The sequence below is a fragment of the Acipenser ruthenus genome, chromosome 4 (assembly GCF_902713425.1).
Source record: "Acipenser ruthenus chromosome 4, fAciRut3.2 maternal haplotype, whole genome shotgun sequence".
NCBI lineage: Eukaryota > Metazoa > Chordata > Actinopteri > Acipenseriformes > Acipenseridae > Acipenser > Acipenser ruthenus.
Window position 1 is genome coordinate 39,848,397 of NC_081192.1, and position 288,358 is coordinate 40,136,754.

At 38.5% G+C, this 288,358-nt stretch overlaps 4 protein-coding genes and 1 long non-coding RNA gene across 7 annotated transcripts in view; 3 read left to right on the top strand and 2 right to left on the bottom strand.

Annotated features, from left to right (window-relative positions):
* Positions 1-18,551: 18,551 nt before the first annotated feature.
* Positions 18,552-33,583, bottom strand: LOC117972251 (TBC1 domain family member 2A-like). The gene is made up of 9 exons (XM_059022369.1): positions 33,360-33,583; positions 32,492-32,766; positions 29,604-29,966; positions 25,700-25,872; positions 23,130-23,627; positions 21,960-22,083; positions 21,250-21,435; positions 20,773-20,894; positions 18,552-19,522 (listed from the first exon to the last, which is right to left on the bottom strand). The coding sequence occupies exons 1-9, from the start codon at positions 33,568-33,570 to the stop codon at positions 19,288-19,290; spliced, it is 2,187 nt and encodes a 728-aa protein (XP_058878352.1). The 5' UTR covers positions 33,571-33,583; the 3' UTR covers positions 18,552-19,287.
* A 271-nt stretch (positions 33,584-33,854) lies between these two features.
* On the bottom strand, positions 33,855-42,877 carry LOC117971572 (TBC1 domain family member 2A-like). The gene is made up of 3 exons (XM_059023421.1): positions 42,327-42,877; positions 33,968-34,050; positions 33,855-33,884 (listed from the first exon to the last, which is right to left on the bottom strand). Exons 1-3 carry the CDS (start codon positions 42,808-42,810, stop codon positions 33,855-33,857), a joined length of 597 nt encoding a protein of 198 aa, XP_058879404.1. The 5' UTR covers positions 42,811-42,877.
* Positions 42,878-57,765: 14,888 nt separating this feature from the next.
* Positions 57,766-151,229, top strand: LOC117400703 (sterile alpha motif domain-containing protein 12-like). 3 transcript variants are annotated; one of them, XM_059022370.1, is made up of 6 exons: positions 57,766-57,937; positions 77,042-77,220; positions 89,464-89,593; positions 91,876-92,016; positions 96,791-96,926; positions 149,291-151,229. In XM_059022370.1, the coding sequence occupies exons 1-6, from the start codon at positions 57,925-57,927 to the stop codon at positions 149,343-149,345; spliced, it is 654 nt and encodes a 217-aa protein (XP_058878353.1). In that variant the 5' UTR covers positions 57,766-57,924; the 3' UTR covers positions 149,346-151,229. The 3 variants fall into 3 exon arrangements, with proteins under 3 accessions (XP_058878353.1, XP_058878354.1, XP_033856874.1); XM_059022371.1 differs by having other exon boundaries at positions 77,045-77,220; XM_034000983.3 differs by lacking the exon at positions 96,791-96,926 and having other exon boundaries at positions 57,768-57,937.
* Positions 151,230-191,120: 39,891 nt separating this feature from the next.
* LOC117400267 (exostosin-1) overlaps positions 191,121-288,358 on the top strand; it is a 124,004-nt gene continuing 26,766 nt past the window's right edge. The window contains exons 1-2 of the mRNA XM_033999935.3: positions 191,121-192,932; positions 286,257-286,350. Of these exons, the coding sequence (XP_033855826.1) occupies positions 191,974-192,932; positions 286,257-286,350 (1,053 nt within the window). The 5' untranslated portion in view covers positions 191,121-191,973. The remainder of the gene's footprint in view (positions 192,933-286,256; positions 286,351-288,358) is intronic.
* Positions 194,037-197,775, top strand: LOC131736879 (uncharacterized). Its single transcript, XR_009328463.1, has 2 exons — positions 194,037-194,616; positions 194,686-197,775. It is a non-coding gene; the product is annotated as an uncharacterized LOC131736879 (long non-coding RNA).

Sequence of the window (288,358 nt, forward strand, 5' to 3'; positions counted from 1 at the left end):
ATGAAATTAACAGCTATTTTATCATGTATACTTGCATGCCTTTGGTATGTCATAGAATAAAGCAAAGAAGCTGTGAAAAGAGATGAATTATTGCTTATTCTACAAAGATATTCTAAAATGGCCTGGACACATTTGTTGGTACCCCTTAGAAAAGATAACAAATAGTTGGATTATAGTGATATTTCAAACTAATTAGTTTCTTTAATTAGTATCACACATGTCTCCAATCTTGTAATCAGTCATTCAGCCTATTTAAATGGAGAAAAGTAGTCACTGTGCTGTTTGGTATCATTGTGTGCACCACACTGAACATGGACCAGAGAAAGCAAAGGACAGAGTTGTATGAGGAGATCAGAAAGGAAATAATAGACAAGCATGGTAAAGGTAAAGGCTACAAGACCATCTCCAAGCAGCTTGATGTTCCTGTGACAACACTTGCAAATATTATTAAGAAGTTTAAGGTCCATGGAACTGTAGCCAACCTCCCTGGGCGCGGCCGCAAGAGGAAAATCGACCCCAGATTGAACAGAAGGATAGTGCGAAGTGTAGAAAAAGAACCAAGGATAAATGCCAAAGAGATACAAGCTGAACTCCAAGGTGAAGGTACGTCAGTTTCTGATCGCACCATCCGTCGCTTTTTGAGCGAATGTGGGCTCCATGGAAGAAGACCCAGGAGCACACCACTTTTGAAAGAAAAACATAAAAAAGCCAGACTGGAATTTGCTAAAATGCATATTGACAAGCCACAATCCTTCTGGGAGAATGTCCTTTGGACAGATGAGTCAAAATTGGAGCTTTTTGGCAAGTCACATCAGCTGTATGTTCACAGATGAAAAAATGAAGCTTTCAAAGAAAAGAACACCATACCTACAGTGAAACATGGAGGAGGCTCGGTTATGTTTTGGGGCTGCTTTGCTGCGCCTGGCACAGGGTGCCTTGAATCTGTGCAGGGCACAATGAAATCTCAAGACTATCAAGGCATTCTGGAGCGAAACGTACTGCCCAGTGTCAGAAAGCTCTGTCTCAGTCGCAGGTCATGGGTCCTCCAACAGGATAATGACCCAAAACACACAGCTAAAAGCACCCAAGAATGGATGAGAACAAAACATTAGACTATTCTGAAGTGGTCTTCTATGAGTCCTGATCTGAATCCTATCGAACATCTATGGAAAGAGCTGAAACTTGCAGTCTGGAGAAGGCACCCGTCAAACCTGAGACAGCTGGAGCAGTTTGCTCAAGAAGAGTGGGCCAAACTACCTGTTAACAGGTGCAGAATTCTCATTGAGAGCTACAGAAAATGTTTGATTGCAGTGATTGCCTCTAAAGGTTGTGCAACAAAATATTAGGTTAGCGGTCCCATGATTTTTGTCCATGCCATTTTCATTTGTTTTATTATTTACAATATTATGTTGAATAAAAAAATCAAAAGCAAAGTCTGATTTCTATTAAATATGGAATAAACAATGATGGATGCCAATTACTTTTGTCAGTTTCAAGTTATTTCAGAGAAAATTGTGCATTCTTCGTTTTTTGTGGAGGGGTACCAACAAATTTGAGCACGTCTGTATATATATATATATATGTATATATATAGTAATGACTTGGTAAGAATGGAAGTGTGAGACAGGCGTTCTTCAAAAGCAGCAATCAATTTTATTTTGCATTAAAGAACAGGCTACATACTTCTTAGCAAGACAGGTTACTTCTCCAACTCTCCACTCCTGTCTAGCATGCAAGCTGCCTCTTACAGCCCACAACCCGTACAACATTGCAGGTTAACCACGACCAATCAGTGGCCACTATCAGCCCCACTCCCCCTGGCTCCTGCAAGGTACATATAATGATCCTGCAAGGTTGCACCAATAATCCAATATAGGGGAACAGTGTCTGCAGCAGGGTAAGCGTTCCTACGCATGGGAAGCACGGTCGCAGACCATGCAACTTTGCTCTGCAAAGCACTTCAAGCACAGACGCATGCACAAAGTCCCAGTGACAGCCTTTTGTTACAATATATATTATTAGTGATTGTATTAGAGGTTCATATATCATCATTTGATCCTCGACTAGCTTTTTTCTATATGGTCTCCTTTTCCAAACATAGATGAAAAAATTATGATTTTAAAATGTTGACTGCATCAGGATACACAACATAAAAGCTTGGATGTTGAATAATTAACTGGAATGTCATTGAGTAAAACAGAAATATATTGGGGAAAAGAAATACAGACGTTTCAGCAGTTTAATATTAGTTAATGTTTTTTATTAACATTTATTATCAGTAAACTAAAGGGAGGTATTAACACTGTTGTAGAACAATCTTTTCTGAATTTGCTGTGGGACAAATTAATAAATGAAGTGTTTCTCCACTGCAGTGTCAGCAAATGTTATTACTGTATTTATATAAACCTTTATAGAAACAAAAGAGAAATATTTTCAGTAGAATAAGATTTTGTTTAACAAATCTAAAACACAATGATAATACCAGTATTTGATGTTTTTCAGTTCAAATACCTTACAAAAAGGATGCAAAAAATGCACACCATTTCATCAAAAAACAAGTTCTGTTATATTATACAGCAGAGAAAATGCCTTGAAAAGGGCTCATCTCAGCCAGTTAAAGTATGTTCTGGGTTTCACAGTTTAACCTTGTGAGGAGAGTGACACTGGTAATATATAAGTGCTTGTGCCGTAATACTTTCCTAAAATAATAATTCACTTTGAGAGACTTTGACTATAGTTCAGATTGCCATCACATTATAAAACAGCAATTCAAAAATGAACGCCTAAATATTAGAAATGTTCTCGTTAATTATCCCTATTGTGCAATAATACGTACATAAAAAATCCAATCAAATATCATAATATACAAATACAGAATACAAACATGTTCTAAATGTTTTACATGTATGTGTTTAGTCTTTGACCAGGTAATCAACCTGGCAACACCTGCGAAAATAAAGGCAGCTTGTATTGGTTGCCAACAGGCCCTTATAGAGTGATTCGAGTGAAAAAGACAACCCATTCTTCACAAAAATAATTAATTTTAACACATTTTTCCATTATTCTTATTTTTTATTTTAGCTTTTCTCTTCACATTTTTTAGTAAACAAAAAAGCACAAACAAAATCTCAACGTGTTTCGACAGAGTCTTAATCATGAGTAAACTTAATTTGATACAGAGGAACACCCCCTTTTTTTATATACTCAATTCTCCACAGGCGATTAATCACCTTTACGTCACAAACCTTCAATTGACAATCAGAACAATCAAAAACAACTGAAATTAATAAGTAATTAGGTACAGAAATGACAACAGAAGGCAGAAGACCATACTTTTTATATTATTTTAAACACTCAATCTGTACGTCAACACAAAACTTTTCATACCACTAAATATTCTTTTACTAAGTTACTTTTTTCTTTTTACTCTGCAACTTGAATAATGAACAGAGGTATATACTGTATACATACAAACATACATTCTACAAAAAATACCCATATTTAAAGTCTTCATTAAGGCCATGTGGTGGAACAGAATTAAAAAAAATATCACAAAAGTTTCCCTTCTCAAGAGTTGTTTGTCAACTGAGCCATCTCTTAAAAGGTGATTAATCACCTGTGGAAAATTGCGTGTATAAAAAAGGGGTGTTCCTCTGTATCAAATTAAGTCTACTCATGAATAAGATGAAACACGCTGAGATTTTGTTTGTGCTTTTTTGTTTTCTAAAAAATATTTGGAGAGAAAAGCTAAAATAAAAAATAAGAATAATGGGAACAATTTGTTAAAATGGGTTAAAATTCAGCGCAATCGACAATGCAGCCATGTGGAGTAGTGGTTAGGGCTCTGGACTCTTGACCGGAGGGTCATGGGTTCAATCCCCGGTCGTGGACACTGCTGTTGTACCCTTGAGAAAGGTACTTTACCTAGATTGCTCCAGTAAAAAAAAACAAAAAAAAAAAACAACTGTATAAATGGGTAATTGTATGTAAAAATAATGTGATATCTTGTAGCAATTGTAAATTGCCCTGGATTAGGGCGTCTGCTAAGAAATAAATAATAATAATAATATCCATAAATCTATTTATTTAACAGTTGGCATTTAAAAACTTTAGACACAAAGTTGTTACATGTCTTGCATCCCTTAAAAAATAAAAAATAAACATTTTTAAAATCATTACTGAATTAAACATTTTACCAGCGTTGAAAAATCTATCTGTAGCGATCAATTATATATATATATGGATAAGGGCGTCTGCTAAGAAATATAGAAAAAAAAAAAAACAATAATGATAATAATTATATATATATATATATATATATATATATATATATATATATATATATATATATATATATATATATATATATATATATCTTTGCATGCCCTGGTAGCTAAATGCTTAGTTACGGCTCTGGGCAGAACCAAAGCCCATGGCCAGTATACAATATTTTTCTGTATGCATTGTCTTCTGTTGAGCATTACTGACACCGTTGAAACGGTGAGTCGTAGGTCGCCTGTTGATACATTAGTCCAATCAATGCGTCTGAACCTGGTGTGTAATCCCAAGGTAACTGCTCACTGTTAACACGTTTTAAGACGTTATAGCCCATGGCCAGTATAAGTAATACAGTGTACCCTTCAGACATGTTAAAGGAGAGATTCGGAAATAACATTCAAAACTATACGCGAGTAACTAATACCCTAACTCCTAACATCCAAAAAAAAAGAAAAAAGAAAAAAAAGACAAATAATATATATATATATATATATATATATATATATATATATATATATATATATATATATATATATAATTGCATGCCCTTGTAGCTACGATATGGAGTCTTGCATGCCCCGATAGCTACGATAGGGAGTCTTTCCATCCAGCTCCGGTTGCTTCAACCGGAGGTGCATGCAATATATATATATATATATATATATATATATATATATATATATATATATATATATATATATATATATATATATTTGCATGCCCCGGTAGCTAAATGCTTAGTTACGGCTCTGGGCAAAACCAAAACCCATGGCCAGTATACAATATTTTTCTGTATGCATTCTTTTCTGTTGAGCACTACTGACACCGTTGAAACGGTGATTCTTCGGTCGCCTGCTGATACATTAGTCCAATCAATGCGTCTGAACCTGGTGTGTAATCCCAAGGTAACTGCTCACTGTTAACACGTTTTATATATATAATTGCATGCCCCGATAGCCGATATGGAGTCTTTCCATCCAGCTCCGGTTGCTTCAACTCCGGTTGCTCTGGGGAAAACCAAAACCCATGGCCAGTATACAATATTTTTCTGTATGAATTCTTTTCTGTTGAGCACAACTGACACCGTTGAAACGGTGAGTCTTTCGTCGCCTGCTGATACATTAGTCCAATCAATGCGTCTGAACCTGGTGTGTAATCCCAAGGTAACTGCTCACTGTTAACACGGTTCATATATATATAATTGCATGCCGCGATAGCTACGATATGGAGTCTTTCCATCCAGCTCCGGTTGCTTCAACCGGAGGTGCATGCAATTTATATATATATATATATATATATATATATATATATATATATATATATATATATATATATATATATTTGCATGCCCCGGTAGCTAAATGCTTAGTTACGGCTCTGGGGAAAACCAAAACCCATGGCCAGTATACAATATTTTTCTGTATGCATTCTTTTCTGTTGAGCACTATTGACACCGTTGAAACGGTGAGTCTTCGGTCGCCTGCTGATACATTAGTCCAATCAATGCATCTGAACCTGGTGTGTAATGCCAAGGTAACTGCTCACTGTTAACATGTTTTATATATATATATATATATATATATATATATATATATATATATATATATATATATATATATATAATTGCATGCCCCGATAGCTACGATATGGAGTCTTTCATTCCAGATCCGGTTGCTTATATATATATATATATATATATATATATATATATATATATATATATATATATATATATATATATATATATATATAATTGCATGCCGTTGTAGCTACGATATGGAGTCTTGCATGCCCCGATAGCTACGATAGTGAGTCTTTCCATCCAGTTCCGGTTGCTTCAACTGGAGGTGCATGCAATATTATTATTATTATTGTTATTATTATTATTATTTATTTCTTAGCAGGCGCCCTTATCCAGGGCGACTTACAATCGCAAGCAAATACAAATACATTCAAGTGTTACAATACAAGTCATACAATAAGGACAAGAAATACAAGAATTCTCAAGTGTGACAAACCACAACCTGGTGTGTAATCCCAAGGTAACTGCTCACTGTTAACACGTTTTATATATATAATTGCATGCCCCGATAGCTACGATATGGAGTCTTTCCATCCAGCTCCGGTTGCTTCAACAATATATATATATATATATATATATATATATATATATATATATATATATATATATATATATATATGCCCCGGTAGCTAAATGCTTAGTTACAGATCCGGGCAATACCAAAACCCATGGCCAGTATACAATATATTTCTGTATGCATTCTTTTCTGTTGAGCACTACTGACACCGTTGAAACGGTGAGTCTTCGGTCGCCTGCTGATACATTAGTCCAATCAATGCATCTGAACCTGGTGTGTAATGCCAAGGTAACTGCTCACTGTTAACATGTTTTATATATATATATATATATATATATATATATATATATATATATATATATATATAATTGCATGCCCCGATAGCTACGATATGGAGTCTTTCATTCCAGATCCGGTTGCTTATATATATATATATATATATATATATATATATATATATATATATATATATATATAATTGCATGCCGTTGTAGCTACGATATGGAGTCTTGCATGCCCCGATAGCTACGATAGTGAGTCTTTCCATCCAGTTCCGGTTGCTTCAACTGGAGGTGCATGCAATATTATTATTATTATTGTTATTATTAGAGCACCCCTGTGTACAACGTGCTTATTTTCCTGTTACAATAAACGTGTCCTGCAAACCAAACTGTTGTTTTCGTCCGCTTTCTTTTCCTTTTTATTTCTACCCGCTGCTCCTGCAGCGCGTACTCATACAGTCTCTTTTCCAGTCCCGGATACCTCACACAGATACACAGTCGGCCGCCGTGACGGTCCTCAACCGACACGGAAGCTGCGGAACTGTTTTACTTAATACTGACGAGCGGCGTCCACACAAACGTTTAAATAAAACAAATTATACCAGCAAAACAAAAGGCTACCTCACCAAGAGGGAAACCGCTCACCATTTACACAAAAACCAGAACTCTTGTTCACAAAACAAAACTCGTTCGCTTTACCTTGCGAAGTTTTAACAACACTCTCTCTCTCTGGGTATTTCCTGCAGGACAATCCGGCGGTGCTCCCCACGATCACCCCCGTCCTGTCCTACCCTACTTCCTTATATACCCCAGGAACCCCGCCCTACCAATTAGTGCTCCGGTTCCTGGGTGCTGTTTGCTTCATTTTCTGTAGTAACGCCGCCATTCCTTAAAGGCGACGTTACTTCTTTCTTACATATCCTCTTCCCCAGCTCCAACCTATCGGTTAGAGCGGCCCAACTAACCCCGTGTTTTCTCGACAGCCCATCCGCGTTTGCATTTTGAATCCCCCGTCTATGTTCAATCCTGAACTTATATGGCTGCAAAGCTAAAAACCAGCGGGTTACCCTAGCATTTTTCTCCTTATTCTCTTTCATGAATTTTAGGGGTGCATGATCTGTCACTAGGGTAAATTCTCTGCCTAACAGATAATATTTCAACGCCTCAATTGCCCACTTCACTGCCAAGCATTCTTTTTCAACCACGGCATATCTTCTTTCTCGTGGTAGAAGTTTTCGACTTAAGTACCCTATGGGGTGTTCCTCCCCCTCAACTATCTGCGACAAGACTGCCCCTAAACCTACTTCCGATGCATCTGTCTGTAATATGAAAGGCTGGGAAAAATCGGGTACCTTCAACACCGGGCTGTCACACAGTATCTGTTTAATAGCTTTAAATGCTTTATCAGCCTCGGGGCTCCACTTAACACGGACCGGGGCCGATTTTTTTATTAAATCTGTAAGGGGTGCGGCAATGGAGGAAAACTCCGGCACAAACCGTCTATAATATCCTGCTAACCCTAAGAAGGCTCGTACTTGTTTCTTATCTCTTGGTATCGGCCAATTTGTAATTGCCTCTACCTTGCTCGTTTGTGGTTTGACTTTACCGCCCCCTACGACAAACCCCAAGTATTGCGCTTCCTGTAAGCCCACAAAACATTTCTCCGGGTTTGCAGTTAATGCTGCTTCCCGTAAAGACTGTAATACGGCGTTCACTTTTTCAAGATGCGTCTCCCACGAATCGGTAAATATCACAATGTCATCGATGTAAGCCGAAGCATACTGTGCATGAGGTCTTAATATGATGTCCATAAGCCGTTGGAAGGTGGCGGGTGCGCCATGCAATCCAAATGGCATTACCTTATATTGGAACAGTCCTAGGGGTGTGGCAAATGCAGTTTTTTCCCTAGACTTAGGGCTGAGGGGAATTTGCCAATACCCCTTTGTGAGGTCTAAAGTAGTTAAGTACTTCGCCGAACCTAATCTTTCAATCAACTCATCGACTCTAGGCATAGGATATGAATCAAATTTCGATACCTGGTTGAGCTGCCGAAAGTCATTACAAAACCGCCAAGTTACGTTGGGTTTGGCCACCATCACAATTGGACTGTTCCACGGACTCGAGGACTCCTCGATGACGTCCAGTCTTTTCATCGCTTCGACCTCGCGAACGACTTCGTTCCGTTGGGCCTCCGGGATCCTATAGGACCTAACCCGGACACACACCCCCGGGGGTGTGTGGACCTCATGTTGGATAACCGTTGTTCTTCCTGGCATGGAAGAAAACACATCGTGGTTAGCTTTCACACATCGCTGTACCTCCTGGACTTGTTGGGGCGTAAGGGAGGGACCTATATTAACCGATCTCCCTTCTAGTCCCTTCCCGTCTTTTCCCAAGGCTACCAATGCGACCAATTCCTCCCGGTCTACCCACGGTTTAAGAAGGTTAATGTGGTACACTTGTTCTTTCTTTCGTTTATCCGTCTGCCTTACTTTATAATTAACTTCTCCCACTGGAGCTATTATTTCATACGGGCCTTGCCACTTAGTGAACAGTTTACTCTCTGGGGTTGGTACTAATACCATAACCCGGTCTCCGGGTGAAAATTTCCGGCGTACTGCCGACCTGTTATACTGACCTGCTTGTCGGGCCTGTGCTTCCTCCATATGGGCCTTTACTATGGGTGTTATTTTTGCAATTCGGTCTCGAACCTGTAGGATATAATCTACCACATTACGTCCTGACGAAGTTTGAGCTTCCCACGTTTCCTTAGCTATATCCAGAATGCCCCTGGGCTGTCTCCCATATAATAATTCAAACGGAGAGAACCCGGTTGAGGACTGTGGTACCTCCCGAACAGCAAACATCAAATAGGGCAATAGGAGGTCCCAGTCCCTCCCGTCTTTGGAGGCCACTTTCCTTAGCATCGACTTCAGGGTCTTATTAAACCTCTCCACAAGTCCATCCGTTTGAGGATGGTACACTGACGTTCTAATAGGGTTAACCTTAAGGGTAGTACAGAAATCTCTCATCAACTGGCTCATAAAAGGAGTACCCTGGTCCGTCAACACCTCCTTCGGGATACCTACTCGAGAGAACAAGTGTATTAATTCCTTAGAAATCGTTTTAGATGCCGTGTTTCGTAAAGGGATGGCTTCTGGATATCTGGTAGCATAGTTTAATATGACTAGGATATATTCATGACCCCTAGCCGACTTATTCAAGGGCCCCACCAAATCCATCGCTATTCTTTCAAACGGGACTTCAATAATCGGGAGGGGTTGTAACGGTGCTCGGAAACCTGGATTTGGACTCGCTAACTGACATTCTGGGCATGATCTACAGTATCGATCCACTGCCTTTCTAATGCCTAACCAATAGAACCTTCTCAATATTCGTTGCAGGGTTTTTTCAGATCCTAAATGTCCCCCAAACAGATGTGAATGGGCCAAATATAACACCTGAGATTGGAAAGCCTGCGGAACCAACAACTGTTCTACTGGTTCTTGATTGAGCTGAGTACAGCGATACAGTAGATCGTTTTTTATTATAAAATGCTCAAGCGGGTTAACCACAGTATTTTCAACCCTGCTGCCATTTATCGACACCACCTTTTCCCTGACATTTACTAGCGTGGGGTCTTGTTCCTGTTCCCTCGCAAAACTCTCACTGGGAAGTTGAAGACACTCCTCCCAAGAACCTTCCCTTGGGTTGTCTATAACCACTTCCTCCGACTCTGCAAGTATTTCTGCCTCAGTGCACTGAGTAGATACCCCCTTGCTGTTGCGTTTTGTCAAGACCCCAACTAAACTCTGTACCTTAGTGTCACGTTCCTGTCTCCGCTGTCGGCGGGACTTCCTTTCTTTTACACAATGACTTTCAATAAATAGGTCCGGGTCTGTAAATGGGAAAATCGCCTGGGGGCTCTCTGAAGGCTTACTTTCCTCCTCCATAGTTATTCTAGGCTTGGCCAATTGCCTATTAAATTTCACCAAGGTGTCAAACCCCGGAATATTTCTACCAAGAATTACTTGGTGGGGAAGATGGGGGACTACTCCAACCCGTAAGTCTACGATCTGAGACCCCACTTCAATAGTAACTACGGCTGTTGGATAGTGCTTAACATCCCCATGAATACAAGTAATCCCTGTTTTGAATCCCTGATCCAATGCGCGATCTAATAATAAATCGGGCGTAATTAACGTAATTGCACTTCCCGAATCAGCGAGAGCCTCCGCCCTTTTCCCATTGACCGACACCAAAACCAAATAAGGGTATGCCCCGACAGGGTGACGTGGAACAATAATGTTTCCACAGAATGAGCTCTCTGCAATACTGGGTTTAATCACATTACATTCCATCCTTTCCTCATTCCTGCAGTATTTGGCAATATGGCCCAACTGATTGCATTTAAAACACCTATAGTTTCCATAACCCGGGGCCTCAGCCCTTACCCCCTTGTCTGTCCCCAGTCCCTTCACGGCCTCTGACCGCTCTTCACCCCTCTCCGGCATCGCCGGTCGCTTACCCGAACCCAAGTCCGATCGAGTCTTCCACGTGGGTGGTCTCGAGGTCCTCACCGCCGGGTTCTGGGGCTGACGAGAGAGTTCTTCTGCGGCTAACTGCCGCTCCACGAGGTCCACAAACTCATTAATGGACCGAGGGTCTCCTTGGCCGACCCACTTCCTTAATGGGGCCGGTAATGACCGTAGATACCGGTCCATAACGAGGATCTCAATGACCTTTTCCGCACTATTGATCTCCGGCTTGAGCCACCTAGTGGCTAAGTGAATCAGGTCATACATGAGTGACCTGGGTGGAATTCCCGACACATAGCCCCAGGCGTGATATTTCTGGGCCCGCACAGCTGAGGTCACCCATTCCCGAGCAAGGATCTCCGCTTTCAGATGTGGGTAACTCTCAGCTTCCTGCGGGGCCAGATCATGGTAGGCCTTTTGGGCCTCTCCAACTAAAAATGGGGCCAATATTCCCGCCCATTTTTCTGATGGCCACCCCTCCCGGGTGGCGGTGCGTTCAAACGCCAGTAAAAATGCCTCCACATCATCCTCCCGCGTCATCTTCTGCAGGACGTGGGAGGGTCGGATTGAAGACACCGGTGGTAGTGTTGCCGTCTGCTCCATACGCCCTTTTAACACGGCTACCTCTTGCCGGGTTACCTCCAACTGTTGGGCGTGCAGCCGGTTGGTTTCCTGCTGTACTTGAATACTGTCTTGTTGGATGGCTGTTGCATGCAACAGCGCACGAATTAGTGCGTCGGTGTTCTCCATCGTTACGTTCTTGTGGGTCCGACTGAAGTGTGTTTCCAGTCGTTAGAATCCCACCGCTGCCACCATATGTAACAAACTGGAGGGGTACCCTGCGGGATACTCCTCTCACCGGCTTCCACCGACGAGCACAGACACGTAGAGATTGCAGGCAAGTAACTTTTATTTACAATATTCAAACACAAGAGACTCTTTAAATCACTGAATGCCCTGTACGGGACACTAACTGTCTCACTTCTTCGCCCCTCTCTATCTATTATAGAATACCAAGTCCCTACAGGTCGGAGCCTGTAGAAGTCCGCTACCTCTGCTGGGGTAATCCTGCAACACGGGTAAGTATCCACGGACTCCTCGCTCGCTGCAGGCTCTCTGGCCCAGAGGTAAAAACCGCACCGACTCCCTCTGCTGGAGTCTCGCTGCAGCACAGGCAAGGACAGCGCCGACTCCCTCTGCTGGAGCCTCGCTGCAACACAGGAACAGGTAAGGACAGCGCCAACTCCCTCTGCTGGAATCTCGCTGTAACACAGGTAACAGGTAAGTACAGCGCCGACTCCCTCTGCTGGAATCTCGCTGTAACACAGGTAACAAGTAAGTACAGCGCCGACTCCTTCTGCTGGAATCTCGCTGTAACACAGGTAACAGGTACCGGGAAGACTCTTGGTTGGAGTATGTAATGGGGCCCTGAATAAGAGCTCCTGGATGAACACTCCTGTGCCCGCCTCCTAAGCAAGACGTGCCCAACGGCGTTGATGACTGTATCCAGACTGTGGGGACGAACCCCGGCAGCCAGTGTCCTGGGTGGTTCCAGAGCACCCCTGTGTACAACGTGCTTATTTTCCTGTTACAATAAACGTGTCCTGCAAACCAAACTGTTGTTTTCGTCCGCTTTCTTTTCCTTTTTATTTCTACCCGCTGCTCCTGCAGCGCGTACTCATACAGTCTCTTTTCCAGTCCCGGATACCTCACACAGATACACAGTCGGCCGCCGTGACGGTCCTCAACCGACACGGAAGCTGCGGAACTGTTTTACTTAATACTGACGAGCGGCGTCCACACAAACGTTTAAATAAAACAAATTATACCAGCAAAACAAAAGGCTACCTCACCAAGAGGGAAACCGCTCACCATTTACACAAAAACCAGAACTCTTGTTCACAAAACAAAACTCGTTCGCTTTACCTTGCGAAGTTTTAACAACACTCTCTCTCTCTGGGTATTTCCTGCAGGACAATCCGGCGGTGCTCCCCACGATCACCCCCGTCCTGTCCTACCCTACTTCCTTATATACCCCAGGAACCTCGCCCTACCAATTAGTGCTCCGGTTCCTGGGTGCTGTTTGCTTCATTTTCTGTAGTAACGCCGCCATTCCTTAAAGGCGACGTTACTTCTTTCTTACATATATATATATATATATATATATATATATATATATATATATATGCCCCGGTAGCTAAATGCTTAGTTACGGCTCCGGGCAATACCAAAACCCATGGCCAGTATACAATATATTTCTGTATGCATTATTTTCTGTTGAGCACTAATGACACCGTTGAAACGGTGAGTCTTAGGTCGCCTGCTGATACATTAGTCCAATCAATGCGTCTGAACCTGGTGTGTAATCCCAAGGTAACTGCTCACTGTTAACACGTTTTAAGACGTTAAAGGCTATGGCCAGTATAAGTAATACAGTGTCCCCTTCAGACATGTTAAAGGAGAGATTCGGAAATAACATTCAAAACTATGCGCGAGTAAATACCACCCTAACTCCTAACATCCCAAAAAAAAAAGAAAAAAGAAAAAAAAGACTAACATATATATATATATATATATATATCTATATATATATATATATATATATATATATATATATATATATATATATATCTATATATATATATATATATATATATATATATATATATATATATATATATATATATATAATTGCATGCCCTTGTAGATACGATATGGAGTCTTGCATGCCCCGATAGCTACGATAGGGAGTCTTTCCATCCAGCTCCGGTTGCTTGAACCGGAGGTGCATGCAATATATATATATATATATATATATATATATATATATATATATATATATATATATGCCCCGGTAGCTAAATGCTTAGTTACGGCTCTGGGCAAAACCAAAACCCATGGCCAGTATACAATATTTTTCTGTATGCATTCTTTTCTGTTGAGCACTACTGACACCGTTGAAACGGTGAGTCTTACGTCGCATGCTGATACATTAGTCCAATCAATGCGTCTGAACCTGGTGTGTAATCCCAACGTAACTGCTCACTGTTAACACGTTTTATATATATATATATATATATATATATATATATATATATATATATATATATATATATAATTGCATGCCCCGATAGCTATGATATGGAGTCTTTCCATCCAGCTCCGGTTGCTTCAACCGGAGGTGCATGCAATTTATATATATATATATATATATATATATATATATATATATATATATATATATATATATTTGCATGCCCCGGTAGCTAAATGCTTAGTTACGGCTCTGGGCAAAACCAAAACCCATGGCCAGTATACAATATTTTTCTGTATGCATTCTTTTCTGTTGAGCACTAATGACACCGTTGAAACGGCGAGTCTTCGGTCGCCTGCTGATACATTAGTCCAATCAATGAGTCTGAACCTGGTGTGTAATCCCAAGGTAACTGCTCACTGTTAACACGTTTTAAGACGTTAAAGCCCATGGCCAGTATAAGTAATACAGTGTCCCCTTCAGACATGTTAAGGAGAGATTCGGAAATAACATTCAAAACTATACGCGAGTAACTACCACCCTAACTCCTGACATCAAAAAAAAAAAGAAAAAAAGACTAATAATATATATATATATATATATATATATATATATATATATATATATATATATATATATATATATATATATATATATATATTATTGCATGCCCTTGTAGCTATGATATGGAGTCTTGCATGCACCGATAGCTACGATAGGGAGTCTTTCCATCCAGCTCCGGTTGCTTCAAACGGAGGTGCATGCAATTATATATATATATATATATATATATATATATATATATATATATATATATATATATATATATGCATGCCCCGGTAGCTAAATGCTTAGTTACGGCTCTGGGCAAAACCAAAGACCATGGCCAGTATACATTATTTTTCTGTATGCAGTTTGCTCAAGAAGAGTGGGCCAAACTACCTGTTAACAGGTGCAGAAGTCTCATTGAGAGCTACAGAAAATGTTTGATTGCAGTGATTGCCTCTAAAGGTTGTGCAACAAAATATTAGGTTAGCGGTCCCATCATTTTTGTCCATGCCATTTTCATTACAATATTATGTTGAATAAAAAAATCAAAAGCAAAGTCTGATTTCTATTAAATATGGAATAAACAATGATGGATGCCAATTACTTTTGTCAGTTTCAAGTTATTTCATAGAAAATTGTGCATTCTTCGTTTTTTGTGGAGGGGTACCAACAAATTTGAGCACGTCTGTATATATATATATATTATATATATATATATATATATATATATATATATATATATAGTAATGACTTGGTAAGAATGGAAGTGTGAGACAGGCGTTCTTCAAAAGCAGCAATCAATTTTATTTTGCATTAAAGAACAGGCTACATACTTCTTAGCAAGACAGGTTACTTCTCCAACTCTCCACTCCTGTCTAGCATGCAAGCTGCCTCTTACAGCCCACAACCCGTACAACATTGCAGGTTAACCACGACCAATCAGTGGCCACTATCAGCCCCACTCCCCCTGGCTCCTGCAAGGTACATATAATGATCCTGCAAGGTTGCACCAATAATCCAATATAGGGGAACAGTGTCTGCAGCAGGGTAAGCGTTCCTACGCATGGGAAGCACGGTCGCAGACCATGCAACTTTGCTCTGCAAAGCACTTCAAGCACAGACGCATGCACAAAGTCCCAGTGACAGCCTTTTGTTACAATATATATTATTAGTGATTGTATTAGAGGTTCATATATCATCATTTGATCCTCGACTAGCTTTTTTCTATATGGTCTCCTTTTCCAAACATAGATGAAAAAATTATGATTTTAAAATGTTGACTGCATCAGGATACACAACATAAAAGCTTGGATGTTGAATAATTAACTGGAATGTCATTGAGTAAAACAGAAATATATTGGGGAAAAGAAATACAGACGTTTCAGCAGTTTAATATTAGTTAATGTTTTTTATTAACATTTATTATCAGTAAACTAAAGGGAGGTATTGACACTGTTGTAGAACAATCTTTTCTGAATTTGCTTTGGGACAAATTAATAAATGAAGTGTTTCTCCACTGCAGTGTCAGCAAATGTTATTACTGTATTTATATAAACCTTTATAGAAACAAAAGAGAAATATTTTCAGTAGAATAAGATTTTGTTTAACAAATCTAAAACACAATGATAATACCAGTATTTGATGTTTTTCAGTTCAAATACCTTACACAAAGGATGCACAAAAAATGCACACCATTTCATCAAAAAACAAGTTCTGTTATATTATACAGCAGAGAAAATGCCTTGAAAAGGGCTCATCTCAGCCAGTTAAAGTATGTTCTGGGTTTCACAGTTTAACCTTGTGAGGAGAGTGACACTGGTAATATATAAGTGCTTGTGCCGTAATACTTTCCTAAAATAATAATTCACTTTGAGAGACTTTGACTATAGTTCAGATTGCCATCACATTATAAAACAGCAATACAAAAATGAACGCCTAAATATTAGAAATGTTCTCGTTAATTCTCCCTATTGTGCAATAATACGTACATAAAAAATCCAATCAAATATCATAATATACAAATACAGAATACAAATATGTTCTAAATGTTTTACATGTATGTGTTTAGTCTTTGACCAGGTAATCAACCTGGCAACACCTGAGAAAATAAAGGCAGCTTGTATTGGTTGCCAACAGGCCTTTATAAAGTGATTTGAGTGAAAAAGACAACCCATTCTTCACAAAAATAATTAATTTTAACACATTTTTCCATTATTCTTATTTTTTATTTTAGCTTTTCTCTTCACATTTTTTAGTAAACAAAAAAGCACAAACAAAATCTCAACGTGTTTCGACAGAGTCTTAATCATGAGTAAACTTAATTTGATACAGAGGAACACCCCCTTTTTTTTACACTCAATTCTCCACAGGCGATTAATCACCTTTACATCACAAACCTTCAATTGACAATCAGAACAATCAAAAACAACTGAAATTAATAAGTAATTAGGTACAGAAATGACAACAGAAGGCAGAAGACCATACTTTTTATATTATTTTAAACACTCAATCTGTACGTCAACACAAAACTTTTCATACCACTAAATATTCTTTTACTAAGTTACTTTTTTCTTTTTACTCTGCAACTTGAATAATGAACAGAGGTATATACTGTATACATACAAACATACATTCTACAAAAAATACCCATATTTAAAGTCTTCATTAAGGCCATGTGGTGGAACAGAATTAAAAAAAAATATCACAAAAGTTTCCCTTCTCAAGAGTTGTTTGTCAACTGAGCCATCTCTTAAAAGGTGATTAATCACCTGTGGAAAATTGCGTGTATAAAAAAGGGGTGTTCCTCTGTATCAAATTAAGTCTACTCATGAATAAGATGTTTGTGCTTTTTTGTTTTCTAAAAAATATTTGAAGAGAAAAGCTAAAATAAAAAATAAGAATAATGGGAACAATTTGTTAAAATTGGTTAAAATTCAGCGCAATAGACAATGCAGCCATGCTCCAGTCACAAAAGCTATCCCTACTATCAACACATTAATAAGGGCAGCAGTGTGGAGTAGTGGTTAGGGCTCTGGACTCTTGACCGGAGGGTCATGGGTTCAATCCCCGGTCGGGGACACTGCTGTTGTACCCTTGAGCAAGGTACTTTACCTAGATTGCTCCAGTACCCAACTGTATAAATGGGTAATTGTATGTAAAAATAATGTGATATCTTGCAACAATTGTAAGTTGCCGTGGATTAGGGCGTCTGCTAAGAAATAAATAATAATAATAATATCCATAAATCTATTTATTTAACAGTTGGCATTTAAAAACTTTAGACACAAAGTTGTTACATGTCTTGCATCCCTTAAAAAATAAACATTTTTAAAATCATTACTGAATTAAACATTTTACCAGCGTTGAAAAATCTATATGTAGCGATCAATTATATATATATGGATAAGGGCGTCTGCTAAGAAATAAATAATAATATTTTATATATATATATATATATATATATATATATATATATATATATATATATATATATATATATACATATACACACACACAGTATATATAGCACTGTATTCATCCTATATTTTCCTTTTCAAGCTCAAGTAAAAAACGTTTGTGTTTTTGCTTTCGTCACTTAGTTTAGGTTTATCAGAGGTACATGAATTAAAACTGTACCTCTAAACCTAAGTGAACTCATGCAAATCATGAAGGATTGCCATACAATTTAACATAATTAAACAAAGCAACGTCTTCCACTTAACTTAGCAATAACTGAACTATGCAATTTTCAGAAATATAAACAAACAACCAATGCATAAAAAATAAGTTTATTTCAGAGATAGTCTCGTTTAGAAAATCTGGAACCTGGTTGCCGGTCTGAAAAGTAACTGGAATCTCTGTACTTGTTCAGATTAGCCTGGCCTAAATTAATCACATTTCAAGACATTAATTTTCAAGATCTCCAATGAGTTTTTGTTTTCTTGGGAAACTACAAAATAATTAATTTACTGAACTGATCTGAGTGGAATGGAACTGCTGATTGAAGAAATTCAGAGACTGACAGATGATAATTATAGTAAAAGGCTGTTTTATGAGATAAGAAACAGGTTTATCCTTTGTGCCAATTGTGCTGCACTGTGTGTTGGTTTTGTGATGTGGAAGCCGAGGGCTTAGGACCACCATACTCCTTTCATGTGTGACAAACTGGATTTGAAGTCAAGCATTCAGAGATGTAGTGTGTGTGTGTATTACCAACACACCTATTTCCATTAATATTCTGCATTTTGACAGGTTTGGTAAACTTAATTTGTTGACTCTAAAACAAGTATGTCGGTACATTACGTGCGCCATTACAAAATAAGAGCAGAACTGTACATGTAAAAATGTAAGTCTGACATACCTATATACTCAACAACAGACAAAGGATAACAGTTAGATGTATGTGTGACATACACAATATGTAAGCCCCACTATATTCCACAGAAGGGAATAATAAGGCAAACAAATTAGTTTAAATAGTATCAGTGATGTGTAATTTTTCAATAACGTCAGGACGTGTGATGCAAGCTAACTGCAGTCTGTATTACTTCTTCATCTTCGTTGACAGCAGTGTCCAGGTCCTTGTCTTTGCACTCCACTTGTTGTTCTTTCACAAACTCCTCCTGTATCCTCTCCAGCTCCAGCAGCTCGGCTGTCAGCCTCTCCATGTGAAACTCTCGTCTGTTCTTCAGCAGCTTCATAGGGAAGGGGTTCATATCATTAAACACTATGGTCATTAGTTTCCTAAAGACAGAAGATAAAGAGAAAACAAAATGCCACTGATGAAACAACTGCAAAGTTAAAGGACCTGGGAACTCTGCATTTTTCCCCCTTTCAAAAAATACACAAATAAATAAATAAACAATAACGTATGGGCCTGCCAAAAGTAAAGTCATAAAAAGACAAAAAGACAAACACACACTTGAGAAACAATGCACAGTTCTAACAGGAACAAAAAATGTAAGTCTGACATACAAAGTTGTTGCTTGCTAATTTTATAACATAATTGTTTAGAGATTGAACCCATTAACTTCTACAGTGTATCAATCTTCAGGTGGTCCAAATCAGTCAATGGCCCCCTGTCTCTGCACAGCCAGCACTGCCTGGATTCTTGTCTAATACTGAAGCATGAATGGCTGCATCTAAATGAATGTGTTTGTATTTCAGGTTTAGTGGCTGGGCAGAGGAGAAACATGGTGATTGAATCAATAATTCCAATGAAAAGGCTTTGAGAACTAAATGGAAACATATTTTTGCTGCTTTACAGTCATTGTGAGAAAGCTCTGCCAAATTATTATCATATAATCCCAGTTATTTCACTGAAAATCAAGAGAAAGCAGACTGATTGATCCAGTTCCGTGCTACAGTATAACAGAAAGGAAATGTTTTCAGTAAATAAAAGGCAACAGAACCTTGGAATTATTCATCCTTAGGATAACTTATTTTTACTACTAAGACCTAATGGCAAGAAAATTCTGTTTTTAATAGGATCTTAAACGGCTGGTTTCACAAACTACAATTAGCACTAATTTTGGACTACCTTACCTAAGATAACAATAGGTAGTCCAGGATTAGTGCTAATCAGGGCCTGTGAAACCAGCCAATTGACCTACCAGTTAAATTGTTCAACACTTTAATAATCTGCTTGCAAACTGTTCATTAAACAGCTATACATACAGTACATCTGTTTTCTACGCTGCAAAGAGGACATTATGTGGGGGCTCCATTACCTGTAGGAAGTGAATGGTAAAGAAGGACTTACGGTTTCATAGTGGATGCATGGTAAAGCTCAGTAAACTGCAAAATCACTGTTCACATTTACCATCATCAAAATGGTACAAGACAGTTTACTGAAATCGCTAACTTTACTAGTGGTTAAAAGCATGGCCACTGGAGTGAGTGAGATGAGTGTGAACTGTTTATACAGTCTGCGATTGACAGCAACTGGTCTGATGCGTCTGCTGTACATTATCATCATCCTCATTCTGCCTCACCTGCCATCAGAGATCGTTTTGGTGAAAAAACGGAGGTATTGGTAGATTTCCAGATTGTCGTGAATTTTTAGAATGTCCTCTTCATTGTACTTAAAGAGGGCCAGTGCATAGCGAAATATCACCTGGAAACAGAAAGAAGGAAATACTGTTCAGGTTAAAAAAGAAGGATACTTTCGCTCATCAAGTCGTCACTGGACTGAGCCCTTTTATAATTAATTATATTTTACTTATTTCCATGTTTTTCATTTTTACTCTCTATAACTCTAAAATGTCATTACTATAATTTAAAATAATTGGATAAGCTGTTACAATGTAAGTGTGACATACTGTACACATGTTTGCAAGTTAAGACAATTTTTCTCAACAATTTGTGCTGAAAAATGTATTAAGCACGTTTCAACACAGTTGGGTAAGTGTGGGTGGTGTGGCTGGTGTTGGTGGTGGTGGGGTGGGTATTAAACACAGCCGGCGCTGTACCTTTGTGCCCTCATAGAGGAAAGCATCCCACGCTCTGAGCAGGATGTCGCTGACCAGACTTTCCACGAAGACCACCAGGAACCAGCTGAAGGTGATGAGGGAATGATCGATGCTGTGCTCCTTGAAGTGGGCCATCAGGCAAGGCATCTTCTCAGCAAGAAAGTCACGGAACACCCTCTGATCAGCCTGCAAGGAACAAAGAGCTCTGCTTAGAGCAGCAGGAGTTGCTCAGCTGTTAGAACAAATAGGGACTATGACTGCCTGAATTAGCACATCCACAGTACTTACTGGTGAAGCAGAGGGGATAGCATTAAAACTCAGCTATAGGCTGATGAGCAGTGTCACAAATATTGTAACATTTTCTTAGTAATAACGGAGAGACATGGACAAATTAGCCAATTTCCATAACAGGTGCCTTTGGAAAATAGGCAAAAACTGGTCAAACAAAATCTCAAATAAAGAACTCCACGAGAAGACCAAATCATCACAGATACAAAAAGAAGAAGACTGAGGTGTATAGGCCACGTACTCAGGATGGAACAAACCCATATCCAGAAGGTAGCTCTACAATGGATACCACAAGGGAAAAGAAAATGAGGCAGAGAAAGTTGCCTAAGATCGAGAGGTGGCAAGGGCTTGTTGCTTCCTTGTGTCCCTGGAGGGAAGAAGAGGGTTCGCTGATTTGAAATCAGTTGTTGTACATACTGTACCTGAGAGGCAGTGAGGGTTTTGCTGTAGTAGTCTTGTGGCATTATGATTTCAACAACAGCCACCAGACACCAGAAGGCATCCTCTTCACCCTTCAGAACTAAAAGTGCAATAGCTGCCAACCTGCAAGAGGAAACACACACACCACATGACTCCACTGGAAGTGTGCTGCTAATATTCAGAAGAAAAGGGGGACACATAGGTGTGCCAAGCCACATTTTTACACATTTTAGGCCCTATTTTGAAATAAATTCAGAGGAATTTGATGTATGAAACTAGCAAGAAATTATGTAAATTATACACTTATTTGTATTTATTATTATTTTATTTCTTAGCAGACACCCTTATCCAGGGTGACTTACAGTCGTTGACAAAAATACATTTCAAGAATCAGTATAAGTATTAATACGATTACGATTCAATAACGGAACAGATAACAGTGTCAGTGATAGTTACATCAGGATATAATTAAATACAAAATACTACAGATTAAATGACACTCGACAGATTACAGTACTCTAAAGTACAGGGTTAAATGCAGTAAAATAGGGAGCAGATAAGAGCAAGTAAAGTGCATTTAAGGAAGAGTGATAAGTGTCCAGATGGAAAAGAGGAGTTTCTACAGGTGCTGTCTGAAGAGGTGAGTCTTGAGGAGGCGCCGGAATTATTTTTAATCTGCCTGAATATGGCCACTCGTGCTTTCCACCACAGTTGTCTTTACAGTTGTGTAGAATATTAAAGAACATATCTGGGCCAGTATATTTGTGATTCCAGAAAAAGATATATTGTACAGGGGAGGGATGAGTAGCTAAGAATACACAACACAGTTAACAACCACTAGGTGTCATAATTTCTCAAATCAATAAATAAACACTGTTTGCATGTGTATTCTTATTGCTATTTATAATACAACAACACATTGCTCTAGTATAGTGTCCTGGCATAGCTACCTCCAACGAAGTGCTCTAAAATGTTAAACACCAGTAATGCTGCCATTACCTGTGGCACTGCTTACCGGTAATAGGCATTATTCTCTGTTTTAGAAAAGGATAAGTTATGCTAGTCCACGTCCAAGAAGTACAAGAAAGTGTTTTGTCTTTTTTGGCAACACCTTTTACTACTTAATGAGCGAATGGCATTAAGAACTTTCAATACAAAAGGTACAGTATCGGTTGAGGCCCTGGCAGTAGCCGATGGTGGGGTTTTGCCAGGAGAAGGCTAGCAGAATGCGCTGCAGCTTTTGGACTGCGTCGGAGGTGGGCGAGGAGAAGTGCTTATTGCTGGTGAGGGTGCGGTGCAGGTCCAGCCTGATCTGCCGCGAGGCCAGGTGCTCCGACACCTCGCAGTGCTTCCTCAGCTCCTGGTAGCGATTGGGATTCCACTTCCTAGAGACCTGCGTCCGTGTCCTCACGATCCAGCGCCACACCTGCTCCCGGTACTCCACAGGGATCCCACACCGGATCAGGCCCTTCAGCTCTGGGGAGGGAGCCAGCTGGTCCAAGGGACGGCTGGCCAGGTAGTTAGCCCACCTTGTCCGCAAAGGCTTGTCCACCATCTCATTGTTGCGCAGGTTGTTGGAAAGGATCTCCAGGGCCTGGATTTTGGCCAGGAGCTTCACGTCCTCTACTTCATAATCAGGAATGGTCTTGAATCCATAGTCGTCATACTCACTGGGAAGGAACACAAAATTAAACAAGGATGCTGGTAACATGCAGTATTCACATATTCCCTAAATTATCATACAACATTGTACAGTAGGTGCATGGCTCCAGGTTTTTGTGATTTAGTTATGTGTAATGAACCTCTATGTTAAGTTGTACTGTTATATTTCTAATCAGTCCCCTCTGCCAGCGTATTCCTCCCCATCGCTGCAGGAGAGCATGGAGTTAGTTAGTTGAGTTGGAACAGTTGGCGGAGAGAGACAAAGGGAGAGAAGGGAGTGGGCTGAAGTTTGACGGTTAGGAGGAGGTAAATGTGTTTGGAAGCCAGTACAAGAACCAGGAAAGGGTTATGTGTAAATGGTATATGTGCCTGAAACTAACCTGCCTAGGGTTATGTATAAGGCCCTGTGTAAATCGAGATTTCACGAACTGCGCAGAAATTGCGAACTTAGCCCAATACCGTGATTTTTTTCAATATTCTTATAATTATTATTTGTATTTCATACGATGGAGGTAAGCTATTCTGTATGTCCTGCAATGTTACTGCAAATCATCTCTTGACAGGCATTTAGATTCAAGTATTCACTGAAAGAGAAAGGCGGAAATCCAAGAAGCCAAAAACGTGAACTTCCATGTTCCAAAAGTCCACTGAAAACCGTGAAGCACGAAACACATTAAATTTTGACCTGACAGGGATGTTTGTTTGCGCAAATATCCCTCTTGAAAAACTGGACAACCAAAAGTTATGTAATTTCTTCATACTGAGTGTAGCAAATGGTGGAGTGATTCCTTCATCAGCCCAGCTGAGACGTGAATACTTACCTAAAGTTGCCGACTATCACAAGCAGGAGATTATGGAATTAGTAAAACAGTCTGGTTGCTTGTCAATGGTCACCGACGCGTCGACTGATGCCCAATAGCAATATATGTTTCACATTGTATTTGTTTTGCAGGGCCTAAATGGTGAACATGCATCTGACATAGAACTGAAAGCTGTCCTTGCAGATACACTTTACCCTCAGGCTGTTAATGACAACACCGTTTCACAAGCTATTGTAAAGTGCTTGAATAACTTTGACGTTGATTTTGAAGATGTCAGTGCATTTATCAATCTATTTGCTGTATAAAAAAATAATAATAATCTGTACACATAATTTATAAAATAGTTCTGTGCACAATCTGCAAAATAAGACACTTTACCCGTGATACTGCCTTGAACTTCTTTTTGGGCATATATACACCTTCACTGCCTAACATCAACCCTTATATATGGTCCTGGAATTGCAGTGTTTATTGACGCACATTGCTCTTTATGTGGTTGGTTAGGGAGCAGTTCAATGTCAATCCAATCTTTGACCTTTCTTTTTGCCTGCTAAGGTGTGCAGTGGTATTGTGATGTGGATTACTATACAGTTAACAGCAAGCTCATTTCAGCTGCTTGCATCAATCGCTCGAACAGCAGAACAAACATTTTCTGTTCAATTTACAATCAATACTATTCAATCTGAGTTCCTGTGCAGTTGTTAAGACTACAGTAAACTCTACGAAAGGAGTTTCTATAATATTGACAAAAACAAACTGAGAAAATAATCATGAAAAATAGGAAATGCATATAATTTGCACTTCTGTTCTAAACAGACCATGCAACAAAACAAAAAGAGTTTCTTTTGTTTTGTTTTAAAGAAGTGACAATAAACAAAATATATATTTTTCTCAATTATTAAATTATCACATTAAAAGAGCAGGGCACATGACATAGAAAATCATAGACAGCAAAGCCCAGAAACTACTGTAAGTTCCAGCTCTTTTTTGGCTTTTCATTTGCGCACCTATTAGATCACAATTGCAACAAACCAACATTAACATTTTGATCCTTTGCTTGTTTTGGTATTTCAGTTCGGTTTATGAGGGTATTGTATGAAAATGGAACTGGTGTAGCTTGCAATCACATCATCAGTTTAGCAATAGAATTGCATTTTAAATATTTGAATATACTTAGTAACAAAAAAACAAGAAAGTAACCGGGGGGAAAAAAGTTTTCGCTGTGAAATCCCGGTATGGAAATGTCAGTACTGTCTTACCTGACAGGGTTGAGTTTAAAGCCATCCTTCTTGTCTCCCTGCAGTGAGTCCTCAATGAGCCTTTTCACCATCTCCTGCTGACTGCTGTCCAGCCCTTTGCTCTCCTGCAGCCTGCGCAGCACGACCAGGTACTTGCTCTCAATCTGGCAGTTTTTGGCCTCCAGGTAGGCACACTGCAACACAAAAGAGAGGTTTAGGGTTAGGATTAAAACAAAACACAGCAGCTGGTGAAAGCAGTAACCCTCCCACAACCTCCCACTCATTTCCAAGACAGGGAAGTCCAAAGGCAGAGGGTTTCTACACCCTGTAAATTTTTAACTGGGTTGAACTTGTTTATTAAAATGTAAAAATGAACCTAGTACATTTCCAAATAACTAATTTTACAGTTCTGATGGAGCCATTCCAATTATAATCTTGCTTCTGCTCCTTAAATTAATTTTATTTAAAAATCCTCTTCGCTGCAGTGTTCACTTGTTCCCTTGTGCTGCTTATATTAATTACAAGACTGCTATTTTCTACAGTGCAATATGTGTGTCACCCGAGTGCTTATGGACACTGTGGCTGTGAAGGGTCATTTCTTTGAAAGTTAAACTGTTGTGTACAATACATGTTTTTTTTCCCGATTACGATTCGGAAATCAAAGCGTTTATGTTTTTGGCAATTTTAGCAGTTTTAGCATAGCCTGCAACTGAAATTATATTTATTTATTTATTTTTACAATTTTTGCTATTTGGTTCTTCTTTAAACCAGAGTCACCCTGGTATCAAATGTGATACCTATTAATTCAAGTGCTCCCAGAAATCCTGAAACAACTCTACTCTAGTACAATAGTTTTTCATGTCACAAAAATGGTCTGATCCTAAATATATCTAAAATAATTTAAAACCATTGCCAATCAGACCAGATAGATAAAACATCTAATTTGCTGCAATCATACCAGCCAGTAGCTGTTTCATTGCACAGTGCACTCAGGGGATATCACTATATGGAGCCATGACGCAGGCACTAGGACAGATCAAGCACTGATACAGAAACAGCTACAACTTGACCCACCCCAAAGAACACATTGGGGTCAACAAGATTAAACATTAATTTAATTTGCAAACCAGGCATTTGTGTTTTTGTGAACAGTGCCCTACATTCACAGCACTGTACTGTATTTAGAATTCACTACATATCTTTCCAATTTGCTTTCTGCATCTAGAGAAGACCTAGATTTGGAGATGAAAGGGAAACATCCCAGTCAGTCTGATCTGTTCATTCTGGGAGACTGGAGCTGGCTCAGTTGCTAACTTCTCTGTGGTTTTAATTAGTAATGCATGAACACACCCGAGGTTGCTGACCAGGCTAACAGCCAGCCAGTCAGAACTACTATGACAGTCAACTAAGAAGAAGAAACAAGGAGTGAAACCTAGCAGGAGTACAAAGAATTATAAAAATAAGGGAAGTACAGTATAAAATGAAAAAAGAAAAACCACAAATTACTAAAGAGAAACATAACAGAGGAAGCATCTCTGCAAAAAAATCAAATAATTGACCAAAAATACTGACTGCCTATGTCTTTATTTATGCAGATACTAGACTACAATAACAAGGTAAGAAGGTATGTGGAGGAGTGGTTAGGGCTCTGGACTCTTGACCCGAGGGTCGTGGGTTCAATCCCAGCTGGGGGACACTGCTGCTGTACCCTTGAGCAAGGTACTTTACCTCGATTGCTCCAGTAAAAACCCAACTGTATAAATGGGTAATTGTATGTAAAAATAATGTGATATCTTGTAACAATTGTAAGTCGCCCTAGATAAGGGTGTCTGCTAAGAAATAAATAATAATAAAAGTATATTAATAAACATGGTAAAACCCAGGTAAATTATTATAAATGCATTGTATAACCATGGGAAAAGCATGGGTAAAACTGCAGAAATACTGTGGTTAAACAGGAGGCCAAAGGAATGCTTTAAACTTTTAAAAAGTTACCAGGATGTGAAAATGATACAAAGTGAATCTAAAGTTGTTGTTTTTTTTTATTTTGTTTTGTTTTTTGCGTTAGACTGTGTAAGAATAGTGCCCAGTAGGTCACCAGCTTGCGTCACTACATTAGAACCACTTGCAATCCATGTGTCACTAAGCAGTTTGCTTTATCATAATGTACCAGCATGCTAGTTGTTCTTTAATTTACTTTGGCTTCTTAGTGCAGACAGAGATGTCTCTAGGCGAAATCACAGATCTCATTGTGGTTTTGTGGTTAAAGCTATAAGAAAAAAGAAATAAACGAAACTCATTACTATTACTATTAATCTGGGGCCTAGGCTATAAAAGCTGAAAATAAGTTGTTTAGTATTAAATAAAGTCACTTATATATTAGCCTTACACAGTGACGATACTGCATTAAAGACTTGTAGGTAAGGATAATATATTTTTTGAACATATATGTTTTTTAAACACAGTAAACGAATGAAATCAGAACACAATCTGTGGTTGTACTTAAAACATTTCTACTGTGAGCTCTACTTATTAAGAGCACAGGTTTGACCTAGTCCTGACTGATCACTGCTTTTCTTTGCTTTCATAATTGTACTCATTTGTACCCTATAAAACACTGTTTGAAAATCGCTGGGATACGTAAAAAAAAAAGTGTGGCTAACTAATGTCAATTAATACACTGTACAAAAACAATATACTTGTTTTGTTCTAATAACAAAGAAATAGAAGAAAAAAATAGTTGGCCAACTGATCACGTGTCTGGAATTATTATTTGACTTTATATTTAAGTTTTGCTAATAAGCAGATAACTGGTCTCCTAACTTATCAGAGAGCAGTGTACCCCCTCATGCCTAGTAGCCTGGGGTTACACAGGGATCTTTTTTTTTATATATATACAGTATGTTTATGTTATTATAATAATTTTTGCTGTTCATTGTAACATCACATCAACACTGTGCAAGCCTGACCTATAGAGTACAAAATCACAGTAACGTGATACAAAGTACAGTCGAACCTGTCGTATCTGATCCTGCAAGATATGACACCATCATTACCCAATGGACCTGTGCCATGTGTGACTTGCATATGCTGCTACCAACTGAATGGTACTGATGGAAACTGACCAATGCACATTTTATTATGGGTCTAAAACAGTAAATTCAGCTCTTAGCAGGTCAGAATTTGTACACGCTGTCACTTCACATAACTGCCCAGTTTAACCATAGTAAATAAAAGAAAAGTAAAGGATTCATAAAATTACTGTACTGTTAAAAAGCGTGCATCCTTGTTGTTGTTTATGTCTCAGGTTAACACACACACACACAATGTAAAAAAACCTGTCAGATTACTTTGGCATACACTGAGAAAGCACGTTAAGAACTGTTTGGAATGCTGTTTTGTAAACTGAGAAATACTGTACTTCAGTGCTTGTGCAGTCATTTTCACAGATTTTTTTGTATGGAATACATGCTGTGTCGTACTTTGGTGTTTTAGGCACACTGATGTACCTGACATTTATAATGCCCCGACGTTAATAAAGAAACTACAATATACTAAAACGACTTCCTCTGAGATACAATATTAGTATATATTAGCTGGACCCCTGGACCGGTTCTACTACAAATGAATCATTCTTAGACTGGAGTGGCAAACAGTAATTGTGTGTCTGCTCCAATGCTAATAAAATCTAGTTAAGATGTCATGTTTGTAATGCTTATTGGATGCAAAGAAGGTGCAGATTACCGTATGTGACACCCCAGCAGTGAAAACATGGATCAGTTACTTTACTGCTTTTTCACATCATGCAGGATTACATGGTGGTCAAACAAAACCAAAAAAAAGAGTGTGGTTTTATCCGTGTTTCTTGAAACAAGAGTTGACATACTTCCCATGGCTGTAATGTAAAAGTAACTTTTAAAATAACCTTGAGGTGCTCAATCTTCTCCTGCAGCCTGCAGAAGGTCTCTGTGCCCATGGAGTTGGCTACGGTACGCTGCTCGGAGAGCTTGAGGATGACTTCCTGCTTGGCGTTGTTCTTCTCCATCATGAGCTGCACGTGCTGCTGCAGCTCATTCACTTGGCAGTCCTGCATGGCCAGCCGCTGCTCCAGCTCCTCCTTGTCTTTGAGCAGGGCCTCCAGGCGGCCGTCCAGGTCCGCGATACACCTCTCTTTGTGCCGCACCAGTTCCAGCCGCTCCTGCTCCCCTGCTGCTGACAGGAACTGTTTGCTGGTCCTCTTCTCCTGCTGTGCTGCCTCCAGGGCCTTGTGAAGGAGTCGCACCAGCTCCTGATTTCAAAACAAAAACACTATGGTCATTTACTCTTAAAGGTGAAGCTTCATGAGCTGTGTTGGAGGTCCCGTAAATAAATATACTATAGGTGGTCCCTGAATAATGCACCTGTACTTTCTTTGTAATCTGAACCAGGTGGGATCAGACCTGTTCAGATTAGTGATTTGTTTGGAGTACTGATAATAAACTGTGCCATACTAAAAATGCCTGGTATAGTATTTGTTTTAGGTTTTTGATTCTTGCATTTCCTGAAAAATCTGAAATATCCCTTTGAATAAAAAAATACTGTTTTACTTATCATATAAGAACAGCTGTTAACATAATGCATTTAATTACAGTTATGGCTATAGGTAAATTCAAATAGTCTACTGTACAATGCAATAGTCTACTGTACAATGCAATTTTCCCTAAAAAACAGCCTGTTGCAGTATTTATTAGTAGTGCATATGAGAAAAGGCTCTGAAGCTCTGCCCTATATTATACGTCAGTGGCCTTAAAACCAATTATCAGACATTATTATTATTACTATTTTGTTTATTTTGCAGACACCTTTATCCAAGGCAACTTACAGAGACTAGCGTGTGTGAACTATACATCAGCTGCAGAGTCACTTACAACAACGTCCCACCTGAAAGACGGACCACAAGGAGGTTAAGTGACTTGCTCAGGGTCACACAGTGACTCAGTGGCTGAACTGGAATCTGAGCCGGGGACCTCCTGATTACAAGCCCTTTTCTTTAACCATTGGACCACACAACCTACTATTTCAATAACAATGTCCTTTTTTTAACCAATTATAAAAGCTGAATTCAGTGAAGTGTTTTTAGAAACAACCAGCAAAATGACTGAAAATTCTGCACACTGCCTGCTGGTGGTCATTTTTCAAACCATTCAGGAGATCAGCTTAACTTGTGTTTTTAACAGGCTCAAAAAAGACCTTGTTTTTGCAGCTCTGTTCTTTGTACTCTGAAAGAAGAAAACAATGATAATGCAATAAAAGTACCAAACACTGGAAATACTGTCCCAGTATTACAATAATAATGAGCAATGGTGTCTTGTAAAGTGGTTTCATAAGGTCCAGGATAACCGTGTCTTTAATCAAGACACAAAAACTAATGATAAAATAAGTCAAAATGCACATGCACAATAAATTCTGTGCACAAAGAAAGATTGTGTCTGTTGGTCTATTTTAGATCAAATATACAATTAGCTACAAACTCTTGCATGTTGCAGATCAGGTGCATTTGAGCACCACGTTAAAAGTCGTATGGGTTACTAACAGGAAACAAGAAGGCGGCGATGCAAGATTAAAGTTTATGTTTGGGAAGCAATAAAATATGCTTATTGAAGCTCATAAAAATGTAAAAGGAAGTTTTGTGACCATACAGGCAATAATGTAAGCTGTCTTTTTATCATCATAAAATACAGAGGAGTCATGAGCGAAAACCCAGAATTGCATTCAGGAGCTCTATTGTGACTGTTTAGATCTAGCCCTGCAGAAACAGTCCCTGCACAGGGCACAAAATTACCCTTGACTTCCTGACTCACTCTGCACACCATGCACTCATGCCTTTACCAGCTGAGCCCCTCGGGGGGCCCCAGAGATTTGGTATTTTAATACACTTGTACTGTATGTGTTGATGACAAAATAATAAACAAAAATTCTACATTGTAACCTTTATGGATTCATAAGAACAGTAGTACAGCACAAGAGTTTCACTTACAGACAATGAAGCAACAACAGACTCTCTTCACTGTTTCAGAAGTGCCCTTCAACCCTATTTTACATACACAGCTACTATAGAACATCATACCACCATGTTTATAACAATTTGGATTATCAGCAATACAGTTATCACACTTTTAAAAAGCTCTCCTGTTAGGTAATGCATGAGTTATTCTGCTAAATGCGTTTGCCTTCACACCCAGTGACACCTTAGCCAAAGAGGAAAGAAAATGCACAGTAAAGCAACCAATTTGTGGTGAGCGTGCAGGTTTCTGACTTGCATAGAAAAAGAGTTAAGACATCACACAGTCAATACAGTAGATCAGTACTTTAATCAGTTTAGGCAAAATTATTGCTGGTCTTGGATTTGAGTTTGTATTACTTTGTGTAACTGCTTGACTAAATCCACTGTTTCTGTCTTATGTTCGTTCATACCATGCTTATTATAGATACAACATCATATTTAAATACTATCATACAACTTTATAAAGGTTTACCACTGTGTTTTTGCACAGTATTTTTTACAGTTTTCCCATGCTTTCCCGTGATTAGACTGTTATTTTCCCACAGTGTACCCTGGCTTTCCATGTTTATTAATATGCTTTACCATACCTAGCTGGTCTTTACAATGCTGACCTATGCTGTACCACTATGCTTTATGATTTTACTATGGGAAACATTTATAAGGTTCAATCATTCATTGTACAAGTGCCTCACAAGACATATTATTTAATAACTCAGTTATCAGTTGTTATGTGCTTAAATATACTTCAGACACCCAAACCAAACATATACCTTTTGTGACTTGAGCTCCTCAGTGAGCGTGAACACCTCGTGCTGGAGTCTGGATAGTTTGTCCACGGGGCTCTCCTCCTTTCCTGACACCTTCTCCCCAGAAGGCTGAAGAGAACTGGTCATTTTCTTCTCCCTCTTGTTCATGCTGCTTGATGGAGAACTCTTTCCTCCAGTCTTTGCTTCCTGCGCAGACTCGTTTGTAACTGAAGAAACTGAAGGAGCTGAAAGGACTGTAGGTGCTGGGGGTGTCAGAGGTACAGGCGGTGCTGGAGGTGCTAGGAAAGAGAGCAAGCAAAGAAAGCATTTGAAATGCATGAATATTTAATATATATATATATATATTTTTCTTAAACTTGCTGGTTCTTTATTTTATTCTGGAGCCACCTACCTGACAATATACCCTTCATAATCATTAAACAAAAAAAGAAAATAATGATTATTTCTGGAATTCAAATTTGTTATACATACAAAAATCATCATAGAACCCATAGTGCCAATGTTAATTCTAGGGTGCCTAGCCAAAACTACAATTTGCTGCAAAAGAAAATAGTTGTTAAAAAGAGCTGTTGTTTTCAATGAAAGGTGAAATTGTTAGCTATTTAGTGAGTTTTCTAGAAATTTCTTAAAAAAAGGCTTTATTGACGCTCATTCTTTATCTTATTAACAAGCTTTACTCCTGCATGGTTCACCTTTTAGGAACAGGAAACCTCTGCACATTTATAACAGCAGAAAGAGTTCTTACCCTGCATGAGAAGAATGTAATAGTTTCAGTGCCACTGTGGTGGTCCCCGCATTGAACTGATCCAGACATGAACTAAGCAGAGACACAGACTTTGCAGGGCAGTTTCCTGTCAACTGAAGGACGCACCTGTTGTTTCCCCCAGTATCTGTGTCACAGGATCCTCACAGGGACAGTCTTCCGACTGCTGAATCTTGTCAAAGTTGAACACACTCCGCCTCAGCTCCTGAGCTGGCTTGTTTCCACAGATATTGAGGACTGTGTTCCTGTAAGGGCAAGGCAGAGGAAACACAAACTGACTTCTGAAGGCAAAGTACAGAGAAAACGAAACTAAATGCATAGAAACAAACACACACAAACTAAAGTAGTACACAACAAATGACAAAATCCAAAGCTCAACTGGTTGCTTCTCTTGCTTACAGGCAGCTGCCTGGATAGGGCTGACTAGTTTACATAACAGGTTTGAATAACTTCTGTAAATTTTCAAATACAAAATGACCTTAGGATAAAAGCACATGTTGCTTCCCACTAGTGAAAACTTTGCTGTTATTAAATAGAAGCCAAGGAATATATTTTGGTTACAAAATATTTGGTGCTAGCAAATCATGAGCAACTGACATTGCCCTAGCCATTGCCGTGATTTTGGTACTTACACTGTACGTAAGAGAGCCATTTAATTCAGTGTGTTTTCCCACTAAGAAGCACATAAAAAACAAGGTATGCAGGTAGTGTCTTACTGTATCTCTGTGATGGGGTGCTGCGGCTTCTCCAACTAGGCCCTTGGGGGTCTTTACTGCTGGGAGGAAGTCCTCTGTCCTTCCTGAAAAAGAGCACAAGCATCTCAACTGCCCATCCCTTCAAACAAAGTACACATTTCATACATATTCATTTATCATGTGGAAATGCCATTCTAATGTACTGTAATACATTTGTACTTACTTGCTGGACTTCATGGAGTAAATATAATTAAATGATTAGATATACAAATGTATTATTTGGTTCCATTCTCCGTATTTCCAAAAGCTGTAGATATATGTATGTTTTAGTGAAATGAAAATTTCCTTCCCTGCACCTTTTGCTTGGGAAAGTTTCTGGCAACATTAGAGAGTCTCACTCACAACAGCTGTCAGAAACGGTGTTTGCGGGCTGTGTTGTTTAAGCTGCTGTCTTAAGAAAGTACAGGTTAAAAGTATATGTCATTCTTATACCAGAAGACAAGAGTCAGCTGTAAATACTGGGTCTATTTTATTACACATACAGAGGTGCATATACATCTTGCCAGCTTTAAACCTGTATACAGTACCTAGTCTAAAACAGCACCAGATCTAAAATAGTGTAAGTCTACTGGGTGTTGTTAATAAAGAGTTCAGTGGTATTTAAATCTGGTGTTAAGACATTTTTACAGCTTGTCTTGTGAGTAGTTTGGACAGGCAAAAGGACTGTAAAATATAAAAGTTGACAATTTTATTATCACAGCAGTAAATTGAGAAAAAATAAATAAAATAGCATTGGGAGGGAGCAATATTAACCCAATTTGGTTAACCTGAATCCAAGTATGAACCAAGTATTTCATTAACATACATTCCCCACCATGACTGTAAATTCATGACCATGACATAAGCATTATGAAATGGCAATGCAGTTTCCTGAAAAGTCCCAAGACATGAATGGACGCACAATAAAAATTACCACAGAATGTGTACACCTAGTTTAACCAAAATTAGACAGGTGTGACATACAGATGGACAGATGAACAGCCAGAGTCACCTCCACACAACGCTGTTGTTATAAAAATGGAAACAAGGCAGAAGATAACATCACAAAGTGAATCCCTGTCTAGTTACCATGTTTGTGTTCTCAGCAACTAAGCCTGCTTCAAGGCTTCAAGCACAACAGAGCCGGCGAGTCATTGGCAGAAATGAGACTGTCTCACTGTGAACACTCTCAGCATGGGTATGGGGCAGAATTGAAATCACCCTTTTGTTATTTTGAGTTCTTTCCACCACACAGCACCAACATTCTCCTGTATGATCATCATTTTTGATTGTTTGAATTAATTAAGATATCTGACACCAGACACAATAAACAAAGTCCTGGTACTTTTGTTACCTCACCTAATTAAAGCATTGCATTTCTTGCTTCACATTACACCTCATGAAAATATCTTAGATATAATTACAATAAAGCGCAAAACATGAAAAAATATGTGGTGGTTACAAGAGTATAGCAACACTTTGTAAGCGTTTAGAATAAATAATTTAAATTGGGTTATTCCGGTTCAGCTCTTTTGTTTTGCATGCACACAACACCTACCCTGGAACCCTTTTCTCCATCAGATCACAAACTGAAGAACCCCACCCCACACACAATTTGGTCGACTTGAGCTAGAATTAAAACTGGGCTGTCAGTGAGCTTACCTTCCAAAGGTGCAGAAGGCAGCTGGCAGAGCTGTGTGGAGGTAGTGGAGGGCTCTGCAGGTATTTTCACCAGGCTGGTATTGTGCTGCCACCGTTTTATTTGCAGCTGCTGCAACCAATACAGCATGGCTTGGCTGTTTAATGCCTGTAAAACAAAACAAACTAGATGGTAACTTTACAAGTTGTGGGGCTTGTTTTATTGGGAAAGTGGTCAAAGTAGCTGATTTGTGTCAAAAGTCACATTGTTTATTAATTGTCTCATGCTTAGAATGTGCTAGAATTTGATATTTCTCAAAGTTCTATGACAGTTAATTCAACAGTGGGAAGTAGCCTACTGAAAGAAGTTGATGCGGTTACTAAAACAGCTGTACCTCTTGATTGGTAGACGCCATTCCTGTTTTGATTTCATATTTGAATAGCTGAGAAGTAGAGGAAGATTTCATTTGCTCTAAGTAGTTGTCTAACTTGTTGGGAAAGTGGTCAAAATGGCAGTTTATAAAAAGTTAGAGAAAAATTTAGTTGGTGCGGTTACTAAAACAGGTGTACCTCTTGATTGGTAAAAGTTATTTATGTTTTGATTTCAAATTTGAATAGCAGAGAAGTAGAGAAAGATGTCATACCCTCTAACTTTTTGTCTTACTTGTTGGGAAAGTGGTCAAAGTAGCTGATTTGTGTCAAAAGTTACATCGTTTACAGTAAATAGAATGTTGGAAGTCTGGGAGTTTTTAAACAATGGGGAGCTTTAGAATGTTGAAAAAAGTCCCATTAAAGTGAATGAAGATAGACAAAAAAAGGATAAAAAGCTTAATAGTTTAAAAAGTATAAAAGATATCAAAAAGTTGTATACAAGCACACTATTCCAGACCGGTCTACATGTTTTAAAGTTTGAACGGTGTTTCTAGCTTAAACGGTGTAAGAGGAGTAGCGTGCCAAAGAATAAGAAGAAGAAGAAGTACGTTGAAGATTTTAAGAGGGGACTCTTGCTTCGCAAGCCCCACTAATAAAAATGGTTGGTAATTGTGACAGAGAATGAATGAATCCTCGTCAACAATCTCCCTCTCAATCTCTGAGGGCGCTGTATAACCAGAACAGAGTGCCCCAGAATGGATGTTTTTGCAGTTCATTCCAGGGTCAGTCGAAAGCCGGACATTCAGGAAGGGGGTGGGGCCACGATACCCGAAGTCAGCGCCTTAATGCGGTAGGTGATGTGTCAGTCACAGATTGGAGGAGACGTGATTGGCCGCGCCACCGAAAGAGGGCATGACGGAGGGTTTTAAGGGGAAGTGGCCCCAGTGATCTGTTCCTTAGTTTTGATGGTTAAACTATAAGGACCGTATGCACAGGAGAATTAAAAGTACTGTGAGTGTTTTGTGTTCTGTTTGTTTGTCAGCTAACTGTCATTGTTTGTTTGGCTAGACGGCTAACACGAACCGGGAGCTGTCGCTGCACGCCAGCACCAAACCCCGGACTACACTGATCTACTGTTACCTCTGTGTTTGTCTTTCACCATTCACTTGCACTAGAGCACCCACTGTCAGGAGACATGTCTGTGTCTGTGTATTGTGTGTTTAAAAAGTGTTTTTATTATTTCGGGACTGTAACCCTCCTTTTGCATGGCGCAATACACATTGATGTGTAGAGCCCATGCTTATTATTTAAAGTGTTGTTGGCACGCAACCCAGCTGAAAATAAAGAGCTGTTAATTGTGAACTGTCTTGTGTGTGTTTGTTCTGGAGCACTGCATCATCACTACACCTGCACACTGCAAACCATTCCTTCACAGTAATCCATTTTTATCATTGCAAAAATTTTAGATGTAGGGAAAACTGCTTGGGGGATGCTATTGTGTATTATCAAAGCAGCATCTGAAAAGGATTCCCTTTGTTATACTGACAACCTTTTTACAGCAAACACTTACAGAGCTGCTATTTTATAGCTTTATAAGAAAAAAAAATTAAAATGATAGCCTTGCTCTGTTCGCTTAACTCAAACTATAAAGGTTTTAAAGTGGTCACAATGCAGTCAAATACCAAATTCAATATACTTTGAAGTTTAATCTTTTACCTTCAACTAAACCCTCAATACACCACACACTAAGTTTTTGTCTTTTCTTTGGATACATTCCTCCCCCACATTATCATACAACAATCAGAGCCTTTTCTTGCACAACTGGCTGGATGATGCTCATGTAAGATTACAAGTGAAAAGTTAGCAAGAACCCCTTCTTTCATAGCCAATGAACAATTTATAACTTGTTAGCTGGACAGTTTATTCTGAGTTCAGGCCATGGGAAGAATGGTGTGGAGTACTGCAACGTAACTTATAAGTGACTATATAATGGGATATTAGAACGGAACATACATTATATATAAAATTGCTACTGCTTCAAATTAATTCAACAATCTCTTTCATAATTGATCAAGCTTATCCGTAGATCATTATTACGCACAGTGTTAATCATGTTAGCTGCAAGCTGTTAGATTGTTAATATACATTTTAAAGACTGAGAACAACAAAGCTAGAACAGTAATGCTTATTTTTGTGTTCACAACCAAGAGCATTTGACAAGAGCATTTGATGAAATGTATGCCAGTAGATACAGGGAATACATTTCTATACCAGTTTAGGATGAATGTATTTATTTTAGGTAAAGCATAACATGAGACCATACAATGGCTAATTTAATGTAATTGTATGCATGTATAAATTACATTTATATACAGACGTGCTCAAATTTGTTGGTACCCCTCCACAAAAAACGAAGAATGCACAATTTTCTCTGAAATAACTTGAAAGTGACAAAAGTAATTGGCATCCACCATTGTTTATTCCATATTTAACAGAAATCAGACTTTGCTTTTGATTTTTTATTCAACATAATATTGTAAATAATAAAACAAATGAAAATGGCATGGACAAAAATGATGGGACCACTAACCTAATATTTTGTTGCACAACCTTTAGAGGCAATCACTGCAATCAAACGTTTTCTGTAGCTCTCAATGAGACTTCTGCACCTGTTAACAGGTAGTTTGGCCCACTCTTCTTGAGCAAACTGCTCCAGCTGTCTCAGGTTTGATGGGTGCCTTCTCCAGACTGCGAGTTTCAGCTCTTTCCATAGATGTTCGATAGGATTCAGATCAGGACTCATAGAAGACCACTTCAGAATAGTCCAATGTTTTGTTCTTATCCATTCTTGGGTGCTTTTAGCTGTGTGTTTTGGGTCTATCCTGTTGGAGGACCCATGGCCTGCGACTGAGACAGAGCTTTCTGACACTGGGCAGTACGTTTCGCTCCAGAATGCCTTGATAGTCTTGAGATTTCATTGTGCCCTGCACAGATTCAAGGCACCCTGTGCCAGGCGCAGCAAAGCAGCCCCAAAACATAACCGAGCCTCCTCCATGTTTCACTGTAGGTACAGTGTTATTTTCTTTGAAAGCTTCATTTTTTCGTCTGTGAACATAGAGCTGATGTGACTTGCCAAAAAGCTCCAATTTTAACTCATCTGTCCAAAGGACATTCTCCCAGAAGGATTGTGGCTTGTCAATATGCATTTTAGCAAATTCCAGTCTGGCTTTTTTATGTTTTTCTGTCAAAAGTGGAGTCCTCCTGGGTGTTCTTCCATGGAGCCCACTTTCGCTCAAAAAGCGACGGATGGTGCGATCACAAACTGACGTACCTTCACCTTGGAGTTCAGCTTGTATCTCTTTGGCATTTATCCTTGGTTCTTTTTCTACCATTCGCACTATCCTTCTGTTCAATCTGGGGTCGACTTTCCTCTTGCGGCCGCGCCCAGGGAGGTTGGCTACAGTTCCATGGACCTTAAACTTCTTAATAATATTTGCAACTGTTGTCACAGGAACATCAAGCTGCTTGGAGATGGTCTTGTAGCCTTTACCTTTACCATGCTTGTCTATTATTTTCTTTCTGATCTCCTCATACAACTCTCTCCTTTGCTTTCTCTTGTCCATGTTCAGTGTGGTGCACACAATGATACCAAACAGCACAGTGACTACTTTTCTCCATTTAAATAGGCTGAATGACTGATTACAAGATTGGAGACATGTGTGATACTAATTAAAGAAACTAATTAGTTTGAAATATCACTATAATCCAATTATGTATTATCTTTTCTAGGGGTACCAACAAATGTGTCCAGGCCATTTTAGAATATCTTTGTAGAATAAGCAATAATTCATCTCTTTTCACAACTTCTTTGCTTTATTCTATGACATACCAAAGGCATGCAAGTATACATGATAAAATAGCTTTTAATTTCATCACTTTTCAGGAGGAATGAAGCATTATTTCAAAGAGCTGTAAGGGTACCAACAAATTTGAGCACGTCTGTATATATATATATATATATATATATATATATATATATATATATATATATATATATATATATAAAACTTTCAGGTTCCCAGTGCTCAAAAGCTAATTTTACACCCTGCACCAAATGACAGACATTCAAACCCCTATTGCATTGCAGTTCCCTCCATTGCAGGTTTTAAAATTAGCCTGATTAGCCACAGTGTATAAGTAACAAGTTCCGATGTGTCATATTAAACTCAAAGTAAAACCAGGAATGGATCAAACTGCTATGTAATGGAAGTCTTATTTCCATCCCTGGAACACAGAGGTATGGTAAAGAACATTAATAAACCATGGTAAACTACAGTAAATGCATTGTAGAACCATGGGAAAAACGCTAAATTCCTGCGTTAAATTTACTGTGGTTAAATTTATAAGGGAACCCTTGGTATTGCACAAGGGCACTTTCTTAAAATGATACATCGTTTTTTAAGGTTATTTGAAAAAAAATGACAGTAAGTGGAAGTCCAAACTGATTAGTGTATCCTCAACCAAAGCGGTTGTATCTAACAAAATAACTTAATTAAGACATCAGTATAGGCACAAACAGTGTTTTTTTTTTGTTAATGAAAATACATGTTTGCTGTAACTTGTGTTTGTTTCAACTCAGAACTGCACTTGTGTGTTCTACTCAACGAATGGAAGTGCAAGATGTATATGATTAAGTTTTATTGGCTGGCTTGTTACTGCTTCACGTACAGTGCCTTGCGAAAGTATTCGGCCCCCTTGAACTTTGCGACCTTTTGCCACATTTCAGGCTTCAAACAAAGATATGAAACTGTAATTTTTTGTGAAGAATCAACAACAAGTGGGACACAATCATGAAGTGGAACGAAATTTATTGGATATTTCAAACTTTTTTAACAAATAAAAAACTGAAAAATTGGGCGTGCAAAATTATTCAGCCCCTTTACTTTCAGTGCAGCAAACTCTCCAGAAGTTCAGTGAGGATCTCTGAATGATCCAATGTTGACCTAAATGACTAATGATGATAAATAGAATCCACCTGTGTGTAATCAAGTCTCCGTATAAATGCACCTGCACTGTGATAGTCTCAGAGGTCCGTTTAAAGCGCAGAGAGCATCGTGAAGAACAAGGAACACACCAGGCAGGTCCGAGATACTGTTGTGGAGAAGTTTAAAGCCGGATTTGGATACAAAAAGATTTCCCAAGCTTTAAACATCCCAAGGAGCACTGTGCAAGCGATAATATTGAAATGGAAGGAGTATCAGACCACTACAAATCTACCAAGACCTGGCCGTCCCTCTAAACTTTCAGCTCATACAAGGAGAAGACTGATCAGAGATGCAGCCAAGAGGCCCATGATCACTCTGGATGAACTGCAGAGATCTACAGCTGAGGTGGGAGACTCTGTCCACAGGACAACAATCAGTCGTATACTGCACAAATCTGGCCTTTATGGAAGAGTGGCAAGAAGAAAGCCATTTCTTAAAGATATCCATAAAAAGTGTCGTTTACAGTTTGCCACAAGCCACCTGGGAGACACACCAAACATGTGGAAGAAGGTGCTCTGGTCAGATGAAACCAAAATCGAACTTTTTGGCAACAATGCAAAACGTTATGTTTGGCGTAAAAGCAACACAGCTCATCACCCTGAACACACCATCCCCACTGTCAAACATGGTGGTGGCAGCATCATGGTTTGGGCCTGCTTTTCTTCAGCAGGGACAGGGAAGATGGTTAAAATTGATGGGAAGATGGATGGAGCCAAATACAGGACCATTCTGGAAGAAAACCTGATGGAGTCTGCAAAAGACCTGAGACTGGGACGGAGATTTGTCTTCCAACAAGACAATGATCCAAAACATAAAGCAAAATCTACAATGGAATGGTTCACAAATAAACATATCCAGGTGTTAGAATGGCCAAGTCAAAGTCCAGACCTGAATCCAATCGAGAATCTGTGGAAAGAACTGAAAACTGCTGTTCACAAATGCTCTCCATCCAACCTCACTGAGCTCGAGCTGTTTTGCAAGGAGGAATGGGCAAAAATTTCAGTCTCTCGATGTGCAAAACTGATAGAGACATACCCCAAGCGACTTACAGCTGTAATCGCAGCAAAAGGTGGCGCTACAAAGTATTAATTTAAGGGGGCTGAATAATTTTGCACGCCCAATTTTTCAGTTTTTTATTTGTTAAAAAAGTTTGAAATATCCAATAAATTTCGTTCCACTTCATGATTGTGTCCCACTTGTTGTTGATTCTTCACAAAATGTGGCAAAAGGTCGTAAAGTTCAAGGGGGCCGAATACTTTCGCAAGGCACTGTACCTTCACAGATTAGGGGATTTCCTATTGCTTTAATTTTAAAAAGACATACCTTCAGCACAACAACCCGTCCTGGGATTTGAATTTGAAAGGTCTCTTCCTGAGCTTGAGCCGGGTAGCCAAAGGTAGCGTTAGCCAGGTCAATGCTTCCCAAGGGATTGACATCCTGTGACGTTCTGTAGTAGTACAGCTGGCACTTCTTCTCTTCGAAAATAAACCAGCGGGCTTTCCAGGCCTTCAAGGGCCCCCCCAGTTTGTTCAGGTACACACACAGTTTTGTGGAGGAGGGTTCCATCTTAGTTTTCATGACTGGCTTCTCTTGGGCATTGCTCTGGTCCATGTGTGTGGAATCACCCTCGTTCTCCTTGGTGCTTTCCACTTCCTCTCTTGCACTGGCAGTGAGGTCATGATGATTGTCTGGGCTTGTCAGATTGGGATCAGCTGCAGGCATGGGTTTTCCGACTTGACAGTCCTGCTCCATCTTAACAGTCCTCACCATGTGTCCTCACCAGATTTCAAAGAAAAGATGTTAACTGGTTTGTCTTTGGCTATTGAAAAGAGGTGTAGTATGGTATAATCAATTTTCATTCCCTTTATTAGCTTTTCCCTGCCCCTTGTCAGTTACTTAAACTTTCACAAACACCAGCTTCAGCGAGGGACGAATTTGTAAATAAAATGTTACATCCTTACAGTCCCATGTGAGTAACAATTAGTACAAAAAAAGAAGCTATCAGCTATGAAAGTCTGAAGAAGAGGTACTAGTTTCCCTATGCTCTCTGTGGTGATTGCAGTGTCCCTTATTCAGGATTATGTTCTATGAAAAATAAAATCTAAACTTCACACAACCTTAAATTATTGCAACTTTTTTAAAACACATTTTAATACAGGATTCTATTGTTAATGAGCACATTTGCTGTAAATGCTTTTTTTAAAAATATTGTATAACATACAGGCACTGTAGTAAATACTACTGGCAATTACACCTCCTTGAAAGTATGCTATAGTAAATTCTGAAAATTTCTATAACCACTTTGAAGTATGCATTATTCAAGGAGGTTATAGTAGACTACAGTACTAAGTATGGCCACTATAGTTTACTGCTGTATAATAAAAATGCATTTACAGCAAATTACCACTTTAAAGTACAGTGTTTACAGCAAAATACTGGAGTAAAATGCTGCAGTAGCACAGTTCATTTTATTAAATAAATAAACCAAATCTTAAATCAGCAATAGACAATTGGAGTGTTCTGATGTAGTTAAGACTGAAGGTGGCCTCCATAAGGAAAAAACACCAGAGCCCAATGACAAGGAACAAAGCGTATTAACGTGTAGCAGGCTACTGTCGTGTTTTCAAAAAAAGGGTTTAAAGCTGCCTGACAATGTGAACTGTACGCATTGGATACTTCAGCATAAACGCCCTTGCCCTAATACTTTACTGGAGTAGGCTTTCATCCAGCTATTATTAGACTCCTTCAGAAAATGAATTTGGGATCTAAAACTGAAATATTGTGAAAACAATTGGCATTTCCTAGACTTATTTGGTAAACTGGCCGTGGTTAGACGTATCAGTGTTGGGAATAATGTTTCAGTTTCACTAATTACAAGACACAGTACAGTTCCACTTGTGCAATTACGATACATACTCCTAACAAGAACACACACCCTTCACGTACAGTAATACAAAACAGCTCATGTCTTAACCACGATCATTCTTCATTGCAAGTACACATTTACTATCAACTGCAGCTTCAATATATTCCACTTTCGTTTTTTTCTTCAGTAAACAACCTCTGAATCCCGTAACTTGAGAGAGCACTTATAAATGAATAACACTTCTCTTGGTTCTTACCTCGTTCACTTACAGAAACGACTTCTTCATTGTCGTAATACTAGAAGCTTCGTGTTGTCGTAATACTAGAAACTTCGTATGAACTTTGTGCTCCTCAATGTTTCACACCGACAGTTTAAACTTGTTCCCCGTGCTATGGTGACAGTTTAGGTCAATAGACTTGTTTTATCTCCTCTTTGACGATGGTTTTGTATATGCATTTCCTTTGGGTGGGTTATTTAAAGGGTCTTCCTTATTACAAACCTGTTTCTTCGTTCCTTGCTGATAGTGTTTTGGGAATTTTAGCAATGTCACGTCTTCTGTGCTTGCGTAATCCCAGACACCACTGACATTTGTGGCAAACAATTACAACAGTGAGCAGTTACCTTGGGATTACACACCAGGTTCAGACGCATTGATTGGACCAATGTATCCACAGGCGACCCAAGACTCACCGTTTCAACGGTGTCTGTAATGCTCAACAGAAAAGAATGCATACAGAAAAATATTGTATACTGGCCATGGGCTTTGGTTTTGCCCAGAGCCGTAACTAAGCATTTAGCTACCGGGGCATGCAAACATATATATATATATATATATATATATATATATATATATATATATATATATATATATATATATTGCTTTTTTTTTTTTTTTTTTTGGATGTTAGGAGTTAGGATGGTATTTATGGATGGACAGACTCCATATCGTAGCTACCGGGGCATGCAAATATACATATATATATATATATATATATATATATATATATATATATATATATATATATATATATATATATATATATATATATATGTATATATTATTGTTATTATAGATTTTTTTTTTTTTGGATGTTAGGAGTTAGGATGGTATTTACTCGCGCATAGTTTTGAATGTTATTTCCGAATCTCTCCTTTAACATGTCTGAAGGGGACACTGTATTACTTAAAACGTGAATTAACGTCTTAAAACGTGTTAACAGTGAGCAGTTACCTTGGGATTACACACCAGGTTCAGACGCATTGATTGGACTAATGTATCCGCAGGCGACCTAAGACTCACCGTTTCAACGGTGTCAGTACACTCTAAAAAGTAAAGGGTTCTTTTAGGGTTCCTCAGGGAACCTTAGGGTTCTATTGCAAGTTTTTTTTCTCAGTAAGGGTTCGTTTGGGAACCTCTGGTTGCTCTGTCTAATATAATATTGCAAAGGGTTCATCTTAGAACTCTTTATATCAATACATTGTAAATTGTGCTCTACAATATTGATGTGCAAATCGCAATTTTTAATACACAATACATGATGAGAGAAAAAGTCTGTCATAAAAAGGTAAACACCATAAATGTTTAGAATTTTGTACACGGTATTGAGAGGAAATCAAAGAGCAGATAATATTTTGCCAAATATTTAACTAGAATTTATAATAGTATATGTATGTATAACATGTGTATTGTAGTTTATTTCCATTTGTATCCATCTTGAACAGAACCTTTAATTGGATAAATATGTAGGAGAAACCCATACGACGTTCAACACAATAATAAAACCTCAGGGCAAGATGCCCCTGCACAACACAATACAACATAAATAAATAAATAAATAAATAAATACTGTAACGTGCTATCACCTCCATTGTAGAAACAGGGGAAACAGGATTAGGGACCTGCCTGCCTATAGCACATTAGGGGGGTCTTGATTGACAAGTGGGGGTCCAATGAGTGTTTTCGCGGGTTTAATATGGGACTATGATAGGGGATTGACTCTCGTGGGCGGGATAAGAGAATGATTATATAGGGGTGCGCGGGGTTAGCCCCGGCAGAGCTGAGCTAATCGTAACTTTCCGGTACACTGTTAGAGTGGGCTGGCACAGTGTAAACAGTTAAAGGGCAATAAATATTTCTTTGTACCTGAACAATGTGGTCCGGAGTGCCTCTGTGGGGTCAGTCAATGGGGAACGCTACAATGGTGTCAGAAACGGGACATGTATTTAACCCCGCTCCGCACGGCCATGAGTTGCGAGAGGTGAAAGTGGAACCGGGCCTCCGAAGTCCGACGGGCTGCCTCCAAGTAAGAAACAGCGCGGCAGAAATTCCTCCACGGCCATCACTGAGACAAAAACCACCAACTTATGATGGTAAGTCCAGTTGGGAGACGTATATCACCCAGTTCGAAATTGTCAGCCAGCTAAATAACTGGACCGAGGAGGATAAAGGTGCATGCTTGGCTACGAGTTTGAAAGGGGAAGCCATGAATATTCTGGCCACGGTAGCTACACAACAGCGCTGTAACTTTATAGCACTCTGCCAGGCTCTCGCCCTGAGATACCGGGTAGAACAGCAAGTAGCGATTGCTAAGATGCAGTTAAGAGCAAGAAAGAGAGAGGTGGGCGAGACATTGCCGGGGTTTGCTGGAGACCTTGAACGTCTTTTCAGAATAGCGTATCCTGGGTCTGGGTCGGAATTGCAAGAACAGATTGTGACGGAACAATTCATAGAAGGTTTAGACTATGCCGATCTGCGGATACAAGTTAAGCTGAAATCGCCTAAAACGCTGAGAGAAGCCTTGCTAGCTGCGCTTCAGGTCGAGACTGTGTTTTGGGCTGAGAAAAATGCGCATACAGTAATGAAACCGCAAGTGTTCGAAACTAACGTGTCGTCCTCCACGTTGGGCATATGTGCTACTGAAAGACCCGCCTTCACAGGAAGTGACGTAACTGCTACCACAGCTGTGGTTGAGTCCTCACAGGACAGGTACCGGATGAGGGGCAATGAGGTCAAAAGCGACGCCATTTTTATGAGGGGCAATGTAAAGCAGCCTGTTTTCTCTATGGATAATCCAACAGTCAGTAATATGGGGAATGTGAGCTTGTACACCAGCCCTCAGAGCATTGCCTGGACGCCCCAAATGGGATTAAATATTACAGGCAGGAACCCCAATGCCCCACAGATGGGTTTGCTACCCCATGCACTCCACAGCGCCCCCTTTATTACAAATGTAGACCAAATCGACAGCCAGAAGTCCGGCCTGTGGCCACGTTTGATGTAAACACAACCCCAGTGAGTGCTATCAATAATGTGAATGCCTTTTACAGCAGAAACGTGACTCCACAATTACCTGCACTTGGGAGCGAGCATATCCCCTGTCAATCCAGCATGCCCGTTATGACTCCACTCACCATGCCAAGCTATCAGCCCGCAGCAGCACCACTCCAGGGGCCATCTGTGAGTAACCAGCCGGCCATGCTGCCACACCACCTGCCAGCCACCTATCCCGGGACTGGGTGGATACAGGGCTGGTCACCTGAGCCATACAGCCAGAGTCAGGGTGGGCTGAGAGAGACAGTGAGGGCGGTGATGTCCTGCATGGAAGAAGACGGAGCGGGTCACATACCCACTCAGGGCCGGAGACTGGTTTGCTGGGTGTGTGGCCGTCAAGACCACATGGCTCGCAACTGCCCAAAGAGGTATGGTGGGCCAGTGGGGGGCCATGGCAATGCGGGGAAGCTGTCGGGAAACTGAGGGGAGCTAGGATCGTGGGGCGGAACCTGGCTCTTACAACCCCTCAAAAGGCCGCCAAAACAGCGTCCCCTGGACGTAACAAAACGGTTCCCTCACGGCCAAAGGATAACAGGGGACAGTCTGCAACCAATACAGCATCCAACACTGGTTTGAAGACCACAAATAGGACAAGGCAAAAGAGCAAGCCCTGTGGGTTGACGATAGTGGCAGCACTTTTAGGTAGACAGTCTCCTAGTGCCCCAAAATGGAGCCAGATGCAGCGGGTTCAGGCCAGGCCCATCCCCAAGGAATGCAAGGTGGGCTGCCAAGACATCCCCGGAGCTGACCTCACACCGAGGTGGGGCACCGCGAGGAGGGGTCCAACTTTAGAGGTCTGCCAGCTGGGACGGACGCGCCATCTCCGCATCGGGTGCTGTGTGGAAGACACGTACTGCCAGGGTCTCATCGATACCGGTGCCTCGGTGACCATTGTGAGGGCTGATGTCCTGGACAGGGGAGGACAGGGATGGAGGAAAAAGCTCTGGCCGGTGGATGGTGAGCTGTTGACGGCAACCGGTGAACCAGCTCCAGTGCTGGGAGCTGTGACCTTGAAGTTTGAGCTGGGAAGGATGTCCGTTAGGCATGAGGCCTGGATTGCTGAAGTGGAGGATGATCTGATCCTGGGCCCTGACTTCCTGCGTGCCACCCGAAGCTGCCTGGATCTTAGCCAGGACAGGCTGATCTTGGGGCCCCGGGGTCAGCAGTTCCATGTTGGATTGGTGAGGCAACAATGGGAGTCACTGCAGCCGAGCGCCTCTGGGCGCATGACACAGGCAATGCTTGAGATGTGCCACCGGGGAAGTCGCTGCCTGGATAGGGAGGAGCAGAGAGCCATGTACTGTCTGGTGGAGGAGTTTTGGGATGCCTTTCCCCAAGGGAAGGGTGACAAAGGGCGCACAGATTGGGTCCAGCACTGCATCGACACTGGCCACTCCACCCCGATTCGACAGCCTCCATGACGCATGCCCTGGGCCCGCCGTGAGGAGACCGAGCGTCTCATACGGGAGATGCGGGAGACAGGAGTAAATGAGCCTTCGGACAGCCCATGGGCATCCCCGGTGGTGTTAGCAGACAAGAAGGACGGCACCAAGCGGTTTTGTGTTGATTACCGCCGCCTTAATGAGGTCACGACGAAGGATTCTTACCCCATTCCCCACATTGACGACACCCTGGATGCTTTGGCCGGGTCCCAGTGGTTCTCCACTCTAGACTTGAAGAGCGGGTACTGGCAGGTGGAGGTGGAGCCAGCATCACGGCCAAAGACAGCATTCAGTACGGGCCAAGGGCTGTGGCAGTTTACTGTCATGCCATTCGGGCTCTGCAATGCCCCGGCGACCTTCGAGCGATTGATGGAGTGAGTCCTTGATGGCCTTCCCAAGACGGTGTGCCTCGTCTATCTAGACGATATCCTGGTCCACGCAAGGATGGTGGAAGAGGAAATGAAGCACCTGCGACTGGTATTGGAACGCCTACGGAACGCTGGGCTGAAACTTCACCCAGCCAAGTGCAATCTCTTCCAAAGGAAGACCCCGTTTCTAGGCCATGTTGTGAGCGGAGAAGGGATCTCTACTGACCCTGGGAAAGTGGACGCTGTCCGGAAGTGGCTACGGCCCAAGAATGTTCATCATTCTGCAAACAAACGTTTCAACTTTAACAGTCTTCTTTGTGTTACATTGATAAGATGATGGATGTAGAAACAGTTATCACACCCGTTTCTTTTAGTTATCTATAGTATTTGATAAGACCGTATAAAGGCTAATAATTAATCAGTATAATAATAGAGGCTGTATTTCATAGGACTATGAAAATTATTCTGGCTGGTGGGACCATTTGTTCGATGACGGAGATGGACATTTTTCATACGATAACCCATATTTGGTTTAAACCCGTTATTATAGGGGGACTGTGACATCACTCACCCTAAAAGAATCGTGAATAAATCATGAAGAAAAACATCACTAACATTCATTTTGCAAGAGTGACCAGCACAAACGAATGAGACAAGTTTGGTTCAATCCCGGTATTGTAGGGGGGCTGAGTGACGTCACTGTCATAAAAAAATATTGTTAATATCTCAGAAACAATAATTGCAAAAACATTTGTTTCAACGGCACAAACGTAGCACAAATGAATGATATATGACTCAACATTTGTGCTGTTTGTAGGGGGGCCAACTTCATGGAGCTCCACAAGCTGCCTTTTTCCACCTCTACCACAGCCAGTTGCTACTTCTCTGCCTCCTCGGATAGATCCTTCACTATATGCCGCAATTGCATGAGGAATCCTCAACAACCCACTTCTACTGGACAAACCCAGACTCTCCACCCCCGCTGTTCCACCTCAATGGCTAACTCAGCATACTGTAGTTTCTTCCTCTCGTATGCCTCATCGTCGGAATCCTCCCATGGCACTGTTAGCTCCACCAGGAGAACAAGGCGTGCTGAGACTGGCCACAGGACAATATCAGGTCGAAGGGTAGTTGTCGCAATCTTTGAGGGAAAATAAGACGCTGGCCAACATCTGCCTACATTCCCCAATCTCTAGCAGCCTCCAAATGTCCCGGGCGAATCTTAGTTCTAATAACCTTTCCTGTCGGTTGCTCTCCTGGAAGAAGGAATCTTGTTCTCTGTGTGTCAGCTATTGCTGATATTAGGGATGTGCTGTTAATCCTATTATACCATTCTTTCAGTGCTAAGCCAAGTGAAGTAACCCTGGTTCAGCGCCACCTTACATCCTGTAAGAATGTGCTTCAGTGTAGCCAGTGAAAACACAAAGGACATGCAGGGTTCTCCCCAACCCACACATTTCAGGTCCTGCAGTGAATGAAGAACAGCATATGTGGACCTGATTAAGAAGCTGATCCTCCTGTTTTACTGTCCACAGGTCTTGCCAGCCAGTCTTACGCCATTCCACATTCTCCCATCCCATCCATTCTCTGTGCGTAGCCTGGGACACCGCCTTGACACACCTCATCCTCTCCTCCTGCTTTTGTACTTCAGTAACTACCAACTTCCTCCTTTCAGCTGCAGCTGCTTTGTGCCTCTTGGGGGAGCCAAACTGAGACCAAGGACCCTCTTCCCTGTTATATTTGACCCATGATATCACTGATACGAAGGGCAGCGTTTGCATCTTCTGCCATGTCCATTGCTGCCCACTTTCTCCCAACGGGTGCCAACTCCCTTGTTTATACTATGGAATTTTTAAAACATCTCTTTCATTTCAAGCCATTCACTGCTAGTTCACTTATTCAAATCCAATCAAGATCCATAGTGATCAAAAGTCATAACAATTATATAACTAAATATTAAAAATAATAACTGTGTACTGGTGTGTACATAACAAAAGAAACTGAACCATTGGTACTCAGGAGATCCTGAAAATCTTTCTCTGAGAGGATGGAGCAGTAGAGAGCCTAATTTATTTTGCTGTTCAAACATTATGGGAAAGATTATTAACTTATTTTTCTTTCCGAAAAAATCATGCTTATGACAGTTTGGAATAAAGACCTTTGAGAATGTTTTGTTTTTCATATTGATTGTTGAATCTCATTAATATGTCACATGACATACATAGTGTTGCTAACATTGGGAAGTTTACAATAACTGAGTTGTGAATGTGTTTGTTTATTGTAAAGCTGAGGACAATCTAATAGGTCTCTCCCAAAAGGACTCTTAATATAAGAATGCATTCAGATGTGCTGACATAACCTATTTTTAGTGACGACTGGCAATGACTGCATGCTATGAGAGTAAAGAACCAGCAGCGAGTGTAGCATTTCATATTAGGAAGTCATGCAGGTTTGTGGCAATGTGTCCCGCCCCTGTGTGCATTTCTGTGTTATATGTTGCGTGTGGTATGTTAATGTTGGTGTATAGAGATGGCTGCACGGGATATAAATGGGTGTGTGCAGCACGAGTTATTTAAAATGTATAATTGTATTTAGGCACAGGGATTGCACATCACTTCACATGCATTTAAAGTAATTAATATGTGAGCACGAGGTTGCACATAATTAATTACTTTAAATGCACGTGAAGTGATGTGCAATCCTCGTGCCTAAATACAATTATACATTTTAAATAACTCGTGCTGCACACACCCATTTATATCCCGTGCAGCCATCTCTATACACCAACATTAACACACCACACGCAACATATAACACAGAAATGCACACAAGAGCGGGACACATTGCTACAAGGTTAAAGGAACAACTTGAAAGCACTAGTTAAAAAGGATGATATCACTGGCTTGGTTTACATGCAAAAACAAAAATATGTCTTTCTTGTTACATTATTTTGGTAGCGACACCAATGTAACATTGGCTGGGCACAAACCAACAACCCTGCGCACCGCAAGTGAGCGTCTAAACCACAACGCAAAAGAGCCAGGCTTCTTTGGATCCATGGTTTTTTAGAGCTTTTAACCTTCTTATTTTACCGACAAGGGGCGACAGACTCCGTAATGGCAATGAATCACACAACACTGCCTGTTAGCCTTACACGCATTTTCAAAGTATTGAATATTGATGTTACTTCTTAAAAAGAGTACAGTATGTGCAAACCTTGATCGACAATTACGTGAAATAGTAATACCTTATCATGTTAGTGCCGTGATCCCAGCAATAATAATAATAATAATAATAATAATAATAATAAAAATAATAATAAAAAATAACTGAATCCGAATTTCGCAGGGATAATGCAAGGGCCTCGCCAGTAAATCTTTATATTTTTTGTTATTGGGGATCCAGTATACCGGTGTAGTGTTAGAAAGTGGTACATCATCAGAAAGTGGTACGCATACCAAAATATGACCAGTGTAATGTCAGAAAGCGATACTTTGTTGGATTTTGGTACATGTGCAATCAGTTGTGATCTAATGGATGTTTCGCTAATGTGAAAAGGAGGTACATTTTTCACTTTGTAATGAGTGTTTTGCAGCTGTGCATAAGTGGCACATGCTTATTTAACCCTTTCAGAACCAAGCATTTTTCAGTGGGCTGCTCCCCCAGGACCAGGCATTTTTTGGCTGTATTTGACTCTCTCCTTGGAAATGGTGTCCTTTTTTTCAGAACACTGGGTAACTGTTGCTTTTTTTCCCCGACACAATATATATATATATATATATATATATATATATATATATATATATATATATATATATATATATATATAATGTAAAGTATATTTTATTATGTGTTGTGCTTAGAGATACATGGATAGAAACGTGTTATTCTATGACCTGTGGCAAAGTGGTTAACAGTGTGCAGGTGCAGGTGATCAATGAACAGACAGACAATTACAATTCAGGTGCAAAATTGTTTAATGATTTGTATGTCCAGTGCCTGACGGCAAAACAAACAGTAAACAATAAATTATGTTGAGTAATAAAACGGCGTGTATTACTTAATTTGTAATCCCTGGTTTATCCGAAATAATAGTCCTGTTTATTATTCACCCACACAAAACAGAAAACACATACACAAGTCAGTTAATGTGTGAATTAGCGCTTGTGGTGCAAATACAGTTTCTTCGTGATACAAGTGCAGTGCTGTTCCGGGTTTGTGCTGGCCCTTGGCGACAGCTCCGGAACGTGTTAGTCGTCTAATAGTAACAAGATACAATTAGAAAAACAAACAAAACACTCACGATACATATACACAAATCCGCAGGTCCTTCCGGGTTATTTTTCAATAAGCAAAACGAAGGAACAGATTACGTCACTTCGACCCCTACTTACACCATCACTCATGACCCCATGGTAAACGATTGTAGCCGCTCCTCCACTCTGCAGCTGCCACATCATTTCCCTTCCGGGTTGATGAGTTAATGTACCAAAGCTCCGCCCCTTTTCTAAATGACTGACTTACTTTTAACCCTAGGAATGAAGTGTCAGGCTAAGCAGTCCAGGGTACTCTGTTCCCGTTACTTAGCGCCCTCACAGGTCAGGAGGGAGATTTACCACCAAGAATCACTGTCTTTCTTAGACCTGACTGATGTTACAATACTTCCTGAAAGACGGAAAACTGAAAATAACACTACACCGGTAGCACATTCGACGAGTTCAACATATTACTCTGCTACCCGGGCATTTTTTTTCAGCAAGCTCATATTAAGACCCATATTTGTCTTTTTAAACAAATTCATGGCACTAACATTTATTTTTTTATGTTTTGGTTTTTGTGAAACAAATTTGCTTTATGAATTAGGTTTAAGAGACTTTACATCAACTCTATACACAATCTCTTATGGCTGGTGCGATGGTCGGTTGCCTGCAGCAATAATATAGATAACCACTGGCACGATTTCCCAGCTATGCTAATTTTAATACATTTTGGAGTACAAACTTGATTTTTTTGTTCTTGGTACTGTTGGTACCCATGATAGATGCTACCTAAGGCTAATGCAACATGAATTGCAAACTGCTAAGGGACAGAAGAGTCTAAGCATCAGCTATCCCATCACCAAAATTAAAATAACAAAAGTGTAATATCTTTCTATGCTTTTCAATGGGCTTTGTTTACTTACTTATTTATTTTTTGCAAAGGCCTGCGTTTTTTTTTTTTTTTTACTAACCTTGCTTATAAAACAACTGAATTATAAAGTCACCTGCAAATGGCAAAAATGGTGTCACATAAATTAAAATATAAAAACTCATACTGTATGCATATTATTATTATTATTATTATTATTATTATTATTATTATTATTATTATTATTATTATTTTCTATTTGGTCAAAGAAGGTTGTCAGTGCTACTTTCACTGCTAAAGAACATATACCTATGGTCAATTTACGTGCTTTATAGCGTGACTGAGAAGGCATATATATATATATTACTTTAATTGTATGATTATTGCATCACTCCTGTTGAGTTTAATTTATATAATGCACTGCATTGTGTTATGCATTCATACCATACCAGTACATTTATTAAAGTATTTCCTTAACTGGAAGGAAGCTCATATTTATTGTTTAAACATACTTCCCTGTGTCTTGTTTTCTTAACTCTAATCCTGTTCTATCAAGTGACCTTCAGAATGTGAAAACAGCTTTATTTCAGGTACCATGCACATATTTTCTTGGAGCTCTATTTAGAAGCAAGTGGAAAGGTAAATTATCTGAGAACATTACAATAAATTTAAATCAAAACTATCAAAAAGTACTGAGAACAAATTTAACTGGGAATGAAACATGTTCCATTGCATATTTCAATTCATGATTTATCCAGTTAAGCCATAGGGATGTAGACAAAATAGTGTCAATGGAAGCTATTGTTCAATTCTAAATTGAATCCATTAGTGAACAAAAAAAAAAAACATGTGTTCTTAAGTCATCTTGGCTTGTAAGTGGCCTAAACATCAGATATATAACTTCAGTATCCTGTTTCTAAATCTCATGCCAGCACACAGGATCTCTCTCCTTCTGATGCAGCATTTCAGTATTCAAAAAAAAAAAATCCTAACTTCTGTACATATACTGTAGGAAAGACTGCATTGTACATGCATACTGTTTCATTCACACAAGCCTATAAGGTTGACACACATATAAATTACAGTACTTTCAAAACTAAAAGCAAAAAGCTGTAGCTGGGGATCTGCCACTGTTTACAGTTCCACTACTCTTGTTTATTTTATATATTTTTGTGTTTATCATCCCCTTTTCTTTAAGGCTGTGCATTGCAATATGTTATAATGGTTACTTAACAACAGTGAAAAAGTAACAAGAGGGATCTACCCCCACATTTCTTTACATGGCACACATTTACACTAAATATTTGGAAACAATGAGAGACTTCAACAGGAATAAAAAGCGATGTTTTTATTACGCAATAGAACCCGAAGAAGAGGGCTTTACTGTCTGGTAAGGCACCCCTTGTGCAATTAAATGCCCAGGCATTTAACATAACGAGAAGGGCCTTACCAGACAGTAAAGCCCTCTTATGAGGGTTCTATTGCTATTAGAAAATTTAAAAGTTTTTCTGTATATTTTTTCATGATTGTATGCAGCACTAGTTTTTGTTGTTAATGAATACAAACATGTTCCTTAATATTCCATGAGTAATGTAGTTTGCTAAGAATTTTCAGAGCCTTCAGGCTTTGGTATCATAGTGGTAGACGATGTTGGTTCATGGTCATTTCCAATAGCCTATAATACTGCAATACTAAAAACAAATCTTCTACTTCCATGGAGCTGTTCTTCAGTTCAGGTACCTCGTACAGAAAAGCGAACATATTTTGTGAACTGTTTGTAAAATAACTTCTTTCATAACTAAACACTTGATACCTACTGTATATAGTCAATGAATCACATCATACACAATAAGAGAAGGTAAATAATACAGCAACAATTATCTAGGGAAAGAAGGAAGGTTTCAGTTACTTCACAAGCGGATAACAATGGGTGTCCTTGCAACTAGCTCACCCTTCAACACATGTCAATCAAAACTGGAATAACAACGTGTACAGAAAACCGCCAATGGAACTGTGGTCCCAAGCAGGCTGAAGAAGTCTTTCTACAGTGTTCCAAATCACAGAAACCACCAACGTTTTACAATGATTATTGCACCTGACACAACCTATCCAAAATGTACAAAATTAATTATTTTCTTTAAATAAATATGTTATTTACAGCAATTTCTTATTGTTATATGTCTTGTGTGAATATTAGTCCTTAGAGGGTATGTCCTGTATTAAGTAGGTTTGAAAAAAAAAAAAAAAAAAATTGCCATGGGAAATCAGATGGAATGCTACAGTAAACATCAAAAGATCCCTCCTGCTCCGAGGGTAGCCTCTACTGTAAGTAATGAAGCAACAGAATATATACAGTATAATCTAAAATAGAGAACCGCATTAACTCAAAAACTGCTTTATTGCACCAGGGTAATCATGTTGTTTATATTGTGTAGATGTCATGCTTTTGTTTGTATGAACTAAGAATTAACAATAAATCTAACATATGCAACTTTACTTATTTACTTACTTTGCAGAAAATATTTCACACTTTGTGCTAATGAAACTAATATTTGTCATGCAGAAGCTGAAGGAGAATTGTATTCAGCACCACTGACAGTTTAAAAAAGGAAGCATGTATTTGCTTTGCTTTGTAACTAACATTAGCCACAGGAAATGACTAATGCATTTTGGTTGCATTTAGTAACTCTTTTACATATGTTCCTTTACATATCTTTACAAATCTATACGACAGGATGTATGGCCTGGGCAGACACATTCTTATAGATGCACTATTGACATGTGTAATTATTATTATTATTATTATTATTATTATTATTATTATTATTATTATTAAAATTATTACTAACGCTAATGTGAAGCCCATTCCCATAAAAATTACGGAAAACTAGTGTTTTGTATACAAAAGTAGTTGGCTACTTATTCAAACTATACAGTACTTCTGCCAACTAAAACATTTGTAGTCCAACTATGGCTTGGATTCCATGCAAAAATAATAATAAAAAATAAGTCTCACCTTTTTGTCACGGTGTTTTGGTAATACGGTACCTTTCGGGCAATTTGGCTTTAGATGAAGTTTTCTTTTAGGGAGAGAAATTCTCCTTCAAATTTCTAATTAGTATTAAAATACGTAACGGTGTATTTAAATGCTATCGGGCAGCTTTCTTAAACAATAAGGTTTTAGGTTGTGTTGAAGAACCGCAAGAGCAGCCTGCCTCATTGCACCCCCCTTAAAAACAGACATAGGGTTCATCAAATACATACATACATACATACATACATACATACATACATACATACATACATACATACATAAATAAGTCTGGTCTGTCACTTTAAAAATACTCCCTCTTATTCAATTAACAATACATAACACAGCAACAGAGACTAGTATGTGTAGTACAATGGGCGTTGCAGTTTTTTCGTATTGAAAATGCACCGAAACAGGTTTCTGACAGCAAGATACACATGCATACCTATTTTATATGTCACCTACACTCCTTTTCTCGAGGACTGTGTTTAAATAATGACACCCAGCATGGGTTGGAATTTTTATTTACGTCACAGTGATAATAAAAAGAAATGCATTTCCCAGAGTCCTTTGGTACACAAGGCTCGGCATTGAGCAATGCAGGTTGTCTTTACTCTGGCTGCAGAGGACTGGAAGCGTTAACATTTGGCAGAATGCGTTGAAATCCAGTTCTCTTTCTACTGCACGAATAATGAACGAAATACAGAAACAGTGAAATAATGGCTGTTGAAGGTAAGGACTGTTTTTTTTGTTATCAGGGTGACATACCACTTTTCAATAGGGGAAATCTAAACGGCAGAGAGACGGTGCACCTGAATGGTGGATGTCACATATATCCGCTGATGTATATAAAATTATAATATGTGTTGGTCATGTGGATAGGCCACTATGGTTAGTATAACGACCCGGTATGTACACATTCTTTCCTATCTTGCGCTATGGTGCTATGTATTCAACAGTGTTTTACATGTAAAAATGCGGTGCTTCTTTGGACGTTGGAAAAGAACCAGGATCATTCACATGAATTGAGTCAGGAATCCCAGCTGCCGTAGCTGTGCTGTCTGCATGATTGTATGATGCTTAGCTTATAGACCAGAGTATGTGCTTTACTGTCTCTAGATAGACCTTGCATTAAAATATGTTTTGACTATTTAACTAATCTGTGGCTTCATATGTGCTTAATGCGCTCAGAATTTTAAAGGAATTTAGTTTGAAACATGCTTCTAACATATAGTGTTATTGGGGTTCATTAACTTGCTACATAAGAACTATAGGAAATTCAGCAAGATACCAAGAACAATATTCATCCAGGCTGTTGGAACACAGCATAGACATTACAGGGATTCAAAAAAAAAGAAAGTCTAGTACTACAGTACATGTAAACTGTAGTAGATTATTTGTATTTACTTTACTCACTAGTCCAGTAATGATCTGCAGAATGATACATGATGCTATCTCATTGTAAACTATCCATATATATATATATATATATATAATATATATATATATATATATATATATATATATATATATATATATAATGTCTATCTATTGGTCCCCTGCTCACTTCCTTGATGAACTTGATTTCTTCCTTTCCTCTGTCTCTACCTCTATTCCTGTCATTCTTTTAGGTGACTTTAATTTTCATCTCTCGACCTCAACTCATTCTGCTGTTTTTCTCCCTCTTCTTAATTATTTTTCTTTTCAACTCTCCCTTTCACCTCCTATTCATATTGGTGGTTGCCAACTGGACCTGATTTTTTCTGGAGACTGCTCTCTCCCATCCCCTACTATTACCCCTTCTTCTCCTCTGATTACTTTTTCATCTCCTTTTCACTTCTTCAACTTATTCAAAGTTCTGCTGCTCGTCTGGAATCCTCCCAACCCCGCTACTCTTCGTGCTACCCCTCTGCTTCGCACTCTCCGCTGGCTACCTATCTCTGCTCGCATCCAGTTTAAGACCCTTGCTCTTGCCTATCACTCAATTCATCATACTGCCCCTTCCTATCTCCAGTCCCTTGTGTCTCCTTATATTCGCTCTCTCCGCTCATCCTCTACTGACTGGCTTGTCATGCCTTCTCTTCACTCTTCTTCCTCCCATGCTCGCTCTTTCTCTTCCCTTGTCCCCCTGTGGTGGAACGAGTTACCGGTTATCCTCAGGACTGTTCGGTCTTTTACTGATTTCTGCCGTCTTCTCAAAACCCACTTATTCAACATATTTGTAAATTCCTATTTATATATCTTTTTTTTTTCTATTTTCCTTTATTTATATTTATTTTGTATATATATGTGTTTGTTTGCATGTTTATTGCCTGTAACTTTTATATACCTTTATTTTGTTTAATTTCTGTAAGTCACTTTGGATAAAAGCATCTGCTAAATAATTAATTCAATTGAATATATATTTTATGAAGGTAGAAATGTCTCATCATGATGTACTGGTATATAATTGAGTATATGTTTATTGGGGAAAGACTTAGTTTCTATTTTGTTTCAGTTTCCCAAAAGTAGTCTTAGCTTAGCTTATTTGGAAAGTATTTAACCAGTAGTAATGTTACATTGTTTTGTTCATGGGTCTTCCAGACACTGCATTTTTTATTGATATCATGTCAGAAAAGTATAAAAATGTCATTCAAATATGTAATGTCTTCTGAATTAGTAATCAGTCACATTTTATTCACAGTATCCCAGAGAGTATATAAAAGTCAATGACAGTGGTATTTTCCAACTTTAACTGTTTTATTAAATTACCTAGCAATGAAAGAAACAACAAGCTTTGAACCTGCTTCAGTGTAAACCACAGTACAAAGTACAGTAATTGCTTATATTGGCCTTTTGTTTTATTGGCCAGACCTAGCTGTTCTACACAAAACACAATTTTTCATGTTATGCCCCGTGCCTATGGAACTCACTGCCACTCATTGTAAGGGAGGCCCATTCTCTTGATGTTTTTAAATCTCACCTGAAGACGTACTTTTATATTAAAGCTTTTAATTTATTTTAGTTTTGCTGGATTTGTTGTATTGTTACTGTTATACAGTGCCTTGAGATCTCTTGAAAGGCACTTTATACATTCAATAAATTATTATTATTATTATTATTATTATTATTATTATTATTATTATTATTATTATTATTATTGTAAGTTAAAAATGAGCTTGAGATAGAAGCCTGTGCCCCTACAGCTAAGACTACTTTTGGGAAACAGAAACAAAACAGAAACTAAGACGAAGACTTTCTGAACAATGGAATGAGGAAGACTTTCTGAACAATGGAATAAGGAAGGCAGTTCAATCACACATTCTCCAGATAATCTCAAAGCCATGTAAAACCAGATTTAGAGAAATGCTAATAAATAATTTCAAATACCAAAAACAAATCAAGGGTAATATAATAAAAATACATTTCAAGCTACTTACTCCACATTGCTAGAAACTAAATGTAGGACCGACATTAAATATTGATCACTGGTAATGATTGTGTGATTTAAACTATTGCTTAGTAGCATATAGTTCATGCTTGAAAATCAGTAATAATATTAGCTGTTACCAGGGTAGCAGCATGTCCAAAATCAGTGGCACAGTGATTTAAAAAAAGTTACATAATGTAACCTTGAGCTGACAAGAATGGGGCAATCATGGCTATTTTAACCCAACCAAATAATTATACATTTATAATTAACAGCATGTATAGGTTAGACTTAATATTTATATTTCACTTTGACTCTGATAAGAGTTTAACATACAGATTTGAAACTTGTTACGATTATACAACAAACATAATTATTTTAAAACAATGTCATTGACTTTGCCCTGTTAGGACTGACTACAGTATGCTATTACTGTGGTGTTTTGTTGTAACATATAAACATTACTCTGAATGCTAACAACCCTTTTCTGTTGTGACCAGTGTAGCCATTAACCTGTCCCTCTGAAACACACTGCTGCAAGTGGGTATAAGAAACACTACATCTGCTCTAGGTGGTATTTCTTACTGGGGGCAGGTTAATGGTTGCACACTGGTGTTTTTTTTTAATGTATTGTGAGTTTAGACATGGTTCTAACATCTGTAGATACCACTATTTACAAACCATCCCAAGTTGCTTTTTAAGTCATAATGATATGGTGTAAATGTTGAACAGCAGGAAAGCCACAAGGACACTAAGTAACGTTGATTGTGGGGAAGAAATACAACATATTACATTGCCTTTGAGTCAGGTAAGATTTATAACAAGCAAGAACACAAATTGACAGTGAGCCAGAGTCGGATATTATACTGTATGTAGGCGAAGTCATTTACAACACAATGGCAGTGCCACACACTAAAACACACGAAACCTTACACATACAGTAAGGCAGCTAAAAACAAAAAATACATCAATTGGTCTTTATGGAAAACTTACAGGTGACTTTCCCACGTTGTATTTTCAAATCAACCATGAAGCAGAAGTAATCAATACCAGTGCCAGAGGAAGCACATGGAAAATGGGAACAAGGGTCCCACTGCTTAGTAGTTTCACAGTGAGTTTTCATTTCAAGACAGCTTTTCTTCCATCCAAAACCATCTTAATAAGATTCAAGTCTTGAGGTAGGATTGATTTTTTAATTATATGATACAGGGTAAACCTTGCATGATTAGAAAATTGTCTCGCAAATTAGCTCTTGCACCAACAGTACACTATGGTATTTTCATTCATGCGAATAATGTTAAGTCTGATCTGGAATTGATCTAAGTATAGCTTCCTGTTGTATTAAACACATCTTGTATTTCAGTCTTTTACACAGAGAAGGAGATTTGATAACTTGTATTGGACTAACTAAACAATAGTTAACCACAAGCTTTAAAGACCTCAAAGGATTCTACTTTCACCAGAAGAAGATACCTTTGAGGTCTTGAAATCTTGTGATTCATTGTTGTTTAGTTAGTCCAATAAAAGGTAGCAGATCCCTTCTCTTTGTCTATCATCTCTGGACTGATATGGCTGCCATTTCATCTAGGAAGTCTTTTACAAGAAATTGTTGAAGTTTTTCATTTCAAAGGTGCTATCATAGTGTATCAAGGCCCAAAAAAGTAACTTTCTTATACTGTAGTTCTATTTAGGTTACTTTGTTTGTAATTAAAACATGCTGCTTTTCCATTGGTGCTCCACTTCTGAAGATCTAGATACGTGATAGAGTACAGGGTTGAGATGTACAGTACAGAGGAATAGAAGTGTTTCTTCTGTTGCTATTGGAGCTTAAAATTGTTCTTTAGGCTGCCCTACTTTTAAATAAGACTTAGCAGACTTAATATATAGTTTCTTTACATTGTTACCCAGCATGGAAAGTGCAGTTTATGACTCTGCAATACATTTAGGGGGACATGTATCAAGATCGACCGACACAGCACTGGCGGAGTGTAAAGTAGCGCTCTGCCGCGGCACAAATTTTACCCCATCTCGATTGTATTAACTGGCCCAGAATTAATGAGGCACACAGTAAGCCGTCACATTTAAATGCGAAAATTCCACTGTGCCAGTGTTCTGAAATTCTAAAAATGGTCTATGGTAGCACAGACTAATCTAAAAAATAGCGCCTCTCCTAAAATGGGCCACCTCAATTGAACAATAGGTAGGTCATTTGGAGAGGCAATGACCCATTGACTAAGTGTCTTGACTTTATATTATTATTATTATTATTATTATACAACATAGAAAACCGAATATACATAATGAACAAGATATAATGAAGCATGTTTATTATACAATATTATTATTTCTTAGCAGACCAATACAAATAATTGTACATAATGAAATAGCCGGTATTGAGCTATAATTTCATCCTCAGGGAGATCAGAAAGGGCAATGCAGACCCTAAATACTCTCCCTTCTTCTCAGTACTCTCCCTCTGTTCCTGGGTTGTTCAGGATGGTTATATATAAATGACTGTTTCGTGACATTCCGTGAAATTGTTTTTTTTTTATTTTTTTTATTGTCATTCATGAATTTCTTTTAAAAATTAAAAGTACTGTGAATTTTCCATGCCCCTATGACTGCTGCCATAATGCTATTTCCTATCAGCTGCTTTCTGACTTTCTTTGCGGCCAAATAAGACCAATTTGAAATCGGTCTTATTTGTGGAGCCTTTTAGGGCCGGTGCTGCTGTTCTGCCGTTTCGTAAATCTCATTTTAATATCACAGACTTAATTTACAAATGAGCCCCTCCTACAATTTGCACATGTATATAATTAAGGCTCGACACACCTTAAAATGCATGGCTAATGAGTGGCGGAGCGCATTTTAGCGGTGCTAATACGGCTTTAATTAACTTGCCAAAAGTGTCATGATACATACGGGACAATTTTGAGGCCGGTGTAAACTTGACGCTATGGTCTTAACGCCATCACAAACACTTGATACTTGTCCCCCTTAGTTTCCTTTTTAATGAAAAAAATAGAAGTGGTGTGACTTTGTCCTTGAACATGTGCTATATTTTACTGTAGAAACTGTAGCCAGCTGTTAATTAAAGATTAAGTAGATTAAAATATGATTGAATTGTGTTTTTACATTTCCCTTACAATTTTACAGTGTGATTCTGAGTTCTGTTGTTTTCATTTTGAGTTAGTATTATTTTTTTCTAAATCAGCCTTCACCAGGCTGTAAGCAGGGACTGAACTTTCCTTATTGCGTTCCAATAATGTGACAATGTGACCTTTCAGCTCTGCCAGTCCCACCTACTCTCTGTCTGCTGTATATATTTGAAAGCCAACATGCATGTTTCAAGACCTTGGATAGTTGACCAGGCTTCTGCAAGGATTAGGCCTAACTGTCACACTGGGTAATAATTTGCCTTTCACTTTGGGCTTTGAAAATGTATAGAAAATCTAGGCTTTCTTTTATAACCATGGGTGTTTTACCAGAACCGTACACAATGGGATAATGCTTATAAGAGACTATAATTCAGAAGACCATAGCCTGTGCCTGTTAAACAAGTCTTTTTGCAAATAGTACTTGTACACACACTTATATTCTTGGTATTGCAAGCCAGCAGAAAAAAATAAATAAAATCATACTCCACAAAATCAATAGCAGAAACATGATGTGAGAGCATTGTTACACCTCTAAACAGCAGTGGTTTGACAAGTACAGGAGCTGGGACTTTGTTTGGCTGACAAGGATTTGAGACATTTGGAGTATGGCTTAAAATTCACTAAATCGAACTATTCTGTATTGACTGACATATTTTCTTACTAATAGTGAGTCCGTAGCTGAACTACAGCGACACTAATATAAAGCAAAGAGCTCACAAATGATCACTGACATCACTTTTTCTGGAGGCTTTTAGTCTGCTTGGGCCTAACAGTTTGCCCATGTGGAATACAGTACATACAGACTCCAGTACTGCAGTTGGGTCCATTTTCTGCATTCTTTAGTGTTGCAAGTAAAGAGGGAAAGTACAGTATTAGACAGGGATGTATTTAATGTGCATTTTTACATTTAGATCTGTTTATACAGTAACCGGACACTGCTCTCCTATTGTTATTATGGAAGTCAGCCGATCTGTTATTGCTCATTAACTCAATGGCAAGTAAAGCACAGCTGAAAAGATTACACGAATTACACAGTGTGCTTTATTGAATCCATTTACTATGTATTTGCTAGCATAACAATCTTAAGTACTGTAAATTGGCAATAATTTCAAAGAACTTTTGGAATTTTCTCAGAAGCCCGTCTCATACTTGATCACATTTTCGTGATGATTGCATGCTTGATTCACAGTGAAGAAATTAAAGATTTAATGTAGATCATATAACAGGAGAAAAACCTCCAGTCACAAAGCCCTTCATGGGGTGTATGTACAATATGTTTCATTATTAATGGTTTGAAGAAGTATGCAGCCTCCACTATCATTTTCAATATCTTTATACTGATAATGCACCGTCAGGTTTTTAAGGTTTATAACCCTTTGAAGATTAAGACTTCTTAACCTCTGCTATACCATTAATTTAGATAATGTAAACAAGAAACAAATTTCATCTGGGGATATAATCCTGGAAGTCTAATTAATCACTGTCTTTCAAGGCTATCCTCTGTGAGATGCAATCTTTGACAGCACACAATCAAATTGAAATAGTTGAACACCCACCACTGGCATCAACTGGTGACTCAATCACAGTTGCAAATAGGGTCTCCTGTACATTTCAAGAACATTTGCCATGTCTGATCTGACAGATGCAAGACTGTTTACAGATAATCACCTTTTTTTTCTATACTTACAGAAAAATATTTTCCCTTAGGCCACACTACTTTTCAAAACTGCAGCAGCTCAGCACTTGGATTACCACTTGTTGGAGAATAGTTGCTAGTTTGAAATTAGGGGTTTGTTACATACAGTACTGTCATTACTGGATTCACTTTTGAAATGAATAAATAGGGGATGGATGATTCAACTGTTCCTCGTTTGGTTGGGCTACTGTCTTTACTTCACCCCTTGCATTATCTAAAATTGTGCAACAACTATAACTAAAAACTGTTTTTGCAATAAGATCAGATCATGTAGTTTTTTTTTCTACTGAAATGAAGATTTTTTGAGGTCACAGACAAATAGCAGCATCCAAAATGGAACTGCCCCCCCTGTCCAAACGTACATTGCCTTAATGGCCCAAAAAACACTATACTTCACTAATGAGTCTAAAATGTATATCATGTCATAATAGCAATACCATTCCCTGAAGAATGCACTGCCAGCTGGTAATTGTTATTCGGCCAGTAACACTTAACATCTTGGGAAGACATTACCAACCTCTAAATGGACTGTTCTCTGGCTTAAAAATAACCTAATACCAATCTGATTCTGTAAAGCAGCCAAAAATACAGCTTTTAAGTGCTCTTTGCTGGGATTGCAAACAGCATTTTTATTGCAGCAGCTTCTTGGAAGAAAACTGTCAAGACTAGATCACAGTCTTATTTTAGTAACTATAAATATTTGTCAGTGAAACACACAGAATAGTACTTTTGGGAAGACACATTCATAACACTGCCAATTCCAGCAGGGCATATTTGTCACAGCTAGGCCTAATACTTAAAATATTTAAAAATAATAAAGCTTTGACCTAAAATTAAGTTTGCTGGATAACAAAAAAAAAAAGTCACATTTAATACATTTTAAAGCAATTAGTAATTTCAGGGTTAATTCTTACAGATTCAAAAGAATCAGGGTAAATTCTTAGTCATGTAAGTAGGGCTTAAGATTGAAATGAAGCAGATTTTTAAATCAATATTTTCTTTTTTACACAAGAGGCTTTACATTCTTCGTGCATTCTTCTTCTTGGGTGTGCATATCCTTGACATTAGGGATAAATGAAGATGTCTGTATACGGCACTTGCATTTTTTCAATGTGAACATGCTTTTCTAATTCTAATGTTGCACTTACATTTTTGCATAGGCATATTAGAGAACTGCATTTCCATTTCTGATTAAGCTTGTTAGTAGCATTTTTTTTTTGCGTTCTTTATCACCTGTTCATACATTCTGTGAAGGTTGTACATGGACTCTTGACCCCTCTTTGAATTATTATTTTTAATATAGAAGCTCAGCAAACAGCACTGTGTTGAATAGTTTACGTGGGCACCAGTTGTGCAGGAAATATTTTATTTAACAAACAAATAAGTTATGTAGGTCAATTCGTGCTTCTCTTGATTCTAAAATTCTGCAGAAGCATGATGTGCTTAATGTGCTTCCTCAATCTGAAATGACTTTTTTTTTTTTTTTCTTTTACGTAGGCTGTATCTGGTACTTATAGCACCAGGAGGCCCATTCATTATGCATGCTGTACCACTGGCTTAATGGTCCTGCATCAGTTTTAAAGGTAGTCCTCCTCATATTGCCTTATCTTGCACTGAGCGACAGAATGGTGAGCCAGCAGCACGTTCACCAACATCCACTGGAGTTCTGCTTTCTGAGGAGGAGAGTGCTTACGAAAGTCAAGGTCAACTACCACATGGTAGAGCCTTTAATCGAGAGGGCACTATCGCTATTAGAATCTTAAACCTGTACTGATTTGTCAGGTACCCTTCCGCTGAGAAGTTTTAGGAAAATAGTCCCAAAAATGTTCATAAAGGATCACATACATAATTAGAAAAATAAATTAAATAACATTTTTACTTGTCAGAATGGAGCAATATTACTGAACTATCCGTGTCTCGGTTTGTTGTTGTTGAAAGATGATGCGCTCCAGTTGAGCTGACAGGCTGTGATTGGCTGACGCAGCAGTTGCAGGTACAGGACTGGTTGCTTTTGGTGGTGCAAAATATAAATGTGCATATCTCAAAATAAGGCAGGGTGCAAAATTCGGCACGACCCCATTGTGCCCAAGTTAATGCAGCATGCAAATAGTGTTTGGTACCTAAACACCAATCAATGGAATACAATGGTTAAATAATACTTTAGTGTGTGGTCTTTCTTTGCCTATGAGCCTGACAGTGATTGGTATGTACAGAGTGTATTGTATCTTCATAAAATAAACTTGATTATACTGCGTTTGTATTTTAGCAGTATTAGCAATAAAAAGTAATATCAAACATCTATACAATACATTAACAGATATTTACATATGAAAAGCAATAACTTACTTTAACTTAGTGGTGCTTTGCTTCACAATATCCATGGAGAAAAACAAGGTCTTGTTGTATTGTTTTACTATTCCATCATCAGCCACCTCAAAACCGAAATATTTCTATACCTCACTGCGCACAGACTAGCCAATCTGTAGGTAATTAAATCATCAGCTGCTCTGCGTGTACATTATGCTGACTCACGACACCTCTAAAAGTATTAAGTACCGTGTCACGCCAAATTTTGCATTATTTTGAGATGTGTGTTGATGTTTTAAAAGTACTTCTCACTTATAATACTGAAAGTTCACATTTAAAAAAATACATTAATAATACTGTAAGTAATGAACTGCTGCACACAAATGCACACATTATTTCAAAGTAATACAAAATGGATGGCCAATGGTGTTTAATGTAGCTTGCAAATACCATTTGGTACCTAAACGCCAATCAATGTAATACAGTGGTTAAATAATTCTTTAGTGTGTGGTGTTTGCCTACGAGACTGACCATGATTGGTATGTATAGGGATCTGTTGTATAGTAATATAAAATTAACGTGTGTCTGTGAGCGTACATGAATTATTATTTTTTTAATCTCACGATATCGCGATATTGAAATTATCAATATCGAACAATATCGATATCATATCAAAATATCAATATTGGTGCCCATTCCATTATTATTATTATTATTATTATTATTATTATTATTATTATTATAAATCATAGTGCATGATCATTTTCTTATAAACGTCAGTGTTTTACAATGTTATTTTACACAGTGGTGGAGCGAGACTTGTGTTTAAGATTGGCCATGTATGTTTTATGGCAAGACTTTTTAAAAACAAGCTATACAAAACTCCATCAATACAAAAACAAACAACAATGGCCTGCAGATTCAGAGTTTTACCTACATTTGTGGAGGAGCAGAATCACGCAAGTACTCATAGAAAATAATAAGCAACATACATTTTATAAGAAATGACCTGTGCGATGTTAGGCAGTGGGTGCTTTATGTAACAGAGCCCCTCAGAGCAGCTCAGTGAAAGAACCCACTAAATGGCACACTCAGTTCCGCTCCTGATAAACAGCTCAGAGCGCTAAAGAGCAGATTTCATCTGTGACCTGAGGAGAGCGGAAACATTCGCGCTCTGAGCCACTCAGTTACTTGTAAATCCTGTAACTCCACCTTCCAAAATAGCTAGTGCTCTCGTGATTTATATTTCACAAGAAACCCTCGCTAGAATTACAGCATTATTATGCACAGTTTGGTGTATTATTATTATTATTATTATTATTATTATTATTATTATTATTATTATTATTATTATTATTATTAACAGGTTATAGAAATAGAGTGTTAAAAGAACATGTCATTACATGTAATTAAACAATAAATAAGAAACCTTATAATTACTCTAGACCATGACAATGAATTTTATTACTAGCATTATAAAAATGTTTGACCTTGTTAATAATCATCAAAATCTTAAATTAATAGTAACATTTATAGATGTTTTAAAATGGATCCTTAAACCGAAGTGTGGCTGGATTATCTACCCTTTCTCTTGAAAAGAATGAAATTCAACAAATTATAGGACACTCTGTGTGTGTGTGTGTGTGTGTGTATATATATATATATATATATATATATATATATATATAATTTGTATTTATTTTTGATGATCTTAAAGTGCATCTCTTCTCATGTTTTGTGAAGTCTTTGTAACAACTGAAAATAAACCCTCAGTTCTGAATTCTGGAGACAAAAAATGGCCTGCCATAATGATTTTGCTTTTATTAACATGAAACCATTCTTTTGGAATCAGCAGGAAAAGGTAATGGAGTTGCTCAGAAAAAAAAGGACATGCGGTGTATTTACTGTAGGCTTCAAATTACAAGTTGTTGTTCAATGAAATGTTACAGAAAGTGTAGTAGCACTTGAATGCTGATCCTCTTAATATCCATGAAAGTGCTTAGAGTGATTTTTAAAAAAATATGAATTCCGAGAAAACATGTACCAGTTTATTAATTATTAATAATAGTGATATCTTAATGCCTCCATGCTAACCGTTATTTATTTTTTTATCTGGCTTTCATTGAAACAACTGGTTTCAGTAGTTACTGTGTCAAGAGCATAGTAATTTTGGAGCGGGTCATTTTAATCGCACCTAGAGACTGACACCCCAGCACTTTCAAAGGAAGTGTTATGCAGTATACAAACAGTGAAACAGTTTTTGAATATTTATTCAGAAAGGATTAAAACAGTTCCTTAGCCTTTAGCTCAGCCATTTGTTTGTCTTTTATGTATTTCATGGTGGGTAATTTTTATCACAGTTTCAGGCATTCATTTGACAGTAGTCACAAATGACTCATTTTGGTTGAGGGATGTCCATTTCCAGTACAAATAATTAAAGTAGCTGTCATCATAGTTCTGTAATTTTGAAGAGTTAACAGCAGCCTTCTGTCTTTTGCTCACCAGATTCTTGGTCTTCAGCCTCCCTTCTTCTTATGATTGAAGCTGTTGAGATAGTTCTGTAAAATACTTACCCCTTTTAAGCATTCATTAAATACCAAGCTTCAGTAAACACATACTACTGTATCTGTAACAAGAAAAATAGAGATGAAATAAGTCTTGTTTTCCATAGTATTTATTTATAAACCTTATGTCCTCAAGATATTTAACCTTGTTGCATTCTCTGATAACAGCCCAGACATCAAAGATTGTGGTAGAAGATATGAAGGATATTGAAACTTGTCCCCTCCTCCTAGTTTAGCTGCAGGCCACCTGTACTCGCATGCATTATTGTGCAGAAAGACAATCTTCATGTAGGTATGATGAAGATCTTCTGTAATTATCCTGAATATTTGTTGTGAGTTGAAGTCCCCTGAGCCAGGTCCTTAGTTGGCAGCAATAGAATAGCATTCATTTTAGTCATTATCAAGCCCAAATACATTTCCTTCAGACCAGAGCTGTCACAGTAACAGTAAGAAATAATTGCCTTGCTGTATAACTTGACTTTTCCCTTGGAACTGTTCTGTGTGCTATGGAATCATTGAAGAGAATGTTCAAAGGGGCACTAAGTGATCACTGGAAAGTTAAATATGTTTGTCATTGATTGAATGCTTGCAGTCCTGCTTAGGAAAATAATTCGTATCTGTCTCATCTGATGGTGTTCCTGTTACAGGCCAACAGAATGATGCTTCAGCAAAAGAGATTTTGCAATTGGGTTTTCACCTCACACAATTTAACACAATTGACACTGTGCAGTTCTAAATTCTATTGGGCATTGTAATAGGGATTGCACCCCTGTCCACATTGTTTGTGTTGGTAAATAAGGAAGAAACCAGAAGTAGGTCTCTCTGACTAATCTTAAATCTTCTACTGGTGCTCTGTGTGGCTGTGGGGAGGCTATATAAATTACACACAGTGCAATCACATCCGTCCCGAATGATTTGATTGGTTGATTCTTAAAAGCAGACCGATATGATTACTGTGGTAAAGTGCTGCAGAATCAGTATGTTAGTTTGAGAATGAGAAGAGCTTTGTTCCCTGCAGTGTAATGGGTTGACCACTAGATGTCATGAGTTCCCACATGTATGCACACCTCCAGAAAATCCATAGTTGTTTCCTTAACGAATTAGGGATAATGCTCAATTGGTTAACTGCTTGTTAAAGTTAATGACACCACGATAAAAGTGCTTCGCCGATAGCTTTGTGATGGGGTGTGGCGGAGTGTCCCGCCCCTTTGTTTATTATTTATTTTATATTTTGATTTATGTTTATATTACGGCAAAGCCGATTTGTTATTTGTTGTTGTTTTTGTATTTTAAAAACCTTATGAGGATTCGTGACTGATCAGCTACTGATTATTTAACTAGCTGACAGTCACGCATCCTTACGAAACTTGTGCAGACTGTGGCCGAGGGGTAATAAGATAATTAACAGCTAGTTAACCCCTCAGCCAGAATATAAAAGCCTGCAGCTGTCCGCGGAGAAGGGTAAGAGTGTCAGAGGAGAGAGAGAGAGAGAGAGAGAGAGAGAGAGAGAGAGAGAGAGAGAGAGAGAGAGAGAGAGAGAGAGAGAGAGAGAGAGAGAGAGAGAGAGAGAGAGAGAGATCGATCAACGTGCCCTTTTGTTTAGTGTTTGGTGTTTTTGTTTAAACCTTTTGTTTGTATTATTATTTAATAAAATAGCTGAGCGCCATATTCTATTGCTATTCCGTGTTTTGGTTTCTGGTCTGTGACGTCACCACCCACACGCCACTCAACAACAGCTCGGTCACATGGGGGTATAGAGGAGTAAGGAAGTGGAAGCGTGCGTGCATTGCAGAAGTAAGAAAACGAAACCAAAGAGTGAGTAAGAGATCTCAAGACTCCAGCCATCATTTACACTGCCCTCGGCCATGTCACATTACAATTAGCAAAAGCACCTCGACGCATCAGCAATTTAAATAAAGTATACAAATGTCAATGGTGCTCAATCACTGAGGACAATGCATCAAAACAATCAAAACAAGTCCTTGTGGCTAAGCAACTTGTTATATGATCCTGATTATGTTTACTCAAGGCTGAGAAGCGATCTTGGGAGGGTGCCTAGTTTAACTGACGTGCGGTGTTACGTGTTTTAAAATTACATTACAGTACAGTATTTTACTGTCAGGACTACCACTGCATTTAAACATCTGTGGCTAATTTATTTTCAATTGCGATGCAAATCTCACAGTTTTTCACTAAGCGGAGATGCAAAGCTCTGTATCCACCTCCAACACCCCCCTCACCGCGCAGCAATATCACACAGTAACACTGCTGTACTCAGTAGGTATTCAATGAATGTGTATTCACTTTATTGAAACCAGTTTTCACTTACAGAGAACACAAAAAACCATACCTGCACAATGCAGTGGTGCACTCACTGTCTGATTACAAACCAATGCAGTGTTTCCTGCATCATTGTACGATCCACACTGTCTACGTGCCTAATCACGCGAGATGTGATCAAATTCGAATTGAAAAACAGCTTTATTGGCTGTACACGTCATTGCCCTTGATACAGTACCGTATTACATACAGTCAGTTTGCCCCGAAATGATTTTTTTTTTTAAATGTAGTCGTTGCCAATTATTTTTATTATTTTTCTCCCAATTTGGAATTGCCAATTATTTTTTTAAGCTCCGCTCACCACTACCCACCCTCCGCTGACTCAGGAGGGCAAAGACAAACACACACTGTCCTCCGACGCGTGTGCCGTCAGCAGACCGCTTTTTTTCACGCTGCGGAATCACCATGCAGCCACCCAAGAGCTACAGTGTCGGAGGACAACGCAGCTCTCAGGCAGCTTACAGGCAAGCCCGCAGGCGCCTGGCCAGACTACAGGGGTCGCTGGTGCGCGGTGAGCCGAGGACACCCTGGCCGACCTAACCCTCCCTCCCCCCGGGCGACGCTCGGCCAATTGTGCGCCGCTCCCTGGGAGCTCCCGTCCACGGTCAGCTGTGGAATAGCCTGTACTCAAACCGGCGACGTCCAGGCTATAGAGAGCATCCTGCACTCCATGCGGAGCGCCTTTACCGGATGCGCCACTTGGGAGCCCCCCGAAATGATTCTTATTAGCGGATTTCTTGATTCTTACAAGTGGATTATTTTAGCATGGTTAGTATAGGAATGATTTGGTCCAAGTGATTTTGATCACTATATGCGGTTGATTCTTATAAACGAAGTGCACTGTGTGTGTGTGTGTGTGTGTGTGTGTGTGTGTGTGTGTGTGTGTCTATTTTACTGCATATAATAGAGTGTGTGTGTGTGTATATATATATATATATATATATATATATATATATATATATATATATATATATATATATATATATATATATATATATATATATATATATATATATATATTTATATGCAGTAAAACGTTTGGTATGTTTCAAAAGGTACTTCGTAATTGTAATAGAGTAATATAGTTTACGCAGAACATAAGTCAAGCAACTGAATATAACAAAAACATTGTGGACTTGATCGATTTAATTCTGGGTGATTTGTATAAAAAATATTTGGAAGAGGAAGAGCCAGTTTGAAAATCCAAACTGCGAATGCTCAACCATTTTGTTTTTTCGTACCACGAGCAATTAAAATAGGGCTGTGTTCGAAGGTTCCAGGGTTCGTTCACTAGCCATATTCGATCTTTTGACTTGTGTAATGCATATTACGTAATCCAAAAGTTGTATTAAAATCCGCTACCAAATCGTTATACGTAGCAACTCTATAGTGCCGCTGCTGTGTATGAAGCAGTTTATAGTATCCAAAGCACTGGGGCGGTACCTATAGAGGTTGTAGTGCTTCATAAAATATGTACTGAATACGTAGTGTAAGAGAAGTGATATGTTAGAATGTGTTTGAAACATACAAAATATACGATAACACTAATAAGTTTAATTTCGAAGCACCATCCGTCCCTCCCCCTTCCAGCTCCTGTTATCCAGAGGCAAACTTTTAATTTCTTCATTTGCTATCTCGACAGCAGAGCGCTGTATAGCGTAAGCTGTATTGAAAGAAATGTCTCGAAACCCCTCTGCTGTTTGGGATTTTTTTGTTAAATGCAGAGACGACCAAAAAAAAAAAAGTTGAATGCAAACTGTGCAAGCGACTCGTATCATGGAGGCATAACCAATCTCTGGGGTCACTTGACAAGTTCATATTATTATTATTAGTAGTAGTAGTAGTAGTAGTAGTAATTAGTGGGGTTTGCGAAGCAAGAGTCCCCACTTTAAATCTTCGACATTATTATTATTATTATCATCTTTGGCATGCTACTCCTGTTACATCGTTTAAGCTAGAAATGCCGTTTAAACTTTAAAACGTGTAGACCAGTCTGGAATAGTGTGCTTGTATACAACTTTTTGATATCTTTTATACTTTTTAAACTATTAAGCTTTTTATCCTTTTTTTGTCTATCTTCATTCACTTTAATGGGACTTTTTTCAACATTCTAAAGCTCCCCATTGTTTAAAAACTCCCAGACTTCCAATGTTCTATTTACTGTAAACGATGTAACTTTTGACACAAATCGGCTACTTTGACCACTTTCCCAACAAGTAAGACAAATACTTAAGAGCAAATGAAATCTTCCTCTACTTCTCAGCTATTCAAATATGAAATCAAAACAGGAATGGTGTCTACCGATCAAGAGGTACAGCTTTTTTAGTAACCGCATCAACTTCTTTCAGTAGGCTACTTCCCACTGTTGAGTAATTTCAAATTCTAGCACATTCTAAGCATGAGACAATTAGTAAACAATGTGACTTTTGACACAAATCAGCTACTTTGACCACTTTCCCGATAAAGCAAGCCCCACAACTTTACTTGTAAAGTTACCATCTAGTATTTTTAGTAGTAGTAAAATGTGACGGATAACTTGCTTGGAACGATGACTGTTAAATAAAGCTTTGTTTTGCCTCAGTCCACTGCAGTTGTGCAATGCAAGCTTACTGTATGTACTGCAATCATCTTCAATTACGTGTCAATAAACAACATGCATTTTTATTTTTATTTAAATTATAAAAACATGATTTACTGTTCTATATAACATATTTATAAACTACATGTGAATGTTTCATTCAATTATATGGATTACCTGTAAAATAAGAGGATTTTCAATCAAATATAAACAAGTAGCTATGGTGACGTTACCAGTAAATTATGCAAACGAGTACCATCGAAGGTTTGACCTTTCCTTCAGTAATGTGTTCCGAATCTTCGAAGGTCAAAATGTACCCTTCGTTGCAGCCCTAAATTAAAAAGACAATTTTGTATTGGTCCTCTGTTGAAGGTTTAATTTAGGCTTTGAACAACCTTTTTTATTTTTATTTTTTCCTCAATTGAAAGTGAGGAAAATGGCGTACAAATTTAAAAAAATCTACAACGTACTGTATATGGAAATCGAAACTTCAGGGAGTAGCCACACATGACCCATGACTCAACAGACATGTCAAGATTAAGTCTAATTATGAGTGGTAGAGGCTAGCTGCAAGCTTGCATCGTGTAGCCCAGTGGTACTCAACTCTGGTCCTTGAGATGCAATCCAGCCTAGGTTTTTACTCCAAGCAGGTTCTAATGTATTTTAATTAAAGCTGTTAAGAGGCAATTAACTAATTTAGGACCTGGTTCCAATAAAGACCAGAGGGCAAAAAAGCATTTAAACTGCCACCATATGTGGTAGAGTGGCTGTTGGTCAAGGCAGACAATGGCAGGAAAGCACTTACACAGGCTGGAGGTTGCAGTTTAAACACTTTTTGTGCACTTTTATTATCCACAACACAATCAAAATAAACCAAACACAAAACGAAAGCCTATCTCCATTTGGAGATCTAGACCAAACATTTGTTTTAACTAAACTAAGACAGGACAGCTAAAGCTGTTTTCCAGTATCCCAAAACACCAGCTTCTTTCCAACACACAGTTGTCAAACATTTTTCTTTGTCAAGACATCTATTTTATGTATATTGCACACCAGAAACCACATTAATAGGCAGATATCTTGCTTCACAAGTGCCACAAAATTGGCATTTTACATGTCAATGCATGTCCAGGATCTGTTCCTGCTTACATTAATTTAGTAAAATATAATTCTGATTTATAGCCTATTCTAGCTTGACTTGCTGTGATAGTTCTGCAGAATACCTTGGTTTAAGATATCAATGTTCTGCCTCTGTGTTTATATTTTTCTATGACATTTAATGTGATTGGTTAGATCGTTGTAGGATGCAAATGTCAAAGTCTGCATAATGATCTCAGGTTTTTTTAGACGCTGCTGTAGATTTCCACCCCTAGGAACTAGGGGCTGGTTTCACGTACCCTGATTACCTGTAATCTTGGACTGCCTTGTCCAGTTTAACATTAGGCAGTCCAAGATTACTTCAGATTTAGTGATAATTAAGGGGTACACTGAACAGCTCACGTGACACTACCAACAATGGCAGCGCACGGACAGTGTACAAAAACTTTGGTAGGATCTACAATATCTGAAGTAATCTTCTCTGTTCAATAATAAACTAATGTTGCTGAAGAGGTTGATCATGGCAGATAAATGGTTAGGCGGATATGTGACAGGCGGATTCACAACAGATTACTGTAATACATTTGAGGACAGTGATACTCATCCTATTGAATAAGTAACATCTTGCCTGCTTATATGTTTTATTCTGATTGTAGATTTTTGTTTTCCTGTTAATTTTTACTCAGCAGTCCACTGCAACCTGAGTCAAAATGGCATAGATCATGCATCCTGCACAGAAGAAGTGTGCTTAGAGCTGCAGACAGAAAGTGCAGAGAGTCCAGCGGGGAGTGAGGAGAGTAATCCAAGTCTGCCAGAGACTAAAGGAAGTCCAAAACAACAGAATTCGGATGCAGAAACAACACGGGTAAGAAGCTGAAGGAGGAACAGGAGGAAACACACGTTTTAGTTCTTTGACAATTTAAAAAAACAAAAACAAAAAAAAAACATAAAGCTAACAAAATAATTCCAGTAAATCATATCTTATATGTCTAATATTCCCATTAATTCGCAGATCTCACATTTTTGTATTTGAAAGATGCACACATTACTGTATGATGTATTTTGGTTTTTAAAAGATCTTTTTTTCATAGTAATATGTGAACAAAGAAAACTGGTGAACAATTTGTGACAGAGAGCGAATGAATCCGAGTCAACAATCTCCCACCTGACCTGTGAGGGCACAGTATAACAGGAACACTGGATGGTTTGACAGTTCATTCCAGGGTCAGTCAGAAGTCAGTCATCCAAAAAGGGGGCGAAGCCACAATACTAGAAGTTAGTGCCTTAGTGCAGTACATGATGTGTCAGTCATGGATTGGAGGAGACATGATTGCACTCGCTACCAAAGGGGACGTAACTGAAGGTATATCCGGGAATGTGGCCGAGCGATCTGTTCCTTTGTTATGGTTATGGTTAAATATCTGGGAGCTGTCGCACTAAGCCAGCTTCAAACCCAGACTACGCTGCACTACTGTTGTCACCGACTATTGTATTAAATCACCACTTGCACTAGGAGCATTCACTATTGGACTTGTGATCGTGTGTGTCATTATTAGTATTATTATTTCGGGACTGAACCCCTGTGGTTTACCTGCGCTATGCACATCAATGTGTAGAGCCAGGTATTATTATTTAAGGTTGCCAAATGAGCAACCCAGCACAAATAAAGAGCTGTTTTTCACCGTGGACAGTGTTGTGTTTGTTATTACTGAGCGCTGCATCACCTCTACACCTGCGCACTGCAAACAACTTTGCCACAACAATCTACATAAAATGTTTGTGATTTATTTTCTTTAAAATAACTAAAAATCCCAGAAGCTTCAAGCATTGGCTCTCCTACTGAGCACCGATTGCTGCATTTCCTGTGAGTGGACTGTTGTCAAAGTCTACTGGGTTCCTTCTTGCGGCCTCTACGTTTCTTTTTGCATCTTGATTAGTGGGGTTTTTATCCCCTAAGAAATAATCTACCAGCATCTGTCCAATTTCCCTGTTAAATGTGGAGGGTAAGATATTCTTTAGCATTGTGGCACAAAGGTTGTCAACCTATCTATTGAAGAGCCATAGGATCGACAGCTCAATACTGAAAGCTGGAATTCCAGGCTTTTGGGGATGCTTGGAACATGTCTGTGTGATCTGGCAATAGATTGACATAAGTGACAGTGATGGAATCGTGTGACGAGTGTGAGGCAGGTAGCACCCATATTGAGAACTGGGAGAAAGTGGGCAGCAAAAGGATGCTGTGGAAGATGCAAAGGCTGCCCATCGTATCTGTGGTATCATGGGGCAAGTACAACAGGGAAGAGGAGGCCTTGGTCTCAGTTTGGCCCCTGAGAGGCACAAAGCAGCTGCAGCTGAAAGGAGGAAGTTGGTAGTTACTGAAGTACAGAAGCAGGAGGAGAGGATGAGGTGTGTCAAGGCGGTGTCCCAGGCTACGCAGGGAGAATGGATGGATTGGGAGAGTGTGGAACAGTGTAAGATTGGCTGGCAAGACCTGTAGACAATGGAACAGTAGAAGATCAGTTTCCTGATCAGGTCCACATATGATATTCTTCTTACTGAACCTAATACATTAACTTAAGAATTGCCCTTAAAAAGCTATATTTTGGATTTCAGTATCCATGCATGGCTCAAGGGCAGTCAGCTGGAGCACTTTGATGTAGAGCAGGGGTTGTGGAGTTACATGTATAAAGGGTCAGTTTAACCTACTGTATACCCTGCCACAACTGTATTTTATCAATCCTGCGTCCATGGTTATACTGGGGTTATTCTTAGAAATCGATGGTTGATAAAATCCATGTGGATTCCCTGATACTGTTAGAAAATTAAAATAATAACATTTTCTATATCTACAGTATACATAATGTACATTGGTAGGAAAGTTACTTTGTCCAGTTATATAAGGCCTACAGAGCACCTTTTTATGGTATTAGCTACACTGAGTTCACCCTGTTGTATTGTTTTACAAATAGACAAGTCTGGATGATTCTGCCTCTTTCACCCGGCAGGTTTTGTGTAATTTTAATTAATTGTAACCAGCTAAAAATAGCTACAGCTGTAAGAAAGGACCCTTTACCGATGACTCCGAAACCAATGGGATTAGCAACATTATTTAAAGTGTTTGATTTTTCTCAACAGTCTGCACAGTTAGGAAATCTAATTTTAACTGCAGGCTTTTTTCTGTCTCCTGTGAACGCTATTAATTATTACTACTAACACCTTGCCATATGGATTCTAAAAGACCTCCAGTGACAAAAGCAAAGTAACTCACTCCTCCACTCTCAACGTATTATTAGTTTCAAGGTGATGTGAACAGGCTAGCTTTCAACAGGTAAAATAACAATGAATCAGAAATACTTTGAGATTAAGCCTGACCTATATTATAAACTTGTCTCAAGTATTTTCAAGCAGCCATAGGCGATCCGGTCCAAAATATAAACTAAAAACACTTACATAAAGGTCCACCCAAGCATGAAAACATAAAGGGAAGAAAACAGCACTGCCCTCGATCTGTCTGTTAAAGCAGAAATCAAACCTTAAACACAAGGTATAACCTGACTGTTCTGCTTCATTGAAGTGAACTAGAGCCTGGAGTATAGATAGAATAGTTCAAAATAGCATGAAGCAGCAAGGATTCATCAGATCATGTAAGTGTTTTTCTGGTGTCATTTCCATTGAAAGGAGCATTATGCGAGCTGCTTTCAATATAGCTACAGTCTGCCTTTGACAAATAACCTTCAATGCCAATCCAGTGGTTCTGTGCTAAGGGTAATATATTCATATTTTGATTTACCAATTCTATCACAATGTACTGGACCAATACGCAGTGTCAGTCTATTACAGTGGGATTTCAACCCCAGTTTTCTGCAGTTTCAGGAAAATGCTGCAATGTTGATTCTGCCAAGGTTTCTTCACAGTAATATATTAGTTTTATAATGGTATTCTAAAGGTACCTGATTTTGGCTCAAATGTGCTTTAGAGTTCTATGCACAGGATTGTATCTGTAAGTTGGAAAACAGAATATATATGTACTAGAAAATATCAGAAATACACTTTGGGCGAAGTTCTCAAAAATTTTACTCGGTCATTTAGAATGATTTTAAAAAACAAACAAAAAAAAAAACATAACACAATAAAGTTACTAAACCAGAAAAACTCAGCATCTGATCAGCCTGATCACTTCTGTATGTGTTTATTACATATTTTTCTTCTGGCAAAACTTCTTTTACTTATTCGATTGGCACAACACTACGCACTGTAATAGAACTTTCTCTTTGGCTTCAGCACTTGCTCTTCTGACTCTAGATTTCTGTTATTTTACAAAATATCAGTGATAAAGTAAACCATGGTATTTTATTGCATTTTAATCTAGGCTTTATTCTCTTTATTATAATATAAGATAATTTGACAAAAGAAAACACAGTTTGTAATACATGTTTTTTTGGTGATTTATTCACTAGGTGGCACTATTTACCAGTTATTAAAATAGAGATAGCAGCAGAGGACAAGCAAATGGGGATATAAGGGTTGGAGGGTCTTCTATATGTAATTAAAGGTGCTTTCACAATAGCTTATGAATGTACAATTTTTCGCAATTTATTGTGTTTTACACTTAATTTATGCAATATTTCATTAACGCTGTAATAGTTTTTCTATTTATGTATATATTGTGCGCTACAGCTTATTGTTTGTTGTGTCCCGCCTGAAGCCAGCGGCTTGAGTCGTGTCTTCTGAGGGATCAAGCAACATAAGTTGGCTGATGGTTAAGCTCTCTCTGTCGGCAGAGCTTCTACTGCTGATCAAGAGGGCCACTGCAGTCTTGCAAGCCCCCTGGCCTACAGAAGGTGAGACAAGGCAGTCCACCTGGGATAGGTGGACAATGCACAGCTTACCACCTCTCCCGTGTCTCTCCCGCAGTCCCCCCCAGTGCACCTGGATTTTCTTTTTGAGATCCAGTCATCCTGGGATAATCCAGCTACAGCGCCAGCTGTTTCCCGGTCGATGGACACCCTATATAGGGTGCATGATGCGAAGAAGCTGGGCCTGGTCCATTTTCCGCATGTGGAGGCTTCAATTGCCATTTTGGTACAGGCGCCTTATTTAGCGCTTCTGTCCAAGGACACTATCTGCCCCAACAAGAAGTGCCGGGTGTTGGAGGTGATCCTCAAGCATGCCTATTCAATCAGTGCATTCACCGCATGGCTAGCAACTACAATAGTATTCTGGTAGCCTACCAGTCCTATTTGCTGAGGTCCCTCTCTGACAGTCAAAGGCCCTCACCAGAACAGCTGGATGAGCTGTGCCTGGTTAACAAGAACCTGCTCTGTGTATCAAAACTGAACCTGGCTGCACTGATAGCTGCATGTTGGCAGCTGTGGCTTTCCCAGACACACGTGTCTGATAAGAAAATAAGAACATAAGAAAGTTTACAAACAAGAGAAGGCAATTCGGTTTGGTTGTTAGTAGCTTAATGATCCCAGAATCTCATCAAGCAGCATCTTGAAGGATCCCAGCGTGTCCGCTTCAAATATTACTGGGGAGTTAGTTCCAGACTCCCACAATTCTCTATTTAAAAAGTGCCTCCTATTCTCTGTTCTGAATGCACCTTTATCTAATCTCCATTTTTGACCCATGGTTGAAAAAGTCCCCTGGATCGACATTCTCAATACCTTTTAGAATTTTGAATGCTTGAATCAGATCGTCGCATAGTCTTCTTTGTTCAAGAACTGAATAATTATTATTATTTTTTTTTAGCCTGTCTGCATATGACATGCCTTTTAAACCCGGGATAATTTTGGTCGCTCTTCTTTGCACTCTCTCTAGAGCAGCAATATCCTTTTTGTAGCGAGGTGACCAGAACTGAACACAATATTCTAGGTGAGGTCTTACTAATGTATTTCTTGACTTCAAAATCCTAAAAGGTACAGACAATGTCAACCCAGGGGACATTTTTGACCTGAAAAAAGAAAAAAGGACCAGGGGTCATAAATGGAGATTAGATGAAGGGGCATTCAGAACAGAAAATAGGAGGCACTTTTTTACACAGAGAATTGTGAGGGTCTGGAACCAACTCCCCAGTAATGTTGTTGAAGCTGACACCCTGGGATCCTTCAAGAAGCTGCTTGATGAGATTCTGGGATCAATAAGCTACTAACAACCAAACGAGCAAGATGGGCTGAATGGCCTCCTCTCGTTTGTAAACTTTCTTATGTTCTTATGTTCTTATTTGTAACAGGGCGAGAAGCACTGTGTGTTTATTTTATTTTAGAACGGGGTCTCCCCATCTGCCCCTGTGTCTCATTTGTGTTATTTTGTATTTGTTTTATGATTTATGTATTTATTATATAGGACGAGCGAGGTGCCGTCCTTCAGGTTTTTGTTTTTGTTTTGTGGTATTATTATTGTTATTATTATGATTATTGTTATGGTTTATTTTATAAATATGACGACGAAGCGCCATGTGTTTTGTTATTGTTTTTGTTTACTTTAAAATGTGTTCTGGCAGAGGCGAGATTGGTGCTCGTCCTCTGCCAGGAATAATTAATAAACTTGTGTGGCCGAGGGGTAATAGTATAATTACTAGACAGTTAAACCCCTCGGCCACGGTATAAAAAGCCTGCAGCTCTCCATGTTCCGGGTGGGTTATACAGAGGAGCGTATGGGAGAGCAAGAGGAGAGAAATTTATTTAAAAAAACATATAGGTTCAGTGAAGGTTTATTTTGTGTTCAAGATTTGTTTTGTTTATCTTTTTATTTCGCTCTGAGCAAGTTTGTTTTTGTTAAAACCTTTTATTTATTTTTGTTGTATTTAAATAAACGGCGCACCACGCCGCGTTTGTTTTGAACTGCAGTACTACCAGTTTGTCCTTCCTGCTTCTGGCCTGATGTCACCACATGTCCACCCTGTCACAGCATTGTACAGTTTTGACAATTTTGACAATAAACGCAACGCTTTTCACTATATAGCCGAGCATTTTGTTGGTCATTTTTATAGCTCTGTATAATGTTGTGTGTAATTATTCTCTTGTCCTTGCCACGGTGGAATAACATTCAAGTTTAACAGACTAGTGGATGCAATTAGTTCCTTGTGTAACAGTCACATTCACTTTAAAGGCAGTTCATCCTAGTTCAGCTATGCTCTTCATGCTAATCCTGCACTGTGCAAACTAGAATGTATATTAGACTCAAAATGTCTGCCACTGTCTCCTGCTGTGTGTTTTTTTTTTTTTTTTTTTTTTTTTTTTTAAATTTAGTAAGAACTTCATCACTGTGTTTAATATACTTGGCTGATTTCACAGACCCTGAGTAGCACCATTCTTCAACTGCCTAATTTTACCTTACAGAAAGTTAGACAATTTAAAAATAATAAGTGTCTGCTAACCCAGCTGTGCTTTTTTTTTTTTTTACAATTATACTACACAGTATATAACTCTGAATATCTCTGTACATGCCTAGAATATCAAACATTAACCAATACAGTATATGTTAATTTAAAGTGAACTAAAAAAAATGCTTCTACAATTTGTCTATACATGAAGGCACTGTGCTTAATTATTCAAAAACCATTACCAGTACCATTTCAGTACTTGTATCACAAACTGCAGACAATTATACTTTTTAAGTGAAAAGTAAAAATGATTTGTATTTAACCAGATTTCTTTTTTTCATATGCAAACTTTACTTTCTAATTAGCTTCCTATTTACCATCATAAGTATCCTCTAAGCATTGCTAAATCCCATAAAATCTCATTTTAAAATAATACAAAATAAATTAAACAAATGTATGTAAATATAAACTTGGTCACAATTACATCATGCATTAATAACAAACTAACACCCTACAAGTGTTGTAAAGAGGGGGAGAAAAGCTCTCAATTGTTTGGAAATTATTAGAAATTTCTAATTAATTTCTTGATGGCACATACAGCTTTTGAATATGCAAATAAAACCTGATGGATTGATCATCCTTTTAAGACCATTCCCCAAAGCAAAGTAGTGGATTCAAAGTTTAATTGGCACATGACCTTTTCTATATAATTAAATGACATATACTACACCCAGGTACACACACCCAGGTACACAACAAAATAGATGCCAGATTCAAGCTCACTGAACAATCAGAAACTTCTCAAAGTCTTTGAAGTGGCTCCTACAAATTCAATGAATCAATCTTTTTAGTAAAACGTCTCTCAAACCATACCACTGTCGTAAAATGTGCAGTGTAGGTCTGGACAGACTCACAATTTTAAAATCATTTCAAGTATTTTGCTAATAATAAGGTGCAAAAAAGTTCCCCTTTGGGACCAGTTATTTTTAACAGTTAACCTACCCCCTAACCTACCAGACCTACCCCCGGGTGCATGAACATAGAACAAGGTTGTGTTTTAGATTGTTTAATGTCCGGTGGCAGGATGGGGTCGCAATGTATTCTCAGTGTGGTTACACGTAATAAATGCCAACTGAGTATACTACAACTGTTTGGTTTGATAGATTGTATTCAGAAGGTAAATAATGTTTACAAAAGACAAAATCTGATATTATTATTATTATTATTATTATTATTATTATTATTATTATTATTATTATTATTATTATTATTATTATTATATTTTTAAATACAGTATAATAACTTGGACTACACTTTAAACATATTTTTTTCACCTACAGTTTTACAGAAAGACTGTTTTTAGAGAAACACTGTCGTGAAATTTTGAATGATGCCTTTAATTTTTAGAGCTTGGCTGAGCTGGCATTTGAATCCAGACTCTAAGGTTACATTTTTGCATTGAATATATTATCAAGTTATTCTCGGTTGTGTCAAAATAAACATCATACTGTAAAGCTGTGAAGTGCTCCTGTTAATTGGGACTGAAGCTCAGTTGTTTAATCTCCTGGGAAGAAGGCTCGGGGCTGATAGCTTCTTATTACTTTTGTGGGTGTGGGATATCTCCCAGCTCTGTCAGGGTCTGCCTCTAAGAAGCAGCTGTTACTCAACCGTATCAATTACTTGCCCACCAAATTAAAGATAAATCGACAGGGAGATACAGTGAAAACAATACACCTTCAGTCAGTTTTGATGGGTTTAAAAAAGAAAATGTATTTTTTTCTTTTTTGGCATAATATCCATATCATAGTGGAACTAGGTGCGTTCTGTAAACTATAAATGCTCAGGTTGTTATTGTTTGGGATTGGTGTTGGTGAATTGGCAACAGAAGAAAGACATTAAGCAGGAAATCTGACAGAGTATATGGTTTTACTGCACGAATAATACATATGATAAAAAATAAACACAAAACCTAGTATGTGATTAATTGTAACAAAATTGGGCAGTGGTATAAAGGGCATTTGGAAATGTTCCGGCCCTTTGAGGAACAGATTTTAGGGTCTGCCATTATCTTTCAGTCTGTAAAAGAATTTACAAATCGGGGTACATCAAAAATAGAATATATTCACACTGTAACGTACCATGCGCATTGCTTTGGGGATACTACATTATTGTGATTTGGTCCTTAAAGTGGTGGTAGCTAACACAATAATTCGGTAAATCCTATTTGGTGCACCTTCATTCACAATAAAGGTATCAAATGTGCAGTTTGGAAAGAAACGTGTGCAAAACCAAACATGTATGTTCCTTTTAAAACAAGTAGTATACAAGGTAAGAAAATATCAACATTTTCTTGACTTGATTTCAGGAAATCTGTTACTGTTTCACTTCCTAGGTTATATCACCCGAGCAGGGACAATTTCACTCTCCAAGTGAAGTTCAAGACAACCTCAGAGCAAGGCATGATACAGAGATTTCTTTAAAAACTACACTTTTGAGACCTGTATACTGAATACAGCAGTTCTATAAATCTCACTGCAGGTAAGATTTATGTAATTATTTTGTTAGTTAAGGTAGCAGTAGCCAAATGCTTTTTTTTTTAAATCAAGCACCTCATTCAAGGTCTAAATATTAAAGCAGAATATGCGAACATCATATGACCTAAAGAGGGTTTGTAAAGCGAGCTAATGTCCTGTCTTCTGAGTGAATAGCCTGAGGAGGCTATTGCACTTTGCTGCAGTGTTTTACTGCTGTCTTTTCTGGTTGGAAATGTGACTGTATTCTTTATGGAATGCAAAACTAAAGTAAAGGACTATATTTACATTATTGATGACTGGAAAAAACAACATGTATGATCAAAGCCCTTAGGTTCTGAAACCCGATTCCTCAGAACGTTAGTACTCTGCATTCCATAAAGTGCTTAAAAATGCTCAGTGTCAACACTTCTCCATGCTAGGCATCACTGAAAAAATTAGGTTAATAGTATATAGGATAATATTGCTCCCAAGACACCCATTAAAGGAACTACACAACTTCTTGGAATTTCTTTTCTTTTTAATTAAATAAAATAATTAGGAAAGTGTTTCTGTGTCTGAGATAACATTATTGAAGCTGACCTTCTGCCCCTGGGGGCTTTCTGAAAATAACGATGGAATCTGATTTAAAGAGGCCAGAAAAACAATCTACAGTTTGTATTATTGTTTCTGGGATGCATTCAGTACCCCTAGTGACAGGGATTTAGTTATGGGGTTCTGCATATATCACATTTACTTTTACCTTAAATAGGTATTCATATTAATGATTTCTAATTAATAGAAATCATTGCTACTAGTCGGTGTCTGTTAAACCACTCTTATATTTTAGAACCGCTTACCATGTATACAGTTGTCGTGAAACTTATTATTGAGATAATGAAAATCTGGGGATATAAGGATGAGTCACCTTTAACTTGAAAAGTGCTCAGTTAAAATTCTATGATAAACCTTCTTATAATTGAGGCTCTTTGTTTTCAGTTTTAATTTTTGATCACTTTGAAGTTATTTTGAGCCAACTCTGTTGATTAATTAAACCCTTGGATCACTTTATTTTTTTCTTCTGTAACGTGAATGTGGCTATTATTCTGTTTCGTTGATAATGTAAAACATTTTAAAAAACAGCTCCTTATTTTTAATTCAAATCGAACACAAAGCAAGTGAATTGATTTAATTAAATTGTAATTAAGAGAAAACTTATTTGCAAACCATGGTATCATTTTTTTTTTGCAACGAACCATCAAGATTTAAAATCGGGACAATTTAACTTAACTTGCTTTTGTGTTCAGTTTTAATTAAAAATAAGGAGCTGTTTTTTTTTTTTTTTTACATTATCAATGAAACAGAATAATAGTCTCATTTTAAGGTACGGAAGAAAAAACAAAAGTGATCTTCTTTTTTTTTTTTTTTTTTTTTTTTTACAATCAACACTTTTTTACAAGAGTTTCATTCCGAAACTGAGTCAGCTCAAAATAACTTTAAAGGGACGTGATCAGTGCACAGGGAGCATTGCATTGGCTCTGGCATTCCTGCTGGTCACAGATTCTTCACCAAACAGCAGCAGACCTTCCATTTTCCTGTGTCTCTAGAATAGCTTATCCAATTGTGATTAAACTGTGTACTGTCATTTGTTTTGAGATAATCCTTAGATTGTATTCCATTTCCATTCCAGTAGTACATATTGTAAACCTACCCAAAATAATTCATATACAGTCATTGCAAGTATTCTGTGAGATTATTTTTCCTTTCACGTTTGTTAATGCCCATTTGACATTGCTGACATATGGCACTATAACACAAGAGGGCAGTCTTGTTTTATTCCTTATGAAGGCTTTAAAAAATATATATAGGTAAATATTTTTTGCATGTGTGTCTTGTAAAATATAGCAGAAACTATGAGGTAAAATTGAAATTTTCTTTTGTCTGTATCAACATCTTAGTATTCCCGAACACATTTTTTTTTGTTAAGTGCATTTTTTAAGAAAGTGATTTTGTTTCCTTTTTAGTTACTTTGTTTTTTTCTTTCAAATGTATTTATCTATCAAAAGCCTCTCCTAAGTATCACTTATATTGTAACATTGCTGTATAATAATGTGTTTTAGTGGTCTGAGTTCAAGGGTGATGAAACGGTGCTTGGTAAACTGGTAAATTACTCACTTCAGCTTTCCAGCTAACTTTGGTCACATGACCAAAAATCAAAAATACATTTTACCAGAGCAATACAGTTCCCAGAAGATAAATATCTAAATAAAAATCAGTGCTATTTTATTCACATGACCAAATAACATTTATAATCCTGGTTTACATGAGATCGTCCTAGAGGAGGAAACCCAATGGAAATGGCGTGACTTGCATTAAGGTACAATTAGAGCAGATAAGCCAGCAGTGTGATGCTACTTAAGCCTAACTTGGCGTTTTGATGTATAAATGGAACATGCATTCAGTGACTGCTGTAGCATGACAAATCCACAAAAGGGTGGCGGGAGTGTCAGTGCTGTAGCTCATGGTGTTCTGAAGTACGGCACACGGCACACAGTAAGGTCTATAGGTTTAATGTTTCACTGCATGTGTAATTCACTATACATTGTTAAGAGTATTGCATTGAACAAAAGATAAGTTTCTCATTTTATTATCTCCCTCTTGGGGTTCATGTGCACGGCACAAGGGATAGATTGGAGGCAACCATACAGAGTGGAGACAGAAATATCAAAATAACCACTTATCCAGTTATAGTGAAACTTGTTAAGGACATTGTTTAGCATTGACTTTTTTAGCACAATAATGTGGAGGTATATGGAGTTTGTGTGTCTGTATAAAGATATATTGCTAAGGATATAGGGCAGCTGTGTGGAGTAGTGGCTAGGGTGTTGGACTCTTGACCGGAGGGTCGTGGCTTCAATCCCAGGCGGGGGACACTGCTGCTGTGCCCTTGAGCAAAGTGCTTTACCTACATTGCTCCAGTAAAAACCCAACTGTATAAATGGGTAATTGTATGTAAAAATAATGTGATATCTTGTAACAATTGTAAGTCTCCCTGGATAAGGGCATCTGCTAAGAAATAAATAATAATAAAATAATAAATAATAATCTGGGGATATATGAAAGCTGTCTGTCTGCATGGCAAACCAACTCTTTTACATGTGCATACTGTGGATTTTGGTCATGGTTGTCTTCTTTTTCATAATATTGATATTGTTATATTTGTAGTCATGGTTGTATGTTATTGACGTGTTTTTATTTTTGGTTTTCTCCACAGCCTGGCAATGTGAAGCTGTCTAAGCCAGTAGCTCTATGGACCCAGCAGGATGTCTGCAAGTGGCTGAAGAAACATTGCCCCAACCAGTATCAAATCTACAGTGAGTCCTTCAAACAGCATGATATAACAGGTAGGAGTGAAATATATATTATATTTTTAAGGCTTTTTTTTTTGGCCCACGGCTGTCTTAAAAATTTAACGGCTGGAAAAGTCAATAGATTTTCTATGTCAATCTATAGTTTTAAACTATATCCTCCAATAATTATATGACCTGAGATTTTAAGATGTCCGCCATTATTATTATTTGTTTATTTAGCAGACGCCTTTATCCAAGGCAACTTACAGAGACTAGGGTGTGTGAACTATGCATCAGCTGCAGAGTCGCTTACAACTACATCTCACCCGAAAGACGGAGCACAAGGAGGTTAAGTGACTGGCTCAGGGTCACACAATGAGTCAGTGGCTGAGGTGGGATTTGAACTGGGGACCTCATGGTTACAAGCCCATTTCTTTAACCACTGGACCACACAGCCACCATGGATAACCATGATTCATTATTTTTTCAGCTTGTCCTTTTCTAACAGACACTCCTCCTACACACACACACACACACACAAATCACCATTTAAGGAATTTTGACTAATCATTCATTCATATTGTGGAAGCAGTGAGGTCCAGTGGTTAAAGTGCAGGGCTTGTAACCAGAAGGTCACCAGTTCAAATCCCACCTCTGCCACTGACTGACTGACTCACTGTGTGACCTTGAGCAAGTCACTTAACCTCCTTGTGCTCCATTCTACGGATGAGATGTTAAGTCAATATCCTATTGTAAGTGATTCTGCATATAATTCACAGTTCACAGCCTATCGCTTTGTGATGGTTGTCCACTATGAAAGGCGCTATATAAAGATGTTACATTATTATTATTATTATTATTATTATTATTATTATTATTATTATTATTATTATTATTATTGTGTATTTCAAGTCAAATACCGATATGTAAAATACCTATTTATTTCCAAGTTTTGAAAATATATAAGAACATAAGAACATAAGAAAGTTTACAAACGAGAGGAGGCCATTCAGCCCATCTTGCTCGTTTGGTTGTTAGTAGCTTATTGATCCCAGAATCTCATCAAGCAGCTTCTTGAAGGATCCCAGGGTGTCAGCTTCAACAACATTACTCGGGAGTTGTATATAAGCTTTTTTGCTATTTTAGCCATTTTAGCCGTGGGTGTGTGGTTACTTTTACAATTGCATAAAAATGAATGCTAAGGAAAATCCCAAGGTGGCATTTTGTTTTTGCACTCTCCAGTTCCTTTTTAACACAGCTATCTTGGAGATATGTACAAGCCTTGCCAGTAACAAACCGCACTACTTAAATAAGCTATTCACATAAAGCTTTATTTTCGAAAGGAACCAAACTGTAATACCGATTTAAGTACATCTGCAGGTTCCTACCTTTCAGTATAAAATAAGCATCTCATTTAGTACATAGCAACTAAATCATGTTCCTATGAGAACACTCTATGCCCATTTCCACAGTTTCCTAATACCACTTATTATGAGCCCCACTCTCACATTTCCTCTTGTTAAAATACTTTGTTTCCCTTAATTTTGATATATATGAAAAAAAAAAAAACCTGAAATGCATACTTCTCCAATAGTCAATACCGTTCCCATCAGTGGAGTAAATCACCTAAAGAAATGCTTCCAGTAACTTATTAAATCTTTCCTAGCAACCTAATTAAAAAGAATCAGTAGCATTGCAGAAAACGGTGCGGCGTCAGCTGAATCTTATGAAATGGTGTCACTGTGTTGCGGCTCTCATTAAAATGCAGGGCAGCGTTTGGGTAAAGCTGCAAACGGCTTCCTCACCCAGTCATTAAGATTCCTAGCAGCACTGTAGAACATGGGTTCCTCTAATCTATTTAAACTCTCAAATACAGATATTCTTTTAGAAAATTTCAAAGAAATAAAATCTTTAAGCCAAGTAGAATTGTTTTTCTTTTCTAAAACGGTATTGCTCATGAGACATTAGAGAGCTAATAATACAGGAGGCATTAGGCATGGAGTGAGTAAGTGCAATCTAAGCTTCCTCAAAAAGCATTGCTAGTGCCAAAACAGGTGGTTTTCATGGAACAGTGTGTGTATTTGTGTGTGAACAATCAAAATGATGGCAGCACCATGGCTATTATAAAGTATAGCTTTGGCAGCACCATAAACCTTTATGAGACTTAATCAGCAGCATTTCATTTAAACAGGGATATTTAGAGATTGGTCACAGAGTGTATATCCAACCGCAGGGGTCCACATTATTTCTTATAGAAGGATCAGTACAACCACATTCGGTTAAGCCGGCTGTGTTTTCCCTGACCTAACCTGCACTGTTGTTTCTCTCTCCCTCAGGTCGGGCTTTGATGAGACTGACAGATAAGAAGCTGGAGAGGATGGGGATAGCACAAGAAAGCCAGCGACAGCACATCTTGCAACAGGTTCTGCAGCTGAGAGTGAGGGAGGAAGTCAGGAACCTGCAGTTACTTACACAAGGTACACATTCTCATCATGAAATATGATCTGCAGTTAGAAACCTGGAGTTGTCTACATACCAGCCTACATCCAGCTATTAATTAACCCTTACTGTAGATTTACCTTGGGTATGTTAGTCCAAGATTAGTGCTAATCAAGGTCTGTTAGCTTACAAGATTGTTGTGTTTGTCCTGAAGTTAATTGTTTTTTTTCTGAAGAATTGTTTGTATAGATGATTTGAATAAGGGCTAATCTTGAATATGCAATACATATAGGTGTGGCCATACACTAGGTTATCCTTTTCAAAAAGCAATAATAAAGTTTATAAATTTGCTTTTAATGCTTTAACCTAGACGAGAGGGTTTCTTGTGGTTGGTTGCACAGCTGCCATTTCCTGTATTATTTGTATTCTGCCCACGTACTGTACGAGTTATGGCAATATTACAAAAATAACAGTCAAAACAAAATGCCATTCTTAGTACATTTAGGTTCAGGATACATCTCTAAGTTATTAAACTCATTGAATTGGTTTGATCGGAGCTTCAGTCATCAAAACCATTTAAGCCAATTTATTTTCTGTGTCATCCTTGGGAGGTTCCAATAACTTACACATTTTAAAATGCCCAAACTACGCGTTATGATCTGAAATGTCGGAAAGTTTTCTGTACTGTTTTGTAAATAGTCTTTGACTGTCACACAAATAGAGGAAGGAATCGTATTTTACCCACCACCATATGTAAAAAATGTAATGGATCAATTTAAACTCTACTTTTCTTTCAGTTTGGGTAGAGGAGACAAGCCTTACTGCCTCCATTAGGAGGGGAAGAGTCAAAAATATATGTATAGTACATGAATATATCAGAAATTCCTAATGCATATCTTTAAGTGTCACTGAACAGACCATAGGGTTTACAAACAAACACATTAGTTACCATTTGTACCTGCTGTGTTCTTCACATTCCTCCAGTATCATTTTCTACATAATCATGATTGTGTTGCTATTTTTATTTACATATCCTTGGGCATGAATCAAGTTTTTACTAGCTATTTTTGTTTGACATGTTGTCACTCATAAACACACATCTTGTATTATCGCCAGTATGAGCCTGTATGCAAAGAAAACGCTTTTACCCCGCCCCCCCCCAAAAAAAAAATTCACAAACAGATGCTCGAACTGTTCCTTCACAGACCCATTATCATGTTAATACATTATTTTCTCATTTATTTATTTCATTGATCAGTGATCAGTTTGCGCATAACAATACTGTTTGGGTCTATTTGGATAGAAATAATGCATGCTGGGACATTCATCACACACTGAATTCAGACCCTTTTGGAAACCTCTTTTGTGACAGAAATAGGAGCAGCCGCACTTGGTGAAAATTTGGTCAAAGTCAAATGAACCCTACTGCATCATTACTTGGGCTTTTACAGCCATTTCATTTCCCAGTGGAATTAGTTTCTGTTTAAAGTAGACGATTAATTTGTATAATAGAAAAATGTATCCAAACCTTAGTGCCTGGAATGAAAAAGCTATCTTCCTTGCTTCAAGTAGCAATCCTATCCACACAATTGCACAAACCTTTGACTAAGGTTGAAAATGGAAAATATTATCATCATGTTATCAACGTAAAATTGGAATTGTGAATATTCATACTAAACACTGATTACTACACTGCTTCCCATTACAGCATAGGCTTGTTTTCTACTGGTACATTTTGAAGATTTGTCATGGATATCAGTAATTCAGATTTGAAATTCCAGCAATGACCAGTACTGGTTTATCATGGTAGTTTCGTGGAAAACATGTATCTACTTGACTTAGTTTCTTAGAGTTTTACTTTAGAATTATTTTGAAGTTATGGATGCTTTATTCTGGTAGTTTGCTGTTTTTAAACTAACCAAACTCAGCTTTTTAACGGTAGAGTAATTATATAAATGAAATCAAAAGGCGAAAAACAGAACTCTAATTCTAATGCACAGGTTAGGTGTAAGTAGCTTAATATGATGTTTACAAACTGTTGCTCAGACATTTAAATAAAAATAAAAATAAAAATCCTCTATCAGAATCAACCTGGCTTCATCATCCGAACCAAATAGATTATAGTTGCTTGTTCAATCAACCAATCAACCAATCAATCAATCAATCAATCAATTAATATTTGTTTTTGTATAGCGCCTTTAACAAGGGCCACCACAAAGTGCTTTATATGAAGAAAAAAAAATAAAAATAAAAAAATAACAGTAATTGTAAGAATAACAAGAATACCCATAAAATAGTTAAAAGTATTTCAAATAAATAAAACAGTCAAATAATGCTAAAAAGTTAAAATAGTAAAATATGCCATATAGAGACAAGAGATAGATAATTGGATAATTGGATACGCCAAAATGTGTTTGTAATCGAGATTTAAAAACATCAACCCTTACAGTACTGGGCAGGTCATTCCATAATTCCGGTGCAATACAGCTGAAGCATCTGAACCACCTGAGTGTGTTTTCTGAATGATGGGTATAGAAAGTAACCTGGCATCCTCAGATTGGAGTGACCGATTGGGGACGTATGGTGTTAAAATATCTTTAAGGTAAGGTGGAGCAAGGCCATTTAGTGCCTTATAGGTTAATAACAACACCTTAAAATCGATCCTAAATCAGACAGGAAGCCAGCATAGAGATGCCAGCACAGGCATGGTATGATCTCGTCTCTTAGTACCAGTTAAAACTCTAGCAGCAGCATTTTGTACAAGTTGCAGACGAGATATCACATTGCTACCAATACCAATTAAAATACCATTACAATAATACATTCTTGATGACATAAAAGCATGCATCGATCGCTCATCATCCTTTCTGGAAAAAATACCCCTCAATCTGGTTTCTTAAATGAAAAAAAGAAATTTTTGTGTGCCTGGGTCAAAAATGGCACCTAAGTTTTTTTTTGTTTTTTTTTATTTCTGCTCTAAAATCTGTACAAAGACAAGTACAAAATCAAACGAGTGTATATTCTTGTATTGTTTCTGAGGTCTGTTGCTAGGAATCACATGATCTGGTGACCTTTCCACTCTTCTGACCCAGAAATAGTAAAGCGAGGCCACAACGGTTGAAAGGTCACAGTAGCAGAATTCAGAACCAGTCAGAATGATGGTAAACACAAGGAAAGGTGACAGTAAGGTGAAAAAAAACAAAAAAACATTTGAAGCTACAGTACTTACCCTTTAAAAATCTCATATTACACACATCTTCTTATATATTATTAGGGCTCCAAGAACTTTAGACATTGATTTTGTCTTTATTGAGTCCTCAGAATTGCTGGAGTCACTGAACTAAACTCCTTAAATGCAAATGCCTTAACCAATTTAAAATAAATAAAGTTAGCTGCTGGGCACCCACATTCCCCAAATTCCACAACCAAGGCAAGGTATTACAAGAAAAAAATCCTATTTCACTTTCTGTTCTACAGACAAATAGTAGACCGGGCCAAAAAGTCTGGGGATGATGCATTTTCATGACACACTTTTATAATTTTTTTTTTTTTTTTGGTTTGTTTTTAACAATACTGTTGAAAGTGATGGGATTGGAGTTTTTGGAGTCTCTCTCCGTAGTGCTACATGCACAAATGGTGGATGTAGGTCACATTATTTATTTTCTTTTTATACTGCTACTGTTTTACAGACCTGGTTGGGGGATGTTACTAATATACTTTTAACCATAGTAATGTCATTTAAGGTGAACCCAGAATATAATCCATGTTTTATTGAAATTAATGGAACAAGCTTTTTCTACAACACAAGAACAGATGTGGTTTGTCTTGGCTTGATGCAACAACCACTGCTTTTTAGAGAGGATTATGTACTCCACAGTGTCATTTTAAGCATTAACCTCTAAGATCATGCACACAATTTGTTTATTCTGCTGCTCATTGATGACTACATCATACACTAGACATAACGACAGTTTTGAAAGTTATAGAAAAGAAAACAAGTAAGTTGGTACAAGTGAGTACTACTGTAGTCCCGGTTAGGAAATGGCTAAAAAGTATTTAACACTATTTTCAGTCACTTTAAAAAATAATAATAATAATAATAATGTACATATACAACCTAATTCTTCTTGGTATCTAACCTCTTCCTGTGCACAATTTGATTCTCACCCAGGTAATCTACAGGAAGTGATTAAGTACCAAGAAGTTGTGTACTTTTCCGTTTGAAAAATCTGTATCTAGAATTGAAAAAAAAGAGAATCAGTGAACCAGTGATAATGGTGCTAATGCTAATAAGATGTAAGAAAATGGATTGGAATGTCTTTGTAAGTCTTTGTTATTACTCTTCTTAATGGTGTTGGGTTTTTTTTTCGGTTTAAAATGTTCTGGGCAAAGTATTATTAAGTGCCTTTTTATATCCCAAGTTGTATTGTGAGCTCAGCAAGGCTGAAACAGTTGTCAGATCTCAGTGCTGCAGAGATGACATTGGTGAGATGTAAAGGTCGGGTATGATTTATGACCTGTGTAGAGCACACTGACTCATCAGCTGTACAGTTTCACGGTCCACATTCTCCTGCTGTTATCAACTTGTCTGAGCATAAACTGCCAGACTGCCAATTAGTGCCATTTGTGGCAGGGCTGATTTCAGTTTTGTGAATCACAAGTTGTACTAGGTATGCTAATTTATAGTGTTCATTTTATTTTAAATGTATGAATCATTGTGCTGAGGTAACTGTAAAGTAGGCCTATACAGTATACAGTACAGTAGTACTTTAACCTATGTGACAGGGAGGACTCTGTTGCTGGTTTTTGCAGCTGGGATGCGTAACAAGAGACCAATTGAGCAAGTAGGCTTGCCCGGCACTGAGCTGATCGGGAGGTCCGGATTGGCTGGGGGTCGTGCCTGGGGAGTCTGCGTGCAGCTGAAGAAGCATCTGCGTAGCAGCTCGAGGTGACTGCACTGCCATGCTACACAGAGCGGCGCTTTGTTTACATTGGAGGAGAGCATCTGCTCCACAGGATAACTACTACGGAACCCTTCATCTGCAAGATGGTGCCTATGAAGGCTCAGCCCAGCCAGGACTATCGTAAACAGGCCGGGACTTTGGGAGCAGTAGGTTAGTTTAGGGGATGTTGACCCCAACCAGTATAGAGAGGGTTTCGTAGTGTAGTAGGTTCCTGGAGAGGGACGTCTCTGTAATGAGGCTAGCTCTCGCCTTGTGTGGCAAACTTTTATTTTTAACTTTGTTTTGTTTGCTTTATTACATTTGACACTGGGGCTACCATTGCTGGTACCCTAATGGCAGCACCTGTGTGATAATTAACCAATGCTGTTTCTGTCTCATTATTCAGTGATGGCCCATACACCTAACATATCTCCCTGTTACACTATAGGATACTGGTAACAAAGTAAATCGTGGTGCTGCATTGCACACATTACTGTGCAGTGCGAAAATAATAAAAGATCATTTTAAATTGAAACTAAATAATTTTAGCGTATTCTCTTATTTTACATAGCCTACTTAGTACACAAATAACACAAAATAGATCATGCTGCCGTATTGACACATTATGATGCTCTACGGTACTTTACATATACAGTACTTAACTTAGTGTTCCGCATTTTTGCTTTTTATCTTCAAAACAAATTCCCAGAAATATTTGGAGTTTATTTTACATATATCAAAATAGGAATAAAAGCAGTAAAAATGTGTTTTTAATTAAAACATCTGTAAAAATTGCTGCGAAAAAATCTCAGTATACACACTTTACATATGGAATATGATGCGTAGCAGTTTTGGTTTCTGATTAAGTTTAATGTCCCTGGCATGTATGATGAAGCAGAATCTGCTGACAGAAATAGTATCTGCAGAAGGTATGAACATGACATCAGCAGAAACAAGCCAGGTTTATGGCTTGTTTTGGCCAGGTTTTTAGCATAAGAAAAGCAGTAATGGGAATTGGTGAGTGCTGTCGGTTTTTGTACACATGATACTTCTACCATTTCTAGAACAACTAATTCTAAACAATAATATTAATAACTATTATTATTTTCTTCTTCTTGGCAGCATGAACCGTTTTAACTGCAAGCCTTTTGCATTCTAGACAGATGGAGGGTAACCTTCTCTTCATCTCTGCCTAGCGCGTAAAGCCTCATGTAAACCCCTATGCATTATTTGAACGATATCCTTTATCGCGCAGCATCTCTTTTCAGCGCGTTTGGTGATATTTAAATAAACCCTCCCATTATTTTATTATTAATGAGGTTGTTTGCATTTGGACCACTAAATTCTCTCTCTAAAATAAACTCTCATATAAACGTGGAAGCAGAACTGTCATGACCAAAAAAGCACGAGAGATCTGTTGTCACGCTTTTCAGTTTTTGCTTGTAAACTGCCCCAGTGTGTCTCTTTGGATCATGCAATTCACAGTGACCTAGCGTCAAATTAAAATAGACTGACCTTTTTTGAATGAAAGCTGTATGCGGCAGAGATGCACAGCTCTTTGATAGAAACAGCTTAATTTATTCGAAGTCTTCCCACTGATGATGGGAATGAGAATGTAGAGATGGGAGCCCGGCTAACAAGATTTCAGTTATTTTCAGGTATCAGACTTTTAAAGACTGTCACCCACACCTGTGGTGGCTTTGACAGACTCAGCAGAAATATTAAACATTCTGATCCAGTGAGAACAGAATGGCAAACTCTGTGGAGCACAGTTAATATGCCAGAAACAACTGAACGAAAATAGGTTTGTGGTTCTACTATTGTAAGAAAAAAAACAAAAAACTAAAGCATTGAAATAAATAAGAAAACTGTGAGACTTTAAAAATGAGAAACCTAACATAATAATGTTAGAAACAAAAATGTGTCTGTGTGCCTTTGTTATTAGAGTGCATACATTCTTGGAAGTTGGTCAGACTCAAAAATAGGGCTTTCCCTATCTTTAAATTTAATAAAGACTATCGTGCGCCTGTAACATTGGTTGAAGCAGGCATCTCATTTAATTAACTTGAAGATGAAGTCTTAGTTTAGTTTTTAAAGAACTAAACACAGAGCCTAGGTATTGCCATATAGCAAAAGAAAAAAGTTACCCTTTCTAGACAATGATATTTGAATCTAAAAAAAACAACATAGTTGCAGCTATTTTAGTTTTATTGTAATAAGAAAAACTGTAAAGCAAGGAAACAGAGTATCTACTTTGCTTGAGAGTGTATTCATAGTCAAGTCAAGTTTCTTATTTAGTAAAGAAGTAGTCTTTAAGCTAAACACAGGTATTCTAGAATAATTCAAACAGAATATAAGTGTAAATGTTTTATTATAAAAGACGAAGTGTTAAGTTTGAATATGACAATAAAGTGCAAACTGGATTTAATAACTGTAGTATACATCGGACCAACTAAAGAAATATAATTAAATTGGTAACCTCTTCCTTTACCTGCTTGTAGCAGAGTGGTGCTGGGCATGGAAAGTGCTTTTTGGCAGTCAAAGCGAGACTCACTGGTCATCAGCAGTCTTTTTATAATGAAATACCTTTTGGTAACAGAATAAGGGAGTATATGGTGTAATGTCCGTTCTCTTCATTATATTATAGAAATTAATGAAAACTTGGCAGCCAAAGCGAGCATTTCATTTAAATTAGAAAAGTTGTCTACAGTATAAGTTCTTATCAGGAAGGTAGCGACTTTAATTGGGATGATGTTTGTGAGCCAAAAATACGGAGGCTATTGTATTACAAAAGAAAAAGTAACTGTTGGACAGAATTACATTTAAAACTAAAAAAGCCACAGTGGTGCATTTATTTAAGTTTTACTGCAGTAATAAACAGAGGTATTTATTTACAGGGAAACTGTAGAGTTTAAAAGTGAGAGAATTAAAAGTCTGTCTCAGACACACAGTAGAATTCTGGAAGGGCATTAGATAAGGCTTAGTCTTTGGCACCTCAAAGCAGGGTTTTGCTGTTGACTCTTAAAAGCGGCATTTGTATTTGCTATGGATCAACCTTGAATGATAACCGACGAAAGTTGCTTTAAGAAAAACAGGAGTATGTACCTCATTATATTAAGAAAATAATGAGAGCTTAGTTATAAAAATTAGGATGTAAGCTTTTTTTCTTATATGAAAAGATACTGGTTCGAGGCTCTCTTGAATCTGGCCAACAAATGACTTCATGCTGTGAATTTGGAAAAACGCTTATAGTAGAGTTTCATATCAATTAAAAAACTAGCCTTGGCAGGTAAACAGTGTGTCTGAAACCTGCTTGCACAGGGGAATTTTTAGAAACAGAGAGAGGTCAGGCTTAGTCCAAGCATGGTACAGTTAGTATGAGACTATTCTATTTAACATGTTCATTGTCGCCTGAATTTAAATGAAAATGACTGGACTGGCCACTGTATGCTTAGTGGTTTTATTCAAAGGCTCAATGATAAACCTTTACTGTCTTTGTCCAACTAACTACAAGTTTGCTAACTACAAGTTGTGTGGTCCATACTCTGAGGATCTCTGAAAAAGCTGGTTGCTGTTTGATTGTTTTCAGAAGTCTGCCTTTGAAGACAGCTCTTGTTTTTACTTTGTATTCTACAACTACACTTCCATATAGTAAGAACAATTTTGAATTTATATCGCACATATATTGATGCATTGCTATAAGGTATAGGAATTATGTTTTAGCTTTGGAGAGTGATATATTGCATGTTTTAGGACTTAGTAGTAGGTGTTTTAGCTTTTTGCATGGCTAGCCTAAGGGCTAAGCATAGGATAACCATACTTGTATTGCTATATTAAAGTATTAATGCTGTTAAACCTGTAAAGGCACTGGAAACGCCCAGACTGCCTATTAGCAGGGATCCAAAGTGGCTTGCAACCACTCGATCCATTATTAAGCATTTAATAAAATGAAGGAGTACTAATACTACTCTGATTTATTAAAACTTCAAATTAAATGAGTCTGTGAGATTTTCTTGATTTTATTAAAAAGTTATTTGGACATATTGTAAGCTTAGTGCACGAACATTCCACTTACAGGAGTTTAAAACATCTCTGTCCTCCTTAAATGAGTTTAAGAGTGTGCTCAGAGGAATAAAAGAAGTACATGCAAATCTGATAGCATAATGGTGTCTGTGTTAGAGAGGGACTACTGTGTACTCAATACAAATTTCTTTGAAGCAAACTCTTTTGAAGCAGACTTTTTTTTTACATGCCATACCTCACATTTTTGTTTTGTTGCATTGATTTTTTTTATTTTTTTTTTTATGAAAGATGCAGTCAGCACTATGCGGCAAATACTACCGGACCACGTGCAAAAACAAGCTGTCCCCATACTTTTTCATAACCCAATCTACATTTGTGTTTAATTCTGGATCTTGTTCAAAACTCTTTCCCTGCAGGTATTTGTGAAATTGTTTCCCTTTTAATTAGTGGTGGCTTTTGTTAAAAAAAAAAAAAAAGATGTATGAAGTTGTAACAGTAAATCATGTAACATTTTGCTCTTATAATCCAAGTAATTGGCTCCCTGGGTGGACTGCTTTCTGCTGAAGGTATACAGATAAAAGCAGCAAGCCTCAGTTTCCCAGACTGACTTGATAACCCTGTCGGCAGGCTCCAGCAGCCTTCCATTTTGGTATTTTGTCTTTTTTGTTTTTTATGTAGAGGTCCACAATTCAAAGGACCACTGCTGAATCAGATTGCGGGGCATGTCTAAACCCATAGCTTGACTTGAACTAATTTAAAGGTAAAAAAAATGTATTAAGGCAAACTTGAAAGCTCATGGGACATCGAATTCTATTTTTTGTGAAGGCAAATAAACAGAAAACCAGTATTCTGTATAATTCTTCATTTTTGTTTCTGTTTAGATCATTAGTTGCTATGGTTATTAACTATTATAGCAACAATGTATTCTGAAAAGATTCCAGATTTTCTGAGGTGAGGCGAGGAAGTGTCTGGTGAATAGTCTCCAGTCCACTATGCTTCACCTGTGGGGGGTTCGTAATCTGTCAGAATCACTATAATATACTATAATGTGGCGAGGTGCCAATGTTTGTATTTTGTATCTGTATCTGTGATCTCAGTATCAGTATTTGAGGACGTTGCTATTTAGCCAATTAAATGTACAGTTACTTTAATATACCATATAAACTATGGATAGTAAAACTTAGGGTAACTGAATCATGTTTGGTACCACTGTAAAGTACTGTATATCAACTTCCATTGGACCATTTCATCATAACATATGTTTAGTATTAAACAAACTAAAAGCATACATAACAAACAGAAGTGAAAATGAACATTAGCATGTTTTCAAAGACAACTTCATCACAGTATTTATGATAAATATTAGCAAAGTAGAAGATCCTAAATTCCCTACTCTATTTATTTATTTTTTTTATCCACTGTAATCTCTGTTGCGGGAACATTTAGATACGTATAAAGTTCCTGATTGCGCTTCAGAACAGATGACATAAAAAAAAAATGTTTAGTATAATCTTCTTTATAAGTAATAATAATAATATTTTCAAACTTGTGTCCTTCTCTTTTAGAGCTTATCTTTCTGCGTGCAGCAGTATGGATGGTAATAGATATACTTCCCCAAACAAGTTCTTGTTTATGGAGAACGAACACCAAATATGGGTATTTGGATGTTTCTTTGAGTAAACACTTGACTAATATTGTCCCTGACTTCGACAGAAATAAAAGCTCAAGTGCAATATAAATAAGAAACAGCCTCAGCTCAACTGAATAGAGATTGCTTAGTATATAAACTGTGTTATATTTAGCAAGGTATTCCCTTATTTTATTGTTGCTTTATATATCTGGAATATTCCATCAAAAACCACATTTTTATAACAGATTTGTTTACTAACATTTTGTAACATAACTATGTAACATATGTATCTGTTTAAATATTTAATGTTATTGGTATTTGGCGTATATCAAGGACATGATGCAAGGAATTTGCACTGAAACTGATATGCTTTGCCATGCATTTGTGACATCACATCTAGATTAACTTATTATTATTATGTGTTTAGTGTGTGATATGCATAAAAGCCTTCCTTATAATTGTAACATACTTGCATAGTTATTGCTTGAAATCTGCATTTTATGGTCTTGCTTGACCCTAGCTTTATCATTTTTTTATTTTTATTTTTGGTGTGGGCACCCCTTCCTAATTCCCTGTGTAATTTTGCTGAACAGGTACAGAGAATAATTTCCTACACAGATGTGCAGTAAATCCAATAACACGGTTCACCGATTTTGAGGTCCAAAGAAAACAGTGCTGCTATTTTACCCCTTGTACATTGTTTGAAACCTGTTCTCTTAATTAACCTCGCAGAAGTTTCTGGAATCCACCAAAAATCCATCGTTTTAGTTTGTGTCGCTCCGTTTGCTTGAAAGAGGAATTAAAACTACCAATGCTGCAAAACTAGTAAAAAACATCACAGTCTCCTGTAAATGTATCACCTAGGTTGTTCACTATGTTTCCTGTTTTAGAGTAAGTAGGTAAGAAGTCAAAACTTTAAGAGATCACCTATCCCTATGAAGTGTATTGGCATAGTAGGCCTTATACTAGCTTATGTTACTGCTGTTAAAAACAAATCCCTCGTGCTTATCAAGTTTTCTTAAGAGCGTAATAGCAAAAGCTTGAAATGGTAAAGCTTTTACATCACTCTGTATTCATTGCAGATTCAACATGAATATGTTTTTAAAGGTGTTTGTCATTGAATTTATTTTGTTTCTTTATTTCTAAATTCAACCCTATTGAGTGGTTTATAGTTACGGATGAAATATCTACGGCATCACAATTATCCACTTGATAGCAGAAAAAAATGACAGATTCTGCTATACCTCTTACACACCGCTTTCTCTTCTATCTGAAATGAATACATAGTTTTCTTGAATGTAGATGAGCCTGTCACAAGAACACGTTCTTTCTTGCACATACATATTTAAAGAAGAAAACCGTTTGTCTTCAAAGGTGTAAATAATATGAAAACATTATAATTTTGTGGCTGTTTTTAGAGCTTAATATTTTTTGACATCTTCACAGATAATTGTAATCGAATATACAGATGCAGGTACTGTATCAATGCCAGGTTTGATAGGCCTAGTTCTCCTGAAAGCTTTATTGTTGATTTTAATGAAATTACAAATATATACATGCAACTGATGCCAGAGGTTTAAGTAAAACATTTGGATGTTGTTTTGTGTGTTCAAATTCCCAGAGTGTTATTAGCTGCAGGCTGTGTTTGCCCTCTATTAAAACAGTTAACATTTAAATATTAGTAATAAATTACAATAATTTGCTTTGACAGGGATGAAGATTAAAAGTATCTCTTATACACTGTAGTTAATAAAGTTCATAGTAAAACCTGGAGTGGATCAAACTGCTTTACATTTGGAGTTTCCTGCCATCCTTGACTTTCACATTCAGCATCTACATTAGTTATTTTGGGTGATATCTGCTAAGGCCTAATGTCATTTTAAATTTATTCTAATGGTGATGCTGCCTTTTCAAATTGTCCAGACAGGTTTAGCCTAAATAATGAAATAAATAGATCTGTCTGTGGTATAAACCTATTTGCTCTGTTTGTCATCTGTGTAACTTGTAATTATGCTACTGTGCTGACTGTCTCCTTCAGTCAGCAAGTAACAGGCAAATCTCCAGCATTGCACTACAGATTGTGCAGTACCATAAATTACACCCTTTCTGTGCAACTTCAATGCAGCCTATGTTATGTCTTACAAATCATGTGCTGTATGCCTTTACATATAACTTGACATGTACAGTTTAATAACCTTCTTTATTGAGCGATCTGTAGTTTATAGGATGATGAATGGTTTTCTAAAAAGCGTGAATGGGTTAAAATTCTGACCTCACGTCAGAAAACACCAGAAAATATTATGATGTGTAAACATTTACACATGTGTAAACTACAGGATTTTTTTTACAATTATCCTACAAATTTGACTGGGAATAAGGTATCCAGTAGGAATACAATACATGAAATAAAAAAGACTAACATTTCCAACTTACTATAACAAATAAAGTAGACAAGTAAGCCATTTTTATCTCAGGGGTTCTGGTGACATGAGTTCCACTCATGTGGGTTTACAATGTCACCAGAACATCTCCTTCATACTACAGCCTTATTATGTACAATACTGTACGGTGTACTATCTACCCTGTATCATTATCAGCAATATTAGATGGCAGTTCTACATAACAAACTAGTGTTCAGAAAAATGGCTGCTGGGAAAGTTCTTGAAGTTTTATTTTTTCCATACATTTGATAGAGACATTAAACTAAATAAAATGGTGCACTGCAAAGCAAAGAAAATGATGCTTTGTGGTAATCCATCAAATATGGAAATCAGCTACTCTGCTAGCCATGTAACGAATGACATCAAACTGCTGACTCATAATCTGTTTCATATGCTCTGTTGCAGAGTTGTATGATAGCTTAGCAAACTGCTTTTATGCATGCTGTAAATCCAGTAATTTATGATCAAGGCTTGAGCTTAATATTTAAACCATAATATAGTGCCAGTATAAATTATTTTTACAGGTAAATGTGCTGAAGTTAAGGAAGTGTTATATAAAAAAAAAATAATGCTGTTAGTCCTGTTAAGCAAACAGCCGCCTTGTTTTAGTTTTAGATTTTGTTGTGTTACACTTTGTTTGATCAACTGTGACTAAAAAAAAAAAAAAAAAATCAGTTGTGTTCTTGTCTTTATCACATTATTCTCTCAGGAACATGGAGTTCTTTACCACGCAGGAAACACTTTTTAGCATTCACAGGTATAAATATTTATTTTGCACTGGCTACTGCTCACAAATTGCAAACGATTAACCAACAGACTAACAAGTTGTAAATACAATAACTGCTATTTTCACAGTCAAGATCACAACCTAATAATCCTCTCTCCTAAAGAAAGCCATTTTATAATCCCCAGCCCCACCTGCTCCTAACAGGATTAATTATTCAATAAACATATTTCACCTTGAATGATTTTATACAAAAATAAACACGTATTTAACGGTCATACTTTTACAATAAAACATTCATATTTTTCTTCTCATTAATACGCATTTGTTTAACCTGCATGAATACTGTCCGTGTTTACAAAATGATCGTTAAACTATTATATTGCTTACTCGTTATTATAATCACTGTTGTCATTATTCTTTTGTCCCTAACCATTAACAGTGACTGGAAATTAGCATTACCCCTTCTATTGGAAGATTACCGAACATATGTCAATAACAAAACCCTTGTTCCACATGTATAGCTATGGCAACTTCATTAATGGAAGTGCCCTAATCTAATTACAGCAATACACAGTCACATATCAAACACACTTGATCAACAGCATGCACAATACATAATAAACCACGGCTCTATCACCAGTAGAATAACAATCACAACAATAATCACAATAACAGAATTCAAGTGCAGTTCATTTGCAATGGATACTTTTAAAAAAGTTTATTTACTACTGTATTTTCAATAAAATGCACAGTGCTTTTAAATGCATAATACTTTTCATTGTACTGCAATTAGAATTTGAGTTCATTGTTACTGTAACTTCAATAAAACTGACAGTATGCATTTGGCTTAGACTCCGGATAATAAAAATTACTGAGAAGACCTTTTTTTTTTTTTTTTTGCTGGTCCCTTTGAAATTCGTATTGATGAAAATAGACTGTATGTACAGAAACCCAGTGGCATCTTTTACTGTGGCTGTACTGTGGTAGGGTGACTTCAAAATGAGCTTGTTTCATGTAAAAAAAGTATCTTCTTTGACTTGAAAAAAGAAAAAAGGACCAGGGGTCATAAATGGAGATTAGATAAAGGGGCATTCAGAACTGAAAATATGAGGCACTTTTTTACACAGAGAATTGTGAGGGTCTGGAACCAACTCCCCAGTAATGTTGTTGAAGCTGACACCCTGGGATCCTTCAAGAAGCTGCTTGATGAGATTCTGGGATCAATAAGCTACTAACAACCAAACGAGCAAGATGGGCTGAATGGCCTCCTCTCGTTTGTAAACTTTCTTATGTTCTTCTCCCTTGAGCAGTTCAGCTTTAGCTTATGGTCACATCGTCTGTATGGAAGCAATTACTATATATGAACATTGCTGCCACATGTTCTTGCAGAACAGAAGGTTATTGTTTTGGTCTTGATGCTGGACTAATAAAGATGTTGAGTTGAGTCTGCATGTTTATATCCCTCGTAGTTTTTTTAGCTATGGTTGGCCAAAAAAACAGTCTGAAATGTAATAAATGTTTATGCTCTCCCCTACCGCACCTCCATAATACATTTTTTGATTTTCAACTTAAATGGTAATGCCACTTGTACTTCTAGAGGGTACAGCACTAACAAGGGCAGGGTCCTGACAAGAATTTCAACTTTGGCAGGTTGGTGGTGTAATGACATGTGTAGCTTTTTTATAATGATAGTTAGCTCGTATTTGCTGTTCAGTCATCACCAATTCATTAACTCCTCATACTTCATATCCTGTAGTCTGTAATAAATGCAGGTGTATTTATTTCACCAGGATGAAACCCTTGATATTGTTGTTTTCATTGTTTAAAAAGGGGGAAAGACGGCACCAACTGTTACAAATTCAGACTCAATACCTTTTTTTTTTCTAGAACAGTCAATGCAGATACATATTTTACAGCAATTATATGCTGTAAGAAGCAAGGACATGCCAAACTTCATGTAACTAGGTGTCCATTCAGCTGTTGGAGTGTTGTTTCATACACATATTGTATTGCAAAATTAAAATATCCTGTTATTTTTATAAACTAAAGGAAATGAACATGTCTGTATTTCAGACACGGAATTCTTCCCTTGTGTGAATTGATTTCTGCGCTCACGGAATTGCAGAGTCCTGGAGGGACTGCTGATTAAACTTGTTAGCTTGTGATTAAGAATAGTGAAGTGTTGGGTGTATAGACGCATGTAAAAAGGGTGACTAGAAAACATTCTTCTGTAGTGATGTACTGTTTCATACATGCTAACATTCTGAGAGTTGAATAGTGTTAAATACTGAACACTTGACTTGTTTATAAGCAAATGTTACAAGTTTGGAGGGGGGCGCACAATAAGGTCCTGCACCTGGGCTCATCATTCTCTTCCTCCACTACTGCCCAGCCTTGTATAGTGTACAACTTTGCATGCAATTTCCATTTTCTGGGGTCTGCAAAGTACAACTGTGTATCAACTTGAACTGATTGCCTTGACTGTACTTATCATAGTTAGATTTGTTGTTTTGTTTGTTGAATTTTATTTGTTCACTGTGTGTTGTTGAAAATGAAAATTATTTACAGTATGTACAATGCAGGGACTTCGTTTTACAGTAATGCTTGCACGTTGTTGATTTTTTTTATTTTTTATTTTTTTTAAACACATGGTATATTCTTGAAGTTTGAAGCCTGGAGAAATGGCAGTGTTTTAGTTTTACACTGTCACCAGCAACAGTTATTTGTGATGTAATGCTAATTCCAAGGGCCTGATTTTACTAGTGTATACAAAACCCTCTGCCAAGTATTTAGAAACCCTGTCCCCAATACTGTCCTTCTACTTGTTGTCTGTTTGATATGGGGACAGATCACAAAGAACAAAAAAAAATACATTTGTAAATGTATCAGATGGGGAGGTCTGTTTCTCACAACTTAATAAATAATCTACTACTGGATATTAATAGTTCTGTCCAAGATCACTGCCCATGCATTAAATGCAGACTACATCTTAAGATTTGTAGGAATAACACAAAAAAGAGAGGTTGAATGTTTTAAACACTTTTGTTTTTTGAGGACCCCCCTGAGTAACCTCAGTGGAATACACATATCAGTAGCTCAAGAACAACTGGAAAAAGTATACAAGCACTAAAGGTGAAATAGTTTTGAAAAAAAGAAGCTCAGCATGTATGCAATAGCTCCTGGTAGGGGCACAGCATGTAGATGAGGCCGGAAAGATATTAGACAAAAAAAGATTAATGATCTTGATAAAGGGGAAGTGATACATAAGGGGATGCTGACTTTGGTTAAATGAAGTGGAAACCAAAAGCCTCAAAGTGCACATTTAGATGAGCTCAAAGGACATTGCATGAGAGTGAAGAGGTACATACTGTACTGCATGTGCAATGAGAAAAGATTAGAATATCACATTTGGGAGGTTTACAAATGAGAGGTAGAGAAAATTAAAATAAAAAATCTAAATCTGCAGTACTTCTGATAATATTTCAAGGCTATAAGGGAAACTGTTCACTATAAGAAAAATGGGTTTAATTGACATTCACATTCAGTACTCAAAACCCTGAGAGCACTGTAATATTTAAAATGTGCACAAGTCGATTCAAATGAATACTCAAGTGGTAATGTGTTCTCCTCTCCATTGCACACTAATGTACCTGTGGTGCTGCAGGCACCAAACCGGTACCAAACAGAATTGCTTTCTTACCCAAGCAGACCTTGTTGACAGTCCAGTTACTGTCTTTAACAAGCTAAGGCAGCATGTACATTTTTACTGTACATTGCTCGCTATTTGCTGTATACCTGGATTTATCCCTGTGACACATGCAAAACCAGCCTGCCTGTCTTGTACCAAGCAGGCCTTGTTGACAGTCCTGTTGCTGTCTTTAGCAGCTGAGGCAGCAACTGTACATTCTTACGGTACCTTACTTGCTATTGCATAAGGCCTGGGTTTTTATCTCAGTGCCAGCAGCCTCAGGAACCAGCACAGCCAGCTGCGCATGCCAGACAGCCACCTGGCACAGAGGCAAGAGCTTCAGGCCAAGCCACAAGGTGAGCAGCGGCCCTCAGGGTTTTTTGCCACAGGTGCAGGGCCCCTTCTCAGGGTGCCATCTGGAGCACTGGTGTCAGTGCACCACAGACATCTGGGTGCTTACTACACTTCAGACCGGCTACTCTACCCTACTGCAGTTCAAGCACGGTCCCCCTCCCTTTTAGGGTATGACTGCATCAGTCACGGACCCACAGGACGCCACTGTGGTTCTGCTGCAAGAACGGGCTATTCTTATGGTACACCCTCTCCAGTTGGAGGAGATGTTCTCAAGCAGGATGGTGACCTCAGACCAATCCTCGACCTCAGGCAGGTCAACCTGTACTGACCAAGGGAGGTTCAAAATGTTGACGATGCAACAGCTGTTGCAGTCATTCAGGCCAGGCGATTGGTTCACCATGGTGGACCTCAAGGATGCCTACTTCTGTATCCCTATAAAAACTGGCACACTTAAGTGCTTGCGGTTCGCCTTTCAGGGAACAGTGTACGAGTTCAGGGTCTTGCCGTTTGGCCTCTCTCTATCTCCCCATCCCGTTTTGAAGCGCAGGGAATCTATACTGGCTTATTGAAACTCAAAGGTATTTCGACCTTCCACGTCAACCAATCGGTGGAGCTGGAGGCTTTCCATCCTCCTCCTTTCCAGTCAGATAGGGAGCGTAAGCTCCATATGCTTTGCCCTGTTCGGGTATTAGCGTATTATATTGAAAGAACAAAAAGTTGGAGGCAATCTGAACAGCTGTTCATCTGCTATGGAGCTAAGGCCCACAGTAAAGTCCCGTCTAAGCAGAGGCTGTCCGGTTCGATTGCAGAGACAGTCAAGATTGCTTATAAACAAGCCAACTTGCCCCCTCCTGTGAAGGTCACTGGTCACTCCACAAGAAGTATGTCTACCTCTTGGGCGTTGTTCCAGGGTGCATCTGTCACTGACATTTGCAATGCTGCAGTATGGGCTACACCACATACTTTACAAGGTTTTATAGACTGAATGTGCTGGATAATCCAAACCCTGGCTTTGGGACCAGAGTGCTAACGACGGCTTCTATGTTGAGACCGGAAGCACCTTCAGAGAATTGATTCCCGCTACGTACTAAAAATAATTAATAAATAAATAAATAATCTAGATTGTGGCAGCCTTGCTGTTTGACCCTCTCAGATTTAAGTCGTTCTGCAAGTGACACATTTTGCAACGGCTTGGGTATAATTACACATTATGTAATGGATACATTTCGTACTTGAAAGGGAACATTAGGCTATTATCATAACCCTGGTTCCCTGAATTAGAAATGTATCCATTACAATCTTCGGTCGCTGCGTACATTATACGCAGCAGGCTGAAGAAGAAAAATGTTGACTGGTGCTGTTCAAACGTCATCACAGAGCCTAGTGTCTCTCAGGAGGGGTGGAGACTGGTGTGATGACGTTGCCGGTCACTGCTTGACAGCTTTGGTAAGTCTCAGAATTTTTAGCTAAACAAAGTTCACCCATTATACAATGGATACATTTCTATTTCAGGAAACCATTTTCTTTTGTTTTGGAAGAGGGTTGTACATTTGAACCTTTTTTCATGAGTTTTTCCATTAAAGATTGATGTTTTTTTCTCAAGTGTGCCTGCCAGTGACAGGTTTAAAATGTTCTATGCAGTAACAATGTGGTTTTATTAAGTGTCCCTGTGAGGGGAGCTTATATGAATTTGCAAATCCATTGATGCTATAACTACTGCTGTAGGACAGAAAATAAGTAAGTTGTATTACTTACACTATTTTGGAAATGTGTGTTTACACCTTCTTAAATTACAGGTTTGAATTAATGCATGTTTTCATTTGGACCATTAGGGTTCCTGTATATTGATCTGGGGTTGACCTATATGTAGGGGATACAGGAAGTGAGAATAAGAGAGAAACGTCAAGTGAGATTTGTAAGCCAGACTAAATACAGTAGCTGTACTATTCCTTTTTTTACAATAGTGTCAAAGCCTCATCTCAGAAACTATTTGAGGTAGTAATTTCCTATTTGCAGGGATCCCTAACAGCTCTATGAGCAAACCTCAATTCAGATTTTAACACCCCCTTCTATCTCAAACAGAGACTGCCAATTGTGCTGAATTGTGCAAAATTGTATGGTGCTTTTGTGATGGTGAACTAATGTCCACTGGTGGCTAGCTCATTTGAGACCACCAAACCTGACTTGTGACCTAAACCAAGGCCAGTGAATTCGCCTGCTGTGCCAGTCTCCAGTAATCTCTAATTCCTATAGTTAACTATAGTGTGCTTTTGTGGTATCCATACAATGCATAATCAATATAGCCAGACCTCAAAGATAGCAATCTCAACTCCAGAAGATTTATATTGATTAATTTGTGGTAAATTTTCTGAAGAGCATTTTTTCCTCTTATTCTCTACGACCTCATAGATGATGGATACTTCTGTGACAGAATTGTCAAAACAGTTCTGCTCGCAGTACATCTTAATTACTTAATTACTTGCAGGGTATTTTGTTGCATGTTCAATTTTTAGAGGTTTATTGATGGTATACTGTACTTATGGAGGATACATTTACTTTTCACTAAATCTCAAAGTAAAAACATAGTTGCTGCTATCCTAGCACAAGGCTTGTTAGCATAACAGCAATGTAAAATAAAGCCATGCAATTTCTCTTTGCTGTATATCAGTGCCACGAAATATAATGCTAAAACAATGTTTAACTTCTGTCTGGAGAATATTCTGGGCTTGTGCCAGCTCGAGTTTTCTCGGTTTACGAGTTTTTTTTCTTTGGGTGATTTATTGAGTAGGCCCTATCTGTTATGTAAACGATTGTTCTGACAGAACTACACAATAAGTTTAACTACTTACTACGCCCTATAATTATCCAAAGAGAGAGTGGCAGGGGCAGCATTACCAAAAAAAAAAGTGTTTTGACCTCTCTTCTGAGGATGCAAAGGTAGATTATTCTCCATGTCTGTTCAGTCTAAGGCCTGTTTACGAGCACCAGCAATGGTAATGACTGTGATGGTGTGAATTACGTTCAGTTATTGTTTTACAGTATACAAACTATGTGGAAGACATTTCTTTCCCTGTTTGTCATCTGCAAAATAGCCCCCAGTCACTACTGACCTAGGTAGGAATGATATTAGAGCCTCAAGTGAGTAACATTCTAATGAATACTGAAAATGTTGAACTGAAGTCAGTTTTTAAACATAACCAATATTTATTTCTCTTAAAATCAAGCAAGCGATCCTTCAAATTATAATGTTATGTGTTCTCTTATATCTTTGTTCTGTACTTACTGATTTGATCAGTTGCATTTGAATAACTAAGAGCTAGCTCTTCCGCCCACTCATATTGTCCTATCTTTGCTTTGTAAGGAAACATGGTAAAGAAGTTGTAAACACACCGGGAAGCTCACAGTAATATCAAAAGAGCTTGTTAGCACGGGCGTGCAAATAAGTAACCACTTAGTTATATTATGTAAAGGTTACTCTGTGCAGTGTTGATCATTTGCATACACTGAAACAAATTAGCCAGCAGTGCAAGGAGATGGACAAGACTGCTAGCAAGCGGACGTAAATAGTGGGTGGTATCGGATATGCTCTCATCAAAGCCTCCATTATTATGATAGCCCCCAACTAAATTTGACACAGACCATTTCCAAGATGTTTATTACATTAGTATTAATCCTTTATCTTGTTGTAGCCTTATCCCATAAATCCAATGTATGTCCCCAGGGGAGTTGTCCACAACATAGATGTTAAGATGAATCCTGTTGCTTTTATGGAACCTGTCTACATTGGAAGAGTTGCTCTGAACACTTCAGCTGTCCATTCAGGCACAAGGCCAGTCACTTCACACTGCTGCTGTGGAACAATAAAACCTGGACTGCTCTTTTTTTGTCTTGTGATGAAAGAAGCGCTCAAATAGGTAGAGTCCCCTGTGACTTTCAATTCAAGTCATGCGGCTGCCCTTTTGGCTTAGACTTTCATTTTCCCTTCATTTGTGTAATCATCCTTTTCCCAATTGTCCACCCATCCAACCCCCTGTGATTTCAAGCTTCTGAAGCAGAAAGCTGCCACACAAAGTGCATTTCTCTCCGTGTTCAGCCTCATTTATTACACAGAAGAATCCAGATTGAGGGATTTGGGGAAATAGGAATAATTTTGAACTAAATGCTCCTATTAAAAATAAAGCAAGAGACAGTGAGAGACAATCACCAATATTAATTACATATTGTACACTATCTGAGCACAAATGTTATTTTAGAAATCTACAGCAGTATTCTCCATTCAGCTATTAGACAACTAACCAGACACAACCTTGCATTGCATTGTCTGGAGAATATTTGAGATGAAAATGGTGGACCAGTATAAATTACTTTTATTATTTGAAGATGTCTATACAGGAGAGGTCCTCTGAGATGTATCTTCTCAATGCGTGGATGCCCTGTGTCCATTTATGGGGGTTGGGGGAATGGAATTAATAAAGCCAGTGAGTGTTGGGGGAAATTAACCTGTACTGGAAATTATCCAGTGCACTGGGGTTGCACTGACAGCAGCACATGAGTTGTATGCCTGTTACTCCCTACAGTTTTTTTTAGTTTTTTTTATGTGCTATACAATGAGTTTTTGTTTATTGTTTTGGGCATGGGTTTTTGGTACCACCAAGATGTCCTTCAAAAAATAGTTTAGCGCTTCTAATAAGTTTAGGCCAAAAGCCATGTTATCGGTGTTATTTCACACCCATTTTTCTGGTGATTTGCTATATTTTTCAGTTGTCTTTTTCCAATTTGTAAAGCATTTCAAACTAAAAGCTTTTTCTGCACCCACTGTCACCAAGTATTGACTAATCAACAGTGATAAGCCTAATACAGTGATTCCCAACCTGTGGTCCATGAGTAAACTCCAGGTGGTTTGCAAACAACTCCCAAAATTCAGTTACACAGTTCTAAGCAACACAACAGTCTTGAATGCCACTGTTCATTTTAGCATTTGTTTTTACACACATTTGGTTAACATCACAACTGTTGCATGAAACTGGGGTTACCGTATTCCGCTGATGTTAATTGCCCCAGTTGTTTCTACTAACTTGGCTTGTGTTTTTGATGCAAGTTCGATCCGCTTTCATTGTGCCTGAAAAACACAAGCCAAGTTAGAAGAAACAATTGGGGCAACCTTGGCCCCCATTGGTTTTACAGTTGTGCCTATTTGCTTTGTGCTGGGCAAGGTCGCCCCAATGGTTTCTTGAAACTTGGCTTTACAAATTCTTAACATGTAAAACATTGTTATGGTGACTTTTGACCCCTAAACAAATACTATAACATACATTGCAAAACTGGAATAGTTATAATTTCTTAAGACAAATAAAAACACTTTTAAACATGCTATAATATGTTATGTTTTGATACATTATAAATAAAACCCATGCATTTGAAAATGACCCCTATCCATTTTTTGCAGTACAGATTTACTGCACTAATTGCCACGCCTTCTGGGCAGTCCTGACAGAGGGGAGAGATGCATTTTTAGGGGCAGGCTGTTGCGTTAAAAGAAAGACTAACTGTCAATTTAAAAACAAAACCAAGCTTGGAGTGAACTTTTTCTTTAAAAAGTTCATTTTTATTTTTATTTTATTATTTTTTTTAATTCGGAACACTAAAGTCAGTAGAGTGCGACACTTAAATCCAAGATGGCTGCCGGGAAAAAAACGGTAGGAGGATTTGGTGCATAAAAAAGCATTTTTACATATTTTAATATTTTAATTTTAGATATGTTTATGTTAAGTAAAAACAGTTAATAACCTATTTTTTTGTTTGTTGTTGAAATCTAAAAATACATGTGACCATCCTAGTATTATGTATTGCAATCACAGAATGAAAGAATGTCTTGTAATTTGCCCAAACATCAAAATTTTTCAACAAAACTTTCAGGAAGTATTATAAGGTCCCTTGGGTCATAATAGAATAACATGTGTTTTATACATGTATGCCTAAGCAGAATACTATATATATATATATATATATATATATATATATATAGCAAGAGTCAACTATAGCCAAAAGAAATCTGGTCCTGGGGGAGCTTCCCATTAAAAAAACATTTGGTCCTTAAAGAGTTAAACACACACACATATATGTGTGTGTGTGTGTGTATGTATATATATATATATATATATATATATATATATATATATATATATACAGACGTGCTCAAATTTGTTGGTACCCCTCCACAAAAAATGAAGAATGCACAATTTTCTCTGAAATAACTTGAAACTGACAAAAGTAATTGGCATCCATCATTGTTTATTCCATATTTAATAGAAATCAGACTTTGCTTTTGATTTTTTTATTCAACATAATATTGTAAATAATAAAACAAATGAAAATGGCATGGACAAAAATGATGGGACCGCTAACCTAATATTTTGTTGCAAAACCTTTAGAGGCAATCACTGCAATCAAACGTTTTCTGTAGCTCTCAATGAGACTTCTGCACCTGTTAACAGGTAGGTTGGCCCACTCTTCCTGAGCAAGCTGCTCCAGCTGTCTCAGGTTTGATGGGTGCCTTCTCCAGACTGCAAGTTTCAGCTCTTTCCATAGATGTTCGATAGGATTCAGATCAGGACTCATAGAAGGCCACTTCAGAATAGTCCAATGTTTTGTTCTTATCCATTCTTGGGTGCTTTTAGCTGTGTGTTTTGGGTCATTATCCTGTTGGAGGACCCATGACCTGCGACTGAGACAGAGCTTTCTGACACTGGGCAGTACATTTCGCTCCAGAGTGCCTTGATAGTCTTGAGATTTCATTGTGCCCTGCACGGATTCAAGGCACCCTGTGCTAGGCACAGCAAAGCAGCCCCAAAACATAACCGAGCCTCCTCCATGTTTCACTGTAGGTATGGTGTTCTTTTCTTTGAAAGCTTCATTTTTTCGTCTGTGAAAATAGAGCTGATGTGACTTGCCAAAAAGCTCCAGTTTTGACTCATCTGTCCAAAGGACATTCTCCCAGAAGGATTGTGGCTTGTCAATATGCATTTTAGCAAATTCCAGTCTGGCTTTTTTATGTTTTTCTTTCAAAAGTGGAGTCCTCCTGGGTGTTCTTCCATGGAGCCCACTTTCGCTCAAAAAGCGACGGATGGTGCGATCAGAAACTGACGTACCTTCACCTTGGAGTTCAACTTGTATCTCTTTGGCAGTTATCCTTGGTTCTTTTTCTACCATTCGCACTATCCTTCTGTTCACTCTGGGGTTGATTTTCCTCTTGCGGTCGCGCCCAGGGAGGTTGGCTACAGTTCCATGGACCTTAAACTTCTTAATAATATTTGCAACTGTTGTCACAGGAACATCAAGCTGCTTGGAGATGGTCTTGTAGCCTTTACCTTTACCATGCTTGTCTATTATTTTCTTTCTGATCTCCTCAGACAACTCTCTCCTTTGCTTTCTCTGGTCCATGTTCAGTGTGGTGCACACAATAATACCAAACAGCACAGTGACTACTTTTCTCCATTTAAATAGGCTGAATGACTGATTACAAGATTGGAGACATGTGTGATACTAATTAAAGAAACTAATTAGTTTGAAATATCACTATAATCCAATTATTTATTATCTTTCCTAAGGGGTACCAACAAATGTGTCCAGGCCATTTTAGAATATCTTTGTAGAATAAGCAATAATTCATCTCTTTTCACAGCTTCTTTGCTTTATTCTATGACATACCAAAGGCATGCAAGTATACATGATAAAATAGCTTTTAATTTCATCACTTTTCAGGAGGAATGAAGCATTATTTCAATGAGCTGTAAGGGTACCAACAAATTTGAGCATGTCTATATATATATATATATATATATATATATATATATATATATATATATATATATATAAAAGATATCAGGGCAGTAGTCAGCCATGAAAAAGCTCTGAGACACTTGCCCATGCACTGCGACTTGCCTCATAACTGGCTACGACCTTGGATATGTATATAGTCTGCCCCCCCCCCCCAATCTGTTTTCTTTTATTACAGCTGTGTTTATAAATTAATATGTATTACAGCTCCCTTTGATGCAATACCTAGCATCGCCTTGAAAGCCACCATTAGCTGAAACAGCTTTCTTATGTGAAACAAATACTAACTAAATAACTGTTAGACATTATAAAGGCACATTTGTCTTGTCAAAATTACAGACTGCTTTTTTACAGATGCATTTAGTAACAGAAGTTAATGTGAAACAAAGAGGCTATATTTGTTGCTTGACTTTTGAACTGTACCATAGTGTAAACTATCAATTTCAGCTCCATGTTATTATATGGGTTTATTCAGCCTGATTTATTATCTCACGAGATTATATGCCAAAAGGAAATTCCCTTAACGATAGGAAATAATGTGTACAGTCTTGTCTGGCGCCGTCATATTTAACCAAAATGTTATAGATCCTATTGACTGTGCGCCACCAATCACGTTTTAATGTACACATCACAGCCCACCAGAAGTGGTAAGTAACATCCTGTACACTCTGCAATATTTTTTTTAATTTTTCAAATTGCTTCCCACCCACTATGTACATCGAACAATGTTGGTGACTCAGCGAGTGCAATAAGTTGTGTTAGAAATGGATAGATTAATTTACTACACGAGGTAACGGTGGCGGGGACCAGCACTAGTATTTACATTTACTGGATATGAGGGCGACCCAAGCCCCAGTGCATTATTTGTCAGGAGGCTTTGTGTGATTTTTGTTAAAATATATGTGCTCAGTAATCATATCCCACTAAGCAGTGAATGGCAAAACAATGCAAATACATTTCATGTAGTTATTTTGCTGTCCGGTCAGTGGTTCTACATGTACTTATACATGTACACATACAAATTAGTTTCAAAATTCTGTTGTGAAAAAAATGCGTGGCAAGTGGTCCGTGGGAAAAATCCAAACACCAAGATGGTCCCTACATTGAAAAAGGTTGGGAACTACTGGCCTAATAGAATTAATTCCAACAATATTGTCACTATTTAATTAGGCAGCTACATGAAATTGTTGTAGTTTGAAACAACCATTATACCACTTAGGCGTAAAACCGACAAAATTAAGCTTGATGTAAAATCATGCTTTCTGTTTTACTGCTGTTGGAAAACTGATGCAGACCTAACCTAATACTATTGCCTTAAATTTTAAGTCAAAGTTCAACCACACAAATACAGTATAATCACTGTATCAATCAAATGCAGGAGTATTACAGTACTTAAAATGCTTACCATTGAGCAGAATCAATTTGGAGAGCAAAGCTGTTCATTCAGCTGCAAACCTCTATCATCTGACATGTCTTCAATTAGACTTTGCTTTGCACAGTATTTTTCGACACATTGGATTTTTTTTTGCAGCCTCTTTACCTACTGTAGCATTATCTTAAGTGATGTCCACACTGAGACAGGTAATAACATCAGCTTCCCTTTCAAATATGAAATGTAACCATTCCTGAATGGGTGTTTACCACCTAAAGACCCGAATCCTGAACATTGTATACCAAAGCCTTGTGCCCCACGTGAAGCCAGCGGCTCGAGTCGCACCTTCCCACGGACCCAGCATCATAAGTCGACTGACTTTGTGCTCTCCCCCAGGCTGCATAGCTCTGGCTGGAGCTATTTGTCTTGTTTTTGCTGCTTTTGCCAATACGAGATGGTTATATATATTTTTATATATTTGTAACTGTTTAAATTACGATTTTTTGAAACAGACATTATTTTCTCACTGTTTTATTTCTATTTTACAGATATTACATACAGGCCTGTCTGTAACGTGATGCTAAAGTCACCGAACTGGTACTGACCCAGTGCTAAAGTCACTGAACCGGTACAAAACTGATCCAGTGCTGGTACCGACCCGGTGCTAAAGTCACTGAACCAGTACCGAACTGACCTGGCGCCGGCCAGGTTCCAAACTAGTACTGAACCGCTCCCGGTGTTAAGTACACCAAACTGACCCTGTTCCAACCCGTTACTGACCCAGTGCCGAGGTCACCAACTCTGTCCCACTCAGGTCTTGATCTGCCCGGTTGGTTATGTATAAGCATACTGAGGTAACAACTGTACAACTTTACAAATGTTGTGCTCCTTTCTCCAAGTGCACGCTTGAGAAGAGGTTATCCCGCAGCTCTAAGGAACATTATGCGTCCCTTACTCCAGCTCCGCACTCTACCCCACCACCCTCTCTTAGAGTGGTGGCTGCATCCTTAACCCATGACTTTGCGCCAAGGGAGAGCGGACGACGCACCCAGGAAAGTAGCCCAGGCAGGAACTGTCTTCACGGTCTTCCTCATCCTCCTCAAAGCTCTGCCTCCTTTCAGCAGCTGTTTCACAGCAGGTACCTATTCTTGCTGAATTGCTGCGGGAATGCTCAGCACCACCTGCCCCCTTGGGGCCCCATGGGGCTGTGAGGACAGACGTGAAGTTGGACGGCACGTCCCCAGCAGTAAAGCTCTCCCTGTCGGCAGAGCTCATACCGCTAATCAAGAGGGTCACCGCAACCTTGCAAGTGCCCTGGCCTACAACGGGGGAAACAAGGCAATCCATTTTTGATGATGAGCCTACTGCCTCTCCCATATACCCCCCAGTTCACCCAGATGTTCTATTCCAACAATTAAGGCTTCCATTGCTGCCTTGGTCCGGACACCTAATTTGTTGCTGTTATCCAAGGACACTGCCTGCCCTAATAAGCAGTGCTGTTTTTTGAGGTGATCCTGTAAAGGGCTTATTCAGCCGGAGCGATCGCAACATGGCAGGGAACTATAACAGCATCCTGGTAACCACAAACCACAGGCCCTTACTACAACAGCTGAATGAGGTGTGCCTGGTGACAAAAACCTGCTCAGTGTGTACGAACTCAACGGACAGCCTGTAGGCAGCTTTCCCAGGCACGGGTGCCTGACGGGTACAAAACACTGCTGTTGGATGCCCTGGTCACTCCAGGAAATACATTTGTTCCTGCGGTGGACGAGATGATGCAGCACTTTCACCGTGTGAGGGAATCCACTTAGGAGCTAGGTCGTCTGCTTCCCAAGCGACCACCTCCAGCACGTAAATCAGCAGCAAGCTGGCGCCCTAGGGCCCAGCAGCCCCAGCCATCTGGACTATTGGCATTAGTGCACCAGAGACATCTAGGTGCTTATTACTGTTCAGACTGGCTATTCGCTACAATTCAAGCACAGTACCCCTCCCTTTCAGGGACGGGCTACAACATTAGTCACAGACCTACAAGACGTTGCTGCAGTGTCTCGGGATGTGACAGCTTTGCTGTAAAAACAGACCCTGTGGCAGGGTGAAAGCCCTAAATGTAAATAGTGTGTCTGTGGGTTGGCAGGGAGGGGGTTAAAATCCTCCCTGCCGTAATACATGTGAGAATGTGGCTGGAGCCTTCATTGAGTGATTAATGATAATTTGGCTTCAGCCACAGGTTATATAAAGAAGTACAAATCCTTTGTTTGGGAAAAGGTGTTTGGATGGTGTTTAGGTGAGTGTTTGTAGTGGTATTGTGTGATAACTTGGTCAGTGAAGGCAAATGCCCAGAATTGTTTTGTTTAACCTTTTATTTTGGCCATTGTGCTTGTTTATTTGGTTTCTGACTTTTGTTTGTGTTGATAAAGGTGCGCACCAGTGCTTCAAACTGCAGCTTCCAAGCCTCATTCCTGATGCTATACTGTTACAGATCCCCTCGAGTTGGAGGAAGGGTTCAACTTCAGGTACTTCCTCGTGTCGAAGCGGGATGGTGGCCTCAGACCAATACTTAACCTCAGACAGGTCAACCTAGGTCCAGCTGAGCCAAAGGCGGTTCAAGATGTTGACAATGCAACGTCTGTTGCAGTCAATCAGGCCAGATTGACTGACCAGCGCACAGAAAGTACCTGCAGTTGGCCTTTCAGGGAACCACATACGAATTCCGTGTCTTGCCATTTTTCTAGCTTTCTAGCTCCATGTGTCTTCTCGAACTGCATGGAAGCTATTTTGGTTCCATTGAGACTCAAAGACACCAGAGTACTCAACTATCTGGACGACTGGCTAATTGTGCCTAGTCTCCACCTCAGGCAGAGAGCCACACAGAACTTTTTGCAGGCAGTTCAAGGGAGACATGTGCTTGTCTGCAACCACCAGGACAGCCTGTGGTCACCCAGCCTCAATCGTATGGCTCACAAGCTTTTGCTGTGGGTGCATGAGAATCTCCTCTCACTTCAGGCAGTTCATCAGCCCGGTGTGATGAAATGGGCTGTGAAGCCCAGCAGCTCAGAGTGGAGGCTTCACCCCAAGGTGGTGAGCCTCATCTGGGAGAGGTTCGGGAGATCAGAGATAAACCTCTTTGCCTCCCAGGAATCAACCAACTGTCCTCTCTGGTTCTCCATGGTGGGAGGCGGGAAATGCTGGGAATAGATACCTTAGCACACCAGGCTATACACCTTACCACCGCTCGCTTTGCTCCTGCTGTATCTTAAGAAAATGAGACAGTACTGGGCCAAGGTACTCTTAGTAGGCCTATACTGGGCAAGGAGAATCTGGGTTTTAACCCTGATGCAACTCCTGAGCGGTCAGCCGTGGAGACTGCCGAAGCTCTGCAACTTGCTCAGCCAGCCGCGGGGGACCTTATGGCATCCTGACCCATCGAACCTGCAGCCCTGGGTCTGACCCCTGAACAGCTGCATTTGGAATGCTACAAGGCTAATCCGAGAGACTGCCCTCCATGTTAAAGGTCTATCTGGCAGCTGTCTCAGCTTGCCATGTCAAGATTGACTCTGTCTCCCCAGGAGCTCACTTCCTGGCAGGGCAATTATTAAAAGGGACATTGTTCCTTGCTGGAGGCTAAACGTGGTGTTAAATGCACTCCTGAAGCCTCCATTTTTATACCCCTGTAAGGCTTTCTTGCTTGCTATCACTTCCGCAACGGGTGAGTGAGATGTGGGCATTCTCTATTGTGAGCCTGCTTATTGTTTTTACAGAGGCCAGGACAAAGGTCACACTCCGTACCAATCCTGCCTTCTTGCTGAAAACTATCTCTGCTTTACATGTTAACCAGTCTGTGGAATTGGAGGCTTTCCATCCACCTCCTTTCCAGTCTGACAGGGAGAGACAGGGAGAGACAGCTCCATATGCTCTGCCCAGTTCGGGCCCTGGCGTATTATGTTGACAGGACAAAAAGTTAGAGGCAGTATGAACAGTTTTTTGTCTGCTATGGGGCAAAGTTCCGTGGTCAAGCCCTGTCTAAGCAGGGGCTGTCCAAGTGGATAGCAGACACAGTCAAGAGTGCCTATGGGCTGGCCAACCACCTCCAGAAAAGCTCACGGCCCATTCAACCAGGGGCCTTGCAACTTCATGGGCTTTATTACCAGGGTGCATCTGTCAAGGACATATGTAATGAAACGGTGTGGGCTACTCCCCATACCTTTTCTAGGTTTTACAGGCTAAATGTCATGGATCCTCAAAACCCTGGTTTTGGAACTGTTCCTTACAACACAGGCATGGAGGTGAAATGCTCCCTCAATTGTTTCACCCTATCTGCTTGTTACTGGGGTTCAGAATATTAATGAACAGGGCAGCCTCTCGACAATGCTTACATTTCGTACTTGAAAGGCAACATTAGGTTATTATCATAACCTTGGTTCCCTGAAATAGAAATGCAACCATTAATGTAAACATTTCTGTTTCAGTGAACCAGGGTTATGATTATAACCTAACGGTCTCAACGCTTATACGGGGCTGCTTTGCTTTTGCGATACGGAAAGAGGCTAACTAAGTTATTTTTTTTTAAATCAGCAAATTGAGCAAAAACTTTTTTCTTTTACTTTACCATCCCGACAAATACTAACCAAGTGGCGCACAGTCAAAGTAGCAATATTTTTTTGATGATGTTGCTGATAGGTTTCCTAATAATATGACACAATGTATTTGTAGGGGGTCAAAACTTTCTTTTCTGCCCTGAGCCTCTCTCTGTGTTTTGCCTGCCACTCCCGCCACCTCCTTCACTGCACTTCTCTCTCTTTCTTTCAAGGTAGGCTGCTCTACAGTCTGGGTCTGCATCTAAAGTATTCGTTTAGCCATTTTTTATTTGCGATACGATAAGGTTTAAATTTTGATCACACAAAAAGAATATTAATAATGCAGGAATGAGTAATTAAATTGATCCTGGAGCTTTGTCCCTTGAACACATTTATGTTGTAAAAAGTGTAACGGCCTATGGGTTTTTCCTGTAATTTAACAATCTCCTGGTTATTTTTCACTCTTTTCTAGTGCAGCAATAGTTAATCTATTTGCTCCCATAAAATGTCAGAAGCCACAATTTGACACAGTGGAGCAGCTTGATGCCAATATGAGATTGAAGCACCAGGTGTGATTAAATAAGATCCCACATTTCATTCAAACTTTAATTTTCCCATCACACTCCAGCAGCTGGAGCCCCACTGCATGCTCCCAACACACAGAAAGTGTATTACTTTTATAACATATACATACAGTAATGGGAAAATGCAGTCTAAATCTAATTCTGTCCTGGCCTGCTGTGAATTGGTTTAGGTCATGTGTGATTCAAGTTGTTTAGCAGCTGAGGGGAGAGTGTTACAAATCTGTTTTATTTCTCTCAGGGGGAGGGGGGGGAGTGAGACTGATAATGGTATTATCGTTATCAAGACAACCTGAATTTAAAATGGCCTAAAACAGATATTTATTCAGATATTTATAGTCAATTGACAGGTGCTGGGGAAGATTGTATCATCAGGGATTTGCAAATGGTACCAATAAAATTAGCACTCTAAATATCAATATGTTGTGAATATGTTTTGTTAATTATTTTAGTACTTTTCCATTGTTGTTTGATCATTTTTTCATATTTGTCTTTCTTTATACTGTAAAATCTACACGGTTTATTGTAGTTTAAGTTTGTTTGTTTATTGTGTACAATGGCGTCACAATTTAAGTTCCAGTGTGACAACAACTGCACTAGACTAGTAAATCTTAGTAAAAAAAACCTTCACCTCAGCAACTTCTTATATGTGCCTAGATATTGCATGTGGCAATGTTGCTGGGTGATTCATCCATAACTTCAAACAACGTTACTTCAGACAAGGTAAGGGATTGATTTGATCAGCCTATATCTGACCGGGATATTACGGCTGGATTTTATTGGAGCATTTTCTAGCACTGGTTAATGAAATGCAAGATGATTCCCCAATGCTGAAAAATGCTCCAATAAAGTCTAGATGAAGCCTTTATGAGAGGGGTGTAGGTTCATCAAGTCTGCCCGTTAAGACAAGTAGACAATTGTTTTGGCCAATTCAAAATCCTAAACTGAGTCTGCTGCTCAGTCCTAGCATATTTAGGTTATTTATTTTTGGCTAGCTGTGACAAAGTGGTTTGCAGTGTGCAGGTGTAGAGGTGATGCAGTGCTCAGTAATAACAGACACAAGACAGTTCATGGTGAAAAACAGCTTTTATTTGGCTGGGTCGCGTGCTCGCAACTCTTAAATAATAATAATTGGCTCTACACACCAATGTGTATCGCTCAGTTAAACCACAGGGTTCAGTCCCGAATTAATAGTACACTAAACAAGACACACACAAACATAACACTGTCACAAGTCCAGAGTGAGTGCTCATAGTGAAAGTGGTGATTTACAATGGAACTGCCTCCGGGTATCGGAAGATAGCAATGGGTCTATAATGTCCATTGCAGTGCGTTCAAAGGGAGTGGAATCCATTGGCAGTGGGACCAAAGGAGCGGTGCGCACTCGACCCGGTGCAACTCGCTGGCAGTCTGGGCATGTGGATACATATTTTGACACATCCTTATGAAGTCCTACCCAATAAAACTGGGCCAATATGTGTTCCCTAGTTTTGTCAGCTCCCAGGTGTCCCGCAAAAGGGCTATCATGGACCAGCCTCATGACCTCGGGCTGATAAGACTGAGGAACCATCAATTGTGTTACAGGCTGTCCTGTGCCCATGGCAGGGTTTACCCTATATAGTAATTGCCCCTTCATAATGAAGTGTGGATATACTAGCGCCCCAGCGCCTTAATCATCCTTACCTTCAATAGACCGGATCTGTCCCCAAGCGTGCACCAGTGTGGCGTCGTTGTGTTGGTCCCACACTCGGTCCGTGCTTCAGTCCCACATGTTCGGTATATTGAGAGGGGCTGGAGTAATATCTGCCCTGGATGGTCCAGTAACCTCTCCCTCTCTGTCACACTGCGTACCAACTCCCTTTGATTGGCGTTTGATACCAGCCAAGCTTTCTCCCACCTGACCCCAGCCTCGTCTCATTGTTTTTCTAGGATGAAAAAGGGAAGAAAACAAGTCAGCTTGTAGGTGGAAAATCTCATCAATCCTTTCCCCTTTTTTTTATGCCACGTTTACGTGTACGGTTGGGACTGCCTTTTTAAGTAATTGGTTATACTCTGGCCAGTCCCGGCCCAGAATTACTGGGTGTGGTAGCCTTTCCACCACCCCCACTACGACCCCCACTGACTTCACAATAATAAACTTTATCTCCCTCACATCAGATGTCCGCACTCATCAAAGAAGCAAGTTTAAATAATTATTATTTCATATTATTAAAAAAAAAAAAAAAAAAACATGTTTCGACCAAACAATGGCCATCCTCAGCGTATGTCGCCATGTCTCCATGGATACAGGAGAACACCACCTAGGCCTTATGGCTGCCACGACACACTACCCAAGAGAGCTGTCCGAATTAAGGTCTTGCCACACCCTGAGTCCATTAATGCATGGGTACTCCCTTTACCGACAACCAATAGAAGACCCGTCCCGACCATTTCCCCATCTCTTACCCGCTTCCGATGCCAGATAACATGCAGCCACATTGCACTTTATTGCTGAGGAGCACAGCCAGACAATATGTCCTGTGTGATGGCACCTGGAACAGATAGGAGGGGCAGAAGGCACTGGGGTTACATATCTGTCCCGTTGCTGATAAAGCAGCGGGTCAGGGGCACTGAATCTACCCCAGCTGGGGGCCAGCCGTCGCCTCCATGGTAGGTAGGCTAGACTGCCCATTGGGGTGGGGGGTCTGGGAGGTCTGGATCCCAGTGCGATAAGGGGTGGTGGTGGAGGTGGAGCCAGTCCTATGCTGCTCGGTGGTGAGGGAGAGGTCAGTCTGGGAGGAGATCAGGGAGTCCTCGAAATCCTCAACCAGTTTGGCCGGATTGTGGCACCATATCCACGCCTGGGTCTCAGCGCCGACCACAAGGCAGAACTGTTCCAATGCTATGGCTTCGCCCATTTGTACCCCTGTTTTCCTGAGGTGGAAAAGCCAATGCACCATGTGGTCGCACAATCGCTTGGCAACCACACTAGGGCGGGTGTCTGGTGTCCGTTGGTACTCCCTGAAGTGCACCCGATGTGTTTCCCCTGTGGCCTGCTTGACCAGGTCGTATTGGCTGGCCTCTTCATCGGTCATGGCCTGGTAGGCTGCTTGGGCCTCCCTGATTTAAGATGCTTTCAAAACAAGACCAATTTGGCTGGAAAACTGGCAGCACTGACTGGGAGAGTAGCCTATAAAAGTTGCATGCGAGACGCATGCATTATCTATTAAATGTTACCTCAAACTCAATGAACAAATAAAACGGGAATTTGTACTGCTTTTGTTTAAGTAGGAAATCTATATTTTGTTGGCATTCCAGTACTTTAGGAAAAATATTTAAATGTATAAAAAATATTACCGCTATACAATAAAACACGAATATACACTTACAATATTACACCTAAATGGGGTGAATGTAATGGTACAGCTTTGATAATGGTTTTGGATTTGGGAATTTAATAGACCTAGGTAGGATACACACTTTAACAGTACACACTTAAGTGGGGTATGTTGTATTCCCCTTTTGAAGTTAAAGGCAATTATGAAAGACTGCAATCTAAAAATAAATAAGCCATATGCTGCATTTCCAGATATAGATGTTTTAATATACTATGTGTTTGCGTCAAATGCTGTCCCAATCTATGTCGGAGGCGTTGTACCTGTTCTTTAGGTAAGTTCTCAAAAGGACTTTCAGTTTCTCATAGCATTTGATATTGAAACACATTAAAATGAAAGTGAAACCCTGTAGAAATCTGGTTTTAAACATACTAGATTGTCTGAAGTTGCACGAAGGTACTTCTTTGTTTTTTAACAAAGAAGAACCAAGCTTCCTTAGCTGTGGCTCACAGTAGTACATGTTAGCTCATTTATCCTTTAATGTCACTGGCCATAAATTCTAGCAGCAGTATGTATCTATAGGAAAGCTGTTTTGAAGATATAAAGAGCACAGAAAGGATGAATACTGTTTGACATAAAGGTAAGAGTACAGTAATTGTACATAGCAACAAATACAGTATTTGGCGAAATAATAGAAAGGCCACTTTTCTATTAGCTACTCTGTATTGTTCAATCATCTACAAGACAAACTCTGTGACCAATTATCCATGAAGGACATTGAAAAAGTGACTATATTGTTGATAAAACCAGGCATGCACTTGTAAAGAATGGAGATGGAGCCACACTGGAAACAAACCATTCAGGTAAAATATGTGCAATAAGAGTGAAATCTGTGCTAGACTAATATTTGGTGGAATTGCACTTCATCCATAGTTGAAAAACTCAATTATGATGCTACTGCTCATTCCAATCAAGGTTTTATGTGTTTGCCCTGTTATACAATGCATACATCTGAGTGAAATTGAGATGCAAGGAGGTCAAGTGACTTGTGTAATGTACAACATAGTGAATCATGGTCAGTAAACTTGAAGCTGAAGGTGTAAATTAGTTGAATAATAGGGGTGTGACTTAAGTAATGGTATAAATGAGTATACATAACAAGTATGCAGATTTATTTTTTCCCCCTCAAGTATAAGTAGTACACAAGTACATAATCACATATTTTATGGCACTTCTAGTGGTAAAAATACACAGACTCATAGACTCAAACACAATCTGTTTTTTCAGTGTGAAATTGACCGAAACAAGTGAACACTTTCCAAAGAAGAAAGGTGTTTCTGTTCTGCCAAGTGACTGCATTAGAGTAAACAGAGGGGGAAGCGTGTAAACAGAATTACGATGTCTCAGTGAAAAAACATTTGAGTATACCAACATTCAATAAACAAAGTGAAGTGAATAAACATAAAACATCTGGAGCGCTACATTTTCTCTTTTTATTTCAGAAACTGTCTGAAGACATTTTTTCCAGCAAAAACATTATGTCCTTACTCTTTTGTCAGCTGACACTCTTTTTTTTTTTTTACTAGGTATTATAAGTAACCTTTAAAACTGGACATTTAAACTAGCATTAATTGCCCACTCTGATTTACCACCAAGATAGGGCATTTTTGCTAGATACATTTTAGTTTGAGACAAAGTGGTTTACTTTCTAGCAATAAACAAATTAAATAGGGAACCTAGTGTGACATGAAATGTGGCTAAATATATTTAAAATTGTAATATTTCAGGTTTTACATCAATGTTTTAGTCTTTGTTTTGACAGAACACTTGTTTTTCTTTTCTTTAATATATTTTATATTGAATTCACAGGGTAGAAGCTGTGAACTGAAACAATGTACATGTGATAACTGTCACCCTTGCTGCCAAAGGACAGGTTTGCTGAGGCGTAAAAAAAAAAAAAAAAAAAAAAATGTGTTAATTGGAAGCTTGAATACATGTCTCCTGTTTTATAATTTCCTTGCTGTGCACAGTGAGCAGATAGCAATGCAGGAGTTTTGTACTACAGTAAGACATTAATTGTGGCAAGGTGACATACCTAGACTGGCTATGTTAACAAGAAGTTAGGAGAATTCAAAGCTCTAATTACCAGTTGGTTTAAAACGTTTTTTGTATCTGCTATCTGCCAAGGTAAACTGGCATATTTCTGGTGGGGACAGGGTTAAATATTCTCCATGGTTTTTGTTTTTGTGTTTTCCTTTTTAATCCAATAACTAGCAGCTCCTTTTACATTTGATTTAGCTTTTACTGTCAAATAGTGTGAAAAGGCCACTTTTTATATAGTGATTTGTACAAAAAAGTAATCTTTGGCTTGCTGGTGTAGTTTATAGATTTTATATTGCCTGCCTGCCATGGTCTGGTATAACAAACGACTCTGCAACGCTAAAGTGAAATGCGATTTAGGTCGATGTCGAAGATGAAATACAATATTGTTGTCCTCGCTAGATTTTGACATTGAGACTCCTGTAAATTGTGCAGCCAGCATGTAAAGCAATAGATCTTTCTTTCATTTTGCTTGTAGTTCCATCCCACAAACACCGTATGTAAAATAAAATGCAGTCTAATTGAGTGTATGGGTCAGGGGTGTCAGCTGATGCATGAATTCTAGTCATTCTTATTGACGTTGGATGTTGGTGATAATTAAATACTTTATCTGGGTAAAATTATAGCATCACCACCTGATGTAACTTAAATTTCATGAAAGATGAGAGAGCAAATACATATTCCAATTATGTATCATGTATGTGGTACTGTAATGAAAAACAATGCCCATGAATTTTAGTTTTAAAAAGTTTAACTTGGCCTTGGTAAGGACAGTTACCATAACTTTTTAAAATTTACTTATCAATTTGAAATACAGATTTGGGGAAGGAGTTTTTAGGAAGATGCCAATGATAAAGTTTTTAGTCACCACATTCAACCACAAGCTAGAATAAAACCTCTGCTCTGATTGGAGGTTGCCACTGGTTACCCACTGAGGAACTTCTGTGAAGGCATCAATGACAAGAGTGTATCATACTTATAAACAAGAGGATCGTGGGTTCAGGTGCAGTCATATACTGACTGGCAACTACTGTACAACCTGCTACAGCAACAATAACCTTTACACCAAAATACTATTTGCACTATTTTTTGTAAAAGAGAAAACAAGTATATCATTAACATACATCTCTACCATGGCATTAATTCAAAATAGAGCAAAAAATATCAAAATAGAGCAAAATGTCAGTATTATAAGTTGATGACCAAGACACATATCAACAGTATGTACAGAGTACTATAGAATAAGAATTAGCAGTGAAATGTTTAATTGCAGTTTGACAAGCAATTCTCCAGCTATATACAAAAATGTGTATACAGATGGATGGATGGAAGAATGGACAGACACCGCCATATAGCCACCGAATCTGATACTCTCAATAACATTTCCTAAATAATGTTTATACCATATTCATGACAATTGGATAAGCGATGTTCCAGATATATGCACAGAAATGTAAGTGTGACATACAGATGGACAGATGTAGGGACAGATGGGCACTCCAGTGTATACCGGTACTCAGAATTTGATCTTCTCAATAAATTATGCTAAATAATGTTAATACCAAGTATAATAGCGGGCTTCCGAGTGGCGCATCCAGTAAAGGCGCTCCTCGCAGGATGTGCCCTATAGCCTGGAGATCGCAGGTTCAAATCCAGGCTATGTCACAGCTGACCGTGACCGAGAGTTCCTAGGGGGCGGCGCACAATTGGCTGAGCGCTGCCCGGGTAGGGAGGGCTTAGGTCGGCAGGGGAATCAACTGCTCACCGCGCATCAGCGACCCCTGTGGCCGATAGGGCTTGCCTGTGGCTCTGCAGCGGAGCCGCCAGATCTGTGTTGTCCTCCGGCACTATAGGTCTGGTGGCATTGCTGTGGATCTGTGGATCGGGGATACAGATAATAATTGGGCATTCTAAATTGGGGTGAAAACCGGGGTAAAAATAATTGCCGACGACTAAATACCAAAAAAAATAAATAAATAAAAAAAAAAAAAATACCAAGTATAATATGGAAAAATGTGTTGTGTGACAATACAGTAAATACACACGACAGATTCTGTATCCACTGCAGCAGGTTTCATAATAAAACTGTTAAGCTTCCATACAGTAACTAGAAAAAAATGTAGCCACATCATTTAGTGCTTAAATGAACCATTTCAGGTGTTTTTTTTTATTATTATTTGGAATCACCAATTGTATTTGACACCATTTTCTCCCAAATTTGAAATGCCCAATTTGTAAGCTTGGCTCAGTGCTGTAACCCCACGCTGACTCGAGAGAGACGAAGATGAACACACGCGTCCTCCGAAACGTGTGCCGTCAGCCGTCCACTTCTTTTCACTGTGCAGCCCCGCCATGCAGCTACCTCAGAGCTACAGCGTCGGAGGACCACGCAGCTCTGAGCCGCTTGCAGGCAGGCGGGCCTGCAGGCAACTGGCCAGTCTACAGGGGTCGCTGGTGTGCGGTGAGTCGAAGACACACTGGCCGATGTAAACCCTCCCTCCTCCGGGCGGCGCTCGGCCAATTGAACACCGCCCCCTGGGAACTCCCGTCCACGGCCAGCAGTGGAATAGCCTGGACTTCAACCAACGACCTCCAGTCTGTAGGGCGCATCTTGCACTCCACGCGGAGTGCCTTTACCACATGCATCACTCGGGAGCCCTCTGTTTTGTTAATTTTACTTGTACAAAAAAGTGTCTAATTGCATGTTGTTATCTGGCCCTGTTTGGTTTGTCTGGATCAATTCTACAAACCTGGAAAAAACAACTAGGTACTGTACCAAGGTGCAGATAGGAGGCGTTTAACTTTTCTTAGGAGTTGTTTCTTGTTATAACAAGAAACAACTCACACCCAGTTTTAAAATGTACATTATGGTTGTGTGATTGAATTCTAATTTTGTGATTGTGATTGTGATGTGGTCTTTTGAGGTTCTTATAAATATCCAGATGCATTAGACAGCCCTGGAGGTGGGAGTGGTTTTAAAATCTGTGGTTTATCCAATGTGGAATTCATGTGGCACTGAAGGTCTTTTATCTTTGATACCATGGAAAGAGTGCACAAATGGAATAGGTATTATTATTATTATTATTATTATTATTATTATTATTATTTATTTATTTATTTATTTATTTATTTATTTCTTGGCAGACACCCTTATCCAGGGCGACTTACAGTTGTAAACAAAAATACATTTCAAGAATCACAGTACAAATAGAATCACAGATAGAGAAATACAACCAGACACAGTAAACATAAATGCAGTTCCAAACAGTGTCCTTTTTAAATATTATTTCGGCCCTCTACCGGCAATGGTACGAGGGATACACACACATAGGTTTGCAGTCCCAAAAATAAACTGTTCATACAATACACAAGTGTCCAATGTTTACAATGCAGCCGTGCTCTAACTGCACAGTCGAGTGTTAGAGACAGGGGACAGTGATCCAGGGATTTGTGCTGGCTCTGCGGCTTCAGCTTCCAGTCTCGTCCTTGGCTGCAAAATGCAAAATCAAAACAAACAGCGCTCCGGCTGCGTTAACATCAACGTAAGAGGCCGTACTCACGTAGCTGTGTCCCCATTGTACTGCCAAACTCCTCCCTGTGGTCAGTGCGGGGCACGCTCTATCCAGTCGCCGCCTGTCCCACAGCTGATCACAATAGAGTTGTTCCACAGTCATATAACTACGCTCTTTCCCCAAGATGGCCGACATCCGGTTCCGTCCTACCATCGATTCGGCCCATCTCAGGCGTGCCACCAACCTTACCTAGTGCCCTAGGTGGAGGTGGGTTTGCAGCTCAGATTCCTTCTCTCCCCATCACACCTCCCAACCTGGCAATGATATATATATATATATATATATATATATATATATATATATATATATATATATAAACCCCTGTTGTGCTAACAGTAATTGCCAGCAAGGTATGTTAACACAATATGAAACAAGGCAACAGTCAGCAGTGAAATGAAAACTAATCACTGCAAATGGTAGCACTACTGATAACACCATGTAACAATTTTTTTTTTTTTTTGGTTCCTGGGTAGTAAGTGTTATTTCCTAATTGCTTATGCCTCAAAAGTATAGAAAATGGCTATTATTCCCCACAAACTTTGCTTTTGTGACCAGGACAGTGATATTTTGAAATTTACCTATTTTCCAGAACATTCCAGATAGATTCAGTGCTGAGTAAACTTGGAGTAACTTCTAGAACTTTCTAGAACTTTCCAGTAATATAAATAGTAGTACCAATACAGGGGCCTTAAGCCCACCAGTTCAGTTTAGTTCCAGCTGCCTAAGTGGATACATATCTGCATTTTTCTGAGATGGCATCAAGGTCATAGGAGACTTCAAAATGGTGGCATTCCTGATGGGTCTCCAAGGCGGTTTTACCAAGTTTCCCTGCTATCTTTGCCTTTGGGACAGCAGGGACACCAAGGCGCACTACCACAGACGGGACTGGCCACAGCAGACCGAGTTCTCTGTGGGGAGGAACAACGTCAAGTGGGAGCCACTGGTGGACCCCCGGAAGGTGCTGATGCCACCACTGCACATCAAATTGGGCCTTATGAAACAATTTGTCAGAGCTCTAGATAAGGAGTCGGCAGCCTTCAAGTACCTTCAAGACTTCTTCCCTAAGCTGTCTGAGGCAAAGGTCAAAGCCGGTGTCTTCGTCGGACCACAGATAAAGAAGATCCTGGAGTGCAATGAATTCCCCAAGAAGCTCACTAGTAAGGAGAAAGCGGCTTGGAACAGCTTTGTCGCAGTGGTTCGGGGCTTCCTGGGCAATCACAAGGCCGAAAACTATGTGGAGCTGGTTGAGACTCTGGTGAAGAACTACGGCACAATGGGCTGTAGGATGTCCCTCAAAGTCCATATCCTTGATGCTCATCTTGATAAATTCAAGGAGAACATGGGAGCGTACTCGGAGGAGCAAGGCGAGCGCTTCCACCAGGATATACTGGACTTTGAACGCCGCTACCAAGGACAGTATAACGAGAACATAATGGGAGACTACATTTGGGGGCTGATTCATGAAAGTGATTTACAGTATAATCGTAAATCTCGAAAAACTACTCACTTCTAAATCTTTTGTAGTCATTTTTGTATTACTTTAGTATAAATACATGTTAATTTGGATTCATATGTTGTTTTTTTCTGACTTTATGTGAACGAAAAGACACACATTCGCCCGTTTTCTCATTGGAAATAGGTAAATTTCAAAATATCACTGTCCTGGTCACAAAAGCAAAGTTTGTGGGGAATAGCCATTTTCTATACTTTTGAGAATAACACTTACTACCCAGGAACAAAAATTGTGTTACATAGTGTAATAAACCACAAACGTTACCCTTTTAATGGAGATAAAAGTACCTGTAATACATAAACCATTTGGTATTTGTAAAGGGTTTCTGAAAAGATTCCATAGAATATATCTGCCATGAATTAGTTAAATAGCTACTTTGCAGTGTAGTTATCCTTAATGGTAAGTATAGAGTAGGTGGTTTTTTGGTGGACATTTGTTTAAAAAAGAGAATTGTGTTTTGAAGAGCTGTTCTAAAATATGACTCCTGTGTGACTGATTACTACATTGCTCCATAATTTAGACTTATTTGCACTAATTTAAACAAGCTCTTTCACTAACAAATCCATGCATGTGCACTGGTTTGTGTTTTTATGATAAGATTGGTGTTGTAGGGATGAATTTGGTAATGGAAATATTGGCAGTGGATAAATGAATATATATGACATTGATATATGGTAATAATTTGGTCACACTTTAAAATCATACAGTAATCTATTGAGTAAACACATTATTCTTTTAATATGAAATCCAACAGTATGTAATATTTCATTCTGATGATTAAATATGCCTAATTTACCAGTGTAGAGGTACAGAGACTGATGATTCACACTCTCTGCATCTTTGTCAGGTAAATTTAATCCAGGGCCTGTAAAGCTTGACAGTAAGCACGGCAAACTTATAACTGGTTTATAAATAAATAAAATGGAAATCTATTGTAAATGAGCTGTAAGTGCATCTGCTTGTAAAAGAGCTACAAGTTTACAGTGCTGAATAATTTTGCACGCCCAATTTTTCAGTTTTTTATTTGTTAAAAAAGTTTGAAATATCCAATAAATTTCGTTCCACTTCATGATTGTGTCCCACTTGTTGTTGATTCTTCACAAAAAATTACAGTTTTATATCTTTATGTTTGAAGCCTGAAATGTGGCAAAAGGTCGCAAAGTTCAAGGGGGCCGAATACTTTCGCAAGGCACTGTATATACATGGTCAGATTCAGATCAACGTGACCGGAATTCAGTCTCAGGAAAAGGATGCATGGCCTTGGTATTAATCAACACTGTACAGTTGTTTTTAATGTTTCAACCTGTAATGTCTCATACCATTCAGATAAGCCATATTTGTTTCCCAGTACACACTCACAAACCACACTCACAAGAAGTAATGGAAGTAACACTTTTCTAATTCTCACCCTCCTCAACACCCACTCAAACTAATTAATTTCAGTGTCAATGATGCACACAGCCTACTTACAGCATCAGTGTGGAAGACCACATAGCAAACTGAGGAGCTGATAAATCAACAATAAATACATTTGTTCATTTCTATTGCTGAATAACATTAGTTGTTTGTGTCAAAAAACATGACTATACCATTTGCATTATGGGTAAAAACATCATTTGTTACCTTAAATACAGTTAAAAAAAAACAACAACTTTGCCAACGATTTTATTTAAAGAATAAATGATTGTACTGTAGAGGTATGCGGGTGTTAACTGGCTCATTGGTGTGAGCCTTATAAGAACATAAGAACATAAGAAAGTTTACAAACGAGAGGAAGCCATTCAGCCCATCTTGCTCGTTTGGTTGTTAGTAGCTTATTGATCCCAGAATCTCATCAAGCAGCTTCTTGAAGGATCCCAAGGTGCTTCAACAACATTACTGGGGAGTTGGTTCCAGACCCTCACAATTCTCTGTGTAAAAAAGTGCCTCCTATTTTCTGTTCTGGATGCCCCTTTATCTAATCTCCATTTGTGACCCCTGGTCCTTGTTTCTTTTTTCAGGTCAAAGAAGTCCCCTGGGTTGACATTGTCTATACCTTTTAGGATTTTGAATGTTTGAATCAGATCGCCGTGTAGTCGTCTTTGTTCAAGACTGAATAGATTCAGTTCTTTTAGCCTGTCTGCATATGACATGCCTTTTAAACCCGGGATAATTCTGGTTGCTCTTCTTTGCACTCTTTCCTTTTTGTAACGAGGTGACCAGAACTGAACACAATATTCTAGGTGAGGTCTTACTAATGCATTGTAGAGTTTTAACATTACTTCCCTTGATTTAAATTCAACACTTTTCACAATATATCCGAGCATCTTGTTAGCCTTTTTTATAGCTTCCCCACATTGTCTAGATGAAGACATTTCTGAGTCAACATAAACTCCTAGGTCTTTTTCATAGTTCCCTTCTTCAATTTCACTATCTCCCATATGATATTTATAATGCACATTTTTATTGCCCGCATGCAATACTTTACACTTTTCTCTATTAAATGTCATTTGCCATGTGTCTGCCCAATTCTGAATGCTGTCTATTATTATTATTATTATTTATTTCTTAGCAGACGCCCTTATCCAGGGCGACTTACAATCGTAAGCAAATACATTTCAAGTGTTACAATACAAGTAATACAATAAGAGCAAGATAAATACAATGACTTTTGTTCAAGCAAAGTACAAGTGTGACAAAATACAATTCAGTAATACAGCAGATAACTGTGATAGTTGCATCAGGATATGATTAAATACAAAATACTACAGATTAAACACTTGGCACACTACAGTATTCTGAAGTACAGGGTTAAATGCAGTAGAATAGGGGGCAGATAAGAGTAAATAAAGCGCATTTAAGGAAGGGTGATAGTGTCCCAGGATAAAAACAGAGGAGTTCTACAGGTGCTGTTTGAAGAGGTGCGTCTTAAGGAGGCGTCGGAATTACCAATTTCAGAGACAGTGTAGCAGTTTTCTCTTCTTCCTCTGGTCTAACAAAATAAGCCTTTTTATACCTAAACTGTGGTTACATTCTCCAGTACAGCTTGGTGTCCTCACGTACCTTTTCTCTATCATGGTCTTATTTTCTAAGCACAATTCATACATTCGAAACACACACACACAGCTAATAAGAGATATTACTACAAGAGACTACAAAGCAGCATTGGTACAGAAGGGTACAAGACACTGACAACCTCCTTTTATATAATGTCCGAATAAGGAATGTGTCATTATAAGTAACTTTCTACAAACTTGCCTTTACTTTGAGTTATACACAGAAAGAGAATAGCAACATATAAAATAGAAAAACAATACAAAAACAACACCACATCTTGCAACACAGGGATGACCATGGATATCAATTGATTACTGTGTTTGACCAGGAATCTGCTAGCCACTTATTTATTTTCACAGTAGAGATGTTGTTGATTATAGGGCTCTATTATGGGCCTCTATTAAGTTATTCTGTAACTAAATATCATTATCCCCGATCAGGATATAGGGAGGCACATATGGACATACGTCAGGCAGAAGCACCCTTTTCTGAATGTGTGTTGGCTGTTTCCTATGATGGATTGATTCCATGGTTTTACATGTTATGGTGGTGAGACTGATGGGTTTGTAGTTTACTGGTTCCACTTTATCTCCCTTTTTAAATACGGGTATTACTTTGCAATGCACCAGTCAGCCGGGACATCCCCTGTCTTCACTGATTTGTGAAAAATCGGCTTGGCAATGACCTTGCTTGTTTCTTTCAGCACTCTTGCATATATGCCATCAGGACCAGGGGATTTTTTTTTACTTTTGAGAGCCTCCAGTCCTCTTAGTACTTCTGTCTAAGATTGTTTGAGGACTCTTGACCTCTTCCTTGACTGTTCTTTTGCTGTTGTGGCATTGGAAATATTATTATTTTTTTTATTTTATTTTTTTTTACCTGTGCAAACTTCCTTGTATTGTTTTTGTTTTGCTGTGCTGTTGTCATTTCTGTACGCTCTGCAGAGCTCCCTATTTTTCATGATGCTTTGCTGAATGGATTGATTAAACCATTCAGGCGACTGTTTGTTTAGTTTGGCATGAAGAGGTCTTGCATTTCCAACATGATGGCTCTGAACTTTGTCCGTCCATATGTATGTCAAAATTCCACTTTTTCATGCTGTGGATGTAGATCATAGGGATATTTTTCATGATACTGATAGTTAAGTTAATTTAATAAAAAAAATAATTTATGCTAAAAGCAATAGCAATCAATTGTTCTTGGGCTAAAAAGGACTATACACTTAGTTTTGTTATTTAAGCTCTACAGGCCTGTGGCAATGTGCCCCGTCCCTGTGTGCATATTATGTGTTGTATGGTGCGTGTGTTAATGTTGGTGTATAGTCATTGGTACACGGGATATAAACGGGTCTGTGTTTCACGTGTATTTAAAAAGTGTAGATTTGTATTTAGGCACGAGGAGAGCACAAATCACTTCACGTGCTGGTTAAATGTAATATGTGAGCACGCGGGTTGCACAGAATTAATTCACGTGCTGGGATTCAAGTGAATAATTAATTAGTAATTGAATCCCAGCACAACAGTATATATAGATGCACGTTTCTTTCACTCAGGGTTGGGTGTTCGGTGAGTGGAGAACGGGATTGGAGACGGAGGTATTTGTGGAAAGTAAGAATAGTTAAACCTGCTCACCGTGTTTTGTTCGTCTGTCTGTGCACTGTTTAGTTCGTTTTGTTTGTCTTTTTATTTTGGCGTATAGTGCCGTGTCCTGTGTTTTTGTTACAAACCTTTTATTTTCTGTTCTGTTTAATTATTAAAAGATGAGCGCGATCACGCGCTCAGCTTCATCAAAACCCCAAGTCTCTGTTTATTTCCTGCTTCTGGTCTGATGCCACCCACTCCGGCCGTCTTTGTGACAAGGCCATGTTATCCCCCCAGGTTTCCTGAGAAGGGTAACTGTGGTACAGGGGTTAAGGTTGTGATTACCCTACCGTAAAGTTTACTGAAATTTTACCAAATACCAGTTCACCTAAAAGTGGTTTTGTTGGAAAAAATGCAGAACATATTACATGCTTCACAAAATGACAGTGGTAAATGGTACTGTAATTCTTTACAGTACAATTGAAAGCTTATGTAAACTGTTATAATGTACAGCAGTAAAACAAACACCCAATGAATTACATTTTGGTGCGAACCTCAGCATGATTGCGGAACTGTGCCACTTTAAAATCACAAAATCATTTATGTCTCATTAATGTCTGGTTTTGTGAAATTGTATCTGAGTTATGTTCTCAATAGAAAATATGCAATTTTGTAAATTACTTTTTTCTCTTTTTTTAATATAAGCAACACTGTTTTTTTAAAAATTGTACAAATGCTAATCTTTTATTACATTTGATAGAAACCAGGCTTTTACATCATTATAGATGATCCATTCAGTTTGGCACAGGGCTGCTGCAGATATGATTTATTGCATGGTTTTAAGATTGATAGCTTTGCAGGTCTAATTTAGGACTGAGTGATTGCCATTGCCAGGGTGCTGAAGTTCAGCTTGTGAAACCACAGGATTCTGATTGGGTTTGACTGGTTTACTTTGCTAAATGAATCTGCAAAAATGGATGTCATCTCAATAATTAAAAAAAAAACAACCTACACATCAGGGGCAGTGAAAGAAAGACAGATGGTTACTCCAATATGTGTGAGGGAGGCAGCACCTGTGTTGAAAACTAGAAGAAAGTGGGTGAAGCTGTGAAAGATGCAAAGACTGCCCTTCGTATTAGTGATATCATGGGGCAAGTACAGCATGGAAGCCTTGGTCTCAGTTCAGCTCCTCCTACATGGCACAAAGTAGCCCCAGCTCAACGGAGGAAGCTGGTAGTCAACGAGGTGCAAAAGCAGGAGGAGAGGATGAGGTGTGTAAAGGCGGTTTCCCAGGCCAAGCAGGGAGAATGGAGTGTGGAACAACGCAAGATCGGATGGCGAGATCTATGGTCATATAGTGGGTGTCAGTCTGTCGATAAACCTGTCCATTTGGATGTCGCTCTTTCATTTTTGGATGTAGCTGCAGAATCACTTTCAGACCTATAATCACCTTATGCCAGGGTGGCCCGTTTTTTTTCAGAAATGAAAGCCTGGAGTTGACGTGGCAGGATTGTGGGCCATTCCTCTTGGAATACAGCCTGCAGTGAGGTATGCAGAGAATTGGGTCAAGTATAAGGAATTCAATGTTCAAGTTCTTCCACATTTCAGAAATGCAAACTTGACAAAATGTTGAATTGCAAAATTAGTCGACAGGGGAAAACTAATGAGCATTAAATATTTATTTCAGACTTATTTACGAAAAGTGAAAACCATGATTAAAATAGATGATAGTAGTAATTAACTTTTTTGTAGGAAATTATTTTCCAGTTAAATATCTTGAAGGACTGTATCTCTCTTCATTCTCCTTTATACATAATAATCTCTGTTACTTTAGATAAGACTGAAGTAGGTGCAAAATCCCACCCAAAACCAACAGATGTGAAACTTACAAACTCAGACTCCTCTCCTCTCTTACTTTCTCCCCACAGGCAAATGCTGACCTTCTTACAAGATATTGTGTCCCAATGCTACATACAGCTCTAACCACAGTGTTATCCACATTATGGGTTCCAAGCCTAAGTATACTGTATTTTATACAATATACAGGCTACTTAAAACTTGTGTCTGTCATGACAATGACTGAATATACTGTCTGTATGATCATGTCATTTTAAACAAGGTCAGTAGAACTTGGCCTTGTAAATTCCTACTGGTAAACTGATGACCAGCAAGAGTTGGGAATTGGAATACATATTTCCTCAGCAGGTATTTAAAAAGGTACACAGACATTAGGTATAACTTTAGAACTTTTTAAAACAGACTTTTTTTTTTCTTGAACAAGGTTAACCAGCTCTTCAGCCAGCATTAAGACCAACATAATACATTGGGGGTGTTTCCATGTGTGTTCTAATTTTACTCAAGACATTGTGCTTGAGCCAAACGAAAAATGACCCTATACTTTTCAGGTTTATTTTCAGCCACAAACCTGATCCTCTCTAGCTGTTCTCCCAAACATGCACGTGCATCGCCATATCACGTGTAAATAACCACACATGGAAACACCCCTATTGAAAACCAGCACACTACCACCTCCGATCAGGACAAACCAGTTTTGGTCAATGCTAACATTTCCATCAGGGCTTTCCAGAAACTAAACAAAGACAATGCAATAATTTCAGGAGTAATTTAACCCACTGATGGTTAAATTATACTGCTCTTGATCAGCAAAAGGCACTCAGAAACTGACTGTCATTCCAAATCAATTTTCCATAACATCTCATACAGAGTATTCATTTTGGAATCACATTGAGGATGAATAAATTGCTTCAAGATTCCAACCTCTTACAGTCTCCTGACCTTTAAGCAACTGTGGTGGCCACGAGGCAATTGGTCTGACTTTCTTTTAAAGTCTGGTTTGTGGTCATTTATGTTCTATTAGGAAGATTTACTGTAATTCTGTTCTTGTTGCAATTTTTGGTTTCTATGTGACTCATTGATAAAAAATCAAAGAAAAGCAGGGTATTTTATGACATTTTAATTATAGGTTGAAGGGAGTTTTTAAAAAGAATTGCCCATAGACAAACACTTTGTGGTTTGTCTGCTTTTCTGCGGTGAATAACAAAAGAGATGATGTCAACGAAAAGAAAAGTAATGCTTACAAGTGGGTGGATATGTTAATCCATGAAACAACTTAGTGTCAGTCAATTTAGATTTCTCATCAAGTTCAGAGTGATGCGTTTGTCGCTTGGTAATCTAGGGCTTGTAATTTTAAAAACAGGGCGGGTTCAATTTCCAGTTCTTAATCATTACAGTGTAGGTGTTTAATAGGAACATTGTACTCTTTACTGTAAATTATGTTTCTTTCACAATACTAATCACAACCTTTTTCTTTAAATCCCCTAAAGGACACATTTCTCCTCGTGTTGAGATATAGTGAATAAACGTTTGTATTTCACAGAGTGTTAAATGTATGTGAAAAAACATTTATCCAATTGAAATTTGGTTTACACATGACAAGGGAGCTATATTACTACTGACCTATTACAATGTCAAGTTATAACCTGCCAAGTATACAGTTTAAATGAATGGTTGTTTATGTTGTTTTATGTATATATGTAGATTAACTTGGACTTAGTTGAAAACAACTTAATACATGACCACATGTAAAAGATGTGATAGAATAGACAAGCATATACTGTGTTTTATATATTTAGTTTTTTTTGTTGCCAAATTCTCATTTGCTGCAGCAATTTTATAAGCACAAAGATTAGAGTAGAACACAATGCAAATACAGCGATTCGAAAAACAGGTATGTACATGTTTTGAATACCTAGTAACAGCTTACTTCAACTGTCAGATAATCAGTTGGCAGACATTATCATGTTCCATGATGAACAGGAAAATTGTGTTTTACCCTAAAAAAAAAAAAAGAATATTTGGCAGCTTCAAAGCTGTTGTATACTATCCAACCATTATAACTTGTACTTTGTCCAACAATTATGTTGAGCCAATTAAGTTGAGCCAGGTAAAGTGAAAAGACTAAAAGGGTTATTTGGTATGTGTGTTTCAAATGCTTCCTACAAGAAGCAACTGCTACAGTATCTCTTGTGGTTCCAGTAACAGCCACCATGAAATAACAGACAGACAACATTGCTTCGTATAACGCTGATATAATATTACATCCTATTACTATAAAATATTAGAGGTGCACTCAGCAATCAAATATGTGTAGACTCTTCATGAAAGTCTTCAAAAACAAAATCTGTACGTTGATGAGAAAACCTTAATATTAAAAAGAAAGAAGCAAAAAAAGGCAGACTCTTCACATACAACTGAAAACATGCATGTGCTTGTTATATACGATATACACAAGGTTTATGCATGTGCTTGTTATATATGCTTGTGGCAAAGTGGTTTGCAGTGCGCCGGAATGATTTGAAACACAGTTCACAGTTAAACAGCTTTTTATTTGGCTCGGTTGCTTGTTTTGCAGCCAGAAATCATAATACCTGGCTCTGCACAACAGTGTGCATCACGCAGGTAAACCACGGGGTTCAGTCCCGAAATAATAATAATAGACACTAGACAAGACACACACAAACACAACACAGTCACAAGTCCAGAGCGAGTGCTGTTAGTGAACGTGGTGATTTACAGGTTTATATGTGCACAATGGTGAAGTGGAGTCCGGGTTTAATTGCTGGATGTTTAGCTACAGCTCACGGATATTAGCCTTCTATAAACGAAAAACGTAACAGTTTAATAGAGAAACCAAGCAAGGCACAAAAACTCACAGATTCTTTATAACACAGTACTCCTTCACTGGTTCTTTTGTAACCATAACAAACGAACAGATCACTCGGCCACATCTCCTGATATACCTTCAGTCACGCCCCCTTCGGTAGCGAGTGCAATCACGTATCCTCCAATCCATGACTGACACATCGCCTACCGCATTAAGGCGATGACTTCTGGTATTGTACTCCGTCCCCTTTCTGGATGGCCGACTTCCAAATGACCCTGGAATTAACTGCCAAACTATCCAGTCCGGGGCACTCTGTTCCTGTTATACCACACCCTCACAGGTCGGGAGGGAGATTGTTGACTAGGATTAATTCGCTCTCTGTCACAATTCTATACACAAGGTTTATGCATGTGTTTGCTATATACAATATACACAAGGTTTATGGCTCCAAATAGGGCACCAGGGCAATAAATAATGTTTTACTGGGGCTTGGGGGGAAAAAAAAAGCCAAGGCGATGATAATTGATGTATCTCTAGTGTGGTTCTTTTATGAACAAGAATTTGAGACAAACACAGCGAATAGCACTGCATTCAAGATATTTTTTTACTCAATTAAGGATTAGCTTGAAAAATATCTTGCAATTACAGTGAAGGGTCTCTTTTATACCTTTTCATTAAGCAAGGTGAAGTTCTGTGTTCTAGACATTCCACTGGTCTTTGCAGTATTGCCAGCCCCCTAATATCTGTCCAAGTAATCATGGAATTTATATCTGGTGGATTGGTTAATAAGAGCAGAGCATTAATCCTTCCGCATCTGATTTATCTGCTGCAGTAATTTCAGAGATTATCGTTTTTTAGTAGTTATGAAACGCCTCGGCTTCCACGTTCTTGTATGCTTTTGATGGTGTCGTAACCATTTTTCGAAATAGAAAAAAGTGCCTTTTTAAAAATTAAGATATTTTTTAAATTGTGCTCTTTGTGTTTCTATCAAATACCTATGTCAGACAAAATAGTGAAAATCCAGATTGCATTAAAAAAGGAAAGGGCTAGATTCTCAAAGCTCTTTACTCCAAATCGGCATTTGCACATTAAAGTGATCAAACCAGAAATAACAACTACATTTAAGAAATACAATAACAAAAGTTATTGTATTTCTTGCTCTTATTGTATTACTTGTATTGTAACGCTTGAAATGTTTTTGCTTACGATTGTAAGTCGCCCTGGATAAGGGCGTCTGCTAAGAAATAAATAATAATAATAATAATAATTTAATGCAGTCCTAAATCGTTTTTCAGAATTGAAGTTTGTGTTTTTTTTATTACAGAAAACAGCTTAAATAACTTTGAGAATCTGACCTATTCTGTACATTAGTATTGTGAAGTTGGTTTCTTTTGCATATTTAAAGTAAAATGAAAGTGTTTCTGTCAGCTCCTGGTCTTCTGTTTGCCTGCTGTTGAAAAATAGATCCTGGCCCATGAAGCCTTTTTCTCTCCGCATTTTGAGCCAGTGAGGAGGCATCTGAATGGAACTAAATCTTTGCCAAGTTTGATCAATAACCTCTGATTAAATCATATGCTTTGAAATGAAAGGGAGGTTGAAAATTGAAGTGATCAAGGTTGTATTTTATTTTCACAAGCTGTGTATGTCATTATTCCCCATGGGGGATGTATTCCATTGTAAGGGATTTAGTAGAGGCACTTGTAAGCACTTTATGACCCACATAAATAGATGTAGAACCAGTCTTCCAATTGTGATAAAACTTGGTAAGGGTATTTATTCCCAGAAGTTCTTGAATTGGATTTGAATATATGTGACCTACTTATTTATGATTGTTCAAGAAGTTATTCAACATAATGTAGATCTGTGCCATATGAATGTCACGGTTACATTTGTTATATGTGTTTTCAATACCATCACATTGTGATTGTGATAAAATGCTATTGAACGTACTCCCCACGCATATCGCACCAAATGATAGTTTAAGTTGCAGAGGTTTCTCATGACACATATTGGGAACAACCAGACAAGTCCCTCCATATATCCCAAGATTCTGATACTGTCAGTAATAATACAAATGTAGTAACGAAGTGTAATCACAGTTAAATAAGTAGCTTTCTAGATTATACAAGTGCAAGATATGCATAGAGGGCCTCTGTCTCTGTCCGGGAATTCAAATTATACAGTAATTTTACAAACCGTAGAACACCCAAGTTAAGAAATATACAGTATATCTTGCAACACAACAAACAGAAAAATGGTGCCACTGACTGGAAGGCCATCTACCAGCCACAATATACTATAGAATGTCTAGGCACATGTGACCATTGCCACTGTAAAATGTAAGAATTCTTATCTTGTATTAGCTATTAGTCAGGGATTCATGCATTATGAGAAGTAGGGGGAGACATACCTGCGACAAGCAATGGTGAGGTCAGGAAGCTGTGACAAAGAAACAAATCTCTCTGCAAGATCTCTATTATAAGAAGGAACTGCCTTTTAATTGAAATCAACAGGGGGGAAAAAAGAGATATAAATCCAAAAACTCTCTCAAAGAAGAAGAAATGGCTGTCAACCTTGGTTTAATGGATTACTCTCGATAGGAGTCAATAAAATCCTGGCTGCCTAAACTTGACTCAAAATAATTCTCCCCTCCCTGCTTCCCCAGTCTGATTTTTACTGATACAATTTTTTTTTTGTCCTATTGTTTATTTTCAATTAATTGTTTATAGTTATGGATTTTGTATGAATATATGATTTTTGGTTGAGTAAAATCTCCATTAGTAAAGCTCTGAAACGTAAACGGCGAATCACATTGTTGCAATTGCAAAGAGCAATTTTTAGAATCACAAAACACAAAGTAGCTGATAAAACAATAACATGATGGTTGTTAGGTAGTTTTGCAATGTGAACAGAAATGGTATATGTTTATTTTGTTTTAAAGCTGTTGCTAAGGAACAACTATGGAAATCAAAAATTGTACACATTCGGGTATGTGTATTGTATTTTGTCAATTGTCTCCATACATTCAGTAAGTTTCTGCGTCATTAACAGAAAACAATTTGCTGGGAGGTCTTAGAGTTGCAATAGACACTGCCAGGGGGTGTGGGGCGGTCTTGCTTGGAAAATGTTTTTAAAAATACGCCACTCATTTTAGATTACTGCTTTATTTAAAGTAGAGGTACTGTATGTGATACTGGTCCTTAATCTTCTCAGTTTGCCTACGTTGTTTGTGCAACTGCAGATAATACTGTTGGTGATTAGAGTTTATGCAATGGAGATTTCATGCAAAGTCTGTGAGATTGGGAGAAAAAGATCAAATGTTCTTTAAGAAAGCAGATGGAAACTTTCCTTTAATCGCAAATCTAAACATATTTGATAGAAACTGACTTAAAGGCTCCACTACGCTTTTTAAATGTCATTTATTTATTAGGGGTGTGTCTGTAAATTTGTTATAATGTATATCTTATTGTGATAGAGGTGTGTACTATGAAACATGACCAAAATCAATACATAGCAACTTGTAGTCCATTAAATGGTTCTTGAAGGATAGATAAATATGATTTATAGTTAGTATGAATACATGCCGTCACTAAGTTTTTTCTTTGATCAAATCCAAGATCATTTAAAATTACTACGCATAATACAAATACCATCACTTGTATTCTGACACGTATCGCATCATATTTTGTCACTGATGTACCCATATTATTTATTGGGATTTTTATTGGAAGGTTCTGTATGTCCTTTTATTTGTTCTGTAGTACAGTAGTTGTTCTGTAGTATCAGTGACACCTTAGTGATTTATTTTATTTATTTATTTTTTTGTCGAAAGTAATATACTAGTTTTATTGTATAATACCGGTAAATTACATTTACAGACATTCTTTGACATACTACCCATCCCCCAGTCCAGTCTGGCAAAGCTGTTTTTTACATAATTGATTATGGAAAATGTATACGTTGTCAGTAAACCGATTCTCAAACAGGAACTGTAACAGTGTTTTAAGTCTAATTAACCCTTTCAAGACACTACATTAAAATAGCTTTCATACAGTAGTCCAATAACACATTATAAACCAATGCTAATAACACAAACAAATTAGATTTTATATTTTTTTAAAGTAAAATAAGAAATCAAGCAGACACAAGCTTGTGTAGACAAATGCTACAGTGCAATGATAATTTTATTTTAAAGTGTATTTTTTTTTTCTTACATGACACTTAGTCATTTTCCCCCAGCAAAATACGTTTAGTTATGCAGTAAAAAAAAAAAAAGAAAAAAAAGTTTTCCTTCATAAAACAAAAAGATGAAAAGAACATTAGTGTATATATTGTATATAGTATAAGCAGTGGTTCTAAGCAACGCTTGTAGTAGCTTTGTGTTTTCTGTTTATTTTACAGAAAAAATAAATATTTATTATTTTTCTTAAACTTAAAGAAGCTGGATTTTCTGGAACAGAAAACTGTCTGGGTTTGTAACAGTCAGTCGGCTGTGGATCTTGCCTGTAGGTCCCATTATTTATCATTTTTTTAAATTTATTGAAGTATTTATATTATTCAGTAAAAAAACTTGCACAGGCAAAACCTGCTTTATTTGAAGATGTGATTTCCAAGGTTAAATAAACCTGTAACAACACTGTGCATTACACCCTGCCCTGCAATTCAGTCGCAATAAAAAGAGCTTTCAGGCATCCAAATTAGGCTGCATCAGTCCTGCGCGACAGTCCAATTAGCACTTTCTCTGCACCACGGTAAATGACACAAGCAGTGCGATGGCAATGGAAATTAAAAAAAAAAAAAAAAAACCTCAAACCATGTTAATTTATAGCCCTTAGGGATGAGATATAATGACATGACAGATAGTTTGAGAGCCAGCATTGATGACGCAGGCTGTGATGCTATTCTTATCTGTTATTTAACTATTATTAAGGCATGTGGCTTGACTTCCTTGTGAAGGGTAATTATGGATACATGATCATCCTTGGAGCCATGGTAGCTCGCTTACTGTACACTCCACCTCTACCCTCGTTCAGGCTCCCTGTTTAAAAGAACCAGCAGCTGAATCCCAGATTTTCACATGGCTCTTTTGTCTCAATTAGTTCAGGCTCTAACTGAGAGGGGACTGTTACAAGGGGTAATAGTTTCATGGGAGTAATTGAGGTAAAAAGCAAATTAAAACATATCCACTGTTACATTTTCTTTTGAAATGGGATTCAGTAAGATTTACAGGTGTCCCCATAATTTTGACTGCCAGTGTATATGTACGTAGTGTCCACATCTATGTAACATTAAAGTTTTCTTTGGTTAGCGTATGCTAAGACCACACTCTGCTTCCTCTTCACAGCCTCACTGGAGAGTTCACCGTAGTGTCTCCATTTCAGAGGCAGGGAACCACCTGACTGCCTGTCCCGGGAGACCACAAGGAAGTGACCTCATCAAGGACAACGTCTGTTTAAAACAGAAGAAAAAGGAACAAAAAGGAAGTCTGAAGAGATGTTTCCAAAAACTGGAAGCTTCCCATTGTTTACTAGTATACTGTACTTCAAATTAAAAGTAGCACTTTATATCTATCTATCTATCTATCTATATCTATCTATCTATCTATCTATCTATCTATCTATATAGTCTTAGCACTTGGTCATACATGTTTTTAACAGAGCTCACTTAAGCATACTGATGGTATGTTACAGTAAATCACTTGTTGCCTGCATTACATCAGGAATATTTGCCTTTCTTTCGATACTTCTTACTTTCTGGTTGTTAAATCTGCTGGCTGTCTACATTTTAACCTAGTGGTTATAAAATGCTTAGTCTACAGCATGTTTTGAAAACCATGAGTGTTGGGAAAGTTCACTGTGATTGCAGCCTGTGTTAAACGTGCACCTGTTTCACCCCTGTAGTAAAGAAGGCAGCACAGCACCTCAAACCCCTTCAGTGGTCATGCTAATAGAGTGAATGTGCAGTGTGGCATGAAGGCTGAAGTAATTTGGTTCAAATTTAAAAGTGAAAAATCTACCATGATACTTGAGAGACATTTTGATTTTGCCGCTTGTAATTAGATGATTTTGAAAGAGTATTTAAATATACCCTAAAACCATAGAACCAGGGAATGTTAGCAATTTTACATTTTTAAATAGTATTAATTCTATTTTCATGCTTATTTTTATTGCTACTACTAGTGTTTCTATATGTGAAGACAAAAGTATTACCTTAATCTACCCTTAGTTAGTACCAGGTTGTGAATCACAGAACATATTACCCTCATAATAAAAGCATAGCAAAATGTAATAAAGCACAGTGAAAGTATGGTAAAGCATAGGTAAGCATTGTAAAGCACAGAGAGATATGGTAAAGCGTATAAAAAAAAATACATGGCAAACTAGGTTAAACTGCATGGGAAAAGTGCAAACATAAAGAGAGAGAGTAAACTTTTATAAAGGTATTACTACAGATTTTTGCTACATATTTCCAATGCTGTAATCATGATAAGCTACCATAACTAATGCTGATTTAAAATAATGTCACAAGTAGTTTAATGGGTGTATAAATACCTCAACAGTTCAGCGCCTCCTTTATCAATCAAAATATTAGACTGGCTTTAATTATTAAAATATTCTGGTGTCTAGGGAGATTTAAAAACTTTGAACTACTGTAGGCGTAACATGCTACCCATTAGGAGCCAAGCCAGCTAACTGTCAGTTACTATACACCCACAGGCTACAAACTCCTGTCAGCACCTGATAGCTGTACCGCCCCACACATCACCCAGAAATAACTATGAAAAAAAGGCTTTTCAAATTCAGAATGAAGTAGAATAAGAAATACCCTGTATACAGAAACATCTGCAGGGGTTTGCTTTAGGATAGTTGAATCCTGCTCTATATTCATTATTATAGTTGTTTTGTTACACACAAACTGAAGATTTTATTTATTTAAGGATTGTAAAATTGCATCTAGTAATGAAAATGGTATGATATCTAATCAATTGTACAATATCTAAACCTTTCTCTTTAACAAATTATAGTGGATAAATAAAAATATAAGAAACGAAGTCAAGCAGACAAATGTTTCAGCGAATGCCTGTCAGTATTCAGGCTTGTAACCTGTGGCAACTGGGGATATAGTGTAGGTGCCATTTTATAAATATGTATTTCACATTTTAGATTGAGAACTTCTTATCCAATTCTTATAAAAAGTATTAAGTCATATCTGGAGGCACCTGTCCATCTATCTGTACTTAGAGAACCGCTTATTATATTGTAATAAAACTTAGTATGAACAGACTGGGTTTGGTGATCTGTTTTTTCATAATACTGATAGCTCTAATAGTGTTAACCTTTACTTTACAAAAAAAACATTGATTCAGTATGCTACTGTACTGTACTGTATGTACTCTTGCCATTTGAGAGAGAGCTTCTTGTATCTTAAGTGCACTCCACACACTACTAATGAATGCCCCAAGAAGTGGGCAGCAGTGGTTCATTATATGAAATTATTAGTCACAGAGCAGCAGTTCATATCCTTTCTGTGAAGATGCTGTCAGCCTTCACAAAACAAACTCACAGTTGAGCACATAATAGTGTTTGGGGTCCAGGACTGACCAACCGGTCTTCAGGATAGGTATGATGTTCAGATTTATTCTCTGGCTGCATCATGGCTGTTATCACTCAGAATTCGCTTATCTTACTCGGGTTACTATTAAGCCAATTTGACTTGTTTCAACCCATTCCAAAAAACCTTTCATTCAGCACTGCTCTTGCAGGATAAACCTTTTCAAGACTATAGTTACTTAGTGTTGAAAGGGTTGAATATATGTATTTTTTTTAATAGAGCAGGCAGGTCTTAGTTCTTTAGGTCCTGAATAAAGGGCAGCCTTCATAAGGAGACGCGGTATAAGATATTAGAACATGAAGATAATATGTGTAAAATTATATAAATCACCTTTGCTGTCTGCCCCACACAAGAGGGGGTAATGATAACACCGTGTAACAATTTTTTCGGCATTCAAAGTCCAGTATATCCTGGTGGAAGCGCTCGCCTTGCTCCTCCGAGTACGCTCCCATGTTCTCCTTGAATTTATCAAGATGAGCATCAAGGATATGGACTTTGAGGGACATCCTACAGGCCATTGTGCCGTAGTTCTTCACCAGAGTCTCAACCAGCTCCACATAGTTTTCAGCCTTGTGATTGCCCAGGAAGCCCCGAACCACTGCGACAAAGCTGTTCCAAGCCGCTTTCTCCTTACTAGTGAGCTTCTTGGGGAATTCATTGCACTCCAGGATCTTCTTTATCTGTGGTCCGACGAAGACACCGGCTTTGACCTTTGCCTCAGACAGCTTAGGGAAGAAGTCTTGAAGGTACATGAAGGCTGCCGACTCCTTATCTAGAGCTCTGACAAATTGTTTCATAAGGCCCAATTTGATGTGCAGTGGTGGCATCAGCACCTTCCGGGGGTCCCAGCCGTACTCATCATACTTCAAGGCGTCCAGCAAGGTCTTTATGCTGTTGTAATCCTCTTTGAGGTGCACCGAGTGAGCCAGGGGAAGAGACGGGTACTTGTTACCATTATGGAGCAGCACGGCTTTGAGGCTCCTGGATGAGCTGTCAGTGAAGGACAATATAACGAGAACATGATGGGAGACTACATTTGGGGGCTGATTCGTGAAAGTGATTTACAGTATAATCGTAAATCTCGAAAAACTACTCACTTCTAAATCTTTTGTAGTCATTTTTGTATTACTTTAGTATAAATACATGTTAATTTGGATTCACATGTTTTTTTCTGACTTTATGTGAACGAAAAGACACAAATTCGCCTGTTTTCTCATTGTAAATAGGTCAATTTCAAAATATCACTGTCCTGGTCACAAAAGCAAAGTTTGTGGGGAATAATAGCCATTTTCTATACTTTTGAGGCATAAGCAATTAGGAAATAACACTTACTATCCAGGAACAAAAATTGTGTTACATAGTGTAATCTTACTTGGGGGGGTTGAAACTGTGAAAATGATGCTCTATTGTTGTTTTTGCTATAGTAAGATGCAAACACAGACTTGTGCAAGATCCTGAATTTACATTATCTTGCCTGAACACAACAATCCAGGCCTTAAGCTGTGCTTTCATTTGCAAGGTTCAGCGCTACAAAAATGCCTGTTTTTACAGATTTGTTTGTTGTTGCTTTTGTTTGTTTTTTTACTCCCTGTCCAAGTTCACTTTGATTATAAATGCTGTGTATATGAGATGTAAAATAGGATAACAAGGCTAACTGACTGATATAGAGACGTAAATAATGTGTACGAGATAATTGTAGATTGATGTTGCAGCATAAATATCATATAAGGAATAACTGCTGTTTTACAAATATGAAACGTTGTATTAAGCACATACTGTACTGTACCGGTCAACTAAATGCATGCCTCACCTTTAGCCAGGCTTGAAAGCAGAACTTGTGCTTTAAGTGAATCTTCTGTTTCAATGGCTATTTTTCCAATGACTTTTGGGAACCAGAATGGAATATTATTTTCTTAGAAGGTTAATGTATGTAATCATACCATCCACATTATGTGTTTTTCTAGATGTAAAACATGCATGTGAAATCATGGTACACCTGGAGGAGTTAAAGTAAAAAACAATGGGATTAATAGCACTACAATTATATCATGCTACCTCTATTACCTTTGTAAACAGAGCTAATGTGCACTTTCTGTTTGAGGTGGTTTCGAAAGACTGCACAGGCGCCAAAAGAACATAGGTCTGAAAACCACATCCACAATGAGCAGTGCCCATGGTGTTCAGTAAACTTTTCAATCACATGTTTGTATTTGTTTATTTGTGTAACAATAACATAGGTACAGTATGAACAGTATCCAAACCAGTTTACTGGAAACATCTCTTGCTTGGACATGTTGCCACAGTCTTTACCGTGTTCCTACATAATAATGCACTTTTTTTTTCAACTCAATTCTTTAATGTGTTTATCTGGGCAAATGCTCCCAAATTTCATTGCTGTGTGTTTCTGGGGTCTATTTTACTGACTAAAATATTCACAGATCTAAAAACCGCCACCTGTTAACTCTATAATAAACCTAATATTTTACATTATAGATGACTTATTAACCCCCTCATTAACAACATTAAACCCCATAAAAATGCTGTACATTGAACTGAGATCAGTGAAAGAGCAGGTTTATAAATGTTATTGCACTAATAAAAAGATCCGTCACTGTTTAAAATACACACAAATGCACTGTTAGGTCAGTAAACTAGTAGGATAGCAACCTTTCTGGAGCACCCCACCACTACTGGTTACTACTTCTATGTTTAGACATCATGGGTAAATGCTGTACTCTCTCTCTCTCTGTCTATCCAAATAAGATACAGCATGCATGTGGTGTCTGTAAAGTCAAATGGCCACTTTGTGTTATTTTTGTGCTGCAGATGAAACAAGTCAGCACCTGTTTGTGTCCCTGTAGAATTGCTCTCTTTCTCTATCTCTCAAGATGAATGTTGACCATACTGAATAGTTTGCAGTAGCAGGCATCAGCTAGACAGAACCCCTTTTCATCCACGTTTAATGAATCATGTTGCACATTGTCTGGTGCCTCTGACACGGCAATATGGCATAATTACTGTATTGCTGTCATTTATGGGTACCTGCTATCACTGCAGCTTATTGCTTTTTCTTGAGTACACCAACAATTTAATTCATAGTATCTCTTAAGATAAATGAACACTCTGCTGAGTTACCATGTTTAAACAGCCTACTTGGTTAATGTTTGCTCTGTGTACTTCATGCCTGCAAACACAGTATGTGTAAGAGTTAATTGCTCTCTTTTCATATGTTGCAAACAAATCATGTTTTGTTTATTTTTGCTGATATGGAAAATAATGTTATTGTTGCAGTTGCACATGATGACTCCTTATATGTTCCATATATTGTATATTTTCCATTTTCTATCACTTTGTTCCATTACATTGATGCACGGTGACAAGTTAAAATACCAATTATTTTACTACTTGACAACTTGCTTTCTGTCTTTTTTTTTATAGCCAGTTAAATGTGCAAAGTACTTCCATCAAGCATTGTATTAGCATAATAACTTTGCTGTTGATGTTTTTGTTTTCTAGATATTATTTTGACTTTGACTTGGATAGAGCTCATATATCCTGCTGCATCACTATGTTTGGTGGAAGTACTTTACCCATTCACTTCCTGTTTAATCACCATGTGACCTCACATTTATGCTATGTGCAGAGAATGTACAGCTCTGATGGGGTCCTGTAACCTGTAATACAAGAAGTGAATTTATAGTGCAGGAAAAAACTGAAAATAACATCTGAAAAACAATACAGGACTTGTGAAAATGTTGTCATGGTAACAGAATATAAGGGGGGATAAATATCAGCACTGTTTAGATCACGCAAATATAAAAATCAAGCATCTAACCATGCAAGGTAGTCTATTGATGGCATAAAAGTGTATACAAATATGTTTTGATTATTTAAACACCAGTATTGAGATTTATCTTCATTTAAATTGGTTGAATAATACATTTCACTAATTTAATATGTGTGTTTGTATTTACATTCGCATCTACTGAGATTGTTTTATTTCAGAACCTCTAAAGCTGGTATACTCTTTGTCAAAAATCGACCAGCCGTGATAGCATGTAAGTAAGTAAAAAACTAAACTGGGTTGTGCTAAGCATTTGAGAGGTTTTGTGTAAGGAGAATTACTGAATCTTGTTTTGTTTATTAAAGCTGTTGATCTTGGCAATAACCTCCACTCTTGCATTCCCTTCTGTGTTTTGTGCGTATTGGAATGTTTTGTTTATTTACCTGTCCAAAGTGTGTGTTGCCTACATGTTTACCAAAGAATTTCCCATCAGCGTGAATTCCTCTTGGTGAATTCAGGTAAGGGTTTGGGACCATTTGAACTAAAGTTCAACCATAGTTGGAAACGACTCAAAGAATTTGTGTTAAGGTGTTTTGACAATAAGTTCAGGAACTGCTCTTCTGTTTTTGTTGCCTGCCACAGGCCTACATGTATATTACCTGTGCTAGATCAGCCAAATACATTTTAATTTGAGCTATAGGACTTGCTGTCTTGGGTTGGAGGCAGTAATGTGGAAATGGTCCAATGGGGTTGAACCCTTTCAGAGGCTTCTTGAAATAAGGTAGACTTGGGGGTCCACCCACTATTTTTGGTCAAACGCCATTTTTTACATTCCATCTTCACTGTTATTTATCTTGAATAGTAGCCTGTTTTATTTCTCCGCAATACTTAGTTTAATCTAATCTTTTTATTGTGTCTGTGTGCTCTCTCGCTAAACAGTAACTCAACTCTTGTACAGAAATTGACATGCCAACTGGTTTTTAGAGTGTTTACATTAATTTTTTTAAAGAATGTTATCACATAATAATAACATGCGATTCAGTTAATACATTTCTAAAATTAACTAAATGAAAATTTGTATAACAACTTTTTTTTCTTTCCAAAACTGGCAAACTAAACACTAATAATGAAAACATTGGATTTTAACAGAAAAAAAAAAATGAAGACATTCTGATAATATTCAAATGTTCCTTCCACTCCTGGTCTGATCCTCTATACATTTTTATCATTTTTTTAAATATTTTGTTATTAGATATTAGAAATTAGAAGATTTTAGAGAAGATTATATCTGGTTTAGCTGCAGCAATAACATTTCTTCGATTGGATATATGCTACTAGTGTGTAGGCTATATTGTGGTAATTTTGAAAGAACTGAAAGAGATCCTTTGCTATATTGTATTGTGCCTGGATGTGCTGTGTGTAAGAATAACAGTGTGCCATTTAGAGAGATGTCCTGCAGTGTGTTGATACCAAGCCTTTCCTATTTTGTGGACCAAATATCTTTGTTCTCATTTTAAATAATAATTGTTTAATCCTAACATTTTTTAAACATTATACCAGACATTTACTATGTGTAAAATAATTGTTCCCTTTCAACTATGAAATGTAACCATTACCTAATGGGATATATCCAGGGGTTTATATAACTAGTACGCAGGTACGCATGCACACCATTAAAAAACAATCCAGACTTCCATATTGTTTTTAAGATGCAAATGTGTACCGTCAGTACATTTTTAACAGGAAAGCATTTTTCATATAGGCAGCGAGGCTGCTCATGCTTGCAAGGTCAAGCATATTATGTCCCATACCTGCCTAACCCCCAGATTTTCTATTGAGTCTCAAGGTCTCTGGGATCTGTCAATGATCTCCGGGTAACTGAGCTGATTATCGCCAACCATAATTAAATACTAGTCCCCATATGTCACTTAAAGCCGGAGTGTTCCAATTCACTAAAAAGTCCCGGCTAGTGCTATTGTAACCCCCCGAATCAGCATCTTAACAGAAAACCAGTACGGGAGGTCACTGCAAACAAATAACCCACCACACAGCACAAAAAAATTACTGCGGTTTGAAGACAGTTAAACTGATGGGCGGACTCGCTGTGCTTTTCTAACAGCATGGCAAAAGCGCAATTGTGAACTATTGCAAAGGCTTAGGTAGCTATGCAATACTGCAGTAAGCTCAAAGGTAATGTTCCCTCTTAAACACTGAATAAGAATACGTATAGCGGTAGTACTTATTTAGTATGATTTGCGTTGTGTTTTTTTTCGTAGGTGGATATATATATATATATATATATAATATATATATATATATATATATATATATATATATATATATATATATATATATATATATATATATATATATATATAATGTGTGTGCGTGTGTGTGTTCATAGTGAATGTGAGTGCCATGGAATAGGAATCTCAGACCAGCTATTTGTATTTATATTAGCAGCCCAAAAGAAGCAGAGACATTGTTTAAACAAACAACTTGCAGCTCTTTATTTCAGCGCCGATGAGTACCTTGTTCAAAGAAAATACAAATTGGAATATATAAACAGTAGGTTCTTTAGGGCGTCTATCCTTCGGTCACCCTGGTTTTATAGGTGCACCCTGGAAATAAGCCGGGCGCCCCCGTATTTTGTAGTTTTAATTACCCCTACAGGACTTCAAAACGTGTGCTGGAACCGAATGTCCAACCATTTAAATTCTACCCCCTTGAGACACCTATGACACTGTCCACAGTCCTGGACCCCTTGGTGACTCTTGACCCGATGCTCTAGGTTTATCCGCTGGGGGCTCTCTGCTGCCAACCTGTGCACTGTGGGCCTAAATGGCCCCGAACTTCTCCTGCAGGCCGTTCACTCTCTGGCCTCCCTTGGGATGAGTTCTGGTCGGCTGGGCTCCCGCTGGGCTGGCTCCAGTCGGCTGGGTTCCCACTGGGCTGGTTCCGATCAGCTGAGCTCCCACTGGGCTGATTCTGGTCGGCTGGGCTCCTACTGGGCTGGTAATGGTCGGCTGAGCTCCCGCTGGGCTGGTTTTTGTCGGCTCGGCTCCCGTTGGGCTGGTTCCGGTCAGCTGTGCTGGGCTCATACTGGTCTGGGTGATATGAGTCACTGTGGTGTGGGTGTGGTGGATTGGTGTGTGTGTTGGTGTTGGTCTGACCCACCCCAACTATTGTTACCTTCCCTTTTCACCCAGACATCCCAATATGATCTCTGCCTAGACCCCGACTGTCTATCCCTAACCTCTGAGGATGGAAGACTGTCCCCAACCTGCTACCTGAGACCACACCAGATTCTGTTTCTTCTTGTTTCTCATTATCTGAGATAATGCCTCATTATCATTTTCTGCCTGACCCCAAGGGTTAATATCTGCCGACTGACCAGGGTCTCCAATTGGGAGAAACATACACAGGGTAGGCATGTGTCTATGAACAACCTGTTCCACCCCCCCCCCCCCCCCCCCCCCACCTCCCCCCTGGTTCTGGACACACCACATCCCCCCCGGTTCTGGACACACCACATACACAGGGAGGTTAGCTTGTCTCCTGACAACTATGTGGGGTGTTTTCTTCTATCTGTCCTCAAGTTTTCGTTTCCCTCTTTTACTCTTATTGGCTACCAGCACCCGGCCCCCTGGGCTTAGGAAAACCCCATTGGCCTTCCATAATTCAGTTTCTGCTTACGCTTTGCATGATCAGATGCTTCTGATGTTTGATGATATGACTGCACAAGGCGATCACGAAGGCTGATCACATTCATCGACAGTCTCTCCTTCTTCAAGCTTTGGGGTGCCAAACTCCAAATCTATCTTGAGCCTGGGATGTCTACCAAACATCAAAAAGAATGGCGAGAATCCAGTGGACTCTTGACAGGTACAGTTATAAGCATGGGTCATGGTGTCAGATTCCACGTACTTCTTTTATGCTCTGAGCACACTCTTAGTCAGGGGAGATGTTTAAGGAGGACACAGAGATGTTTCGGACTCCTGTAAGTGAATTTTTTGTGCACTGACTTACAGATATTAGTATATCCTGACAACTTTTAAGTAATCAAGCGAAATCATACAGACCCTGTGGCGGAGTGTCCCGCCCCTATTTATTATTATTTGTATTTTTGTTTGCGGCGCGGGTAAAAGCGCCGCGTCTTTTATTGTTATATTTAAAAACCTCGTGAGGATGCATGGCTGATCAGCTACTGATTATTTAACTAGCTGACAGTCATGCATCCTTACCAAACGCGTGCAGACTCTGGCCGGGGGATAATAAGATAATTACCAACTAGTTAAATCCCTCGGCCAGGGTATATAAACCAGCAGCACTATGCACTCGGGGTGTGGAGTGTTCGAGAGTGGAGAACGGGAGAGAGAGAGGAAGAAAACAATTGCTAAAACGTGCTGGAGTATCCAGCACGAAACTTACTTGTTTGTTTATTCGTTCGGCCCTCGTGCCCTTTTGTTTGGTGTTTTGTTAAATCTTTTGTTTTTGTTTTGTTTAATAAATACGCTGAGTGCCATTACACTCAGCTTCAACCGCCCATCCACTGTTTGCTTTCAGTTACTTCCTGGTCCGTGACGTCACCACTGCGAGCCAGTCTGTCACATATGGTGTCCTGCGTGGGACAAACAACGCCTCCAACAGCCGGACCAGGAACAGCAAAGGAAGTTTTTTTCGTGTTCGTTTTTTTCAAATAGTGTTTTTTGTGTTTGAAAAAAAAAAAAAAAATGGATGAAGTGGACGCCTATATGGAGAGGTGGCATGCGCATCAGAGGGAGTTGAAGGAAGGAGGGGCTACATGGTGCCTCGCCTGCCTGGAGTATGGGCACCTCCCTGAGGTGTGCCCATATGAAGACCCCCTCTTTGTGCAGGCCTTTGATCGAGGTGAGGTGGAGACTGCGGAGGAGTGGATCCACCTGAAGGCCATACCATCGCCGCAGGTGGATCAGGAAACCTGCCTCACCTGCCTCAAAGGGGAGGAGTGGTGCTTTGCCGTCGGCAAGGTCGGGCACAAAGCACCCGACCAACCCCCTCCATGGCAGGAGGTGGAACTGCTGGTCCCGAAGAAGGGAAGGAGGGGCGGTGCTAAGAAGGCAAAGAAGCCCGCACGTCCTGCGCCTGAGTGGGAGGAGCCCGAACGTCCTGCGCCTGAGTGGGAGGAGCCCGAACGTCCTGCGCCTGAGTGGGAGGAGCCCGAACGTCCTGCGCCTGAGTGGGAGGAGCCCGAACGTCCTAAGCCCAAGAGGGGGGAGTCGGTGCATCCACAGCCCAAAAGGGAGGAGTCGGTGCGTCCACAGCCCAAAAGGGAGGAGTCGGTGTGTCCACGGCCCGAAGAGAGGGAAGTCGGGGCTTCCACAGCCCTAGGACCCAAGCTGCAGTCCCAAGAGCCAGAAGGGGAGGAGTTACAGGCTCAACCCCCTGAATTTTTCTGGGGGGGAGAAGGGCAGGATGCTGGTGTTCCCCAGCAGCCTCTATTTATGCTGCTGAAGGGAGCACGGCACACACCAGCCCAGCCGCCACAGCAGAGGGAGCCAGCACCGCCACAGCCTCCCTCTGAGTGGCCAGCATCCGCCCCATCGCCTCTGCCTCCACCACCACCAGGAGCAGAGCAGCAGGAGCTGCCTCTGTCTCCACCACCACCAGGAGCAGAGCAGCAGGAGCTGCTTCTGTCTCCACCATCACCAGGAGCAGAGCAGCAAGAGCTGCCTCTGCCTCCGCCGCCTCCACCGTCGTGGGAGGACTGCTTGCCCCTCCCACCTCCACCAGCAGAGGGTGAATGCCTGCTGGTTCTGCCTCAACCGCCGTGGGAGGACTGCTTGCCCCTCCCACCTCCACCAGCAGAGGGTGAATGCCTGCTGGTTCCGCCTCCACCGTCGTGGGAGGACTGCTTGCCCCTCCCACCTCCACCAGCAGAGGATGAATGCCTGCTGGTTCTGCCTCAACCGTCGTGGGAGGACTGCTTGCCCCTCCCACCTCCACCAGCAGAGGATGAATGCCTGCTGGTTCTGCCTCAACCGTCGTGGGAGGACTGCTTGCCCCTCCCACCTCCACCAGCAGAGGATGAATACCTGCTGGTTCCGCCTCAGCCGCCGTGGGAGGACTGCTTGCCACTCCCAGCTCCACCAGCAGAGGGTGAATACCTGCTGGTTCCGTCTCAGCCGCCGTGGGAGGACTGCTTTCCCCTCCCACCTCCACCAGCAGAGGGTGAATACCTGCTGGTTCCACATCCACCGTCATGGGAAGGACTGCTCCTGCCCTGCCTCGCACCACCCAGGGATGCCTGCTTCGCATCGCCTGGGGCTGCCTGTTGCTCCGCATCACCTGGAGAGCCACCAGCTACAGAGAACGAGGGAGAAGTGGAGCTCCCGCTGCCGCCTCCATGGCCAGGGGCTCCCCTCCCGAGTTCACCTCCCGAGGGTCCGCTGCCGCTGCAGTCGCCTGGGGTCGCCAGGGATCCTGCTTCGCCTGGGGTCACTACACTGTGGTCGGAGCCCCACGGAGGGGAGCTGCCGGCCATGAAGAAAGGGGGGGAGGTCAGGAGACCAGCTCCCCCAGCCGCACTTTCGCGGCCGGAGATCATGTGGTCAGAGCCCCACGGAGGGGAACTGCTGGCCGTGAAGAGGAGGGGGGAGGTCAGGAGACCAGCTCCCCCAGCCGCACTTTCGCGGCAGGAGTTTGGGTGGTCAGAGCCCCACGGAGGGGAACTGCTGGCCATGAAGAGGAAGGGGAAGGTCAGGAGACCAGCTCCCCCAGCCGCACTTTCGCGGCAGGAAATACTGTGGCTGGAGCCCCATGAAGGGCAGCTGCCAGCCATGAAGAAGGGGGGGGAGGTCAGGAGACCAGCTTCCCCCGCAGCAATTTCGCTGCAGGAGAAAGGGTGGCCGGAGCCCCACGGAGGGGAGCTGCCGGCCATGAAGAAGGGGGGGCAGGTTTGGAGACCACCCCCAAAAATTTTTTGGCCAGAGGAGCTGGCCGGTGCGCGGGCCATTGGAACGCTACGGCTGTTTGGGTGGGAGGAGGACATCCCACCGTGGCCGCCACCTTTGGCCCGTTGCTGCCCCTGTTCCTGCGCCGGGACTGCTGACCGGGACTTTGGGGACTAAGGGGGGAGGTGGCCGAAAAGGCCATGTGTGCTGCGCACAAGGGGGGGCATGTGTGGCGGAGTGTCCCGCCCCTATTTATTATTATTTGTATTTTTGTTTGCGGCGCGGGTAAAAGCGCCGCGTCTTTTATTGTTATATTTAAAAACCTCGTGAGGATGCATGGCTGATCAGCTACTGATTATTTAACTAGCTGACAGTCATGCATCCTTACCAAACGCGTGCAGACTCTGGCCGGGGGATAATAAGATAATTACCAACTAGTTAAATCCCTCGGCCAGGGTATATAAACCAGCAGCACTATGCACTCGGGGTGTGGAGTGTTCGAGAGTGGAGAACGGGAGAGAGAGAGGAAGAAAACAATTGCTAAAACGTGCTGGAGTATCCAGCACGAAACTTACTTGTTTGTTTATTCGTTCGGCCCTCGTGCCCTTTTGTTTGGTGTTTTGTTAAATCTTTTGTTTTTGTTTTGTTTAATAAATACGCTGAGTGCCATTACACTCAGCTTCAACCGCCCATCCACTGTTTGCTTTCAGTTACTTCCTGGTCCGTGACGTCACCACTGCGAGCCAGTCTGTCACAGACCCATTCAAATTTAAAGTTTTAATGAATCAGAGCAGTATTAGTATTCCTTCAGTTTATTAAATGCTTAAAAATGAATCGAGTGGTTACAAGCCATGTCGGATCTTAGCTAACAGGCAATCTAGGTGATTAATAACTTCAATGCAATTATGGTCATCACATGTTTTGCCCTTAGGCCAGACATGCAAATGCTAAAACACCCACCGCTAAATCCTAAAGCATCCAATAAAACACTCTCTAAAGCTAAAATATAATTCCTATCCCTATAGCAATGCTTCAACTCCTTTAAAATGAATTGTATATGATCTCATGTCCTCTACCTTTCTAATCTCTAAGATATATGATGTAATCCTCAAACTGATAACATACAGAGTTCTTATTACTTATGTATGGCACTGTACATGTTGGGCCAATAACAACGAGCATGGATGAGGTCCTGTTGAAGCCCAGGTGCCCCATGTCCATATGCAGGCTATCAAAAGCTTCCCTTTGGAGACATTCGGGGAGCACCACCTGCTTTATAAGCCCATTTCTTGTTACACCTGTCTTCCAGTAGAGCGCTCCAGCTTCTACCATCAATTGGTTCCTCTGTTTCAACAAAGCCCACACCTGAGGGGTTTCATGGCTTGTCCTTCTGGATTGGGGTGACCCTGGCTTAGCTAGGTACTGAAGCTCTCTGGAGATCAGGTCATCCTTCTCTTGATGCCTCCTCAATTTTTCTTTTGAAAGGCCTGGGATCACTTCTGCTCCTCCACACTGTGCTGGTGGTGTATTTACCTCCTTTCTTTGAGTAGGGACAACAGTTGGGTTCCAGCCTACCTTCAGTGCATTCTACTATTAATTCTAATTAATATACTGATTATTTGGTAGCCTAAAACTTAGTTCCAATCTTCACATAATATAAATATTTACATGCAAATAAGCATTTTCCCATCCAACTAACAGTATGATTTTTCATGGACCCAGGCTCCCCAAATAATATCTATATATTAATTTCTTCATCTTTTTAGGTGTAAAATTGACTGCACTGGCACAGTAAACTTGCCTGATGGGTCCCAAAGCCCCTTGCGTGTAGGAAAATGTGTACTGTTGCTCCACATTGGGTAACCCTATTGAGTCCACTCAGTATTTTTTGATTTCAACACATTTTTAGCCCTAATAAATTAGTTTTTCCCTCCCATAGATAAGCAAGCCAACGTGTATAAGCTGCCCATCATGGGTTTTGTGTTCCTTGTGAGGACTTCAAACTCCCAGCACAGGAGTGTAGCTCATTGCGGCACAGCACTGTACTGCCTAAAGCACATAGGCTGCTTTACAGCTGAGACATGCTGTAACAAGGGTGAAAATCAGTGAGGGGTTATGAGGCTGGATTCATGTGATTAGTGTGAAACATTTTTCCAATAAGATTATATGTAATATGGGTAGTAAATTAATATATAAAAATCACCAGGGAAGTAGAACTAGTAGCTGAAAATACAGCTCAATACAATGCTGGTAATTAAGGAAGGTGAAAAAAGAAAAATCCTTCTCTTAAAATATTACAATTTCTATATAGCATCCCATACAGTTAACCATGACAAACATATCATCTTTTATTTTCTGGTTTTTATTTTGTTTTGTTTTTAAGTATAACCTATTGCCACTGTATGTATTTACAGGGGCATGCCTGTTTGTCTCAAACAGTAACATACAGTAGTTGAAAGAAGGTTTGAAAGGGTAAAATCATTCATTCCTTTAGCTAACTCAAGGGAATCTTAGTTAACTGGATTGTGTGCTTTCTGAAAGTGCAGAGAAGGCTAAACTATTGAAGAATGCAGTAAACACATATATTCTTTCCGACAGCAGAGTCTTGGCTGAATATGTCAACATGTGCGGATAGGCATTTAGATTTTAAGTTTTAAAAACATCTGTAAGATTCATGCATTCCACTAGTTTGTGGTTTGAATATTAAAATATTTATTTTAAAAGGCTACCCTCAAAAGTTTCTTTCAGGAGGATATTTATGTAACATCTCTAGAGTATGAACTTTGCAAAATGTTTTAGCGAATGTTGTTTATGGCATTTTGCTTGCATGGATTCCTAGACTATCCAGTTCTATCAGAACATGTCCTGTGCTCTGCAGCTAGGATCCAAACTTTGTCAAATTACACCTCTCATGGTATACAGGGTTTAATTAACCTTTTCAATCTTGAGATCTTGTCATTTTGCTGTGTATCCTAATGCGCCAATGAATGAGGTTTTGTCATGAAATATTGCTAAAAATAAAGGGTAACTATAATAAGAACATAAGAACATAAGAAAGTTTACAAACGAGAGGAGGCCATTCAGCCCATCTTGCTCGTTTGGTTGTTAGTAGCTTATTGATCCCAGAATCTCATCAAGCAGCTTCTTGAAGGATCCCAGGGTGTCAACTTCAACAACATTACTGGGGAGTTGGTTCCAGACCCTCACAATTCTCTGTGTAAAAAAGTGCCTCCTATTTTCTGTTCTGAATACCCCTTTATCTAATCTCCATTTGTGACCCCTGGTCCTTGTTTCTTTTTTCAGGTCAAAAAAGTCCCCTGGGTCGACATTGTCTATACCTTTTAGGATTTTGAATGCTTGAATCAGATCGCTATGTAGTCTTCTTTGTTCAAGACTGAATAGATTCAATTCTTTTAGCCTGTCTGCATACGACATGCCTTTTAAACCCGGGATAATTCTGGTGCTCTTCTTTGCACTCTTTCTAGAGCAGCAATATCCTTTTTGTAACAAGGTGACCAGAACTGAACACAATATTCTAGGTGAGGTCTTACTAATGCATTGTAGAGTTTTAACATTACTTCCCTTGATTTAAATTCAACACTTCTCACAATATATCCAAGCATCTTGTTGGCCTTTTTTATAGCTTCCCCACATTGTCTAGATGAAGACATTTCTGAGTCAACATAAACTCCTAGGTCTTTTTCATAGTTTCCTTCTTCAATTTCAGTATCTCCCATATGATATTTATAATGCACATTTTATTGCCTGCGTGCAATACTTTACACTTTTCTCTATTAAATTTAATTTGCCATGTGTCTGCCCAGTTCTGAATGTTGTCTAGATCATTTTGAATGACCTTTGCTGCTGCAACAGTGTTTGTCACTCCTCCTATTTTTGTGTTGTCTGCAAATTTAACAAGTTTGCTTACTATACCAGAATCTAAATCATTAATGTAGATTAGGAGCAGCAGAGGACCTAATACTGATCCCTGTGGTACTCCACTGGTTACCTCTCTCCATTCTGAGGTTTCTCCTCTAATCAGTACTTTCTGTTTTCTACATGTTAACCACTCCCTAATCCATGTGCATGCATTTCCTTAAATCCCTACTGCGTTCAGTTTGAGAGTTAATCTTTTATGCGGAACTTTGTCAAATGCTTTCTGGAAATCTAAATAAACCATGTCATATGCTTTGCAATTATCCATTGTCTATGTTACATCCTCAAAAAAATCAAGCAGGTTAGTTAGACACAATCTCCCTTTCCTAAAACCATGCTGACTGTCTCCCAGGATATTGTTACCATATAGGTAATTTTCCATTTTGGATCTTATTATAGTTTCCATAAGTTTACATATAACATAAGTCAGGCTTATTGGTCTGTAGTTACCTGGTTCGGTTTTGTCTCCCTTTTTGTGGATCGGTATTACGTTTGCAATTTTCCAGTCTGTCGGTACAAGCCCTGTGAGAGACTGTTGCATGATCTTGGTTAGCGGTTTGTAAATAACTTCTTTCATTTCTTTGAGTACTATTGGGAAGATCTCATCCAACCCAGGGGATTTGTTTATTTTAAAAGCTCTTAGTCCCTTTAACACTTTTGCCTCTGTTCTGCTAAAGTTATTTAAAACTGGATAGGAACAGGTCGACATGTGGGGCATGTTGTCCGTGTCCTCCTTTGTAAAAACCTGTGAAAAGTAATCATTTAATATATTTGCTATTTTTTTTCTTTGTCTATGATTTGGCCATTTGTGTCTCTTAGACATTTAACCAACTCTTTGAATGTTCTCTTGCTGTTATAATATTGGAAAGACATTTTGGAATTGTTTTTAGCCCCCTTAGCAGTATTGATTTCTATCTCTCTCTTGGCCTTTCAAACTTCCTGTTTGACTTGTGTTTGCATTTCCAAGTACTCTTTCTGTGTACTTTTTTTTTGGTCCCTTTTAAACGCTCTGTAAAGTGCCTTTTTTCGCTGAATATTTTTTTAATTGATCTATTAAACTATTTTGGACATTTTGTTTTAGATTTAGATTTGTCTACCTTTGGGATGTAATTGTTTTGCACCTCTAGTACTACATTTTTAAAAAACAGCCATCCTTTTTCTGTGGATGTTTTCTCTATTTTATTCAAATCTACTTCTGTTAGTCTCTGTTTTATACCTTAATAGTTTGCTTTTCTAAAGTTGTAAACCTTAGCTTTAGTCATTACTTTTTGGGTTTTAAAAATCACTTCTAATGAGACCATGTTGTGGTCTGAGTTTGCCAATGGCTCCCTGACCTCTGTTTTAGTTATTCTGTTTTTGTTATTTGAAAAGACTAAATCAAGGCATGCCTCCCCTCTAGTCGGTGCCTTGACAAATTGCGTTAAGAAGCAGTCATTTGTCATTTCCACCATTTCAATTTCGTCCGTTGTGCTCCCCACCGGGTTTTCCCATTTTATATGGGGGAAGTTGAAATCCCCCATTAGTATGGCTTCTCCTTTTCTACATGCATTTCTAATGTAATTGTATAACAGATTATTTTGCTCGGCATCTGAATTTGGCGGTCTATATCATGCTCCTATTATTATGCCCTTTGAATTTTTGTCCATTATTCTAACCCATATTGATTCTCTTTGATTAAATTGATCATTTTAAGATTATTTTACATCGCTCTTCGTAAAAAATACCTAAAACAGAAAATCTAACTGTATAATGTTTAACTGTATAGAAATCATCTTTCTTACAATGTAATTTGTTATATGCAAATAAGGAAACAATCAGCATTTTGCAGGGCTGTTTCTGAAACTGACAACACACGCAGTTATAAACTCCCCAGTTGCTACTGGTTTTTGTTATTAATATGCAATATAACTTATCACTGCACCTCAGTATTCTCTTAAGGTTTTTATAGTTTAGGTTAAAATCCATCTTTTTTGCATATGCCAAGCAAACAAATCTTTCTTGGTTCAATAAAGCACACTGGGATGTTTGCTCATAGGCTCTATGGAAATTCAAAGGATATTTTTTTAATGTATTCTAAGACTTTAGAGGAATGTCCCTGGGGCTTCCAAATGTCTTTGTTCTTTTCATCCAGATGTTCACCTAGAAAGCACAGGGGAGTTTAGTTCCCTGATTATCTCTATCTGAACTACCAAAATTCTAGTCTGGCCATTGTGAGATTTGGGTTGCTGAGGACCCAGCATCGTCATTCTTAGAGTCCCAAAATATGAACTGGATTCATTTTTGAAGTAGGGTTTTCCTATAAAGCTTTTATATTTTTCAGCTTGCTTGTCTGCACGTCAAAAGTTGTTGCAATGACATTTACTGTAGATATGAATGACTGAGTTAATAGATGCAGAATGCAGTTTTCCATATGGTTTGCCTGAGCCCTTAAATTACTACTTCATAGTTCTGGTTTATGCACAACTCCATCCTTTTAGACAATTTTGCAAAGGTATACATTGTCTGGACCAGGCACCTTTTAAGGTTCTTAATGTCTTTAGAAATTTACAGAGGCTCGATAAGAAGTGTCTGAAAGACAGTTAACAGTGTTGCCGTAATCTATTAATGAAAGGATATTCTGTTTCAAAACACATTGTCTGTCCATTTTTTTCTGTATATACTGTACAGTTCATCATGTTCTTTTGTGTCCATTGTTTAGATTAAGATGTTTGTTTTTATCTAGTCATTTTGAAGATTAATCCTTTTTGCAAGTTGTTCCTGTTGTGTTTTATTAATTGATTTTGTCAATTCATTATTCAGGAACTGTGACAGAAAGACAGTGATTCTTGGTGGTAAATCTTCCTCCCAAACTGTGAGGGCGCTAAGTAAAGGGCACAGAGTACCCTGACTGCTTGGCCTGACACTTCATTCCTAGGGTTAAAAGGAAATCGGTCATTTAGAAAAGGGACGGAGCTTCGGTACATTAACTCATTGACCCGGAAGGGAAATGGTGTGGCAGCTGCGGATTGGAGGAGTGCCTGCAATTGTTTACCAAGGGGTCATTAGTGACGGCATAAGTAGGGGACGAAGCAACTTAATCTGTTCCTTTGTTTTAGTTATTGGGAAAAAAACCTGGAAGGACCTGAGGATCTGTGTATACATATTGTGAGTGTTTTGTTTGTTTTTCTAATTGTATCTTGTTATTATTAGATGGCTAACCTATTCCGGAGTTTGTCGCCAAGGGCCAGCACAAACCCAGAACAGCACTGCACTTGTATCACAGAGAAACTGTATTTGCACCACGAGCACTAATTCACTTGTGTATGTATTTTGTGTTTTGTGTGGGTGAATAATAGACAAGACTATTATTTCGGGACAAACCCGGGGATTACAAATTAGAACATAAGAACATAAGAACATAAGAAAGTTTACAAACGAGAGGAGGCCATTCAGCCCATCTTGCTCGTTTGGTTGTTAGTAGCTTATTGATCCCAGAATCTCATCAAGCAGCTTCTTGAAGGATCCCAGGGTGTCAGCTTCAACAACATTACTGGGGAGTTGGTTCCAGACCCTCACAATTCTCTGTGTAAAAAAGTGCCTCCTATTTTCTGTTCTGAATGCCCCTTTATCTAATCTCCATTAATGACCCCTGGTCCTTTTTTTCTTTTTTCAAGTCAAAGAAGTCCCCTGGGTTGACATTGTCTATACCTTTTAGGATTTTGAATGTTTGAATCAGATCGCCACATAGTCTTCTTTGTTCAAGACTGAATAGATTCAATTCTTTTAGCCTGTCTGCATACGACATGCCTTTTAAACCCGGGATAATTCTGGTTGCTCTTCTTTGCACTCTAGAGCAGCAATATCCTTTTTGTAACGAGGTGACTAGAACTGAACACAATATTCTAGGTGAGGTCTTACTAATGCATTGTAGAGTTTTAACATTACTTCCCTTGATTTAAATTCAACACTTCTCACAATATATCCAAGCATCTTGTTAGCCTTTTTTATAGCTTCCCCACATTGTCTAGATGAAGACATTTCTGAGTCAACATAAACTCCTAGGTCTTTTTCATAGTTCCCTTCTTCAATTTCACTATCTCCCATATGATATTTATAATGCACATTTTTATTGCCCGCATACAATACTTTACACTTTTCTCTATTAAATTTCGTTTGCCATGTGTCTGCCCAATTTTGAATGCTGTCTAGATCATTTTGAATGACCTTTGCTGCTTCAACAGTGTCTGCCACTCCTCCTATTTTTGTGTCGTCTGCAAATTTAACGAATTTGCTTACTATATCAGAGTCTAAATCATTAATGTAGATTAGGAATAGCAGAGGACCTAATACTGATCCCTGTGGTACACCACTGGTTACCTCGCTCCATTTTGAGGTTTCTCCTCTAATCAGTATTTTCTGTTTTCTACCTGTTAACCACTCCCTAATCCATGTGCATGCATTTCCTTGAATCCCTACTGCGTTCAGTTTGAGAATGAATCTTTCATGCGGGACTTTGTCAAAAGCTTTCTGGAAATCTAAATAAACCATGTCGTATGCTTTGCAGTTATCCATTTTCAATGTTGCATCCTCAAAAAAGTCAAGTAGGTTAGTTAGACATGATCTCCCTTTCCTAAAACCATGCTGGCTGTCTCCCAGGATATTGTTACCATATAGGTAATTTTCCATTTTGGATCTTATTATAGTTTCCATAAGTTTACATATAATAGAAGTCAGGCTTCTTGGTCTGTAGTTACCTGGTTCGGTTTTGTCTCCCTTTTTGTGGATTGGTATTACGTTTGCTATTTTCCAGTCTGTTGGTACAACCCCTGTGTCAAGAGACTGTTGCATGATCTTGGTTAGCGGTTTGTAATTAACCTCTTTCTTTTCTTTGAGTACTATTGGGAGGATCTCATCTGGCCCAGGGGATTTGTTTATTTTAAGAGCTCCTAGTCCCTTTAACACTTCTGCCTCTGTTCTGCTAAAGTTATTTAAAACTGGATAGGAACAAGTCGACATATGGGGCATGTTGTCCGTGTCCTCCTTTGTAAAAACCTGTGAAAAGTAATCATTTAATATATTTGCTATTTTTTTTTCTTCATCTATGATTTTGCCATTTGTGTCTCTTAGACATTTAACCTCCTCTTTGAATGTTCTCTTGCTGTTATAATATTGGAAAAACATTTTGGAATTGGTTTTAGCCCCCTTAGCAATATTGATTTCTATCTCTCTCTTGGCCTTTCTAACTTCCTTTTTGACTTGTGTTTGCAGTTCCAAGTACTCTTTCTGTGTGCCTTGTTTTTGGTCCCTTTTAAACGCTCTGTAAAGTGCCTTTTTTCGCTGAATATTTTTTTAAATTGATCTATTAAACCATTTTGGCCATTTTGTTTTAGATTTAGATTTGTCTACTTTTGGGATGTAATTGTTTTGTGCCTCTAGTACTACATTTTTAAAAAACAGCCACCCTTTTTCTGTGGATGTTTTCTCTATTTTACTCCAATCTGCTTCTATTAGTCTCTGTTTCATACCTTCGTAGTTTGCTTTTCTAAAATTGTAAACCTTAGCTTTAGTCATTACTTTTGGGGTTTTAAAAAATATTTCAAATGAGACCATGTTGTGGTCTGAGTTTGCCAATGGCTCTCAGACCTCTGTTTTAGTTATTCTGTCTTCATTATTTGAAAAGACTAAATCAAGGCATGCCTCCCCTCTAGTTGGTGCCTTGACAAATTGCGTTAGGATGCAGTCATTTGTCATTTCCACCATTTCAATTTCGTCCGTCGTGTCCCCCATTGGGTTTTCCCATTTTATACAGGGGAAGTTGAAATCCCCCATTAGTATGGCTTTTTCTTTTCTACACGCATTTCGAATGTCATTGTACAACAGATTATTTTGCTCAGCGTCTGAATTTGGCGGTCTATAGCATGCTCCTATTATTATGCCCTTTGAATTTGTGTCCATTATTCTGACTCATATTGATTCTGCATTGTTTTCTTTGTCCTGATTTAACACCTCGGCTTCAAGGCTATTTCTTATGTATAGCGCTACCCCTCCGCCTCTTCTGTCCTGCCTGTCTTACCTATACAGTGTGTACCCACTAATATTATATTCGTCTCCATCACTCTCAGACAACCAAGTTTCTGTAACACCTATCACATCGTAGTTACTTGTTAGTGCAATAGCTTCAAGTTCTAACATTCTGTTTCTGAGACTAGCATTAAGATAAATACATTTAATAGTGGTCTTACCTGAGTTGTTGCCCTTGTTTTGATGTGGTCTCCCTTCTGTTTTTTTGTCTTCTCCCCCCTTCCTTTCTAGTTTAAATGCTTCTGTACCGCCTGAAGGATCCTTTGTCCGAGTAGATTGGTTCCCTTTCTGTTTAAGTGCAGTCCGTCCCATCTGTATAGATAGTCCTTGTTGTAAAAAGTGATCCAATGTTCAAGAAAGGTGAAGCCTTCCTGTGTGCACCACGATTTCAGCCATGCATTTTGATTTTGTATTTCCAGCTGTCCATATGGTCCTTTGCAAGGCGCCGTCAGTATCCCAGAAAATACCACAGTTTTGGTCTTGTCTTTTAATTACCTTCCTAGCTCTCTGAATTTGTTTTGCAGATATCTTGGCCTGTCTCTTCCAACGTTGTTTGTACCAATGTGGACGAATACACGCTACTGTATACTTAACATAATTTATTGTTTACTGTTTGTTTTGCTGTCAGGCACTGGACATACAAATCATTAAACAACTTTGCACCTGTATTATAATTTTCTGTCTGTTCATTGATTACCTGCACCTGCACACTGTTAACCACTGCCAGAGGAACCCACAAAGTGTTCACACATTTGATGAAAACATCTATTAATTTCTCACTAACACATGGATGTAATTGCAATTGATTGTCTGATTTAGTCCTTGTTGTGGAATGTTGTTGAGTGGGCAGACAAGGGCATGAGTTTTGTTCAGTTTTATGAAGCTTGAACTGCATTTATTCTTCCTCAAAAGGGCCAAATATGTTCTATGTTGTTTTAAATTACTTACTGATTGTATATTGATTCAAACTGTGTGTGTGGGAGGGGGGGGGGGGGGGTCAGAATGTTTTTATGTTGTGAAAGAAAAGTATTTTTCTGTTTGTACAAGTTTTCCATTCAGGACCAGCAGCAGGATATTTTAACTCACCTCAATCCCCACTCTCATTTCTGCAGCAAGTTCTCAGCTGTCAGACACTTTTCTAAGCCAAAAGGGTATTATAGTTTCCAACTACTGACCAAACATCTACAGCCAAAATCTGTTTTATTCAACTTTTTTTTTAATGGGAAAGCAAGTTTTGGTTTAAAACTCACACAGTCTGCCAGTGGTCTGAGTATTTTTCAATATGTCTTGATCTTGGTTAATGGTGTTTTCATATTCCCTTTAGTCTCTTTCATGCATGCTGTAATTCCTCTTTTTTGATAGTCATGGAAATACTTCCATGGTACAGAATTCCCTTCAGTGTTTAGCTATTCCAAAATAAAACCAAACTTAAACTGGAACAGACAATCAGTTTCTCCAAAAAGAAAAAACAATTCACGACGAACAAGACCAAATGAGAAGTCACCGCAGAAGTTGCAGAAGTAAAAAAATGTACAAGACCTATTGTATTGCATATGATCAATATTTCCATACTATTTTCTTAAATATGATAAATTAAAAATAATGTAAAAGACTGGAAAACATTAAATTAAATATATTTTTAAAAGACCAAACAGCATAATGTACCAGATTTGAATTAACGTTTCCCTGCTTTCTTAACGGAAGTTGTTTAGGCATGCTTGAGCAAGCGCAGTGCTCTGTGTACCTTTTTTTAACACGTAGCTGAAAATAACACTACACCTGTAATAAGTGTCGAGTTACGAGTACAGCATGGTGTCGAATTACGAAATTGAGAGGCAGGATGACTGTGTGTGTATGTGTGTGTGTGTATATATATGTATATACAGTATATATATATATATATATATATATATATATATATATATATATATATATATATATATATATATATATACTGCAGCAAATATATAGAGGGTACACCAAAAACTTTAATGGATTACCATTAATGAGGAATGGAGGCTATTTTCTTTTTATACTGGCCATCCTCATAATTCAAATAACCATAGTTTCTGTTTTATAACTAGTACAATGTTTGGACAAATACTTATGTTTATACCTAAGGTAAACAACATTTTGACTATGTTGTTGAAGAGTTGTAGGTCTCAGTTATGACCATCTTCAAATCTCTCATTATTTAACCATTATTTTGAAAATAACTTGTTTTGACAACACATGATATCAGAACAATCATTTTAATGAGAGTAGATTGTTTACTCTTATGTAAACCAGGACCTATGGCATGATTAATTATTCCGAACATAAAGCTCTAATGACATCTGTCAGCACTGTGCCTCTGTTACTGTGCACTAGATTCACAACAAGTACTTGTATATACAGCCCCTGTGTTAGAGTTAACAAAATAATGCCAGTCAGTCTCGCATAATATTGTAGCGTGCACGGGGGAAGGCAGCAGCAAATGGTAGGTGACGTAATCACACACATAAGCCCGGCTCTATTGTACAGCGGTATTGGCGCTATGCTTTAGTGCGAGATGTCCTGTGTGTAGATTGCCTCGCCCTGTGTGATGCGTTAACCGAAATCGCTACATGTATGTATTGCCATCACTTTACAGATCTCACAGTTTCCTGAATAAAAGACACATCCATTATAGTAAATGCGTGTTTGATTAATATACAACAGTGGTTCCCAACCTGTGGTCTGTGAGTAAACTCCAGGTGATCTGCAAACAACTCCCAAAATTAAGCAGTTCTTGCATAAATCCATTTCTGCACAATCACATGTTGTACTACTAAAATATGTATTAATAAGCAACACAACAAACAGCTTTAACCACATAATACATAAGATATGTATGAAGTCTGTATTTGCCTCCCATCTGTTTTCTTTTAATACGTGTGTCTGTAGTTTATGTTAGCTGATGCAATACCAAACATCGCCTTCAAAGCCGCCATTAACTGAAACAGCTTTCTATTTGAAACAATACTAACTAAATAACTTGCATTGTCTTGTCGAAATTACAGACTTCTTTTTTTTTAAGCCAGTAATAGTATTCACGTAAATGGCCATTTTTCTAATCTGTGCTTGTTTTCACTTTTCTGGAAAAAAAAAACGTAATCTGTCTCCAGCCTTGTTGCTCCACATAAAGTAGCGCACTGCATTCAATATTCCTAGCTCGGTTGAAAGGACTAAATTAAAATACAAAACATTAAAACCACAGTTTTTGTACTTTTCATTTTCAACAATATACAACATGTGCTACAGTGTTGCCAGGGATATAGGAATATTCCTATTATTTTCATTTTAGAAGTTTTTGGAGAGGTTAGCTTCATAGTAACAGAAGTTAATGTGAACCAAAAAGAGACTTTGTTACTGTACCATAGTGTGAATGATCGATTTAAGGTTTAATTTCCAGGTTTAATATCTCACAAGACTGTATGTGAAAAGGACATTTCAACACTACACAGTCTCTAGTCTGTTCTTGACGCTGTCATTACCCAAAACAAGAACTGACAAATTCCTGCAAACTTCTAAAAGAAAGCCATAACCCAGTCCAGAATATTTAGCACTGCTATTTACATTACTGGATCCGAGGACGACCCAAAGCCCCAGAGTTTTTGTCAAATTAAGCTCTTAAACCTGAAAAATTGAGATGGCATTTATCTACAAACATTCAGAATGTGAAAAAAGCTGACTTTTTTAAACAAAAGAAACAGAAACTTTGCCATCAGCAACTTTCAATGCGCAAAATGACAAGGTTGCTTGATGAACTTGTAGCGAAGATTCAACCCCAGGGATCTCATTAAGTTAGGTAAGTTATATAACCTCTTTACTTTCTACATGTACTTATACATATACACGAAAATGCTGTTGTGAAAAGATGTGTGGCAAGTGGTCCATATTGTGGCGAACCGCGGTTCCCACAGGCAGGGGGTTCTCACAGGTGGAGGTGGGACGTGAATCCGGGACCTCCCGCTCTGAAGCATAGCGCCGATACCGCTGTACAAAAGAGCCAGCTGTCTTGCAGGAGCTGATGGATTGGGCTTATGTCTTGATATTTGCTTACGTCACCTACCAGCCCTGACCCCTACCCCCGTGCCCGCTACAATATTTTTCAAAGCATGAGCGTCATTAAGTGGGAACATATTGTAACGCTCTCGTCGCGTCTGTGAGTGTAACAAGACTCGGGGAGACCAGACAGGATTCCACACAGCCGGTTTGTGCTGTCTGCTAGGTGGGTCCTGGTGGCGGGTGCTGTAGCTAGGTACTCTACGGTGAAAGGGAGTGTGCTAGGGCTCAGGCACCGAGGCAGACTGAGTGATCGCTGCCCTTATAAGGGTGACCAACTCTGTAGGCCAGGTGGGGGTGCTGGTGCCAACCGGGGCTTCCTCGTCACTGGGTTGGGCCATGCGGGCTCTGGGTGGTGTGTGGTCGGACCTCCTCTACTGCTGACTGTTTCCCCCCCAGAGGCCCGGACATGCTTCCCCTCCTCGAGCACAGTCTCGACTCTTTCTGTGTGAGCCATGGCGAGCTCTAGGGAGGTTGGGGCAGCAAGCTGGACCTGCTGACGCAGGACAGTTGGGGTCAGTCCACGGACAAAGGCCTCCATGGCCAGGTCCTCTTGGGAGGCTGGCGGGAAATCGGGGTACCCTCTTCGGGCCAGGTACCTGACGTCAGGTCGACTGCAGGCTCCACCCTGCCGAAGCGGCGCTCTAGGGCTGTGGCTAACACATCATGCTGGACCATCTTGTCTGGGCCCAGGTCCAGCAGAACATGCAGCACTTCTCCCTCCAGTGCAGCTGCCAGCTGTCCAGCCTTCTCAGCAGGCCCCCAGCCATTAGTGAGCACTGCCATTTTGAACTTAGTATGGTAAGCCTCCCATGGGGGACTTCCCATCATAGCGGGATTCACTGCTCACTGCTCACTGCTTTCACTGCCTGCCTGCTTGCCCCTGGCATCATGTTATTCCCACTCCCACGCTCTCTCCCATCAAACACAGACTCAGCAGGGCCTCTTGGTTTAAACAGGCTACCAGACTGCTGGCTTTTTCCTTATCAGCCCATCCTTTTATCATTGCCATTATTTTGAATTGTTACAGAAAGTCTTGCCAGTCAGCCTTACCATCATACTGTAGCTGGTGGTAGTAGGCCCCTTGGTTTACTTCCTGCCGAGCCGAGCGCGTGTCCGGTGGTGACGTCGCCTCCTTCTTGATATGCACTTGTGCTCCTCCCACCCCTGCGGGTGACGATGTTCCCGCCATCTCTTCTTCTCCTTTGACGATGATGATGTACTGCCCCTCAGCCTGCAGGACAGTCTGCCATCCTGCCATCTCCACCATCTTGTCCTCCCTCTTTTCTTTGGCCTGCGGGCCTTCATCTCTCTCTCTCTCTCTCTCTCTCTCTCTGTGCTATCTCCTTCCCATGTGGCGCCCGTCTTTGAGTCACTCCTGACCCTTAGTTCAGCCACCAGCTCCTCCAGACTGGCTCGCAGCTCGTCCCCTCTCAGCAGCGTCGCGTCTTCTATCTTCTCCCGCTGTTGTTGCTTCACTCCTCGTTTCAGGCGCTGCATGATCCCACTTCCGAACACCAATGTTATGCTGTCGTCACATCTGCGAGTGAAAGAGGACTTGGGGATACCAGATGGGATTCCAAACTTGCCGTTTTATTAACTGAACTAAATAAAATAACAACAAATTTGTGCCGGGGTTCACGCCAAAATAATAAAACAAAACTAATTCCCTCACTCTCTCGTTGTCTTACTCTCCCTCCCTCGCTCTTTCTCTCTGTTCTTCTTGCTCTCTCACTCAATCTCACTCTTCCTTTTTCACTGCACACTCCAGACTTTCTGCGGGGTTATTCTCTCACTGCTTCACAGATCAGGCCCTCACTTTCAGCTTATCACTCGGTCCCTCGCAGTCATGCACAATCACTCGCTCTCAAGTCTGCGCGCCTTCTCCCGCTCGCTGCTCGCCGCCTCTTTATAAGACATTTTCCTGGTTAGATTGTAAAATATAAATACCCTAATTAGAGCGTAACCAGAAAATACAGTGTTTATTTCAGTGTATATTAAAATATTTTACAGTGCCGTGAAAAAGTATTTACCCGCTGTCTCATTTTCTGCATTTTTGTATATTTTTGACACTGAATGTTATCAGATCTTTAGCCAAAACCTAATATCAGATAAAAGGGACCTTGAGTGAACAAATAACACAAAAATGTGATACATATTTCATTTATTTATTAAAGAAAGTTATGCAACACCAAATGCCCCCGTGTGAAAAAGTAATTGCCCCCTTAGACTCAGTAACTGGTTACGCCACCTTTAGCAGCAATAACTGCAACCAAACGCTTCCTGTAATAATTGATTAGTCTCTCACAGCGCAATGGAGGAATTTTGGCCCACTCCTCCATGCAGAACTGCTTCAACTCAGTGACACTTGTGGGTTTTCGAGCATGAACTGCTCGTTTCAGGTCCTGCCACAACATCTCAATGGGGTTTAGGTCTGGACTTTGACTAGGCCATTCCAAAACTTTAAATTTCTTGTTCTTCAACCATTCTGATGGAGACTTGCTTGTGTGTTTCGGATCATTGTCTTGCTGCATGACCAAACTGCGCTTCAGCTTCAGCTCACGGACGGATGGCCTGACATTCTCCTGTAGAATTCTCTGATACAGAGCAGAATTCATGGTTCCTTCAATGATGGCAAGGTGTCCAGGTCCTGATGCAGCAAAGCATCCCAAAACCTTGACACTACCACCACCATGCTTGACCGTTGGTATGAGGTTCTTACTGTGGAATGCAGTGTTTGGTTTTCGCCAGACATAACGGGGCCCATGTCGGCCAAAAAGTTCAACTTTTGACTGATCTGTCCATAGAACATTGTTCCAGAACTCTTGAGGACCATCCAGGTGCTTTATGGCAAACTTGAGACGAGCATTCATGTTCTTCTTAGTGAGCAATGGTTTCCGCCTTGCTACTCTGCCATGAATCCCATTTTTGCCCAGTGTCTTTCTGATGGTGGAGTCATGAACACTGACCTTAGCCGAGGCGAGAGAGGCCTGCATATCCCTGGATGTTGTTCTAGGGTTCTTTGTGACTTCCTGGATGATTTTACGCCTTGCTCTTGGAGAGATTTTGGCAGGACGGCCACTCCTGGGAAGATTCACTACTGTCCCAAACTTTCTCCATTTGGACAATATGGCTCTGACTGTGGTTCGGTGGAGCACCAGAGCCTTAGAAATGGCTTTGTAACCCTTTCCAGACTGATAGGCATCAACAACATTTTTTCCGGAGGTCTTCAGGAATTTCTTTAGTTCGTGGCATGATGTGCCTCTAGAACCTGTGTGATGACAACTTCACTCTGATGGTAAGGGCCAAAGTTAGTCATATTTATATTGGGCAGGGCTGGCCCAAATCAAGATTGGTTGTTAACCAAAGTACTCAAACAGCTGACCCTAATTATGCCTTTAATTGGGTTGAGTTAACTAGGGGGGGGGCAATAACTTTTTCACACCTGAAGATTGCATGTTTGATTACCTTGCACACCAAACAAACTTTGGTGTCATTTTTTCTCTGACTCCCTCTATATACTACTACAACCCACAAAAAAATCTGACCAAATTCAATATGAAAAATGTACAAAAATGCAGAAAATCAGACAGGGGGCAAATACTTTTTCACGGCATTATATATGACCTCATTGCAAATGTAGTAGATTATTCTCCCTAAAACTGTTTATCCAAAAGCTATCCACAAACTGCAGTTTATATCTGTCTAATGAATGTAAGTATAGTAGGTATATAATTAACTAAACCCATTATTGTAAATTAATATAGTCTACAGGCATGTTTATGAGTTTCTGTTAACATAAAACAGCTTAATATGCAGCATCTGGAAGACACAAAGTACCTTTGAACTACCTATCAGCATAATTTATGACCAAGCAGAGTTGTTCAAGCAAAAATAGCTACTGGCAGAAAAATACCCTAGTTATCACATACCACAAATTCGGGTTTCAAATAGTTTTTCATAATAAAGTTTACTCCTATTTGTATATAATACAAATTGTACCTTTTAATTATATATTTTTATGTACCCGAAATGGCTGCCACAGTGTTTATGTAATGCTTTATCGTATAAAATGAAGTGTTTGAAAACTAATTAACTAATTTCACAACTAATGGGGTTTCCAAGTATACAGATGAATCTAAAATCATTGTTTATTTCAGTATGTGTCTGTCAGTTGAGGTACAGGTACAGCATATACATATACAGACGTGCTCAATTTTGTTGGTACCCTTACAGCTCATTGAAATAATGCTTCATTCCTCCTGAAAAGTGATGAAATTAAAAGCTATTTTATCATGTATACTTGCATGCCTTTGGTATGTCACAGAATAAAGCAAAGAAGCTGTGAAAAGAGATGAATTATTGCTTATTCTACAAAGATATTCTAAAATGGCCTGGACACATTTGTTGGTACCCCTTAGAAAAGATAATAAATAATTGGATTATAGTGATATTTCCAACTAATCAGTTTCTTTAATTAGTATCACACATGTCTCCAATCTTGTAATCAGTCATTCAGCCTATTTCAATGGAGAAAAGTAGTCACTGTGCTGTTTGGTATCATTGTGTGCACCACACTGAACATGGACCAGAGAAAGCAAAGGAGAGAGTTGTCTGAGGAGATCAGAAAGAAAATAATAGACAAGCATGGTAAAGGTAAAGGCTACAAGACCATCTCCAAGCAGCTTGATGTTCCTGTGACAACAGTTGCAAATATTATTAAGAAGTTTAAGATCCATGGAACTGTAGCCAACCTCCCTGGGCGCGGCCTCAAGAGGAAAATCGACCCCAGATTGAACAGAAGGATAGTGCGAATGGTAGAAAAAGAACCAAGGATAATTGCCAAAGAGATACAAGCTGAACTCCAAGGTGAAGGTACGTCAGTTTCTGATCGCACCATCTGTCGCTTTTTGAGCAAAAGTGGGCTCCATGGAAGAAGACCCAGGACGACTCCACTTTTGAAAGAAAAACATAAAAAAGCCAGACTGGAATTTGCTAAAATGCATATTGACAAGCCACAATCCGTCTGGGAGAATGTCCTTTGGACAGATGAGTCAAAACTGGAGCTTTTTGGCAAGTCACATCAGCTCTATGTTCACAGACGAAAAAATGAAGCTTTCAAAGAAAAGAACACACCATACCTACAGTGAAACATGGAGGAGGCTTGGTTATGTTATGGGGCTGCTTTGCTGCGCCTGGCACAGGGTGCCTTGAATCTGTGCAGGGCACAATGAAATCTCAAGACTATCAAGGCATTCTAGAGCAAAACGTACTCCCCAGTGTCAGAAAGCTCTGTCTCAGTCGCAGGTCATGGGTCCGCCGACAGGATAATGACCCAAAACACACAGCTAAAAGCACCCAAGAATGGATAAGAACAAAACATTGGACTATTCTGAAGTGGCCTTCTATGAGTCCTGATCTGAATCCTATCGAACATCTATGGAAAGAGCTGAAACTTGCAGTCTGGAGAAGGCACCCATCAAACCTGAGACAGCTGGAGCAGTTTGCTCAGGAAGAGTGGGCCAAACTACCTGTTAACAGGTGCAGAAGTCTCACTGAGAGCTACAGAAAACGTTTGATTGCAGTGATTGCCTCTAAAGGTTGTGCAACAAAATATTAGGTTAAGGGTCCCATCATTTTTGTCCATGCCATTTTCATTTGTTTTATTATTTACAATATTATGTTGAATAAAAAATCAAAAGCAAAGTCTGATTTCTATTAAATATGGAATAAACAATGGTGGATGCCAATTACTTTTGTCAGTTTCAAGTTATTTCAGAGAAAATTGTGCATTCTTCGTTTTTTGTGGAGGGGTACCAACAAATTTGAGCACGTCAGTATATATATATACTGTATATATATATACTGTGTATATATATATATATATATATATATATACATTTTTTTAAATAAAATGTATCTTGCTATATTCTATTTAAAACCAATCAGTTATTCTATATGGATTCAACTATATATATATATATATATATATATATATATATATATATATATATATATATATATATATATATACATATAGCAAATAGATTGCTAACTGTCTTTTATAGATGACATTAAGTATCAGTCACAGCATTTTCCATAATGATTTGGTGAACTAATTATTCTAAACGAAGAGAAAATGAGATAACAAATGAATCTTCTCAATCAATATAGAAGATAATCTTGCTACAGCCAAACTGAATTTATTTACCAGCAAATGCATTATTCTAATTTCAATATGGGGGAGGGGGGGTTTGCCGATTTTGGCTGGGTAACCAGTGAGAGAGCTACATTGACCTTTGTGCTTCTGTGGGTTTAGGAAGGAAAGGCAGCTGGGGCAAATTCACCTCTTGACCACTACTGGTCAGGTGTCAGATGAGTAAAGATGAGAGACTTCCCTGGGTAGGCCCTTGGCTTCATAATACAGTAGCTTGGTAACATTGGTTGCTTGGATTTGGTGAGTGAAATGAGGTGATTGGTTTGCAGGAATGGGGGTTACCTGTTGCATCTTCAGTCCTCCTGATCGGTAAGAGGGTTGCAGTGGTGAGGCATTATTTGTATAGGGCATTTCAAAACTAGAAAAGATTAAATCCAGCTATTACAAACTGCTTCACCTATTTCAGCTCCTGTAGCTAATCCCTTGATTTAATACATGTTCTAAACAAAAGGGGGTTTATTGCCTTGTCCAAATGAATCAGTCTCTCCTCCACAGCCAAGAGGGTTTGGGGCTAATATTAAATGTAACAAAATCAATTCATTCTTATTTACTTCACTACTGAAAAACAAACAACTCTTCATTAACCATTGGGATTGGTAAGTCATTGCTGCTGAATTTCCAATTGCAGAATTTGACAATGCTTTTTCGGTGAATTGGTTTGTAGATCACTAGGGCCTTTATATCCACTCTGCTAATTATTTATCTGCCCAGGTGGTCAAAAAGCATGTAACAACCACATGATTCTGAGAAGGACTATGATTCAAACATGATTTCTTTCTATCACATCATTTTTTTCTCAATTACTTTGTGTGTGGCTTGTTAATTTGTTTTCTTGTAATTTACAGCATATGATGTTTGGTAATGAACAAGTCTCATTTCGATAACAATCCACTGATTGAAAAACTGGATACCATTCTCAGGGTTTCCTTTGGGCAGTCACCTTGTCTCTTCGTTAGTATGAATAAAGGTTATTTTATCTTGGTTGGTAATTTTCCATTGGTATTTCTCCATGTTCTGTTAAGTAGCAACTTGAGGTAAAGAGAGTCTTTGTTTTGTGTTTCACAAATGATGTAATTGACTCGGTCAATGTAATGTCAGTTGCCATAGTACTGGTTACAAACAGAGAAATATAGTAGACAGCTTAAACAAAAGATGACTAGTATTAAAGTATAGTAATCTGAAGGCACGTATTAGCTGCCTACCAAATTCAGTATGAATAATAGATTGTGGATATAACTGGTATAAATATAGATTGTCAGTCAGATGAATTAGGCCAGCCAACCATAGCACGTTTTCAATTTTCTTTAAATCACATTTATTACTTTTCAAATTGTACTGAACTACTGTATTGACCTTTAGTACTCTATGTGGTAAAATATCTCAAACTAACCATTTTAATCAGAAATTATCTAAATCTACAAGTGAAAAGGGGGCTCTTGTATTTTGTATCTTGTATTCATCCCTGTGTTTAAAACCCTGATAAGACCATATTTGATAACAACATTAAAACCCCATTTACAGGTAATGTAATGCTAATATGGTGTTTTTTAAGGGCTTGGTGTAAAGGCAGGAAGCACTGCATCTAGATGCTTGTGTTGCTATCCCCCCAATGTAGATTGGGGTCTGTGATTTAGTATAATGTTTCAAAATGGATTTCCATGTAGTCAGGCACACACAAACCAAGATAAACATATATACTGTAGACATATTATACCTTGTTTCCTCTGATAAAGCTAAGATAATATTTCTTAGCACAGTTATGTGCAGCTGTTCAGCTGTAATAGTAATTAACTTACATAATTACAAGAATTAAACCTTTGAGGAATTGTATTACATTAATATCTACCAAACCACCCATTCTTAGCACTGCCGATGGAGTTCTATGTACAGGTGGTCTTTAGCACAGGTTTGACTGTATTATGTTTCTGGGTTTTTTTTCATTCATGAATTGGCTTGCAGGTTTATCACCTGTATTGTGGATGATCTCACTTTTCTAGCTCCATTATAAATTACATTCTATTCTATATACTTCTATAAAAACATTTCCCACTGGGTTGGTGCTAAAAGAAAAGCTAGCTAGCGAGGTCATGGTTTTGATTGATGGTTGATCACAGTTCATCTGTTCACCATGTTTATTGGGATCCCAGTACATAAGTAATTTATTTGCATGCTAGCAGTTAATTATCTATGTGTAGCAACACGGGAGGCAGGCACATGATCCCATAATAAAGGGACCGCCCACTGGGATTCCAATACAGAGAAAAAACATTTTGTTTTGTGCGGCATAAATAAGAAGTTATTTACATGAAGTTACCCATTTATTAAAGTTCAGTTACCTGTTAAAAAAAAACAGTCAATAGATTTGCCATAGGGGTTGCTTGTGTGTATCTACCATTAGCTTGCCATTGCAATTTTGTGCAATTTTGGAGTATATCTTTGTTAAGAATGTTTATTACGCCTTATATTGGTTTTCTGCTCCAACAAATATTTGAGACATAAAAAGACAGCTTGATTAGTCTTGGAAAAATAATTATATCTTGAAATTTTCATATGGTAAAATCTCTTTTGATTATCTATTCACTATTTAGTAACAAGCAACTGAACTAAAAAAAATAAGAACATAAAAAAGTTTACAAACAAGAGGAGGCCATTCGGAAAGAGAGGAGAACATAAAATACTAATAAAAAGCTTTTCAGAAAAATATTTCAAACTCAATATTGGAGCAACAGAACTAAGACCCTTTTAGAATGATTGTAACATTATATATATATATATATATATATATATATATATATATATATATATATATATATATATATATATATATATAATTTGAAACTATTTACCCTACAATTTTAGATAGTTTTCTTTTTAGTTTTTAGTTCCTTTGATGTGTATAACCCTGCCTAAATATTCTAAGTTCAAGGATACATTTATTTTAGTTAAGACAGCAGCTCTGACTGATTTGAGGGCTTATTTCCCAGTCCAAATCACAAATGTTTAAGGACAGAGTCTGATAGGGATGATACCTGGTGATTGCCATTCTAGAGAACAGAAGGAATGGCCTTTTCCTGAGGAAACTATAGGCAGTAATAATTAAGGAATCGACATGTTTATTCTACAGTACAATTTAAATACCTTGCAGGCCTTCCTGGTTTCCATGGTGGCCCTACACCTTATTGACATTGATAAGGCCGGTGTTTGGTATGCTTATGTGATAGGAGTAGGTAGGTGTGGGTGAGCCACTGGACACAAAGATAGACAGACAGAGGCGAAACTGGAGTAGTTACGCCACACAGGATTTATTTGTTGCAGCAAAGTCACGGCCAGGTACCAACAATGGTATTAACCAGGTGACAATACATGGTGGTGTACAATACAGAGGAACAAAAATCAAAAAGAGTACACTGTCAAAACACAACTATGAAATAACAGGTGCTGTGAAAATGGCAGTGCGCTGCTCCTACTACAAAGGAGGTTCTGCTGACACACCTCTGCTTACTATACTTTTCAAATAGGATTTAAAAATCCCTAAACTAATCTCTGTTCCATTTCAGTGAATTATATAGCAACACTGAGATCGATGGTTAAAACAGCTTTTGTTTCCTTGGTATTTGCTTAATGCACAGCTCCAACAAGGCATCTTTTTTCACACCGTAGTAGTGACCTGTTTGGTCCCAGGTCTCAGCACGGGGGTAGCAGGGCTTTTTTTTACAGTGAGACGCTCCGAAACAAACACAGCTGGTAACGTGTCACAGGCGCTTACTGCAGTGTCTGGCGCTCTCCTACAAACATACACATGCCTCTAAGAAGCCAGTAACGCAACTCTCTCTGTTACAGCTTATGTTTTTCTGTCCTTTAATTGCTTCAAGTCTGTTTTATGTTGTCACTTCCAAATCTCTGTGAATGAGACATGACATTTAAGGTGGATATGCAATCTTTAGAAATCAAGAAACTCACTTTTTTATGATCAACTTAAGCTCCTTACCTTCACACCAAGAAGAGAATGTAATAACATGGTATCACCTTAAAAGAGAGTTGGGCACTATAAAGTTAAATAAATATGAATATTGTTCTCTGGGTGGAAAGTACTTTAGTACTTCACTGGACCGCAGGTTAGATGACTTTAACCAAGCAGCTGTGGTAGAAAAGGGTAAAAAAAAAATTCTAAAGATGTATGGGACAAGTCCAGCCTAAACATCTTACTACACAGCACTTTTGTTATCAATCTGGACAAAACTTTGGCCTACATTCCCCACAATCCTGCTGCTGTTCTCTGGGGCCTGTCTCCATTATTCTCCTACACTCTCCAGTACCCGTACATCAAACTCCATCACACACCAACAACCAATCCTAACCACATGTGCATCCCTATTCACAGCTCAAAGAAACTCCAATAATAAACTAAAACCCAGGGATTTGATTTATCTCCCAGATTATATTGATTTCAAGCCGATGCATACCTCAACCTGAGCTGGTATTGCTACATTAAAGCTGGAGAAGTAGTGCCCAACCACAACCAAACCACCATGCCCTTCCAGCGGTTAGCACCATGTAGGACATCTGGCCCAGTTACAGTGTTTTAAGAAACCAGTTCTTATCTAAGTTTTAATTTTAAAATGTAGGCGCAAATAAATTATTATACTATTACATTTTGTTTAGAATTTAAACTTGTAAATTCCATTAACTTAAAAACAGAATACACTATATATATATATATATATATAGAATCACCGTCGAGCCCTCTTGAGGTGTCGTGGGCTAGTCGACGAAACACTGAGGATGGAAGGTGCCCACTTGAAAACCCCAGAGATGTACCCTACTTAGCTCAATCCAGACGGTTGTCATGCTGATGCGCTGGGGAGACCGCACTTTGGTTGATCCCCGGAGCCAGCATCGCAGCCGTTGTGTGTGCTGATGCGCCAGGGAGGCAAAATAAGCTGATCCCTGGAGCCAGCATTACACTTCAGCCATTAACACCAGACAGAAGGATATCTACATCATCATATGGAAGGAAACGTAAATGGATGGAGACACATATGGATCACATTAGTTTACTGTAAAGCTACGTCTTAGTTGGTGCTTATCTTGGCGAGAGCCGAGTTCAAATCAGCATGAAGTTTTAACATCTACTCTCGTGTAATGGAAATCATTATCAATGGGTAATTGGGAAATATGCAAATTTCAGCATTACAAGAGCCAATCAAATCACGTGAAAGTCGCCTAAGTCTTCTACATTCACAGCTTTTAAAAGTCAAGGCACAGTATAATCTTTCTGGCCTCCCAATAACACTGAAGCTCAATAGGCACTATTATGAACGCATGTGATAATCTGACATGTGAAACTTTTTCAGTTATGCTGTTAATTCCACTTGTGATTATATGCATTTGCACTGATGGTTACAAAATGCATCTTCAGCTCAATAAGGTCATTTTAAAGATCATTTTAAACAGATTCTGAGGTCACATTTGCAAATACCAGGCACTCCGGTATCACTTCCTGAGCTTGTACTGTACCCTTATCATCTCTGCAACTGCTTTTCACTGTGCTTCCTGAGATGTTAGACTGAAATTTGACTTTCACAGCTTACTGCTTTTAAAAGTTGATTTAACCGCAAAAGAGATTATGGACTGTGATCATTTAAGCCAAACAAGTATCATTCTTCTAAAATAATTAAAAAAGAACTAACTTTTCCTTATGAAGAAGTAATGTTTGACCTTCTCTTGTTAACAAAGCAGCTTCAGTTGGCAAGCTATATAACTTTATATGGGCAATGCAATTTACACGCATATTAATTCTGAAGCTTGGATTCAATCATAGATCTAGCAATTGCCAACATATGCATCTTGTCTATTAGCTAAGCTGAAAGGGTTTTCTAATAAAGTTCACAAGTAGTTATCTGAAATATGACCTGCCGTTTATCTCTCTTGCTTTGTCTTGTTTACAACACATCTTGCTTTGCTTGACTAGATAAATAGCCCATCTTCAAATACATACATACAAAGTATAAAGGACACTGTACATAAATGATATTGTGCAAACAGCTACCAGGGGCCATTGTTTTTCTTAATCCATGCAGCCATCTATGCCAGATAAAGTATTTATAGTTGTATTGTTAAATCAAATATTGTTTTGGATTGTATTGCTTTTTAGGTTCTCACATGCTATGTTATGTTCTTTCTGGAACAAATTATGTCCTTCTGACCATTTATCAGGAGTTTCATCTTTGCTGGTAAATTCTTTGCCTACTCTTAAATTCTTCAGACCTCATTAAAGCTGTGGTTTATATTTTACTGCCAGATTTCTCTTTACAGTGGCCCATTTAATACCGTCATAGCAAGTATTAAAAACTAGCTTGCATTCATACAGGAAATGCTGTAACACAGCTGCTGTATCTCCAGCTAGAAGAGAACAAAGAGGGTTGATGAAATATAATCTAACCTGTGATAAACAGAGGCCTGGTGGTTTTGTTTTCAAGGGTTTCTTCTTTTATTTAAATGTTATGTGCTCAAAGGTATTTAGGCAGACGAAGCTCAATACAGCTCTGCTGGAATTGTCACTGTTTCAATGTTGTTCGTTGAAAGCAACCTGTAAACTCAGATCAGAGGTATTGTACGGTCAGATTACCATTACCAATGTGGGACCATAGTAAACTACGGTAAATGCATAGTGCAAGCTTTGGTAAATGTCTGTACAAATGTACCATTGTACAGTGATCTTTTATAGAGGCTGTCTGACAACCCCAACAAAAATAAATGGCACCAAGCCCAGACAATACATCACTATGACAGAGAAACAATATTTTACAAATCAAATAAAACAAAATTACATTTTTATCTTATGCAATCCACTTTACTGTGGAATTGAAGCCTGGAATAGGAAACAGCCAACAATTTTTGCTACCTGGCAATAGACTTCTTAATGTGTTTAACCCAGCCAGTGCACACACATGCGAAGACTCCCATGATCTTGTAAATATTTGTAAAATGTGTATAAAATCAACAGTTTGAGATAAACCAAATGCATTCCTCAAGGTATATCGAAGGCATGTATTTAAATGTGTGTCAATCATGAAAGTGACATACCGACAGATAAATTCAACCAGTGGATTTCAAACAAAGACCCAAAAAGTATCCAGTTCTTGTAGCGTCTGAAGGCAAAATCAGAGATCTTTGAATCATTCTGGTCCCTTGTCACAGCAATGGCAAGCTCTTTCATGTTTAACACTGACAGGTTCCTGTGGTATGTGTGTGGTTAAGCTGTTTACTGTATTTATTCATTACTTCAATATGTTTTGAATGATAAAAATATTTGATGTTATACAGACTATATCTAATTGTAAACGTGTAAAAAAGGACCGAGCTCTAGCAGCTGTGCTTGTAAACAATGAGGTAAAACTTGAGTAGTAATGCAAGTGGACAGATGCTTTGCCTAATGTCATTGCCATTGCTGGCAAATAACCTGGCTAGCATGGAGTACTGTAAACATTTTACCAGAAACTACCCCTTCCCACCACAGGCACCCTCCTGTTGCATGGCTTGTTCCATTTAGGTTATCAGCTTTCAGGCACAAATGTGTAAAAGTGTATTTACATGTAATAATATAAATTGCACATGAATGCTAACTTACATTACATTCATCAGTTTACACAAAATACCAAGAAACACATTTCAAAATAATCCAAATGAGGTGTTTTTACCAGTCCCAGACTGGATATTTCACCTATCATACTAGGAATCTTAGTAACAGGATCCACATATTCTGTAACAATAGTAAAAGGTCACTGTCGTATGCCTTTTCTGATTCCACCAACTATGTCATTTAAATTTACCAACAATGATTTATTACTTGGCTGTGTCCAAAGCTGTGCGTATTATTCAAGAAACTTATACATATATTTCAGAGGTGTTTTGATAAATTAAGTCATTTTTAAACATTTCTTTAGTTTCTATGGGACACTCAACCAAAGCAGCCAAAACAAATCGCTAGGCAAAGTGTAGTGAATTTGCAGCTGGTTTTGCTGACCCCGAATAACACTAGGCTTGGACTACCTTACTTAAAGTCACATTAGGTAGTCCAGGATTAGTGCTAATCGGGGTCTGTGGAACCAGCCAGTACTGTTTTTCCGCTCAAATAATGCGCAGTTCCTTGTTTTCTTTATTTAAAAAAAAAAAAAAAAAAAATAGCCATCTGTTCCCAACAGATTATCTTGTTTAAAAAATATATTACCCATGTGGGGGGGGAAATTTTTTTTTTTAAAACCATATGGGGCACTGCAGCACCATTTGTATAATAGTTTATTTGCACCTGAACAGCGGTTATCAACTCGTTTCAGCGGAACATACCGTCATATATCAAAATAAAAACAAGCTTACAATACAGTACAGAAGAAAATTAGAAACGTATTCTGAAGTAGAATTACTTTGCCCACAAACATATTTTGTAACTCATCTTTAACATTACCCAAAAGTAGGCTACCATTATACATGTAAATTAAATAAAATATAAAGTCAGATATTCTCTTTAACATCTTGGTATGAGCACTTGAATACGTGGTTGGGATTATGAATGGGTGCAGCGGAAGCATCGTCTACCCGGACATGACGCCAGCCAATGGGAAAGTCTTGTGCGTGGGGGTATGACGTTGGACGCCGTAGTGTGGGGATTGGAATGTTACAGTGTAGCAGTCGGAACCACTGCATTTGGTAACTGGACACTAGGATCAGAGACTTTCTTAGTTTACAACTTTGTTCGAATTCTCTCTGTCCAGGGAAATCGGAACATTGGAATATTTGAAGCCGTGGTTATTTTTCATAACAAACCCGTGTTGCTGTGGTTGCTTTCAAAGGAAGAGAAATGCAGGGATTTGTATGGTTACAGTGCTTTAAATAAACTACGAGCTTTATTCAAGAATCATGAAATAACCCCCACATTCTTCGCGCTTCCGATTCTGTGGTGTGTTGGTCGGTCCATGGTGTTAAAATATATCTCTGCGGCACTTAGACCTCTCTGTGCTGTGCAGCACAATCAGCACAGCCTCAGACTGAGACTCAGAGAGTCACAGTGGAAGTAGTTCGCCGGTTTCAGCAAGCTGTTGTGGTCGGCTGCTGACGGCTACTCATCGGCTGTTTAAAACAGACGTGAACCCGTTGCTAGATTAGACGATACACCACCAATACAGGTTTGTAAAATGATAGACAGAAGGGGAGAAAGATAAAGAATAAAGAAGTCGCCCACATGCGCTGGACCAATCCAAGGATTTGGGAACGGAATAAGGTGGAAGATAAGAGTTTGAAATCTTTGCAGGCTGGAAGATGGCGGATTGGATCTGGAAGTGGTGATAGCAAAACTTCGTGGTTTTTGGGATTTATTTGTAAAAATATCGATCCAGACAGGACACATGCAGGCCAAAAAACGCTATTTAATCTTGCTGTCCGCCGGCGTCTGTCTAAGTCTTCTGTTCTACTTTGGAGGCTTGCAAGTTCGAGCAACGAGGAGGAATCCGAACCGGCGTGAGGATCATAGCAGAAATGGTTTACATTCGGGTCCGGATCAGACCTGGCCGCATTTTTCAGACCATTTACAACCATTTATGCCGTGGGATCAATTGGAAAACGAGGATTACAACGTGCACATATCCCCAAAACAGAAAAGGGACGCCAATGCAAGCATTTACAAAGGTAAACGGTGTCGCATGGAGTCATGCTTTGATTTCTCGATCTGCAAGAAAAATGGCTTTAAAGTATACACCTACCCTCAACAAAAAGGGGAGAAAATCTCGGAAAGTTACCAAAATATTTTGTCCGCGATTGAGACCTCCAGGTTCTACACATCAGACCCCAGCCAAGCCTGTTTGTTCGTCCTAAGTTTGGATACTTTAGACAGAGACCAGCTCTCTCCTCAGTACGTACATAGCTTGAAAACAAAAGTCCAAAACCTGCACCTATGGAACAATGGTAGAAATCACTTAATTTTTAATTTATATTCGGGCACATGGCCCGATTACACAGAAGACTTGGGATTTGATATCGGCCAGGCCATGTTGGCAAAAGCTAGCATTGGGACCGAAAACTTTAGACCTCATTTTGATGTTTCTATTCCGTTATTTTCTAAAGATCACCCCAGGACAGGTGGGGATAGGGGTTATTTGAAGTTTAATACAATCCCACCATTTAGGAAATACATGCTGGTGTTCAAGGGGAAAAGGTATTTGACAGGGATCGGGTCAGACACTAGGAATGCCTTATACCATGTACACAATGCGGAGGATGTAGTCCTATTGACTACCTGCAAACATGGCAAAGACTGGCAAAAGCACAAGGACGCCCGTTGCGATAAAGACAACGCAGAATATGACAAGTAAGTGAAGGGTTCAGTTTTTCTATCAGTTATACTATCATGTTACACTGGGGTACATAGTTACAGTTAATGTCTTATACTGCAACAGCACTACATTTATTTTTACGATGTATGCGCTCGAGGAATTACAGCACTATGGGGTTTTAACTTGTTCTTGTTGTTTATTACGTATGTATGAAGTATAGATTCATCAATCTATGACATGTAATTAAGCCCGTAAAATGCAGTCGTTAAAATTCCAACAGAACAACATCTGTGTCATGGTCACCGCCATATAATCATGTCATATGTCAGCCTGCCTGTCGTTTTAAACTTTGAAATCTCCTTGGTTAATGTCATCGGAACACATTGTCAGGCCTGACAAAATCTGATAAAGGATCTTGCTAGGTCGTTTTAGGCGTGAATGAAAAATGGAGGACAACACACACCACTCAATTATGAAACTGTGTTTGTGTAAATCATTGCTGTCAGACAAAAAATAAAATCCATGATGTTGGTCTCCTTTTTTCTTTTCTTTCTTTTTTTTTTTTTTAAAGTTGGCTTCGTAATATTTTACCAACTACCGATCTCCCCCACAGAAGTTGTCCTTGTGCAGTCCACTAACAGTGAAGTATGCTTCACAATCTTAATCCAGATAAGGAGGCCATCATTCGGGATCCCCTGTTGTATACACAATGAGCAGTTTTCTGACCAAATTCAGTCTAGTCTGTGACGTCCTCTTTGCAGACTTAGGCATTGCAGCTGTGTAGGTCAAAACAGAAAAACAGACAAAAATGTGCTGAGCTTATACTGGAGTTAATTCCAGCTGAAGTGACCCAAATCCTGGGGAGTGGCTTCCTCCATTTGTGGTAGATGAGACATAAACCACATGTGATGGAGGAACTGGTTCCAGTGTAGTTGTTGTGCACATGCAAAATAAGAGATGTGTGAGTCGTGCCCCATATGCTGAGAACCACAGCCTGTAAGTAGAGAGTGACACAGGAATGAAACTTGAGGTCCGTCCCATCCTATCCCATCTCATCCCGTGAAAAAAATGTCAGTATAATTTTTGTTCCCATCCTGTCCCACCAGAATTTCCCATCCCGTAGGCCTACTGTGCCATACACACACACACACACACACACATATATTCATTCCCATCCCATCCCGTAGGCCTACTGTGCCACACACACACACACATATATATATTCATTCCCATCCCATCCCGTAGGCCTACTGTGCCATACACACACACACACACACACACATTCATTCCCATCCCATCCCGTCTTGTCAAAAAATGCCCTGTCTCATCCCATCCCGTGATTGTTAAAAGGGAAGAGACAGCTTTCTTTTAACCACTCGCTGTATGACACATTTCAGACAGGATATTATTCGGGTTACCCTTTTTTTCGTGTGTATTTCATTCTCACCCTGTTCCTAGTTGAATTTTTAAAATGTAATCCACTACTGCCATATTATCTGTTACAAGAATAACAGGAACCACGCAAACCTACTTCAGCCATTTTATTATGCATGTGTTGATTTAAAAAAAAACAAAAACAAAAACAAAAAACTCTATGCCACAGTCTTGAGTTTCATTCCAACTTGAACTCCAAATAAGTTTAATTAATCCAATTATTTGCTGAGGTTGACATATTTAAAATCAGTTTAGGTCTTCTACATCCATTCCCACAAACATAAAGTGAAATGTATTCCCATACTGTGGGAATCCCGCGGGCCCCACGGTAGGCCCATCCTAATGTCACTCTAGTGTAAAGTGCACACATTCTAATTGAATGCCTTTGATGGCAAGGACACATTTTTAAAAGGAACCCTAAATCAGAACTTCTTGACAAAATGAAACCTACATTTACTTAACAGTACATGTGCATTCGCCTGTAGCCTTAAAAAAAACAAAAAAAACCCTCAGTTTGGCCAATGATGGCTTTTTTGATTTATCAGGTATGTCAACAAACTTAAAACATTCGATCCCTGTGATACAAAAGTGGAAAAAAGAAGAACTTCATTTTATTTGCATTATCTATTTAGCTACCAGTAATTTTCTTTTTTTAATGAGATGATCGGGAGAAGGAAGGGGATTCGTTGAAATTAAATATCCTTTCAGATTTTTAGGTTATTACTGCGGTAAATATGAGACCTGCAAAACGTTGGGTATCAATGTGAATGCTTCCCAATTGTAAAATGTTAATATTAAACAAAAAGAAGTAATCTTGTGAAAGAGTATGGATATGTGCCCCTGAGAACTGTTATTTAGACTGCAATCAGAGATGTAGTTAATATTTAATATAGCAGGGAATATTGGGACTGGGGATTGAAAACATGCAAGAGTAATAATCTTTTTTTAGCATTTAGCTGCTCAAGAGATTTTTGAATAATCAAACATTTATTTTGTTAATTACAAGGTTATTGGAAGGGTTGGATAAATCAACTTGTCCTGCTGTATTGCTTTTTATACACTTTTTTTTTGCAAAAGTTTTACTGAAATGAGCAGTGTCAGCAAACTTAATCTTCTCTGACTGAATTTTCCTCTTGAAAGACTGGATCTCTCATAAGTATATTGTATTTACACTGGGTGAAGCACAAGTTAATTTCCACACCACTTATATTATAGTATGTCTCTGAAAAAAGGGCAGGAGTCCTCTTTCCCATGAGACATCAGCCCACTTAGTGGCAGCTAGCATGATGATTAGTTGCCTTCTCTCTGAATTATCTGATAATCTCAATGTGTCCTGGAGCCATATACATTCAGTATCTAGTAACTCATTAGTCTGAAGTACCAGTAAAATAAAGGTAGAGTGGTTATCTGCAGCAAAGATCATTACAGGCTGATCCTGTAAAAACCCTTCAAAAAGATATACATAAAGACAATGAAACTGGAAGAAAATCTGAATACTGTGGCATAATCAAGAAAGATAATAAAAATAAATCTAAAGCAGTAAAAATAACCTGTTTCAAGTAAATAATAAAATGCAAAATAGAGAATTAAACATGAATAGGATAGAGAATTCAAAACAAAGATAGGAGAACCAAAAATGGAAATGGTACCAAATCCACTAAAGATAAGACAGAAGACATAGTATTTAATTTATCAAGTAAAACTGTAACCACATCCCAAAAAGCAGTATTGAGCAAAGGACTTAAGTTTATACCGACTAAAAAATACATTGATAAAGATAAACTGACCACTGAATTAAAGGAGTGGGAGAGACACATGAGATTAGCAGAATATTGGACTCCTCCGGATGGAAGAGATAAATGGTTAGATATGTATATTGAAGTACTGTAGTTAAACAAAAAATAATAGGACTAAAGAAAAAATGTAAACTTAATTTAACCAATATTGAAGAACAAGGTATGACTGAGTTGTTAAATGATGATGATACAAGTATAAGACCAGCAGATAAAGGGTCAGGAATAGTGATAATGAACACAGATAGCTATATGAAATCTGTAGAATGTGAATTAAATAATATGGAAACATATGAAGAAGTTAAAAGCAATACGATCAATAAATCGGTAAAAGAGGTTAAGGAAATTGCAGCGAGGCTATACAATAAAGGCATTATATCAAAAGAATTTTAAAAATACATGCAGCCACATAATGCAAGAACAGGCCTAGCAAGAGGAAATCCAGAGAATACATACAATTTTATTTTGCATGGATGTAAAATCCTTGTACCTAAGTGTCCGTCGTACAGAAACTTTAAAAGATTATCAAAAAGTACTAGATAATAGACTAGATAAATCAATGCCAACAGCAGAAGTGTTGAACATGATCAACATAGTTTTAGAAAACGGTTATTTTACATTTGTTGATAAGAATTTCAAACAAACCAATGGTACAGCAATAGGATCTAAATTAGGAATGCGTTTTCCCAGTACATACATGGGGAAATGGGAAGAACAATTACTTAGAAAATCAAAAAGAGAACCTTTAGAATACATTCGATTTGTAGATGATATTTTGGGGGTTTGGACACATGGAGAAGAATCTCTTTTCCAATTTCATAAAATGGCAAATGAAATACACAGTAATATTAAGGTGGACCTTCAATGGGCAAGAAAAAAAATATAATTTTTAGATATCATAGTAAAACTTGAAGAAGGTTCAATTGAGACTGACCTCTTCTGTAAATCTATTGGCATGCACCAGTATTTGCACATGTCCTCTGCACATCCGATACACACTAAAAGGGCAATCCCAAAGGGTCTAGGAATAAGAATACGAAGAATATGCTCAAAAGAAAGTGACTGTAAAACAAAGAAATGTATTAAAAACAAATCTTAAAAAAAGAGGATACAAAGAAAGAATTATAGAGACGGAGTTAAGAAAAGTGGATAAACTAAAAAGAGATGATCTACTAGATTATGAAAATAGAGATAAAAAGGTCAAGAGAGTCCCATTAGTAATGACCTACTCTAAACTTTTGCCTACTATTTCTAAAATAGTTTGGAAACACTTGCATAATTCAGAAAAATTGAAAAAAGTATTTTTTAAGGCCCCATTTGAAGCATTCAAAAGAGAAGCTAATTTAGGTGATATTTTAGTTCACAGTAAACATAAAATAATAATTGACAGAATAGGTTCTACAAATACTTGCACTAGTACATGTAAAGCGTGTACATGCATGGACAAAAGTCAAAATATTATTAAACATAAGAACACCACATATCCACTAAAAACTAATACCTACTGTAAAAATAGTAATGTTGTTTATGGAATCGCCTGTGAAAAATGTGATGAAATAAAATATGTTGGAGAGACTGGAACAACTTTATATAAAATAATTCAGAATCACCTTTCATTAATTAGAAAAAAAAAAAAAAATGAATGAACCAATAGTACAGCACTTCACCAGTCAAGGACATGACATAAATGATATCAAGTTTGTAGTATTAGAACAGCTAAAATTAGACAATGCGACATATAGAAGAATAAAAGAAAGTAAATGGATAAATAGACTGAACATGATTATGCCAGTGGGACTCAACAGAAAAGAGTGAACTAATTAACTCCAATAAATATATAACTTTTAAATAAATAAACAAAATTCATTCAAAAGTTGTGCATGCTGATGCGCTGGGGAGGCCAAGTCAAGGCTGACCCTCAGAGCCAGCATTGCATGTTAATATAAATATAAGTTTATATAAAATAATGTTAATTAGAATTAATACAGCTTTAAAGATAGAAGCAAAATTATGTCACAATATATAGAACACCATTACATCATGTACGAATAAATCATGGATTTGAATATAAACAATAACAAGTAGTTGTCATGCCGTCAAAAACCTATAAATACCTCCAATGTTCTAATTGAAACACATGCTCCCCTGAGAAAGATATGTACAAAATATCGAAACGTTGGGCAGCTGGCCCTTTGAGCTATATATATATATATGTGTGTGTGTGTGTGTGTGTGTGTATTTCAGCCTTCAGTTGTTTCACTGTCCCCTTGTCCCCTTCACCCTTGTTGCTGAGGTGTTTGGTTCCTCTCTTTCCATATACAAGCTATTTGTCCATACAGAGAAGCCATGCAGTCTAATTGGACAAGGGGAAATTATGGTAATTCAGTTTCTCCTGTGTTGTGGGAAGAGACTGTATGAACGTAGTTTTCCTTTTATCATACACATACATTAGTCCAGCATAACCTGTAAACAGCAATTCTGGTGTTGCATTAGATACATAATCCAAAATAGGCATTTGTCCATGCCAAAAAACAAAACAAGTGATAGTCTTGGAAGCCATTATGAAGAAAAAAAAAATAATACAATTGGCACTAGACTGACATTGTTTTCCAGTTTGTTCGCTAATAAATACAAAGCTATCTTTGTCAGTGTACATTTGGGCCTCTAAAGATGGGTCGTACTTTTCAGCTGGTATGATCTGAGACTGATGCTGTTTTTGCAGGGGGTCTTTGATGTCTTGAAACTGAGAAATTGGCAACCTGAACATACAGTAGGCTCCTCTTTATGCTTCCATTGGGAAACGCTTGCATTGCAAATGTTCTCCCAGTAATAATTGAGCAGTTATTTTACAGTACATATCTGCTTATTGATGCTCAGCTGCCTGCATGCTTGGTGAAAGTGGGTTTCCAGTCAGTATAATCATTATAAATGCTTCCGGGGTTGGTATTTCCCTTTCAATTATAATTCTTTACATGCCATTTGTTTTGTGCATTCAGCTCAATTTTGAAAGGCATGCCCCCAAGCTTGCACAGTTTTAACTTTTCGTTTCTATGCAACCAAGTCTTTTGCCAGTACTGTATCTATTTGTTGTCTCAATTTTGTTGCCACTGCAGTACTAAGTCAATATTGCTAATCTCTAATCTGCATTTATTGTATCTAATATGTGCAATATGAAACCCACACTGCCATTTACTATGAGTTTTTTGTTCATTTTTTGCAGGATGGTGTTTATATTTTCTCTTCTTAGACAGACGTTTCAGTTTGAGCCTAATAGAATCCTGACTGTCTATGAGAATAATGGATTTTTTATTATTATTATTATTATTATTATTATTATTATTATTATTATTATTTATTTTTTAGCAGACACCCTTATCCAGGGCGACTTACAATTGTTACAAGATATCACATTATTTTTACATACAATTACCCATTTATACAGTTGGGTTTTTACTGGAGCAATCTAGGCAAAGTACCTTGCTCAAGGGTACAGCAGCAGTGTCCCCCACCTAGGATTGAACCCACGACCCTCCGGTCAAGAGTCCAGAGCCCTAACCACTACTCCACACTGCTGCCCTTTATGACGAAAACCTGTCTTGTCAATAGCGGTTTATATTTTTTTCAAAAGTTTAATACATTTTTTCAGGTGTTGATTACATTATTTATTGGCATTGGAGTTTAACAAAAACATCTATGGAAGGTGGTGGTGTGCATGTAATGGTGTTAAACCGAGACAAGGACTTGTTATGGAATTTCAAGTGTATTCGTTTCCTGAACCCATTTTTATCCCCCCACTAGTGCATATTCTGTAGTGGAGGCTTACATGTGTAGGTCATGTGTCTAGATCATCCATTCTGATGAAACTGGCTGAGGACATTCTTTCGGACATATGCTATTGATAGTGTAAGAATATGGAGTTAAATAAAATCTGTCTCTCTGTCAGCCTGACTGTCTATTCCGGGTCTGTCTAACTGCCATTCTGTTACTCTGATATTTGAGTGCATGATAATCTGGAGGTATTTTGAGTCTGATCTATCTGGTCTGTATACTACACTTTAACTTTACATATAGCAAACCACTTTTTCATTTGTGATGAAACAAGCTATTAAAGGTATCAGAATTTCGAGGTCCTGTCTGTTTGAATGTCACATTTATCATTAGAGAGAGAAGAGCATGTGTTCAATTATGCATAGGCTTGGTTTATACATTTATAGAACAAGTTAGTGAGACTATCAATGGAGGCATTTGTATGTAAAACTTCATAGCTCTGATTTAGAATTTGCAGCTGTTTGTGTGTGTGTGTGTGTGGGGGGGGGGGGGGGGGGTCATTGACGTGTTTATTGTGTTTCAGCAACAGGCAGCATTGAGAGTAATGACAGTAAGTGAACAAAGGAAGGAAGTAAACTAAAAGGAAGGAAGTGGTAATGGTTCCATTGGGACAGTATAGGGGTTTTGTTGTTTCATTGATGTGGGAGGGGCATTTGCTGAGTGAATGCTACTGTACTTCTAAACAGGGTTGTTCATGGCATGACTGGATCAATTCATTAAAAAATGATAAGGCACTGTCCTATTGGTTACTTCAGTCAGCTTTTTACCCAGTGTGGTAACAGTGAAAACAAACAGTATGTGATAAGGTGCAATGGAAGTATATTGATGTGCGTTCTCCATTATTAGGTCTTGTTTACACAACTGTTTTAAACCCGTGTTTTTCAATAGAAACTTTGTAACTGAGTGAAATAAACACTTTTAAAGCAGGTGTAGAATTTGCCTCTGGTAAACAGTTTGAAATTTCATGCTGAGTCATTGCTGGTTTGTGTCTCAAGGGGTCAGTTGAAATCAAACAAATAATTGATAGTATACTGCATTCAAACTGTTTGTGACTATTAAATAACGCTTCAAATACATTTAATTTATTTATTTTTGGTCTGTAAATCTTGGAAATGAAGGTGCGACTAAAGCCATTTATGGGTAGGCAATGGCTTTCAAAACTTGCAACTTTCTAAAGCCCAGTGATTCTGCTACAGGGGTGTACATTCTCCAAATATTTAAAACTGTGTAAGCAGCGGCAGTTATTAACCTGCCTTTGCCCTCACCTCAGCAGATACAAATCTAAAATGTTCCCCTGTCTTTTTGCACCATTTTTACTGGTAACACGCTGCACTTTGTATTTGACATTCGTGTCTCTTTGATGGATTAGAATGAATAATGTGCTGGTGCCAGTGGGTAAAGTCGGAGTTACTCAACCTTTCCACTGTTTGTTCAGCAATTCCCAGCTACCACTCCATTGTGAAGCAGCTTAGACCATTGCAAAGGAATGCTTGTTCTCTTTAACCCTTGAAAAGGGCAGTCTGACCCCTCTCAGCACAACCAAAAAACACAGCCAGCCGGTGATCAGAGCTACGGGAAGGTGAGGGGTTAAAATGGTCTTAGGCAACATGGCTGCTTGATACTTTTGTTGTGCAAATTGATACTACTGTAGGAATTCCATGCACATTAACACTACAAGGGCAGTTTGCTCTCTCTAATGATACATGCTTATTTTTTCTATTGAATTCTTACTTTTAAAAAAAACTATATTTAAATGTAGTAATACTACATGTCTGATCACTTAATTAATGTACACACTGTTAAGTAAAAGTACAGAGTAAATTAAGATAAGTTAATAGAAACTGGCATAGAAAAGGATTTTACTTGAAAGGTGACCAATACATACATATATATTTTTCATAATGAGCACACCAGTAAATAAAAATAATATTCCTGCTTAATATTCTCCCAATGGGCTATGACAGCTGTAGAAATGAGCCTAAGCACATATTTTTGTAGTTTTTGGCTGCACTGTAAGCAAGCTTTCAGCTTAGAGTTAATCCTATATAAACCTCTTGTAATATATAAATGAAGCTGACATCCTTCTTGTCAAGGCAGTGATGTGATCTAAGAATTCTTGACAACTGACTTACAGTGCAGATAAAAGTAATGTCTTGCCTTTTGATACCAGGACATACACCCAGAGCGTAGTCAGTTTTATTCTAAGACCTGCCATCCTCTTTTAATCTGTCTGCAAAAAAAAAAAAAAAAAAGTGTTCAAGTGATTTTTTTTTTTTAAAGTTCACACTGAAAAACCATGTGTCAGTGGTATTTACTTTTCTTACCTTGTATGATGAGCTCCCAGTCTTCATGTTGGTCGGATCAGGAGAAAAAACCAAACAATCTCTTTCCCAGAGATCATTGATATAATCTTTTTTGGCGACAAAGTAGTCTTCCTCCTCTATGTAACCTCCCACATCCTTTAGTATTGTCCAGATTTCTTATGTGTATACTTGGGTCTGGATGTAGTTATAACTGCGCTTCATTCGTTTGGGGGGGGGGGGGGGGGGGGGGGGGGAGAATGTATATAGTACTTTTTTGGTTTCTTTTTCTCATTCTAATAGTTTATTTTCTATCAGTGTGTTATACACATACCTTGTTTGTTCACAGTGTGGTTCCCCACTTTCACCTTATTGTGTTAGAAATGTATGTCTAATGTGTGCTGACATCTTGGACACACCGACACAAAAGGGAAGGGTTCTATCGCCCCCAGTTTCATGGTCTGAAAGAACCAGCTCTTCATCCTCAACAACAACAAAAAGACCAAGCAGTTCCAGGGAGAAACAGAGCATGGCTCCCCCTAAAAAGAGAAATGCAAAATTCAAACACAACCGAGACAGCAGGGAGAAAGACATGCTTCCTAAAACAGTGGCGGCCATTACTGAAATTCCTACAGTGACTGCTCAACCAACTCCTGCACAGGTAACAATACCAACAAAGATATTGCTTCCAGTGGCTGCAGGAGTTTGAGGGCTCAAGGCAGGCTCTGCCTCCCAAGCAAGTAAACTGGCCTGCAGTTTCAGATACTGCAACAGCATGGAGTGCACTGGAGCAGGATTACTCTGCGGATGCACACAGCCTGGGAGACGATAACGTCATGGACTCTGGGCCAGATGAGGTCGCTTCAGTGGCTGGAGACGGTACTGCAAGTGGGTATACAAATGCAGATGCGGTTTTAAAAAGAATGTCATCATTCCTCAACATTACTACGCAGAAAGGTACTGAAGAGGACGATTTCCTAAGCATCATTGATACAAAGGATAGCTGGAGGCCTGTTGAGGCTCTATGGGGTAAGCCAGCTTTTGCTGCACCACATCTTCCCAGAGTAGACAAATTCTACAGGATACTGGCAAATCATGAAAATAATATCTTTAAATTGCCTAAAGTAGACACCATCATCGCAATACCTGTGCATCATATGGATTATTATTATTATTTGTTTATTTAGCAGACTCCTTTATCCAAGGCGACTTACAGAGACTAGGGTGTGTGAACTATGCATCAGCTGCAGAGTCACTTACAACAACGTCTCAAGGTCACACAATGAGTCAGTTAGTGAGCCAGGATTTGAACCGGGGACCTCCTGGTTACAAGCCCTTTTCTTTAACCACTGGACCACACAGATCTGTTCTAGTTCGGGAAGCAGAAAGGTTGATACCTTCTTGAAGAGAGGCTACTCCGCCTCCACTTGCAGTATGCACATTAACAATTACCAAATACATGCTGCAAAATGCCAACACAAGATGTGGAGCCAGCTGTCTGCTTCCTTACAGACTCCTACCCCGGAGAACACTGAACTTGTCATGCAGATTGCAGAATAGGGCGAAAATCCAGCTACAGGCGGCATGCAATAGCATTAACGCAAATGTTAGGGCTGTGGTGAATGCTGTATCTGCAAGATGTTGTCTGCATATGAAAACAGCGTCCTTAACCCCTGACACACAAAGACACTGGAACTACCTTTTCAAGGGGACCTACTGTTCGGGCCTGGCCTCACAGACTCCCTGCCACAGATGAAGGAGGCAAGACATGCCATCAGATCCTGCTCAACAACCGGGAGAGGTGCATCCTTCAAAAGGCTTATTTCAACAGGCAAAGGAAGACAGCAGCCAAACCAATCATCATTTGGGGGACAAAACCGGTTTCAACAGAGCCAAGGTTTCAGGCAATATGGATCCTCCCAGGGCTATAATAAAAGAAGAGGTAGGCCATCTACGTCTGCTCACAAACCTGCATCTTTCCACCCCCTCACATCTGCCAGTAGGGGGAAGTGTCACATTTTCTAACAAATTGGTAGAAAATAACATCAAACACCTGGGTCCTGGAGATCATACAACATGGATACAAAATATCATTCCAGCGTCAACCACCATCAACAGGTGTCATCTGTACACAAATGGAATGGTCACGTCCAGAGGGAGTCTTTTTCCAGGAAGAGATAAAATCTATGCTCCTTTTCCTCACCACAGAATGGGTCCCTTCATCTTCTCAAGGGCAGGGCCACTACTCCAGGTATTTAATTCACAAAAAGAATGGGAAGTTTAGACCCTTTCTAGACCTCAGAGGTTTGAAAAAATACATTTGGGCAGAAAGGTTCAAAATGGTATCACTGGCCACCATCATCAAAGCAGTTCAACCAGGGGACTGGCTGGTTTCTATAGATCTGAAGGATGTCTACTTCCATATCCCCATACACAAGGATTTCAGGAAATACCTACGGTTTGCCATCAAGGACTGTCGGTACCAGTTCAAAGTACTTTCTTTCGGTATCTCCACAGCACCCAGGGTATTCACCATGGTAATGGATGAAGAGCAGCACATCTGCGGAGCACCGGCATCCACATTTACCCATACATAGACCACTGGTTAGTACATGCTCCATCCAAGAAATGGAGTAGAAACACAATTCTTTATCTTTTGCATGATCTGGGTCTGTTGGTAAACAAGGACAAATCATCACTCTGCCCGACACAGTCATTAATCTTCCAGGGGGCACAATTCAACACAATCTTAGGAAGAGTGTATCTCACAGAAGAGAAGGTGAACACCATTCATCAAAAGGCAAGTCAATTCAGCATAGGTGCCAAGCCAACAGCAACATTTTTTCAACAATTTTTGGGGCACATAGCATCATCAGTTTCCACCTCATCGAGGTTTCACACCTCGGGTAAAGCTGTGACTACAGCTGTCCCAACTACCCCTGACACTTCGCCTGTATACAGATGCCTCCCAACTAGGGTGGGCAGCACACTTATCAGAAAACCAGGTCCAAGGCTCTTGGTCACCAAAACAAAAACCTCAATATACACCATCTGGAGCTGTTAGCAATCTTCCTAGCACTGAAACAATTTGCACCCCTTTTAAACCAAAGGGTGGTACTAGTTCTTACCGACAACACCACAACTGTAAACCACCAGGGAGGCACAAAATCATGGAAACTGTGCCTTCTAGCCATAGGAATCTGGAACTGGTGCAGCACAGGACATCACTATCCAGGCAACATACATACCCGGGCTCGACAACAGACTTGCAGACCTGCTGAGCAGAGAAATGGTGCCTCGAGAGTGGCAAATTCAACCAGAAGTGTTACAAGAAAGAAAAATTCAGCAAATTAGGGCCCCCAAAAATAGACATTTGCCACAACACAAAACACCCAGCTGCCACTGTTATGCTTCCGTTTCCAGGAAAGAGCAGCCATGGCAACAGACGGTCTGTCCATTTCATGGTCAAACAGCTTAATGTTTGTGTGCCCTCTCGTGCCACTAATCCCAGCTGTGCTCAGGAAGATAGAGAGATAAATCCACTCTCATTCTAGTAGCCCCATACTGGGCCAAGAGGTTCTGGTTCTCATAGATCCTGGAAATAGCAGAGGAGGGACCCTTGCACTTACCGGTGAGCCGCAATTTGCTTTCTCAGAACAAGGGGAAGATGCTGAACAACAATCCTTCATGGTAACGGCTAGCTGTTTGAAGATTGAACGGCAAAAGATAACAAATCAGGGGCTATCGGAACAAGTAGTCAAAATTTTACTTGCTTCAATGAAAATCTCCAAGCCTATACAGGAAAATTGACAGAGTTTGCTCTCTGGTGCAACTCAAAATCTCTGCACCACACAGATATATATCTCTTAACATTTTTATCTTCCCTTAGCTACCTTTTCCACAGGGGTCTTTCAGTATCGTCCATCAAGGTGCATATTGTGGCACTATCCAGTTTTTTACCTGGGTGGGAAGATCACCCGGTAGGTTCCCACCCTGTGGTATCCAGATTTCTTAAAGGGGTTAACCACCTAAGGCTCCCAAGGAAACAGATCATCCCTCAATGGAGCCTCAGTCTGATACTCAATAAACTCATGGGACCACCGTTTGAGCCCATGGCGACATGCAATGAGAAATTCCTGACATGGAAAACAGCATTTCTAGTGGCAGTGACGTCAGCAAGGAGGGTAAGTGAGCTCCAAGCACTAGTGATTGATGCACCCTACTTCCAGTCATTCAGGGACAGGATTGTCTATAGACTAAATCCCCAATTCCTACCTAAGGTGGTAACAACTTTTCATACCAACCAGATCATAACTTTTCATGATTTGTAGCCAAAACCCCATAAATCAGAAGAGGAGGCTAGACACCACCTAATAGATGTACGGAGAGCACTGAATTTCTACATTCACAGAACTATCAGTAAGAGACCATCGGCACACTCTGTAAGAGGAGGGCTACAACTTGGGCAAAATTAAAATCCATCCCAATCCAGGACAATGCTGCTACCTGGGCCTCTTTCGAGACCTTTATAAAACATTATAATTTAAATGTGTATTGCTCTCATCCAACCTTTACTCACTCTTTGTTATCTGTGGCTTCTTCCACTAATATATGACCTGCCACCCTTTATCTATTTCCCTTTGGTTCACTCTGTGTGTGGAGTTCATCATACAAGGTAAGAAGACAAAGATTACCTGTAATATGATTCCCCCCTTTTTGTTATTTGTTATAATTATTTTTTTGAAATTTGGACAACAATACTAAAGGATGTGGGAGGTTATGTAGAGGCCGGATACTACTTTGGCACCAAAAAAGATTATATCAGTGATCTCTGGGAAAGATATTGTTTTGTTTTTTTTCTCCCTAACTGAGCAACATGGAGACTGGGAATTCACTCTGTGTGTGGAGTTCATCATTCTACGAAGAAACCGTATTACAGGTAATCTTCGTCTTTTATATCCTATGTCTGCCTTTTATTTTAAAGTGCTTTTGAATAATTATTCTTCCAATAATTCATTCATTCATTCATTCATTCATTCAGGCAGTGGATTATTTTAAAAGCAGCATACTGTACATGTTTTTCTCATTAGTTTGAATTATTTGTAGAGATACACTCAGTTTTCCAAGTACTGCACTCTCAGTAACATTACTAACCCCTCTGTGTTATGAAGCAATAACATTTTGCATATAACAGCTTCTGTAGACAGGTAATTCAACAGATAGCCATTTAAAACCACAATACAGTGGTTGTAATTTTGCTTCATTAAAAAAAAAAAAAAAAAAAAAAAAAAAATAAAGCATTTTTTGGAATTGCATATTGCGACTTACGGAATTTAAAACAATCAAAGAATGGTAAGAATGGTAAGCCATTGCTTCCTGAGTTAACCATAGTGATTACTTTACAAAGGGGTCAAATGAAGCACAATAAATTGTCACAAATTCAATATGTTAAATTTACTTCCAATCAATACAAAAAAAATATGTTTTTGAAAAACCTTTCTGCGGTGAGAATCTTTTCCTTAATGCTTAGTGTTTTTTGTCTTCACATAAGCCCCAGCTTGGTGTGCCCCAAAGCTTTTTCTCCCTCAGCTGAACCAACTGACAGTAGGGTTTTGTTTCATAACTTGCCATTGAACTTTGTGAACCGTGCAATGGTTGTCCAGAAACTTTACCGGCACTCATTTAGTTTAATTCATGGTACTTCATGGATAGCTGGGTCTGCTCTTGGGGAGGAGAAAGAACCAGAATGTCTGGCAGAGAAAATTACTTTTGAGAGCACTGAGAGATTTCACTTGTCTCCAGACAAAGTCTGAGCTCCAGCCCCCCATTATTTTCTGACAGTTCCTTTTTTCAAACTGTTTTGGCAATTTGTTACTGGAACAATCCGTTTTTTTTCCCCCTGCTCATTTGTAGCTTCAGGTTAAAGATGATAGATGAAACATTTCGTTTTGAATAGTTGAGACATTTGCTTTGGATTGGGATAGTGGAGGTGTTTTTTTTGTGTTTTGATAAACGCAAAAGGGTTCAAAATGGCTAGTTTGTCTTTTTAAGATGGTCTTTTTTAACAGCCTAGCTTGCATAACTTAAAAATGTGTCTCTCAGATTATTTAGTTTAATTAAGGTTTTGTGATTGGGTGTTTGAGACAGTATGAGATACTGAATTAGACGCAATTAAAAAACAGCTGCCTAATATAAACAAGCCAAGACTTAGCTCTTTAAAATTGTCAGCTTGAAACAAAAGAAAAAACGGAAGTTACTGTAGTTACTCAAGCACACAAAAGTCCTTTTTACCTTGCATACCTCAGTACAGGCTAAAAAATAACTTTAAACCTAGATAGAATTTAAGAATTACAGGAAGTTTCAGTAGATTGATACATGGTGATTTCTGGTCAAGCTTGATGACCAGTTATGTACCTCAAGTAATTTAATATACTACAGTACATCCAACAGAGTATACAAATTAGTGGCTTATTATACCTGTCGGGAAAGACTGACAAGCCCACACGGTGAGGGTTGAGTGGTCAGACTGTTTAGAATATTGGGTTTAGTGCAGTACAGTATGTGGGGGGGGGGGGGGGGGGGGAGGAACAGTCTACCTTAAAGGCATTTTGATGGTGCACTAGTGTGACATGAAGTATAGATCTGACTGTGAATCGGCAGTTGGACTATGTCGATTTCACATGACCCAAATGGTTTCCATGCTGCTTGTTTTAAGACTCTGCTACAGAATAATACTGTGCATTTACTGTTCTGTCTGTTCAGCAAATTTGCCAGATGCCCTTTTCACAATTTAAATAGTTAGGGCAGCAGTGTATAGTAGTGGTTAGGGCTCTGGACTCTTGACCGGAGGGTCGTGGGTTCAATCCCAGCTGGGGGACACTGCTGCTGTACCCTTGAGCAAGGTACTTTACCTAGATTGCTCCAGTAAAAACCCAACTGTATAAATGTGTAATTGTATGTAAAAATAATGTGTAAAAAATAATGTAATTGTATGTAAAAATAATGTGATATCATGTAACAATTGTAAGTCGCCCTGGATAAGGGTGTCTGCTAAGAAATAAATAATAATAATAATCACAACATTGACAGGCTGTAAAGTTGCCTTTCTAATACAAGCACAAACAACATATATGTAGCCAAACAACTGCCTTTTTTGTAAGTGATGTGAAGAAATATTTGTAAACCATGGTTTATTTTAGTAATACCAAATATTTTATGACGACGACTATGTATTTTGCCTGTCCACTTTTTTGCTCTGTGTACATGCACTATTATTCTATGTTTTGTTATGGTTTGGCATTTAAACGGTTTAAAATTAAACAAAAAGTGGGAAGGCATTCGGATTGATTAAAAAAAAAAAAAAAAAAAAACGTTACACCGCACCCTGCACAAACATTGGTTTGACCCATGGTCCACATTGTAGTAAAATCTAGTTACATCTAACATTGTCAGCGCTGTGAATGAATGCGAAAAAATATTATGCTAGTTTGGTTTGCTTTTGTTCTCTATTAATTAAGTTATATTCATTGAAAAAAGGCAAGAGAGAACCAGACCATTACTGTTTTTATATATTGTTTGACTAGAGGAAGTTAGCAGGGTAATGTTCCTGCATGGGGGTAGAGGTACTGGCAGGCATGAATGCGTTTTAAGTTGAACACCAACCCAAAATAAAATGTTGTTCCTGTTTTTAAGAAGTAGTAATAATTTGAAGCAGTTATATTTAAAAATCACAGAAGACAGTTTTCACTTTAGTGAAGTAGGCTACAATATTTATGGTAGGGCTGCAGTGTGGAGTAGTGGTTAGGGACTCTGGACTCTTGACCGGAGGGTTGTGGGTTCAATCCCAGCTGGGGGACACTGCTGCTGTACCCTTGAGCAGGGTACTTTACCTAGATTGCTCCAGTAAAAACCCAACTGTATAAATGGGTAATTGTATGTAAAAATAATGTGTAAAAAATAATGTAATTGTATGTAAAAATAATGTGATATCTTGTAACAATTGTAACTCACCCTGGATAAGGGCGTCTGCTAAGAAATAAATAATAAAGAAATAATTTATTTTTCTTAAAAACTTGTTGTTTATTGAAATGAATGTTCAGCTTTCATATTGAAGCTTGTTGTGTACTACTCATTCAATCAAACCAAGTAGTGTAAGAATTTGCTTGTATTGTTCAAGACGTTTTTCGAATCAAGTAAGCTTATTTGTGTATAAAAAACGACAATACAGTCGCAGTCCTTTTGCAGCCAATGTCATCTTTATGACATGTAAATGGTAAAGTAATTAAATGTCCCTGGCAGGGGAAGGTCTCTGTTTAGCGCAAGCAAAATATTGCAGAATGGATAAAAGTGTGTTGAATTTTAAGAAAACGCATTTGAGAGCAAAACATTTTATGACATTTTTAGCTTTCAGAGCTGAAGAGGTTAACCCCTGGTTATAAAGTATTATGAGAAAGACTGGTCTGTTTTCAAGACAATGTCTTTCTGCAATTTCCATGATTCATGTGTTTTACAAAAGCTGTCAGCCATAGACTATTGTCACAGGCTTACAGTATAGTATACTGTCAAGAGATTCCCTGCTTCCCATACAGATAGGCCTTGCAGTGCTAAAAGGGAGTCATATGGTTGGGTATTATTACTCAAATTTGTAGTCGGGTATATTTTGTCATTTCAGCTGCATTTTAGAAGGCAAGTTTTATTGTTCTCCTTCAAAGGCCAAAAATAAAGGTAATTTAAGAAAGTCGTAAAATCAGCCCCCAATGGGAATGGGCATTAAGCTCTGTAATCTGGTTTTGTGATTTGTTGCAAAGCTGGAAGTGAAAACTGTTGGCAACGCGGTTTTCTTTTTAAGTGTCTGAGAATGGGACTGCCACTGTTCCTGTGGCTGCTTGTCAGCAAAGTTTAGTGGCTTTAAAGCTCCACCTTTTTTAAACAACACAGACCACGGTATGAGGCTTTAACAGTTTTGTTTCTTGTTTTTATTTTGTTGTTTCTGGGAATGTGGCTGAAAACATCAGGAAAAGTTAAGAGGTTTTTTTCTTTCTGGCCTTTCATTGGTGTGTGTGTATGTGTGTGTTTTTCTAATATACTACTAGATTATTCAGCGGTTGCCAAGGCAGGGGATTAGCGAAGGCTTTAATACAGTAGTGGTGCTATACAATTACGCTGCTAACAAAACTGTGACTAACCTTCTGGTGTTTAGAACATAGATTTGAAAGTGGCAAACTTATAGAAGTGATGGGACAACTATCCGAATACCCAAACAACATTTTTGAAGGTGAAAAATGTCTGTCAGAAATTTGTCACAGACAAAAGTATTTGGACACTGACGGCACACGCTTCGGAGGACAGCTCGAGTTCGTCTTGAGCGCTCCCAAGTCAACGCTGGGGTCGTAGCAGTGGGGTGAGCCTAAATACAATTGGGCATTCCAAATTAGGAAAAAAATGGGGGAAATAAAAAGCCATGTGGAAAAATCTCAATCCATCATCAGCACCCTCCCCCACCGCCACCTCTAAAATATCTAAAATATCAACATGCTGAGTTCATTGTAGTCGTATTGCTGCATATATTGGCCTAATCATTCAATAGAATGAGGCACTTTAGTGTCTTAACAAGTTTTTGTTGTATTTTAAGCACTTGAATATGGTACCAACCAACTTTTCTGTAAGTGGCACCCAACAATTGGAGTTGGTGACCTATTTTTATGGCCAAGGAGCCAGGCCCATAAGGCATAAAGTTTGTCTGGAACCCTGACTGTGTAAATACAAGACTAACATCAATATTTTACATGCATATTTTTTAAAGAATGAATGTTGTTAAATTCTATGTTTACACTTGGCATATTAAACTAATTATTACTTCCTTAACTACTATGAGTGTGGAATGTTGTAATTTATTGTGTTTGTGTCTGCTAGTATCTGTGTGTTTTATTTATTTCCCTAGAGAGCAGATCATGTTAGTCTGCAAATCCATGGGATGGGTTTTGGCAGAAACTCAGGCGCTACTGTACAAGTACAGTTGAATCCATTCAGGGTTGTTCTTGGCGACTATTGTGCAGAGTGCCTTTCATTGAGTCCGTTACTGAGCTGAATAAAATTTTAAAAAGTCAGACTAGGACAGAGTGACCCACTGATCTGTTTACCCACCCTGAAGAATGTATTGGCCTTTGATCAGGGAATCTGAGCTGTTCAGCCAAAAAAATGACATGGTGAGAAGTAGCTCTGCTTTGATCTAGGCCTGGACAGTTGTTTGTGAAAGTAGCACTGGTGTGTAACAAGTGCTATACGCTCCTGTGTTTGGTCTGTAGAGAAACCTTTGTGTGCAACGAAGAAGATTCCATTTTAGAATGGATTGGGACCTACCCCAACCTGATTTAACTAAACACTTCAATACTTTACCAATCCAAACTAAAGGATATTTAAATCTAGCTATTGATGCATGTGTTGGCTGCCTTTTATGTGAAACAATGTAGACCATGTGTTTGTAGTACATTTAATAAGCTTGGTGATGTCTCCTGTTATCCATTCATGCCTTTATCATTGGTCTCCATCCATCTCCTCACTAACACAGACTGAATAAAGGTGTGTAAATTAATTACAACCACTTTCAGCGTCCTGCCTTCTCAGACAACAAATTAAAAACAATTCAGGGCAAATCCTGGCTAGATGGGCTTTCATTTTAAGACCTGAGGATGATAGAAGCAAGTTATTAGAATATTACATATGTTTTCTATCACTTATCATATACTTTTTTTAATAAAATGTTTTAATACTGTTGAACTTGTCATGGTCATCTGCTCTTACAGTCAGTAAACCTTCATTTTCTTTTTCCAGTACAGTCCATTTGGTGATCGTAAAATCTGTTTTGGGCTGTATAAAATGTCATTACATATGATGAAAAAGTAACTGAGGAACAGTGGTTTCTTCATATAAAATTCATATTCATATATCTTTTTTTTTCTTCTGGGTAAAACCTGTATGTCTAGTAAATTACTGCAGTTGTTAATCACATATTTTTCTTGCTTACATCAAACGCCCAGAATTCCTTTTTTGAGAAAGGAAGCAAAAAGCTTAGATGAAGAGAAGGAAAATGGAGCAACTCTTTGTTAGTTTTCACCGCATTAGATTTTGGAATACAAAGTAGTACAGGACATAGTTGTTGAAATACAGCAGCAGCACCATAAAGCAAATTAATGATAAGGTGTGTTTTTTTTTTAATATAATTTTGTGGTTCTGGTATTTTTTCACTAGGATTTTCCTGTATTTACTCCCTCTGGTCTTTGTATCCTTTGAATGTATTTTTGTAAGGCTGAATATTTTATTTCTGTGCTCACATTAGCATACCTAATAGAATTGCAGTTTGAAGGGGGGGAAAAAAGTCTCAGCAGAGGGTAGTGTCAACACCAGCATGCCGAATGCAATTATAAATTGAAAGGAGAATGGTGTTCAGGGCAGCTGAATGACTGTATAAAATTGCCAGGAGCAGTGTGGAAAAACAGTGTGTTTGCAGTTACAATTTAGTGCATGGTTGAGTTAACTGGTTCTGTTGTTGTAGCGGTCACGGCTGACCGACTTTTCCAAGCAGCTAACTTTGTTTCAATTTGTTTTCAAATCGATAAAAAAGAAGAAATGTGGGGAAAACATGTACTCCTAGTCAAATGAAACTGTCTTATTTTATTTAAAGAAAACAGTCTCATCTCCAACAACAACTTAATAATAGGGTTAATGAAAATGTACCCGGTGTGTAATAGATTCCAAATTAATTGGGTCTTCCCTTACTGTGTTGTTCCAACAGTTCAGTGTTGAGGGACACATGCCAGTTTGGTTTCAATCTATTTAACTGGGATTACTGGTAACAAAATAAAATCCCCAACTTGCTTATGTTTGTGTGATGGCATTCAAGTGGGTGTATAATTCAAAACCTGATGGAATTCAAGAAATAGACAGGGTTTTCTATTTCATGATACACTACAAATTTACTTTGGGTTGGCTTAATACTGGATATTGTGGGCTTTCATTCTTGGGGCATCCATTTCTTCAAACATGCTTGGTCTAGGTTATTATTATTTCTTAGCAGACGCCCTTATCCAGGGCGACTTACAATTATTACAAGATATCACATTATTTTTACATACAATTACCAATTTATACAGCTGGGTTTTTACTGGAGCAATCTAGGTAAAGTACCTTGCTCATGGGTACAACAGCAGTGTCCCCCCCAATGGTCTGGCTATTTGAGAAAAAAGAACATTTATTTCATAACAGCTGTGCGACAAATTTACTGGAATCCTCCAGTGCGGTCATGGAATCAATATGACATGATGTAAAGTAGTTCTGTTAGTTTCCATTTTTGTTCTTTATAAATAAAAATAGACCTGACAACACATTATTGGGTATTGCCAGGTTTTGAAAAGAGGAAGCAGACTGGTCTGTGGTTTGTGGTTTTCTAATACAGTTAGATAGTTAAACAGTAGATGAATACAGTTTAAAAATACAGTTGCAGAGGTACAGTCACTACCATCTGTGACAATGTTATAGCTCAAGATCATTTGAACATATTTAGATGGTAACTCCTTACTAGTGACTTAGGATGTTTCTACTCTGTGATGGCATTAGGAAATTGACTTCATAGAAGTTTGTGTTTTACAGCAAATGTATTTATTTATTTTTTTTTAAATTTGGAATCGCCAATTGTTTTTTACCCCAATTTTAAGTCTGGCTCACTGCTGCAACCCCCCACGCTGACTCAGGAGAGATGAAGACGAACTCACGCGTCCTCTGAAACGTGTGTCGTCAGCCATCCGCTTCTTTTCACTCTGCAGGCACCCGGCCAGTCTACAGGGGTCGCTGGTGTGCGGTGTGCCGAGGACACCCAGGCCGACGTAAGCCCTCCCCACCCCGGGTGGCGCTTGGCCAATTGTGTGCCGCCCCCTGGGAACTCCTGTCCATGGCTGGCAGTGGAATAGCCTGGACCTGAACTGGCAACCTCCAGGCTATAGGGCGCATCCTGCACTCCACACGTCGTGCCTTTACTGGATGCGCCACTTGGGACCTCACCTGTAAATGGATTTCAATGTTAAAATGTGTAGTAAAGTGTTACCTGCTGCTGCTAACAGGACATTGTTGTGGAATAGGCCTATTTTTAAAGCTAAAAAGATCAAACGTATTAGAATAGTGTACAACAAGCAAAACCAATGTTTTGTATTCACTATTCAGGAACTACCCCCTAAAACTGTCTGTGGCAGTGCGAAAGCCCTTAATGTTTGAAGTGTGTGTGTGTGTGAGAATGTAAGGTTGGCAGGGATGGTGTTAAATCTATCGCTGCCAGCAGTCACAGGTGTGACCATTCCCCAATTAGGTAATTGGTGCTAATTGTTGAGTGGCCACATGTATAAAAGGTTTAAACAAAAGAATACTAAACACACCCTGTTGTCAGACTGGGCCGTTGCCTTCACTGACCGATTCAGAGTCCACACAGTACAGCAGAGTTTAACACAGGTTATACTCACCTACACACCAACACCAAACAAAGGATTTTACCCTCGAATACCATGTGGCTGGAGCCTAATTAACCATTAATCATTCAATTAAGGCTCCAGCCATATTCTCACATGTATTAGGACATCAAGGATTCTAACCCCATCCCTGCCAACCCAATATTCCCAACACACACACACACACACACACACACACTATTTACATTTAGGGCTTTCACCCTGCCACACTGTCCAATGTCGGCTACTGTAAGCTTTCATTTCCTTAACTTACTGAAAAACTTAACATGATATTTTGTGTTATGTCTGTTCTTGCATCACACAGTAGCTGTTAAATCCACTAAGTTAATTAACTGGATCAATTAAGCTTCTAATAATTGGTCCAATGAAGAAATTTAGGATACAGTTGGAACAAAAACCTGGAGGGACGCAGGGTTGGAGATCTCTGTCCTAAAGGGAATGAGGGGACCTGTGAATTTGACCTGTAGTGAATTTCACACCACAATAGCCTGACAGCAAGATGTGATTGACTAAAATAGTAAGGCCCATCACCTCCTGGCAGTTGACTTTATAAACTGTAACACTCAATACTTGGGTTTTATAAACCATGGGATCTCCAGAGATGCTGTGTGGGCTGCACAGTGAAGCACAAAATACTTCAGCACTACAGCCACTCACACAAAGTGTGCGCATTCAACAGAATCATTTTCTGATTATTATTATTATTATTATTATTATTATTATTATTATTATTAGTTTATTTAGCAGACGCCTTTATCCAAGGCAACTTACAGAGACTAGAGTGTGTAAACTATGCATCAGCTGCAGAAGTCACTTACAACAACGTCTCGCCCGAAAGACGGAACACAAGGAGGTTAAGTGACTTGCTCAGGGTCACACAATGAGTCAGTGAGTGAGCCGGGATTTGAACCAGGGACCTCCGGGTTACAAGCCCTTTTCTTTAACCACTGAACCACACATCCTCCTATGCTGACCTTCTCATGCTGTTGACGCACGGATTGGTGACTAAGTTAGAGTCCTGCATCGGGTTTGGTACCTGCGGGTGACCTGCAAAGCGGGTCGGGTTTGGGTCGGAATGTAAACTTTTTGTGGTTTGCGGTCCAGGTGCAGGTCAGAAAAAGTCATTTTCGGGTTAGGCTCGGTTCTGAATTTGAATTGCCAAAAACATTTTCTGTCCTTTCAGCGTACTCGTCTGTAACCCTTTCCCAAATAACGTATTTTCTGCACTAAAGCAGAAGGCGATTAGGGAGGAGTTAGCTGACTAAGCAGTGTTGTTCTCGCTTGTTTGATACTTCGCAAGATCCTTTGATCATGTCTGCTTGGTGACATTAAAAATGTCTGTGGGCGAGGTGGAACAAAAGATAGCGCAAAGTTTCTATCATGTGGTGGATAATAGTTCGAGAGGTAAATCAGGAGTGTGTAATTCTTTTGGAATCATAGCAAATGAAAATACTAAATATGTGACTGGATTAGTTGCTTGTAAAACCTGTCATGTTTTTGTTTGACAGCCACAAAACGGGTACATCATCTCTGCGAAAGCACAGATGTAGCTCCCTTTCAACTAGTGTCATGAAAGGAATAGATAGGTATTTTATAGTACAGTAAGTAGAGACATTAACATAGTAACATATTAACTATAAGAAGATGGTGTTGCTGCGGGTTCAGGTCGGGTCCTGTAGTAGCGGGTCTGGGTCGGAAGCGGGTCTTAAAAATCGGACCCGCGCAGGACTCTAACCTAAGTTTACTCGAGGCACAGTATATGGTTGTATATAGGAATCTCTGATTACTTGGCATACTATGACCTCCAGTGAGAGGAAAGGAAACTATGACCTCCTGTGACCTCCAGTGAGAGGAAAGTAAACAATATTGGTTTCCTTCACTTCTTTACATTAATGACTTTTGACTTTCAGTAGATTTTGTGTAGCAAGTACTAACAGTTTGAGAAGCAGTCCACTTATTATGACTCTTGGTTGCTCTCTCTGTTCCAAAGGGGATGTGGTTTGAAAAGTGTCCTGTCTTGTTAAATTTTCCAGGTTTTGTTCTGGACAGTTTGGTATTTGAGTCCTGTCTGGGTTGTTTCTAGTGCATTTTTCATTACTCTTTGTATTCTACAGATGTAGGCATAATGTCAGGTACCCTGAGGTGGGGCATCAACTTGTACTGTCGCACTAAACGATACCTGTATTGTAAATTTTGGCAACACAGGTTCTTGCTGCATGGGGTGCTCTAATGAAGCAGCTTCTTCTTATAGAGCCTTCCAGAAACCAGAAACTGCCAAGTTCAGCATGTTCCTTTTAATTAAAACTTTGCAGGCAAGCCTTGAACCAGTATCCATAACTTCAGTTGTAACACTGGGTCTATCCAGTACAAGGAGCATCAGGCTGCAAAACTTATGGAAGCAATGCTCTTGGACAGAGGGCTCCTTAAGATTTTGAAAATGGTTTTGCACAGTATTGAAAATGTACAGTATCAAGCAAATTTGCTTTTGAACTATTTTGATTTACTACAGTATATCTATAAATATTAAGTTTTCTATTGTGTGAATGTTGTCTAGATAGCCTTGACTGTAACAAAGTGAACTGCTGTCCTATAGGACCCCCTTGGAAATGGAATTCATCTCAAAGGGCATATTCCTAGTGAGTGGTTTGCTCTTGAAATGGTTTTAAAAAATAAATAAATAAGTAAATAAATAAAATTGCAGATATGTTGGGTGTCAGCCCCAAGTCAAGTACATTGCGCTAGAGCAGTGGTGGCCAATATACAAAACACTGCAATCCATTTTGGTGGATCTCAACGGGCTCCGCGATCCACCAGTAAGCTATGACCAATAATTATTAGCGGGATTTAATGTAATAGTGTCCAATAAGCAAGATACCAATAATTAAACACAATAAAACAACAACAAAAACGTAACAAACACACAATCAAAGCATTTTTAATGTTAAGCATAGGTAGTTATATAACAGAAACTTACCAGCATTTTTCATCTGAGTCTTGAAACCTGGTGTAGGCAGGGCTCTACGCTAACTTTTTTTTAGGCACATGTGCGCCTAAGTTAATATTGTTGAATATCTACAAATCTTTTTTTTTTTCCTTTCTTACATAACACAGTTCAATACTTTTGCATCAACAACATTGTAATGGACAACTTTTTTTTCAACTTAAATGATTTTTAACTGCCTGGTAGCATCTTCCTCAAAATGTGCTGCTTGCCTGTTTATGGTAGCGGGATGGTCTGGCTCATTTTTCTGGATGTATGCCTCTCCGCACATTGCGTGCCGTTTTGAAGCACTGTGTTTTAAAAATACAGTCTTGCCTGCCATCAGTTCCCCTGCATCCTGACAAAACGTGCAAAACACTGATTTTTTTTAACATCGTTGTCAAACTTAAGCCAGGGAAAATCTTTTAGCCACTGTTGGTTGAACTTGTATGTTCTTTTGCTACTTACAACTGTGACCACGCTGTAACTAGCATAGCCCTTCTTGAAGTTCCCTGTTCGCTTTCATCTTCTGACATACCTTCATTGTTCATTTCTTGTAAAGACGGCGACATATCTGAATCCGTGGTTATTTTCCTCATGTTGGTTTGACAAGTTTTAAAACTGTCTAGAAACAAGTAGCCATCGCACTGATAAATCAGTGAATTTGCTGGGTATGGGATTTGTAGTTTTTAATGTGTGATTAACAGTGGGCAGTGGACACCAATGAACTACATTCCCAGAGTACATTACGATTGAGCTATGAGAGTTTAGATCTGACTGAGGTGGTTGTTGTTGTTGTTGTTGTTGTTTTTTTTTTTTTGTTTTGTTTTATACTTTTTCAGCTGAAAAGAAGTGACATTTTATTTTTTATAGTCAACCTTTAGGAATTTCTAGTCGCACAAGTACACCTAAATTTAAAATGTACATTTGCATAAGCATTTTTTTAAGTCTCATATGCAGAAACTGTCGGGATATTTTTATCTGTGCTGGTGGACGACACAGAAGGCTCTCCCCATCAGCCGAAACAAAAACTGCTTATATGTTAGTGCTTGTTCTAATTTGTCCCGAGATCCACCAAAAATCTTTTGTGATCCACGTATTGGCCACCACTGTGCTATATTAACATTATTGCTGAGTGCACGAGTAGCAGTTGTTGTTGTTTTAAATCCTTCTCTCTCTCTCTCTCTCTCTCTCTCTCTCTCTCTCTCTCTCTCTCTCTCTCTCAAATTCATTCTTTCTCCTTTCTACCACTCTGTATCAGTGGCTGATCTGCTCTTTATATATATGTGGCCATCTCCAAATTGGTAAACACTTCATTAATTTGGAGATGGCCACATTACGCACAAGTTTAGCTGGATGGGGAATTTTAACCCCACCCATGCTGCAAAACAACAATAATAATCACTATCATTAACTAAACACAAAACAATACATTTAAATCATAATACAGGGGCGAGCATACCCCGTTACACTGAGAAACCGGAATAAAGTCATATCCAAAAAGGTTGTCACTATTCACTTACCATGGTAACAAGTGTTTTTTTTCAATTTATTCCCTTACTCTGTCCATAAAAAAACCCTGGCACCCTCTGTGTACCAGATACAGCACTTCAAGGACCTTAAGTCAACGCAGTTTTATACTGTGTAAAATCAGCCTTTGATTGAGGTGCAAGGGTAGTAAACCACAGCAGTGTTGTGTTAGCCTTTGTAATTGGTCCTAGTCATTTTTTTTCTTTCTTTCATTCGAAACCATAAAACATGGCATAGACTTCAAAGTGGCCTTTCACACAATAGCTTGTCCCTGCAAGCAGTTTTTGTGCTTGCTTTAATCCACGCTTCTTCTACAGACATTCCAGCTGTCACTTTTTAAAGTCTTCGGGGTTACAGAGCAGGCATTCTTAAATATTATTTGTATATTTGAATATACTCATGTTATACACTGCCTGACCACAGAGGGTAGCATCTGGTGTGTACTACATGCTGAAAGTTTATACACTGCTTTGGCTACTTAATAAGCATGCAACAAAGCATTAAAAATACTGGGGCATTACCTGTTATTAGAAACTACAGCTATAGCCTATCGTTTTGCATCACTGTATAGAATTAACTCATTTTGCTTCATAAAGTCAAACGAAACCTGCTGAATACGTGTAACATATTGAATGTCTTACCGCTTTGTAGTTTTCCATGTACTTAACAAAAAAGTGAAAAAAAATTGAAAAATGTGACTCTGAAATCTAACATGAAATCAAGGACCCGTCTGAAATGCCCTGAAACCTTTTGATTTATAGCAGAAATTATATTGCAGCAAAATAGTTTTGCCAATAATAACAATTTCTTAAAACTTTAGGACTGCTTTTGTGGTCTCAATTGCCAAAGAAAAAGGTTTTTCATTCTATTTCATTTCGCTTCTCCCAGACATGTTTGTATTTGCTCTGTGTGGGGCTGCTCAAGGCCAATTCAGTGTCAGTATTCCTGGCACTTTATAGTACCCTCTTGTTAATTAATAATGAGCCATAACCGAGGAAGTTATCTGTTAAATCTCTGAATTATTTCTAATTCCGTGAGAATTTAAGCTTGGTGAAATCTTGTTGTAGAATGCACTTGCTGTCTAGATAGTGAATCCCTCATAAATGTCAAAAATCTTTCATGAAAACAACATGGTGCAACTTTGCAGGGATACATGGACGTGCTGTTTCCATTAGTAAATACTTGTGGACTATCCAAACCTGATAATAATAATAATACAAAGTGTTACAGCTATCTGTATCTCTACAGGAGGGAAAAAACTGCCAAGAAGTGATCTAGTTTTGGGGCTGTACACAATATTGGTTTGTATAATAACAAAAAACATTTACTCTAGAAAAAAGGGTTCTGTGCAGTTAAACATTTGGCCCTTTGTGTCTTTTTAATATTACTGCAATACATCTTTTTTTTTTTATTACAATACTTTTTAAACAAGAATGTCTGATTTTTGAGAATTACTTTACCCGGAGTGTTAGAGAGATCAAACAGTTGCCAGGTTTTAAAGAATTTCCTAATCCGAGACTACACTTGAGCTTGATGAGCCTTTTGATACATTATGAAATCAATTCTTGCCCCTAGTACCAGGTAAGGATTTAAAAGCAAGCAATTTTTTTTTTCATAACCCTGCTTACTGAAAGAAGCTTACCAGCAGTTTTAAAGGCTTTCTTATTGACGAGTTTTCCTGTACATTTGTCTGGTTTGGATATGAGGACTTTCGAGTGTAATCTTATATTTTCAATATGGAGAAGATGAACTGCTGACACGTAAATACAACCACGGTGGAAACTCTACATTTTATAAAAGAAACCCTTTAGACCTTCAAGGCTCAGCTTTGAAGTGACAGCAGTTCACCTTTTATCTGCTGCTGTTTACATGAAACAATAATCAAAGGAGACCTGTTGGAAATCCATGAGAGAGATCTAATCAGAAAGAAGAAAAAACTGATGTGTACTGTTTTTGACAAAAGCATTCAAATTAAGCTAACAATTGTGATAGTAAAACAGTAGTTAGGTCACACTGTTTAGAGCTGTCGTTTACAAGATAACAATATGTGTCTGGGTTTTAAAAATATATGTATTTTAAAGTTTAACTTTAGACCTAAAACAAATAGAGGTTTTTAAAGCATACTACTCGTGTCTTTAGACGGTGGTCTGTTTATAAAATTCATTATGAATTTCAATTTCTGTTTGATGGGAATCCTTACTCGCAGACTTCCATAAATGTTTAATACCTTGCAAGCCACACACCATATTTTAAGCCTTAGGTTGGTTCAGAAGGTGTTAGACCTGCACATGTAGAGTGACAGCAAGAAAGAAAGCAAGTAAACAAACACGGGGGTTGTTGATTTTATAATATAATCTGTTTTTGGCAGCATCTTTCACTAATGTCAGCTAAGGTTAGTTCCTCACCCTATCTTCAGAATTCGAACATCAAAGACTTGTATGTTCTTTTAGTAAAGTTATAGAAACAACAGAGAATTTGACCAGAGGAGAACCTCTAGGTCATGCAGAACTTGGCTTCTGACAGCTGTTTCCATAGAGGCCTGCAATTCTCCTGAGCGAAGAATCAAACCACAAACCTCAGCATGTGGATCCTGCCAATGAAGACATGTTCTATGTTTAAAGATGTAAAGCATCTACATGAGTGAAAAAAAAGTTATTAATTGGGGGCTCTGAAAATGTCCTTGGCCATTGACTTCTAATGCTTGTTACAGCAGTGGGGTGGGGAGAGACAGTCAACAGATGTCTTGTAAAACATTTAAGAACTCCTTTTGTAGAAGTAGAAGTGTACTGTTTATTATATATATTTAAATGTCCCAAAACTTTGCTAATGTCTTGGCTCTACTTTCTGAAATAAATATTTGATCTTTTTAATATGATTTTTTTTTTTTTTTAAGAAAATCTAATTAAACTATCAACTTTTGTAACAGAAAATGAGGCGCATTTAATTGCACAATATAAAATCTGAACGTAAAGTAAGGATAATGTAAATAGAGATTTATTAGAGATGGCTTTAGCAGCCACCACAATCTGTCAAAAAGGCGCAGATAGTAAGGAAAAGAAGCTGTTGTGTAGAGGCCTATAGAGTTTTAAATATGAAATGTTTCCACTTTTCCTCGGATGAGAGTGTTAAGGTGGCCTCCATTTTCAGTTTTGAAACAAGCCACTTTTGACTTGGCCTAGGGATATTTCTCTCTTTTTTTTCCCCACAGAAATGAAAAGGAAGCCACATTCAAAACAGTAGTATTTTCAAAGCTTTGCAGCCTTTCTGAATTCCTGGTATATAGTTTTACTTATGCTGGAAACAATATTTGAATAATGTGGAACCATTTCTGTTGAAACTGTTCCAGGGACATGGAACAAGCCCATAGGGCTTTCAGATATAAAGTTATTGAAAGTATCATGCAGAGTTATGGAGTCTGTCCTCTCTGTCTAAGTCAGGTGATTTATATTTGAATTGTGACGTTGGTGTGAGGATTAATATTTATTTGGGGATATATGGAGGCTGGCTGTCTTCCTGCCTTTTTGTATGGCACGCTTACATTTTTACATGTATCTACTGCAGAAGCACTTTTTCAATTGTAGAGAAATTTGATTTGGACATACAAGAGTACAATAATTTATTTTGTCTTGTTACTGATTTAGAATTGGCAGCTGTGGCAAGGCTCAGGAGTAATAAAATATTCCCATAGCCATTCTCTTCATTAACCCTTGGATGACAGCCATATTAGGTTAAAATTCAGTAGGTCTTTTGCTTGCTCGAATGGTTACCAAGCGTTTAATGGTTTTAACAAATTGTATACTGTACTAAAGTAAGCCAAATACTGTATTTGATATTACTAAAAGTTTATAACAGTATAAAAAATGCCTAATGACCAAAGAGGTGTGGCTGTACAGCTGTACGTACAATGTTCATGGTAAACAACAAAGACACTTTGACTACGGTACTATTTTAAATTAATGTTCATGTCTTCCAAAACTTTAAATACATGAACATTACATAGAACAGAAACCCTTGTTGACTATCATGAAAGCTACTGTAAAAACATTGCAAGGTGTGTGTTTTTTCTTTTTTTTCTTCTTTTTTTTAAGGGTAGAGCTGTTGACCGGATGGAAAACAGTTCAGCTCAGCACAAGTACTCTGAAGCAGCAAGGAATAATGGCCCTGTTTTGAGTGCACTGACCAGTCAAACTAATTAAATGGTTCCCCCCCAGGTATCGCCTTGTCAAGCCTTGTCCAATTTTATCTGTTATAAATCTTCTTGCTGCAAGGCCTAATAATAACCTTGGCTGCTGTTCATTTTACTAATATGTAGGCCCTGTGGGACCAGTTGGGGCCTGGTCAAGCTTTAAAGTCTCATTCTGTCTGTTGTCAAGTAGCAATGTAGGGCATTCCTCCTGTTTGTCAGGGCTTCCGAGATCAGGCCTGGGATCTTAATGATGCTCTTCCTCGCTGATAAAGCCACCAGTTGCTTGAATCGCTCTTTTGTACGCGGACATGCCGACGTTTGAATAGAGAGGCCCTATCAACAGAGTTCTGCGGGAAAAGATAATTGGAGTGCATCTACTAACATCCATTGTTGTGCCTTTTATCCGACAGAACCTTGGGTTTCCCATGTATTTTGAGAAAAACTGAAGAAAAAAAAGTATACTGGCGACTGAATTGTGGATTTCCTTGCTTCTATTACTGTGTCCAAACAAAGGTGCACAGATTAGAGAGGGACATCCATGGTGTATGTTGGTTTATTTTTTTTTATTTCACTGAAAAGCAAAGCAGCATTTTTTTAAACAAATGTTCTAGATGAACGAAGGATGAACCGTGAAACCAGATGAGCGAGACGATCCAGAGCAGAAATTGCAGTAAAAGCCAGAGTAAAATGTAAAGCAAAGGGGTATCTGATTCATTTGTGTTTTGAATCCCTGTCGTGTAGATATTCGGACAATCATATTAACTTTGTTATTTTTCTTTGTATTAAGGAAGTTATTAAGGTTGGAAAAAATTATTTTTTGCCCAAGAATAATAATTTTTCTGACAATATTTATTAATATCCTTTTAAATGTTGCTTTACGTTGACATCCATAGGTACTCATTAATCAGCTTTGAATGTTCTTTTTGATGTGTGTTTGCATTACAAAGTCATGCCGAAGTCTTAAAATCAATCAACAAGACGTGCTGTTGCAAGGTTTTTAAGAAAATCTTCTTCGCCGATTTGCTGGACAGAAGCACATCCGTCACAAGGGCTACATCAGCATAATTTTGTAAAGCTGTGTGACTGACGTGTTTTAACTAATTTTTTTTTTTACATACTGCCAGTAGATTGAAGGTACATGCATGTAATAGAATTACAGAACCAACCTTCATCTGTCATTTCTTTTGTAAATGAAGATCCAACCTTCACATGACACATGGCTGCCAGAATGTTCAGTAAACATGTCCACCTGTCTGATTTGAATACAAGCGCATAGCCAGTGCCACCAACTCTTTAGCTGTTATAGTATTGGCATTCTGAAAAAAATAAATAAATAAATCTATCCGTGACCAGTATTTTTACAAGCAGCCATGATCTTCATAAAACTGAATTAAGTCAATGAAGTGCTTTATGGCACTTTCTGGGGGGTTTCTTTGAACATTTTTACTGCCAAGGGCATAAAGGAAACAGAAAGGGAACAGCATTGAGCATTCATGCTTGTTTTATGGCTGAATGAAAGGCAAGGCTGTGTGCTTTTTGTAGGAAATGAGTCTGACTTTAATTCTCTTTCCTGCTAACATTTATTTTGTCTTCCACAGCTGTGGCAATGAAGTGTTTCCATCCAGAGCTGACTATATTTCCCTATTGTATTTCTTTAATACAACAGATATAAGTCCCCTCCTATAAAATATAGATGCTGCTGTGCGGCGCTTCAATAGTCGTGGAAGTCATTGTAGCTTGTACCTGAGTTGGCTGAAACAAGGTTAGGTGAATATTTTGTTTCTGTGTATTTGTATCTGTAAAAATGTGTAACTTAAGGACAGCTCTTATTTAACTGAATAGTACCCATGGTATTTTTTTTAGTCAATTTTGCTTTTTTTTCATTTAAAAACACAGTTTAAGCACCGCCATTTTGTTGTTAGGTGACAGTCTTTTATTATGGTGTCTCTGCTATTCTCGACAGGAAGTTTAGTTCTCTCATTGTCAGACAAAGACAGCTTCCTTGTGAAACAAAGAAGTTCCCAGCTTCACTATCTCCTGCATGTACAGTATTAACCTTGCGATGGAAAACAGAAGGGCCTGTGAATCAGTTGTAGTTGAATGTTAATAGCGGTGCACCCTGTGTTGCAAGGAGCTGCGGGAAGCTCTCTAAAACCTTGTATAGAAATGTAATGTGAATGTATCACTAGCACGTCTGCGCTGAAAGGAAATCATTTGTCTCTAAGGAGGATAATCAGGGCTAAGGGAAATACCAGCTGAATCACTTAAGCTGTGGATGGGGCTCCACTGCAGTATAAGAGCATCATTTTAACTCTGCCTCCTTGGGTTTCTGTGTGCAAAGTTTGTCAAGCATATTGTTATACCATTTAGTAGAGCCTGTGTCTACATTTAGAGAAGTCGCACGTTAACAGGTAAGAGTTGTCTTGACCATTTACTGAACCAGTACCTCAGCACTGTGACCCCAGTAGTTTGAGTCAACACAAGCAAAAGGAATGGACCCCTTTGTTGAGGAATTAGTATGGATGCTCAGAGGTTAAGCCTGGAAACGAAAATAAAGCTGTGGGTGGGAGAATGCGCTTTGATGCGAGACGTGCAAGTAGGAGAAACACAAATTGTTGTTGATCATACCCAGTGAAGCGACCTGATGAAGTTGTTTTTTTTAATGATGCCGCTCAGGGAAAGGGGTGGGTTGTGTCGCAGCTCAGTTATGCTTGTGCTGCTGCCACGACACAAATCGGGCTCATGAAATAATATGTGGTTGTTTTTTCAAGATAATTCTCTTCACGGCAATATAACTGATATGTTATATTATTCATATAAAACTCATAGTCTTTGGGAATGATAAAATATATGGAAAATATATATGTATTATGTATGTAACGTTATATAAAATATATTTAACATATTACAAAATTGGCCCGTTTTCATCATATGGAAAATATATTTATAATGTATTTGCTTAAACATATTTTAAATATATTTAAAATATAATTTCAGGTAACAATATATCAATTATGTTCTCCATGTATTTTTTTTTACTAAACATGTATTATATAATGTATTCACAATATATTACATAATGTAAAGTGCCTGGACGCACACCATATTTTGCATGTGTTCCACCAAACAGATATGAAGCAAATAAATAAGAAAGGAATGGAATTCCGCAATTTCTCTTAAAAATAACTATTATCTCTAAACATAACGGAATATATCAACATTTTGTAAAAATTCAGTGTATATAAAACACTCAAGTACAAAAATGAAAAGCTTTCAACATATGCTAAAAGGCTGTTTGCATTACAACAGGTGTTTGGGCTGCTTCTCTGTAGACCTACTAACATTGTTCTTCTGAAACTATGAGACGTTACAAAAAACTGCTGCTTCCAATTAAAAATTCATTAATAGCTATGGAATTGTTGCTGAAAATAGAGCTATGAAAGTAAAAAAAAGAAAAATCCACTAATAAACTGGAAATACATTTTTACAATTTCATTCTTTTTTTCATATTGGTGGGCATACAGTTTAAATATAAGGTGACTTAAAATATGAACAGCCTATTGTGTCCTTGATTGTTATTGACCTCTCTTTTTTTTTCTTCTAAATACTAGGCTTAGCCCAGTTATTTTTTATGAGGTATCTGTAAGACTTCGGTATCTGCAGAAAGATTGATTAACGACCATATTTGTTCCGTCAAGAATAAATTTATTTACCAAATTAAAATCACAGTGTCTGTGTTTTTATCTGCTGTACATGGATAAACTTATGAAGCCTTGTTGTTTTAAATTTAGTGCTGCCTGACCGTCGCAGTCTCCCATTATATGCAATATATAAATATATTGTTTGAAAACACTGCATAGACTTTTAAATATATTAATGTGAATATATTTATTTACAACATATTTTACAATGTATTTTGAATATAATTTAGAAAAATAAAATGTATAAATGTGAATATGTTGCTTTACAAAATACATTAATAGCATATTATAAATATATTTAAGCAACATGTCATGTTTAAGAAAATATATTATAAATGCATTTCATGTTTAAAAATATATAATTCCATATATTAAAAATATATTTATTTTCCGTATGGGTGCTGTACCTCAAATGCTTGCCACAAAGACATGTCGGAGGCAAGACGGTTTCAATCTAACAGCTGTGCTGTAAAGTTGCTGTTGTGTTGAATTTCTTAAACTGTTTATTGAACTCGGCAGTGCTAGTGATTTTTTTTATTATTTGGATGTGAATCAATTTTTAAAGCTGTGATCCAAAAGCCTGCTGTTTCTGTATCACTGAAGCTTTGAATAAGCAAACTCTACAGTATAACTAAACCGAGCCAGTTTTCAGAACTCTTTGCTCTTGCTGGCATTATTTGTGGAATCATGAATGGGGCGCACAACAAAAATGTGTGATAGAGAGTGGCAATAAGCAAAGAGCAAATCATATGTTACATTTTCACTGAATGGACCTCCAGCTTCTTTAGGCCAACCAAGTGCCTTTCTTACCACAGCTACATGGCCAACCAAAAATACTATTACAGAAGGTCGTACAACAGTAGAACACATACTTAACTAATCTTCCTAATATATTTGGCGACCATGTCGTCTGTCTCTGCCATAGTTGCATGAAATTGATGCCAGTTGCTAAATTAAAAAAAGAAATAGAAAACCAGGTGGTACAAGCACAGTTAAGCTCAAAGTGATGCATAGTAGTTAGAGGATTTATTGCTTGAGTCCCAATGTGCAGAGAATGTGATTTCAATTATCCCCTGTTTCTCTGCCAGAGTGTACCCAAAATGGCTGCCCTGTGTTGTGCTGCCAGTCCTTGTGTAATAAACTGAGATCAGAAAGGGGTGTTGTATTTTTATAAAGTGACCGCATCGATTCTCAGAATCAAGGACCACTTAAAAGAGAAGCCTGGGATAAACTGCTTTACACGGCAACATCAATAGTGGGACACTGACAGAAACTGATCAAACAAAGTGGTATTTGGCAGTTCTGTTGCTAACATAGGGTTACCATGTGGCTCCAGATTAACCGGACGCTGTGAGACAGAACGGGATTTCAAACTTGCCCCTAAATTGAAATAAATGAAAGTGTAAATGAACCATCCTTAGCTACAATTAAGAATGGTGCTTAAATACCCGCATGCGCGTCAAATAATTGTATTATACTAAGAATGAATTGCAGCCAGTCGCTATTTTTTTTTTGTTTGTTAAAATTCAATCGCCAATATTATTCTGCAAATACAATCGCATCATTGTCTCGTTGCTCTATCGATAAATTAGCTATTCGTTCATTAAGATCTGATCAGAAGCAGCTGATCAGTGTGACTTGTTTGCTGCGCCCAAGCAATTCCACCACAGCAGGATTAATCTCAGCAAAGGTGGAGCTCATTTAAACGTGAATTACTTTCAATTTAGGGGGAATTTTGAAATCCCGGTCTGTCTCAAAGCGTCCGGTTAATCTGGAGTCATATGGTAACCCTAGCTAACAAGCAAACAGATTCAAATATATATTTTTGGATTTATTTTGTATTTATTAGGCAGACGCCTTTAATTTACAAATGTGACAGGGCAATACAAGGTTACAATGCAAAAACAATATTTAAATACAGTATAGATGATGCTTAAAGATCCAGTATCTTAGTTTATCCTCTTATAGTGTTGTACATGAATTATTTTTCAATTATAAATAGGGCTGTTCCGATTAACAGATTAATTGGACCGATTTAGTCAACTAAAGAGTTGATCGCAGATTAATTTTTTCAGAATTTAATCATGCATTCAAGGTGCATTCTGGGTAGAGAGAGAAATGCGTGCTTGTGAGGCATGTGAGTAATAATGGAATGTCCAGACAGTAATTTACGTGCAACCAAATAAAATTGTTTTATTAATATTACACGATAAAATAAAACGAAAAAGAATGGCGTGAGGGAGGGGGTGCTGGAATGAATAATAACAAAAAGAAGGGTTCGGGTTCTCCTTAGTCCTCTTCACGATATCCCCGGACATGAAGGGATAAAAACAGAAAAGAAAACGTTAATGTGTATTCCAACACTGTGCCAACAAATAAAAACAAAACAAGCCAACGCTTAGTGTCTCCCTTAGGTCTATTCACCCCGCCTATGCTTTCCAGGACCAACCCCGAACACAGTAGCACGTTCCCTTTAGTATGCAAAGCCCCGCCCCTGTAGTCAGTGGAACACCAATCCCAAACTGACAAGTGTCCTTACAACTCACTTGACTCCAGCGGCCGGAATTTACATACTCACACTTCCACCCCTCACCAAGGTGACGCCCCTCATAAAGATGACTTTCGTCATGGTCACGAGACCTTGGTAAGGGAAGTCCTGAGTTGGTTTGTCGGGAGGCTGAATTACAGACCGAAACCCCTTTGACTCATCACAGTGCTGCTATTTAAGAAAGTTCTGATTTGAAGCGCTTTCTCTCTCTCCCCGGAAGTGATAGGATACTATGGTTTTAAGCTTGTATAAAAAGGGGTTAAAGTTGTTTAAAAATCATAATTGTTGTTTTGTACAAGGATTGCTGATAATGTGCTACGAATGTATATACGTAGTTGGAACTGGAATGTTTATCTACGTTGATTTAAACGATTGCCAAACATGTGTCTACATAGTTACTTGTGTGCATTGTAACCAGTTGTGGTAAAATCCAGCATTGCTCATTTATCCTGAATAACATAATAAACTGTTGATTTAGTTATAAACCTTGGAGTGTTTTTTGTTTCCGTGTTTGTACATTGTTAGTAATTTTGCTGTTTGGGGATTACCCTATTGGTATAACTGTGGGGGTTTAATGACCAGTGGTGGGACATGAAACCAAAAGTTTTTCACAGAATTTGGAAGACCGGTTCCTAAGGTTCTTACAACAATACTTACATTTTAGGACCCACATCCCCTACAGGGTAAAGGGTTAGGCTGAAATTCGAATAAAACTCGTCAGTTACCTCTCGTCTGGCAATTTGCCAGAAGTGAGTAGGGTGCGCCTAGTATTGTTTTCTGAAAAGCCCTATTCAATACGAGTAGAATGAGGTGCTACACATGATGGTAGCGCCAAAATCCACCCAGGGTGATTTTTCTGGCCAAGGTCCCTTTTCTCACTTTAGGTTGACCTTTGCAAGGTCACAGGTCAAAGGGGACATTTTTGAAAAAAAAATAATGGCTATCATTTCTGAACTCGGCATGTCTGAAAACCTCCAGGTGAATTTTTCTAGGAAAATCTGAGAAGGACGGGCAACGGCACTGGTTGAGTTGGCGTGGAATGACACACATAATGGTTTTAAAAAGACCAAATTCCCATTGATTTCTAAAATTGATAAATTAACCGATCAAAAATTGTTATCAAGTGACAGCCCTAATTTTAAAAAAATGTACCTTACCTGAAAAATGATGTATGACTGCCAACCTCTGTAACGAACAAGGTATGAGGCAAACTGTAACCTACTAGAAAAATAGAAAAAGTCCTTGCTGGAAACTGATAGCTTTTTAATCTGTTGTCTGTCCAGTTGATTTATGCTAGGAGTTTGATAGCTTTACAAATGAATGTTGCAATTAAATTCAAATTAATTTCTGAGCAGTGGGACATTATGCTGAATGGGTATTAGCTAGCTATAGTGTTATTTGATCCGTCTCAGGCATCACATTTACACTTACATTTACACAACAAGACCTTATTCCCATAATTTCTCAGGATAATTTAATTGCAATGGAATTTGACGCAATTTTATCTTAAAAACCTGTTGTACTGTGTGTGTTTTTTAAATGAAGTAATGAACATCTGAATTTCTCATTTTTGTTTTGTTAAACGGTTGCCATTTATTTATGCTTATATTGTTTTTCTTGGGTGTAGTTCTTTTAACATAGAGTAATAGCCCATGGGATGACAAGACCAAAGGCTATTAAAAGAAATGCAATCTGCTTACCACCAAACCGTCCTGTGGTGGGATTAGTGAAAAGACATGATCAGATGAAATTAAGACACTGATGATCATCTGAAGATAGGCACAGTTGGCCCCCGTCAGCCCCCACCCCCATCCCCTCTTTTTTTTAATCAACTGAGGAAATGTTTTTTGTTAGGAGGTTGTTTGAAAGCATCAGAACATTTTAGGCACTACAAGCATCCAGGCCGATTTGAATATATGAATAAATTGCAGCATTACATTTGCCTTATAATCTGCTAGATGTCTCTAATTTGCAATGCTAATTTTTATTTAGCTGGTGTTTTTCAAGCATGTGCCTAGAATACCATGTATAGTAGTTTGGAATGTGCAATAGTTTCTCTTAAACCTTGATGTCACCTTTGTTTTTTAAAAAAAAAAAAAACAATGGTGTATGTTGGAGAGTTTAAAGCAGTTCTAAGTGGGTTAGTATCAGGATATGCCTTTAATCTTTGAGTTTTATTTCAGCCCAATTCTGAGAGCTTCTCTCTTTCCCCCTTAAGGGGTGGTCCCTTCGATGCAAGGTTGAAGGTTAAATGGGGCATTGTTGGATACGCAAACTGTATTGTACTGTAATAAAATCCCATTATCAATTTTGTGTATTCAAGATCCTTCTTTTAAAGTGAAATATTTGACGTAATACCACAACACTGCAGTCTTTCTTAAAATTATCCCCTACGACAGGTTCTTACAATCTTGTGGTTTGCATGTAACCATTTAATAAAATTACAAAGTTAAGCTTTCTTTGTATTTTATATAGTATCAAGCTAACTACCTCTTATTAGAGTTGGGCTGATCTGATCAGAAATAAGACTTTGTTAAGCAATTTCCAATATTAGTATGTTTGCTAAATACTGTGACGAGAGAGAGAGAGTACATGTAAGCCTTGAAAGCAGATGGTTGATAACTTTCACTTGTCTGTAGAAAAGGTGTATAAAATATTAACTATTTTACCTACAGCTATGGCTAAGAGTTTTGCATCACCCTATAGAATTAACACATTTTGCTTCATAAGGACAAATGAAACCTTCTGAATAATGTTACATTAACAAATTGAATTACATACTGCTTTGTAGTTTTCCATATACTGCATGAAAAACTGACTAATTAAAAAATGTGAAATTTCTAAATCTAACATTTAATACTGTACTACTACAGTGCTATCCCGTTATAACGTGGTTGTCGGTGTCCATAATTGGAGACTGCATTATTTGTGTTCCGCCTTATAATGAATATTGGCATTTTTGTTACCAAAATGATTTCCAGTACCCACAGCCAAATTAATACCGTAGCGTACCGTGGAAAATGAAGGAAGGAGTCACACACACAATTTGCAGGTACTCGAATCCACGGTTTATTGGGATGATTAGTCTTGGCCCCTGTCAGCCTGGGCCACACCAAAAACAACAAACAGTCTTGCACATTCACACAGCAGCTTGTCTGACTCAGCTGTCAGCTGTCCGCGTTGACGTGGGCTTTCGACATCAATCAATCCCAGCTGAGGCAAGCTTACCGCTTCCCTGCTTACACACACACACACACACACAGACACACACACAGGGTCCGTAGACCAGTCTTGTAACTATAAATCCTGGGTCGTTACAATATATACAGTATAACAGAAACTAGTTTAAAGTTTACACCACTCTTATTTCAATTGTATATTTATTATAATAAATGTTGTAAACTGTAAATAAATAACACAGAATCCAAGGACGTTTATACACACTTGTATTGTTTCGTACTTGTTTTGTAACATTACAGTGTATCTTGCAGGTCAAACACACCAATTCATCAGTAGAAATAAAATAGTTTTTATGTGGTTAAAAAATATTAATAAATAACAAAGATATGATAGATTTTGTGTGGTATATGGCCAACCCACTCCAAAATCGTGCTGGCCAGAATAAAACCGGAAGTTACGTACGAAAAGGTACACACACATGGCGACTGCCGCTGAAAACATAGAAGATGAGGTCGAAGACCCAATTAATTTTAGGGAACGGGCCACAACCCTACATTTTTTTAACCGCCTGCGAAGCAGTGGGATCCCACTGAGCAACAGAGGCAGCGGCTAAATGGGGATCGACAATAAATAGAGTTGTGGACCCTCCAAAAACTGTGGCGGATCGGCAACGCTGCATGGTGAGTGTAATTTCCAAAATTGTAATGTGTTTGATTACCGTTAATATACGCTTCAGTATCTATGCTGTTATATCTAATTAGTTTATATTAGTTTAGCAAATGTCTGTTATGGCCTATAATACCCATTTTTGTCATTTTGTCTGTGACAGAACAGCAGACCATTGACAGTGACACCTGTGAAGTATTTTCAAAGACGATAAATTATAAACATTACAATAATGTACAGTAGACTAAGGATTGATATTTAAGATGGCATTATATAAAGCAGATAAGACAACTTCAGCAATGAATCTGACGTGCACCGAAGGTACCACATCTGACTTCAAACTGAATCGTTGCTTGCTTCTCAATCCCATGCTATAATCAAATAAAGCACCCTCCAGATAATCACTGTCGAGCAAGTGAGCGCCACAAATGACATAATTCTTTTGGTGAACGGATTTCGCGGTGAAGTCCCCTCTTTTGACTTGTAAAACCGCACCCAGGAGCAAAATACGGCACTCTTTTTCCCTCGAAAGGCATGCACCCGATGCCCTGACAGGTGGGAGTTTATGCAACCCCCGCACACGCACGTATTCACCATATTATTAATACTACTATTTTTTTTTTATCTTACAAACCTGTAGGCCAGACATACAGACTGAGAACTGTTTCCTTTTTGATACGTCATGCGTGACGTTGTACAAAAAGGTGTTTTTTGTAGGCTTGGTCCGTGTTCCACATTAATCACATTTTAGAGGCCTATAAAATGTTTAAAAAAAATAAAATAATAATAATAATAATAATATTGTTAATAAACACTGCTGCATCCATTTAAAAAAAAAAACAAACCTGCAAGATACACTTTAATGGACAGTATGTTTTTACTTTTAGAAAAGAAAAATACTGTACAGCATGGGAGCTTTACTATATGAAAGTACTATATGTCCCAGTTTCAACTTAAGTGGGTTTAAATACCGTAATGAAAAACAACAATAAAACCCAACGTTTGTGAGTCAAATTGCCTTATGGGCGAAGTGGGAGCCACGACCTTAGCGTTCTAATGGGGTAGCACTGTATCATGGCTGCTGGTAGACTTTTGCAATATAATTTTGTACTTTCATTAATAACATGATGTTAAATAAAAGATCAACATTTTAAATATACATTTCCCCCAATTATGTCTCAATTCTATGATGCAAAGCTTTTGGCCATAGCTGTATGTTTGCAGATCATAAAAGCATTGGCTTTTGCAGTGTTGTGTTTTTTTTGTGGGGGGTGGGGGGTGGGGGTACATTTTTCAGATGCAAGAATCATAGCTGACATAACTTGTTAACATGCTAATATTGATGGGAACTAGCAGCGGCTCAGATTAGGCATTCACTCCTACACTCTCTATTGGCAGACAGTCTTACACAATCTAACCTATATGGGAAACTGGAATTAAACAGGGAAGTTTCTATGAAGCTGTGAATCTCACTCACAATCAGGCCTGGGCATGTTGAAGCCATATTTCTGTGGGATACGTGGGTTGGGGGTGGCATACTGGAAGTAAAGAATGCACCGAAAGTGAAGAAAAGGCCAATCTAATAACAGCTTGAGAGAATTAAGTTTGACAAGGGTGTTAACTTTCTTGGATCCTATCCTTACCAGGTTCTTCTGGTGTACTTTCAGGAACTCCAGTACAGGTAAACAATGTAGATAAGATTACTTCATCCAAATACATTTAGTTTAGTGCAAAGGGTTACACTGGCATATTGAGAATTAACTAGATAGCTAAGGCTTTCTTGAGGGTGAATTTTCCTTCCACCTTCTCCCCTGATCCTCAAAGCTGCCCTTAGGGAAGAACCTTTCTAATAGAAACCAGAGCTAGTTTAGTTATTAGAAGTTACACAGTATGACAAGACGTTATTAATTGCTTTAGTATTTATAGGTGCATCTGGTTCAATTTCCGTAGTGTAATTTGTTCCCCAATAGGGGCCCCCATGAGACCTTTATTAAGTTTAGATGAAAGATGCCCTTTTTTAATTAAGCACTCACTGGCACTGTTCCTGTGCCCAACAGAGGTCGAGTCCAAATGCTGAACTTATTTATCTTTCAAATGTTTACTATTTTTTTTTACCAGTCTGCAGCTTGTCAAATTTATAGCAGGATGCAATTCTCAAGAGGTAAAAAGTGCCTTAAGTAGAGGTCTTGAATTTTAATAAAACAGCCAAAGGTATTGGCTTTGAATAATTGTTGTACAATGTTATAAAGTATGGGCAGGTTTAATATCATAAAAGTAACCTTAACAGTAACACTTCTAAGGCTTCTAACTTATTTCAAACTGACTTTGAATTTTATTAACATAGACTTGCTTAATTTGGGCATTGGTACTAAAACCTGAAATTTATATACTACACCCAAACTTTCGAAGAGATCTGGGAAAGCGTATTCTAATGTGAAATCAAAGTTCATTTTGCATACCAAAATATAAGGGTTAATTGGACATTTATGGTTGGAGGCAAATCAAAACACATTAGCAGAGTTTCAGAACATATTACGTGTTATCTGGCAGGGTTTACACTCATCAGGCCCCAACTTTGATCATGTTCCTGCTGGGCTTAGCAAGATTAAAGCAGGGCAAACACCTCCCAGGAAGGTTGAAATAAGATAACAAGATGATGTCAGTGTTTAATGCGTGTGTTTGAATGTGTTTACACAAAGCTGGGCTCTTCTGTCAGGCATTTGTGGGCTGTGCTTGTTCTAATATGGCAGTGCATGATTTGTTGTTTTGCATGCTGTTTGTTTAAGGTACCTGTTGACAGTTACAAGTTTTGGATCTGCTACAAAGCAAAGAATGTGTTTTTTAAATTTTGCATTTACAGTACATCTCCACCCCCCAGGAGTAATTAACATATTTAAGCCTGTAGAAGCTTGAGTACAATTTCACAGTGAAAAGAAAAAAAGCAAATACAGTATGATATTTTAATAATCTATGCATATTTGGTTGGGCAGTTAAGGCAATCAAGTAAAAAGTCAGCACACTACTCAATCTGTTATGTACATAACATTTTTGATTTAACAAACATTTAATTGATTATAATGTCCTAGCAGAGCACTTATTAACTTTTATTACATTCTAAATACTGTAGGCTATGGATTCTAAGTATGGGTAAATACTGCTATCATTTTATTATCTAGCAACACATACTGAAACTATGCTTTCTGTTCATTCTTCACACATTGTATGTCGCAACTAATTAGGTAAACTGCCACATGCAAGGATTCTAGGGAAAACCTTTGTCCTCTTGCAAAAGTAAATCCATGAACAGAACAGGAAATGTTGTCACAGATTTTACTCATTGGTACAGCATATTACGCAAAACAGTCTAATTGAAACCAACCCACTGTTAACACAGTAAAACTGTGCCAACCTTTTAATAAAAAGAGAAATAAAAGATGCAGCTCTCAAACATTTTGTTAACACTGCAGTACTTGCAACTGCCAGTCTGTACTCAATTAGGGTGCAGTCAGCATACTTTAAGGTACAATTTGGAATTTGACCTTTGGCCATTGTCGCATTTATCATCCCTCTGCTATCAACCCATAAAAAGGAAATCATTTTCTCAAGAATAAGAGGTTTCCTGCTGAGAATTGGAGACCACAGTTGTTTAATGATTGGGGCTCATAATTAGGAGCTTTCCACTCTGATCTGACTGAACAAAGAAGCTAGTTTCACAGGATTCAAGTGAAACCCAATGACTAACTAGAAAATGAGAGGCCTAGAAGGTCAGGTCTACTAGCAATTGATTACCAGGGCCACCATGTTGCCGATGTTTGATACAGGGTCAGGGTCAACATTCCAACTCGGTAATCTGTAAAAGGTCCCTCTGTGCATTTATTGTAAATAATTAATAGAGCCACAGTACAAATAAAAGGGCAAGGGAAGGTTTTTTTTTTTTCTTTCTAGTGGAAAGGAAATTTAGATTCAGTCCTTCAGTAATTTGTGAGTGCGGAATAGTCAATATATTTTGGGTACTCAATGCCTTTTCTTTGTCTTGATATGTTGTTTGTTATAGGTGCTTTACCATGAACAGCATTAAAATGAGATCTGATTCCTTCAAGAACTTGCAGCCCAAAACAAATGCACCCCATAGAAGTCTCCAGAGAAGTATCAAAGACATCTTTGTGACATTTTCCATGGTCCCTTTGAATACATTGATAGTGTAATCGTGATAGAGTAGTGAAATCCTTGTCATGCTAAAGGGTCTAGTATCTCAGCAGAACACAGAGATGAAGCACTCTGAATAGTACCACAACCATCATTAATGTGTTGTTGTTTTATATATTTTAAGTGCATCTGTTTCTTTACTTGTCCATGCTGAATGAGGAGATTCAAACTCCCAGGCCCAAATTTATAAAGGGGAAACATCTACCGCAAAAAGCCAAGTAATTTGCGTGTTCAGTACGGCCTCACTCGTCATCAAAATAACGACCTATTTTATAAGTTAATTAATTAAGTAAAGCAGGCGATTCTGCAATCATCCAATTTAAATATCCCTCACCGCAATTAGCAGTGGAGAATTACACACCTCTCACAATAAATAGCGGGTTTGGGTCAACCCTGCGTGTACACATTCCAAAAGAAAATGAATGGCACACAAAGACCTCAGCCTGTTACTAGCCATGGTGATGAGGATGCTCAGAAGCGAAAACTGAAATTTACCAATATGGAAGTGGAGATTTTGGTACAAGCAGTACTTGTAACGCATGAAGATGTGTTACGAGCTCGAAATACATCACCAGGACAAATGAATCAAATATGGAATGTGCGGTGGCTTTTTAATAAACAAATGTACCACTTCAGAGTTTGTAGTAGGTTGCTTATACATTATGAGACATCATCCAGTTACTGCTTCGGCGCTACTTTGAAGGGGTATGTATAATACTATGATTTTTAATAAATAAGTACATGATGGATACTCCCTGAACGTTTATGAAATATTATTTCAATACCATGTTTTTTTTTTTTTTTGTTGTTGTTAAATTAATGGTTCGTAATACTGTATTTCACTGACAGTTTATTGTGGCATTGACATACTAAAATCTCTGAGCCAGGTTGCTTAGTAACAGATTTAGAAAACTCTTAAACAGTTGTTTTTATATTACTGAATTTATATATTACATCATTATATTGCACATTGTGCTTATAAAGACCCTGTGCAGGATTTTTTTTTGACAGGACAGCATGGGACGGGAATTTAAAAAAAAAAAGAAAAAAGTTACGGGACGGGATGGGACGGAAAAAATTTGGACAGGACAGGATTGGAAATGATTACTGTTTCATAGGATGGGATGGGACAGGAACATTTTTGACAGGACAGGACTTAAGTTTCATTCCTGTGTCACTCTCTACTGCAGACAAGTCACCCACATCACCTTGCCTTGTATAGAGCCTACTGTCTGACTGCGGCAAATTAACACCTGCTTTTCAGAGTTCTTAAAATAATCAAGCAAATACAAGGCCCGCAATTACCAGCAGCTTTAATAAATTAGACGAAATATTTAATAGACCTCATTTGCAAAATCCCACACATTGGTGGTGTTTGACATAGTGGCAGAAAACTCAGGCACATTTCAGAAAAGGCAGGGTAGCAATGCTAAGGCTTTTTATTTATTTATTTATTTATTTATTTATTTATTTATTTTTGTACCGTTAACCTTGAAAGCTAAATTTAGTGCCTTGTACCAAGGACCAGGACATGAACGAAGGGCTACACATTTAAAGCGACCTCCTCAGAAGAGGATAACTTTCACTGACGACCCACCTTGCCCTTCTTCCTGAGGGTTGGCAGTGATGGATCCTGAAAATGCAGTACAGTATGCAGTACAATAAGCACAGTCGGGAGAATATGATAAGAGGAGAGAGAGGCTGTGGGGTCTTTTGGGGTTCAAGGAGGAATTGATTTTCCACTATCCTCCAAAAATAAAAAAGGAAAAAAAGAAAACCACAATTGCTCTTTGTCCTTACCAGGTATACAACAAAGTAAGCCTCTAGAGATTTAGCTTATGCGACTGATTTTCTTTCTTGTTGTCTGTTCTTATTTTTTACTACATTTGGTCAAATAAACCAAATCGGTCTGCACAGATTTCTGCTCCTCCTGCCAGGGGGTTAAGCTTTGGTTCTTATATTTTAGAAATCTGAAAAGCTGCTTATTAAACTTGAAGGCTGTTTTGACTGTGGCAGGAACAATTGGATCTCTGCTTTGAAATCCTCTGTTCCCATACCTGGTATAAAAAGTCATAAACAACCCTACTTAAAACGTGCTCAATGCTTGTGAACAAAAATAGATTGTGCTTTGCAAGTAGGGCCTGTGAAGCATCAGGGAATTTACTTGCTTGAATGGTATTTTGTGTCTCAGGTTTGGTAAAACTAAACTTATTTGAGTCGACTGGAATGTGTTGGCACAAGGAGGTGTGAAGGGGGATATATTTTTCTTTCAAGGTGACTAGAGGCATGTGATTACAGGCAGGAGTCAACTAAGGTAACCTTCAACTACTCCTGGCTCCTTAACAACTCTGGATATGGCAAAGGTTAAGGAGAATTGGAAGTTATTTTTTAAAAAAGATGCTTTATCGGGTTCTACTCTTTGTACTCTTTGTTTGCTTGTGTGTAGGGCCTGTTATGATGGAAGTTAGGCTTCTTTAGCTGCATAGTCAAGAAATTTGTTAACAGGACAAATGTAGTCATCCTTTATTGTGGTGCCGCAATAAAAGCAATCAAACCTTTTGGAATGTTTTTGGCAACAGAAGGCGACTTGTCTAAAACATAAAAATGCTGTTTTTTGCCAGCGGGGGGGGGGGGGGTACGGGAAATTCCACTTCAGGAACATGAATTGATTTTTAAGTAGCCATTAATTCTGTCCTACTATGGGTGTTTTCATATCCTCAAACATTTAGTTGGAACTGCCAACAGACAAAATGCTGTTCAGCATTTTGGATGGTTTACAGTAAACATAACTTCTGTGGGATGATGGTGGCCTATATATTCATCCTCATGTAGTTTTCCTGACTGGACTTGCTAATGCTCACAAGGTGTGCCAACTGAATTGTATTGCGTGGCCAAGTTTACTTCTCTTTGATTTTGTGTGCTTTTTCTTTCTACATAGCTTTCAGTAAAACGTAAGGTTAAAGATATTTCTGTCCTAAATATAGGAGTCAGAGAGGATTTTTGTTTGTTACAAAATGAATATACTGAAATATTTATCCTAAATATGGGAACTGCAGTTCTGTTCTAACATTGGGAATTTGTTTTATTTGCTTAAAACATACATTATTGTTGTATTTTGAAGATAGCAATTTGATTTATGATACTTAATATAGTAACATAATTTCCTGAAAGCTCCTCGGAATAGTAACTTTTTGATATCCGTATCACAACATAATTATAACAGTACAAGGCCTTGTGTGGCAGGTGATATTTTGTGCCTCCGACTAGGTTCCTGACAAGGGGGATAGGGCAGAAGGAAGAATTCTAATTGAAAAGCCTGTGAGACTATGTTCCTGGTAGCATAATGAGACTTCTACTCCATTTATTTAAAAGGTCTTTAGGGCACTGTCCCCATTTTAAAGTATTAAAGAGAAAGACGGAGTGTATCGCGTCCCATTTTTATGAATAATTATTATTGGCATCCGAGTGGTGTTTTGAAAAATGGTCAAAAAACACATACATACAAAAAAGACTTCTCAGAATCTGCTTTGTGCTGTACTTTCTGCCCCCTTGCCAAGGCTTGTATTTATTTAACAATACTACAGGCAGTGATGAGAGGGAGAAGATCACAGCAAAGTCATTCAGTCAGACTTCATAAATCAACGATTCACAGGGACTTCCCTTCAACTGAATTCAAGCCAGAACTCTGCGATATATCATGCAGCCAAGCCAAAGATGATCATTTTAAGGGTAAGTTTAGGAAGAATACTTTTATTGTGTATGTCTTCAGTTATATTAAGTGGTGTGTGAATCGCCTGTTCTCCAACAAGCATCCAAGCACAAAGCTGGATAGTATTGATAAACAATGCAACTCTTTTTAAATTCATTTCTCAGTAAACTGTTCACAGAAACTATACAGGTCTTAAAATGCATCACTGGGTGGGTAGGCCACAGCCAACACCTTGCGTTGGCCTCTTACACCATCACCTGTATAGCAAGACATTAACTATATAGCCATGTGGAGGAGAGCTTCTGGGATGCTTAGTGAAAACACTTGAGCACATCTACTGAGAATATCTGCATTTTGTCTTGAAGTTATGGAACTAGCCCACACTACTGTTTCAGTTATGTTTGTTTTCCCAAGCCACTGTGTATCCCTAAAAGAGATTTACCTGAGTTTCTGCTGCTGCTTCTTAAAAAGAAAATATACACTATGTGCAGTATAGGGCTGTCAGTTAAGCCTCAGAATAGCAATCGATTTAATTTGTCACACAAAATATAATCGTTCAAATAAATATTGATGGTTGTACCGCCCACATACATTTCACTCCGTTCCTCTCCCCCCGACGTGATTATTTTAAATATCATTGCTGTTAGTAAAAGCTTGTGAACAACAGTTGAATGTGAGGGGTAATTATGCCTGGGTAGCGTCAGGAGAAAGAAAAAACCAAAAAAAACACAACTTTCTAAAGCAAGTTTAACATACTACAGGGGTGTTACTAAAATATTTACTCCAAACAGATTACAGTACTTTGGAATGTAATCTATATAAACTAGACATGAGTTTATGAAAAATGTCTTTTTTTTTTATTCAGTGACAACTGCAGCATCACGCATTGCATCTTGTTAATACTGTACCACATAACCTTCACTATCTGTGAAACACACAATGCGGAAATCCCTGCCTAAAACAATAATAATAATAATAATAATAATAAATACATTGATTTACTTACCACAATATATTATATAACAGTTCATTTTGAAACTCCAAAGAAGCGCAAACAACAGTTAGTTTTCTTTAATCGTTTTTTTTGTATTTTTTTTTATTTTTTACATCAAACACACAGAGGGATGTACTTACAAAGCATTTTCAAAACTGATTCGCTGGTAGGATGGGACCAGCAAATCAGATGCTAGTTAACACGAGCAGGAAAAGAAGAGCACGCCCACTGCTTGTCTGGCAGAAATACTGTAAGCAAGTCAGGGCATTTGGTGCATTTTCGCTGATAAGCCTAAATAATGTTATTAACTATGCACGTTACAAAAAATGTAATTGTTAAATCGATTATCCAGTATTTATATCGATGTATATAATGACGAATGGAATCGATCGGAAAATCGATTTTCGATTTAATCGTTGCAGCCCTAGTGCAGTATATGAATAGCTAATCAATCAAAAAAAAGGTGGTAACTTTCCAGTTCCGTGGAAAGGGCCAGCAATAAACCTCTTGTTCATTCAAAGACATGTTTTCATTTGTATACACGCCTGTAATTAAATTAGCGCTCAAAAAAATTATGGTTTTGCATCAGTGGGGGCAGAGGCAAAATCTCATAACAAAAATCCCCAGTGTGACGAGGCTCTTGTAATTATCCTTCTTGTACAATGGAATATATTTTGAACACTACACAAATAATTAAGTTGAACTAAGACCACAGGCAGAGCCAGTAATCCTGTCTTCTACCAGCTCTTCTGATCTGCTTCCCTTTGCTATATGTAATTTCCCAATGTTTTCCTGCAAGTGCAGGGATTGCGGATTAATGGGAATATTAATCAGTGTGACGGATGGTGGAGATTTCGGGATCTGACTCCTCATTGTCGGAGCTGTGTAAGCCCTGGAACATACACTAGAACAATTGCAGAGGATAATGAAATAATTCCATCCACTTTCCCGGAACATGCTTTTAAATTAACTGGGGGGCTGGTGGAACTTATATCGGATTTTGTAACATGACAGGTCCTCAGAGCTCCAATTAACATCCTCTTTCTACAGCCGGAAACTATTTTTTTTTTATTGAGCTTTATTTATTAAAATGTTTACTCATCAGTAAAAGGGCCTGAAATTGTCTAGTTTGCTAGGTGGGTCCTGGGGAACAGCAGGCTTCATTATGAAAAAAAATACTCTATCATTCATATTAGAATTATGCAGTTCTGCCAATAAAACTGCTGCAGTGCGACTCAGTTCAGACACCAAACTAATTCAACTGGCAAAGAATATGGGTAATTCTAAGGTGCAAAAGCAGAGTGGGCAACAAACCATTTCGAGTTGTAATTTAATCTATTACTGTGCATAATGTATTACCTTCCTTTTCAATAAGACTTGAGCCAACTTATATTTTTCATATATTTGCTTTTATAGTAGTTTGGTTCAGGTATTTTCATTCCCTTTTTATTTCAAAGTTGATATTCTTGCAGTGTTTGCTAAATGCAGGCATTCTCAAAGACCAAAGAAACCCTGAGGGGTGTTGAAGATGGTTCCAAGGGGCCTCCGCACCTGACAAAGCAATGTTCCCCAGGCTGGGAGATCAATTAATTTACATGAAGTTAGGTGATTGAGATGATTTGGAATGTAACACTGTTTTGACATCAACTCTGTCATTAAATGTATAGTTGCTGCTTCCAATGCCCCATTAAAAGTGTGTACCTGTCAGGATCCCTAATTTCATTGGGGCTAGTGAGTGGAGTTATAGAACCCCTAGATTAAAGGGTCAGAGGCAGCTCTCCATTAACCGGTGCATCTAGTCCTGAGTTAGAATCACAATTTCACCACTAATGAAAAGTTAAATGGATGTTGAAGTTGCATGTCCCCAGTGGACCTCATCCCTAATCTGCATGGGAATGCAGGGTAATTGACAACATCTTAAAAAAAAACATGATTAGATGAGCACAGAGCATGAATTAACCTTTCAACCCAAGATAATGGTGGTCTTTGCAGGGGGAAGGTCAAATACTGTAGAACAGTCTTGGCAGTAAGCTGATCTTTCATATAACAGTAGATTCATGAGAGATTATTTACTTGAATACGTAAGATTTTGTTTTAATGTCAGATTGGATATTATTTAGCTTTTTACAATGCCTTTCACAAAATAAATTTTAAAAAGAAAATGTAGAGAGAAAATTGGTATCTATCAATTGTAACATTATAAATTAGGAACAACTGTCTGCATATATATATATATATATATATATATATATATATATATATAGACTTGTGCGCTGAGGCATCTGTTTTGTTTCTTGGGGTATTTGTTTGTAGAGTAATACAAAAATCTGTGTGTAGTACGGTATATGTTTGTACATGCTGGGTGAAATGTATCTTAATATTTAATGCCTACTGTAACTACTGACTGGAGATTTGTTAATGAATAGATAGCTCATTCCATTCCCTGCGGTCAATATTGTGAATGATGTAGAGCTGTAGTCAATGTTCACTGCTAGGCAGGCTTTTTCTCCAGGCATGGTGTCTGGTTAGTTGGCTGGTTGGTTGCTTGATTGGCCCACCCACAGGCAGGTCATGTTTTGGGTATTTTTTTTTTTTTTTTCAGGTGGGCCCAGGGCAAGCCGCTACAGAATAAATAATCTGGTTGACAAGGGGCAGCTCCAGATAAAAGCAGAGCAGGCATAACAGGCATTGAGGGAATACCTAAACCATGTCTGTGCAACATCACCTCCTTGAGCCAAGAAAAGTTTTTTTTTTCTTCCCCACCCTCATCTTCCCTTTTCTGCAGTTACCTCAGTTAGCCAGATAAGTTTGAGAAATAAGTTGTGCATTTCCTGTCTCTCTTATGGAGCACAATGGGTGTATACTCTCATTTTTCTAACCATTGCTCCAACATACACATTCAGACCAGCAGAAGTTCAAATGGACCACAGTTTCATGAATATTCCTGGGGAAATTCCTTTTTATTCAGGACAAGTCCCCAGGCGGTTCAGGACAGCTGGTTACTCCAGGCACTGATGCCTTATAATTTCCCCAGCCAGAATCATGACTTGGATGGAAGTGATCGTCACTATGTCTCAAAGTGACAATTATGCCAAGGGTCATGGAGGAAGCCAATGGCTCTGCTGGGATTCAAAATCTACACTTTGTAGCTATAAATAAGAAAAAGGATATATTTGCTCAAGATTTTCATTTCCATTAAGAAATTACTTGGTCAGTACTTTTCCCTCAGGAAAAAAGACCTTTGACCGTGATTGAGTGATGCTAGCACAGACCTGTCCAGGCATGCCTGCAAGGCCACTGAGGAAGAAGTTTGTGCTTACTGCCAGAAGGTGCCGTTTCTAACCCCTGTAAATCATGTTGCTGGTTAGGCACAGGGTTTGTTAACCGTTTCCTAGGTTGCCTTCAGTGTCATCATAACTGCTGTACTAAGAATAGGAAAGGAGGGAACGATTTGGCCTGCAGCTTTATGTTTACCCGGCTATCTGCTGGGAAATACTAAGACTTGATCACTTTGCTTTAAAACACATCCTATTATGCCCTTGTAGTTGTCAAAGACAAACATTTGTATCGGTGACTCTTAATGTTACAATGGATATTTTAGGTTCTGTGCCATATATTATGGAAGTAAAAATAGTTATAAATGTTATAAGTTTCTGGACTGTTAATTTTATCTTCGATCATAAACATTTCAAATATTTGCATTCTGAGATCATAAATTGAGCAGCTAACTGTCCCAATCCATCACTGTTAGCCATGCAGGTACTTCATCATGCTGTCAGCTGTAAGCAGTTCTAGTAAAATGTCAACAAGATTCATTATTTATTATGTGCAACAGTCCCGTTCCTGAAGAGAGCGAGGGAAGTCACCACATCTCTATTATTAAATAGGGAAGCTGCCAGAGATTATGTATTTTTCTGTAAGGAATGCTCAGTACGGCACAGGTTAATTGATTTGGGTATGCAACATACTTGGCAAGTTAGAGGGCAACAACAAAGAAAAGCACAAACAACAGTAAGCTTGTTTTAAAATAGCTCTGGCCAAAAGTATTGCATCACCTAGATTCTTGGGATTAACAAGGCTGTGTGGTCCAGTGTTTAAAGAAAAGGGCTTGGAACCAGGAGGTCCCCGGTTCAAATCCCACCTCAGCCACTGACTCATTGTGTGACCCTGAGCAAGTCACTTAACCTCCTTGTGCTCCGTCTTTCAGGTGAGACGTAGTTGTAAGTGACTCTGTAGCTGATGCATAGTTCACACACCCTAGTCTCTGTAAGTCGCCTTGGTAAATAAACAAATAATAATAAATAATAATAATAATAACAAACATCATTTAGATCTTTTTTATTTATCATGTAATCAAATAAACTACAAAATGACAAGTATATGCAAAGCTACAAAGCGGTATGTTAACATTATTCAGCAGGTTTCATTCGACATTAAGAAGCAAAATGTGTTACTGTAATTCTGTAGGGTGATGCAAAATATTTGACAATAGCTGTAAGTTCAGTGCACTTCAGTAGATTCATGCAATGTGGTACAAATACAATCTGTAATACATGATACATGTTTTAATATATGCTTTACCTCTAAACTAATTTTAGATATAAATTGATATAGAGATATTTAGGTGTTAATGTCATTTTTATATTTTATATTTAACTCTGCTACTGGTATCACAGATTTTAAGATTTAGACCAATTTAAAGAGTTTATTTTTTCAGTTACATTCTTTAAATAATGGAGGTGAAATGCACTGCCCGTTGCTCGTTTGAGGAAGTTGCAGTGTTTATTTAGCCTCTTTGCGGAATATGTTCCTTTCAAGGTGTTTGTAATCCAAGTTGGGTGTTTGTTTAGAGGTTGGCAAGCACTGCTAATGCAGCTTTGCACTCCTCTTTAGATGGGATATAACACCAAGGTGCGAGACGAAATACTTCCTTTTAGTCGCCATAGCAACATTTCCAATCCCAGTCACAAAGCATCATTCCAGTTCACTTTACAGTAACCCAATCCATGCTCACAGCTCTTCCAAGAAAAAAACACAGTGGCTTTCTCTTCAGGAAGGATGAGGGACAACAATAAAAACAGATTTGTTTTAGTTCTGCACATTTATTTGGCAGCCTGGCATAACACTAAGACTGTACTGTTAATGACTGCAGTACTCTGGCTCCCAACCTGTTAAACACTAAAGCAATTGTATGGCTTTTTGTGGAACACTTAACTCAGTACCCTTGGTTCTCACAGACAGTTGTTCTAATGAGAGGCTACATGCTGTGCACTCTGTTCATTGATAGAAACTGCAATATCTTTGCCTCCAACTGCTAAAACCTTTTTCTTTTAATGTTTGTATTGCTTTTTGTGTGTGTAGATACATGTTATGATCTGTTCTCCGATTTTACAATTGATGTTGCAACAGGGTACAAACACTGGACTGACTTGTGGTTGTTTTTATTTATTTTTGAAACCATAGAAACAAGAATCATCACCATGAGGTGGAAGAAACAGGAAATAATTCAGACCGTTGTGTTTTGAAACACTGTATACTACATTTCAATTTCAATTGAATTACATTTGCTAACATTAGACAACTTTAGTCATGATATCAACTCTTTCTGTACGAAGTACATTTACAGAAAGACTACCCTGGGATCATTGTTATGAAAAATGTATAAAAACATGTATAGACATACACATTACTATCTTTAAGATTAGTCTACTGCTCTGCAGTTATCTTTCCTAGACCTGTGCACAGGTGCATTGGAAGTTCAGTTGGCAGGGAAACCCATAGGTTGCTTACCAGTGTCACTGACCGCACTTTCCTTTTAAGTGTAGTTTAGTCTGGAGAACAGTGCTTAATAAAGCAGAGACCCAATTACATGCGATTTTATGAAATCGGTTACAGTTCTATTCCCTGCGCATTGTACCCTTGTTCAGATAAAGGGGATCGGTTTGTGGTGAGAAAAGACAGCGATTTGTGAAGGTGCATCATCGTCTAAATAAAGTCTGCACTTCCTAAAAGTCTGTAGTGATTTTGGTCATATTTCCTTCGGAGAAACTTGACATTAGTTCATCAACATTTAAAGAAAGAGTGATGTTAACAGGATGATCCATTTTACAAAAGGCACCAGGTATATGTGTGTTTTTGTTTAGATTTTTCAGCACGAATTAGGCGTGGTGTTTTATGCACAGAATAACATGTGTACACAGGATAAGATTTACTGGAAGTCTGGCAAATATTTCACTGTGATTGGTTGATTTCTGATGTGATTTGATGTCATTTTTGCAATGAGCTTCAAAGGCCAGCGCTTAGTGCTGAAACGGCCAATGCTTTTTCATTGCACAAAATATTCAGTTTCGGTTCAGGTTTCTCTTTTTTTTTTTTTCTGGATCGTTGGGTTTGGAATTTTATGCAAATGTCTGTTTTGGTTTGGAAAAATCATAAGCGTTACATTCCAACTACAGGCATTTCGTATGCATAGTCAGAATGCAGATACAGATTCATAATTGTATTCATTAAAAAAAAAGTATCAATACATTCTAAGCAGAATTTAGAATTCCACATTTCAGAAGTCTAAATTGCAAAACGGGACCATGGTGGTTTTGGAAAATCCCTTAAATCATTGTAAGCAGAAGAAGCAAGTCCTAAATAAAAGTAGTGCTGGGACAAATATCTGAATATTTGAACAAATATTTTTTGACATGTATTCGGATACAAAAATCAGAGGTTTGTATTCGCTAGAAATGACAAAAATACCTTGCACTTATTTACCGCCTCACTAGAAGTTGCGCAACAATTTAAAAAATGGCAAATGAAAAAGAGCTCTGTGTGATATGTGAGATTTAATATGTAGTCGCCACCGCTTAGAACGGGCGTGTTTGTTAACGTGATTCGCCCACAGTAAGTGATGGACGGTATAAACTCCCACACAATATCCTGACATTCAAAATGTCCCCCAATCACCAGTACAGTAATCCAAGCGTGTATGCCATTCAAAATCTTTATTAAGACACTCATTACACTAATAGCAGAGTAAGGGCGGATATGTAAAATGGCGGATAAATTAATCCTGTTTTAAATACCATTATACACAGCTGTAACAATTACTGTTCTATATATTATTATTATTATTATTATTATTATTATTATTATTATTATTATTATTATTATTATGTTTTGAGTTTCAGCTTTTATTAGGGAGCTCCCCTAAACTCTTGTTTAGAAAGATACAGGGTATTAATCAAGAGTAGCCATCTGCTGTGTGGATGCGTGCATTTGCTGCTGAGTGACAGGCAGCAGATCAAGACCGAGGTTGAAGTTGATATGCCCTGCAGACGAACAGGATTTATTTACATATTGTAGCGCTGAGCTGCAGGGTTTCCAGGATATAATGAGGCAGACAACAGTTGCAGTTCAAAGCAGTAGGAAACTGCTTTGAGTGAGCAATGGCTCTCATTCCTCTCCTCTCACTCACAAACTCAATCTCTCTCTCTCTCTCTCTCTCTCTCTCTCTCTCTCTCTCTCTCTCTCTCAATTCTCCTGCCGCCAGTTCCCGCTGCTCTCTTTCAAACTGTCATCTCCACACACAAAGTCCCCCCCCCCGTTTCTCACTCATTGGTCCAACACATATCTCTGACTGGTCGTGTCAGAGCTGGTCCCACCCCCCTCAGTGACCCACTCACACACAGGCAGTCTTTCAGCTCTAAGGCACAAAAACACACAGAGAACGCCAACAGATCTGAACAAGAATAACACAGTTAACAAACACACATTATTTACAGAGCACTCCCACCCCCTTCCCCAGTCCATAATCAGGTCCATTCCCACATTGTCCCCCGCTTTTTGAAGTAATGTTGCATTGTTTGCTGACTGACAGAGTTCCAAGCATGCTTTAGCAAGCGCACAGCATCTGACAGACATTTTATTTACACTTAATTTTCATGCTGATGCTCATTGCTTTTCTCTTTCAAGCCATGCTTGCTTGCTTGCTGTTGCAGTCGGTGCTGTTTTTTCAAACTGTAAATAAACCCGACACTGCGTACAGGGATTAAATAGCCAAGGTACAGGACAGGGGTAATCACTCAGTAACGACGTGCAAACAGCTGATTGATTGATCTGTCAAGTTTTTTTACTACAGTAAAGTGCTGCTATTTATATTGAAATCTATGTGAATGGCAAGGTAACAAGGTGAAAACCAGCTGATTTGTGGTTTAATAAGAGTGATTTACTACATTATAAGCAGTGCGTTATTTAAATCTATGTGAATGGCACTGTGGCAATGTGCCCCGCGCCTGTGTGCATATTATGTGTTGTATGGTGCGTGCGTGTGTTAATGTTGGTGTATAGTCATTGGTACACGGGATATAAACGTGTCTGTGTTTCACGTGTATTTAAAAATGCAGATTTGTATTTAGGCACGAGGAGGGCACAAATCATTTCACGTGCTGGTTAAATGTAATATGTGAGCACGGGGTTGCACAGAATTAATTCACGTGCTGGGATTCAAGTGAATAATTAATTAGTAATTGAATCCCAGCACAACAGTATATATAGAGACACGTAGCTCTCACTCGGGGTTGGGTGTTCGGTGAGTGGAGAACGGGAGATAGAGAAGGAGAAAATAAAACAACGTAAAGTAATTAGTGTTTTCACTCACCGTGTTTGTTCGTCTGTCTGTTTAAGTGTAGTACGTTTTGTTTGTCTTTTTATTTTGGCGTATAGTGCCGTGTCCCGTGTTTTGTGTTAAAACCTTTTATTTTCTGTGCTGTTTATTAAATGCTGAGTGAAACCATTCGCTCAGCTCCACCAAACCACACCTCTCTGTTTGTTTATTTCCTGCTTCTGGTCTGACGCCACCCACTCCGGCCGTCTTTGTGACAGGCACATAACAAGATGCAGACTTCTGAGTTTGCTTGAAATATACAGCATGCTTAACATGGTATAAACGATGGCAATGGGCAAACACTATTTGTCCAATATAAACGGCTGACTGTGTACGGTGTAAGTGGTGGCGGCTGTATATAAAAAAGAAAAAAAACAGGTTCAATGCAGCATCTTTGAGCCTCTATTTAAACGTTTTAGACAGCAAAAAGTAAACAAACCAGATTATACGCACGCACGCATAGTGATCTCTATGGAAGGCCTTCTGGGTCAAAAAGGCATTGTGCTGCTTTAGAACGAGTCAGAATCTCATGTGACAAAAAAAGGCAAGCACGCCATTCATTATTTATTTCAGGAATAAACAAAACAAAGTTGAACTTCTATTTGGCATCCTTTGTTTTGTACTTAATTCACTGGGGTAAACAATGTATTCTTTACTCCTGGGATATTTTTCTACTTTTAACGTGCAACATATTGTTGCTGTAAAATAAAGGCACACACACAGGGGCCATGCCCCCCAGCCCTGGCTGCTATGCTGTCTGCCTGTGTTCTGAGCAATATAATGGCTTTTACTACTTTTTGAAAACGAACAAATATTTCAATTATGAGCGACTATACGAACATGAAAAGCCTGCGTTCGTCCTAGCACTAGATAAAAGTAGGATGAGCAGTTAGCATTTTGCTGTAGTAACAATGAATCTGAAATGGCACAGGGAGCTTACTGAATATGTATAGGACCTCTAAAGGGAACCCTGCAACTCTTTTTATAATTCTGGAAGTGATATTGATGAAAATTATTCAGCAGAAGCACTTGTAAGTACGTTCACAATGAATGTATACTATGGTATAGGGAATTTTAAATCAATTTAGTTTCATACAAATATCTTTTTCTACATGACTGCCTGCATAATGCACTGTAAAGTAACCGGTGTGAAAATATGGGACTAAGGTTGTTGTTCATTCCTTTCAGTCAGTCAGTCAGTCATTCGTGCATGTGTCTGTGTAATCCCATATGTAATGCTTCTCTGTTGAGAGAGCATAAGAGTGTTAATTCGAGAGGATCACATTCCTCTTTATGCCATGCTCGACATTTAGGTCAGCATTTAGGAAGAATTATAATCAGTGTTTAACGATAAGGGTTAGAGCAGTAGATTGTGGTAACCAGTTGCTCAGTCACACAAAATACATGACAGTGTCGGTGCCTTTTTAATATCGCTTTGCAAGGAAAGGGGGAACACTCTCTGATTATTCGGCTGTAAACTGTAATACCTTGCACATGTGATAGTAATCAGATTACTTTACAGTAAGTGTACAAATCTTTTCGGTCCATATAATTCAAGTACATCATCTCTTGTCTGCAATATGAACTATTTATCCCCATTTTAACCCCCTTCACTGTGGTAGTGGTGTAATTACATGGGCCACAAAAATTTGTTTCTGTTGAGTGCTATGTAATTACTGTACCTTTTAATTATCTATAAAGGAATGTAATTCAATATTTGTTATGCGCCTAGTGACGTTTTACTGAATGAGGCAGTTAGTGCATTACGTCTCTGAGCTGTTTTGTGGGTTGTTTTGAAGAACTAACATTTGTAGATCAAGAATCTTTAATTGGTGAAGTTGGATCATGATTCAAATTATGCTTTGCTTGAAGTTACTGTGTTGTATATTGAAATTGCAGGGGGCTGAGTATTTTCTTTTCACAAAGACACGGCAGTGTATTTCTTTTAAATCTGTTTTATTCCTGTCAAAGGCAGTGTGAGAGCTAATCCAGACATGCCAAGATATTATTATTATTATTTATTTCTTAGCAGACGCCCTTATCCAGGGTAAACAAATACATTTCAAGAATCACAGTACAGGTAATAATACAATTAAGAGCAAGATAAATACAATGACTTTGGTTCTAGCAAGTAGAAGTATGGCAAAATACGATTCAATAACGGAGCAGATAACAGTGTCAGTGATAGTTACACCAGGATATAATTAAATACAAAATACTACAGATTAAATAACACTTGACAGATTACAGTACTCTAAAGTACAGGATTAAATGCCATAAAATAGGGGGCAGATAAGAGCAAGTAAAGCGCATTTAAGGAAAAGTGGTAAGTGTCCAGAGGGAAAGAAAGAGGCGATCTACAGGTGCTGTCTGAAGAGGTGAGTCCTGAGGAGGCGCCGTAAGGTGGTCAGGGACTGGGCAGTCCTGACATCTGTAGGAAGGTCATTCCACCACTGCGGGGCGAGGGTGGAGAAGGAACATTTATTGCATCCCATTTTTAACCATCTGATAACAAACAAGCAAATACTTCAAGATTATTTGTGTTTGTAATTAGTTTTATTTATTATTATTATTATTATTATTATTATTATTATTATTATTATTATTATTATTATTATGATTTCCATTACACGAGAGTAGATGTTAAAACTTCATACTGATTTGAACTCAGCTCTCGCCAAGATAAGCACCAACTAAGACGTAGATTTACAGTAAACTAATGTGATCCATATGTGTCTCCATCCATTTACGTTTCCTTCCATATGATGATGTAGATATCCTTCTGTCTGGTGTTAATGGCTGAAGTGTAATGCTGGCTCCAGGGATTAGTTTATTTTGCTTCTCTGGCGCATCAGCACACACAACGGCTGCGATGCTGGCTCCGGGGATCAACCACACTCTTGGCCACTGAATCCGACGTCTCTGAGAAACCGGGTTGTAGAGTGTGCCACAAATCCTCGACAACCCACTTCCACTGGGTAAACCCGGACTCTCCATCCTCGCTGTTCCGCTTCAGTGGCTAGTTGAGCATACCGCAGTTTCTTCCTCTCATACGCCTCATCTACAGCATCCTCCCATGGCACTGTTAACTCTACCTGGTGAACAAGGCGTACTGATCCAGACCACAAGACAATATCTGGTCGAAGGTTAGTGGTGGCAATCTCAGGTGGAAAAATAAGCCATTGACCAACATCTGCCAGCATTTTCCAGTCTCTAGCAGCTTCCAGTTGTCCTGGGCGAGGATTGGTTTTAACACCTTTTCTTGGTGGTTGCTCTCCTGGGCGGAGGAATGTTGTCTTTTGTGTGTAATGTTTTGATGGAACAGGTGGCAACTTATTGGTCATGTTACGCTTGTTATTATTATTATTATTCTTATTATTATTATTATTATTGGTCATGTTACGCTTGTTATTATTATTATTATTATTATTATTATTATTATTATTAACAGCAAAGGAAAATGGTGGAAATGTTCACCTCCCTGTTCTGCCACTTCTTGCTTGCACAGGTTTGCTGAATAATGAATGTGAGTTGCTGTGTTCTCGGGTCTTGAAGATTGATATGAGTATCACTGACAGCGACACTGGCCAGTAGCACTCACTCCTGTCCAAGACACATTTAATTATATATTTTTTTACTGTGGTGGTGTTCAGTTATGGAGGCTTTTTATTTTTGTTTTTATATGTTTGAGATAAGCAAGACTTAGCATGAGACGGTGAGATAACATATAAAGCAAATAAGTATGCCTCATGCTGAGTGTGTGATACTTGACATGGCTGGTTATAAGGCAGAAAACAAATAGCAAGGCTTCCAAGTACATAATTATAAAGGGGGAGCACTATGTAGCCTGTATTACTTTGGGTTCCTTACAGGCTGTTACTGTTGAAGTAGGAGAAAATTACTTATGAGAACACATACTATACTGTACACATTAATTCTGTCTTTAGGGGTAGGGGTGTGTGTGTATTTTTACTTTATTTTATTTTAGTTTATTTTATTTTATTTCTTGTTGCCCACCAAAGTTCTGCATAGGCCTGAAGGCAACCCATTTTTTGAATTGAACTCACTATGTTCCTTGAGTTCTATGTTGCAGTCAGATATTCCACTTATTTCTGTGGTGGTGCTATTTGTATCTTGGTTGTACAGTTTCTCTGGTTTGCCTAGTAGTGCATGCCCCTGGTGGAAGCCATTTCAAAACTGAATAATCTGCATTATAAGGAACTATAGTCCTAAAGTGAAAATCTAGAAGTAGACAAAAAGAAAAGGGTATAGATGGAGAAAGCTTGATTCCATAACCCCCCTCATGAAATCCCCTCATGATACTAATAGAAGGCCAACAATTGTCAAGGGATGCTTTGATAGACTTTCTGAGGTTTATTTGCTCAAGATGTACAGTATGGTTTTCCTGTTATCACCTGTACATTTTATTATTTATTGTTGTATTTTTAATTTTACAAGGAGCAATATCAACACTTATTTCACAATCTAGAACCTTTACACTTATTTTTATCAAACATGTTTGATACACCTGACCAAGGCTTTTTCAAAGAGTCTTTTGTTAGCATAAGAACAATCCAGATTGATTTAATTACCAGTAACCGTTCCAGATTAATGTATGCTTATACCCACCTTTCTGAAGGCAGTGCAATATTGAACACAATTAGACAATGTACTGTTTAATGGCAACTTAAATTAAATAGATCATTTTTTTCTTCTTCTGACAAGTACAACTAAACTTGTTTTGGTGAATTGTATTGCACAATCAGACTGTACATTTCCATGAAGTGTCGATGATTGATTTTAGACATTTCTTTTTCTTCTTTTATTCCACTCTACTTTTAAAATATTGTACGCATACTCTAAAGCCTTGTGTGTGCATTTATGTATTTGATTGGTTTATTTTTTTATTGGGTTATTGAAAAAGCTTTTACATTTGTTTTTATATAATTCACATGTGAAATAGTACTCCATGGCTGTGTACCATTTCAAAGGTTGAGAATATACTGCCTCAAAAGGCAAAGGCAAAATGAAGTTCACAGTCTCATGACTAATTAAAATGGCCCTGTGACATGCAGTGCTGTCTAAGTATTTCATTTTGAACATCATTTTTAAGTACCTAATGTAAAACCCAGCGATGCTGTGCTGTTGCTTAGCAGGTGGCATTTAATGATGATTTAATTTAATTTAATTTAATGTAAAGCTCTGTACAGTTTCTCTCTAAAATACTGCTTTTAGAAGTTAATGTGAAATCTGACATTTTCAACATTACAGTGGTCAGAAATGTAAACGTTTTGTGTAGCTTTTTTCATTCAGATTCATTGGTCAGCTGTATGTGGTGTTGCAATGTTGACCTAGTCCTCAAATGATGAATATCAGACAGTAATTTAGCACCACTATTATAATTCTTTATTCAAAAGGGAGCTTTGAATGGATCTCCATAGTAACAGTTTCTCAAAGACAGAACAACCACAGTCAGTGAACCGCTATATATACACTGGTATCCTATTCCAAAGCGAGCACTAACTGGACAGTACCACATTCGACTAAGGAGGTGAACATTTGTCAAAATACATGTTTGCTGATTGAAAAGGAAACAGCAATTTTTTTTTTTCTGTTTTGCTGCTTGGTTATAGTAAACATAGCACTGTTAAAAGGCCTTTCTCTTACACATCTGTACAAGATTGAGTACATGTAGCCTGGAGTTTTTAGCCACAGTAGAGCTTCCCATCTTATTTTATAAGCTAATAAAATGCATTTAACAACTTAGGCTGAGTCTATACTCATGATTTGTGTGAAAATAAGTAACCAGACGTCTGAGGGGGAGAAATGCCTTACAGCTCACCAACAGTCATTTACTTTAGACATGAGAATGGTATCCAGCAGTGATTGTTTTTATAATTAAGTCTTCCACATCTGGCTTAGTGTGGCTTCCTGGAGTTCAGACAGATTTTTTTATTTCTAGTCAGCTAGATTTTCAAAACCCATACATCCAAACATCACCCTACCCCACTCTCCTTAGTTGCTGTCACAAAAATATAGCAGTTTAAGAAATCCAAGTACTATACTGTAAGTTTAAAAAAGCTATTTGACTTTGTTTCATGCCATGAATCACTTATCCCGGGCTGCCCGAAGAAAAAGTGAAGCCTCACCACATAGGCCACTCCAGACAATTGGGCTTAAATAGGCAGCACTGGAAGTGTGATGCACCCAGAATCAAAGTAGAACAGTGTGTTGCCATACATTAAGGGCTGTAGTTTTACTCCCAACTTCAACTTGCTACCCTGGGTTCAAATTACTGACTTGCCCTGAATATGCCTATCATATGTACTAAATGACATGGACAGCATCTACTGAAATTCTAGATCCATTTAGAAGTGGTAAAGGGGGCGGGGGGGGGCATTTAAATGCAGGCTTCTCTGCATATATACTCAGGCAATTTGAGCCCTTTGAGGGTGTCCTGATTTTTAGTTTTGCCAGGGATTAGTTTATGCCTGATTCTGAAACTCATGTAACCTCTTCCTTGTGCCCAACCAGCAGTGGAATTTACATGGCTTCAGATTAAATAAATTATTTCAGGTCTTTGCCTGTTGAACAAAAAAACACTAGAAATTGATGTAGTACTTCTTTCCTCCAAACATGTCCTCACAGTGGTATTAGTCTTGCCTTCGTACTTCCTACCATGGTTAAACCCCCTTTAATCCAGACGATTGCTTTGTTACGCCGGGATCAGGAAAATTGGCAGGAGTGGATTAAACTATGGTATTAACTTGTTTTATCCCCACACAGTGGTACTTTTTTAAAAAAGGACCAGATGGTCTGTCTCAACCCTCTTTATCCTTTGCGTGGTCACGAGGGACCACTGGGCCTGGATCAGTCTCTCACTGTATTTTCACAGCCAAGAAAAAGCACTTTTAATTGGCTGGAAAAGTTTTTCAGTGGAAGGTGTTGCAGCTGTAGTGTCCCGCAAGAACGTTCAGTTTTACACTGCAGTGCAAGATAAATCCTTGGTGGCTGAGGATGTTAAATAAGACCTGGATTCTCCTTACATTAGCAAATGATTGGTAGTCCATTATGTTTTTCTTAACCCCAAAATGAGTTTTGTTTGACACTCTTGTATTCTTGGAGAAACAGACCTGTTACTACTAGTGCCTGTACTGTTGCAGGAAACTGTATCTAATACATTTTGATACACTAGGTTACCTTCAGAAATATGTATTCTATTTTAAAACCCTACAGCTTACCTCTGTTTCTGTCATCCCAAATTGAGCAATTGTTCAACAACTGACAGCACTTTACAGGGATAACGTCAAGCATTGCTCATAAGTTGGGCTTCTGTTTTTCGGTTTTTATTAATTTCATTTTTCAGTTGAGTAACCATTTCCATTGTTTTTCCGGTGTTTACTGGCTGTACACTGATTTTCATTGTTTTTTATTGGTTAAAAATGAAAATCAGAAGCCCTACCCATAAGCCATTTGAAGACTGCTGTCATAATACAGTAGTTTGAATTTGCTGGTCGTGAACATCGTGGGTAGCTACATGTTTGCCTTATACCTTCAACAGTGAAGGAAAAGAGTTTGATCATAGCTGCATACTTTGGTGTCTTGTTGACAGAGACATAGAAACATTTCTGTATAGAGAAACCTTGATTAAAAATAACCTTTTTATTTCGTCTTTAAAGAGGTACTGCCACTGGGAATGTTACCATTTCTGAACAGTAAAATATGGTGTACTTCAACTGCAACATCAGCACGAACTTCAAAAGACCCTCTTTAAAAAATATCTTTATTTTAAGGTAGTTATTACCAGTAGCTGTACGACTTTTTCAGAGTTAAAGCAGAATAAAGGGCCTGAAGATTGCAGAGGAGAGCCTACTAGCCCTCAAGGGTTGGCTTGTTCTGCTGACCTTTAGACTGTCTGGCTGTTGGTCATGCTTCCATCCTCTGCTTAAAAAACATCTGTTCTGAGGGCAAAAAGGCTAAATTATTAATTTATTTATTTTTACCCTGCAATTAGCCATCCTTGGAGGATGTTCTGTTATTATACTGTGTACCATGTGGAAAAATATGGCCTTTATTTATCTTGCCCCCATGCTACTATCAGCAATGTTTCCATGCGTTCTGCCTATGTTTAGCCCTCGTGTAAATACATACTGTACTGTATATAAAAAAACATAAAAGACAAGGTTGCAAAATTCATTATCAAGCAAAAATGTAATTAAAAGCTCTACATCACCAGGGTAGGTTTGTCTTTATTCTAATGTCTGTCGTCTCTGAGATTCCGTTTTACACTAAGCAAAGGCAATGTCCCGCCTTCCTGACTTGTATCTCTCATTGATTCGTTCTGAATACTTTAAACCCACCCAAACTACTGAGTGGCAGCACATTCCTACATTTCTGTTGGCGGTTTGTACATGTTTGCGAAATTTACAACGAGATTACAATAGGGAGCATTGTTCCTGCTCGCTATTTTATTACAGTTCAAAAGGGTTGATTTACATGCTCTTGGAATTTAAAATACAATTGCAAATTGAGGCGAAATGTAAAAAGATGTCTAAACATACCACAAAACCCAGAAGAATATGCCCGTGACCATAAGGATTTTGTTATGGAAGACAGCAAAGGAAAGAAGGTACAACTGAAGTGTGCAAGTACTGTCGAGTTACTATACATACACTGTTTTGTGACAGAAAAAAAAAGCCAGAAGGGGGAGTTGTTTGGTGCTTGAAATTAACATACAGTAGGCTTCTCTGCCAAGAGTGTGGCTTGCTGCTGGTCAAGAGCTGGAATTTGCTAGTGGGCACAGGGTGTAACGTGAAGCTGCTGTCAGGCTGTGTCTCTGCCAGTATGGGTCACTGTGGGCCATCTCTGCGAAAGGATAAGGAACTTAGTGTTGACATAGATGCATGTATTTCAAATATACATATAAATGTTTATACTAACAGGTCCCATTGATATCATCATGTTGTTTAGATATGCCCTATCAGTAGAATTAAACATATGGATACTGTATTCATTTGACAAAAAGGTGTTTTCAATTTGCAATCATTTAGAGAAATTGTGAGGAGGTTGTGTGGCCTGGTGGTTAAAGAAAATGACTTGTAACCACGAGATCCCGGCTCGCTCGCTCGCTCACTGACTCACTGCGTGACCTTGAGCAAGTCAGTTAACCTCCTTGTGCTCTGTCTTTCGGGTGAGACGTTGTTGTAAGTGACTCTGCAGCTGATGAATAGTTCACACACCCTAGTATCTCTAAGTCGCCTTGGGTAAACAAATCATTTCAAATACCCAATTTAACCCTTCATGTCTCTTTTGGCTTCACAAAAATATTACCAGTCAGGAACATAACACCTTCCCTGTTATTTATAGTACGTGAATAGTATGTGCACACATGTTGTCCAATCAAAGGAGTCAAAGGCTGAATCTGGTGTAAAAATGACAGGACTCTGCCCAATCACAACTAGATATGTGTTTCACTGATTTTCTTTCTTTTTTTTTTTTGAAGTGTGATTAGGCGGGCAGCGAAGCAAATGGCTCTCGGGTCAGAGCTTACATTGGCTGAGACGGGGGGTTGCAGTGTCGCAGGCGACTGACTTTTTTTTTTTCTCCCACGTCACTGAATAATTAATTTCAGGGGGGGTTAAAACCCCTAAAACCAGCCCCCTAGCTACACCACTGGTATAAGATGACAAAATTTCTCCACGCAATGAAAGAGGGCATAAATGCCCAGTGGGCTGAAAACAAAGTTGTTCACCTCATATATACAGATCTTGTATCATGTAATTGAATATATGCATCTTACAGAGCAGTTAAGTGATTTGATTTAAATAAATAAATAAATACAAAATCTTTTTGTCTATAAATTAAAACAAAATGTGCAAAAGACAAAAAAATACAGTATAGATGTTACATGTTAAAGAACGATTAGAACAGTTAGAAACATCTACAGTGATTGGTTTTGAAGAATAGTTAGTCACCCCTGCGAACCAGGAACTCATATCTTTCCATATCACAGATTCACATCTACAGCTGTTGGCTGGTATTCAATGACTCGGCTACTATGAGACAGGATATTGGAGCAGTCATGGCCAGGAGGCCTGCATTTTTCATTGTCTAATTTAATATTATCATATATAGACTGTCCTATTGATTTAATCATTAGATGTTGAAGGCCAGTTCCAGAAAAATGTATTGCAGGGACAAAGGGGACAGAATGTGGAGATAATCATGTTATCTACTTAATACTTACTGGTACAGAGCTCCACCAGGCTCACGAAATAGGGTGCAGAGGTTTACCATAGTGATGCACATTCTGAACTTCTCGTTTCACTTAACACTAAATACAGTATAGTTTGGGGAAATACCAATGCATAATCTTCTCTTTATTAATGGCCTGACTAAAACATTTACTGGTGTTAAAATGTAAACAAATATTTGCAGTAATTTAACAGCAAAGCCTCAGTGACAAAGCATATTGACCATCAATTCTTCTCTTCCCCAGTTTTGAACAAATTCCAATTTATGGTCCTGGGACATTGACCAGATTTAAATGCAGCAGTTTGATTTGCTGCTTTTTTTTTTTTTTTTTTTTTTTTTTGCTTGACTCTCTTTGATATCGGTAGAAGTGGATTAAAAATGTCTCTTTCCCAGTAAACTGAGGTGAACAACTTTATTTTCAGCCTACTGGGCTTTATGCCCTCTTTAATTGTGTGGAGATATTGTCAAATGATACAGAATGTCTGCCTTTTAACAGTTGGCTGTGATATAAAGTATAACCACGTGTTTATCCAATAAAACTTTAACACCTTTTCTGTTTCCTGGCTTAGGGGTGTTGCATTTTCATACATTTTGTAATTAGAACTGTATATACCTGAGGCATGTGTTTGGAAACTTTAAACACGTAACAAAAAGAAAAAAACAAAATCAACTATAATATACTGAAGCCTCCTTGCTTGAAGTTGGCTTTCTTTTCTCTGAAACCATCAAGGGTGAATCTATAAAGTCATTATTAGATACACTGAAGGTAGTAATAAATGCTGCACCCGAAGGTAATGTGCAGGTTTTGACAAGGTGGGTGGATTTCTTTGAATATCTCAGGCTCTGTCTCTTTGAAAAATGAGAACTCCAAGCTGGTAGACCTTACACTGTCAATGCTGACTAGTGCGCTTTTGCAAATGTGATGACATTCACTTTCAGTACTGCCTGTGAGGCTAAAATTCCTCTCAATTTAAGTTGTGTTTTGGCATGGCAAACTAGTAAAAAGTGCAGTTCTACTTACAGTAATGGTTTATTTTGGGGAGGGGAAAAGAGGTATTATTAAATTCATAGTTAAACCAGGAATGGATCGAACTTGCAATTGGAGTCTTATTTCCATCCCTGTATCCCCTTTAACCAGTATAGTATAATTCCTCATAACTTTAAACATTCAGTAATAAATTATGAGGTAAACCTCACAAGAAACAAGATCAAGTATACGCATGTTTCAGCTCATGTTTTTATACGTTTGCCTGCGCACTTGACTTGATATTCTGTTCCCAACACAGACTCTATGTTCCTATGATGTAAAATATGTATTGTGCTACTTGGTAATAGCTACAGAATGAGCATCTGGAAAACCCTGTGTGCACCTAATCAATTCCCAGGTCTTCTGGATGAAACTGCATCTGGTTGTTTCTCTTTACTTGTTCCTGTATGCCGATGGGACACGTTCAAGGACTTCTCAGGCTGTAGACAAACATGGAGATGTTTTTTTGTTTTTTTTTCCTTTTAAATCAGGTACCAGGCTAGTGAACATTTCATTAAAGCTGCAAACAGCTCACATCTGCCTTCAAGCTGGATACCAGTGCAGGAGTAGTCCTGTGGGTTATTAATTGTGCTGGTGGAGACCACTGCCAGTGGCGCTTTTCACTCTGTAGATTCTACTTCAGATATGGAAATAGACGGTAGCCAGTTCAGCACCATTGACTTAATATGAAGTGTGTGATCTTCAGGTCATGCTTGATATGGAGGGTGTGTGATCTTCAGTTCAACTGGAATATGGAACAAATTCTAATGTCCACAATCTCATGGATCATTAAATCATAGATAGAAGACCTATAATGTGTGATGACCCTTTTTAGTTATTGACTGGCAACTTTTTGTACCAATCAGTGAAGTTGAATTTTAGACATTGTGATAGCAAGTTAACCTATACTTGTTTCATATTTGTATAGCAATGAGACGGCAAATGCACTTAATAGCTTGTGGGGCTGATTGCTTTGGATCCTGGCAGCTGTGTGTGGGAGTTAATTACACAAATTATCCAGACAAAATAATGCAGACATCACTTTTACTACAGCGCAAATCTAATTTTAGAGAGCAACCATCAATAATTGCTGAGAAACTTCAACTTGTGACAATGCTGAGTCAATGGGTTGACTGGCAAGTGAGATCTAACTAAATATGGGCATCTAAAGTCTACCTTTTTTTCGTTGTCATTGAGCACAAAATATGATTAAGACATTAAACATAATTTGATTTTATTTGCAGATGGGCAGGTGCTTGGTTGCTGGATTTTGTTTAGTTTTGTTATATAGTAATCCGTCGCATATCTGACTGCGTTGGATTTGGCAGATATGTAAAAAGTTGGATGAATAAATCCTGTTTGAAATACCATTATACACAGCTGTAACAATTACCATATTCACACAATTATTGTTTTGAGATTCAGCTTTTATTAGGGAGCTCCCCTAAATCCCTTGTTTAGAAAGATACAGGATATTTATGCTTATGACAGAGTAGCCATCTGCCGCATGGGTGTATGCATTCACTGCTGAGTGACAGGCAGGATTTATTTACATATCGGCACACTGAACAGATCACGTGATACTACCAGCAATGGCAGCGCACAGAGCACATACAACACAGTGTATGAAAACTTTGGTAGGATCTAAAATATCTGAACTAATGTTCTCTGTTCAGTAATAAACTAACGTTGCTGAAGAGGTTGATCATGGCGGATAAACAGTTAGGGCGGATATGTGACGGGCGGATATGCGACCGATTACTGTATATTCATTATCTTACAGCTTTTTTTCCACAGTAGGGGAAATGGAAATTGTCAACAAAAAATGTCCTTATGAAGGCTTGATCTTATATTGAGAATCTTTGAAGAAAAGGATTAATATACTGTAGGTTCCAGGAGGTTTGAGGTTAAATAAGGACCAAGCACCATGTTAGGCCTTTATAAAGTGCAGCAACAGGTTTTTAAAAATACAACCCAGTTTAGTGAGATTTTTAAATTCAGCCTTTTTACTATCCATCTTCTTAACCTTAGCTTTCTTCTAGAATTGTCTAGTGTCGTTGAACCATCTTGTTGATGCAGAATCACAGTTGTATTTATAGCTTTCTTAGTCTACAGGTCTTGGTTGTGTTTTCATACACGTCCCATTCGAGAGCATCAAATAATGAAACTGCACGAATTCCATACAGTTCTCCTGGGGTCAGAACTTTGGCAAAAAAATATTATTTTTTTGACTTGAATTGAATCAAGTGAGTTGTGAAAACCTAGATGAGTACCCAGTTTTGTTGATGTGGGTTCATCTGACTTCCATACAAGCAGCTCAAGCCACCAGCTAAAATTCTGAAGCGAAGGGATTTGCAGCAATTCAGGGCTGTCCCTTGTTTTCTCAGTGAGGGACCGAGGCTTGTCGATATTGCCGACCACCACTTTGACTACTTCTAGAGCTGTTTTGTTTTTCCCTTTTTTGTTTCACGCTGACCATTTTTTCATTTTATCTGCTGAGGTGGATGAGCGCTTGGCAACTGTTTTTCAGTTTCTGGTTTTGTTGCCATTATATTGCCGGAAATTTATACCATGCATGGCCCTATCTTAATTTTAAAAGATCTAAAACGTATTACAGTTTAAATAATAAAATAGCACTGTCCCCTTTTATGACTTGCCCACAAAAATGCATTAAAAAAACAACAATGTTTTGTTCACACTTGAATTGTTACCAGCGTTCTACCATTATAACTATATCGATACAAAACCCAGATGAGCTAGTTTCGTACCGGTGCAGTGTGATATGATTGAGAACTGACCAAGTGTGGACCGGTGGATCGGTACGACAACAGAATGGAGGAGTCTGAGGCATGCGCAGCACCCTTACAGCAAAGATATATTCTATTATCAATATTCTCAACCACCTTTACTTCCATCATGCTTGTTTAATTAATGTAGGAGGCTGTGTGGTCCCCGGTTCAAATTCCACCTCAGCCACTGACTCATTGTGTGACCCTGAGCAAGTCACTTAACCTCCTTGTGCTCCGTCTTTCGGGTGAGACGTAATTGTAAGTGACTCTGCAGCTGATGCATAGTTCACACACCCTAGTCTCTGTAAGTCGTCTTGGATAAAGGCGTCTGCTAAATAAACAAATAATAATAATAATAATAGTAATGTATTTTTTTATATTTACAGATAAAATGACAGTAATAAAACATATAAAAAAATGATGGCTTGCAGCAATAAATGCAAGTTTTATAATTGCACCTGTCTACTCTGGTATTGTGTGAAACGGTCATCTCTGTTTTTTGCGCTCAATCCGACACCACTGCATTGACTGTCAATAGAAACTCATCTCCCAAACTCTCTATCTCACATCCCCTTGTGCGCAGCGTGACGGAGGTCTCCATAGAGAATCCGTGGAGTTGAGTATATTGGTGTAATACAGAATGTCTTTGATGTAAGTGTATCGATATGAACCAGTTTAAATGTGGACAGGTATATCGGAAGAGAATCGGTCTTATACTGGTGTTGAAAAGTGGACAGAAAGTATTATCATATCGGTGTATTCTAAACTGGAACTAATTTTATCAGTATTGTTCCGATACAAGTGTGAACAGGTTAAAGTGGATCTCCCTGGGTTGCTAGGAAACCAAACAGTGTTGATATTTTGCATTGACTTTCATCCCCCCCCCCCGTGTATTCCAATTCCTAATTGGTGGACCTCAAGGAATTAGGAAATCATTGTTGTGGCTTACTACTAATTACTATTTTTCTTCTATTGAATTTGATGAGCTAATACCGCGTCGCTAAACCCGTCCTGCAAAAGGTGGCAAATCAGCCTTATGTTAGAGTGGTCGAACCAAATTGTAGATTTCAACAAACAACATCCAAAATAGATTATTCAATGTTGTTTTTAACTAACTTAAATATATCTGAAATCAAAACGCCTTCCAAAATTTGTTTTAATAATGTAAAAATATGTGGGAATAATAGGATTCATTTTCAAAGTGTCTCCTGAGGCCATGCCAGTAATGACTTGCAATAATCAAATCTTGATTTATTCCATTTAATTAATACCTAACAACTTCACATTTCTTAAAGGTAATTAGTTGGAAAATACAAGATTCAGTACATCCCTAATGTATGCAGTACTTAACCTGTTAGCCCCCTAGGCACATCCCAGCTTTCTCATCCTGCTTTTTATTTACACACACTTTAAATGGTGATCTGATCATCTCACCAATGCTTGTTCCTTCAGGCACGGGTTGCCTCCAGAGTCCTACAGCTGTTTTTCTTTTAATTCAGTGACCTTGCTTTATAGAGCTGTGAACAGACCAGCTGTTTTAAAGCTGGCTGCTGCAGTTGGAACTTCCAGATGTATTCTATTTTTTTCTGATGGGCTATAAGAAGTTACAACTTGTGAAGTTTTAGTAAATAATTTGGCTACCAATTTTCAAAAACAGATCCTTCTAAAGAGCTTTAGGCTTGTGTATTTTTGGAGAATGTACCCCTAGAAAGGTAAGTACTAGTTTTGCATACTTAAGCAGTATGGAATCCATAACAATTTTCATTTACAGTATTTTCTTTATGATTATGGATGTTGGCTATAGCAGTATAGTACAGTTTGCTGATTAGACCCTGGTAGCACACCCTGATGCAGGCACAATTCAATACCCCATAGTTCTTTTCATTGACGGCTGTCAATGCATTCTCCTCACTTTTAATTACTGAACTACTTGAGTATCTCTAGACAAAACATGTGAGTACATGTTTTTGGTTAATTTTTTTAGTTGGTTATACAGTGTGAGGGGAACTTTTTGACCTGCTGTGTTCTCTGTCTGCATGTTTTTGAACAATTGATGTACCCAGGTTTTAAATGTTCCATTTTTTATTGGGACGCCTGGGTTAATGAGTTTAATACCTCCCTCACACCTATTTGTACAGCTAGGTGAAATATCTGGCTGGTAGCCATTGGTAAATTTTGCAGAAATTGTTCCCTTGAAAAACATTTCAAAATGATTGCCCAAAACGATGCAGAATCAGGTCTGGTGGCTAACTCTGGGGAGTCTTGAGTGTAAATCCTAATTCTATAGCTGTAATCCATTACGTAACTTTGGACAAGTTATTTTCCTATTGGTACAGTAGTTGAGCAATCATATGTGTGGTTTCCACTGTTGCTTTAGATAATGTTTATTAAACCTTCCCACAATCCATTTACCAAACTCCATTGCCATTCATTTTCCGGGTGTGGCTTTATAATGAAGAAAGGCTTTATGGCTGCAAAACTGCACATGATGGCCACATCTAAGGAGCCCTGAACTGTGAGGTACAATGAGTAATTCCTTTTGTGTCGAAGCCAATACCATCACTTTGAATGCAGTGACTTAAATCATATGCCTCGTTCATAAGATGCAAAGTAATACTAATGAGTACAGATTTGTGAAGGCCAATAGGCATTTTCATTGGGTTATAGTTCAGAAAGGGTAGAAAATTCCCAGACTAACGAATCAGCTAATTGCAAGAAAAGTGTCAGACAGGCAAGCAGTGCCAGTTGTATTTAATCTCATGGTCTCTATGGGCATGTGATTGCAAAAAGCCCATTGAAATTTGCCAGAGCTTTTGCACTTCCAGACTCTTTGTGAGAAAATTATGAAGTGATGGGACCAAAAAAAGTATAAACTAGTGTGCCTACAAGTATGTCTGGTGCTGTTAAGGGGTTGGTGGTATTAGTCTTTTAGGGGAGAAGGAACAATGGTTAGTTTTAGTAGTGATTTATTCTGAGCAATATACATAATATCACTAACCGGTATGTTGATTGCCTATAGTGTTAATCTTAACGGAAAAAGAACAATAATTCTGTAGAGATTGGATTAGAGGAATTTATATTATGGGAGCTACAGTCAGACAATAATAGGCCTCACTGCAATATAATGTTTATGATAAACTATTTCAATGAGTATTTTTTCTTACTTGACCATTAGACTTCATCATAAGATATTTGTTTTTTAAATATATAAAAATCTACTAAATTCGGATGCCATTATAGTACTCGGGTACATAAGCTCTAGAGTTGCCCTTAGCAAGGTTATGAACCATTGCCTTGAGGCACAAGTCCTTCAAGACTAACAACTACAGTTCCTGATGAAATGAGCTTAAGTGGCTTAGATGCCAATTAGTCAGTAGAACTTGAAGTACAAAAAATGTAATATCATAGTAAATACAGTATGTTACTTAATAATCAACAAATGTAGAGTATGCAGCCCGATTCTGTTGCACAACCCCATGTGTCTGTTCAGAAGAGGCTCTTTGAAAGGCTTTATCTGCTATTCCTTGTTTTATTATAGATGTTAATATCCGGACCTAGCTCATTAGGGAGCAGACATTGCTGTTACTTGCTGTAGATTTTTAGGCTATTCTTTGGTTATCTGCTGCTCTCTCTTTTTTTTAATCAAACTAGATTACGAAGAGCTCCATATGGTACAGTGTCAATGAGATTTAACTGTAAGAAGCTATGCCTTGAATAAATTTGAATATATTTGCAAATTAATTGCTTTATTAGGTGTTGGATAACTCATGGGGGAACTAGACTATAACAGCTGGCCCCAAAAAAGTATCCGAGAGAAGTGTACGCATTGTTTTTGCCAAAGTTTATAGAATTTTGGGCTAATTACTTTGAATGAAGCCGTTCTCTTAAACAGTGGAAACTGGACCAACAGCTATTAAAATGACCTCACCTAATTTTCAGTCAGCAGTTCTTCAGTGTTAATTTAGATTTATTTTTTTGGTAACTTCAGCAGTATAAACTCACTTTAGCTTTGTGAAAACAAAGAAGCATTACTAAGAATGAAAGTGGAATTGAAATTTTCAGTGCAAGGCATTTATTTAACTACTTTACATTTAGTAAAGTTGCTGTAACAGTGTGTGATTAAAAGTTTTTCAAATGAAACTCCACAAATGATACTCCCAGTTTGAGCTTTTTCAAGTTTCAATGAGACCTACAACGTTTTTTTGCCTGCACGCTGTGGCTAGTTATTATCATAGAAAAGTCTATTTCTATCCCTGAACTCTATAACATCCAAAAGCCAAGTGATGATCAGCCAAGTATCCTTTCAATGGGGGAATGACAAACTCTTTGATTTAAATCATGACGGAACAAATATTTGTGTTCCACATGAAACATGGGCGCTTCTTAGCACATGGAATGAATGGAGCACACTCCAAAATCAAGGGCTGGAGTGGCTTGTTGCTTGGTGCAGAACTGTAAATGTTTATACTGAGCCATCATAACTTCCCATCGGAAGGCCCACATGCTTCTCTGACCGAAGAACCAACAGCTGAATAGGATACTTAGTCTGGCAGATTATATCATTTTGTTACAAAGTGGCTTTTAATGTTGCTGACGTAAGGCACAGTATTGAAAATTCTTATTATGACTAGGCTTTGCTTAGTTAAAATCGTGACAGGTGATGGAATATTGATGTAGTGTCTTTTAAACCAGGGTTCCTGTGTAGCTTGTTTTTTAGATGTGGGTTGTTTATAATGGTATTAATCTGTTATGATGTTTTTTGGGGTGGAGAAAAATAGAAGCAGTCTTCACTCAGCAGTACATGATCTATCTTGTTATAAATCTTTTTTTAGTTAAAAAAAAATTGACAGCATTCCTATTTTGCTGTCATTGCTGTATCCTTTTGTGATAGGTGGCAATGTGGAGGGGGGAAAAAAGTATATTACAAGATGATGTGTGTCATAAATACTTACTGTTTACTGTTAACTGTTTTCTTCTGTCTCGTCTGACAAGGCAGTCTGAGTCTAAGGAGACATGTCTGTCATATTCCATCTCGACTCTACTTCTGGAACTGATTCCCTCTGTATCATTTTGGCAGATAAGCCGCTTGGTTGAAATGTTTTTGAAAGGCACCTAAAGAGAAAGAATATTCAAATAATATAAACTTGCTTCATTAAGTTAGAAATGGTCCAGAATCTGATTAGTTTTGACAACGATTTGGCTGTGTTACTTTAGCACAAAGCATTGAGCTGTCTTGTGTTGCATTTTGTGCATTCTTACATGTGAAGTATAATTAGGGCTTCTGATTTTCCCTGGACACCATAATATTTTGCTTGATGCTTGTAGATCTCATTAGCATCTATCCAAACATATCTTTGGGTGATTTTTTGGAGTCCCCCCACACAAGTTATTATGGCCTAAACTTGGTACAAATTGCAAAAATTCTAATTTCAAGGGGGTTTAATAGCCAGTGGTGGGACTTGAAACAATATGTTGTTCACAGAATTTGGAAGACTGGTACCTAAGGGTCTTGCAGCAATACTTACATTTTAGGACCCACATCCCCTACAGGCAATTTGCCGGAAGTGAGTAGGGTGCTCCTAGTATTTTTTTTCTGAAAAGCCCTATTCAATACAAGTAGAACAAGGTGCTACACATGATGGTAGCATCTAAATTGCACCCAGGGTGATTTTTCTGGTCAAGGTCCCTTTCTCACTTTAGGTTGACCTTTGCAAGGTCACAGGTCAAAAGGAAAAAAAATAATGGCTATCATTTCTGAACTCGGCATGTCTGAAAACCCCCAGGTGAATTTTTCTAGGAAAATCTGAGACGGACGGGCAAACGAAATGTCCCTTTTCTGGTTGAGTTGGTGTGGAATGACTCAAATGCATCTTTATTAAAACATGTATTTTATGGTCTCCCTTTAACATTATACAGACGTGCTCAAATTTGTTGGTACCCCTCCACAAAAAACGAAGAATGCACAATTTTCTCTGAAATAACTTGAAAGTGACAAAAGTAATTGGCATCCACCATTGTTTATTCCATATTTAACAGAAATCAGACTTTGCTTTTGATTTTTTATTCAACATAATATTGTAAATAAGAAAACAAATGAAAATGGCATGGACAAAAATGATGGGACCGCTAACCTAATATTTTGTTGCACAACCTTTAGAGGCAATCACTGCAATCAAACGTTTTCTGTAGCTCTCAGTGAGACTTCTGCACCTGTAAACAGGTAGTTTGGCCCACTCTTCCTGAGCAAACTGCTCCAGCTGTCTCAGGTTTGATGGGTGCCTTCTCCAGACTGCAAGTTTCAGCTCTTTCCATAGATGTTCGATAGGATTCAGATCAGGACTCATAGAAGGCCACTTCAGAATAGTCCAATGTTTTGTTCTTATCCATTCTTGGGTGCTTTTAGCTGTGTGTTTTGGGTCATTATCCTGTTGGAGGACCCATGACCTGCGACTGAGACAGAGCTTTCTGACACTGGGCAGTACGTTTCGCTCCAGAATGCCTTGATAGTCTTGCGATTTCATTGTGCCCTGCACAGATTCAAGGCACCCTGTGCCAGGCGCAGCAAAGCAGCCCCAAAACATAACCGAGCCTCCTCCATGTTTCACTGTAGGTATGGTGTTCTTTTCTTTGAAAGCTTCATTTTTTCGTCTGTGAACATAGAGCTGATGTGACTTGCCAAAAAGCTCCAGTTTTGACTCATCTGTCCAAAGGACATTCTCCCAGACGGATTGTGGCTTGTCAATATGCATTTTAGCAAATTCCAGTCTGGCTTTTTTATGTTTTTCTTTCAAAAGTGGAGTCCTCCTGGGTCTTCTTCCATGGAGCCCACTTTCGCTCAAAAAGCGACGGATGGTGTAATCAGAAACTGACGTACCTTCACCTTGGAGTTCAGCTTGTATCTCTTTGGCAGTTATCCTTGGTTCTTTTTCTACCATTCGCACTATCCTTCTGTTCACTCTGGGCTCGATTTTCCTCTTGCGGCCGCGCCCATGGAGGTTGGCTACAGTTCCATGGACCTTCAACTTCTTAATAATATTTGCAACTGTTGTCACAGGAACATCAAGCTGCTTGGAGATGGTCTTGTAGCCTTTACCTTTACCATGCTTGTCTATTATTTTCTTTCTGATCTCCTCAGACAACTCTCTCCTTTGCTTTCCCTGGTCCATGTTCAGTGTGGTGCACACAATGATACCAAACAGCACAGTGACTACTTTTCTCCATTTAAATAGGCTGAATGACTGATTACAAGATTGGAGACATGTGTGATACTAATTAAAGAAACGAATTAGTTTGAAATATCACTATAATCCAATTATTTATTATCTTTTCTAAGGGGTACCAACAAATGTGTCCAGGCCATTTTAGAATATCTTTGTAGAATAAGCAATAATTCATTTCTTTTCACAGCTTCCTATACATGATAAAATAGCTTTTAATTTCATCACTTTTCAGGAGGAATGAAGCATTATTTCAATGAGCTGTAAGGGTACCAACAAATTTGAGCACGTCTGTATATAATGGACACTGAATAACACAAGTCACTTACCCAGTGTTTGCTTCAGGACTTACAGACTGAGGGTCAATGTGGCCCCCTCCCAAAATTTTAGGGGGACTTTTTCTTCAGTGAGGGGGTCAATATGTCAGCCTCTCTGCATGCTCATTGGAAAAGACAATAACAATCAATCTGTTCATGTTTATTTGTTCAATCTATCTGTTCAACTCCAAACTTTTATTTACTACTACACCACTGATAGTAATGTCTGATAAAAAGCATAGTGGGATACTGTCCTACTTTTCTGTCATTAACAAAAAGCCTAAAAAAAACTTTGACAGGTAAGTTAAATTTCCAGAAGTGTACTACAATACTGTATTAATTAACAATAAGTACATCAAAACTGCAGGGATGTAACTGTACACTTTAGCACTGTACAGTATGTGCACGTTTGTTATATAAATTTGAAATGAAAACACTGCTAATCTCTGTAAAAATAACTTTGTCGTACTTACCGATGGCACCGGCCGTGAATATGTCACTTTACAGACCAAATCACTACAGACCAAATCACCAGGGTTGTTTTAAGACAGTCCTAATACCCAGTATACGAATGTACTCACAGCCAGATTTCGAAAATTGTCCTGTAAAAAGCTTTAAGCTGTACGTTTCCAGACTTCACCCAGAATAGCCAAGGCTTTTTCATATTCCATGTAAAGTGATGCTGGAGTTGAAGACAGGCACATTATTTCAGTTTCTGGACACAAGAGCGAACTCCGTCTCAAGCATTACGTGACAAACACGGATGAAATGTACAAAAGGGAAATAAATACATTTCTTCATGCAAGTCTTCAGGAACAAGTCCCCTCTGCTGTGACAGCGATGCTAGTAATAACTTTCCTACACCAAATCAGAGCAATTGTTTCAACTCTTCAGTTATTAACAACGCTTCAGGACACTTACATGCTAGTGGTGCAAGCTTTACAGGATGTACATTTGTTTTTAATAAATAGTTTTGTCAAGTTACGGTGGATCCTGGACCAAACCATTTTTAGATGGGGGGTGGGGGGTTGAATGAAGTTATTTTCATTGTAAAAAGATATTTGTGTGTCTAATCCTTAAGTGTGTGATTTATAATACTGTTTATTTGTATTGCATCTGGGGAGGGGGACACACAGACGCGTTAAGACAAGTTCAGCAGGACATTTTTTATTTCAGGGGGCCATTGGTGCAATGGCGTGGCCTAGCGCGAACACTGCTTACCATATCGTCATGCAAATAACTAAATGTGTCCGTTTTATTTTTCAACATACAAGCAAGCAGCCATATACGAAGAGCTGCTTAAAATAAACTTGTAACAGATCCTGGAGCTTTAACTATACTGTACTATCAAGGATTTGGCGACTGACTTCCTTGACTGTAGCCCAAGCTACAGCAGTGCAACACTACAACATAATTCATCTCATCAAGCAAAGGGAATAAAAACAAGTATTTGACAGCACCTTTACTTAAAGATCACCACGTGTTGCTACAACTGTTTAAGTAACATACCTGTCATTTTTATTTTCATTGTTAACATCCTAACAACTTTTTACACTTTTATAACTTTTAAAGTCTGTTTCAAAGCTATTTTCAAAATGTCCGCTCTAGTGCACTGGGATTTGAGAGCTATCCTCTAAATCCTCGCAGGAAGAGCAATTTAAATAATAAAAAAAAGTGCTCTGGCTTTTCTGTTCTGTACCACATCATGGATCATTATTGCTGTGTTACCTGTTTGACAATGTGGACAATAATCCTTACACTATCGATGCACTAGAGCAGACATTTTGAAAAAGAGCTTTGAAACATACTTCAAAGTTATACGTGTAAAAAGTTGTCAGGATGTTACTTAAACAGTTGTAGCAACACGTTAGGACGTGTAACACTATATTCTTCAGAACCCCTCTACTTGCTCTTTAATGCACTGTACCGTGCCAGAATCGAATTATAAACCACTCAAAAACAGTGTAGGGGAAATAGACTGCACTCATGATACTATGCAATGACATCTATTTGATTAAAAACACATACTGTATCCTAATATGGATTCATTTAATGGACAGGCGATACAGAAATGTAGGGCGGGAGTGATCATTTTTGGGATATCCCATGTGACTTTGTATAAATGTATTTGGGTAAAGGGGACACGGTTTATGAGGCACGTGATTGGGTAATTTATTCTTATCAGCTGTTTTCTTTACCCTGCAGCTCATAAAATGACTTTACTTTGCCTTTGTTAAGGTAGAAACACTATTTACAAGAATAATAATAAATAAATAAAGAAATACATTTAAAAAAAAAAAAAAAAGAAAAAGCTCACATTTCCAAACTGAGACCTACTGTAGCAAAAAATTTTCATGAAGCAGATCCAGAAACCATCTGGAATCCTGGAGAATAAAATCGAAGGGAACATCTGTTAGGAGCTGCGAATAGACATCCAGCAATCTGATTTACTGCCGCTTCTTATTGCACCTCAGAGAACCAGACTGGAGCAGAGCTAAATGTTTAACCGTAGGGGCTGCCAAGAGCCAATACAGTATTCACAAAGGCAGGGAATTCAGGAAGGAAATTTGCAACGCATTTCATGCAGTGAACTTTGGAACACTTCAAATTACAAAAGTGAGACGGTACAATGTACTGCAAAAAACTGACAGGTCAGAATATATTACCATTTCTATAAAATATTTCTGGCATGCTTTAGAATGAGCATAAAAGTTATTGTGGTTGACAAGCAAATTTGTAGAGAATTCTTTAGCTGGTAGGTATTTTTTTTTTTATTTTTTTTTATTTAAACATTTTGTATGCAGTAATGTATGATATGTTGGCTCTGCATTTATTTGTAGCTAAATACTTTTTAGAGGAAACCATTTTTATGTTTCTTTTAAAAGCTGTTTTAATATTATTATAGTTGGTTATTGATTGTTTATTGTATTGTAATCTATCATTTTTATTAAACATCCATTACTGTAGAAACTGGTACTTGAACACTGAACCTGATACAGTAGGTCAGTGATGACAGCTGCTTGCTACTTTTGTCTTGTCTCGTGGAAGCTAAGTGAGTGCAATGCTTTGCTAAGTAAAGCAAACAACTAGAATGAATTTGTTCTACCTATTGGTGAAGTATGTCCATTGCACTAGATGTGATTATTGCCTCTGGTATAAGTATATGTCTCGTCTCATTGACTTTAATGATGAGGATGCTAATCACCGATAGCAGAGGCATAATAATGATCTGTTATCTAATTCCATTAGCCACACTGAACTTGCAGAATGAATCACAGAAGCAGTTGCTTTCATTCCTGTGAATATAGAATAATATCTACATGCTTCCCTTGGGTCACCTCATCCGCCAACACAGCCTCATGTTTCACTCCTTATGCTGACAACACCCAGCTCTACTTGAAACTCGACCCTGGAAGCCCCTCTGCCATGGTCCGGCTCTCAGCTTGCATTCAAGACATCGAGGCCTGGATGCCTGCTAATTTTCTTCAGCTGAACACTTGCAAATCTAAAACTCCAGTAGGCTCTAAAACTCAACTTAAGAATCTCAATATAGCTGCCCTGACCCTCGGAAACTGTCTGCTGCTGCCTTCCCCCACATAAAGCCTTGGTGTACTTCTTGACAGCAACCTCTCCTTTGATGCCCACATCTCCTCCGTTGTCAAATCTTCCTTCTACCATCTTCGAAACATCTCCAAAGTCCATCCCTACCTTGGTGCGTGATGCTCCCACTGTCGCTCGTTTTAAATCAACTCTCAAGACCCACCTGTTCTCTCTTGCTTTTCATGCGCTGCTGTGTTGCTGCTACTATTTTATGTATTAGGTTATTATCATGTATTATGCACTTTCCACTGTATTTCATGTATTATGCTTTTTTTTCTGTATAGCATGTATTATGCATTTCTCTGTATTTAAAGTATTATGGATTTTCTTGTTACTGCATTTTGTAAAACACTTTGTGATGGTGGTCCACTATGAAAGGCGCTATATAAAATAAAGATTGATTGATTGATTAATTGATTGATTGATTGATTGGCATTTATAATAGGATTCAAGTCCGGTTTGTGGGTGATTCCTACTGTAAGTAAAAGGTTCAGTGGGTCTCGCCCTATCCAGATCTTAAAGCACTGCAGGCATATGTATTTGACCTGTTTTATCAGTGGCTGGGCTAATTTTCGGTATGTGAATGAGAACAAACCGTAGAGAAGCTCATTATAATTGTGCTTTGTAAGCATGTTACCTCAAATGCAGTACTGCAATTGTCAATAATTCATTGTATTCTTAGTAAGGGATTATACAATTTAAAACTGCACTGTATTAGAACAACAAATATCAATTGTAAATCTAGACTAGTTTGTAAAATGGTAGAGGTACTCGGATTTATTTTTGCAGTACTGTGTGTGTTTGAAAGTAAATTACATCTTCACCTTTGTGGAAATAAAGCTAGATTCTTTGGTTTGTGTGAATGTGGCAAATATATATATATTTTTTTGGTTTGTTTTGTTTTTTCTCCACAAAATCTGACCATAGTGTAGCTGAGTTACTGAAGTACCCATTGAGAATAACAACAATAAGGACAGTGGGCTAGCCTGTTCCCTCGAACTATAGAATGCTGTTCATTTAAACACTCCAAACAGACACGGTAATGTGCTGCATGCCGTTACCATGGAAGCAGCACTTAAAGATACAGAGAAGCTGTATAAAGGGGACACCTTTTCACATAAAACAGTGCAGATGAGGAAAGAGAATTTACAATAGGCAACCATATGTAAAAACATATGTATGTAAAATTGATTTTGAAAGTTATTTGTTTATATGAAAAGCCAATCCCCATCATGGTTTAAATATGGGAAGTTCTGAAATACAATTCTACATACAGTGGATGTAGGTCACGGTGAACAACTTTTTCATGATAGTGAAACCTGTAATGTGGTGAGCAATGTTGTGGTGGTAGGGGGGTGGGGGGGGAGTGGGACACACAACTGAAAGCAATGTGTGCAATTGTGTTATTACTTTTCAGTTTATAAAAGGAAGTATGGAAGGCTTTCATTTAGAAGGCCCTTCTGTCTCGATAGTAATTTGTTAAAGATATATGTGTGACAGAAAAAAAAACAAAAAAAAACACACACTAACGACAAGTTAACGCTACCGAGTTGCAGCTCTGGCTAATGATGGGGTGCAGAAAAAATATGCTTTTTCAATGATTATCATTCTGTGTCGAACAGATCCAAAACCCTTCCTCTTGACTATACGCTAGCATTTCCACACCACTTAAATACTCCAACCTGCATTTGACTAGAAAGCAAACAAACTGTTCTCAAAAATAATTGCAGTCCTCCTGTAAAGTGTGGTATGGAAAGTATCCAGAATGTCCTACTGCCTGTAATATAATGTGCTCCTGTATTACTGTTTCAATGCTGATGCCACCATAATTAGGAAATGGCATGTGTCCAGGTTTTTATTTATGAGCAGGCAATACTTTTTAAAGCCATCTGAAGGATCAGAATTTGTATTTGTTTTGTTTATTTATTTATAATAATAATATCAACAACTGTAATAAAGGTTTGCACTTCGCAAAATATTATTCTTTTAATGTACTTGGGTCATGAAACGCAAGCTAAAATTGGGGCTAGTATTTTAGCATGTTGGCATTTCCCTTGAGTACTGATAGCAGGTGCGCAAGACATTAAAAGATGCATCAAAAGGGGCTCCCGAGTGACGCATCCAGTAAAAGCACTCGCTAGAGTGCAGGATGCGCTCTATAGCCTGGACGTTGCCTGTTCGAGTCCAGGCTATTCCACAGCCGACCGTGGACGGGAGCTCCCAGGGGGCGGCGCGCAATTGGCTGAGCGTCGTCCTGGGGGAGGGAGGGTTAGGTCGGCCAGGGTGTCCTCGGCTCACCGCGCACTAGCGACCCCTGTAGTCTGGCCGGGCGCCTGCGGGCTTGTCTGTAAGCTGCCCAGAGCTGCATTGTCCTCCGACGCTGTAGCTCTGAGGCGGCTGCACGGTGAGTCTGCAGAGTGTAAAGAAGCGGGCGGCTGACGGCACACGCTTCGGAGGACAGCGTGTGTTCATCTTCGCCCCTCCCGAGTCAGCGCAGGGGTGGTAGCAGTGAGCTGAGCCTAAAATAATTGGGCATTTTTAATTGGGGAGAAAATAATAAAAACTAATTGGCAACGACTAAATTTATTTAAAAAAAAAATGTATCAAAAGCCTATTTGATTTTCTCTGAGTCATTTGCAGATGCAGTGCTCATCACAATTTACTATTTTCTCTCCCATAAAAGAAAAATGGGGGCGGGGGGGACAACAGAACTGACGATTTCCTTTGCTGGCAAATGTTGTTTCTTAATTCTTTTAAATGTACTGCTTAACCTCCTGAAGGTTTGGGATTGAAATACATTTGGTGTTCTCGTCTTAGTCCACATTACAAAACAACCAGGCACTTCTCCACAATTGGCAGTCTCCTGAGGCCTGTGACTGAAAGGCGCAAGGTGGTTGTTCAGGTCAGGACTGAGGTGCGCCAATGTATCAGGAGAACTTGCCATGGCTTCTCCTGGCACTATGCGCCTCTACTGTGTAGCCAGTATTTACTTATCCCGCACCTTAAATTCACAAAAATAACTCTACCTTTTGGGTAGTGTGAATAAGTACTATAGCATGCTACTGCTCATTTCTAAGTACTTGTATTTGTAATGTTTTTTGCCAGTCTTGTTACATAAATACAGTAAAGTCTAGTACACTATGTGGTTTGGCTCTGCAATCTGTCTCTCCTTGGAGAATCTGGTCTAATGGCCCTTCATGTAGAACAAGTATCGGACGTGATCTGCAAAAGCTGTGGGATGCTGTCTTAATATGTTCCCACACGAACAGGTAGCAAAAGTTTCTATCACAGTGAATGCTGGGCTTTTTCAATAGTCATTTACCTAATAATAAAATGCCCACCCAATCAAATTGTATTGCATTCAAAAAACGAATTATTGTCTTTGTGGAAAGCCAGTCCTGCCAGTCCTCTCACATGTGATAGGAGCTGAATTTAATGCAAAATGCCAGTTTTTTCAACTCCTTGTGCAAGACATTTTAAATACAAACCTACTTGAAGCATTTGCTGTTGTGTATCCAGTCTGGGTGTTTTGCTACTTGCCAGTCAAACAGACTACTGCTTACTACTGTAGTGGGAAAGCCGGGGGGTACAGTTGTGCAGCTTGTTCATTTCAATGCTAATCAACCTGGAAAAAACAGGAGCTACATCAATGATGGCACCTTGTATAGTCTGCCCTTGGGCTCTTGGCAAAATATATTTTTCTTATCACTTTCAAGGTCACACCATGATGCTGCTGCTGAGTATTAAAAATGTCAAAGAACTGAGGTATTCAGCTTGATTTACAGAATAATTACCTCGTTGTCTCTTGGCTAACTCAATGGCTTGGGCAAGGATTGGCAAGTAGTTAGAAGTTTTTTTTGTTGTTGTTTGTTATGTAGTACAAGGTTTTATCTCATTACATCCCAAAAGAGTAATTATCTTTACAGTTTGTGTTGCACAGTATTGTCATGATTTCCCTAATTGCTAAATCTTAAATGCTTTAGCCATGTTTTGTATTAAAGGCCTCAGAAAGCACAGCAGGAACTGAAGCCTCTGCTTGACTTATTTTATTTTACTGAATTTGAAACAGAAAAATTAATTCAGGTGTTATGAGTGCCACGTAAAAATTACGATTAATCACACTCCTTTTGAAATGTTACTAATGTAACAAGTCAACATCTAACTGAACAGGGTCACCTGTAATTACAGCTCCTTGCTGTACCTGTGGTAATACTGCTGTCTTGTGTTTATGTTGTAAGCTTGCTTGTAGCATCCAGGGTACCAATAAAGTGGTAGGATTGTGTGTATTTGTTCATTACTGTCAAGTATTAGATCAGATGTGCAATAATAATCTCTTGGTTAAATGTTTGGATATATCAGGGATACAAAAACTTCCAAACCAAATATGCTTGTTTTTCAGAATTGGTGCTACTGATTCCCGCCTTTAAGTCAAAGGACTGCACTTGGGATAGAAAGCGCCTCTCATTTGGCCCATGTAGAGGGGCATGAGAGCCCACACTTAGAGACACTGCATATGCAAACAGTAAGGTAACCTCTGCAAAGGATAAACATCAGGACAAAACATGTACCTCTTCAAACTTTATGCGCATTGTACCAATACTCTTGTGACACTGCACAATTACCTATGCTGAGCCACACTTCTGTAAAACTGGGCCTCAACTGCAAATAATTCTGTGGTTACAACTGAATTTGTTCTTCAGACCCTAGCGATAACCGCCTAGGCCAACCAATCAGTGACTGCGGGATTTAGAAATGCCTGGGCTCTGGAAAAGAATGTGCGGCATTGCTGATTAGTCATCAAACTGCACTGGAGACATGCTCGGGATAATGGCAAATTAGGAATTCCAAGCAGCGCCTTAATCCAAGTGCTGACTGAAACAGGGAGTTGGTAAAGGTGAGAAGTTAGTATCTGTGGGGGAAATGCTATCCATCTCTGACAAGAACATGCCAATGGGGCTTTGCTGCTATCAGGTTACAGTCAAGGTACTGAAAAATGTACTGCCCATTACCCATTCCATAAGAAATATCATTTATTTAGTTTTCTTTTTTTCTTTAACAGTCTGCACTCCAAGCTGAAAGATTTTTATAAACTGGCCCTTTTGAAACAGTTGAATGTCACTTTGTCCGTAAGAGCTGAAAGCATTTTGACTACACCTTTATTTTGTGTCCACCATCATTAAAATGGTACAGTATGTTAACATGATTTAATCTCCATATCCTCCTAGCATTTAGCCCTTTAGTACTCATAGCACTTGGACATTTTTTTCCAATAAGAGGTACTTTAAATAAACAAGATTTCTAATATGACTAGGTAGGGAAATCCATATAAAGTTTGCCAAGGTTAGTAATAAACCAAAATTGAACACTATCTTAGTAGAAGAAAAATAGCAGTGTACCATATTCAGCAACAGCACATGGCCTCAGAAACAAACGTATTAGCAGACTATTTAGTTATTCAGGGCTAGTGGGATTAAAAAGACTTTAAGAGAAATTAACTAATTGAAGTAGATTACTTGCTATGTGTAAATAATTAAGAATATGGAATAGAAGCAGCAGTATTTTTCCAATTATAACAGTATACAGACAGATGGATCATCTGTGTTTGTGGAAGAATTGCCATTCTCAGTGTTTTTCTTTAACCACAAGTATGGTAACACTTGTCTTTAAACTCTACATACAACAGCAACCCATACATGTCAAACTGCAATGTAATGGTTGTCAGTATTTTCATATCACCTCACCACCAAGCTTAAGTTGACTTTCAGCGCTACATTTTAGTTTTGACTTTAAATTGTATGTGGTAACAGTGCTGTAGTATTCAAATATAATATGGCCACCAGGAAGTGGAGTTGGAATCCCAGATTCCCAGGTGTGTTGCAGTGAACAGCTCTTATTGTTGTTCAAAGATCTTCAATGCAATCCATGGTAATTATGCTCATCTATTACTGCTTGAAGTGTAATCGATAGCCAGGCTTGGCTCCTGGAATTGACAGAGGTGAGTTATGAACTGCCAGCAGTGATGAGCCTGCAGAGAGAAGACAGGCCCCAGACTTCTGCATCTCCACAGTCCCACTTCCAATAGTCCGCCTCTTTCCAGGTGCAGCTGGATGCATGGCCCAGGTGCTTAGTGATTTTTGGAAGTGAAGGTATTTTGAGTAATATTGAAAGCATGCCAGTTTGAAAATAAATACAATTTGCATAACCACCACTGTTAAACTCCATTTATAGACCTTTTCCCCACCAAAACCAACTGTGTAAAGACAAAAATATGTTTGTTTCATAATTCATGCAGACTCCTTTTGTTGTGTTGGTTATGTTCATGTAGTTTGATTCTTAGTTGATCTTTTAAAAATAAAGCATTTATACTGATGAAAAATATGTAAGTGATGTTTTAAGTTGCTGTACATGGTAATTGGCACAGTGCAAAACACTTTCCTATATTTGGCTGATTTGAAGTAGGGGTTGTGGCTGTTTTTTATGTGCATTTATAAGCTTGTCCTTGCCTTTTAATATGATCATTTCCTGTGGCTGACTTTTGAATTATGATGCAGCAGATTTCAGGTACAGCATTTGTCAAGGCTTCTAAAATCTTTGGTCAATTACTAAATCAATAACTTTGTGTGTGTGTGCGAGCACGTACAGTTTTATATCTTTTTATATTCTTTATTTGTGTATCCCTGTGAGAGATCATATGATAGTCTTGATAATTCATTAGAGGCACAAATAGCGTACATAGCCAAGTGGTATAGTAAAACAAGAAAATGTTCTCAATTTATAATATGGCGGTCAATAAAAATTCACCATTTTGATTTTACAAATTACAAATTGCAAATACCGGCAGTTCTGAACATGTTTGTGAAGAATGATATCACTGTGTTAAACGCTTCTGGATGTACTGGAAAGATTTATTTTCGATAGTTTCACATTCGTTAATAAAATGCACCCGTTTACGACATGGGTTTAATTTTTTTACTAGACCGTAAGCTGCTTATAGTCAGTAAATTCTGAGTGATTAGTTAATGTCCTCCAAGCAGTGTGACCTGTGCATACAAAACTGAGATTAACAAAATAACACAAATCTCCTTTCCCTGTGTGTGGATTTCGAAGGTCGACCGGTTTGCATTTATTTTGAGTCCCCTTTTAAAATCATATCAACTTTGAAGTCAGTTTTGAAGTTTAATTAATACAGCATGGAGTTGTATTTTCACTCAACTGGGAGGCTTCTATTCTGTTCACAGCAATCTTTTGTTTTGCAAATTAGCTGTACATGCTTGTTTTAAGCAAATGGGTCTTTGTGGCACATTCGTCCTAATTATGGGGTTTTGAATAGAAATTGGCTAGCTCCATTAAATGAGAGCTGGGAAATTTTGGGTAACTTTTTTTAAAGGTTTGATATTGTTTACATTATAAAGGATTTATCAACAGCCACAAAGGCTAATAAAAGCAATTTCAATGATAAATACTTACTTGTACTGTACAGTACATCTCATTCACAAAAACTTTGGGTATTGTCATTGTGAAAAAAAAACAACTTAAATCATTGTGGATTACCACCATGGGATATGACTCAATATCTACTTTAAGTTTTTAAAGCACTGAGAAGTCTAAAGTGTAATTTATGGGTGTGAGATAGAAAGGTGTGACGTGGTTAGGCGCACCTATTTGAGTAGAACTCTCATCTGTCAACTGGTATGTGCAGGGGATAATACACCACATGTACTGTAAGGGTCAATAAAGGGACAAAGAATGCCCTCCCTCGATCATTTGTAATATTCCAGTGTTGGAGTATTATTTGCACCCGCTGTGCAGTCTGAGAGTCCCTGTCTCCATGCCAATGAAATTCCATGACATAAAGGGAATGCTTTTTTTTATTGAAAATATACAGTGTTTATATGTGGTGTGTCTGCATGCTTTCATTATAAATGTACCCCAGACCCAGATTTAATTTGATATTTAGAGAAATAATAATTTAATTTGATATCCAAATAAACATCAGCTCACAATATGCTGTATATATATAAAAGCTTCAAGCATAATCTCCACTGCCTAAATCTAATTAGGAATTAGCAGAGCAAAGATATGAAAACAGTGCACAGCAAACCTGCCACACTGCCTTCTTTTAGTGGCGCTAGCTGCCTTGTCACTGGGAGCAAAGCAGCCGGTAAAGAAGAACCTGAACTGGCTCCTGCTTCGGCCTGCTACCATTCCTATTTTTTTTCCTGACTTTATCAACGACAGCCTATACACATCAGGTGGAACCAGGTTTCGGTCTTGCCTCATTAAGTTCACAAGTTGATAATTCAGTTTGTGAGCAATTAAACAATCCACCAGAGAGACCAATCACCACACCCGCAGTTCAGGTGCAGTTCTATTAACTGTATGAAAAGGTGTTGGCAGCCTGCCAGCCTAAGTGAGACATTCGCTGGTCCCACAAGACCTGCTCAGACTCAGACCACACCTTTCTGCTCTTTTCTTCAGTATGCTGTCACAGTTTCTTCAGACAGCCTTGGGAGGGTTATTTAGCGGTAGTTAAAAGGTGATCTTGAATCTTGCATTTTTATACAGAAACAGTAGATTACCATGTATGAGGCTTGCATGTTTGGTTGTGATTAGAGCTCTGGGTGGCACTGCAGAAGGTTATGGAGGCCCCACCTAGATGCTTTTCAGCATCATTTAGCTTTTGCATTAATTTATATGTAAATGGAGTACATTGGCATGTCCTATAAATATGTATTCACAGGTTTATTTATCATTCCATTTTCCATTCAGGTTTATTTGAATGGCTATAATCTGTTTTTAAAGCATATATAATCCATTTTCAGCCTTTTTATAATAAAATAAAGGTATTGTTTAAACCAGGGTAAAAACCCTAAACAACGACACGGTACCATTTTTCAGCACAAAATCTAAATGTCTTTTCCCACCTCTCATTGCAGATATGATTATCGAGAAATGCTGCACAACGCGACCTTCTGTTTGGCTCCTCGAGGCCGCAGGCTGGGTTCCTTCCGGTTCCTGGAAGCATTGCAGGTATGGAGATGAATGAAAAATGTTTGAGTGGTACTTTTTTTTTTTTATTGAAACAGTAAAGCCAGACAATATGTTTTGTTAGCCCTTAAGCAACAATTGCATACTCTATATATAAACATTAAAAAAAATACAATTTATAAAAATTTGCCGCCAGAAATAACTCCAATCTCCAAAACCTTTCCTTCTCAGTTGACGTGAGCTGAGAGGATATTAAGGATCTTTCACTGAAGGATATGTGTTCACGGTCTAGTTGTCTTGTTTTGATAGTGTCTAGTGTCAGTTTGTGATGGAAGCAATGACTACCGAAGCCCAAATTTGTAATGCATTTTAATCTTCAGTATTACTAGCCTGGTACTTTGAAGAGAATTGTTTTAAAAAAAAGATTTATTAATAAATAAATGCAACTGTCACAGTGACCCAAGTAGTTCAAATATGAGTCTTTTTTTTTCAAATGATCAACAACTGTTTGAGTTCTGTGACGGCGAATAAGAAATGTCTTATTTATTCTATCGGTCACAGACTAGTGACATGGAATCGAGAAGTAGGCACACTTATCTAGAGACAGTTGTGACTGGCACAAGGCTTAACGGATTATGAAGAAAAATCCCTGAATGTGTCACCCGTTACTGTCAAGAGGCTGCTTTTATTTCTGCTGCTTAAGATGACCGACTCCAAATGCTCTTATTAAAAATAAAATTGAAGGGAAAGATGATAGGAACTGCATGGTGGAGGGTTTGGTGCCAATGGTGCTATCATGAGTGGCATTGTGAGACCAAAAAACTCATAATTGGTCACACAATACTGAAAATAGTGGAAATGCATTTTTTGTGAAAGCTGTAATAACCAAGGTTTTACATTCTTAAGTCCCAATATCATAACAGCATTTTCACGAGTCCCTTCTTATTTTGAGAATACTTTCACCAATTGATCTGGTGTCATCATTGGCAGGACTTGGTTTCTTCATCCTGTTCACTGCCTGTGTGACGAGTAATAGAATCGAACCTGACCCCACACAACTTCCTATGATATGATTTGATATGATATGATATATGATATGATATGATATGATATGATATGATATGATATGATATGATATAATAATGAATGATATGTTTTAAGCACAGCTTAAAAAAGAAAAAGAATGACATCAGCCTAAGAGAGAAACATGCTTCAGGAATACGGCCCAGTACTGCAATGTATTTTTTATAAGCAATTTAAATTTTACTTTCTATCAAACAATAGTGCCTTATTCGTACATTTGTTTAAACATGATGATTTACCAATAAATTCAGTTTTAGAAAACAAAAATAAAAATCTGCTGTATCCTGTTAGGAATTGCTTGTAGTGTCCTTGAATGTTTTGATTAGGAAGCTCCATGAGTATCCACATGTACAGCGCTGCCATGGTGGATATTTCATACTGTACTGGTGTGCTGATTTAACACATACTGTTTTGATATTTATAATCACCTCATTGGCTGCATTCTCAAATTATGAATGACCCTAAGCACATTGCATACCACAGTGAACATGTTTTGATTGTAAACAGAAAAAAACAGCAGCAATTTGTTAACTTTTACTTGGATATACAACACTAATCTGCCAAAGACCTTTCAGCGGTTACTGCCGGAGCTCCTGTGAATACTAGAATGTAGAATGTGTTTGACTACAATCTCCAGCAGATTAATGACCCACAACATGTGAATGTAAATCTCACATACAGCCCAAGAGAGAGCAAATGGTTACTAAGGAGTTCAATGTTTTCTGCAACATTTGGTTTCACTGTTAAGTTGAGCCATTAGGAATTTGGGTGTTGTCTTTACCTTATCTTTTGATACTCACGTTTATTTACTTTATTTTACTTGAGAAGCATTCTCTTATCTTTCTGATGCTGGGGCGTACTGCTGACCTCTGCCTTTGTCTGAAGCTGGCTTAATTATTTCCGTGTCCTTTTTGCTGGTCTCCCTAAAGCAAGTATTGCATCTTGCTCACAATTGTGCTTTATGGGT

Coding starts and splice junctions, on each gene's coding strand:
- LOC117972251 (XM_059022369.1), bottom strand. CDS start 33,570: ATGCATTTAGTTTCGTTTTCTCTGTACTTTGCCTTCAGAAGTCAGTTT. Junction 29,967..32,491: donor AGGAGCTCAAGTCACAAAAG/GTATATGTTTGG, acceptor TTTTGAAATCAG/GAGCTGGTGCGACTCCTTCA. Junction 23,628..25,699: donor TTTAAACTCAACCCTGTCAG/GTAAGACAGTAC, acceptor GTTCCTTCCCAG/TGAGTATGACGACTATGGAT.
- LOC117971572 (XM_059023421.1), bottom strand. CDS start 42,810: ATGGTGAGGACTGTTAAGATGGAGCAGGACTGTCAAGTCGGAAAACCC. Junction 34,051..42,326: donor TAAAGCAATAGGAAATCCCC/TAATCTGTGAAG, acceptor GCTCTTTTTCAG/GAAGGACAGAGGACTTCCTC. Junction 33,885..33,967: donor CACCCCATCACAGAGATACA/GTAAGACACTAC, acceptor TCTTACGTACAG/TGTAAGTACCAAAATCACGG.
- LOC117400703 (XM_059022370.1), top strand. Junction 92,017..96,790: donor CCTGCAGTTACTTACACAAG/GTACACATTCTC, acceptor TGGTTTTTGCAG/CTGGGATGCGTAACAAGAGA. Junction 96,927..149,290: donor CATCTGCGTAGCAGCTCGAG/GTGACTGCACTG, acceptor TCCTCTTCACAG/CCTCACTGGAGAGTTCACCG.